Source organism: Tenrec ecaudatus, chromosome 5 (genome assembly GCF_050624435.1).
Source record: "Tenrec ecaudatus isolate mTenEca1 chromosome 5, mTenEca1.hap1, whole genome shotgun sequence".
Classification (NCBI taxonomy): Eukaryota; Metazoa; Chordata; class Mammalia; order Afrosoricida; family Tenrecidae; genus Tenrec; species Tenrec ecaudatus.
In genome coordinates this window covers 171,055,275-171,343,632 of record NC_134534.1, presented here as the reverse complement: position 1 = coordinate 171,343,632, position 288,358 = coordinate 171,055,275, and the positions used below count along the sequence as shown (strand labels likewise).

General features: G+C 40.3%; 1 pseudogene; it reads left to right on the top strand.

Moving 5' to 3' along the window:
* Positions 1 to 145,884: 145,884 nt before the first annotated feature.
* LOC142449324 (fructose-bisphosphate aldolase A pseudogene) lies at positions 145,885 to 263,275 on the top strand (annotated as a pseudogene).
* Positions 263,276 to 288,358: the final 25,083 nt, after the last annotated feature.

Below are 288,358 nucleotides of genomic sequence, written 5' to 3'. Positions count from 1 at the left end.
CTGGCTAGACCGGAGGATGTACAGTGGTACAGATAGGAACTGGAAACACAGGGAATACAGGGTGGATGATCCCTTCAGGAGTAGTGGTGTGCGTGGCGATACTGGGAGGGTGGAGGGAGGGTGGGTTGGAAAGGAGGAACCGATTACAAGGATCTACATATGACCTCCTCCCTGGGGAAGGACAACAGAAAAGGGTGAAGGAAGATGTTGGACAGTGTAAGATATGATAAAATAATAATTTATAAATGATCAAGGGTTCATGAGGGAAGGGGGAGTGGGGAGGGCAGGGAGAAAATGAGGAGTTGATGCCAGGGGCTTAGGTGGAGAGTGGATGTTTTGAGATGATGAGGGCAATGAATGTACAAATTTGCTTTACACATTTGATGTATGTGTGGATTGTGACGAGTTGTATGTGCCCCTAATAAAATGATTATTTTTAAAAGTAGGTTTAACAGATTAAGGTATTAAATATCAGTATGGCATAATAAAAAAACAAATGAAACGAAAGAAAAAAAAAAGAGGAGAATCCTGATGCAGGAAGCCCTGGTAGTATAGGGGTTAAGCACTGGGTTGCTTACCTCAAGGCCACTGGTTCATAGCTTCCAGCTGCTCAATGGAATAAAGAGGAGGCTGTGTGGTCCTGTAAGGTTTTCCAGCTTCTTACCCCCCATGGAGCAGTTCTGTACATCCCCATAGCATTGCTATAAGCCAGAGTTACCTTGATGGCAATAGGCTTGGATTTTGGTTTTCTGTGTAAGAAATATATTCCTTTAGTTGATTCAGTTTATTAATTTTGACTTTGTATGCACTACAAATCTCTTCTGGGAGAATCACTATTCGCATTCCTTCAGTGTGCTGGCGGGAGTCATTCAGGGTTACGGTGAAAGGCCATCTCCTTTTATAGTCTAGCAGTGTTCAACTTCTCTCCCTCTCTCTTTAGATCACTGATCTTCCTCTAGTCTTATGAAGATGCCATATTTGTTCTTCTGTGGCAGGGAAGGCAGTATTAACTACATTGATGTTTATGAATTAAAGTCAGTAGTGCTCCAGATGATAAAATACAACCATGTATAGAATAGTGATCAAAAAAATCTTGGATAACTAGTGAAATATACAAGTGTTTGCTCCTTTTCTGTATAAGTAAATTTGCAGCAAGATTATTCATTCTATACAAAAAAATACAAGCACTTTTCTGCCAATTTCTCATTTTAACAGCCCACTTTGCTTTTAACTGAGTTATAAAATTAGATTTAATACTTTAAATATTTAGGATTTATACCTCTCTTATCTAATTTATAATATTGGATTTAATATTTTAGGGATTTAGCATTTATACCTCTCTTTTCTTTGATTTCACAATGTTTTTGGTTTAGAAGGTTTGAAAAGATATATGGGTTAATAATCTTTCTGAATCATTTAGGATTCTATAACCAGATCCTGTAGGTTGGTAGTGTATTTGAATGGTGCCCTTGTTTAATAAAAAAATGAACTTTGTTAATCTAATCAGGGGTAATTCAGGAAACAGAGCGTCCTCCTCTTAATGTTTCCTTCAGAAAATGATGAAGATTTATACTGATGAAACTGCTTGCAGAAGACGAACGCTCCTAATGGGCACTCTCTGGCACTGAAGGGACCGCGGCAGCATGTGAGGCTTTGTTGGGTGAAGGAAGTCTACCTACTGCTACCAAGGGTAGAGAAGCAGGTTGCACTTAGATGGAGGCTTCTCGGTGAGCCAATCAGTGGTACACAGTGTAGGAACTGGAGAACCAGTGCGATGGGAAATTGGGCAAGAGCTTGACTTTGTTTGGCCCATAACCTAGACTTAATTGTCGGTCTTGTTAGCTGCCACCAAGTCAGTTCCCCTTCAGAGCGTCCTTATGCACAATGAACTGATGAGTGCCCGGGCTCGTGCCACCCTCTCAAGGACTGTTCTGTTGGGGCCCATTGTTGCAGGCACTGTCAATCATCCATCTTATTGGGGAGCTCTCTCTTGTTCACTGATCCTCTGCTTTACCAAGCATGAGGTCCTTTTTCAAGGACTTGGTTCTCCAGATAACATGTCCAGAATACATGAGACAGAGTGTCACCATCCTGGCTTCTGAAGAACATGTTTAGTTAGCTAGTAAATATTTATTGGATGTCGGGATCAGTAAATGTCAGCAAATCCATCAGTAAATGTCCTGGTCAATGGGGATAGAACAGTACAAGGCATCCAAAATGGCCACCATTCTAGAGTTACTTTCCTTTTAAGTGGGGAAGTCAGAAAACAAGTCAATAGGTAAACACCGACTACATTGCTGTTCTTCTTAGTTGCCATCTAGTTGATTCTGAATCATGGAGATGGTGTGCATGCAGTGCAGATCCACTGCACAGCATTTTCAAGACCGTGTCCTTCCAGAAGCAGATTGCCCAACTGTCTTCTGAGACACCTCTGGGTAGGTTTGGATCTCCAGCCTTTCAACTCCTAACTGAGTGACTGACATTTCTTGGGTCTCTCTCACGGCCGTCAAGTCAATGCCAACTCACAGTGACAGGGCAGAAACTCCTGGGGGTTTCTAAGGCTGTACCTCTTTATGGGAGTAGAGAAACAAGGAAGAGGAGGAGGAGGAGGAGGAGAAAAAAAGAGGAGGAGGGAAAATGAGCGTAGGATAAGCAGTGTTTCTGGGACGAGAGACCACAGTTACATAAGGAAGTGAGAACATGTGAAAGAGAAAATAATATTTGAACAAATACTTGAATTATGCAAAATCAAAAGTAACCATTCTGGACGACGAGAAAGAAATGCAATTTCACAGACACTGAAACAGAGAGGACGCTGGTGGAGGTGCAGTCGCAGATTAATGAGGAGCCGGCAACATCGTTGTAAGTTCTGTGACAGGGACAGGAACCATCAGAGTCATTTTGGGGAGAACACACACGATAGAACTGACCACTGCTGCAATTGTAGAGAGACAACGGCTTAGCTAGAGAGCACTTAGGAGGCTGTGACAATAATGCCGACAGGACGCCATGGTGGCTTTGAACAGAGAAGTGACAACATACATGTTGTGAAGGGATGAGATTAAGGGCATACACTGGAAGTCAAACAGACAGAACTTCATTGTGGATTAAATGTAGGTGTGAGATTAGCTAAGAGGCTGGTGTCGAGATTCACTGCATATCCAGTGAAAAGAAGGTTGATAAGGTGGTTTAGAAAAATAGCCTCAAAGGATGCTCACTGATGGGGAGATTCTGTCACAAATTACACTGAGAAGTTTATCTTCCTTTAATTTATAGATGAGACAAATACTTTCTTTCTTTATGCATGGATGAGAGGAAAAGGTTTCAATCCAATTGATTCTAAATTATTTACAAAGGACCTGTGGAAATGTGTGGCTTTCCGTAGGTATCATAAAGGATTTGTGAATCACTCTAATTTGCAGCTAGTCTGAAGAGAATGATGGTGGGGGAAATAATGGTCTTTGTTGGTGTTCATTTAATGCTTTTGCTCTTGATAGAAGTATCATTGTTCCTTTGCCCTCGACAGAAATATTGCCAATTTGTTAATAGCCAGCTCCATTCCCGATTGGCATGAGAGCTACTCGACCTAAAAAGGACATGCAGAGGTCCACTCTGCATCAGCTGAGAAGGGCAGAGCAGATTTAAAAATAAATGTCAACTCTCAAACTGTGCGAATGCACGGTGCACATGGAGTGCGGCTCCTAATGTAGAGTCAGACCCACGTGTACAAATCAGAGCCATTCTCCAGGCTTGCAAATGGACGTGGAATTACTGGGATTTATGAGTTGGCCATGAGAAGAGGCTCGGCAAAAGCTCAGCTTCTTCCTAAATCTCTCTGTCCCTCCCCTCAAAGACTATTTTGGCCAATGACATCTCAGTATACGAGATTTACTACTTTGGAGTCAGAAAGGATTTGTGGCTTGGAGAATGAGAACTATTTTGGAATGAGTGACCTATTAAACATTCTCAACTATGCTTCCTTAGAACTTGACTTCTAATGTAAAATTGAGGACTATTTGGAATTGGACCATGTCTATGCACCTGGAATGAGATAGAGCCAACAGGACAGGGACAACGAGTGGCGGATAGGACCAGTCACAGAGCCACACATACCTCCTGGAAGCACTTTGTTAGTTCTCTTTCACTCTGTTGGGCCCAAACCGGCTCTCTCCTACTCCATTGGGAAAATGGAGAACATGATCGGTAGATTGGACTATCCCTTCTTGTTTATCTGTCTCTATGAATTGAACCAAAGAGAAGTCTTAGAAATATAATCTATTCACTCCAGGATTTTAAAATTCAACTGAAATAAAAATCCTCTTTGATAGAACAGGAAGGAGAGAGGCAAAGGCAGTCAACTATTCCACATCTGCAGCTGCGCAGAGAGCAGATCAACACTTGAAGAAAAATATTTCCATTACGGAACATGAAGCTCTCTTCATCTGTGCTCCATTATATGCCCCTGGCTACCTATTAACATCTGGGTCCAATTAAAGCTGTTGATTTTATTCTAAAATCCTCATGCATAATATAGTTTCAGGTTGTCTTGGAGTTTATGTCTCCCCAAACCCTCTCCAAGATTGCCTGATTTTAAAATTTTTATTTATTTTTTTTACTGAAACTCCTTGAGACTTTTTACTTTTCTCTAAATAGGCCAGAGTAAAATTTTGCTTTGCATTTGCTTCTAATTTTTTATTGATGAACTTAGAATGTTTATTTTCATCTTTAAGCTACTCTAACTCACTAACAGATATGACTGAACATTTCCTGTAGTCCCAGAAAGCCTCTAAGTTTCCTACCAGTTGAAGGAGTAATAATTGGGCTCCAAATGCATCTGAATGTAGGATGGCATTTGAGACTCCCCTGCCTTTTAATCTGAAGGGATCAGTCCTGGTCCCCAGCAAGGTTTGCCATAGGATGGAAGGTTTGGGGCATTTAGATGGACTTTTGTATTTAGAAAAGGGCAAAGAAATTGAAGGAGGAATTGACAGAAAATAAGCTGACCTCATTAAAGGATATTATTCATTAAGGGTGGACTGTTGTATATTGGTTACAAGAGCATTGGGCTGAAAACCCTTGAGTCCAACACTGATGGGCACTGGGACCTCAGCCCACTCCTGCAGCCCCTCTGATTTCAGTTTCCTTCTCTGTGAAGTGTGAGTGCCTGGAGGAGTCCCTAGTATTCCCATCTGTGCTGCAGGTTGAAATGCTTCTTTACATTTGCCGGAAGCCAGTATGTTGGATTGATAAGCATCCATTTGGGGAAATTCTCAGGGCACAGTTAAAAAACGACAGAAGTAGGTGCAACTTCTTTGATCGCTCAGCCCCCAAGTCCCCTGTTTCCAGATAAGATGGGTAGCTTTGCCTCCTCCCATTCAAAGAATGGGTCGAATTTGAAAGAATGAGTAGCTGCTTTCCATCAGGTCTCAATCTCCCTTCTAGAATGACCCTGCACTTTATTTTCCAGGTTATTAGCACACGGTGTCATATTCCAGAGCCTGAATTTCCCCCCCTGTAAAATGGGAATACGCCTTAAAAGGGGCTTGGGAAAAATGTTTGCACTTAATACATGGACTAGGGAAAACTAGCAAAGACGTTATTAGATTTACCAAACTTAGTTATCAATGACTAGTATATGACCTGCTTTAAAATCCTTTTATCTGAGTTACCTGAGTCACCACCAATAGGTTTGAAAAGCAGAATTTTCTTCTCCTTGGGCATTTGCATTTATCAATTCAGTTCTCCAAAAGTATATGTGGAACTGTTAGTTGATGATGTAAATATGTGCAAGTCTCTTAGCAGGAAGCAATTGTCTTCTGCAGGTCACAGGGTTAACTCCACCCCCCACCAAAAAATATAGCCCATAAGAACAGACATTGCATATGCTTTCTAGAAACGCTTTTTGAAGGCAAGAGAGTGCTAAGCCAAGGGTGGAATTTAAATTCTGGGCATTCATTTAGCAGCTTCTTCATAGGGAGAGAGGATTGAATTGTGTCCAAATCAGGCATCAGATTTCCAGCAAAAGCAGATGAAAAATTAGAATGTGTGCAGAAAACAGCAGAAATGGGTTTTAGAAGGTTAGAGCCTTTTAAAATTGGCAACACATTTTGGTCAGATAACAGCCCTGAGCACTAGGGTGCTTAATTCAAGCATGAAGAGAGGGAAAAGTATGGGGGAGGCAAAACAAAAAAGTAAGTCCAAGCCAAGAGAAGTTTGAGCCTATTTGGAGTTATCAGAAATGTGGTTTTAGGAGAGATTAGAAATTGGAAAGGAAAACATTAGTCCAGCAGTTAGAGGTCACTCCATTCATCTCTAGGAGGTGAATCCTTCTGCTCAGCTGCACCGTCTAGCATTCAGATTCTGTGACTCTTCCTGATTTTCCAGCCTCAGAGGGGCACACAGAGATCTTGACTTTGCATGTTTTTTGAGTGAGATTAAATTGCTATCTTAAGTTTGGGGTCCTTGTGACATAGCGGGCTGCTAAATGCAATGTCAACGATTTAGGCTCATCCACCGCTCCTGGGGGGGATGGTCAGCTTGTTGCTTCCCATCAATATTTACAGTAATGGCAAGCCTCCGGAGCAACTGTCCTCTGTCCTAGAGGTTTCTATGAGTTCAAGTTGACTCGATGGCAGTGAGTTCATCCTATGTTTGGGAACCTTTAAGGATAGCCTAGCAAAGGGGCAAAAAAATGAAAGGAAGATTTTTGCTTTTGGTTTTAATAGATAGAAAAAGTATTTTTCAAAGCCCGAAGGAATCCCCATTTCATGCATCATTGACCAGAATGAGGTCATGTGTTGCTGCTGGTTGAAATCAAGGCAGCTCCTACATGGTAACCTGAGGTCCACAGAAAGAAAGCATGTCTCCTTCCCACACCACCTTCCTGCCTGTTGCTGGAGTTGAGTCCATGAGGCTAGTGAGTGTGCTCACAACCTCATGGAGGACTTGTCCTATCCTTTACCAAACATGAACGTCCCTCACTGACCCATAGCCCTACAGGGGACAACACCGGAGACACAGTGTGGGAATTGTGCCCAATCTGATCCCGCCACACCGAGGCAAAGCACTAAGGGGGTTCAACAGAACAGCAAGGGAATGGACCAGCGAGGTCCCCAGGGAACGCTAAAGGTGGACTTTGGGGCCAGGCTGTGGTGCTCCAACAGACTGGACTGGAAAACACTCCTAAAGGCCAACAAACACTCCTTGAACTAACTACAAGCTTTTCTTTCTTGTTTAGTTTAGTTTTGTTTTTTTGTTATTGCTTTGTTGTTGATATTGTTTTGTTGTATATTTTTGCTTGGTTTTGCTCTGTCTTGTTTTTTGTGCATGGTATTATCTCCGCAGGTCTGTCTAAATAAGATAGGCTGGATGAACGATCTGGAGGAGAAAACAATGGGACCGACAGCTCTGGGGGAACATGGGAGAGGAGGAGGTTTGGGGAAAGGTAGTGGTGTTGACAAACCCAGGGACAAAGAAACAAAAAGTGATCCAAATCGATGGTGAGGAGGGTGTAGGAAGCCTGGTAGGGCGTGATCAAGGGTAATGTAACCAAGAGGAATTGCTGAAACCCTGGTGGGGACTGAGCATGATAGTGGGACAAGAGGAAAGTCAAAGGAAATAGAGGAAAAAGAACTAGGAGGGAAAGGGCATTTACAGAGGTCTCAATAGAGCCATGTAAATATATTTATATATGAGGATGGGGAAATAGATCTATGTGCATATATTTATAGGTTTAGTATTAAGGTAGCAGATGGACATGGGGGTCTCCACTCAAGTATTCCCTCATTGTAAGAATACTTTGCTGTATTAAAATGGCATTCTATGATGCTCACCTTCCCGACACAATCACCGAAGACAAAACGGGTACATACACAAATGTGGTGAAGAAAGCTCATGGTGCCTAGCTATCAAAAGATAAAGCATATGGAATCTTAAAGGCTTGAAAATAAACAAGAGGTCATCTAGCTCAGAAGCAACAAAGCCCGCATGGAATAAGCACACCAGCCTGCGCAATCAGTGCTGAAGAATCAGCTATCAGGCATCAAAGAACAAAAAATCATATCATTGTGAATGATGGGGAGAGTGTGGAGTGGAGACCCAAATCCCATTTGTAGGCTGCTGGACAGCTCCTTACAGAAGGGTCTTGGGGAGGAGATGAGCCAGTCATGTAGCAATGATGCAACATACAACTTTCTTCTAGTTCTTAAATGCTTCCTCACCCCACTATCATGATCCCAATTCTACCTTACAAACCTGGCTAGACCAGAGGATGTACACTGGTATACATAGGAACTGGAAACACAAGGAATCCAGGAAGGATGATCCCTTCAGGACCAGTGGTGTGAGTGGCAATACTGGGAGGGTGGGTTGGAAAGGGGAAACTGATTACTAGGATCTATATGTGACCTCCTCCCTGGGGGACAGACAACAGAAAACTAGGGGAAGGGAGACGTAGGACAATGCAATATATGACAAAATAATAATCTTTAAATTATCAAGGGTTCATGAGGGAGGGAGGAGTGGGGAGGGAGGGAAAAAATGAGGAGCTGATGCCAGGGACTTGGGTGGAGAATGGATGTTTTGAGAATGATGAGGCAATGAATGTACAAATTTGCTTTACACACTTGGTGTATTTATGGATTGTGATAAGAGTTGTATGAACCCCTAATAAAATGACTAAAATAAAATTTAAAAAGATTTAAGAAATAAATAAAAAGATAGATTGAAAGATAGATATCTGTCCTTTAATGTCCCTTTTTTCAATCTCCATTCACAGAAACAAAAAAAGTTGCATGGAGTGAGGTCAGGTGAGTAAGGTGCATCGGGCAAAAGAGGCATACTCTTTTTTGCCCCAAACGGACCCATTCTGATGGCTGTGTGAGTAGGTGCATTGGTGTGGTGGCAAAACCAGTCCCCTATCTGCCACAAATCAGCCCTTTTTGGTTGCACACTGTTACACAATCTTTTCACAATGTCTAAATATAAATTGTGATTAACAGTCTGACCTGGTGGAACAAACTCCAAATGCACTACAGGTCAACATTTCCATCAATTCCGGGAAGTTGACAGATGTCCAGAAAGAGATTTGTCATCAATCGACATCTCGCCTTTTTTGAAATGAGAAAAATACTCATACACATGAGAGTTTCTCACAGTGCTCTCCTTGTAAGCTTTGTTCAACATCACAGCAGTTCTGTGGCATTTTTCCTGAGCAGGAATCAAAACGTTCCTGGCACATGCAGTTCACTTAAATCAGCCATTACAAAAAAAAAAAAAAAAAAAAAAAGCAAGGTCTGTGCAAAACTGCTTTTATGAAAAAATTCACTGTGACCAGAGACAACCTTCCCAGGTGACACCCCTGGGTGCTCTAACTCAGAGTGAGTTTTTTGATGTTCCGCTGGTGGTAAAAAATGTGTATGAGGAGAGCCCTGCCCAGCAATGCTCTTTGATTTTTTTTTTTTTGGAGGGGAGGGTGGTAACTCCTCATATATTGCATACACGTATGAAGCATAAAACCATATCCATTAGAAGACCCACTAATACATTGCAGCTAACTATACAAGGCCTGACACCTGGGTGCAGATAGAAATATGTCCCCTACTGAAGTGGATAAGTGACTACTCATCATCACTAAGTTCTTCTTGACTACAGCGATCCTGTGAATCATGAGCAGTGCTGAGGTTAGCCAGAGAGGGCCGACCTGATAGAGCTCCCAGAGCCAAGCCAATGAGCTGTTCTAGTCAACCATTCTAAATATTTCTGATGAAACTAAACCCAGCCACTCTTTCTCCATCCAACCCTATCACAGGTAGAAAGTTCTCTATCCTCAAGGCTACATGATTCAAAGATTGCCTAAGGGCCTGCCTTTCATTTTTAGGCCAGAAATTCCAGGGAGTGGGGGGTACATTTTCTGTGTAGACAGCAAGATGTAAATTTTTATCTGGTTGCATTCAGTGTGGCCCAGTGCTTATTTTAATGAATGAAAAACAAGCAGAAGCAATGGGCGAAGCTCCTAGTGGAGTTGGCATTCCATCATCTTTTCTTTGATAACATCCCAGATAGGAGTTTCTTAGTCATATTGGGTCATGAAACAGAACTGAAAGAAAATGAACATACGGACAGAGCTCAGCTGCAAGTTGCAACAATTACGTATTATATGAGTCTTCGGGTGTTTCCTTTTTACGCCACTTGACTGTAAATCTTATTCTACAAATGATGGACCATGATATCCCCTCATCAGAAATTATAATCTTGTCTATTTTAGTTACAGTCTGAAAATATTTGTGGCTCTACTGTGCTATACTTCTCAATGCCCCATTATACCATGATCCCTATAAACACTCCACTCCACTCCCTTAAAAATTAATTTAAAGAGTTGTCTCTTTACGTAGTATGCCATTCATCATTTAATCAGTATCCTACCAACTGAAAGCAAATGCTGTCGTCATACTTATTTAAAACTGCCTTAAGATATCTTCGGTATGCAATTCCATTGGAGCACTGTATAATCTTTGATGCTCATGCTCCTGCTTCCTCTGAGCATCCCAGCTATCAACAGGTCGTTAGAGCACTTGAGCTACCCTGAGATAGCTCTACCACCCAGTCTCTGCAGAGAAGTGTCTACTCCTCACATAAGCTATAGGTCCTAACAGCACCCCCTCATCTTCCAGTGCTTATGACAACTAAGGGAAAGAAAGAACGAAAAGTGGTGTTAACAACAAACATGTTTGGAAACGCTTTTCAGGTTATAGTATGCTTTTGGTGGGGGGAGAAATTCTCCCCACAGAAATCTTCATCTTGGCATTTAAGAAGTTCACTGTATCGCTCCAAAGGTTTAATAATCAAGGCAGTGCATGGCAGCCTCTCTGTAAATGGTAGAAAAATATTTTAGGTGGGAAATTATAGCTAGAAAAAGTACACACCCATGCACACACACATGTGTGTGCACACCCACAGACACCAGAGTTTTGCAATATAAACTTAAAGCACATTTCAAGATGAATTAATACAAGTCAAGCCATGACTAGCTTCTACTTGCCTCTGTTCAGAGTCGGGGTGATGTTGAGGAGGGCAGGAACTTACATCTGCTGACTGTACATACACATCCGGAACTGCTCGGAGGGCTCACATGCATCCCTTTGTTTAACTTTGGTAGCCCTCCGACCAGACATAGCACCGCTTCCGTTACATACAGGAAAGCACTTGGACTACTCCAAGTTCACAATTTGACAAATATCACTTCTGTGGGAAAGCCAGGATTACAGTCCATCCATCTCATTAGCTTTCACTGGGGGATAGAGCTACAGTCTTTGTTTACAAAATAAAAGAGTGGCAAAGGAAACCATCTTTGGAATTTTCTCCATCTTCAAATGCATATAGCAGTAAGAGCTATGGTTATAATTTAAGGCAATATTCATCAACATTTACCTGAAGTATTAGTCCTAAGAGATGATAATACAGTTTTAAAAACAAGGTTATTTGGTCAAATAACTTAAGTAAACACAGAATGCTTTGTCCTCCCTTTGGAAGATTTATGATGTGAATTAACATGTAAAGGACTCTGGAAAATCTGCTCCAAGTAATCATTTAATTTTTTTTATGCAGCCACTTCCTAAGCAATTAACAATAGAGACTTTCTTAAAAAATTATATTTATCAATTTATTTTAAAATGTTCCTTAAGACACATTTGATAAAATAAGGCTCAGATCTTATGCTTAGAGTAAGAATTCAATGATTTAGGTTTATGAGGTTAAGAAATACAAAAGATCATATTTCCTCGATAGGATCTTAGAGATTTCTTTTGAAGTAGAATTTAGCTAATGTCAGTCTTGGTAATTGTTAGCAAAACCATTCAATAATGATTGCTTTCTAATTATTCACTATTTCAGGTTCCAATATTTTCTCCATCTCTGAAACCTCAAATTAAGCCAGCAATTACATTCGACACTTTCCTCAATGTCTTTCTTTGGGGTTTCAGTGTTTTTGTTGTTGTTGGCACAGATATATGTATATATATATAATATAGATGCAGACGTAGACTTCGTGTATAGAGAGGCTGTTGCTGACCCATAGCGACCCTGCGCACAATCCAGTGGGACGTGGCGACCCTGCGCACAATCCAGTGGGACGTTACCTGAACAGGAGGCATCCTCCCACCATTCCAGGCTGTAGCCCCTAGTTGCAGGCTGTGTGTCAATCCATCCAATGCGGGGCTCCTGTTCGTCACTGCCCCGCCTCCTTGCCCAGCACAATGCTCTTTTCTAGGCATTGATCTCTCCTAACAATGTATTGAAAGTGTATCAGATGATGAGGGGCCTTCAAAATGCTTGTGGAAAATGGAACTAAAAGATAAGTTTTCTGTCAACCTTCTGAAACCTTGTGAATATCTATATATCTGGCATTTCGTCATTTTTATATGTTCAACTAAGAAACATTAATTCAATTCATCCTGTTGGGCATTATCAATACTATCCATTTCCACATTTTTCCCTCCTCCTTAATTGCGTGCTCCCTCAGACACGACTTCCCCTCTCGCCTCTCTCACCTCCGGTAACCACTAATAAATGCAAGTGTCTGTGCATTAAGGATCAATGCTGTAGGACCCCACTGATGTGAAACATCTAGAATTGGTACATGTATAGAGCTAATTGTCATGTTATGGTTTTTATTCTTAAATGTCACCACTCAAGTGGCTCACAATGCTCCTCTGTCATCCTCCAGCTTCCCTGACGCTGCTTATTTGTGGTTTGTCTAAATGCACATAACGTCAGTCACTGGCTAAGTAAGTGAAACCAGGCAGTCCAGCAGTGATTGACGAGTGCACAGCGAAAGCAACCCAGGAGGGACATCGCCCCTCATCCCGGGGTGACCTCACCTCCCTATATATAATGCTTCAGAAGGGTCCCAGAGAGTCCTCTATGTCTTTACTACAACTGAAAACAAAGAAAGGAAAACGGATTGGATTGAAAATGAATTAGTCAACATAATTAAGGGAATGCTAATGGAGTCCACAGCACGAGCATTATTCTGAATGTAAACTCTATTTTAAGGATTCCTGAGGAGACCATCTGCATTATCAAAGACGAACACTGCCCCCCCACCCCCCAAAAAAAGTCCTATCATTTTCTAGGGTTTTAATTTTGTGAACAAGTTTTGAAAATCTGCACTGATGTTTATGTAACATAACTTCAATGAAATCTATGCTGAGTTCTTCATTGTATTTCTTTTTCTTACATGTATGATCAACTGCCAATCTTTAAAGTTTATTTGGTTTTGTTTCTCAAAATATTAGTATACAGGTTACAGGTTGAGATGTGTTCCCCCCAAAAACTTATCTTGAAGTCCTAGACCCTGTACCTGTGAGTGTGACCCTACTGGAGTACGGTGGGCTGGAATCCAGGAGGACTGGCTTTTTTTTTAATCATTTAATTGGGAGCTCATACAGGTACCATATCATTCCATAGTTAAATCACCCCAAGCAGTATTGTATACTTGCTACCACAATCAGTTCCAGAACATTTCTTTCCTCTTGAACGCCTTACTATCAGCTCCCCTTCATCTCCTCCCCCCCCCCAGGAACCCTTATTTTCTTTAATTTTATTGTTTGTTTGCCATATCTTACACCATCCAGTGGGTCCATTCACACACCTTTCTCTTGTCCGCTCCCCTGGAGTGGGGCTGTACTGTCATAGATGCTATCAGCTCTCCCTTCCCCCGGCACCGCTTCTCTTCCTGCATGTCCATATGCAAGAGAAGAGGCGTGGGAGCAGAGAGTTAATGACTGTCTCAAGATGCTTCTAGCGAAGGGGCACTCATGACCATCACCAGACGCCACGACAGAGGAAGGCAACACGTTTTCTCAAAACTCCCGTGAAAAAAAAAACCAAAATAATAAAACAAACAACACCCAACATTTCCAAGACCATGACTTTGAATTTTTCGTCACCAAAAGTATTGTGGCTGTTGAGTCCCCCACCTCTGACACATGGTGAGCCCAAACACAACAGAAAGAACTGCTGCCCAGTCCGTTGTCATCCCCATGGTTTTCCTCGGCTAATTTTCAGAAGTCGACAAGCAGGCTTGTTTGTTATTCTATCTTAAGCCTGAAATTCTGCTGAAACCTGTTCACCACCATGGTAACGCATCAGCATACCCTAACAAGCACGTAGATGGAATGGAGCCCCCCCCCCCCCCAAGGAAGAGAAAACTTGTCTCCCGGAACGACCAATCTCCGTTCCAGAATGGTCAGACAATAACAATATTTACAGGAAGCCAATATTTTAATATTTTTTGTCATCTAGAGGCCGAAAGAGAGCGAAATATCAGAAGATAGTCTTCACGATAATGAGAGGAAGGTGTTCTGAATCACAGATCAATAGACAGCTTCCTTTAGGTCTTCCACAGCGAGATTTTGCACCCTGTCTGATTTTCCCACATGGTTGGACGTCTGCCCTGGTTTTCCTCTATTCCTTTAAGCACAAAGACACGCTCACATGTAGTCTGCTGCTGCTAAACTCAGCGCCACAGACACAAACCCAGCGTCATCAAATTCATGCCAACTCGTGCTGACTGGATGCACCGCGGAGCGGAGTGCTTCAGGGCTTTTGCGACTATTAATGTTTGCAAACGTGGACCACCGTGTCTCCCCTCCAACCACCACTGGGGAGCCTTGAACGACCAGCCTTCTCCGCAGGAATTTAGCACTAACCACGCGTGCCCGGAAACCCTATCTGAGGCTAGAAGGGGGGCAACACACAGCTAGAAGGGGACTTTCCTAACTCTGTCTTCTCACAGGGAGGACCCTGGCGTGCTATCCGACATCACTTTAAAAACTACGTAATCAAAATCCTTTGATTTTACTTATCCCAAACTCAAGATGATAGGTTTTAGTAACCAGATCATTATATACAAGTCTCTTAAGAATAATATTTGTCTAGCGTACTAGAACATATTGAAAACAGAGAAGCGCAGGGCCTGTTCTGTAATCTCAATTTATACATTGAAAGACTGTGCAGCTTGGTTTTATCTTCTCTTATTTTAGAATTTGGGGGTGACATATGGTGTATATATAATGACTCCAGGGAAATTGTCATTATGGCCAGTTGCCCGATTAACATTTCTTCCCTTCAACTTATACAAAACCCAAACTAAAGGGGAAAAAAATCTCCCCAAATGTTTTCAAATGCAAGAAAATTAATTTTTTTCAACAATTTATATTGGAATATTAATTTTATTAAATTTGTCAAGTGCAGCAAATGTAAACATGATTATAAGAACTAACCAGTGTATATGAGATTGTGAGGATATAATCATTTTATCATTCTATTTTATTTATTTTGTTTATCAAATAAATCAGTGCCCTGTTATATAAAGAATTTAAGATGAAAAAAATGCATCCATGGTAAAGGATTGAATGCTAATTTTTCTAAGCAGGTAATGTTATTTAGAGAGAGAAAAATAGGCATAGATAGATAGTGCTAAAGAAAGTACACAAACTACATATTAAAATGACACATTGTATGTTAAAATGTCTGATAGCGGCAAGAAAGGAACTCTACTGGGTAAATGATTCAGATAATCTGTGAGAAGGGAAAAGAACTATTTCTATAGGAGAGACATATCTATTTCTAGTTCACTGGAACTAGATGCATCTCCCTGATGCATCTCTCTAAAAAGCATGGCATCCAACACAATAAGCGTCATTCACAAGAGCATTTTGACATCAGCACAGCAGTGATTTCCATCATGCCCAACAAGGCCAGGCAAAGAAATGGCACTGCGCCAAAGCACAATTTTATAGGAATAAGCCCGTTGGTAGGGGCAGGATGGGGAGTGGGTGTGAGCTGCTGGCAAGTTAATGCACACTGTCTAGTAATCCAGCTATGGTCCAGTGTAACTTAAAGCAGCCTAGATTTTAGGATGGAATACCTCCTCCACATGTCATTCTTCACTTATTTCTCTCAGCGTCTCATTTTCACAAATGAGCCTTCTAATGGATGATGAACACTTGCTAGATGCAAGCTCTGACAGTATCTGGAATAGAGCAATTCTGTATCCTTGGGTTTGTTGTAAAGGCATGTGGTATACGATCCTGAGATGGGCATAAGAGCTACAGATGTTTTCATGAAAGCTGGTAAGGATGCATAGCCAGATATATAATTTCAGAAAGAAGGAAGAACGAGGGCCTGAAATCTCCTGGAGAAGCAACTGAAGGAGAGCTCCTGCTCACAGATGACAGGAATGGCAATGATGTAAATTTATATGTTATCCCAGAGCAGCGCTTCTCAACCTTCTTAATGCCGTGGCCCTTTCATACACTTCCTCGTGTTGTGGTGATGCCCCAACCATACAATTATTTCCGTGGCTACTTCATAACTGTCATTGGGCTACTGTTATGAATTGTCAAGTGAATATCTCACATGCAGGATGTATTTTCATTGTTACAAATTGAACGTAAGGAAAGCACAATGATTAATCACAAAACAATTGTAAGTACATATTGTGAAATATTTCTTTGTTTTCCGATGGTCTTAAGCGACCCCTGTGAAAGGGCCATTCAACCTCCAAAGGGGGCATTACCCACAGGTTGAGAACCACTGTTTTAGAGCAAAGCAGTGGCCATTTTAGAAATAGTGATGATGACTCAGAGTTGCCTTCAAAAGTACCTCTCACCCCCAGCAAACAGGAACAACAAAGACCACAGAAATGCATCAACTTGCTATTGTTCTATCAAGTTCATGTCAGCTCATGACAATGTTTGCAGAGGAGAACTGATCCATAGGACTTTCCGGAGAGTGACTCTTGTACGGGCTTCCCAGGGGCGACTGCGTGGGTTCAGACTGCCAGCCCCTCCGTGAGCAGAGGAAGGCTTACCCTGTGGCATCACCCAACATCGCCCGATTTAAGAGCACCCACCTTCTAGCTTCAGTTGGTTGGAAGGTGCATGTCTAAATAAGTGGGTGTGCAGACTTTGATTTATAGTTGCTACCTTACCCCATTTGGTTAAATGCTGTGGAACACTTCTGGTAAAGATTTTAAAATAACTGATCGTTAACTTTTCATTGTGATTAAAAGCTAATATTCTAGTCAGCCCACTAAAAGATAATGGAACTAACAGGTAATGGAATTTTTCCGTGAATGTTTTGAAGCCTCCATATATATATATATATATATATATATATATATATATATATATATATATATATATATATATATATATATATATATATATATATATATCCCCCAACACACACACACACACAATGTTGGGGCATATATAAGGAATGCATTTGCCATTTCTGAATTTTTAAATGTACAACTAAGTGACATTTTACCTGCAGCTATTGAAGTCTTAAACTCTCTTCTTTCTGACAGATGCAAAAGATAAACCAGAATATATATGCTCCTCCTACGGTCACTTCCAGTTACCAGTATGCACGTTAATATTAACAATCATGAACCAACAAGGAAGGGGAAGTTAAAGTACATGTCCCTAACTTTCTGGAAATTATTGTCCAACTTGTCAGTGACCATTACTGTGAAATCATATTATTAATTGTAAGGTGATTCAAAGCCTATCTATAGAGGAATAAACCTTTAGGGACTCTCATCAAAGTATTATGATACAGCATGGCTCTGCTTAAATTCCTTAAAAGAACCGTCTGCTTGGTAACCTTCCTCTGCCATCAGATTCATTACCCAATTCCATTGCATTTCGTGCTCTGATAGCATCATAGTATTGCAGTTCTCAGAGCTCAATATGCAGCTTCATGCTTCCACACCTTTGCACAAACTAGTCCCTCTTGTCTGGAATAACCTCTCTTCTCCTTGTCCATCCAGTGAACCCATCATGTATGCTTTGAGACACACTCTTTCAGCCTCTGAAGAAGTATCCATTCTGTTTTCCAAGAAAAAATTAAAAGGCTTCCTTAATATTTCTAACCGTAAAACCCCATGGATTTCTGGTAGAGAGGATGTCTCTCATTCGGTAGAAGAATGCCTTTCACTATAATTACACCAGACTGCATTGTTTCAGCTGTAGTCAAATCTAAATCAAATAATATTTTCTCACGAGAATACAATCCAATTTTAAATGAGGACTCAAACTTCCAGATAATGCAAAGTTCTCAGAACGAAATATTAACACCTTAAAAACACACGAGCAATGCAAATCCAAGAAAAGCTAATGCTTTGGGTAATCTGCTCTATTTATTTGTACCATGTATTTTTTTTTTGCAGTCAGACAGCCTGGCAATATTAAACAATTTAAAGTATAATTCAGTCTCCTCATGTTTCAATTGTATTCATCCTGAAGGCTCATTTCCTTGAGTGTCCTGCAGCTGGATTCAGAAATGTAAATGAAAGTTTACCAGTGAGACTCAGAGCAGGGCTGCTAGGCAGATTAATAAAATGCAGTTACATGGATGTTAGCTGTTAATAAAGGCCTGGTACTAACTCTATTGAATGTCATCTATCAGGCATTGACTTTGATTGATGGGCTACATGGGGCTTAATATGATGTGCATTGAGCACTTTCCTGAAAGGATTGAAACACTGACACCCTATGAATGAAAAGCAGTGTTAATATTTCACCCGAGCTTTCCATTGTGATTCATTATGGGTAAAGCATAATTTTCATGATCATGAAATTAGAACTTGGCACTCATCTGTGCTAAATATTGTATTACACATGTTGGCCTCACATTACTTCTTATACAAGCCTATCCTGCACTTTTTAGCAAAACAAATAATTATTTGAGTCCAGATATACCTAGCGGAAACTAATTATTTCAGAAACATGTTAGTAAGCATCTGTTCACAGTAGATGGTTCAACCAATGATCATGTTTCCTTGGATGTTGCTTTAATAGGGCTGGTTCTATTTTGTGCAAAAGAGGGGTTAAGAAACATGTGTAATGATTAGTCTGCCCTTTGTTCTCCTGAAAGAAAACAGGATGAAAGTGTGTAATAGGTTCTTTTAGGCTTAAGTAAATTCAAGTCTATTATAGCATTACAGTTTCACGAGCCATTCTAATACAGAGTATCTAATGGGAGGCGGGAATCCTCCCAAATACAAGGTTGAATTTCTGCTTTGTAACCTTTTCAAATTAATAGATGATTACATTCCTATATGGGACAGTTTACTTGTTTTAAGGCAAATGATAGAATGTTCTGAAAGAATGAGAGTTGGGAAAAGAGAAGAAGTATAACAATTGTCATTGGGGGTGGGGGATGTCAGCAAAGTACTAGGCACATGCTGTTGTTATTAGCTACTGTCAAGCGCCCCCCCCCCCAATTTATGGGGGCTTTATGCACAGCCCAACCAAATGCTGCCAGGTCCTGCACCATTCCCCAAATCATGGTGGATTAGATGAGGCTGTTGTGATCCAAAGGGTTTTATTGGCTTTCGGAAGTAAGTCACCAGTCCTTTCTTCCTATTTTCATCTGTAAGTTCAGCAACATGCAAACTCCCCTGACCAGTACACTGGTTGACCATGGCACTTGGGTCTCCTACATGGAAGGCGAGAATGGTGCCCATCACAAACATGTTCAAGCTATACCTGAAACCAGGAATAACTGTGACCGACATTTTCTCAATTGAATTTATGAATGAATGGCAACTCAGGAAGGTCATTTATCCATGCTGATGCAGCTAGCTAGAGTCAGAAAAGAAATAGCCATAAAGAGATATCTTGCACTGAAACCGTAGCTAAATCTACCTAGAAATATTAAACAGTATGAAAATATTCCAACTGAAAAAAAGAATCTCTCAGCAATACATATGTATCTTTTAAATGCAAGGAATTTAATAATCCGTATGAAGGAAGAATCGATAATCTTGACTAATATAAGTCATTATGCACAGCTGGTTTAACAAGTTTCTAAAGGGAAAATGTTTTAGTCAGAAGGCACCATCAAGCTTTGTTTTGAACTAATTTACTCATGACACACTGCTTGAATTTGATCTCTGATAACTGTCCCGGTTACAGGACATCGCCTCCAAAAAGTCAGTGACATCAGGAGACGTGAAGAGTCAGGTCAAGGTTGTGTTAGTTCAATGGATACTTCCTGTGGATCAGGTAGGCTACCCTTCATTGCACTGATCATATTAAAATACATCCACATACCACATGAAATGAAAGCTACTATGCAAATATTCACTTTCAAAATTATTTGGCTGCTGGTAACGCATTCAATTAACAATTGGCTATGCTTTCTAAGATCTCACAGTGCATGCTGCTCCTAACCCCATGCTTTGTTGCTATAATTGGAGGTTATCACAGGAAGATTCAGTGATGTATCTATCCTATCAGCATATTCATAACTGGTTTGGGATGCCTTCACACAGACTCTGTAGAATTCAGCAGCTTCCAAATGGGATATTTGTTCTGGGCAAAGATTTTTTTCCCACCATTTCTCTGTTCTTCCTTTCAACCAGGTAGCATTCATGTATGTGGATGCGGTGGGCTCTTCTTGTCAAAACTGAGCTCAGTGTGCAAGCCAGGCTCAATGGCTTTGATATAAATAAAACCTGTACAATTAACTATCAGAATAACCTTCATGATTTGGTTTAAGTGGCCATAAAAATAACCTGCGGGTGCGAATTTACTCCAGGTAATGCAAATGTGCTATCTGAGTTTCCTTGTGCTGCAGTACTACCAATATCACCAGGAAATGACTTCAAAGAACAGGAATTCATTATCTCACAGCTCTGGAGGCAGTAAGAAGTGTGTGGCCTCATCAACGTAACAAAAGAAAAGCTTAACAGGTCACATTAACAGGTAAAGGGGTTAGAATTCCAGCCTGATTTTTTTAAATTTAATGTAATCCTTAACATGTATTAATGCCCTATCTTCATTCTCAGCTCAGAACATAATATTGCTGCCTAAGTGCTGAAGATGTCAGACTACCCTTCATTTTCCCATCCATCATTCAGCCTGGAATAATTACAAATAGCAGAGTAAAACAGTAAATCTATCACTTGCAGGTGGTTTCTATAGGTCAGGAGGACCAACTCTATTTCAATACAGAACTTGTGACCCATTGCCCCGTGCAGTTTGAGGGACGGTCAGATGCAGAGCCTATCAAGTGTGCCTCCACATTAAAGTGTCACATATTTGAACGTGCTACCATTCCTTTTTGAGGTTCTCTGAGCAGATATGGTTCCTGTAGTAAGAAGTATAAAATTAGTTAGCTGTCACTAGGTATTTTAAAACACACCCTTTTGGAATTGGGCACAGGCGACACTGGCAAATACAAATGGGGTACGAGTGATGAACCACTGTCCATTGACTAGTTTACAGTACTGTGGTGGCTTGTGTGTTCCTAGGATGCTGGAAGTTCTGCCAGTGTTATTTCAGATACCAGCAGGACCACTCCTGGAGCACTGGTTTCTGTGATGTTCCCAGACAAAGACAGACTAGGAAGAAAGGCCAAGGAAAATTACACAGGGTGTAAAAGACAGTTATACACAGTGTTGTGCCATGTTGACTCATTATCAGTCAGGCCAATTTCTAGGGAAAAAATAATCACGTTCTGTGACGTAGAGGCCGAACAAAAATTTAGGGACCCACAATGAAATGGAGAGGCACAACAGCCACAAAAATAGGTTTGAATCCACAATCAGAATGAAGGAACACAAGCAGTCCCAGCCTTCTGTCATCACAGGTGGTCACGAGCGGGAGGTCACTTGATGGGAGTAACAACAGCAAGGAAATGGGATAAATGAAATCATAGTAGTTGGTGACAAAGACTGGGGGTGCAGATACAAATGATAATAGGAAAATATTTAATTGACTAAAAATTTCTAGTAAATTCTAGTAAACCAGGTGCTACCTTGGTTTCCCTATTTTTTAAAGTTTTATGTTGTAAATTTTACAGGACTCTCTCTCATTTTGAGTCCTGTGCTTGCCCAAGTATGCTTAGGGCTCAGTATCCTTCTTTAGTTGTTATTTTTATGATTTTTTAAAAACAGTTTTATTGACATGCTAACAGATATAATACAGTTTAAATGCATTTTTAAAGTGGTCCAATCACTACAAAAATCAATTTTTGAATATTTTCTTTTTTCTTACACTCATTGTTATTAGTTCCTCATTTGCCCCCAACCCCAGGAAACTATTAATCCAGTTACTGCTGCTGTAGATTTATCTGTTGTGCACTTCATATAAGGAAAATACCTACAACAAATTTTTCTAAGTTAAAAAAATAATAGCAATAACAAAATAAAACAGAGAAACCTCAGTTGAAAAATATAGATCTGACATTATGAGGAGTAGCCAACTGTTTCCAATAAACAGATTTACATAAGCTCACATATACAATATCAGTGGGGAAAGGTTCAATTTCTCCACATTTCTGCACACTTGTTATAACCTTTGTTCTTCATTAGTAGTTATGAAGTGATTGCTCATAATAGTTATTTGATCCACATATCATACAATATAATTACTCAATTACATTGAGATTTGTGAAATCGTCGATACTATCAATTTCAGAATATTTTCTTCTCATACTCAGGGTGGTTAGCTCATTATTTCCCCCCAATCCTCCCCAGCCATGCTCTTGTCAAGTGACTGTCTTTATGGATCAGCCTCTCCTGGATTTCTTACACATGGAAAACCAAGCACAATCATACAAAGCAAACAAACCAAATCTAACAAGAATAACTAGAGAAAGCACAGAAAAACCTCAATTAAAAAGAAAAGGGAAATATATTCAAAGCTGAGACAACTTTAAAATGGGTCAGAAGGGAGATCATGGGGAGGGTACTACATTTTAACCTAACTACACTGACCATAATTGACTGTCAGGTGCACACTGAAGATCAGCAGCCATACTTCCTATAAAGGGTGGTCATAGAAAAAGGAAATCAGGAAGAAGAGGAGAAAGCCAGAGGCGGGAATAGACAGGTGAATATGACAGAGAGAAATTATGGTGATGCTGACGGGTGAGAAGCAGCCACATTTCTTCTCAAGATATTAAGACATGAGCAAACTCATTGAGGTGCAAAAATTCAATCAGAGAAGCTAGTGGAATCCAGAGTGAGTAGGCCATTGAAGGCTAAATAAGGAATTTGCATTTGTTTCTAACTGGGATATGAAGCAATAGGAGACTTGTACGTCAGAAGACGGCCATGAGATGTGAAGTGTTTAAGAGAACCATTTGACTTCTTTTCGGAGATCATGGCAAGAGTGGAAGCTGGGAGACCAGATTAGAAGCCTGGCAAGGGATTGAGAGAGGCTGAAACTGGTTATATGGTTCAACATGGAATTATATTCTGCAGAAGGGACCAATGACATTTTCTAAAATGTGATATGAGAATAGGGGGCACGAGAATGATAAACACTGTGGGTGGTCACTAGATTTAAGAGTTGAGCAATTTGGTCAGTAACTTTAATTTTTACGTCTACGGGAAAACTGTGGAAAGAGAAACCATGGAAGACAGAGGGAAGATGTGAAGGAGAGTCAAGAATTCTGTTTAGAATCTTTTACTTCCAAAATGCTATTCAGCAATTAAGGAAGATTTTGAATTGGCAAAAGAATAGTCCATTCTGTAATCATGCTTATTTGGAGAATGGGAATTTGCTACAGTAGTGGAGGACAATCAGAGTATAATAAGATTCTCTAATTTTATGTTTGCGGATGCATGGTTTTGTCCACAAGCAGCACTAGATGAGTGCAGAAAACTACACCCAGCTGAACTGAACTGGACTGTGTAGAAACACACACACACACACACAATCACAAAACTCCAACTTCTTTACTAAAATTATGAGCCACAGAGACCCGTCTCTGGCTTACAATGTTTTGTTCAATAACAAATAGATTTGCTTCCATCATTTTATAAAAGCTTACTACCTACAACTTTTTACATGCTCATTCCAAAAGCAAATTGCAGATCCTTTGCAAAAGTAAGTGCGGTATGTATATTTAGTACCATTGGGATGATCAAGTATTTTCAACTACTTAATGTATGCATAACTATATTATTATTTTTACCCGTTGTCTCTATTTTATATGTAACTAACAATTTAAAAAAGTATTTTGCTAACCCAAATTTCCCCCTAGCCCTTATGACATTTACTGAACAAGTTCCCATAATGTGTTGATACTTAGGAATACACATGTTATAACACAACTGATTATATAATGGCCAGACACCATGTGAAAGGGTAGCATTAGAGAGATCAATTTTGGAGTGATTAAATAAAGGAGTGATATAAAATGATATGGTTAGCCTCCCTCTTTCATGTCTGAGCATGTATTGGGGTTTCTTATGGATCATTTCCCTTCACTGAGAACATCTTGAGGACCTGGACGCCATCTTTATATAACAACATTTATAACAGGGCCGGGTTGTTAACTGCTGTTAAATAATTTGCTAAGCTAGCTGTTCCCAGCACAACATATGCCATTCTCATTCTTGAAATGTTAATTATTATTAATAAAATGTTGGGGGTTTTTGCACGTTTGATTGTCTAGTCTCAATTGAGTTATGTTTAGGAATTAAACTCGTTTTATGCTTTAATATGAGTACAAATGCTGACTGTTTTATGCTCTTTCTGTTCCAGTTTCAAGGCTCTGTCGGGTCTCTCCAGTGAAGTTCTCCAGAAACGTTCTTCCTTCAATTCTTCAGCTGTGGTACACACCATGGGTTTCTCAAGCCACAAAATCCATATGACCCACAGAAAAGTAACATATCTTATCATCAGCAGGTTAAAATTCCAGCTACCTGCGGCTCATGTGGTGTCATGAAATGAGATGTTGTGGCTTTTCTATGCACGGTCTTTAGGTCTCTAACCAAATGACTTGGTGGGAGCGTGTGAGTACGATGTCAAGAACTACTGTCCCTCAAGGATTGATCAGTGTTGCCATTCTGCTGGGTGCAAAGTGAACCATCTCAGAGACAAGAAGACAGAATCCTAGAACCAGCAAGAAAGAAGAATCGGGAGCGAAGTGTGGCTGAGGTCCTTAGTTAGAGAGGTGGCAGAAGAATAGTACTGATACCATGAGGCAGAGTAGTGAGATAGAATGAGGGCTTTCTGGTCCACAGAGCCAGTAGGGCTGAGTGGGGTCCTCTTTAAGTGTTTATTAGTGCCAGACCATGTTTGTAACAATTTCTCAGGCAGGGTAAGGGACCAAGGCTCACTTACTTGAAAGGTCAAGGACTAGACAGAGGTATGTCCTAAAGCAGGGCTGGGAAGAGGTGCTGTGGACAAAGGGACTGTGTCCTTGTGTTAGTCTGGGTAAACTAGCGAAAGAAATTCATAGACACTCATATGCATATAAGAAAGGGGTTTATATACAAGAGCAGTTGAATATTGAGAAAATATCCCACCCTAGTCCAAATCAAGTCCACAAGTCCAATATTAGCCTATATGGCCAATACCAATCTATAAAGTCCTCTTCAGATGCATGAAACACATGCAAGGACAATGAATTCAGGAAGATCACAGGCCAGTGGGTTGGAAGTCTTCTGGATCCAGTGACATTGTAAGCATCTCAGTGCTGGCAGGGGTCTCTATGTGGCTTCTCTGGCTCCAGAGGTCTGGTTGCATCAGGGAAGCTCTATGTGGCTTCTCCAGCTCCCAGGGCATAGCACCATGTGTCTTGTCAGTAGAGAGTCTCTCAGAGAGTGAGCAGAGTGAGAGAAGTGTCTCCGGCCTCCAAGGAGGGAGTGCAGGAGTTCCCAGAATTCTCCAGAGAAGGCCATGCCCACACAGAGGCTTCATTGGTTATATCTTGATTGACAGGCCAGACTCCACCCCTTCCCTTGTAATCCTCTCAAAATGACACCAGATTATGTAACTACCATAAACCTGGAAGATTTTCAACTTGCTAGTGTCCCTAATAAGCCCCATAATCATGAGTAATTTGTGAACTCTGTGCGGCCAGTGCAACCGATTAGGAGACTCAGTAGGAAGCAGAGCACCGTGGGAGGGATGACTGATTAAAAAGAAGGTAAAGAATGTTTGGGTACATCTGACCTCTGCCTCATAGCCATCCTCCCTGAGGGAAATATGGGGTTGGAGTCTCCTTCTCCCTTCTGCAGCCAGAGAAGATCCGATGTGATCCCCACACCATTTCACCAGGTGCGGTTGCCACTCTGACACCACTCCCAGGAGCATTAGCCTCTATGAGGGTTCCTGGGCTGAGCCAATTTAGAAGGTGGAATGGTTTCAACAGTAGAGGTGAGGCTGAGCTGATAGTGACTGTGTCAGAACTTCTGCTCCCTATGAACATCGTCCTTGCTTCTCACTCTCTCGTTATCCTTACCTAGAAGGAAGCAGGATGGGGAACTCACTCCTTTAGTTCTGAAGGACTCCCTGTCTTAGAAACGCATGCAGTGAAACAGCTGGCACTCACGTGAGACTTGTTAGCATCCTAGAGAATGAAACCTTAGGGCTTTTGACCAGGCTGTGAATCAGAATGAGCAATGGATACCTCACACTTTCGTATTAGTAGCTAGCGGGGTGCCGAGTAGAGATTTATAGGGCCATTCCTCATAATTCTTAAGGATTCTTGCTTAGCTTGGCTGCTAATTATCTCCCTTGTTTCATGTATTCTTGCTTGCCTCCCACCCCCCACCAAATATGCTACTTTTCATGAGGTATAAATTTAGCAAATGCCAGTGCATAAATATTACCTTATTCTGTGCCATAATCCAATTTCTAAAACTGCTTCTACTGTCATTGCCAGTATCTTGAGCAGACATGACCCAACCAGCACTTTATGACCAGATGTCAGTGAGTCCCACCTATGTCCCAAGTCCTTGGCAAAGGAGCCTGGATGGAGGCTTTCCTGCTTTGTAAGTAAATTTCGCTGTGTATAAATAATCAAACACTCCCATGCATTCACTAGAGGAAGGTTATTGCATTTCGCGTGATACTAAATCCCAGAGTGTCAAAGTCATGCTTTATAGTACCACCCCAGGCAAATACATCAGTGTCAGAAGTCTTACTCCAATAAAACCTCTTTATGGGTGATAGATTTTATTTGTGATTTTATGACAAATATCTAAAACATCAGTTATTCATGTTATAATCACCTTTTATGGGGTTTCATTTTATCACCTGCTCAGAGAGGACATGCATACCGATCCCTAAGCTTTAGAAAGACTTAGACTTAGAAAATAGTTCTGCGGATAGCCTTGGGCATGTTGCTCAATGTCCCTGTACGGCATCTTTATAAAACTTACCTTGCACAAATGTGCTAAGAATTAATTGGGCATTCATTCTAATGTTTTCTGAAGATTTGAAAATGCTTTGTGTGACCATCATTTCAGTAGCTTTATGCGTTCATGTTCTTTTTATTGGATTTCACAGATTACACTTTTTATTAATACATTGAGATTAAACCCCTAAGTGGAGCTGTTTCTATTGAATTTTCCATTTTTGAAGAGCAACCTTTTTTAACTGGAAAGGGAACTTGATATGAACAGATGCCAGCCTTTGCATTAGTGAGATTTGCTGTCTTTCTTTGTTCTCTGTTGCTAAATCAAACCAAACCAAGCTGAGTGGTGTGGAGTTGATTCTCCGTGCTAGGTGCCCTGTTGGACTGAGGAAAACTGCTCTGTGGGATTTCCATGGTTGTAAACCTTTATGGAAGATCTTTCTCCCAAAGAGTGCCTGGTGCTTTTTACCTGATAACCTTCTGGTTAGAAAGGCAGCACTTTACGCTCTATACCACTAAGTCTTCTTGTTCTACAATACTTAAAACGAACATACAAGAGACCCCACCCCCACCTCATTTCACCCCCACCCCTCACTAAAAAAAATACTAAACTCACTGCCATTGATTTGACTCTAACTCCTAGCGGCCATGTAGGGCAGGGTAGAACTGCCCCTGTGAGTTTCTGAGACTGTAGTCCTTACAGGAAGAGGAAGCCTGATCTTTCTCCCACAAAGTAGCTGGTGATATGACAAAGTAGAAAATCCACTTCAGAAAAAAAACCTTGAAATATATTCCACAAAGAACTTGGAGTAGGAAATGCTGATGAAGTCGCTGGTAGGATTGTCACCGTCTAAGCTGGGGACCATACCCAGTTCTAAGGATGGCACAGGATGCAGAACTGCTTTGTTCTGGCGGACATCAGCTCGCTATGAGTCAAGCCGGACTCAGTGGCACCTCACAACAACAACGACAATAGCAAGAGCATGCTGGGTACCTACGCTAGACTCCTAAACCCAGCCCCCACCCCCAAATGTCAACAGAAACTTGTATGTTGCTAGAATGTTGGACAGGTTTCAGCAGAACTGTCTGATTCAGATGCGTTAGGAAGAAATACCTGAAGCTACACTTCGAAAAATTCGTCAAGGTTCTGAACCCTGGGCATCACAATGACCTGATTCCTGCCCTCTCGGGTGACTGGCACAATACTAGGCAGTGTTTTATCCCAGCGGCTACGGGGTCTTCCGTGAGGGTCACCTTGACAGCAACTACCATCCACGATGGAAATAAATTGTGAATGAGAGTCCTATGTGTGACTGGGTATTTGGCATATTAGATGGCAGTCTGAGTTTGGGGGCAAAGGCTCCTTGTGTGTGGGATGTGGTGAAGGATGTCCAGCACATTGCTAAGCTGCAGTCTCTGAGAGGTGACAAATCCATGGTTTTCCATGGTGTTTCTGCACTGCAGTGGTGTTGGGGACAGAGAGCCAACAATGCTGTCCTCTGTGGCTCCTTGACATTCCCTCTGTAAATACAGAGCACAGCACACAGGCAAGATGTGTGGAGATCCTAGAATATTAAACTCCAGGGATTTTGTAGTGGCTATGGGTGAAAATAAACATTAGATACATTATACTTTCACATTAAAAACTGGTTTGGTGAGGTGTGGCGATGGTGAATTACAAAGGCCAGTCCTTATCATTCTTCAACAGTCTTGCCTGCTTCACCTACACATAGTCTTCCTTGCCTCTCATGTGTTCTAGTCTCTGTCACCTTGGATGAGATTGAAAAGGGACAAATGCCAAAGTATATATTCAACATTATCCTGCCCCCTTGCTAAGACTGCTTACACTGCCCTTACCAATATTACTCCTGCACAGGCCTGGCCAACAAGTATTCATGACTGGATTTATGTCACTGGATTTCTTGAAACCAGGTCCTTGTAAAACGGGAGAAAGCCTGTTTCTTCTTTTATATGCACAGCATCCTGATGAGCCAGGGCTGCCAGGGGAGCAGAAAGGTTGAAAAAAAAAAGACAAAATGCTTCTAGAAGCTGGTTCTACGTATACACCTGCTTTGCAATTTCAAACAAGTCTTTATAAATTATTTCCTCTCTCCTATATCCACCTACTTTAATTAAAAACAATAATATCTCCCTTGGCTTTGAAATGAGAATAAATTTCATACTAACTTTCATCACTTAGAAGCTGGAAGGAGGTTAACTTTTTTACAGGTTGAAGCACTTAACCAATCAATGGACATTTAAAAGGTATATGTATTGTAGGAAGGTAGACTGATAATTCATTCTGACTTAAATATGGCTCAAAATACAACATTTGAGGGAACATATTACTCGATTCAGTAAAAATAACTCATCTACTCATAACATGTATCCCATCAGCTAACAAGCTTTCTGAATCCATTCCAGGAAGGAAAATAAAATTGCTAGCACCTAGCCAATTATGCTCTATTTTCTAAGGTACAATAATTTTCAATTTTGACATTTAAAAGTTATTCTTTAAATCATCCAAATATGACAACCAAAAGAAGTGATTAATAAGGACAAATAACTGCTTTCATGCTGTACACACAGGAAAAAGTAAACCTTATTTGGGTGAACACATTCTGGTGATAAATCCCAGTGGATTTTCAATGTTTCATCTGAAAACAGCACAGTCACCGTGAACCCTGTCATGCTGGCTAAAATTAAAATGATCACATATCAGTCAAGAGGTAATAAAGTTTTTGTAGGATGAATTAAGGATAGGTGCATAGAGTCTACAAAAAAATGAAAATTCACCCCAGCGTCTTCCTTCCAGTAAGTTTGGCCACACGCTGTTGTTATTTGCTTAGATGCTGTCACGTGTGTTCCTACTCAAGGCAAGTGTATTTAACACAGAAAGGAGCACTACCCAGTCCTGCGGGCGCTCACCACCACGGCCAGCCTTGAGCCCCCGGTGACAGTCATTGTCAGTCCATGCCATTGGGTCCTTGTTTTCCCAGACACCTCTCTTCAGAGATTGCTTCTTCCTGAGGATGCCCCATCTCACCATCTGAGCTTGCTGGAGACGTTCTGTGGGTACATATCCCAAGGTCGATTTGTTTATTCGCCTGACAGTTCTGAGGTCTTCAATGTATAATGTATAGATGCCCTTGGCCTCCTAGCTCTTTCCTCTATTTCCTTTGACTTTCCTCTTGCCCCACTCTTTGCCAGCACTTAACGAAACAGCCCCGATGCTTCTCTGGACTTGAGGATGTATTGTCTGGCTTGCCCATTCATAGGAGGGAAGGGAGGCAACTGTGCCTTGGATCAGGCACACCTTGGTTTTCAAGGTGACCCCATCGCTCTTGAATACTTCCAAGGGGTCTTTTGCAGCAGGATTTTCCAATGTGAAATATCAATTGATCTATTGATTGCGCTTCCGTGGGTATTGATTTGGGGAGTAAAATGAGGGACTTGGAAACGTTGATCTTTGCTCTATGTATTCCGCTCCTGCTTAGTGTGCACTTGTCAGGAGGGTCGTTTTCCTTTGGGTCTCAACCCACATTCAACGCTTCAGTCTTTGCTCGTCATCAGCAAGGGCTGCGCGTCCGCTCGTGTTCAGCAAACACGATAGTGCCACCTGCCCATCACCGGTTGTTGATGAATTTCTTCTCATCTCCATGACAACTATTTCTTCATAGAGGCCGGCTTCTTGGATTTGATCAGCGTCCAGATTAAATAAGTATGGTTAATGCATACCTCTCCTGATTTCAAACCATACAGTACTCTTTTGTCATATTTCCGTGGTTTCTGTGCTGGCTGCTGCTGGAAGCGGTGCCGCAGGCATTTCAAACGCCAGCACATCCACCCATGGTCGCAGGCTTCAGCAGAGCGTCCAGATGGAGACAACCTGGAATCCAGGACCCAGCAGTCTGCTTCTAATGAACCCGCCCAGAGAAATCCTTATGAGTAGCCGGAAAACACCGGTCCTACATCAGGGATGGAGTAACGTTTGCAAACATCAAGGGACTTTTCTTCATAATTTGCCTTTTTCCTTTCTCTACATGATTTTAGTCCATGTCTGTTATGTTACATGTTGTAAGCCATCAGTCTATATATGGGTTTTACTGTGTAAAACACACCTGCTTATCTTTGTATCCAATTGCTTTCTTCAGGCCCATTGTTCACACTTAATCCCTAAAATAAAACGAATTTAGAAAGCGATCCTTACTCACGAGAGGCTACATGGTATGTTCTGAGGATGTGATTCGGGACGACAGGCCCCTGGTCGTCATCACAGGAGGGGCACCTCTGCAGTCCTGGTGAGAACTCGGCACGAGCGGGTTCCTGCTTCTTGAACCCAGATGCTTTGCCTGCAAGCTACCCGCACCGAGTTTTTCCGTTCTTTTTGTTTCTTCTTTTTCAGAGTTCAGCCAAAAAAACCTAGCCTTTCTGACTCTCTCTGCCCATTGGCGGCGGCCTGGACCACTCTGAAGGGCTCGGCTCTCCACCTGCAGCAGCAGCTCAACCATCACAAGGTCCACCGGAGCCCCCAGCTAACCTCCCCCCTCTGGGCACGGCCCCCTCACCTCGAGCAAGGACTGTGTGGACACTCTCGCGCAGACTCCCTCACAGGCCAAGCAACAGCGTTTGCCACGCTGTAGATTCCCAGCTTCCCTTCCCCTCCTTCCTCTCAATATTCCTGCCCCCTCCCTGCCCCCCTCCCTCTCGTCCGTCCGCACAAGATGACTCTCTGTATCATTGGAGGTGAACAGGCAGCAGTGTCCCCACCCCCTCCCCGACCAGACTACTGTCATACACACACACACACACAATACACATTATACACGTATATTTAGATATACGTATATATGTATTGCTCCACAGCTTTTGCATTGACTTTTATTTTATTGTGCGTTGATTTATATCCCATCTTGGTTCCCGCAGCATTTTTTCCCATGGGCCCAAGTCCCTGCAGCCGGGCAGGCCTCCCAGGCAGACACAGGCTGACCGCACCCAGCCCACCCTGACTCCTTTCTCTGGGAACTTATCAGTATCTCTCTCCTACTACTGACAGAAGCCCCGGCTGCTCCGCAGTACCTACCTCCCCAAGAACAAGGCTATCCCAAGCCATATAGTCAAGCCCCCCAACTGGCGGGCCCATAGGAACCCTGTGTGGGCAGCGGACTTTTGGGGAAGCCTATCGCAGATTCCATCGTAGGCCAAGAAAACCCAGGCACTGAAGGGAACAGTCCCACCCATGCATCCCGTTTCAGATGCATATAGCTGCACGCCGATGCCGAATGGGAAGCTGGACAACCACAGGCTGGTGGCTGCAGTCACACGCAGCTCTCAGGGTCAGATGGCCCTTAGGGGTCACCCCTGGAAGCAGACTTAGAGTCCCAGGGAAGTCCAATCAAGGGTAAAGGCAAAGTGGCAGAAAGAGAGAGCGAGAGAGAGGGAGAGAGAGGCGATTTCCAGAATCACTCACTCTCTTACAAACGGCCACACCCCCAAAGAGGTGCCATCCATCTACCACTTGATTGACAGGTTTGGTTCCAGTTCTAGCCAGGAGTGTCTCTAGTTGACACAAAATCATCCAGCAGTGAATCCCGATGCGCATCGGCTGGGGACAGTCACAGCCCTGGAATCAGAAGAACAGCATTGCGAAGTGGCCTTTAGCAACTCTCCTTAAGCTGGACTGTCACATCTACCGTCTGATTTCCCTTTGACTCCACGTGATTTTTTCCTAAGTTTTTAGTGTTCTCTGGTTTCCCTTAGATTGGGATGTTTAATATCCTCACTGTGGCTGGGGCCTTGTTGCTTGTTTGCTCTTGTTTTGTGTCGTTTTCTGTATAGGGAAAGTGGGATGGATGGATTTATGAAGACAGCGGCTGGGTTCAGTGTTCCTGGGGGCTACTGAAAAGGAAGGTAGGGGAAATGGAAAGTCACCAATGAGGGCCAGAAGGCAGAAAGGATTCCTAAGTTGATTATGGGGATGATTGCATACCCTTTTTTGATATGATTGAACTATTGAATTATATGACATGCTAAATAGATAAATGCAACATTAATTCTTGGTGTACAATACAGCATATGTACACTGGACATTTAGGTATACAAAAGAAGTGATCACTGCGTTTTTCAGATTATTGTGAAACAGAAATTAATTTGTGTTCATTCAAGGAGCTATCCACGGAGGATGAAATGAGTTGGAGAGAATATCAGACCACAATCAGCTTGGACAGTAAGAATTGATCTGTGTGACTGGTCGGTGAGAGAGAGACGGCAGCCATTAAACCCTGAGGCTGGATGGGAATGCTAATGATGAAGCTGTCATAAACTCTTCCCCAAACAATACGTTCTATTATACAGCGGTTCACAAACCACCGGAACACAATATACCTCACAATACAGAATGCACTGCAGTCCTACATGGGCGCTGTCTCTGGATGCCCAAGACACTAACGATCCTTCTCATTCACCTTATTATGTTTACCTTCATCAACTCAGTCCCTGATGTGTGGAAACCCCATTCTCAAATATATATATACACACACATATATACACATATATATATGAATGGGGTTTCCACACAGAATACATATTGGACAATATATAAGATTGGACAGAATGTATATATTTACATATATATTTACATATATATTCTGTCCAATCTTGTTCCATCCTTCATTAGTAGAATAAAATTTAAAAAAGGAAAGAAAATATTTTACAATGAGCAAGGAAATCATGTTCAAATGGAGAGAATCAAGGCAACATTGCGCTTTCTTGGCACAAAATGCTTCCATTAGGATGTGAGATTTCTTTTGATCCAAGTCGAAGGCACTTACTTTTTCATCCCCCAAATGAGAATCTTTGTTCACCTCTCTTTTCGTGAAACAGTTCCTTCCCTCTTAATTGCCAATGCACGCACAATTTTCTCTGTCCCGAGAGTGCACCCTCCTCCTGCATGCTCACTGCCCCTCAGCAGTCCTTGCCTACCTCCTCACGGTCATCTTCACTTAATGCTTCTTCAATCAATGCTAGATTTGTCAGTTATGTGCTTCAAAGCTTTGTTCCTCATGCCCACGATCAGCATCACCCCAAAGCTTGCTACAAATGCAGAAGCTCAGACTCCGGGTCAAACCTAAAGTCAGAATATCCATCTTAACCAGACCTTCTTATTTGCACAGTAAAGATTTAAGAGGCGCTAGCATAAAGCCCCACTGGGACAATGTCCATCTATCACACTACTGTAGGTTCACGGCCATTGCCTCACATATTAACAGTAAGTTCTAGGAGAGAAGAGACCTGTGTGCCTTTGTTGTCTTTGTAGTGCCTGCTCCCTTTCTGGGCTAAGCATATTTTGAATGTATGAATGATGGGCACCTTTGGGAGAAACCTTATACATCACCATTTCTGACGCTTGGAGACAGAGAACGTAAATATGGCAATGCAGGAAACAGAAAGAAGTAGCTAAAGCAAGAGCTACTTGAGATTAATAGAAAAAAATAGCAGGAGCTGTATTTTGTGCAAAGGGCCTGAGGCTCCTCAGAAAGAAAAAATAGAACTAGAGAAGACTGGAGGTGTGGTGGGGTCCACGGAGGCTGCTGACCACAAGCAGTCTGCCTCAAGGGAGAAAGGTGAGGCTTTCTGCTCCTGTAAAGATGGAAAGTCACGGAAAATCAAAAGGGGGCGTTTCTACTCTTTCACTTTGTTCTATAGGGTTACGAAGAATTCAAATTGACTTGAGGGTAGTTGGTTTGTGTTTTGCTGTGTTATGTTGTTTTTTTAATCATTAACATTACCTTGCTTCTTGGCTGTCTCTCAGTAATAAATGTTAAGGAGCCCTGGTGGTGTTGTGGTTAGGCGGTGGGCTGTGACCCTCAAGGTTGGCAGCTCAAAATCACTATCAGCTTCATGGGGGAAAGACTGGGTTTTCTGCTCCGGTCAACAGTTCCAGTCTCAGAAATCCATGGAGTCGTCACTGTGAGTCAGCATTGAGAGCAGTGAGAAGCAAGGTGTTCCTACGTCGTATAGCTCAAATTAATCACATATCCATACAGAAATTCCACTCTAAGGTGGATGAATAGCAGGATGCTTTCTTTTTATAGTTTCTTAGTATCTGAGAGCTTAAAAATCTAAATATCTCTGTTCTATAAAATGCTCCAATTTTATGTATTGTGATAAGAGTTGTATGAGCTCCTAATAAAAATAATTTTAAAAAAACACTAAAAATTTTACATCTCCCCCAAAGAACTCAATCGAACCACACCTTGTGTCCCCATTGATTGTCTTTTTCAGAACTTTGTGAATCACCAATGCCTTTTCTCAAATGAGCTTTATATCTTTCAGCTATCACATCTTTGCCTAAATTGTTCAATTGAATTATCTTCCCCCTCCATACACATCTGTCCCAGTGCTGTCTAGTCTGTGAATATAATTGTGATTTTTTTCCCAAAAACTAACAAATCTCTTTCTGTTAATATCTACCCCAAAACCACTGCCCTAAAGTTGATTCCCCCTCATAAGGACCATAGATGGCACAGGACTCCGACCACATTGGGTTTCTTTTTTGTATTATTTTTTTGAAACATTTTATTAGGGACTCATACAACTCATCACAATCCATACATACATCAATTCTATAAAGCACATCTGTACATTCCCCGCCCTCATCATTGTCAAAGCATCTGCTCTCCACTTAAGCCCTTTGCATCAGGTCCTCCATTTTCCCCTCCCTCCCCGCTCCCCCCTCCATCATGAGCCCTTGATAATTTATAAATTGTTATTTTGTCATATCTTGCCCTGTCTGGCATCTCCCTTCACCCCCTTTTCTGTTGTCCATCCCCCAGGGAGGAGGTCACATGTAGATCATTGTAATCGGTTCCCTCTTTCCAACCCACTCACCGTCTACCACCCCAGTATCACCACTCACAGCCCTGGTCCTGAAAGGATCATCTGCCCTGGATTCCCCACATCAGGTTTCTTTAGGAGAGCAAAAGGCCACCTCTTTCTCCCCGATTTACCAGTGTTCACGCTCACAGCCTTCGGTTAGCAACTGGGAGCTCAACCACTGTGCCACCAGGCTCCTTATCAAACATCTGGACAAATATACCTTCCTTTCAGACTTTGCCTTTGTCACGATGCTGGCCCTTACCAAAATGGACTTAATTTATAACCATTGAAATCTACTAGATTAACATTCTGACTTCCTATGTAGAGTTGTATATAGCTATTACTTAAAACATTTCCCACATTAGAGGACCTAAAGTTGGTTCTGTAGATCAAATTCAAGCTGGATGATGCCACCGTGCTTTAATGGAACCCCAATAACATCAGAGAAGTCTGTGTAGAAATGCTATGAAGGTAAATATTAACTTCTCTGAGCAAGACATAGAAAGACTTTCAAGAGTCAATTACAAAATAATGTGTTTGAAGATAACCCCATTAGAAATATATCCCATATTCATGCTGCGCTTATCTGCTTTTCTGCCTGAACCTTCATACTTCTTTCCATTTCAAGAAAATACCCATGGGAAGGGTATTCAATAATGCAAATCAAAATTTAATTTCTTCACTTTTGGGCTCTAAAAACTCAACCTTATTCATTCTCAATGCCTTGGATGGGCCAAAGAATTAGGAGGATATAGTGAATCAATTAATATACAACTATGCTGTGGGGATACAATATAAAATAAAAGATGATCAGTAAGGAGACAATCACTTAGCATAAGTTAGCTAAATGAGCATGCATGTGCACTCATGTGGCACTTTAACAAACACTCTATTTCAGAGGTATAGTAAGATAAAGGAAAGGGGGGAATAAGTTCTTTAAAACTCCAAACTCATCGCCATCAAGTAGATGCAGACTCATAGTGACCATGTAGGTCAAGTGAGAACAGTCCCTGTGCATTTCTGAGACTGAGACTCTTTAGAGGAGTAGAAAGCCCAGTTTTTCTCCCAAGGAGCAGCTGGTAGTTTGGAACGGCTAACCTTTCAGATCATAGCCTAATGAGTAACCATTACCCCACCAGGCCTCCAATAAGATTATGAAAAAACTCAAATATACTAGACTATATGTGAATAGAAATCTTATTTTTTGAAAAGGCCAGTTCTCAAATGATTAAAACAATATAGATGATGTGGTCTGGCGTCAAGAAAAATGACTGACTGAACATCTTTAAGGTGTTCCATGTGCAAAACAGATTATATAATCTTAGTTTAGAGTGGGAATCGAGTCAATGAGTCCCTTAAACCCTGTTACATCTGCTTGATGGCATTCCAATGTTTAAAATAGCTAATCGCTGAAAGTCTAGGGGCTCCTCATTCTCCTTGCTGTATTTTCCGGCATCGCTTCAATGTCTCACAAAGTGCCCTGTTTTGATCTTTTGTTTGCTTCTGTCAGTATTAGAATAGTGTCTGAGGCCATGGCCATGGCCCAAGGTCATCTGCTAATAGGTATGTGGTTAAATGGAATCATCCTCTCACAAAAAAGTAAAGGCTGAAAAATGCCATTGTCACTAGTCCTTTACAGCTTTCCTCCTACTTCTCAGCGATAGTATTTCATCCTTCACCACACGCTGGGCCTCTAGAACTAAACGTTACATGTGCCACTGCATGACCAGGGAGTGTGTGCTAGAGACCGAGTCACCGCAGGTGGCCACCACAGGAAGACTTTCAACATTTATTTTTGCAGCTTTTAAGAATCAGACAGTGTTGAGTTTTCACCATGAAAGAGGAAACTCTATTCTTTCCATTATTTTTCCAAAATTCTAAAATATCTTTTAAGATGTCTTTCAAAAGGCACTATTGACAGCAAAGCCAGACAAATGGGTACCAGTGAAACAGTGCAGAATTAGGGAGGATAACTACGAGAAAGATTCCGTAAAGAGATAGGTAATCAACAAATGCCTTTTGCTTGATGAGCTATTGCTATGCTGTGAAATAAAATAGTCTAGTTTGCTTTTTTCCTTCTTCCCTCCCTTCTCCTTTCCTTTATCCCCCCCCCCCTCAAAAAGCCCATCAGAAAGTCAACAGGAAAAACTAACAAGAAAGCCTATCTGTCTTTCTCAAGGATAACACATTCTTGTAGTAGGGACTGGGGGGCCATACTCTTTGTTAAATAGTCCTCAAAAAGCAGATTATAAGTGACCTATGGATGCATACCTACTCTTTGGATCAAAAAGACAACAGTTTCAATCAAGTCTACAGCAATGGAGTAGCCATCTTCCTCCACTGGGGAGAAAAGTGAATGTGAGAATCAGAAACCTTTGGTGATAGAAATGCTTTCGTTTCAAAAATAATGGACCAAATAATAAAGAACTACTATTGAAGACAAAGGCACCCTGGTGGTGGCGTGGTTATATGTTGGGTGGCTAACGGCAAGGTCAACAGTTTGACCAGCCACTCTCATGGAAGAAAATGGGGCTTTCGACTCCCCAAAATAGCTTCATTCAGAGAAACTCACAAGGGCAGCTCTACTCTGTCCTTATGGCATGTGTGAGTCGGCATCCACCGGATGGGAATGAATGTGTTTATTGAGCAAAGAAAGACAGACAAACCCCATTGGGGCTTCCTTAGCGTGCTCCTTGGTTTCACCATCTTCTACTTAGCCAAGCACTGCAGACTGTGAAAGGGGCGGGGGGGGGGGGGGAGGGTTTTTGGAAGAAGGATGGCCAGAGTGCTCCTCGGAGGCAAGGATGACAAAACTTTGCCGTACATACTTTGGGCATGCTCTGAGGAAATACCAACCCCGGCGAAGGACGACAAGCTTGTTAAAATAGAGAAGGAATGAAAAATAGGCGGGTCCTGAACGAGATGAAGTGACACAGCAGCTGCAACAATAGACTCAAACCTAGGAACAAGGGTGAGGCTGGCGCAGGACTGGGCGGTGCCTGGTTTTGCTGTGCATAGGACACTTGTGGGTCGGAACAGACTAGATGGTACTAGCAACAACAAAGCTTGCCTGTTTTATAAATAGGATGCTCTGCTGTGCCTTTGCCAGATGATGTAGTCCAAATGTAATACAAGCATGCCTTTTTCTGGGCTAGTCTCAAACCAAACACCTTATTTCCATTTTTTGAAAGAAGTTGGTATGGGCATTGTCTACTGATGGGAACTTAAAACATGAAATTTTCCATTCTTGCTTGCTCATGAAATGATTGCACTTCAAAATAAAACAAAATTTCTCCACCCCATGTATGATTGACAGATTAATCTGGGTTAACTACCGGCATGTTTACCCAGAAAAGGAGTAGTAACAAATGAGAAGAGTATAGCATTTTGAATTAGACATTTTTATTTATTTCAATCTTTTGCCAAAGTCAGATTGAAGATTAATCACATCCATGATCATTGTAAACTAATCAGCTCTCCTTGTAATGTGTAAGATGGTGATGTCATCTTCATCACCCAGGGTTCATATTGCAACAATTACTAAAGACTCATTTCTTAAAAATGATCAAACTCTCTAGAATAACTAACGGAATACGAATGTGTTATGTAAGCACATGTTGATAGCAAGAACTGCCTTACATATTTTCGGTCCTTATGCCAAATAGAGTGGGAATACACTAGCAGTACCATGTGCATTGCAGTGCTCCAAGCTCCAAGTCCTGGTTCAATTCATCGACCATAGATAATATTTTCACAGGCTTTCCACATAATTTTATTTGGAAATTATTATCATCTAGTCAGAAATGTAAAGCTTTTCTACATTTGCCTAATTTTGATTTGGGAAAACAGATAGTCCATTGTGAGTGTGGGGGAGATGACAGTCACCGCCATATTGGATTCTATATTTCTCTAGCCCTCTAGTTTGTTGTCTTCCTAGATAGCTATGTACACCAAGATAATAAACCAGAATCCATGGTTTACTGACTACCATGACAGGGTAGATGCTATTTTAATTGTCTAGCACTGCTGTAGCCAAAAACCACATATGGATGACAGTAACAAAGAGAAGTTTTTTTAACTCCACAGTTTAGAATATTGGCAGTATGGCGGTGGAGGGTAAGACATTCTGTTTTATGTTAGCACTAGGGGAGCGTCCTCGTCTCCCAACCTCTGTGAATCCAGCATGCTCTGGAGCTCTCTTTTTGTCTTTGCCATCAGTCTGTTCTGGAGCCATAAGCAGTATTTTGGTTACATGTGGCTCTGAAATAAAATTGAAAAAATTTAAAGCAAATTATTAAGATAATGGCCATTTCATTTGTTGGTAAAACTATATTTATGGTTCTTGAATGATTTTCAAATTGTTTGGAGGGACGGGATTGGCTCTTCCATCTCAAAAGTTGGCTGACTGTTGGGCTAGGGGGCTCCGTGCTGGGACTCTGTGCCGATGGGCACTCTGCTCCAGGGTCTTCTTTCCTGGTGGTAGGCTCTGATCTCGGCTTGGTTCAGTCACTTTTGTATCTCCAGAAAGATTGATTCAGATATAGCCTAACCCTGTAGATTCCATGCTGTCTCTGTGGCATCAAAGCCTCTAGTCCTGACTCATGAACATAGAGGTTGGGATTTACGACTGAGGATCATTGCATCCGATGGAGAAACGTAGAACAGTTCCACAACACTGAGAGGCATGGCCTTGTCAACTTCACACAGGTGGAGTTGGAGAGCTTGCACAATTCAGTCCATACTGGATGTCAAATGCAAATATTAATTACTCAAAAAATAAACCCATATATGCATATGCCTAAAGATTATCAGTGTTAAAATGTCATATTTCTCAATATATGAGGTGTATTCAAAAACTGAAAATTTTAAAAAAGCATTGTGCTAGGCAGAGAGGAACTTTGTAGTATGCATTTTTCTCAGTAGGTGGGCATCCAGCAACTCGCTCTGAGTTAGTGCACCCAGTGGTGTTGCCTGGTAAGGTTCTCGTGGATCATAGTGAAGTTTTTCATTAAATTAATTTTGCTTGAACCTCGTGGGGTTTTTTTGTTTGTTTTGTTTTGTTGTGATACCAATTTAAAAGAGCAGCTGTGGTTGTGAAATTTTATTTCCAGCTCAGAAAAAAATGCTGCAGAAGGTGCTGTGATATTGAACACAGCTTATGGGAATCGCTCAAGTGTTTGCATGGTTTTCTCATTTCAAAAGAGGTGAAATGTTGATTGATGACAAGCCTTATTCTGGAAGTCTGTCAACTTCCAGAACGGATGAAAATGTCAACTTATAGTGCATTTGAAGTTCGTTCCACCAGATCAGACTGTTACTCAAGGTGTCTATTTAGAGGTTCTGAAAAGAGGTGTGATATGAAAGGCCTAATGTGTGGCAGACAGGTGACTGGCTTTGTTGCCATGTCCATGCACCTGCTCACACAGCCGGCTCAGTGCTCCAGTTTTTGGCAAAAAACAGCATGCCTCTCTTGTCCCATACACCTTACTCACGCAAGCTCACTCTGTGCGACTGTTTCCTCAAATGCAGGGGGACATGAAAGGACAGTGATTTGATGACATAGAAACAAACAAACAAGCAAACATGGGAGCTGCTGTCAGCCATCCTAAAAGATGAGTTTGAAAAAATGTTTCCAATAATGGAATCGAAAACATGACAAATGTATTCAGTATAATGGAGAGTACTTTCAAGGTGATAAGGTTGCTTTGTAAACAAAATTAAATATAAAGCTGTGAAAGAGAATTCTGGTTTTGGGGGGTACCCCCTTATTTATTCCCATTTTAATTTTAAAAAGTAGAGTAAAATATTTTAATCATTATATTTTTAACATAGAATTGCCAAACCTTTCAAACCAAACCCAATTCTAACTCATTCTAGATAGGATTTTCTAGACGGTAAATCTTTATGGCACAGACATTCTTGTCCTCCTGCAGAGCATCTGGTAGGTTTGAACTGCTGACCTCGAGGTTAGTAGATCAGCATCTACCTGGTTGAGCCAGTAGCAGCCATCAGAACTAGAAAGCAGGAAGAAAGGAGCTTCGCCTGATACTCCCTTTTCAGTTTCCTGCCTCTGTCCCAGTGTTAGAGGGTTTGTGGCAGGGTTTTCTCCATTTGCTTTAGTCTCAGTACTAACGGGTCTGAACCACTGACCTTGTGGTAGCAGTTCTATGTCTAACCCACATTTCCACAGGGAACAAGAGCAACACAGTGGACTTGAGTGGCTAATTAAAATACTGGAAACAAAACACAAACTATTTAAGCTATAATAACAAAGCACACCAAAAGCTCTCTAAATGAAACAATCATAGATGTTTATAGTAACTCAGCAGCATTTTCATTAACCAATGGCTTGCAAAGTTGTTTTGCTTGGTAAAAATGGATTGTATCCACTGTAAAAAAGTATTTTTCGCATATTGTTACATGTTGGGTTGTTAACCACAGGGTCAGCATTTCGAAACCTCCAGCCACTCTAACAGAGGAAGATCCATTTTTCATGTAAAGATTTAGTGTCTCCAATTTTAAGTCTCTTAAAAAGATTTAGTGCTTCAAAAAAAAAAAAAAAAAACAAACCCAGGGCCAGTTATAGTCTGTATTACAGGTTTTCTATGAGTCAGAATCGACTCAATGGCAAAAGGTTTGGTGTGGGTTTTCAGAAGATAGAATCATATATTTTTAAAAATTCAAAAATTTGTAAAAGGAAATTCAAAGAAAAAAAACGTAGATGCAAGCTAATTTCCTTACATGGTATTACATAAGTTAAAATATCAGGGCATAATGGGGAAAACCCATTGCCTTTTAATTCCATTTTCAAGGCCCTTTGGACCTTGTATTTAATGAATTTGCTTTGTACATTATTAGAATTAGACAATATATTCCCACCTGAGCAATGAAAAACAATGTACTGGTCTCTTTTTAAGCACTTCCTTAATCTGAAATTATTTTCAAAATAACAGGAAAAAGAAAATTTGAGATGAAAAACCCATCTGGTTCTAATTCAATATCCCCAATAAAACTGTGCACTGATTCCAAAATAAGAAAACCATATTAAAAAGAAAATGTTCATTTGAGGGGCAAATGGAATAACACTACAAAAAATAGAGTCTCTTTTATTTTAAAGCGCTCCTTTCACTTCATTAATGGAGACACTATTGCTAATGTGAATACGTAATGGGATCAACAGGGAAGGAAAGATCATTTTAAAATGTCCCTCTCAGGGAAACACAGTTCACAAGTTTTACTACAACTATATTTAGGCCAGAGCAAAGGGCATCCTTTTTAGGAACAACATGTGCCCTGTTTTGTGTTACTGAATGTGCAAACCAACATTGATTCCCTCTTTTAAGATACTTCACTGGGTGCCCTGTTTCTAAATCTGCCCTCACCATGACACTCATTCTTTAGTCCAAGGCTGAGAGCCGGCTCGCTTATCTTTACTCTCTGTTCTAGACTCACCAATATCCTCATGTTAGTACTGCAAGGAGGAATATTAATAGCATTGACCCCCAAATTTAACATAACACCAAGCTGTCGCTGCGTGGTACAATTGATTAATAAACTTAGCTTCCACCTGGAAGGGTAGAGTTTAAGTCACCCAGAGGCATGGCAGAGGAAAGATATAATGATCTGCTTCTAAAAGGTTGTTATTATTGCTTAAATTTGTTTTAAAAAACAACAACACCTCACTCCCATGGAGTCAATACCAACTCATAGTGACCCTTCAGGACCAGGTAGAACTGCCTCGGTGAGTTTCAGTGATGGAAACGCTCTAGGAAGGAGTAGAAAGCATTGTCTTTCTCCGCAGAGAGGCCGGTGATTTCAAACCACTGGCTTTGCAGTGAGCAGCCCAAAGCATAATCACTAAGCCACCGGGGCTCCGTGTTATGATGATTGGGTGCTGAAATGTGTGTGGACTCATAGAAACGTTGTGCATAACGGACAGAAACACTGCCCTGTCCTGTGCCACCACCTCCACGATTGTTACAGTTGGGCTTATTTTTGCAGGCATGGTGTTGATCCATCTTCTTCTTTTTTTACTAAAAGGTCATTTTATTGGCTGCTCTTACAGCTCTTATGACCATCAATTTTATCAAGCATATTTGTACATATGTTGCCATCATCATTTTTAAAACATGTACTTTTTAAAAACCGTTTTATCGGGTGCTCGTATAACTCTTATCACAATCCATACGTCCATCGGTCCGTCTTCTTGAGGAGCATTTATGTTCCTGCCCTCTCACTTTGCTGAGCTTGTAGTCTATCCCAGAATACCGGTCTCTCCTGCTACTGCATCCAGTGGATTGAGACTAGGTCTCGCCATCTTCCCTTCAAAGGAGTATTTTGGCAGGACTTCTTCCAAAAGACAGATTAGTTGTTCTTCTGTCCATGGTACTTGCTCTGGTCAGAGTTTTACTCAAATGGAGGTAATAGTTGTAGCAGTGATTTGGGGCGCGACAAATACAGTCATAGTCTGACCACTGCATGATGTACACCGACTCAGCGATCCCCTTGCTATCTCCTCTGAGGCCTGAACCAAGTGCTAACAGTAGCCCCTCCTCTGAAGCCTTCGGTTTCCAGTATGGTTTTCTGTGATTGGCTGAGTGATTTTACCAATGAGTCCTGTGGATCCTAGAGGCATGCCTGTCTGCCTGCAGCTGTCTCATGAATCAGGTATCCCATGTTCTCTTTCGGCTTGCTTACCTCTCAGAACCTGATGCTGGCCACGCTCTCGGCTGAATCAATGGCTACAGAGGATATGGCATTCCCCTTATTTTTCATCAGTACCATCATGCGCACGCATGGATGGATTCTTCTGTGGTCTTCTTTATGCAATGGCCAACTTTCACATACATAGGAGGCTTTCACATACATGCCACGGCTTGGGTCGGACACTACCTCCAGGGATGGTGGAATGTCTACCAATTATTTTTGCTACACTGATTCTGCCTTCCTCGCACCTTATTGTGATCTTTCTTACATCATTTAAGAGTTTGCCACCGACACCTTCACTATTTGGACTCTAAAATACTTTTCTGCAAAGAAAAATGAAAACAACTAGTAGTATTCGGATACTGAGATTTACTATGATTCAAAATATTTTCAATTTTAATGCTTATAGAGATAATTAATGTGGAAATATAGGAAAAGAAAATGTTATAATGATGAAAATAAAGACTTCCTACATTGTGTCATATTTATATTTTATCTTATATTTTAGCATTAGTTACTTATAGCTTGATGTACTTTTAATATTACATACATATTTATTAAAATATACAGATATGTAAACATATGCTTAAGCAAATCCTATCTGTAAAGTAGCACAGTTTGATTTTCTACTTTATTTTGCATTTTTACATAATAATGTATCATTATCAATTTCCACAAGATTTCCTTAAAATTAGTAGCTATATAATGTTTTTGTTTGATTATTATTAATATCTTGATGGATTTCATTTACAATGTAAATATTTTTATATTTAAAGTTTTTGTATAAATTTTATCATAATTATTTATTTTTTATTAATAAATCTTTTTATTGGGGCTCATACAACTCTTATCACAATCCATACATACATCAATTGAGCAAAGCACCCTTATACATTCATTGCCCTTGTCATTCTCAAAATTCGCCTTCAACTTGGGTTTCTGGAATCAGCTCGGTTTCCTTTTATTTTCTCTCCCCCTCCCTCCCAGCTCCCCCCTTCCCCCTGCACCTATGTAACTGTAAGTAACATAAATTTAAATCTGGATGATATGGGTAGAAATATAGATATAGCTTTGGCAAAATCCAGAAAATAAATGAATAGGAATTAGCTAGTAAGCATAGGAATGACAAATTTTATATTTTTTCAAAGAGTATAGATGTACATGAAAGGCCGGATGATAAATTATAAAATAGCTGAAGATAAGTTGAGACTAAAACTAAAATCAAAACAAGACAAAATAAATATCTGTGTTTGCTTCATTCCTATCAACACCATTCCTTGCTTCGGTGGAGAATGCTAAAGCAAGTGTGGATCTTGATTTGAACTTTTTGTGATGGAAAGTGATTCAGAAATTTACACGGGAGTGAGAAATAGTTTACACATACATAAAAGGAAAAGAAAATTTTAATGCAATGTCTACTTTTTCCTCTTTACTAAATTTATTTCAAATTAGTATACTATTATATTCATAAAATATAATTCAAATGAAATCAAAATTCCTTTCACAAAGAGTAATGCACGCAATCTTCAAGTTACAAACGCTCATTGTATTGCCAAGTAACATGCCATTTAAAGTTGTCCTATTTTTAATATGTTTGGAATAAAATTGGGGGGACAGATTTTCTAAGTTCCTTCTCTTTTAATGTACTCACAAGTGCTGAAAGTTTCTGACCTGATATTGACCATATTTCCACCTCAAATTTTTAAATATAAATCACATTGCATACATTTGGCTTAAAGCATGAATAAGCTACAGTTTTGTCAGTATGTTACATAAAAGTAGTTTCATAACAAAAGTACTGCCATCTCAAGCTGTGTCTTCGTTATAAGACTGAAAACCTGGCTGTGTGTTTTAAAGACTTTGTAATTTATAGATAAGATATTGCTGAACTTAAAGCACACTTAGTACTGTTTCCCCCAAATCCACACTACCATCAGTAAAACAAGTTATTTTTCAAGTAACTGAGCTATGGAGTTATTGAATAGCTATTTTCTTAATATAACTTCTCAAAATCTAAGTAAAATTACACTCTTTGACTTAAAAATTGGCAGTGTGTGTACATATATACACACACACCAGCATATATACACACACACATGCACCAGTACATATCTATATCTATATAGATATATACAGATATATACATACAAATATACACACAGTGGTATATATGCATCACATATTTGAAAGCATTTTATAAACTTTTGTGGGTTTTCAGAAAGTGTATTGTGATTGTGTAAAAAAATCTGTAGATCAATAATAAATGGAAGCTACAGAGTTTGGGCAGCAAATATTTTAGTCTTCCATCTGAAATGGATGACTATTTTCCACTTGGATTAACTCATGCTGTCCTATGTTACTGGGAGAATAATAATGGTATTCCTTTTAGTAAGCTTGCCATTTAAAAATATTGTATGCATTTTCTAATATTAAATGGTGAATGAGCTCGGATGATACTTAAAAAAAATAGAGTCACTTCAGAAACAGATCTTCAAAGCAGTGTAGTGGAAGCTGAGCTATCTTAGAAAATAAAAAACAACAAAAATCATTATTCCAAGTTCAGCTCTGCTTAACTTCTGAGGGCAGCTGTTGGCTTTCATCAGAGACCTCTGGTTTTAAATGTCAAAATATAGAATAATTTGCCAAGGATCTGAGGAAGAGGTTTACATGAAAAGAAAGCAAAATAGTTACACAAATAAACATGCTGTGCAATTAAAATGTATAATAATTCAGAAAGTTAAAAAATATAGGCAGATTAATTGAACTTGACCAACAATGTCAAAATGTTCCTCTAATAGCTAGGCACAGGGCTGGCTTACTCTAAATCCTGTATCACTATCTTTTCTTACAAGGTCATCTTAGACCTGTCTATGAAAAACTCGGAGTTCCGGTGTTGGCGTTGGGCTGATAATCACAAGGTCAGCACTTCTAACTCAGCAACTGCTTTGTGAAAGAAAGATGAGGCTTTCAGTTCTCATAAAGAGTTACACCCTTGGGAAACCCACAGAGGCAGCACTACTATGTCTATCGGGTCCCCATGAATCAGAATGTACTTGATAGCAGTGAGTTTAGTTTTAAGTTTTAGTCTCTGCTGAAGATACGCAGATGGGATGATTTTAAACATTGACTGTAGCCCAGAGGCAGATGATGCCTCACAGAGTCTATTGCATCAAAAGATACTCATTCAGATTCACAAGCAAACATATATATATGCACACACACATGCACACACACGCACGCACACACATGCAGACACACACACGCACACGCATGCACACATGCACACACACGCACACATGCACACACATGCGCACTCGCACACATGCACACACATGCACACACACACACACACCTGTATTTCACTGGCAAGCCAACAATTTTATACCTCTTATTCCAGATCACCAAGAATATATATCCCTGCCCTCATCCAATGTAGCCTCCTCTTCAAAATTGTTTTAATGATAATGTGTCATTTTAAAACATTGTGGTTTTGTTTTAAATTGCCACTCCCATTTTCTTTAATCTGATTTTTCCTCAGAAGCAAATGAGGCAGGCACACGGCAAATCCTCTCTTCCCAGTTGTTCTTGGAACTTTTGAACTGAATACTGAAGAGCTGGCAATGCCAACAATGTTCTTTTTTTCTTAGTAAAATGAGAATTCCTTGTTCCACCTGACATATTTGTGGCCTGGAAGCTTTTAGAATAAAATAGGAAGAAAAACAGTGAAAACATACATGATACCACGATTCAGCAAGTGTCCTTTTCATGTAGAGTTCTATAAAGGTCTGATGGGCTGTGTACTGGTTAGCTTGTCCTCTTAGTTGGAAATTTCTGTTTTTGAATCTCCAACAGAACTACCAGTACTTTGTGTTCTATGACAGAACGGCCCTTCTTTTTGGATGCTGTCTTTTCATTTTCTTGTTCCCTATGTCTGTGTTACCTGCACCCTCTCCCCTCTGTTGGACAAGAATCTGGGTTTACGTGTATTTCTGATACCCTAGCCATGTTAGCAAAGACTGCGGAAGCAGAAGATGGTGCCGCTTCATTGCTCAGGAGGAGAAGAGCCCCAAGTTACTTCCATCCTTCCTTCCTTGGATGCTGCAATGCAATTCAAACCTCCGAGATCTGCCAACTTCTGGTGGCTCTCGTTCATAAAGCGCGCTTCGGCTTGCACGGGATCTAAGAAGCTTATGGAGAGTTGCTTTCCAACCGAATTCTATAAAATCCCAGTGCCCTGGCAATGCATTCTCTTGGGAGGTAATTGAGAGAACAGTGCTTTTAAAGCTTCCCCAAACCTAAATCAAGCCTGTGTGTGCTGAGCGGATGCCGATTCATAGCAGCTAAAAATCTTTATGGGACCTTAGTCTCATTTTGCTTTTCAGGAGCAGCTAGCGAATTTGAACTGCCAAGCTTATCTTCAGCCGCCTGACCATCTGTGATCACAAATGGCAGTTAAAGCTGAAAATTTTGCTATAAATCATTGTTAAAGAGATCGTGGTTTGATATCATTGAAGCCATTTAAGTTAATAGATACAAAGGTACAGATTCGAATGAGAATATGAGAGAAATAGAATAATGCTAATTAAAAATAGAAGGTAACGCAACCATGCCAGACTCCTGAGACTAAGTATGTTCATAGTAGCATCACACCGCATACTTGCCCAGTCTTCTCCATCTCATTAATTCTGTGTGAGATGTGGAGTTAGTGATGTGATCATCAAATCCCTCACCCAAGTATGCTGATGGAGCTTTTGACGCCTCCACAACTTAATATTCAAAATGAATCAGTTCAGCAGTCAGACTGACAGTGTTGGCTTTGAGTTCTGTTTTCGCTTCCAATAATTTGATATCTGTAAATGTAATAATTGTCCAAGAGAGCAGTTTGTCCACCTTGAACATGGGCAGAATCCACCCAAGAGATTACAAGGAAGATGCCTTAAAGCTGTGCATCCTAACTGCCGATGGAGAACACAAAAGGAAGGAGGGCCGGTGATGAGACCTGTTTTAAAATACCGGTCAATAAGAAGGGGATTTTTGCTGCATCTAACCTGACTAGGGACTTGTGAGTTAGCACGGATTAGAATCAGTGGAATGGCATCTAACAACAGAGTGATCGGCAAATTAGAAAGATAAACTTAGATGAATTAGAGTAAGAATGGGGGTAGGTGCAGGGGTTGCTTGTTTACTTCATTTTGTTGTATCATTTAGTTGTCCTCTAGCCTGCTCAACTCACAGTAACCTGGTGTATTTATATAAAATATTCAATGAAGCTCCAGGAAAGAGTCTATCTTTTTGATCAAGCACCTAGTTTCTCTGTAGCAGCAGGTGATTTGGAGTTGAAACCAGCAGGATTGAGGCAGACTCAGTGTCACAGAAATGGAAAGCGTGAAGCAGCCATATTCTGTTGCATGGAGTGGAGGACAGGGTAGATTAGGAGAGTGTGAAAGAGTACAAGAGCCGGAAGAGTGGAAGAAAAGTGGCGAGGAACACTTGAGCCAAGAGAAGTTACCAGGGGAAACAGGGCTCCTCTCCTAGCTGCTTCCTTAACTCTCTGTATTCATGTTCATCAATTGGTTCTGTGAGACATCCCTGTGTCCTTATAATAAACCCCCCCCTTTACCTTGATTCTGTTGCTTGCAACCAATAACTCCTAACTATGAAGCAATATAATTAACCTCTGAGTAATATGGAAACCTGACCGAAATGCAAAGCATAGACTAGAATGTATGTGTGAGGGGAGGGGGGAGAAAAAATAAAAGCAAAATACTTAGGTTTAATGAAATCTTACATTATGAACAGAATTGTGCATCTGAAAACACGTGTTGTCAATCCTATCAATGTGGATGTAAGCCCATCTGGAAATAGGCTTTCTTTGCCACATTAATGAGACTATATCAGTGTGTCTTAAATAATCCTATGTAAGATATGAGAGAAACTGTTGAAGGACTGAAGCAAGAATGTGCAAATGGAGAATGATTAAGGCCACCTGGATATCACAAGTGACTATAGAAAAAGAAGCAGATAGAAGCAAGGATATCCCCCCAGAGGGCATTACTCTAAAGCCAATGTCCCCTGTTTGGATTTATAGCCCTTAAATTATGAGAAAATAACTTTTTGTTTTCAGAGCCACCAAATTGTAGTATTTACATTATAGCATCCCTACAAACCTAAGATACCTTATAATTAAATTTCTTACATCTTAGAATGCATAATAATATGAAGGTGATCTGCAAAATTGTATATACACAAATGCATAGCATAAAAGAGGAGTGGGCCACTCTAACTCCCTTCAGGTCTTCAGAAGCATAATTCCTGTAAAACTGATACATAGTAATAGACGATTCACAGCTATTCCAAGTCCTTGATTACTGCTTGCAGCAATTCTTAACATTTGCAGTGTTCCACAATTTATCCATCACATATCTGTCAGTTTACCATACTGTAGTGGCGTGTATGTTGCTGTGATGGTGATGCTAGGCCACGGCGAAGCTATGCCAAAGTGAACAGGCTTCAGTGGAGCTTCCAGAGTCACAGATGCTGAAGTAGGAATGAGATGTCGGCAGAGACTCTAAACATTGCACTTCCACATAGAGTAATGAAGGCAAGCTGAAGAAATGATGAAGTCAAAGAGCTGAGCAGAAAAGGTCAAAGGGCAGCATGAGAAGACAAATTAAAGTATTATAATAAAATGTACAAGGTCCCAGAGTTGGTAAACCAAACAGGAAGAGCGTGCTTTTCATATCTTAAACTTAAAGACCTTAAGAAAAATTCAAGTCTTTCATTGCAATATTGAAAGATTCTATGGGCCAAATATTGACCGATGCAGGAAACATCCAAAGAAGGTGAAAAGAAATACACAGAGTACTTGTAACAAAAAGAGGTAACATATGAGCAAGAACCAATGGTGCCAAAAGAAGAAGTCTAAGCTGCACTGAGAGCACTGACCAAAAACAAGGCTATGGGAATTGGTAGGATATCAAATGAAATATTTCAACAAGTTGATGAAGCACTGGAAGGAGTCACTCGCTGTGATGGGAAGAGATTGCACCAACTAGACCTTCCGTGGAGCCCAACCTATACATGGGATTACAGTCTGTTGGCACTTCCTTGGATGTGTGACCTTTTGAATAAGAGAGAGATTGGACAAGTTGAACTCTCTTTGCCCCTTCACCTTCTACTAGAACTGGAGCCTGTGTCTGGTTCCTCCATCTCTTTTTGCATCACGAGTTGATACCCGGGACCATCAGCAGACTATTTACTGGCGGTAGAGTTTTTTGGTCAAGTGAGAATGAATATTATCGGTGCCTCCTCCAGCATATGCACCTCATTGTCTCTGCTTGCACCCTGCTTCCTGTTCATTAGCATCCATTAGTCGGGGAAGCTTGGCTTGAACCAGACTAGACTTACAAATTTCTACAAGAGTGTAAGCCTTTTCTTGATATCAGTGTCCAAGAGAATGTGAAATTATAGAACACAAAAATATAACCACATCATCTACAAGTAAAACTTTGCTGACGATCATATAACTACACTTGTAGCAGTACATTGACAGAGAACTGCCAAAGGTTCAGGCCAGATTCAGAAGGGGACACTGAACAAAGGATATTGTTGCTGATGTCAATTGAATCTTGGCTAAAAGCAGAGAATTCCAGAAAGATGTTTACCTGTGTTCTATTGAAGCATTTGCTGATGAAGATCAAGGATTGTAGCCTTTGTTATGGCTCACAACTCAATGTAAAGAACCAAAATTTTCATAGCTGGACGAATAGATAACATCATGATAAGCAGAGAAAAGGTTGAAGTTGTCAAGATTTCATTTTGCTTGGATTCACACTCAATGTTCATGGAAGCAGCAGTCAAGAGTTCAAACGATGCATTGCATTGGGTAAATCTGCAGCACAAAGCTTCTATAAAGTGATGCAAAGCAAAGACATTACTCTGAAATTTGCCTGACTCAAGCCATGGTATTTTCTTGTGTGTGTGTGTGTGCGTGCGCACATGTGTTTATTTGCTTATTTATTAATCATTTTATTTGGGGCTCATATAACTCTAATCCATCCATCCATCCATCCATCCATTCATCGTGTCAAGTACATTTGTATATTTGTGGCCATCATCATTTTCAAAACATTTTCTACTTGAATCCTTGGTATAAAATTCTCATTATCCCCCTCCCTCCCCTACTCTCCCTCCCTCATGAACCCTTGATAATTTATAAATTATTATTTTTTCATGTCATACACTGATATCTCCCTTCACCCACTTTTCTGATGTTCATTCCCCTGGGAGGGGTTATAGTGGTATCATTGTGCTCAGCCCTGCCCCACCCCACCCCCCCACACACACTTTCCCTTTACCCTCCTGGTATGGCTACTCTTAATATTGGTCCTGAGGGATTTATCTGTCCTTGATTCCCTGTGTTTCTAGATCTTGTCTGTACCCATGTACATGCTCTGGTCTGGTCTAGCCAAATTTGTAAGGTAGAACTGGGATCATTAGAGTGGTGGGAGGAATCATTAAAGAACTAAAGGAAAGTTCTGTTTCATCAGTGCTACACTGTACCCTGACTGACCCTTCCTTGAGACCCTTCTGTAAGGGGATATCCAATTGTCTACAGATGGGCTTTGGTTCTCCATTCTGCACTCCCCCTCATTCACAATGACATGATTTTTGGTTCTGGTTCTTTGATATCTGATACCTGATCCTATCGACACCTCATAATCATATAGGCTGATCTGCTTCTTCCATGTGGGCTTTGTTGTTTCTGAGCTAGAAGGCTGCTTATTTACTTTCAAGCCTTTAAAGCCCCAGACGCTATACCTTTTGATAGCCAGGCACCATCAGCTTTCTTCACCACATTTGTTTATGCACCCATTTGTCTTCAGCGATTGTATTGGGAAGTGAGCATCATGGAAGCCATATTAATAAAACAAAGTGTTCTTGCTTTGAGGGAGTACTTGAGTAGAGACCAATGTTCATCTGTTACCTTAATACTAAACCTACAAACATATGTATATATATATCTATTTCCCCATTGTCATAAATACATTTACATATGTACCTGTCTCTATTTAGACCTCTATAAATGCCTTTTGCCTCCTAGTTCTTTCCTCTATTTCCTTTTACTTTCCTCTTGTCCCACTATCATGCTCAGCCTTCATTTCGGTTTCAGTAATTCCTCTCAGTTACATTGCCCTTGATCAACTCCTACCAGGTATTTTCAACTGCCTCCTATGCTTGTGAAAGTTGGGCAATAAATAAAGAAGACCAAAGAACTGACACATTTGAATTTTGATGGTGTTGAAGAATTTTGAAAGTATAATGAACTGCCAAAAGAACAAGCAAATCTGTTTTTGAAAAAGTACAGTGAGGACACTCCTTAAAGGCAAAGATGGTGATATTTTACCTCACATACTTTGGACATGTTATCAGGAGAGGTCAGTCCTTTGAAAAGTAGAGTGGTGATAAAACAAGAGGAAGGCCCTTGGCAGGATGGATTGACACAGTGGCTGCCCCAAGGAGCCCACACGTAAGAATAACTGTGAGAACAGCCCAGCTCCCGGCAGTGTTTGCTTCTGATGTACACACCGTCACTGTGAGCAGAACCAACTCAAGAGCAGCAGACAACAACAAGAACATAATGTACACTCTTAGTTAGCTCAGGTGTGTGTGTGTGTGTGTGACTCTTCTCTGTTCAAGGATGGAAACTGCCACACATACATTTGAAGATACCATAAGAGTCTCTTACATTTGTGAATAAAGAAGTAAATGAACCATCAACAGAAAGCCTTTAGAATTTCCAACTCAAAGAAAGAAAAGGAAGAAAATAAAGTCCACTTACTGGCTACATTGGATCCGTCAATAGCCAGTCTTTCCTATTTAATTATTTTCTACTTTTGATGCCAACAAGTACAACATTTCTTCCTCTGACCTACTGTCATCAGTGAAGGGCTGAAGTTAAAAATTAAAGGGTAAAGTCAAGTCTACCCAAGACTTCCCATATTAGCCATAGCCTACAGGTCCCCAAAACTTCTTACCTGCTGGTTATGAATTTGAGGGTTCCTTCTTCCTCTTAGGACAGTAGTCATAAATTCAGGCGTCCCCACAGCCCCTACAGCTTTGACAACCGACTCTTATATTCCCTCAGGTTTGATAATTTGCTGAATAATTGAAAGAACTCAAAATTCTTGTGAATAAAATTGTATTAAAGCAAAAGATATGCAAATGAAGAGATAAACAGGCAAGGCCTGGAGAAGAGTGGTGGGATTTCTCAATGGAACTTTCACATCACAAAGGATGGGCTACTCTTCTAAGCAGCAATATCTTTCCCCATCCTGGAAATCCACAGTGTTTCTGTTGCCAGAGCCTTTGCTGAGACCACATGACATACATGTGATGGACTGAATTAAGGCTCACATAGCTGACCTCAATCTTCAGTCTTTGTCCTCTGAGGTTTTATGTCCTGGCAACCCCCCATTCATGAACTCATCACTTTAGTAGCATAACCTGTTATATAGATGGGTCGGAAGGCCCCATCAAAAGTATCAGTCAATAGGGAAATTCCAAGTTATCTTATATATCTCCCAGAAAACAAGGACAAACACCAAATTCTTTGGATAAAGTTGATTCTAAAGCCACGGCCATCAAGTCAGTTCTGTCTCACAGCCACCTGAGATAGCATATCCAAGGTTATGAAGCCACATCTTTTCCCCCCCACGTAGCTCCTAGTGAGTTCCAACTGCTGACCTCCTGGTTAGACATCCATTGTGGAACCCATTACATCCCTAGGGCTACGTTTTGCCCATAGAAACTTCATATGTGTTTCATGTCTCCAGTCTCCCTGCCTTTTGACAGGCAAGTCAGAATTTCTGGTCAATGTGCTCAGAGTAGGAACTATGGATTCCTTCTGGATTGAAGCCAAGAAGAAGGGGTTTGGGTTTGTCCTTTGCTCTTCTGAGGAACCATGTTGGTGTAGTGGTCCCACATCGGGTTGCAATCTGCAAGGTCAACAGTTCAAAAACCACCAGCTGCTCCGTGGGAGTAAGATGGGACTTTCTACGCCCACAAAGAGTTGTAGTCTCAGAAACTCACAGGGGCAAATCTACCGTGCCCTTTTAGGCCGCTATTAGTTGGCATCAATCCGATGCCCCTGAGTTTGGTGTTTAGGTTTTCCCTTCTCTCCTACAGAGATTTCAGAGATCTAGAGCTTCAGACTGCAGAGGTGCAATTGGAAAGAACATTCATCACTCTGAATCCGTGAATGACTGTGTCTAACGCTCTCTCTCTGGCTTGAGTTGCACAAGATGAATGAAAGAGAAATATATCTCAAGTATATAAAGCCTCTAAAAATTTGGAGTAATTAAGTGGCACAGAATATCTTACCACATCAAAAAATAAACATAATATATTATAATACTTGCTTTCTCATATTCTATCTAGGCAAACTGAGGTAGGGCAAACATTTTATGAAGAAGCACAATTACGAAACACCTACAAACTCCCGTGCTGCACCCAGCCCTCCTCTGACAGGTGTTCCTGGTCTTCTTCCTCTCTAAAGCCCTTTTCCACAGAATAAAAAATATGGGACTGATTCTGATACAGATGGGTTAATGATAAGGATTTAAGGATCAAACAGATCTGGACTTTATTCTGGTTTGACCTGCAGTGATCTATTTAAATTATCTATACTTCCGTGTCCTCACCAATGAGTTAAAGATAATGGAAGGGCCTCTTATTTATTTTTGAAAATTTAATACAGTAAAGCACATGTGGCCCCATTGTGCCTGGTAATGTTTCATAGTTATTAGCTAAGATTATTATTATACATGTCAGCTAGTAGTCCTTATAGAAAGGCAGGTGTAAGAATCCAAATGCAATGACTTGGAGATGGAATTGGACATAGTTCATGGGAATTACATCACGATCTGTATATCCTTGTCAAATTTGAATAAACAGATTCTTAAAGTGGCTCCAAAATAAATATGTTTAGACAACCAAACTTGCAAAATTTTATCTGTGTATATACTTTGTGTCCATTAGAGAGTAAGTTCTGTGAAGGCCAGTAAGTAGTTTCATTGTCTCGTTTATAATTCTCCCTAGGTATTTCTGGAATTTTGTCCTAAAGTGCTTTAAGTTTGATTTAGGTGAAAGCAGATTTAATTCAGAAACAAATGATTTTTCATTTTGTTTTGTTTGAAATGTAAAAATGGTTTACACGTAGGACTCAATTTGCCTACTTATCTCCTTAATAAGAGTGGGTTGTAGCCCGGACACCTAGTTTCGCATGCCTGCTTCTGAATGCATGCCACTTCTCACTATTTACAGAAAGTGATTTCAAGTTTGATGGGCTTGCTGAGAAAAATGGCAGGAATCTGCCTGCAGGGAAGAAAAGACTCAGCAAAGTGACAAACCCCCTAATGAAGGACATTTAAACCAAATGTCCACAGGAAGAAAATAGATATTCGGGCATTGCTGAGAAACTGGCTTTTAGTATCATACTGAGTGAGATTTGTTAATTTATACTATGAGAATAGCTGGAACCTGTTGCTAAAATAAAGATTTCAGCTTTGTAATTGCTTCTTTTCCCTTGCTGAAATGGAAAGAGCAAAGACATGACAAAGATCCAATTGGTCTTAGGATTAAGTGGGTGAGGTAACAACAAAAATGTGTGCCAAATAGGGGTTCAATGTGGTTTCAGAGAAAAGTTCATCTTTATTTCAAATGAGTTTATATTGGAAAAACAAATTGAAAAAGAGTGTGCTTCTGGAATTCCAAAGCAAAGGAATGAGGCCGGTGGTTACAAGGTGTTCCCCTCACTGAGTAGGTAGCAGAGAAATGGAGGCCAAGCTGAACGATGGGTGAAACCATTCTTTCATGCCTCTGTCCCTGTGTTGCTGTGGTTAGATGTTGTCACGTGGACTGCACCCCTGGTGACCCCCTGTGAGGTAGAGTAGAAGCGCTTGATAGGCTTGTGTTGATTGTAAAAGTTAAGGATGGGGGGTTGTCCCTCCCATGACTGCAAAGGCCCCCCCATAGAAGATGTTGGAAAGTCATCAACCAACAGGTAGAAGCCTAGGAAGACCTGAAACCGAGCATGCTCATACTCAATTCCCAGCCAGGTGGGAGGTACACCTGGGCACCAAAATTAGGCCCAAGTTCATAACATCACCTAGTTGGGTCTAACTCAGCCAATGGGGTCAACCAATACCATTAACCACACCTCCTCAGTCAGAGATTTGAAATATCCTGGCTGTAGGAAGGCCTCGCTCTCTTACTCTGCTCCTGGTTGGCTCCAGGTGGACGATGAGGGTCTCCCTCCTCTATGCGGGTGCCCATGTGCCTGCTCCGGGCTTACCCAGGCCCGCAGCCTCTTGGCCCCATGCTCTTTGTCTCCAGACCCGGGTGCTCTTAGCCTCCAGGGTTCTGAGGCTTGTGGCTTCCTTGGATCCCTCGCCCCCACTTCTGTGGCTGCTCTTTCCCATGTGGTAGTTCGTGCCCAGTTGGGAACTCCAGCATAGCTTGTACACAGCTTGGCATGGTTTCCAGAATTAATGTGTCCCCTTTTGAGACTGTAACACCTGAGACTTGTCTTGTCCTTCATAAAAATCCACTTGGATCACGCAACATGCATGTGTGAATTCATTCAGCCTGCAAAGAACTGAGGTATATCCCACTCCAGACACCTAACACAATCTTTACAAAAGCAGATGTCTTTGCAGCCCCTTCTGTCGCACAAAGGGATGGCTTGGTACTGCCTATCTTTAGGATGGCAGTCAAGGACTCTTGTTTTGCTCTACCCATGAACCTCATACCCTAATATAGAATCTCCTACTATCTAGAATTGTTTCTATCTTTGGTTCTAGGAGAAGAAAGACACCCCAACCCCCTAGGCTTCAAAGCCTTTATTAAGCCTTTAACAGGACAATTACTATGTGGGCAAAAGAGGAGGCCATCTTCCAAGATCCGGAAACCCCCTGAAGGCGGTTCTACTTTGCCTAAGAGACTCAGGTGAGCTTGTCCGCACACATCCACTGATCACAGAGATGCATTTAAACAGGTTTGTTGGGAATAAAGTCATGTATATATAAACTGGAACCCTAAGAGAAATGCTTTTTTTATTTAGGACTCCCGATTTAATTTAAAGCCTGCTTCACAAGGGAATGTTGAGGAACTAGGGAGAGCAATTGTTACTTCATTCTTAATCATTTCGTTTGTATATGTTGTCCACCCTCCTACCAGCCAGACTGTGTTTTGTAACTGAAGTAATTATATGAATATATATCTCCCCCACGGGGTTGCTGAGCGATTTGAAGTTTTGGGTTTTATTTTAAGTTTTCTGGGAGAGGCAGCATTTCAGAGTACACAAGAGAAAAGCCACAAGGCAACCTTCATTTTTATCTTTCTCCTTCTGCATTTTATAAAAAGTTGCATAGCCCCCAGGAACCCCAGTTTGTTCTTTTTCAAAATTAGATAGCTAAAAGACTTACCTCGCAGGTTATTATAAACATTAAATGAGATAAAAAAGAACGTATTACCTCACTTCATTGTTTTATTAAAACAATTCTGTATTTATCTTTCCTCTACTCCATCCCTGAGTTGAAGGGCTTCATACCCAAAATTTACCTGTTATCTCCCTGTTAACCTGAAGTGAATTCTGCTCGGGCAGCCATACAGCTCCCTCTTCTGTCCTTCAGGAACGGGTCCTTCCTGCTTACATGCCCGATGCATGTGCGACAGTCTTACCATCCTCATTTCTAAAGAGACTTCAGTGTGTATTTCTTCCAAGATACACGTGTGTGTTCTTCTGATGGGATAATCAATAGCCTTGGTCAAAACCATGATTCACAGACATTAGTTCTTTAGTCCTCCACTGCCGAGTTTGCACATGCATATGAAACAATTGAAAATACTGTAGCTTGGGACAGGAATATTTTAGTCTTCAAAGTAGCACCTTTTTCTCTTTAAAAATTTGAGAGGGCAAGGATCTACATGTGACCTCCTCCCTGGGGGTTGAACAACAGAAAAGGGGGTTAAAGGAGATGCCAGACGGGGCAAAATATGACAAAATAATAATTTATAAATTATCAAGGGCTCAAGAGGGAGGGGGGAGCAGGGAGGGAGGGGAGAAAAGAGGACTTGATGCAAAGGGCTTAAGTGGAGAGCAAATGCTTTGAAAATGAGGGCAAAGAATGTACAGATGTGCTTTATACAATTGATGTATATATGGATTGTGATAAGAGTTGCATGAATCCCTAATAAAATGTTTTAAAAATTTTTGAGAGGTCAATTGCAGCATATTTGCCTCGCACAACCTGTAGCGTATTCTTTTGCCTATTGAGTCATTGGTAGTCAATTGTGTATACAAATAACATGGAAGCTTGGAAACTTCCGTGCTTTGGGGGTTGATCATGATTTTGCTTACAGTAGCACTGATTTCTTTATATACAACTTGATACAAGACTAGTCCCAAACTGCTGGTACAGTGGGCTAGAAACTAAGCTACTAATCACAAGGTCTATAGTTCAAACCCGCCAGCTCCTCCAAGGGAAATGATGAGACTGCCAACTTCGGGAAAACTTGAAAGTCTTGGAAACTGAAGGGGGTGGGGGGCTCGATTCTGTTCTAGATGGTCGCTGGAAGTTAGCAATTAAAGATACTCTAAAAGCCCAACTCCTTCACGATGCTCTTCTGCTCCACATGCCTCCCCGCTCCACTCTTCCCTTGACTATATTCCTTCCTGCCCCTGGATTCTGCAGGTTCATTGCGAAGTCCCACAAAAACCCATGAACCTAGGAGGAAATGTTTCACATGGCGGTGGGGCTGTTAAGCCCAAAATGTGAAGCTTGAGCAGAGGTGACCCAGAGCAGTGTCCAGAGTCAAACGCCAAAAAATGTACCAATGCCATAGTAGGTGTGCCTGCATCCACTGAAGCTCAGTAGGAAATAGAAGGAGAACAAAGGATGATGCTTTCAATCAGATGCTCTGCTGAGGTAGACTCTTGAAGATGCCCCAAGAAAGCAAAGGGTATAGTGAGGTTCATGCCCTTTGCTAAAATCAAGACTTAATTCTACTCCAATTTTGTCCATTGGTAGAGTAGATAATCCTCTCTAAATTTGAGTGATTGCCACAAGCATATTGAATCCAGAATTATAATATATCACATAAGGAATTATGGTTACAAGGGCCTTATAAATTGACTATATCTCATTTATTGGTCCCGTTTCGAAGACTTTTTTTAATGTAGTGATATAATGTATGATACTATTTTGACAAACTGAAGGAAAACTAAAGAAAAAGCCCAAGCCTCAGGTAGAGTATCAAGTATATGGTTGTAAAAAATAAAATAAAGTGTAGGGCTGTGTTAGTCTGAGTTGACTAGAGAAACAAATTCATAGACACTCATATGTGCATAAGGAAAAGCTTTATACACAAGAGCAAATGAATACTGAGAAAACATCCCAGTCCAGCCCGTATGTCCAATACCAATCTATAAATTCCTCTTCAGGCTCATGAAACACAGGCAATGGCACCAAATGCAGGAAGATCACAGGGGAGTGCGTGAAAGGTCGTGTGGATCCAGTGGTGGGAGAGGCATCTCAGAGCTGGCAGGGGTCTCTATGTGGCTCCCCTAGCTGAGAACACTAAAGTAGCTCCATATGTCTTGTCGGCGCCAATGACTCTCAGGGAGTTAACCTGCATCCTTCCTCCAGCGAGCTATTTCTCTCCTAAGCGCCTCCAAATGAGAGCATCAAGCTGTGACCTGATTGACAGGCTACACTCCACCCCTTCACTCCTAAGCCTCTCAAATTGATTACAAATTATAGAACTACCACAGAGGTCTTAGAAATCTTTTTTTTTAATTTAGGGCTGTAAAAGAATGAATCCATTGTTTCCTAGCATTGGGACTTGTCAGAAAATCCAAGCCACTGTGCCATTTGATTTTATCCATGTCCTGTAGCTTTATTGTTGCTTTTCTCTGAGTGGTAGGATCTCCTCTTTGAGTATGAAGTTGCACCACAAAATGCCTTGCTCTAGTTCAACCTCTTGTGGATTCCCATTGCTTCCTTTCAGGGCAGAAGCCTATGACCTCTATTTTAGGAGACTTTGGGTGGAGACAAAAATAATCCGATAAAAGACAGTCTGGAGGCACCAGCGCCTCCAAGGGCACATTGGCATAAAAGCCTGGTAATAAACTGCCGAAAATGCGACCACGGAAAGTTCTGTGGGGAACAGCGCTTCTCACGCACGTGTGGCTTGAGTCAAAATTGATTTCAATGGTTCTTTGTTTGAGAGAGAATTTTATTATTTCTTTGATCTTTTCTTACCCTTCATCGTTTCTGTTTTCTTTTGGTTTGTATTCTTAATAATCATAAGAAAATCGCCCTAACATGAACTCTGGTGGTGTCGTGGTTAGGTGCCGGGCTGCAATCTAAAGGGTTGGCAGTTCAAAACCAGAAGCAGCTCCATGGGAGAAAGGCTTGTCTCTCTACTCCCTCCACAGTTGGTCTCAGAAACCAGTCGAGGGTCACTGTGAGTCAGCAGTGACTTGATGGCAGTGTGTTTAACTTGAATCGCCCTACCTGGACAGCTTTGTTTGATTTTTAATTTTCTTTAATGTTTTCCCTTTCTTCTATTTAGCTGTTGAGATATTATTTTTCATAGAACATTATGTTCTCTCAACATAACCTTCCAAAGATATCATTGAGTATATATTTTGCATTATAGTATTCATTTCAAAATTACATACATTCATACATGCACACACACACACACAAGGGTAAGTCAAAAAGTATTGGTTGGTTTCCAGTTCATACATGCATGAGCCTACTCCAAACAAACTGTTTAAACACATCTCTGTCATCAGTTAATAGCTGAAGATAGATTGTCTCATTATACACTTATCTTTATCTTATCAAGGTGCTAAAATTTTTTTGAAGTCAGAGCAAATATAAAATTGTTAACGAACCTCAAATGGCATCTTCACAAATCAGTGAAGCTTTGCAGCAGTGTACAGGAATGCTGTAACACATAAAACAATCGGTTTTAGGCATGTTTTAAGAAAGATATTTTAAGAAAGATCACAAGGATGAGCCAAGAGAGGCAATGACAAAATGGTGACAGAAGTCCAGGCACTGGTGGAAGAAGATCATTGAGGTGGTGGCTACTGAAATTAGAATCTCACATAGTTTAGCCTTTTCAATTTTAAACGAACACTTAGGCTCTGGAAGCTTCAGCTCCAAGGATTCCAGAGCTTTGAAAAAAAAAACAAAAAAACGGTGAAGATCAGCTAGATAAGAAATGTGATCTTTTTGTAGGGCTCTTAATCAAGGCCAAAATTAATGGAGATGCTTTTTTGAAATGAATCCTAACCAGGGATAAGTCATATGTGCACCAGCATGGTCTAGAGATCAAAGTCCAATCAAAAGGGTGCCTTCCAAAGAAGAGCACTAGGTCAGTTAAATTCAAATCAGACAGACCGCTAAAAAGGTTATGGTGACTGTGTGATGCCAAAGGATTAATATTAATATATTATCTCAAAGTGCACAGAATGATCAAGAAGATGTGTTAAGAAGAACTTTTAAGAAAATTAAAAAATCACCTTGGTGAATACAAGTCCAGGAAATTTCACCAAAGAATTTATTTTCCACTAGACAATGTATTTGCTCATTCTTTCAGAAAACAAGTGCTTTTCCAAGAAAATTTCAGTGGGAAACTTTACTCCATCCATCCTGCTGGCCTGGCCTTATCCATTCAGACTGCTTTTGCTGATGGAAACATAAAAAACAATAAGAAAAAGTATAATAAAAAAAAGAGTACAGTCCTTCAAGGTTGTCAAGCCATCATGTGAACAAGTACAAGCTAAAGAGCACAGAATTCCTTGGGGGCAGGATAAGAAAGATGGAACCACTATCTTTAAAAATAGAAAGACCTAGATGGAGGCTGTGGTGATAAACAGGACCATCACAGCTTGATATTTTAGTTCAAAACAGTTTTCTATGATTTTGTAGCAGGAGCCCTGGTGCCCCCGTGGCTTATATAACTGCACTTTAGCAGACCCAATTAACCATTTGCTCTGAGGGAGAAAGATGAGGCTTTCTGAGCCTATAAAGATTAAAGCCGCAGAGAAAAGGGACAGACTGGTAGCATGTTTTTTTTTTAAATTTACTCTCGTACACCAATTTTCATGACACATTTCCAAACATGTTTGACTCTATGACCTTTATTTTACAAAGTCACGGAGATAAGCGTTCTACAAAAAAATGAGTCATGCTCTTAAACCTGAGCCTCAAATGCCTAATGCCAGTCCCACATCTGTTCTTTCTCCTGATTCCATCATCCCTCATCCGCATTCACGTTGAAGTTTACAGCATCTGATTAGGATGGCACCATCTAAACACTCCTGCTCGCAAGGGCAATCAGATGCCATCGCTTTTCTTTCTTGGGGAACACAATGGACTTTGGAAACTTGAAGATGCCATTCTAAATTGATATTGTGTGCACTTAGAAAAACCATATTGCGTCCCTTCTCATCTCAGAGCCCTGGTAGCGTAATGGGTAACTCTTAGGACTGCAAACTACAGGCTTGGCAGTTTAAACCACCAGCCTCTCCTATGAAGAAAGATGAGGTTTTCTACTCTAGTCAAGAGTCACTATCTCAGAAGCCCCCAGGGGCAGTTTTCCCTGTCCTATTGGGTGGCTGTGTCTCAGAATTGACTCAGAGGCAATAAGTATATGTGTATAATTCTCATTTATGAGCACCTGGAAAACACATCTATATTTTCTTTCTCTTCTGGCTCAAAATAAATGGAGCATCATAATGTGCACATTCTAAAATGAAAAATATCTGAGGCTGATGGCAGGAGCTTCCTGGGGGGTGCTTTTCTGCTTCTTCTCTCCCTTCCTTCCTCCCTCCGCCCTCTCTCTTTCCCCTCATTTCTGTTTTGTGTACTTGTATCTGTTAATCATTTTTGAATGCGTCAGATAAGATCCTACGTTGCTAGGCTTTTCTTGAACTGCTCATGATTTATGGACTATTTGAAAAGAGAAGCAATCACGATATAGAGAACTCAGATACATCGGTAACCAGAAGCAGCAAAATCCTTTTAAATCACAGTTTAAAAAAATACAATTAAAATGAGTAATCTTAATTAATTTTCAAGTGATAACAGAAATAGACATTTTACTCAGAAATGCTTTCCCAAAATAAACAAAATCATTGCTATCAACAGTGCACATTCTTCTCTGAGTTCCACTTCCAGTGTGGCTTGTCATTTGATTCAGTTTCTCTGTCTTCAGCACCAGAGCGCTGGGGGGTGTGCAGTGCTGCCGCACTCAGAGCGGAGTTTGTGTTGGGGTTGTTTTTGTTTTCTCACGCTCAAGACGCAAATGCTCCAATACTTTGTTTTAACCTCTAATCATTTCTATGCAAAGTAATGGCTCAATCTTTTTTATTCTGAGCATCTTGGAAAACCACAAGTCTTGCTGCCTTTCGTTTTAACTCGGTTTCTTCCGGCAGTGGCCTTTCTTAAGCTGCTCGCCCAAACAGCGACACATCTTTGAATTTCCTAATTTATAAAATTTGTAAATTTGTAAAATGAATTCCATGTCTCCTTCTAGTAGAAGCAGAAAATATACAGGAGGGTCACAAATTAGGGTCTCTTCCCAACACCAAAAGCCTGTTCAGGTTGAGTAAAAGTGGGGGCCTGGACCACAGATAGAGATGGGAGTAGTTTCCTCATGAGTCTACAACACAGCAGCCGTTAGAGTAGCAGTTCTCAACCTATGGGTCGTGACCCCTTTGGGGATCAAATTACCCTCTCGCAGGGTCGCCTAAGAAAACATATTTCTGATGGTCTTAGGAACTGAGACACCGCTCCTCTACCTGTCTCCAGGAGGAAGCGTCCACATGCAGATACACCTACATACAAGTACCCAGTGTGAAGACTGTCACCCATGCTACACCATGCTTCAAGACAAATTTCCATTTATTTGTCATTAGAAATAAATAGGTCACAATATAATTACATATTGTTTTGTGATTCATCACTATGCTTTATTTATGTTCAATATGTAACCATGAAAATACATCCTGTGTAGATCTATTTTCCCACCATCCTATATAAATATATTTATATATGTACATGCCTGTATTTAGACCTCTATATGTGGGAAACAGAAGGATTTCTCCCAAGTTATCCCCCCCCCAAATATATACCAAACTTAGCTGCTTGTGAATGACTATACACTTGGAGGTCATCAGGAGTAGATCAGGGGCCATTCTCCCTAAGAGCTATCAGCCATCTAGAGCAAGTAGACACCACTGTTTATCCCACGATAAATAGGGTCCACTCCCTACTGATAAGGATAGTAGTTGTCTGCTCCTTGTAGGAGACCCCAGAGAGTTCAAACCCGCCAAAGAATGACCAAGGTTAGTCTGCCATCATGAATCTAGGGTCCGCCCATCTTGTCATGTGTATACCCCTAGACCTTCCCATTACTATGGCACACCCCTAGCTCATCCCCTTCCTGTTACACTTATGCCTATCAGACATCCCCTTCCCATGAGTATGCCTATTGTACTGCCCCTTCCTGTGACCTGTGGTTACCTGTAATCATATCCCCCAATGAGATATAACCCTTGGTTAGCAATAAAGTGGGGACTCTCCTGCTCTCTCACCCTGAGGTACTCTCCTGCTCTCACTCCCAGAGGCTCTCTGCTGCTCCTGGGGGCTGGGCTTCCCCCACGAGGACCACCAAGTGGGGCTGAGGTAAACATGCTACCACGAATTGTGTCTGACTCTATTATTCCAATCTCTCTCTATGACTTTACTATAACCTTTATTATTATCACTGTAAAATTGCACCTACCGGACCTGTGATGACTTGTTGGGGACTTTCTTCTCCCCATATCTATAAATACCCATTGTCACCTAGTTCTTACCTCTCTTTCCTTTTACTTTCCTCTTGTCCCACTATCATGCCCAGCCTTCATTTGTGTTTCAGTAATTTCTTTCAATTACATTGCCCTTGCTGAATCTCTACCAGGCCTCTCACACTCTCCTTGCCACTAATTTTGAATCACTTGTTGTTCCCCTGTCCCTGGATTGGTCAACGCTATCTCCTTACCCCCACCTCTCCCTCTCCCATGTCCCCCTGGAACAATTGGTCCCATTGTTTTCTCCTCCAGACGGTTCAACCAGCCTATCTTATCTAGATAGATGTGTAGAGATAATAATATGCACCAAAAACAAGGCATAGCAAGACAGGGGACAAATGAGAACACGCTGATAATAACAAAGAAATCATATCATTGTAAATGAGGGTGGAGACTCATTTACAGAGTGGAGACTCAAAGCCCATCTGTAGGCAACTGGATACCCCCTTACTGAAGGATTGTGGGGAGGAGATGAGCCAGTCAGGGTGCAGGGTAGCAATGATGAAACATATAACTTTCCTCTAGTTCTTAAATGCTTCCTCCCCCCCACTATTTGATCCCAATTCTACCTTACAAATCTGGCTAGACTAGAGGATGTACATTGGTATAGATAGCAACTGGAAACACAGAGAATCCAAGACAGAAGACCCCTTCAGTACTAGTAGTGAGAGTGGCGATGCCTGGAGGGTGGAGGGAATGTGGGGTAGAAAGGGGGAACCGACTACAAGAATCTATGTATAGCCTCCTCCCTGGAGGATAGACAAGAGAAGTGGGCAAGGGGAGACATCCGACAGTGTAACATATGACAAAATAATAATAATAATTTATGAATTATGAAGGGTTCATGAGGGAGGGTGAAGTGGGGAGGGAGGGGAAAATGAGGAGCCGATATTAAGAGTTCAAGTAGAAAGCAAATGTTTTGAGAATGTTGATGACAACAAATGTACAAATGTGCTTGACACAATGGATGTATGTATGGATTGTGATAAAAGTCATATGAGCCCCCAATAAAATGATAAATAAATAAATAAATAAAATTTTTAAAAGAAAATACACCCTGCATATCAGATATGTACATGACAATTCATAACAGTAGCAAAATGACAGTGATGAAGTAGGAATGAAATTAATTGTATGGTTGGCGGAGGGGGGGTCACCACAACAGGAGGAGCTATGTGAAAGGGTCGTGGCATTAGGTAGGTTGAGAACCACTGCTCTAGAGCCACAAAGCCTTGCCTTGCAGACCAGAGACTATATATCCCCCCCTCCCCACAGGACAAAATTCCCCAGAACTCCTTGCTATCAGGAAGTTCTGAGAAACCTACGTGCAATACATAAAAACTTTTAAAAAGCTTGGCAGTGATGTGTGAGCAGTCAGGTAGCATTGTGGTGGCTTCCCTGACTGGACACTGTTTCCTTCCTCTTGTGAGTGTCTAAAGCTGCCCTGGTGGGACAGTGGTTGTGCATTGAGCTGCTAGCTTACGGTCATCAGTTCAAACCTACCAATGGGTCTGTGGCAGAAAGATGAGCCTTTCATCTCCCGTGAGGATTTACACTCTCAGTAACCCTCCGAGGTGGTCCTGCTCTGCCCTCTAGGGTCGCTATGGGTCAGAATAAACTTGATGCCAGTGAGGTTGGTTTGAGGGGCACGTATAATAAAATTCTCCAGGGTCTACCAGAGCAAACCTTTCTTTTAGTCAAGATCAGAAATCCAGTTCTGGTCATGCATTTGGTAAGCTAGTCAGACAAAAGAGGGAATGATGGAAATAGAAGCACCATTCTCCACCATGATGGACTGGAACTGGAGTCTTACCAAAGCACACAGGGCGTGGCCGTCAGAATTTCTTCATTATACACCTTGGCGGCGTTGGGTGACAATTGTTGGGGCCCAGACGTGAGGGGGCCTTTGCTGGAGAATTTTTCTTCTCCTTCTCTTCCCTCCCTTTTGCTTTGGTTTCTGTCTGTTCGTTGTCTTGTGGGTACTAATTTAAAGCCCCTGGAAGGCACAGTAAGAGGCAGTGGGTACCTTTTCTAGATAAAAGATGATGATGAGGGCCTCTGTGGACCTCCAGTTTTCCTGGGATCTGGGATCCGTAGGGTCCAGTTAGGATGAAATGAGTTTCTTCATGCCCGTGAGGATGTGGATGCTGGAAGCACTCTACCAAGGGAAACTTGCAGCGAAGGAGGCTGCCTGTTTCCAATAATTCCCAGATGGAACCTGGGCTGTACCATGTCAACCTATCTATCCTCTCTGATTCTTTCAAAGGAGTTTCAGGCACCTTTTATGGAGCCATGTGCTTGTGTGGTAGCTCCAATTAGACCAGTTTAAATGATTCCACTCCCATTGACAGCAGATTTACACGGACAATCTCTTGCTGAGCATGCGCACAGTGTACTCTGGGAACCTTGCGATGGGCATAGCAAAAATGCCAGTCATCACTGGAAGATTGGTGTCACAATGCACCATCTGTACAAAGAGTCTGAAGGGAACCTCTGCCTCCAATACTCAGGTTGGAGTTGGTCAGTTTGACAGTTTTAACCCCTCGTTATCCAACAGCTGAGTTGTAGCCGTCTTAGAGAACTTTCTCAACCAGCCTGGAATAAATAGGAGGGCAGCAGTATACTTCAGCTCTTTGGCCAAAGCATCCCTGAACCACACTGGACATTTTACTCGCCCAGCAAGCTGGAGGCTGGACAGTAATCAGTACTTCTTGTGACACACCGAAAAATAACATCAAAAGAGAGAACAGGATGGACATAGAGTTAGACAAAGGGCCACATAGCTATATCAGGAATAGGCACGTGAACTAAGTTCACTTTATAAGCGATAGGCATGATGAATGTTTGCGTTCCACTCCTACTTTTATCTTTCACAGCTGCCTCACGTGCAGTACAGGAAAAAGAACAGCTTGGACCAAGGGGACGAGCATAGGCTCTGATCAACACTCCGAGGCACTTGATGGAAACTCTGCTCTCATCTACCTCCTACGGCCAGCCGGGATCTGGAACACAACCAGCACCCTGAGTTTAAAGAGCTTGCTGTGGCCGCCATGATGGTAGCCCAAGTAAGTCCAGCCTATTCATCATTGTGCTACCCTTGGCCTCTAATCAAGAAGAGAAAACTGCATCAATGCTAGGAACCAGAGGCATGAGTTCTTCAGAAATGGGTGCTCTGCACACAGGGGCCTGTCTCCATTCTATCCCTCAAATCAGTTAAAAAGGGGGAACCGACAATGATCTACCTGTAGCATGCTCCCAGTGGGATGGACAACAGAAACGTGGATAAAGGGAGACACTGGTCAGTGTAAGACATGACAAAATAATAATAATTTATAAACTATCAAGGGTTCATGAGGGAGGGAGGGAAGGGGCAAGGGGCAAACTAAGGAGCTGATACCAAGGGGCTCAAGTAAAAAGAAATATTTTAAAATGATGATGGCAACAAATGTACAAATGTGCTTGACACAATGGATGGATTGTGATGAGTTGTACGAGCCCCCAATAAAATGATTTACTTTTTAAAAAGCCATTTTTGAGTACTCTACACACATGTTTCTAGTCACTGAGCACATGGGTGATCAGGACAAATCTTAGAAAAGCAGGGAGAAATAGCATGCTAACAGAAAGAGAGAAATTGGGGATAAGCCGATTAATTAAAGGAGGCACAAACACATACAACACAGGCGCATGAACATACAGATACACAAAAAGAATGAGAAAGCTTGGCTTACAAATGGAAACTGATTGTGGTAGCAAATGTACAATTCTGCTGGATGTGTTTCAACAATGGAATGATTTGATATATGAATTAATCCCAATTAATTTTTTTAATATCCTCAGAATTAGTATATGTAGGAAAAAGAAGTTAACCTTTGTCCTTTCATTTCACCCTGTTTGACCAACTAACCCATTGCTGGCCCTGATTACAATAAAACTTATCTTAGAGGCCCTTTGAGGGTATAGCGGTCGTGTGGAGAAGGTTCAGTGCAATGCCATTAGGCATATTGTTCTTGGACAGACATAACATTGATGGGTGTCAATGGGTTGATCCTGCAGAAACCAAGACTGCAGAACAGAAACAAGTGAAAGAAGGAGCCATCTCCTGAACCACGCGTTTATGCCTCACACTCCTACCCAAAGGCAGGATGATACTCTACGTCCAGCTAAGCAGGAAGCAGCTTTGGAAGGAAATACCTCTGCACTGATCCGTAATGCATTCTTTGTGAGACAGCTCTAAGTGGGAGCATGAGACTAGGCAGGGGAACCAAAGGGGTGACTTGGACAAACAAAAGATCCCCAGGACAGATCCTCTTTCAAAGGGGTCTAGGGTTGGAGAGGAGCCAGTCAAGGTGCAATGTAACAATGGTGGAAAATACAACTTTCCTCTAGTTCCTAAATGCTTCCCCTGCCCCATTATCATGATCCCAATTCTACCTTGAAAAGCTGGTTAGACCAGAGGATGTACACTGGTACAGATGGGAACTGGAAACACAGGGAATCCAGGACAGATGATCCCTTCAGGACCAGTGGTGAGAGTGGCAATACTGCAAGGGTACAGCGAGAATGGGTTGGAAAGACGGAACTGATTACAAGGATCTACATGTGACCTCCTCCCTGGGTGAAGGAGAACAGAAAAGTGGGTGAAGGGATACGTCAGACAGGACAAGATATGACAAAATAATAATTTATAAATTATCAAGGGTTCATAAGGTAGGGGAGAGCGTGGATGGAGGGGAAAAAATGACCTGATGCCAGGGGCTTAAGTGGAGAGCAAATATTTTGAGAATGATAAGGGCAATGAATGTACAAATGTGCTTTAAACAATTGATGCATGTATAGAGTGTGATAAGAGTTGTATGAGCCCCTAATAAAATGATTTAAAAATTTAAAAACATTTTAAATCTCCAGAACTTTCTGTAAAAACAACTCTGGGTGAATTTGAACCACCAACTTCACAGTTAACATGTAACAGTTTTCACCTCCCACAGACTCCACAATTAGAACAGGATTTTAATAGTTTTGCCACCGAGGAGCAGCTGATTCAGCAACTAGCCCTACCTTGCTCCATGTTCATGTAGAGAATGTGTGTATCTTGACTCGCTCCATGTTCAGGTAGAGAATGTGTGTATCTTGACATGCACAACTTCGTCATGGATTTTCTAACTTATCATGGCTGTTCCTCTTGATTTTTGGAATGCCTCTTTGGACCAGTTAAAGAATATAACCTGCGCAAAATTGTCTCTCTCAATGAAGAAAATTGATGAAATATAGTCATTCAGCAAACTCACCAAAAATCTGCCAGTTTGAAATACAGTCAAGCACTAGAAATAGATACATAAGCATTCTTTCAGCAAATTTGCTGATGGAGTGATCTATAATTTAGGGGAATACATTTATGCAGTGGAGGGAGGAATTAGTGTATCACTGGGCTCTTAACCAACTCGAGACTCTTTATTTCCCCAGGATCCTTCCTGCTAAGTGAATGGTTTAAGGATGGTGAGTTGAAGAAGATAACAAAAGCCGGGACATGTTGTAGTCTTTTACCTAGTGATCCTGTTAGCCTTCAAATACAGTTATTGAATATTGGGAAAAGTTTCGCCCGACAGGGTCTTTCAGGATGTACACGACCAATGTGATGCCAGACTCAGCCCAGTGTTCTTCTGAATTAGAATATGCTTTCTTCTGGTGCTACCAAATATTCCTCTGGCAGCTGAAGGGCCTTGGTCTGTGTTCTTTTATCCATGCATTCTTCAGTGATGCAGATTAGAGAGTTCATAAAAATGCATCATGGACCCATTAAAACTATATGATTAACTCTAATATGTGCTATCAACGTGTAAAATTTTTATGGAAATGATGATGTATAATTATGCTTGATGGTATATATGATAATTACCTGTTTGGTTACCTTTTAAAGAATGATGACTACGGAACATTCATCAATCCATACATGGTCAAGATCTGATACAAAATTGAAACTCATTTTACTATTTTTTAAGCAATCAAATTGACATCTCTCATAATGTAAATCTTAAAGGAGACTGGTAAAGTTTATAAAGACTTTTAATCATGTAGTGATTCTGACACTAATTGGAATATACTTTTTTTACATTTTATTAGGGGCTCATACAACTCTTATCACAATCCATACATATACATACATCAATTGTATAAAACACATCCGTACATTCTTTGCCCTAATCATTTTCAAAGCATTTGCTCTCCACTTAAGCCCTTTGCATCCATATTCCATGATGGAATATACCTTTTAGAGATGAGATGTTCTGAAAAATATATATATTTTTCAAATGGGATAATGAAGTGTGAATGTAATACTTGCACATCTTAGATAAGATCAGTTATTATAAAGATCCAGCTTGCATTGTTACTCCTCCACTTAAGAAAATGAAGTTCAGTAGCTAAATATTTTCATCATGCTTGTTTTAGTAATGGTATCAGATGCCAGAACTTTAAAATCACGTGTCCATAGAAGTAGCAGAGAAATGGCTGTCACTAGCCCAGTAGAAAACTTTCAAAATTACCTCTACAATCTACCACATGTACTTTCTCTTGTGGTCCTTCAAACACTGGTTTTGTCTCTCATTCTGCTCAGTGATTTATTTACTCAATTACTAACATATCATATCTTGTGCCAGCGTGTGCTAGCTCTATTTTCCACAATATCATTACAAAGTGCCATTTCATATCTAACTCCACCATAGATTTTTTAAAAATATTTTTTGCGCCTGCGTTCTTGCTACCTTCTTCTAAGTGACTCACCTTGGCACGAATCCTGAATTATACAGGAGACATACAGTTGAACCTAATATTCAAGTCCCTTTAGTTTTTGAAACACACATACAAGGAAGCTTAAAAAAAATTCATGGAAAACTTGAATCAAAGATAATGGAACTTTTCCACAAATTTTGTGAGTCTAATTGTTTTGGTTTTTTTTAATCTAATTGTTCTAAGTTAGATTGTGTCCCCACCAAAATGCGTACTGAGGTCCTAGCCATCTGTACCTGGAGACAGGATACTATTTATAAAGAGGGCATTTGTTTTGTTATGTTAGTGAGATCATGACAGTGTAGGGAGGATCCTAAATCTAATTGATTCTGAATTATAAAAAGCAGGAAAAGCACAAAGATACACACAGGGGAGGATGACAAAGGACTTCAAGTATGGACAAGGAATTCAGATGGTCAAGGGAAATCAGGAACATGGTAGTTACATAATCTATGTCAACTTGATAAATAGAGTGAAGGGGTGGAGTCTAGCTTGTCAGTCAGGTCACAGTTTGATGGTACCTCCTTATGGGCATTGCTTCTCTTAAGGAGGGTCCTGGGAACCTCCCCCCTTTCTGTACTTCATCCTCCTGTTGATTAGCTACTTCAAGGAACACGGATGGCAGCCAAAGCTCTGGAGATGTGTCCACTGCCATTGGATCCACAAGACTTTGCACCCACTGACCTGTGATCTTCCTGTATCCTGCATCATTGTATGTTGTTGCGTGAGTCTGAAGAGGGATTTATGGACTAGTATCAGACTTATGGAGTAGTATCAGACTTACAGACTCGGTCTGGTCTGGGATGGGATGTTTGCTTGATATATAATTACTTCTTGATATAAAGCTCTCTCATACATATATATGAGTCCCTGGATTTGTTTCTGTAGTCTATGTGGTCTCACACGAACACAGAAGTCCATAGAAGGAATAGGTTTCCACAATTGAAACCCACTGTGTTGTGGAGGTTTAACTCCAGAGCTGTCAGGAAAGTAAACGTCTATTCCTTATGCTACCCAGTTGTGATATTTATGCTATAGCAATACTAGGACATATCAAATTAAGTAGTACTAGGAAACAAACTAAGACTACTCTAAACACATTGCCATCGAGTCAATGCTGACTCCTAGTGACCCCCTGTGGGTTTTCAGGACTGTAACTGTTTTGGGAAGTAGAAAGCCAAGTCTTTCTCCCAAGGTGCTGCTGTTTGGTGATTTGGAACTGCTGACCATGTGGATCACAACCCAACTCATAACCACTGTACTGCTGGGGCTCCTTATAAACTAAGACACAAACTTAAAATATTAACTCCTATTTACCATATAAATGGTTTTGTTTTAAATGTTTTTGGTTTGTAATTTTTGTTTCCAAGTTTTATCCAGGTCCATATAAGGTGTTTCGTTGATAAGTGACATAGAGTCAGTCTGGGCATATGGCTGTGCTGAGCACAGATAGACCTGTGCTCTAAAGGGTAAGCCAGGATGGGTGACGTGTGAACACAGCATCAGGCCTCTCTTCCAAGGTGATTCTGGTAGGGTGACACTCCACAACTGGTCTGTAGGCTCATGCTTAACATTTTGCACTACTCGGGAATTAGTGTGCCGTATAAACTAGATGACATTATACCTAATAGCATACACAGTATATCATATCTTGGGTTTCCCAGCATGCTACTTCCATCACCTTTGCATAAGTTGACAGACAATAGTCAGGAAACTTCGTGAAAGGAATAACATTACATGTAAGTGGAGTGTACTGGATAAAAACATATCTTAAAACAGTCAGCTTATCTACCCTCTATCTCAGGGAAAGACATTTTCCTCCCGGTGCTTCTAGTGATAAGATAAAGGAGAAAAGGATCAGGAGATGAGAAAAAGGCACATCTCACTGGAAAGAACAACTTTCTGTCTTCTAAAGTAATTGTTGAATATTTGTGGATATATGTCTGTGTGTGTGTGTATGATTCATGTCAGCTGTTGACAAAATTGAGGCTTAGCAACTATTTCAGAAAATGTTTGATAGTTCTGTAATGTTCATGATGTTTGTTAACAAAAGTAAAATTGTAATGCTTTTATTTATTTTTAAAATTATATTCTTTTAGAGAAAAAACAAAGTCATAGGCATCTCTTTTCTCACTGCCTTCGAGTCAATTTTGATGTATAGAAACTCTATAGGACTGAGTAGAACTGCCCCTGTGGGTTTCCAAGACTGTACCTATTTACAGGAATAGAAAGCCTTATCTGTCTCCCTTCCAGGGGCTGGTGGTTTCGAACTGTCAACCTTGTGGTTGGCAGTCCACTGTATAACCACTATGCCACCATGAGTTGTAAATATCCTACATTTTAAGATGAAGTAACATATAATAGTATGAAGGCAATGCTATCAGAAAAAGTTTATGATCAATTTTCTAATTACTAACACAATTCATCTTTCACAATTTAACAATACCAATAAAATGACTAAATCCAACACTAGTTTCAGCTGAGAAAGGTGTTTAATTAAGAGAGTATGTAGATTTTTGTATATAATTGAAGTTCACATTGAAGACTAATTTTTCTAGCTCAATTTCCTGGTTATTGAGATAGTTGGTTTTAAACAGTCGTTGAAAATTCACGAGGAAATAATCTAAGACACAATAAATGAAGAGGAGGTGAAAATCAAAGATAAATTTGGTATCACTACTCTGTTAGCACCCTTCTGAAACAAAATGAGCTCTTTATAAAATGAAATGATAATAAAAGGTATATAAAGTCAGAGTAAGAGACAGAATCCTTTCAAACTAGAAATATGCTCACTAGTATGAACTATACGAATTATTTATTGAGTCAGGACAGTAAAGGATGCTGCGGAAACTGTACAAATAAAAGTTATTATTTTGGTACTCAGGCAAATTTCAATCTGGTGAGGCAATTGAATTGAGAGTTTCATAATTTAAATCAGTGGTGCCCTTAATGATCCAACAGGATTGCATAGATTTGGTTTCAATGTGGGTCAGAGATGGTAAGGAAGGTTTTGTGGGGAAGTAGAACTTGATCTGGTATTCAAAGATTTAAAATGATTTGTACAATGTGATTTATAGGGATAACTAACATAATATATCAATATAATATCATTGTATTTAAAAAATAGGAAAGAGGCAAGATACTTTGTATATAAGCATGACTCTTGAATTAAGTAAAATCAAAATCATAATGACAACACTAGGGTAAGATTAAATTTGTAGAACTAAATATGAATAATTGAATAGAGAAAGATGAAGTTAACTAATTTAACATGAGGGTTTATGTGGAATATAAATTTAAATAGCCGTGCTGAAGAAGTAAGGAATATGGCCATGCCATTGGCAATCTTAGATAAGAGTTGTACCTGTGTTCATTGGTATGAAAAGTATGTAAGTGTGCAAAAAAGGGTGAACTCGGTGGGCTTTCGATGCCCGCTATACAGTAAAAGGTTAACTCAGCAAGATTGTGATATCCGAAATTTGTAAGTGCCAAACAAAGAACCTGTTTTTGGCTGACACTTGAGAGAGAACTTTTAAACTCTTGGGATAGCCAACCTGATAAGTGTGTCCTTATACAAGCCGGGCTGTAGGTCACACCATGTACCTTATACTAACAATGTGGTTTATGGTGGAGGTCCTGGGCTATGCGATGTTAGTTTGAACTGTACGGGTACTAGAGATTGAATAACTAAGGTCGGTTACACTAATACACCAAGTGTAGTGAAGAGAGTGATCTGAAATAAAAACCATGGGACCCAGGCGAAAGTGACCCTCCCTTGTTTGGAATACTCCATGTGTGCTGTCACATACCATTACTGGGAGAGCGAAGTGTGAACTGTACAACTTCACTTAGAAAATGCAACTAGAAGCTTATACATGTCCTTTCCTGCACTCTTCCCTATGTATATGTCAACTGGATATATCTGGGTGAGGGTGGGGTAGAAACTATCCTATCAATCAGGTCGCACCTTGATGGCATCTTCTTGAGGATGTGCACTTTGGTGTAAGAGAAACCCAGAGCAGAACCACACTCTCTCTTGCTCCTTTACCTTCTGCTGGTTGTGCATCCCCCAGTCTGCTACCCTCCTGCTTCCCCTTCCTGTTGCCTGGTCATCAGCTCCTGCCACTACAAGAGTCAGTAGACGCCTCTAGTGTATATCTGACCTATGGACTTGAACTAGACGTACTTCTACAACTGTGTAAGACAATTCCCGATAGAAATTTCTTTTGACATGCTACACATACAAGCATTACTGGTTTTGTTTCTTTAGGGAAACCAACCTAATACTTGTATGTGTGTAACCAAACTCACTGCCAAGGAGTCAATGCTGACTTATGGAGACCACCTGTGGATTTCGGAGACACTAACTGTTTGTGGGAGTAGAAAGCCCAGGATTTCTTCTGGAGAAGCTGCTGGTGGTTTCAAGCTGCTGACCAGGTGGGTTGCAGCCCAACGCAGAATCACTGCACCCCCAGAGCTCACACACACATATGCACACATGCATGCGAGGAATTTTTTCAATGCTATAGATTTAATTTTTTTTTTTTTACAAAACAACTTATCACCTTCAAGGTACTCTCCATTAAACTTAATATATTGGTCAAATCTGCAATTCCATTCTTAGAAACATTTTTCAAACTCAATGTTTGAATGGCTGAGAGCACCTCCCTCGTTTTTGTTTTTCGTTTTCCCCTTCACCTCTTCTATGTCATCAATTCTCCGTACTTTTGTGTCCCTCTTTATTCAGAGAAACAAAAAGAAGTCATACTGGGCTGGAGTCAGGTGAGGAAGGTGACTGTGGCAAGACGCATGCTGGTTTTTGTGGAAATCTGTGCACTGAGATGGCTGCATGAGCAGGTGCATTGTCATGGTGGCAAAACTAGCCCCCCATGTGCCACATATCAGGCCTGTTTTTGTCACACACTGTTTTTACACAATCTTTTCAGAACTTCTAAATAGAGAGCTTGATCAGCAGTCTGACCTGGTGGAACGACTTCACAGGCAGTATCTATCCCCCTCACATGGAAAAACATAAACAAATGAGCATTGTTTTGATCTGATTTCCCTTGATGAGCATTTTTAGGGCCAGCGAGGTGACGATGCTGTTTTCCACTACTTGATTGATCTTTGCTTTTGGGTCATAAGAATAGCACCATATCTCGTCACTAGTATTGACCTTGGGGGGAAAGTCTAGGTCGATTTGGGGCTATTCTTTCAAAGAAAGGCATGTTTCTGGTTGATATTCTTTTTTCCCAGACAGTCAGAATTTGAGGCACAAATTGTATTGCTACCCTTCTCATTCCCAAATCTTCAGTTAAAGTTTGCTGACCTGAGCTCCCAGACAGTCCAGATAACGTCCCCATATTTTCAGTGGTCCATCATGTGGCTTTGAGCACAAGTGCACAAATTTGTCAACATTTTTGCCCATTCGGGAAGTTGACGGACATCCAGAATGAGGTTTATCATCAATCATTTCGCCATTTTTGAAATGAGAAAACCACTCGTACACTTTGAGATTTTCCCATAGCGCTGTCCTTGTAAGCTGTGTTCAACATCTCAACAGTTTTTACAGAACTTTCCTTGAGCAGGAAACAAAATTGCACAACCTCACACTGTTCTCTTAAACCAGCCATCACACAAATGAAGCCAAAAACAAACAAACAAACAAAAACGAGGTTTGAGCAAAATTGTTTTCACACAAAAATTCACTGTGACCAAGCATAACATTATTTACTTAAATCAAAGGGTATTTCTATGAAATGGAAATGCACATTACTGAAGAGAAATATAAGCTAAATGATATACAGTTAACTAAGTTAGAATGCTTTCCTATGGCAACCTTTCCTCATTTTAAAAATAACCGTGCATACCCTTGTTTGGGTCAAATGAAGTGTTGTGTAATTCCCATAATTTGTTATTATCTACTCAAATGCATAGTCAGGACAACCCAAATAAACCTCTTCCTGGTCTTCCCTGCTTTAGCCAAGCTGCATCTGACAACAGTAATGATTTCTCTTGTTCCTTGTGCTTTCTTGGACCCAGCTTGAATTTCTGGTAGTCTAAGTACTACCGCAACTGGGGTTTGAAATATTTTCAGTGTAATTTTACTTGCATGAGTCCCTAGTGATAAAATACTACATTGGGTTTTTTTTTTCAGAATGGGCCCAAATGTGATCACTTCTGCATTGTACAGGTACCTTGTTGTCCAAATTTCTAAGCATCGACAAGTGACCATTTTTCAGTGTTGAATCCATTTGTTGAAAAACCTCAATTGGAATTTCATCTGCTCCCAGAGCCTTAACTTTAATAGTTGAAATAGCTAAAGTTTTATATCAAATTTGCCTAGCCAGGATTCTCAGTGGTTTGGCAGTTAAGACATAATTATACGCCCCCCCCCTCTACCCCCCCCCCCCATGGAGAGATCTCCCCAGGGGTGTTGCCTGTTTCCAATACAAGTGAGCACTGTGTGCAAAAAATAAAGTTGTTTCTCTTTGCTAGCTCTGGCTCTGGCATCTGATTCACGATAGACCCCATGGTTCCTGGGCTTGAGCCGAAGGTCTGCTTTCTTGCCTACTAATCTGGGGAGTTGTCAACAACCTGCCATTGGACCTGCTGCCCTTGGATTCATTCCCCACTGCATGCGGGCGTCTGTCATTAGACATGCTGACCTGGAGTTCATTGGCTCCTGCACTTCCTTGAGTGAAGAGAATCCTCCAGCCTGCCCCCTGCCCCACGGCCTGGTCATTTAGCAGGTTTACAACTGTGTATGCCATTTCCTTCATATAAATGTATATACATCTAAAGCCATTTCCTTCATCTACACCTATGCAAGGTTCGCTTGTTTTGCTCTCGAGAGAAGCCAGCCTACGAGAGCCAGGAACTTCGGTGCTTCGTGGCTTCTTCCTTTAGCAGTACCCCGTTTTGATCATATGCTGCCGCCTGGAATGCTGCCTCTTGTTTTGGCACAGTGCCTTTGTGCATCCCTCCATCTTCCTTCGATGCTTCCTGCATTATTCATCCTACATGGTGGAAGTGCAAACAGTCCCATGTCTGCCAAATCACTAAGAATCCCAGTCTGGCCAAGTTGACACATAGCATTCACCACCACACTTCCCACGGTTAAGCTTTTATGTCATGCTTCATTCACCATAGAACTTTCCTAACATGATATTTTATGAAAAAGCTGAGTTCTTTTTTAAAAAAAAAATCAGTTAATAACTGTAATCTAGCATTTTTAGTTGTCTGTTGTTGTTGTTTTATAAATAGAAATCTTAGCAACAGTCGACCAGGCCCTCAAAAGTCTGTCGTAATAATCCCATGTTGGTTCTTCTCATCTCTCCTGTCTGTTGATGTTTGGGGGAGGAGAGCAAATCCCAATTAATCTCAATCACGTGAGGGCTGAACTGATCACTGGCTGAACTGATCACTGAACTGATCACTGATCACTGATGCTATGACCGTGAAAGGAAATTTCCCGAGAGTAAAAACAGTTAAACAACAAATTGAAACCCACAGGGCTAGAAAGTATCTTCTTTTTCTTTTGATCTTTAGCTTTTGTTACAGAGATTCCTCCTAAAGGGTTTTCATTTCCCTCTCTGCCCTAGGGGGTGCCTCTCCAAGCAGACACCTGATCTACTCCATAAGTTCCTGTGTAACAGATGTTTCTGAGAGGCCAAACTAAGGAACACTGCTTCCAGTCCCCAAAATGCAAAGCGTCTCTGAGTTATGAAAGCCCTACAAGGAACAAGGCTGACTGGGAGGGTTCTTAAGAAGGAAGTAGGTTGCCAGGCAGCCAGGGCATTCTACCCGGGTGGAAACGCACAGACAGATGTCTCTGCCGTCATGCCGGGTGAGCCCAAGCCATGCCACTCTCTTTCTGGAAGAAATGGCTCTGTGCTCAGCGTGGGCCCCATGCTCCTCACCCTGAGGGATTCCACATGCCTTCCCTCTTAATGAGTTTTTCTACCTCTAATTTATTTAGTTCATTGAACCTTTTTTCAACAGTTTGGCAGCTATAATTCTCCATTTTCAGAGTTGTTCACGCAGGGGAAATGAGGAGAGGATTTTCTCTAGTGGCACAAGGTGCACTGATCTCTCTCTAGTCCAGCTACCTTGGCAGCAGGAATTTCTTGAGACAGCTTTTGTGAACTTGTAACTACTAAAGCCCTCAATACGTGCTTCTGAAATGTGATCAGTTTTTTTTAATCATTTTATCGGGGGCTCATTTAACTCTTATCACAATCCATCCATATATACACTGTGTCAAGCACACTAGTACATTTGTTGCCATCATCACTCTCAAAACTTTTACTTCCCACTTGAGCCCTTGGTATCAGCTCCTCACTTTCCCCCTCCCTTCTCACTCCCCACTCCCTCATGAACCCTTGGTAATCCATACATTATAATTATTTGTCATATCTTACACTCTCCAACATCTCCCCTCACCATCTTTTTTGCTGCCCATCCCCCAGAGAGCATGCCACATGTACATCCCATAATCGACCCCCCCCCTTTCTACCCCACCTTCGCTCCACTCCTGGTATTGCTCCTCTCACCACTGGTCCTGAGGGGTTAATCTGTCCTGGATTCCCTGTGTTTCCAGTTCCCATCTGTACCAGTGTACAACCTCTGATTTAGCCAGATTTGTAAGGTAGAATTGGGGACTTGATAGTTCGGGGCAGGAGGAAGCATTTAAGAACTAGAGGAAAGTTGTATGGGAAATGTGATCATTTTTAAGAGCATGTCTGTCTACATTTTTTGTTGTTAGTGGTTTCATTACAGCTTGCAGCTGTGGAAGACGGCATGATGTGGCAAAGATCAGAACAAATAGACAAAGAGAGGGACAGATTTCATTTTTCCAAGCTCCGCTTTGCTCCTTTCGGTGACACTCATTAAGAATTTGCTCACAAATGCATTGTCACCATCTTTATTCCCTCTCGTGGTGACCCTATAGGATACAGTGGAACTTCCCATAGGGTCCCATAGGGTTTCCAAGGCTGTAATCCTTTCTATATTGAAAATACCACCCCACCCAAAAAAAATCCAACTCACTATAATCAAGTTGAAGTTGATTCATAGTGACCTTACAGGACAAAGTAGAACTGTGCCTGTGGACTTTGGAGAATATAACTCTTTTAGGAGTAGAAAGCCCAGTCTTTCTCTGGAATCCTCTTGATAGGCGGTGTCATTTTTCTTGTGGTGGCTTTGAACTGCCTACCTTTTGGTTAGCAGCCAAGCATGTCCCCCACTATTCCACCATGGTTCTCATTCTGTTCTCAGCTAACTAAAGCATTTAAAGAAAGGCAGATGGCCACATAAGTAATACTGAAATAACACATTGAGAGAATGAAACTTGGAGAGAATGGATATCGCGTACTAAAGCCAGCTGATGTCAAATCAATCCCAACTTGGGGTCCCACCAAGTATGGCAGAGTAGACTAACCCCCATTGGGTTTTTAGTAGCTGTTGGGATACCATTGACTGCATGGTTTCTAAAACAGATAATCCGTTCTTTCCATCCAAAGTGCCTCTGGCGAGACACTAACCTCCCACCTAATGTTCTACACCACCCAGGGAATCTGTGACTGGACTGGAGCCTGGCTAATTGAGAACAAAACAAGAGCGAAGAAACAAACCAAACAAATGCAGATCATCAAAATCCAAGCCCTTTATATCAACTAGTGATTTTCCATGTTGCCTTCCTCCAAAGAAATCAAAAGGTCAATTTTATAATATGCTAGATGACTTACCTAGCCCATGTTACTTAATATAAAAATTTTAAGCAGTAAAAAAGAACAGAAATAGAGCAACTTGTATATTTCATAAAGTAGAATGTTCACAGAAATCTATCAAAGTCAACAGGATGTTTCAGAAAAATGGGTATAAAAGGATGAAAAGAGGTCTTCATAAGATAGGCTGGTTAACTGATTTGGGGATTGATGTTTCTAAGAATCAACAATATTATTTCACTGTGAATAGCCGAGCTGATGAAAAATTGACAATGGCAACAACTTCAAACAGGCTGCTACTGAGTCGGCAGTACCCGTCACGTCATCCCCTTGACTTTCAGCCTACGAATGAGGCAAGTGGAATAGAAACCTCATGGTAGGGAAAGTATTTCCCAAGACTAGAAACCGAAGCACAGCTGGGACCCAATAGTCCTAGCCTTGTGTTCTCAGTATTTATTAAAAAAATTTTTGATGTTGCACTACCCAGCAAACTCCCTGAATTGTTCAGAGTGCACCCTTTTAACTTCAAGGAACACTGAGTCCTGTGTCAACTTGCACAAATGCATTGAATCATTCTGAAACCGTTCAGAAAATACGTGGCTAACAGGTCAAAGCGGTTGCTCTACATGCACATGGTCATCGTGAGTCATCCCTGACGTTGGGAAGGCTTTGTCCTGGCATGCACACTAAGATTTGTACTGCATACTATATTACAACAATTTCCAGGGCGCATGTTTGACTTCCTCTAATTTCACAAGGTAGGAGGAAGAAAACCGCAAACAGTATCACCCTAAAGTTGATGCCCAAGAGCAGAGGTTGAAGATGGCGATCTACTCCCAACATTTTTTACTAGTCCTGACACCAATCATCCATTCTCAAATTCACTACTGGGTTCCACACAAAGGCCACACAGAATAACACAACACTAACAGTTATGGATTTATTAGGGAATAACAGGTTACGATTCAGAATCAAGGACAATCAGAATGGAGTCCTTCCATTAGGTCAGCCTCTTCGACAGGGCCTATCTGCCTTTGGGCTTCAGCTTCTCAGCCACATAGCCCGTTGGGCCTCTGCTCTGCTTGGGAAAGTGTTAAAATATTCCTTCAGAGCTACCAATTATATGCAAGAAACACCGTCTAATAAGCCTCAGCCTAAAGGCACTGAATACTAGTTCCTTGCTCACCAAGCTTCAAGAGAAGTGGCCAAAGGCAAATTACTACATCAACAAGCCTCCTGCCTCAAATCACTGTGTTTTCTCATCCCATGGTTTAGTAAGGCTGTCACTTCTTCCCTGGGATAACTTCTTAGCTGTTCTCCTGCGGCTGCTGCTGTTTGCTTCTGTTACTTCCTGCAGCTTTTTCTGTTTCGAGTGCCACAGTTGTCTGTCTCCTGGATGGCCGAGGTTCCAAACAGGAATCTAGAGTAAATATTCAGTACTCCATGCCTGACTTTTCTTTCTTGATAGCAGTGGGATCTCCTTTCTGTCTCTGGGGACAGTTCATGTTCAACCTAGCAGGATGGCCAGACTGACCAACTGCCTCCCTAAGGTTCAACGCACAGCCCCAGGCCACTTGGGTGCCACGCATTGCATCTTATTTACATTCTTGGCAAGCATCTCACATTTGCATAGCCTGGATGCTCCTTGGAGGCTAGGATGGCAAGACGTGGTCTCATATACTTTGGAGAAGTTGTCAGGACAGACCAGTCCCTGAGAAAGGGCATCATGCTTGGCAAAGTAGCAGGGCAATGAAAGAGAAGAAGGCTGACACAGCAGCTGCATCAATGTGCTCAGACATATGAACAGCTGGGAGGCTGGCATGGACCCAAGCAGTGTTCCGTGTGTTGTAGACAAGGTCGGTGTGAGTTGGAACCAACTCGGCGTCACCTAACAACAAGCAAGTGAGAGTTATCAAGAATCGGGTTAGATGGGCCTGATAAAGCAACTCACAGCAGCGCATCTGTCAACAGAGGCAAGTAAATGCCAGTCAGCACATTACTGAAATCCCAAATGGGAAAATGATTTGGACTGTTTGGTACTTGTTCAGAGGAGAAATTGAACCTGGAAATTTGTATTCTGTTTTATCTAACTAGCTTTATCGAATGATTTCCTAATAATGTGGTCATGATTCTTATTTAGAAAGAAGATTTTTTTTTCATCTATTAAGAAAGGAAGTTTGAGGATTAACTTAAAAGTGTTACAGTATTTCAGAAGTGTTTTGTACCATGAATAACCATCTGCTTTGAGGATGAAAAGGAGTAACAGTTTTAGGTAGCAGCTATAATGTGTCCACCCAAACCCCTGGGGAGTTCACACAGTTAAACCGCTAGGCTACTAACATAAAGGTTGGAAAGTGGAGCTCCCCCAGATGTGCCTTAGGAGAAGCACCTGTGATCCATTTCCCCAAACTCATCTCTTGGAAACCCTATGGTGCCGTTCTCCTTTCGGCACATGTGGAGGCGCCCTAAGGAGGAATTGAGCCGACAGCATCTGGCTTTAAAAGCATTCACAGTAGATATTCACTAAAGACCCTTTGGGAGAGTTCTGGAAAGATGGCTCTCTGAGCATGACTCCCTTCCACTCCAATGCCAACTTGATTTTTGCATTCTCTCTTTGTGTCAAATGCATGTGGGGGCCTGAATGAGTTTTGGAAAAACCTCTGGACTGAGTAGATATGTAGGAAAAATGAACATGGGCTCTGTGTTAATCTGGGTGGGACACTCATATATGTGTAAGACACTCGAGGGACACTCATATACGTGTAAGAGAGAACTGTAAATCAAGAAATCCTTATGCATCAATAAAACATCCCAGCCCAGTTGAGATCAAGGCCATAAGTGCAATATTAGCCTATAACTCCAATAATAATCCAAAACTCCTCCTTTAGACTCACGCAGTCACAGGCAGTGATGCAACACACAAGAAGGTCACAGGCTGGTGGATATAAAGTCTTGTGAAAGCACATCGACCCTGGCACAGGCCTGCATGTGGCTCCTCCCTCTCCAAAATCTCACCCACAAGAAAGTGAAGCAGAGAGAGGGTGTGGCCCCCCTCCTGGGAGTAAAGAGAGGATGTTCCCAGGATCCTCACGAGAAGGCCATGCCCACAAGGAGGCATCATCAAGCTGTGACCTCCCTGACAGGCTAGACTCTACCCTCCAGACCTATGCATCACATTGGCATGAAATTATGCAACTAGACCCTAATCTGCAAATTATCAAAGTGGCTGAGCTGCATTCCCGGACCATAAAACAATCAGTTATGGAAGTGCCAAGACTCCAGAAATGTGAAGAGCCATGAAGAGGGGGTCCATATGAATATGCCTCCTTGGCCTCTTCCAAAACCAAAGTCACAGTTAGTGGAAAGAACCAAGTAGAACTGCCCCCCATCCCCAAGTTTCAGGACTGTAAATCCTTATGGGAGGACACGGCCTCAACGTTCTCAAAGAAACTAGCAGTTTCAGATGGCGAACCTGGAGGTTAGCAACCTGTTATACTGGCAATTAAGCCACCTGAGCCTCCTTGGCTTCTTAGTGGTGAAGAAAAAGCTAAACAGGTTAGTCTTACCTATTCCTGAGCATGAGAGACATGAAGACAGCTAAGAAAAATAGAGGCTTCATCCAGGGGTCTCAGCTGATGACTTATTAACATCCAAATTCTATACCAATGGCCCATGAAAAGATAAATAAATCACTTTGCTTTTCTCTAGGTTCAGGACTGCCAATACTTGAAGTGCTTTCACAGCTAGATTTGAATTGTATTTAGCAGAAAACAACACACTATCCCATTTTAGTGGATGTAAGCCTGCTTAAGGATTAAGGCATAACAAAGAACACACTCTCCTAGTGAAATAGGGCTATTGAGGAAACAGTCGATAGCTCACACTGTGGATGATGACCAGTGAGGGACAAAACACAAACCTGAAAAAGCTAAATATAGAAAACAAAACAAACCAAAAAACCCTCAAATCACAGAAGCAAAGGTGTAAAATTGGAAATTTTCAAGCAAAAGCAAAGTTAATTGTAAAACGATATATGGCACTGAAAGGAAACATGGAAAAAGAAGAAGGTGGCCTTTGGAAATTGTATTCCTCAGAAATGTCTCATGTAAAGAGAAAATCTTTTAAGTGCCCAGTTATTAAGAAATGAGAAGAGAAATAAAATTAGAAAGCATGAAAAACATCTTAAGGATATAGGTTTAAGGGAGTTTGTAAAAGATCCTGGAATGATATCACCATACAACATCTTGGAAATGTCAAACAGCTTTCAGAGTTAAAGAAGATACATGTGAATATGCAATCCTTTGGAAAATAAATCAAGCATCTACCTCATATAAAGTAACTCTTTAGAATGAACTGAAACTGAATAACAAATAAATCTTAATAGCAAGTTCAGGATGGGCAATCGATAGATATTTTGCAAAATCAAACCAAAAATGAATGCTAGAAGAGTTGTCTGCAAAAAGGTTCATTTTAAAATTAAAAGCACAAAGCAGTGAAGGAGAGAGAAGTTCTGTGGCTTACATCTATTAAACGGTATCAGCTTATGTAAATAAAGTGACAAAGAAGTTAGTTGTTAATTTGGGGTGGAATATATTAGTCTTATCTTTCCAGAACTGCACAGATTTCAAAGCTCAAACATATACTTCAGAAGATAATGACCATATTTTACACAAATAACACACAAACAATATAATTTTGCATACTATGCAATCTGTGAGCATTATTTTCATAAGTGATATATAGGCTGTTTGTTTGATTTTTTCATGCTGTTGACTTCAGTTTATATTTTTATATCCAACAGATTTAATGCTTGTCTTGGGTTTGGTGTCAGTTGACACAGAATTTGGGTCTCTACAGCAGACTCTTATCAGCCTACACTTGGGATTCTAAAGCAGATTTTCTTCCTTGCCCCAATGCGGGGATAAATCATTTTTTCTGCCTTAGAAAATAGCCCTGCCAGAGTGGCCAGTCCAGCCCAGCGAGTGCTCAGATCTGTACACCCCAGACCAGAGATGCCAGCCACGGTGACTGTGCCAGTGTGCTGCAGACATGCACGTTCTGCTTCACCATATGTCCGGGAGGTCGCTGTGCTCTGGACCTTTGAATCTGCCCAAGCCTTAGATGGAGAGCATTGGGCAGCCCTCATTGGACTAGACAGGTCTGACTGACTGGCCACTATGGGCTCCTTGGGTCCAGGACAGTGCACACCTGTGACTGCCCTTGCACCCAAGCATTCTCCGACCCCACCCTCTCCCACCCATCCACCTACCATGTGAGGCGGACCCTGGCTGATCTTGATGAACATAGCCAACCACCCTGCCCACAATGAAGGACCACTTGATGCCTGGATTATAGCAGCCTGCCTGCAACTCTGTCCATTCTCCTCCTGTCTCCCGCATAAAGTGTTTGATCCAAAGAACTCCACTGTCCTCAAGGCGGCTGCTCCAGAGCTAACACGCAGTCTCTCTTCTCTATTTGACAGCTACTGGGGGGGTCTAAGGTGACATAGTGGTTACTCGTTGGACTGCTAACCTCAAGATGGGCAGTTTGAAACCACCAGCCTCTCTGCCGGGGGTGGGGGGATGGGGGAGGCGGGGAGAGGGGAAGCCTTCAATTCCTGTAGAGTTCATCTCAGAAGCCCACGGGGGCAGTTTTACGCTGTCCCAGAGGGTCACTATGAAACAGAATCAATACAATGGCAATGATTTTATTCTTTGTTTTTGAGTTTGGAGGTATTGTAAAACCTATCCATGACTTCTAAACCATTTTTTCACTTTGATTATGCAAATATGTGACCTAGAGTAATATTTTTAGACTATTGAATGAAGGTGAATAGTGTCAAAATTCATGTCTGGAATATCTTGGTGCATGTGGCATGTAATGTCTATACAGAAATGTTGCACTATAACTTTTCAAATATATTTTGGTCATTTCTGCTTGTATGTGTATATGTGCACATAAAAAATCCCACACTGAATAAGAAAATAAATTTGAATTGGCATACCCAGGATGCTACATTTTTTGCATAGATAATTTTTTACATGTTCATGAAATATGCATAAAACCCATATTTCTTGGTCAAACAGAACAATTAAATATATATTAAACAATAACTTATAGAGCACATTTGGCTCACAGGAACTAACATGAACATGCATTCTAAATAGCATGAAGGGAAACAATATAATTGCTTTGGAATTAAGGATTACACCCTTCATTAACCCCAAATCAAAGAGAAAAAAAATCAACAGGAAAATTACAACAATTTAAAACAAAACAAATGACACTATTCATAGTTCAATCTATTAGTCAAAGTGCAAGCAGTTGCCAGCGGGTGAAAATGTAGAAGAATAAGGTCTTTATCTAGTTCAAAAATATATAAAAGTAATGACAATAAGAAGCAGATAGGAAATAGATATTGATAGTAAAGATGAAATTAATTTTAAAAATAAAATATAGATAGGAAAAACTAAAATAGAAAATCCTTGGGTCTTTTTGAAAAATAAACACAATTATATTAATACTGTATGAGTTCACATAATGGAAAAAGAAAGAAGACAAAAGTCTGAATTAGGAAAAATAAGCAAGAAACCACCATAAAATATGGAGTGATAAGAAAAAATATATAAAATTTTCTGATAAAGCATTTGAAAATTTAGAGCAAATGGATGATTTCCCAGCAAGCTACGTATTGGCAAAATTCACCAAGAATAAAAGAGAAATCTAAATACTTCAGCTACCATTAAAAACGTTTAGAAAAAGATCCACCATTGAAAAAGACACTGACAACAGATGGATTCCCAGCTGAGGTTTATGTAACATGCATTTTATATAACCTTTAAGAAGAGACTTTTCAAAGTTAAATTACTCTAGGCTTTAAAAAAAGATGAAAGTCCTCTCCAATTCACTTTACAAAAGAGACACAGCTCTTTTAAATTCCTGATATAGATAGAACAATAAAAGAACAGTAGATAGATTTGACTTATGAATGTGCATGAAAAAGCATTACATATTAGGGAAAAGGATGCCTTTCTTTATTTATTCAATAATGTTTGTAGACCATATAACGTGTTTTATGCAGTGTTCACTCTGCCAGGATGACAGAGAATAAACAAGGAAAATCTCCTATGCATCCTCATATTAAACTTTCTATCTAGAGTGGAGAGAAGACAAAACCAACCAAGGCAAACAGATGATATGTACAAGAGACTATGTGGTGATGGAGAACATTAAAAATAATTTTTAAATAGGGTGTGTTTCAGGGACTTGGGGGCCATTTTAAGGTGATCCATTCAGTAGAATTCCCATATGGTCGAAACAGTTAAGCAATCACCTGCTAACTGACATGTTGGAAGTTCAAGTCCACTCTGAGGGGGTTAAACAGAAGAGTCTGGTGATCTCTAAAAATTAGACATCGAAAGCCTTGTGGAATTTCTCCATCATAAATGCTTTTGTTTCATTTTACTTCACAAACAATTGTATTATAAAATATATCATGCATGAAGTAAATTGAAAAGCAACCATTTTTAAAGTAATTGTATACACACATAAACACACACACAAATATGTGTCAAATTCACCTAAAGGAAACAATACAATAGGAAAATGGACAAATGATATGAAGAAGCAGTTTATAGAAGTACAAGACCACATGACCAATAAATTTATGAAAACATGTTAACACTTATAGGGTTTGGGTATAAATATTATAGTACCAAATTATTATGTTTTACTTTATTTTGATATTAACAAATCCAACATTACCATCAAGCTTATGCCAAATCATGGAAATCCTATGTATCAACAGGATTTAATCATCACAGCCTTTTTTATAAGAAGCAACATGCCAGCTCTTGAAAATTTGACATTTACAGATTTAGGTAAAATTATATACATCATCATGTAAAGATAATTTTTTTGGAAAATAAGAAGATTGTATTTTGATGATTATTCAAGAGCCCAGGGCATCTAGATTTAAGATAGAAGTGGCAATTGTAGACAGCACATATTGGATGAATTGGAGCTGTTTCTAACAGATGGCCAGGATTGGTTGGGTCTTTTTTAGACAGAGAGTGGAGGAAATAGCACATTTTAAAAAATGAAAAGTCCACAGTAAAAGGCTACTTCTCCTGCACTCAACTTCTGGTCCAAAAGGGTATGCAGTAGAAAGTTCCTCCCACAAAAACAAATAATTTACAAATCCTAACTGTTCTCAAAATCGCTCAGCGAGCTAAGATTGCAGGGCAACTGAGGAGCTCGAGTTCAAGCAAAGATAGAAAAAGAGAGCCAAGAAAGAGCGGGCCGAGCACTGAGGCGGAGCTAGAAAACGAGCTGCTGGCGCTATCACAGACAAGAAAGTGACCATTTAACTTAAAAAATAGGTCACTATGAACTAGCTTTGAGAAAGTGAAAGTTGCATAAGGCACAAACACAAGGGAATTGACTTCCCTCTCTTCTGTAGCGTCTCTTCCACGAACCTGCCCTGGTGTCCATGAGCAAGGCCCTTCGTGCTGTGAGCCCAGAGAAAGGAGTGACCATTGCTGCGGGAGAGGCACAGACATTTAGCCCAAAGCTACTGAGGAAAAAGCTACACTGCTGTTCTGGCTAGGCCAGCGGTGGGCACTGGTACAGATAGGAACTGGAAGCGCAGGGAATCCAGGGCGGATGATTCCCTTCAGGACCAGAGGTGAGAGTGGTGATACCCAGAGGGTGGCGGGAAGGTGGGGTAGAAAGGGAGAACGGATTACAAGGACCTGCATATAACCGCCTTCCTCGGGAGGGACAACATAAAATTGGGTGAAGGAGAAGTCGGACAGTGTAAGATATGATCAAATAATAATTTATAAATTATCAAGGGTTCATGAGGAAGGGGAGAGCGGAGAGGGAGGGGGCAAAATGAGGAGCTGATATTAAGGGCTCAAGTAGAAAGAAAATGTTTTGAGAATGATGATGGCAACCAATGTACAAATGTGCTTGCCACAATGGATGGATGGATGAATTGTAATAAGAATTGTATGAGACCCCAATAAAATGATTTTTTTAAAAAGAGTTACATTGCTGCAAGGTATCCTCAAGAACAGACGCAAATCACTGTCATTGAGTTAATTAGACTCATAGGGACACTATAACTTGGGGCAGAACTGCCCCCATGGGTTTCTGAGATGATAACTCTTTTCAAGAGTGGAAAACTCCATTTTTCCCCCACGCAGTGGCTAATGGTTTTGAACTACAGACCTTATGATTAGTAGCACCACGCACAACCCATTACACCACGGAAGGAGGAGAAACCCAAACAAATACATCAGCAAACCCCTCTTACACTGAGACTGGGGTAAGAAACAGTTCGCAGGCAAAGATCTTTTTCCTCCTGCCTTCCAGTGTGCACGAGATGAAGGAGGCACATTGCCCCCATACAATTCCCAGGGTTAAGGACGCCCAGTGGAGCTGTCAAGTTACTATTGGACTGCTAACTGGAAGGCTGGTAGTTCAAAGCTTCAAACGATGGGTCTTTCAGCTCCTATAAAGACACACGGCCTTGAAAACACTCTATAGAGTGACTGTGAGTGAGCGTCAACTCAGTGGCAGTGGGTTTAGATTTGATATTAAATCCTTACAGAAACTGATTGGCACATCTCTCTGAGTAGCTGTGGGTTCAGTTAGCTTAACCACTGCCCCATCAGGAGTCCTCTCATGACCCTTTATCAATGCATTCAAGCTCATTTACCCTAGCGGGAGGAACCTGCGTGCCTGCTGCATGGGTGGTTAAGTTCTCAAGTACTAGGTGAAAGGTTAGTTCAAATGCCCACCCCTGCCTGCCCTGTGCTGCCCCTTCAGAAAACAGTTGCAGGGATCTGCCTTGGAAAGGTTATGGCCTGAAAACTCTGTGGAGCAAACTTCCACTGCACCCCCCCACCCTGACTCACACTGACTGGGGGACAATTGACAGCAAACCACAGCCATAGAGAAGAGGCAAGGACTCTGAGTCGGAATCAGTTCTAGAGCAGCTAACAGCAACAAAACCCATAGAGGATCCCTGGCTGCATAATGGTTTAGGCTTTGGGCTGCTATCCACAGTCAGTAGTTTGAAACCACCGGAGGCTCCATGGAAGAAGCATGAGGCTTTCTAGCCCCAGAAAGATTTAGTCTTGGAAACCCAAATGGGGAAGTTCTACTCTGCCCTCTAGGCTCAATATGAGCGAGAATCAATGCAATGGAGTGAGTTTTTAAGACACACAAAATAGGCAAACCAGAGTTTGGCTTCCTTGAAGGTCGCTGAAAGAACCATACCTCGGAGACCTGGGAACTCAGTCTGCTGAATCAGGACAGGAGATCTCCACACCTTCCCTTCCACTAGTGCAGCCATGAAAAGGAATACTGGCAGCAGTGGTCTACCACTGGGAGAGTGGCTGGAGAGTCACTTGGAGGTGCAGACATACAGGAAAGATCTAGAGCTGAGGGTGCAACAGGAAAAACAGGGGAAAGTCCTGTCCTCCAGTCTCCATGCTCAACTATGGAATGTAGAGGCAGCGAGAAAGGGCAGGAACTAAGGACTTCAATAACAAAACCTCCACACAGCTCTTCTGCAGCGAGACCTCCAGCCACCAACACTGTCTCGTGAAAGTAAAAGGGGCGTTGCCCTGTTTGGTCAGCACTGTTTCTTCAGGTGCTACTGTCTTCCTAGAAAAACTGGCATCCAAATAAAAATAATCAGGAAAAAAGACAAGGATTTCTATGGTTGTCCTGTCAAAAGGAGCTATCATATATGAAGAGATAAAATACCTCAGGACAGAGGTAGTCATGGTAGTTGAGGCACACAGGATGGTAACCCAGTGTAAAAATTAAAAACACAAAAACATGGTAACAGTCGCAAAGGATGCCTTCAGCAAAATTTATCAACTTAACCTTAAACTGGAAGCAATACATGAATGGGAATGATCCAAAGTGAAACACAAAAAGAGCACATATAAAGTCTTTCTTAATATAATTTATTTAACTTCATAGTTGCTTTTGTTTAAAAGCAGTATATATACTATATATACCTACCAAATAGCGAGCAACAGCACATGCCATTCTCTCTACAGCCACATGAAAATGTGAAGGGTCATTTGATGCATGAAAATAATTGCTTCATAAAGCACATTTATTTTCATTCTTACTACACAGAGATTCTGTTTTTGAAAGGCCTTGAACATTAGTCAGACAGATTTCTATGTTCTGGAGAAAGATGAGGCTTTCTACTCCCAGAAACACACCAGGGCAGTTCTACTCAGTCCTATATGGTTGACATGAGGTGCAATCAACTCAACGAAAGGGAACAGTGTGCTGAGAATCATTGGGTGGTCTAAATGGTTAATATGTCCAGCTACTAACTACAAGGTTGGAGGTTCAAATCCACTCAGAATTGTATCAAAAGCAAGTCTTGGCAATTAACAACCCCCAATATCAGCTACTGACCCTCCTGGGGAGCACATTTCTGCTTGTATGCACACAGGATAGCCAAGAGTCATGGCAACTGGTTTTCATTGCTCTGTCTTAAAAAAAGTAAATAAAACCTCCACTTTGTTCTCTGTAACAAATAAATCATAAGAAACATACCAATAAGAGGTGTAATGAAGTTTTTTTAAAAACATGCCCAGAACAAAGCAGGCACTGAGTAAATGAAATGTTTGTCTCTCTGGCTGTTATTACACTAATGTTTATTATTAGCATGCATTCCCAAACAGCAAAGGATGGCTCTCCACTGAAAACTGTGTGAATGACCTACAGTCTTATTGCCCGCAGAGCAAATAACTATGCACGCATGTGGGAAGGTTCAAGTCACACCCTCCCAGCAGCAGGAGGCCAAAGAGATCATCTTCAGAGGGGCCGCTCAACCCTCACATTCTGGAGTCTTTGCTACTGAACATATGTGACCTTTTAAAAACCTCCTTTACATTAATTCCTTCCAGAAGAGGGCTTGGAAGAGAGGATGGGAACATTGGAATATATTGTTTATAATTAAATCATGCTAATATTTACATTTAAAATTTGGGAAAGTGTATGTTAGTTCAGTTAATTATAGGGATGATACTATCTTATTAAGCATCTGTGAAGAGAGAGCAAATAAAAATATTTTAATAACTTCTGCAATTTAAGAAAAAAGGAATGAGCTAGCTAAACCCTTAAACTGAACCAAGTAAAATTAGCCTTCTTGTTTGATTCCTTCTTGCCCTTTTTCACTTGATGTACATTAAATACATAATGTTGGATTTTAAAATGATTTTATGCAAATGGTAGGGTATTAATGATTGGACATATCTGAGCCAGTCAAGTAAAGATGAGAGTAATAATTAATTTCAACTGTGGAATCACAGATTAATCACTTCTACAAACTTCAGCTTGCACATAATTTGTCAATGTTTATGTCATGGAAGCTCTAGAGTAACTTTAATTCCCACACCTGCATTAAACTTATTTAATGATATTTCAAATTGTATTAATCAAATATGATTAATGTAGATGAGAATAAAATTTTGGCTCATATAGCACTCTTCACAGTTGAGATAGCACAAGTGCTTGGCAAATTAATGACTTGCGTGTACAGTCACTGGGAAACACAATCAGGCCATGGCCCATGATAGCGCACAGGCAGCCTAAGGTATGTGAGCTCACTCTACTGTTGCTATCAGGGTTCTTCATGTCAACAACGACAATAATCATGGAAATAAAATGAATTTTTATAATACCTCATTACCAAATGGAACTATGACACTGCAGACGTATTCAGATAGGTAAGTCTAATTCAACACTAGAAATCCTTTTAACTCCATTAACAATACCACGTAATGGAGAGCTACCTTGTTCAGAGATGAAGCTTCTCTAAGCTTCGTCCTTCCTGTCCACGATAATATTCAACTTATTTTTTGTCCAGGTTGTTAAATTTACATTACCTGGAAAACCACCTCAGACTTTGAATCACCAATGAGCATGATTGAACAATTTCACTGAATTCTACTGAAGTATCTTTTACATGAGCAGTCCATGCGGTGGTGCAATGATCAAATGTGTGGCTGCTGAACAGGAAGTTGGTGGTTTGAACCCACCAGCTGCTCCCCAGGAGAAAGAGGAGGCTTTCCGATTCCATAAAGGGCAACAGTTTAAGAAGCCTCAAGGGTCAGTTCTACTCTAGTAGGGTTATTATCATTAGAAACTGGCTTGATGACAATAGTTTGTAGGATACCTTGCATTCTGAAGAAGGATGTACACAGTAGAGGACCCATATGGAGGAATTGTTACAAAGCCAATATGTCTGTGAAGCCACCACTCAGAACAGGAAAAGAAAACAAATTTACTCGAATTCCACATGCTTCCCATGAACCTCATGTCACCATCCTCGATAAAGGCAGCCACTACATGGACTTTTAGGAGTCCCTGCGTGTTCCAAATGGTTAATTGTTGAAAAAGAACCAGAACATTGGTTGGTTGAACCCACCCACAGGCCTCTCTGTAGAAGGGCTGGACCATCTGTCTTTGAAAGCTCATGAACGCTGAAGAGTAAGCACAGCTCTACTCACGGAGAGATGTGGCCAGGAGTTGGAGCCCACTATATGACAGTTGATTATTCTAATTTTTAACACCTGAAATTTGTTTTTATATTTTAACATTGTGATGAAGTGATTCTGTTACATGAACGTGACATAATTTATTCGTTCTCATGCTTATGTACATTGGTTGTTTTACTTGGGAATGATGACGTGTCACTCTGAAATCTTGATCAATTTTTGATGAACATTTGTACACTTTTATTGTTGGACATAAAGATTCTAGATTTCTGGATGGTACTGCATGAGTATGTTCTTCTTTAGAAATGAATAGCAAAAATATCTTACAGAGAGGTTACACAAATAGACATTTCCACCAGCAATAGCTGAGAGTTTAATTTTCTGTGTCCCCATCTTTTCAATGTCGCTCCAAAATGAACTCATCTGCGTTTCAGTCATTCTGGATGGTGTATAGTCTAATTTGATTTTATTTTGACTCTCCCCTTGACTTATCAGTTGCATTGTTAAAAATGTATTTGTTAGCAATTTGTACCATCTCTTTTCGAAAATGTTTGCTCAGATGTTTGGCTGTATTCCTATTTGATTATCTGCCTTTTTTTTTTACATATTCTGGAAACATCAGTTGCTTTTGAACTAGACATAACGTGTCCCAATCCCTTGCTCTTCTGCTTCATTAACTGTACCTTTAGATGAAAGACTTTAATGATAAAAAAGTCCACTTCATGAATCCCTTCTTTTACAGTTGATCCTTTTGGTGTCCCTTAAGGGATTCTTTGCACACTCCATATCATGAAGCTATCATTGTACTCCCCTTTATACATTGTATTATTTTATATTTCACATTTAGCTCTATAATCCACATGGAATTAACTTTGTGAGTTATAGTAGGTAGAGTAACAATGGGTTATATATTAAGGAAACAATACTGAGTAATATGTAGTACCTGAATTCAAAGACCTTTCTTTCTAATGAGGAAGGTGGACATTTGAACTGTTATTATTACACAATAGAAAGCGCTAAGTGATACTGTAATGAGAAAGGGAAATCGTTATTTGAAACACCGTGCTTTGTGTTTTATTATAGATCTATGGGAAACCGTTCAATGACGGGTCTCATAAGGAAAGGCAATGTTTCCTGGCACAAGTGATTTAGAGCTCTGTAGAGAAACAAGGCCCATATCATTCTGCATAATAATGATCCAGGGGAGTCAGTCTTACCCCAAATCTGGAAAAGATAGACATTGGGATGGACTCGAATAGTAGAATGATGGGGCTTCAGCAAAGATGGTTCCTGAGCAAATGGCAACCACACCTCTAAGAAGGATGGCTAAGGAGAAAGTACCAGCAGCAACATTAGCCCGGGAAATATAGAGAAGTAGGGTTGAATACCAAAGAGTGGAAGTGAACATAAAAGCCATGGAGGAAGCCAAGATCATGAAAGTAGAAGGAAAATTAGATAAATAATCAATTCTCCTTTCAGGCAGTTGAATATAAAATTTTAACATAAAATTTTAACTTAGAATCTTAAGTATAGCTCATGATTATGTCACATTTCATAAAAGAAGTCTTTGAATATTAAATCCCTTTGAAAACTGCAGCTCACGAAAAATTTTTGGCACTTTCGCTAGGTATATGTAACTCTGAAGTAAAATTGAAAAATTTTAAATGATATTATTCAGATAATGGTGATATCATTTTAAAATATATATTCATGGCTCTCTAATAATTTTTAAGTTGTTGTGAAGGATGGGATTGGCTCTTCGGTTTCAAAAATTTTCCACCTTCTGGACTAGACCTGTAATTCCATGTTTTTCCAATGGTTTTCAATATTTTTTTGGAAAAGCTGGTGATTCGATGAACTATAATTCTACCTGTACCTATAAAGTTGACAGAAGGAATATGCACAACCAAGCTGAAATGGTGCTATTTTACATTCACAATAGTAAACACAACTGCATGCTGACGGTTTCCTGGAATCAATAATAAGGTTACATACTGGGCCGCTAACCAGATGTCTCCAGCTGCACTGAGGGTGAAAGTGATGCTTTCTACACCCATACAGAGTGACAGCCTCCAGAGGACAGTTCTCTCCTGCCCTACATGGCTGCTATGAGTTGGAATCCACTCAAAGGCATCGAGATAGTTGGCTAAAAATAAACAAATAAACAACTCATTAGAACTGAGTCAATTCCAACTCAGAGCCACCCTGTAAGACAGAATAGAACTTCTCCATGGCTTTCTGAGACGGTAGCTCTTTATGAGAGTAGAAAGCCACACACGGGCTAGTGGTTTCAGATAGCTGACTGTGTGATTAGTAGAACTCATAATCTACTCCCACACTCATACAAGTGATGGAGACACTAAATATTAGAAGCTAAAATTAGGCCAGAGATTGACTATGGAGCAGATTATAAATTGTTCACATGTAAATTCAGACTGAAGTTAATGAAAATTAAAATAAATACATGAGAGCCAAAATATGACATTGAATATATATTGCCAGAATTTCCAGGACATTTCAGAAACATATTTGATGCTTTAAGCACCAATGACAGAAGATATAATGAGCTGTGGGACTACATCAAAATTATCATAGATGAAGAAAGAAAAGGTCATTAAAAATCAGGCAAGAGATAAAAGATAAAAGTGGATGTCAGAAGAGACTCTGACATTTTTTCTTAATTATAGAGTAGCTAAGGTAAATGGAAGAAATGATGACGTCAAAGAGCCGAACATAACATATCAAAGAGCAGCTTGAAAAGACAAAATCAGATATTCTAATGAAATATGCCAAGACCCGGAGTTACAAAATTGTAAAGGAAGAACATGCTCAGCATATTATAAGCTGAAAGAATTCAAGAAAAATTTCAAACCTTGAGTTGAAATAATGAAGGATTCCTGGAGCAAATTATTGAATGACTTGGGAAGCATAGAAAGAAGATGAAAGGGATATTCAGATTCACTGTATTTAAAAGAACTAGCTGACATTCAGCCAAGCCATGAGGTAGCATGTGTTCAAATACCAATAACACCGGAAGCAGAAGTCCAAGTTGTGCAGAAGGCCTTGGCAAAAAACAAGGCTCCAGGAATTGAAGAAATACGCACTGAAATGTTCAACAGGCTGGTGAAACACTGGAAGTGTTCACTCACCTATGCCAAGAAATTCGGAAGACAGCCATCTGGGAAAACTACTGGACGAGATTCCTATCTGTACGGTTTCCAGAGAAAGGTGACCAAATACAACGCGGAAAGCACTGAAAAATATCATTAGTATCACATTCAAGTAAAGATTTGCTGAAGATCATTCAACCATAGAGACACTGACAGAGCTTCAGGCCATTTTCAAAAAGGGACACGGAACAAGGAAGATCACAGCTGATGTCAGATGCATCTGGGCTGAAAGCAGAGAATGCTAGAAAGAATTTTTCTTGTGTTTCATTGACTATATCAAGGCATTCAACCGTGTGGATCATAAGAAATTATAGATAGCCTTAAGAAGAATGGAAAGCCCAGAACACTTCATTGTGCTCATGTTGAACTTGTACACCGACCAAGAGGCACTTGTTTGAACAGAAAAAGGGAATATTTTATGGTTTGAAATTAAGAAAGATTTGTGTTAAGTTTGTATCCTTTCAACATCCTTACTCAATCTGTACTCTGAGCAAATAATCAGAGAAACTGGATGAGTTAGTTTATGGTGCCAACCTGGCCGATAAACACACGTGGGATTAACTGAAGGGTGGAGGGATAAATGGCTCGGTGAGCCATGCCTTTTGAGTTCTTGGGGTTCTTGCTTTGTGATGGTCAGACCAGGGTGCAGCTGCCTTAGCCAGTTCCCTGCTTTAGCTGGCAAGGCTCACTTCCTGCAAGACATCCCCAAGGAGAAACTGCATGGATCTACCCCGATTCAGCCCTGGGTGCTGGAGCACCCATATGGAGACCCCTGCCAGCACTGAGATGCTTACACATTCACTGACTCGGCTTTCCTCCTGCAGTCAGCATCATTGCATTTGTTTTGTGAGCTGGAGGAGGACTTTAGGGACTGGTGTTGGACATATGGGTTATTGGGTTAATGTTGGACTTGTGGGCTTGGGCAGCACTGGGTTGGGATGTTTTCTTGATGTGCACTTAACCTTTTTATAAAACTCTCTCTTATACATGAGTTTCTGTGGATTTGTTTTCCAGACTAACACACTGGATTATAAAGAAAAATAAGGCATTTTGTTTGGAGAAAGGCTTATTAACTACCTGTGAAAAGCAGATGACATAACCTTGCTGGCTGAAACTGAGGAAGACTTGCAGCACTTGATTATGTTGATCAAGAATTTTTTTATGGGGAAAAATGTTCTAAAATTGATTGTGGTAGAGATTGTACAGCCCTTCTTGATATGATTAAACTATTTAATTGTTTGATATGTGGAGAAACTATCAATAAAACTTAAAAATGATTGCTATCTTCAATATGGATTATAATTTATGGTAAAGAGAACAGAAATACAACTGAATTAATAGATAAAATCATGAAAAATGAGAAACTATTCAGGTTTTCAAAGATTTAATCTTGCTTGGATCCACAATCAATACTCAGTCAAGAGATCAAACACTCAATGCAGTTGGTCCCTGCTGCCTAAGACCTCTTTAAAGCGTTGAATAACAAACGTGTCGCTTTGAAGTGTAAGGTGTCCTGTCCCAAACCGTGGTATTTTCAATCACTGAATATGTGTGTGCTATTTGGATGTTGAATAAGGAAGACCAAAGAAAAATCAATGCTTTTGAATAATGGGGTTGGTGACAAACATTGAAAGAACCATGGATTGCCAATAGAACAGAAAGAATCATCGTGGAAGAAGTGCAGCCAGAATAGTCCTTAGAAGCAAAGGTGGCCGCGCTTGGTGCCACATGCTTTGAATATGTTGTCTGGGGAGACCAATCTCTGTAGAAGGACACCATGCATGGTAAATGGGGAGACAGAACAAATAAGGGGAAGACCTTGAAAGAGATGAATTCACACCAAGGCTCCAACTTCATAAAAATTGTGAGGAAGGTCCAGGGCCAGGCAGTGTTTTGCTCTGTTTTACATACGGTCTCTGTGCATCAGAACCAGCCCCGCAGCATCTAACAACCACAGCGTTGTTCCCTAAATCATTCACCCTCCCACTCTCATAGGCATCCCTTGTGACCTTCTCCCTCTACTCAAATCTTCACAGCCCCTTCCCCTCCTCTAACAAACAGCTTTACAGAAGAAACCAAAGAAACGACAATCAAACATCCGGGGCCTTGTTATGCCTCGTCACCTGCACCAAAACATTTTGACTCCCCATCTAACATGATAGGTAAATTAGCTGTCCTTCTGCACTAAGTCTATCCATTCACTTATTTTCTGAATTTTATGCCTTCCTGCCTACTCAAAGGAAGGTTGCAGTAATGCTCCAAGCTAATCCAAAGCATCACAACGTCCCTCTCTACTGGATCACTCCCATCATAATAAAAACATGCTTCTAAAATGTTCCATTTTTTAAATTTACTTCTTTCAAATCATTTTATGAGGAGCTAATCCAGACATCATCTCACTCCAGACTTCAATCACATCAAGCACTATTGTACAATAGCTACTACAACCAGGAAACATATGCTTTTATTTATACTATCTTTATTTTTTTCCCCTACCTACCTGAGACAGTTACAAGTTCATTGTGCCAACCTGGCCTACCAACACATGTGGGGTTAATTGAAGGGTGAGAGATAAATGGCTCCATGAGCCTCACCTTTTGAGTTCTCAGGTCTCTTACTTTGTGGTGGTTGGACCAGGGTGCAGCTAGCTGCCTTAGCCAGTTCCCTGCTTCAGCTGGCAAGGCTCACTTCCTGCAAGGGACCTACCTCGATGCAGGCCTGGGTGCTGGAGCAGCCCTGTGGAGACCCGTGCCAGTGCTGAGATGCTTACACATTCACTGATTCGGCTTTCCTCCTGCAGTCAACATCATAATGTGTGTTTTGTGAGATGGAGGAGGGCTTTGTGGATTGGTGTTGGATATTCAGGTTAATGTTGGACTTGTGGGCTTGGGCAGCACTGGATTGGGATGTTTTCTTGATGTGCACTTAACTTTTATATAAAACTCTCTCTTATACATGAGTTTCTATGGATTTGTTTCTCTAAAGTACCCAGACTCACACACTACTTTTTTCCCCACCATCAACCATTTTATGTTTGTGCTCCTTTTTCAGGGAGATTCTTTAAAAAATTGTCTGTACCATTTTTGTTTAATTTTTCCAATTCATTCTCTAACACACTCCAGTGTGTTTTTATCCCACCCCACAGCACCCTTCAGTAAAACTGTTCTTATGAACTAGTCTGATCAAGACTCTGTCCTCATTTCAAGTTGGTTATGCCTTCCCATTCATAACACTTCTCTCAGCTTCCTGGACACGATCGACTTGTTTTTCCATCTGACTTCATTGATTTCTTCTCCTCAAGTTTCATTGCTTATTCCTGTTCTCTCCTCAATCTCTGAAATGTTGAACTGCCTCAAGGCTTGAGATTTCTTATTTTGATATTTATCGCCTATATTCACACTCCTCAAGATCTTACCTAGACCATGGCATTAAAAACAAATCAAAAAGCAGTGTTGTTCAAGTTTTACTTCCAGATTTAAACTTTACCAATGGTTGTACTCCTGTACCTAACTTCCTAGTTAACATCTCCACCTGACTTCCCAGCAGACCTCAGTCTCGACACACCTGCATTACTGACCTTTCCTTTCTACCCGATCCTTCTGCAGTATGCAACACTTTCAATTGGTCAGATTTTAATTTTCTTCTTTCTGTAATAGAATTAAAACCTTGATCTCATCCCTTTCCCCTTTTTCTCACACATGTAATTCTAACTGCTAAACTAACTGTTAGTTTTTACCTTCAAAACATCTCCAGAATGAAATCTAGTCTTCATGGTCTCAAACTTTTATACCATCACTTCTTATGTACAGCATGTGCCTTTACTATGCTACCTTAACATAAAAATCTGCCGGAATATTTCAAAGGTCTAGTCCTATTTTATAAGCTTTCCATGGTTTGCTATTTCATTTTCTGTAAATGATGGATTTCATTCTCTAGCCTAAGCTCCAACTAAATTCACTGCCTTTGAGTCAATTTGTGACCATGCAGGGAATCCTACTCTCATTACTAGTCTTTCCTCTTGATGTGTCATCCAGAGAAGGAAGACAACATCTCACCATCCATACTCCTAAGTAATTTGGTGGCTATACTGTCTTCAGGAAGATTTCATTCTTTCTTCTGGCTATAAACTACATATTCACTATTCTTTGTCAACATGGCAATTGAAGTGTGTCAATTTTCCTTCCATTCTTCAACTCATTGTCCAGGTTCCACATGAATATGAATCGATTGAAAAGACCATGACTTGAATCAAGTGCATCGTAGGTATTATAGTGACATCTTTGCTGTTTAACACATTAAAGAGGTAATTCACAGCACATTTTGCCAGTGTTATCTGTTGCTTGATTTCTTGACTGGTGCTTCCATGAATGCTGCTTGTGGATACAAGCAAAATAAAATCGTTGACAACATCAATCTTTTCATTTATCAAGATGTTGCTTGTTGGTCCAGTTGTGAGGATTTTTGCTTTTGTGAGTTCAAGTGTTATCCATATTGAAAACTGTAGTATTTGAACTTGTTTGATATAATAAAGCTACAAAAAAGTTCATGGAAATCTGATTTGACCAGAACATATACTACTACAGATAAGAGCTGGCAATACATGGGATCCAGCACAGATAACCCTCTCAGAACCAATAAAGAAAACAGAGGTACCAGGAGGGGAAGTGGAAGGTGGGGGAACAAAGGGAGAATTGATCACAAGGATTGACATATAACTCCCTCCCTGGGGACGGCCAACAGAAAAGTAGGTGAAGTGAGAGAGCGGATGATATCAGATATGAAAATAATCATTTATAATTTATCGAGGGTTTATGAGGGAGGGAGGGAAAATGAAGAGCTGACAGAAAGTGCTCAAGTTAAAAGAAAATGCTTTGAAAATGATGATGGCAACAAATGTACAAATGTGCTTGATACAATGAATAAGTGTATGGATTGTGGTAAGAGCCCCCAATAAAATTAATTTTTTAAAAAGGGGATGCATAGTACTCCGTTGTATGTATATACCACAGCTTTTTAATCCACTCGTTAGTTGATGGGAATTTGTTTTTTTCCCAACTCCTTGCAATCATGAACTGTGCCACAATGAACACTGAAGCACAAATGTCTGGCCTTAGTTTGCTTCTTGCCTTTTCTGGGTATATGCCCAGTAGGGGGATTGCTGGGTCGTATGATAACTCAATTTCCATCTGTTTTAGATATCGCCAGACCAATTTCCATAGTGGCTGTACATACTTACAGGTCCACCAGCAGTGGATGAGAGTTCCTGTCTCCCCACAACTCCTCCAACACTTGTTGCTTTCTGATTTTTTGAATTGGGCTATCATTGAGGGTGTTAAATGGTTCCTCATTGTTTTAATTTGCATTTCTCTTATGGTTAAAGATCGGGAACATTTTCTCATATGTTTGTTGGCCATTCGGAAATCTGCCCCTGTGAAACTTCTGTTCAGGTCTTTTGCCCACCTCCTCAGTTGACAATTAGTATTTTTCTGTTTGGAAGTTAGCAGGGTATTGTAGATTTTAGTAATAAGGCCTTTGTCTGATGTGTCATTGCTAAAGATGTTTTCCCAGTCCGTGGACTCTTATTACTCTCTTGGTGAAGTCTTTTGATGTACACAGGTGTTTTATCTTCAGTATATCCCATTTGTCAATTTGTGCCTCCTCTGTGTTTTTATCTTTCTCTATTTCTGATAGTCTATGTATTCCCTGTGCCAAAGTTCTCAAGTTGGTCCCAATTTTCTCATTGATGGCTCTAATAATTTGGGGTTTAACTTCAAGATCTGTGATCCAATTGAGTTTATTCTTGTGCATGGAGTGAGATAAGGGTCTTGCTTCATTGTTTTGCAGGTAAATATCCTTTTTTTTTTTTTTCCGGCACCACTTGTGAGAGGGCATCTGCTTCCCATTGGATATTTTTTGTGCCCTTATCAAAGATCAGTTGTCTGTATGCTGATGATTTTATTTCTGGGTTTTCAGTTCTTTTTCATTGGTCTGCGTATCTGTCATTGTACCAATACCATGTGGTTTTGACAATTGTGGCTGTATAGTATGTGCTAAAGTCAGGTAAAGAACGTCCTCCCACTGTGTCCTTCCTCTTGAGGAGTTCTCTGCTAATTCTGGGCTTCTTCCCTCTCCATATGAAGTTGGTAATCAGTTTTTCCAGGAGGAAATCATGCTAAGTGAAGTAAGCCAAGCACAAAAGGACAAGTGCAACATTAGTCTGCTGAGGTAAGTTAAAAAAAATATTCAAAAGAGGCATAGGGGAAAAGCTACTGTATACAAACATTCCTGGGGTGAGGACGAGGTAGTAATGCAGGGACCAGACAAAATACATATGGTAGCCAACTGAAAAGGAGGTGGGGAATGGAGAATAATAATAATAAAGAAATGGGTTGTGGGGGTACAGGGCACTAACCCACCTAAGGGGATGGTATTGTTTATATCGCCACAGAGAAAGGGGGACCAGACTTGAATCCAGTGCTTCAAGATGTAAATGCAGCATGCCAGGGTGGAGTAGGGAACCAGTGGAGAGGTCTGGGGGGCTAGCCCCAATCCCATCTACTACATAGACACCAGCCCCTCCCCATAGAAGAATTTATTTCAAAGGATGGTATTGAATCTGCAGTTCTGGGAGAGGAACATATCTGATTGGAGCACACGGAAGCAGATGAGAGGGAAGTAGGAGAGAGTGGAGCACATCCTGGCCTACCAGACTTTGAGGATGATATTTCTGATTAAAGCAGCCAGTCCACAGAGAGGACCACATGAGACATGATGCACTATGAGATATGACGTCCCTCACTGACCCATAGCACTATAGGGGAAAACATTGGAGACACAGTGTTGGAATTGCACCAGATCTGATCCCGCCACACCAAGGCAAAACACTAAAGGGGTGCAACAGAATAGCAAGGGAACAAAGCAGCGAGGTTCCCAGGGAATGCTGAAGGTGGACTTTGGGGCCAGGGCGTGGTGTCCCAACAGACTGGACGGGAAAACACTCCTAAAGGTCAACAAACAGTCTGTGAACTAACTACAAGCTTTTCTTTCTTGTTGAGTTTTGTTTTGCTTTTTAGCCATTGGTTTGTTGTGGTGGTGGTTTTGTTGTATACTGTTGCTTGGTTTTGCTCTGTCTTGTTTTTGTGCATGTTATTATCTCCACAGATCTGTCTAAATAAGCTGGATGAACTATCTGGAGGAGAAAACATTGGGACTGACAGTTCCTGGGGGAATATGGGAGAGGGGAAGAGGGAGGGAAAGTTAGTGGTGTTTACAAATCCAGGGACAAGGAAACAAGGAGTGATCCAAATCAGTGGTGAGAAGGGTATAGGAGGCCTGGTAGGGCGTGATCAAGGGTAATGCAACCAAGAGAAATTACTGAATCCCGAATGAAGACTGAGCACGATAGTGGGACAGGAGGAAAGTCAAAGGAAATAGAGGAAAGAGCTAGGAGGCAAAGGGCATTTATAGAGGTCTAAATAAAGACATGTACCTATGCAAATATTTATATATAGGGATGGGGAAATAGATCTATGTGCATGTATTTATAGGTTTAGTATTAAGGTACCAGATGGACATTGGGCCTCCACTCAAGTACTCCCTCAATGCAAGAATACTTTGTTGTATATAAATGGCATTGTATGATGCTCACCTTCCCAACACAACTGCTGAAGACAAAGCAGGTGAATAAGCAAATGTGGTGAAGAAAGCTGATGGTGCCCGGCTATCAAAAGATATAGTGTCTGGGGATCTTAAAGACTTGAAGGTAAACAAGTGGCCATCTAGCTCAGAAGCAGCAAAGCCCACATGGAAGAAGCACACCAGCCTGTGTGGTCACAAGATGTTGAAGGGATCAGGTATTGGGCATCATCAGAACAAAAAAATCATATCATAGTGAATCAGGGGGGAGTGTGGAGTGGAGACCCAAAGCCCATTTGTAGGCTAGTGGAGATCCCCTTACAAAAAGGTCTTGGGGAGGAGATGAGCCAGTCAGGGTACGATATAGCAACGATGAAACATACAACTTTCCTCTAGTTCCTAAATACTTCCTGCTCCCCCACTATCATGATGCCAATTCTACCTTACAAATCTGGCTAGACCAGAGAATGTACACTGATACAGATAGGAACTGGAATCACAGGGAATCAAGGGTGGATGATCCCTTCAGGACCATTGGTGAGAGTGGCAATACCTGGAGGGTTCAGGGAGGGTGGGTTGGAAATGGGGAACCGATTACTAGGATCTATATGTGACCTCCTCCCTGGGGAACAGACAACAGAAAAGTGGGTGGGAAAGATATGACAAAATAATAATTTATAAATTGTCAAGGGTTCATGAAGGAGGGGGGAGGGGTGGAAATGAGGAGCTGATGCCAGGGGCTTAGGTGGAGAGCAAATGTTTTGAGAATGATGAAGGCAATGAACGTACAAATGTGCTTTACACAATTTATGTATGTATGGATTGTGATAAGAGTTGTATGAGTCCCTAATAAAATGATTTTTTTAAGTTCTAGGAAAAGACAATGGAATTTTTCTATGAATTTGTTGAAGTGCCATCATACATGTCTCAAGTTATTTTCATTTTTGGCAACCAAGCTTGCAGGGTGTATGTATATCACATGCTGCTAAGGAGCTGTCTTTCAGTCTTGATGCCACATTCATCATACACTTCAACTTTTTGAATTACTAAGATAAAACGATTTGCCCTTGCCACAAACATTTTCCAATTTGAACTACATATAATCCACTTGTTCTGTTTGAAAACTGCCACTTTACCCATTAACAGTTTCTATGTGGACATAATGAGGTATTCTGAAATTCTCACCAGCCACCTCTTTCTGTTTGTCTGTTTTAACAGAAACTCTGTGTGTTTTGTCCATCTTCTTCAGATGCTTTCAGCGTCATTCTATTTTTGTTTATAGAATCCATCAGGCTTGGATTTTCTCTGCAGTTTTTGCACCTTGAAAACATGCTGATCTTTGGTTTAACTCCAGGTCTTTCTTTGCACCACTCATTATAATACTGTACTTTTTCAAGCCGCTTTTTTCAAACTTCTTTCTGTTCAGCTTTTTAACTTCAGTATTTCTTTTATTCATTTTAACTACTCTGTTTTAGAGTCTTTTTTATCATTCAGTGTGTTCATTGTCTTCTGTCTAATGTTAAAGCATGTTCCCTTTGTGTGTGTGTGTGTGTGTGTGTGTGTGTGTGTGTGATATCCTTGATCACATCACATCACACTTATTCTAGCCTTCAGTCATTACTGTGAAGTATGTCAGGTCTTTTCTTGGATAGTTCTGGGGGGATAGCGTCAAGTCTTCACTTTGGCGATGGTGGATTTCTTTGGTTTCTCTTACTTCGGCTTGCATATGGGAAATGGATGACATTCTCCACAGTCAGATCCTGGCCTTGCTTTATCTGATAATGCAAAGCTTCTCCGTTGTGTTTTTGCCAGATAGTCTATTTGATTTCTGTTTAAGCCATCTGCTGTGGTTCATCTGTATAGTTTTTGGTTATATGAGGGGGTACCCAAAACAACCAGAATTCCCCCATCCCAAAGCTATGTATTTAATTTTTTTTCTTTTAAAAAACAAACGTATATTCTTCAAAGTACTATCCATTACACTTAATACATTTGTCAAATCCGCAATTCCATTCTTGGAAATATTTTTTTCAAACTCATCGGTTTGGATGACTGACAGCACCTCCCTAGTTGTTTTTTTTTTCTTTCACCTCTTCTACATTGTCAAATCACTGTCCTTTCATGTCCCCTTTCTTTAACTGATATAAAAGAAGTTGCACAGAGTGAGGTCAGGTGATAAGGTTTGCAGGGCAAGTGAAGCATGCTGGGATTTTTTTGCCAAAAACTGGTGGACTGACATGGCTGTGTGAGCAGGTTCATTGTCATGGTGGCAAAACCAATCCCCTGTCTGCAAAAATACAGGCCTTTCCTGTTGTATGCTGTTAGTCTTTCCAGAACTTTTCAATTGAAAGCTTGATTAACAGTCTGAACTGGTGGAACAAACTCCAAACACACTAAGAGAAGACATTCTTGTCCATTCAGAAACTTGACAGACATCCAGAACAAGGTGACATTTCACCATTTTTTGAAATAAGCAAACTACTTGGTTTTTTTTCCCCATAGCACTGTCCTGGTAAGGTGTGTTCTACATCACAATGGTTTCTGCAGCATTTTTCCCAAGCAGTAAACAAAATTTCACAGCTACATGTTGTTCTCTTAAATCAGCCATCACAAAAAAATGAGGCTTGAGTGAAACTGCTTTTATGAAAAAAATTCACTGTGCCCAGAGAGAACCTTCCCAGATGACACCACTGGGCGCACTAACTCAGGGTGAGCTACTTGATGCTTGCCTAGAGAAAAATGCATACTACTATGCTGGGTGGAGCTTTTTCTGGAATTTTTTGGGAGGTACCTGCTTGCATGGTTGGGGAAAAGAAGTATTTCAGAAGATTAAATCATTGATCTGGCAGGATTGCACCATGTAATCTATGCCATCCTCTCACCAAGACTGCATTTTGCCACTCCTACTGTTAATCCCCAGAACCTGTGCATATGTTACCTTACATGGGGGAGTAGAGTTTGCAGGGTTGATTCCGTTAAGGGTGGAGACCTGATTTTGAATGATCTGAGAAGGCCCAATGTAACCAAAGGCTCTTTTGAAGAAGTAGTCAGGAAAGATGTGGGTGGCAACGAGATTCAATGGTGGAAAAGAGCCTTTCATGATGTAGGTTCAGGAGCCAAGACATACGAACAGTCTCTAGAAGCTGAGAAAGCAAGAAGATGAAGCTAACCTCCCACCAACCACAGCTCCACCACCCAAATCCTCTGGAAAGAAGGCAGCCAAGACGAAGCATTCCGGACTTTTCATCTTTTGTTTTGCTTTAAACTACCAAGTTTGTGGTAATTTATTACAACCACCATCTGACACTTCATAGTACCCATTGATGATTCTTACCTTTATTCATTACTGTGACAAAGATTGCAAAATGATGTCTTTCCAACATTATTTCCTTCCCACTCACACTTACTCATTTCTTCACTGATATCAATCATTATTTCGGGAGAGAGAAGCAAGGAGAGATTAAAAGCAGAAAAGATGAGTTAGGAGTGAAGAGTTGGTCCCTTGGACTCAGAGTCCTTCCACAGAGAACCTGCTAGACCCCGGGGGAGGTGAAGACACATGGGCCTCTCCAAGGAAGGCTGAGTCTGCAGGCGGTGAAAGGAGACATTATCCTTCCCCAGAGCTAACATGGAAAGCCGGCCTGTAAAGGTCTCCATTTGTACTTGTAGCCTGCTGAGCTGTGAGGAGTGTCACTGTTCGCTAAGGCCATTCACTTGTGGTCTATCCGCTGGAGCAGCACAAGACAAAAACCAGAAGGTAAGGATTCCACCATCCATGCTTCATTCACTGCTTCTCTCTACTGCTACCACAACCGCTAAATCCTCAACTTCTCTGTGCCAACAGCTTACCGGGGAAGGTAAATCTGGTCAATGTACTTACTGGATGATGCCCCCACCCCCAGATAGGAACTTAATAGGGCTTGGGTGGAGTTTAAGGAGATCTAGTAGTACTGTCCTTTGGGAGCTAGGTTTGGGGCTTCTAACTACAAGGTTGTTCAAACCTACCAGCTTCTTCAAGAAAGAAAGATGTGGCTGTCTGCTCTCTTAAGGATTTCCAGTCTCTATCAGTTGGAATCAACTTAGTGGCTATAGAATTAGGGGTTATGCCAGCTAGACACTGCTGTTTAGGGGCAGGCCTAAATCTATCAATTGGGTCTCAGTCTGATAACACCTCCTTCTTGTCATAAGCCTTTTTGTATAAGAATAAGAGACACTGGGGACTCCCTTTCTATGTCACTTAGCCTTTCACTGCCCTGCTTGCTGGGATTCTGCTGGACTGGTTTGCCCAGGAGATGGGAGAATGGGGAGGGGGTCAGAGAAAGCTGTCTCAGTAGCCTGACATGTTTTTACTGACCCTGGATCCACTCAACTTTGCACCCACCAGTCTGTGATCTTCCTGCATCCTGCCTCAGCTTTCTGCATCATTGGTCTCTAGCTACACAAGTCGGAAGAGGGCCCCAGCTCATGGACATGAGCTGGTCTAGGCTGGGCTACCTTTTTGATCTATCACTAAGTCTTGATAGAAAGGTCTTTCTTACACGTATATGAGAGCCACTGGATTTGTTTCTCTAGACAACCTGACCTAAAACAGTGTTGTAAAATAGCAATGCCAGGCTGGTCCACAGACAAAATGGTTATCATTTCTGGTTGACATCAAAGTCATTCTCTGGACAGTCTCCTTGAAAGCACCCCTAAAAGCCTTGGTTTGATCCCATGCCACATACCACTGTAAATTAACTTCATCCACAAGTAATTCTGGTAATATATCAAAAGGTTAGGCTAAGAAAGCAAGATATTCACAGTCATGATATATAAACTTGACTGAAACCGTTATTACAGAACAAAGGAAAGACAAGGCTAATAACTTTATCCAGGCTAAAATAAAAAAAAAGATCCAGGAACTTAAAAATATATATACAGTGAACATGTTGATTTTTTTATTATCATCTTTCTACTTCATAGCCTAAACTGAACCACCATGTTGAAGAAAGTGCTGCTGTTAGTGTTCGCATAGAGTCAAAGCAGATATGCGCTTAAAATCCAAGATTAGCATGTATGCGTTTAGTTCTACATGGGTCTTTTTGTTTTGTTAAAAAGCAAGTAATTTTACTTCAGTTAGTCTTCCTTGGTGTCTGCAAATTTTAACTATGATCTAATTTCATTCTAGGAAAAAACGTGAAATACCTCATTGCTGATGTTAGCTGTGTTAATTATTGGCATTATTTAAAATTCCAGTGAAAGTACAAAATTAAACTGAGCTTTTGTTTTTGCTTTTTAAGAACTGAAACACAGAATTGAGATTTTTTTTAATCTGCCTTTCTGTGAAGATTATGTCATAAGATAGGAAGTTAGCATTTGGTTGCTATTAGCGGAAGGGAAATGACTCATAAAATGTAAGAGATCTTCAAATTTTAACTTTCCTTTAAGTGTAAAAACCAATATAGATAGAATTACCCGAAATGTTGTTTTACTACACGGCCTTTTCCTCGCTGCTCTTTTCTAATCTGTCACTCCACTTTCACGTCTTTCACTTAGTTCCAGTGAAGACTTTTTACTACATAAAATCGAGTCATGTAAAATATGAGCTGATTTTATAAACCACGCTGCCTTGCGAAATGTTCCACAGTCCACGAAGTGAGAACAGTCTCCACCAGTCTGGAGACCGAACACGAAGAGAAATAGCTTTGCCAGTCTATATGACCTACCATCCCCTTCGCCCTCTTTAGAAATTGGGTGTGCAGTTTTAAACAAAAAGTGTTTTACCTATAAACTTCTATTAAAAATCTGCATTTGTTTCTTGTTATATTTGCTAGTAAATCCTAAGGCACATGAATAAGCTGCATAAAGATAAATCTCCATGTAAACTTCTATCAAGGAATCTTATTGGATACAGAGAAAAAAGGAAATACAATAGTAGATGTACACAACACATCATTTACAATGTGACAGACATGTCATGTTTTTGAAAGGTGTTCTTAGTTTGTACACGAATATTTCTTGATGATGTTTATTCCAAGGTCTCTTCCCAACACTATGCCTCAAAAACAAAGGTAGAAAATAATAGATTATGTTTATATCAGACATTTTTGTCATTCTGTGAGGTACATTGTGGAGGATGCAAAGACAGCCACAAGAAAGGACAAAGGACCTGAGTGGAATGGTGTTTAATGTGGAAAGTAGACCCTTTGGACCTTTGGACACCTTGGTGCTGTCCATTGCTTGAGAGAAGGTAATATTCTGAAATATCCACGTAGGAGTTGAAGAATGTAAATTTAGTTCCCAAAGCAAAATGATTACTTGAAAAGTTGCCAGTGTAATATTCATGTACACCCTCCAGGAATAGTAATCGGTTACATAAAATAATCTTTTGACATATATATTTTCAATGACTATGAATACTCAATAAAATTTTCAGACCAGAATGAGGATGCTGGAGAAAATTTGAGAGAGAGTTGCTTTCCATGTACAGTTGATGAAAGGGAGACCACTGAGGTTATGCCTTGTACTGATACACTTCAAAATTTTCAATTATTGGCTCAGTGCTTAACCAGTGATTCAGCAGGACTTCTGAACCCGCTAGAGAACCCTTTATTTGAAGTATTCTATCATAATTAACTGAAATTCAACTAAAAGGTAGAAGTGTAATTTAACAAAGGACATTGATTGGAATTCACATTATCGTGATGTGGAAACTTTTGTATTGGGCAGCTAACCCATAGTTTGAGACCGCCAGCCAGCCAATCCTAGGCAAAAGACTAGGATTTCTACTCCCATAAATAGTACAGTCTTGAAAAACCAAAGGAGGAAGTGCTACCCTGTCGTATGAGAAACTCTATGAGTTGAAATCGATTTGGTGGTGGTGAGTGTGGGTTTGGTTTGGCTTCCAGGACAACTACCTTCTTTTCATTGTTAAAATTACTTTTTATCCATAATACAGAACTTTGTTAAAATAACATTTATAAAAATTAAAGAGAAAAAAATACTTCTACCTTTTAGTCGAATTTCAGTTAATTATGATAGAATACTTCAAATAAAAGGTTCTCTAGCGGGTTCAAAAGTCCTGCTGAATCACTCGTTAAGCACTGAGCCAATAATTGAAAATTTTGAAGTTCAAATTCACCTACTGGATCCTCTGGAGAAAGACACTTATCAGCTACTGCAAATATTTTTGTTGGTTTTAACTGCTAGTCAATTCTAAATTATAGTAACCAGACACAACAGAACAAGTCAGTATCCAGTCCAGCACTATCCTGCACCACTCATGGGTCTGGGCCCACTTTTGCACCAATTGTGTCAACCCATCTTGTTGAGAGTCTTCTTTCTACTGCCCCTCTACTTTGCCCACTAGGATATCCTTCTCCGGAGACATATTCCTCTAAGTGGCATGTCCAAAGTACGAGAGATAAAGTCTCATTAGGGCTTCTAAGCAGAATTCTACTTGTACTTTCAATGTAATTATGATGAAAGATGGGTTCGTTCACCTGGGAGTATATATTACATCAAATATGCTTAATAACCACTACAATTCAAATGTACCAATTCTATCTAGGGTTTCCTTGTTCATTGTCCAGAATGTCCATGCCTATGAGCAAAATTAGCATATCTTGCATTAGGCACAGCTTAACCCTCAAAGTAAAATCTTTGCTCCTTAATATATTTTTCCTTTTTAAAAAAATAATTTTACTGGGGGCTCATACAATTCTTGTCACTATCCATACATCGATCCATTGTCATGCACATTTGTACATTTGTTGCCATCGTCATTCTCAAAACATTTGCTTTCTACTTGTGCCCTTGATATCAGCTCATTTTCCCCTCCCTCCTTGCCCTTCCTCCCTCATGAACCCTCAATAATTTATAAATTATTATTACATTGTCATATCTTACACTGTCCAACCTCTCCCTTTTCTGTTGTCCATCCCCCCAGGGAAGAAGTTATATGTAAGATCCTTGTAATTGGTTCCCCCTTTCTACCCCACCTTCCCTCCACCCTCCAGGTATCGCCACTCTCACCACTGGTCCTGAAGGGGTCATCTCTCCTGGATTCCCTGTGTTTCTAGTTCCTATCTGTACCAATGTACATCCTCTGGCCTAGCCAGATTTGTAAGGTAGAATTGGGATCATGATAGTGGGGGGAGGAAGCATTTAAGAACTAGAGGAAAGTCGTATGATTCATCATTGCTACACTGCACCGACTGGTTCTTCTCCTCCTGTGACTCTTCTGTAAGGGGGTACCCAGTTGCCTACAGATGGGATTTGGGTATCCACTCTGCACTCACCCTCATTTACAATGATATGATTTTTTGTTCTTTGATGCCTGATACCTGATCCCTTCAACACCTCGTGGTCACACAGGCTGGTGTGCTTCTTCCATGTGGGCTTTGTTGCTTCTAAGATAGATGGTCGCTTGTGTATCTTCAAGCCTTTAAGACCCCAGACACTATATCTTTTGGTAGCCGGACATCATTAGCTTTCTTCACCACATTTGCTTATTCATCTGCTTTGTCTTCAGAGATTATGTTGAGAAGGTGTGCATCATTGAATGCCAATTTAATAGAAAAAAAGGGTTCTTCATTGAGTAAGTACTTGAGTGGACATCTAAAGTCCATCTCCTGCCTTAATACTAAACCTATAAATATATGCATGTAGATCTATTTCCCCCATCCTATATAAATATATTTACTTATGTAAATACCTGTATTTAGACCTCTATAAATACCCTGTCTCCTAGTTCTTTCCTCTATTTCCTTCGACTTTCCTCTTGTCCCACTATCATGCTCAGCCTTAATTTGGGTTTCAGTAAATTTTCTCAGATACATTGCCCTTGCTGAATCCCTACCAGGCCTCTCACACCCTCCTTGCCACTAATTTTGGATCACTTGTTGCTCCCTTGACCCTGGGTTGGTCAACACCACCTCCTTACCCCCGCCTCCCCCTCTCCCATGTCCCCCTGGAACCATCAGTCGTGTTGTTTTCTCCTCTAACCTGTTCATCCAACCCATATTATCTAGATAGATCTGCAGAGATAATAATATGCACCAAAAATCAAGGCATAGCAAGACAAAGTGACAAAAGGGAACATAATGATGGCAACAAAAAGAAAACCAATGACCCAGAAAAGAATAAATTAATCTTAAAAAATGAAAAAGAAAAATTTTTTAAATTTAAAAAATAAAGAAAAACCTGCAAATAGATCAAGGTCTGATTTTTGACCTCTAGGCATGACCTGCAGTCAAGTCCGATGGGGTGCATGCTCTGGCCCCAGGATCTATCCTTTGTACTCCCTCAGGACCTCCCTGCCCTGCTTCCCCCATTGCTCTGCTACCTGCCTTCAGTGTTTTGCCTCTGTGTCGCGGGGTCAGTCCAGGCCATTCCAGACACTGAATCTCCAATGTTGTTCTCTGTAGGGCCATGGGCCAGCCAGGGACATCGTGTCTCATAGTGGGATCAACCATATGTCCACTCTGACATTGGCTGTTTGGAGAGGGCATATTGTCCTCGAGGCCTGATGGACCAGGATATGCTATACTCTCTCCCAGGTGTGCTCTGATCAGACATTCCCCTTTCCCCCAGCTGCAGCTTCAGGGCTGTCCTCTACAGTAAATTCTTCTGGGGGTGGGGCGGTTGCCCATGTAGCTGGTATGGAGCCCAGCCCTCAGGCCCCTCCACTGGCTCCCCTCTGCATGCTGGCATGCTGCATTTGCAACCCAGAACACTGGATTTAAGTCTGGTCCCTCTTTCTCTGGCTCCTTAATATTTTTTAAAAAGTATTTGGCAGCAAATTTACCCAATATAATTCATCATTTTATTTTTGTCTGTCAGCTGCTTCCATGGGCATTGATTGTTAAGTCAAGTAAGATAACATCTTTGACAACTTCGTTCCCCACCCCGAACCCATTTATCACAAGGTTCCTTTTTGATTCAGTTGTGAGGATTTTGCTTTCTCTTTGTTGAGAGGTAACACACAGTGAAAGTGATAGTATACAATCTTCATTAATAAGTGCTTTACTTCCCCTTCTCTATCATCAAGGAAGGTTGTGTCTTCTATATATCCGAAGTTGTTAATGAATCTTCTTCCGACACTGATGTCATGTTCTTTTTCATATAGTCCTACATGTCTTCTATCTCTTTCCATCTTCAACCATCAGCCATAGAAATAGACTTACTCGTTTCCTAAAAGTGCTTGTTTAATGTCTCTGGCTGATTTCTCTAAAGAAGCAAAGTCAGGGGAACATATATAAAGAATGTGTATCAAGAAAATGGCTTGAACAGTTATAGACGTAGGCCAGGCCACGGCTAGGCTAGTTTAGATTCTGTAGGTCAGATGTGAGGTTGGATGTATCCCCTGACCTGTGACCAGCAGCGGATGATGAACCCAAGATGGGCAAAAAGACAACAAACTGATGACTGCAGATGTTAATGATCAAAGATCAACAAGTCCAGTTTATGATTGTGGAAACAAATAAATCCAAGTTTGACAGTACAGAAAGGCAGACCACTGATGGATGCCAGGATTGGTAGTTACATAATATGGCAGCCTTTTGGATCAAGTCGAAAGAACTAGAAGTTGATGAGCTAGATGCAAGAACCAGACCTAGTGAAAGGCAAACTAGCTGTTCCACAGATATGAGAAGTCGATCAAACGTTTCAATTAATTGCATCAAGACTGTGATCTGAGAAAGGTGTTGCACCCCACCCTAATCTTACAGATGATTGACTGCTCATAGCAAACTGAAGTAGGGTGGGGGTTACATTGTGTTAGGCCAGATCAGAGATGTTTACTGGGTCTTTAATGCCAAACTTCAAGGAGTTTTGGCCCAGCCAGGCCAACACAACACCTAACTATCACAGTTATTTTTTTTTAACTATAGCTTTGTCCCCTGTATGTTCCCCCATATACATGGGTGTATTGGCAGCATGTGAGAGGAGGGCTTCCAAAAGTTCATGAAAATTTTGATTAGTAAAAATTGATTTTTTCCCATAAACTTTTGAACCTTCCTTGTACAACTGTAGAAACATCTTCTTTGAAAGCACTATAAATTACTGAATATTGTGGAAATTAGATGATTTCTGTCAACTTGAATTTTTATGAAAACATAGAGATGGAATCTAACCTGCCAATCAAGTGGCAACCTGCTGAGGCCTCCCTGAGGATGTGGCCTTCTGATAGGGAGCGACCTGAGAGGCTCCCACCCCACCTCCCTGCCTCTTTGCCTTCTTGCCCATTAGAACTCTGCCTGCCTCCAAGGGCAGCCCTGTGTGAAACCACCCTGTCATGATTCCACTGACCTTGGCTCCACGGACTCTACACCCACTAACCTGTGATCTTACTGCTTTTGGGTTCACCTTTCTGCATCACTGATCTCCAGCTATGTGAGTCTGAAGAGTGCCATATGGATGAGGGTCAAACCTATGGATATGATTTAGACTGGGCTGGGAGGCCTTCTCAATATATGATTACTTCATGATCTAAAGCTCTATAGAAAAAAATTTAAAGTCACTGGATCTGTTTCTGTAACAATCTAGCCCAATACAGGTATAGTCCTATTTTCCCGCCCACCCTATGTAGCCTGCTTGTCTTCCCATGCATCCACTTATAGGTCATTATGGTTTTACACAATACTTATAATATTTTTTAAGGAAGTTATAAAGGACTTCATCTAATCAACGGGACCATTAAAGGAAATAGGGAATTCTTTAAGAAAGATATTTGAAGTAGTGGCAGGATTTAATTCCAGGAAATTCTCCATTGCTGGTAAGACAATGACCTAATTGACACCATGATTTTAGTCTTGTGAGATCCTGAACAGAGGACCCAGAAAAACTATGGTTAGACTTCTCGTTGGAGAACAGTGGAATGATTAATGGATATTATTCTGAGCTGCTAAATTTATGGCCATTTGTCATGCAGAGAAAGACCCCTTTCCTGACTAGGAAATATATCTGTTAACTTCGATTCCTTCTTTTTGCCTTCCTCCCTATTTCCCTCCTTTTCTTTGTTCCTCTCTTCTTTTCTTTTATTTTTCAAGTAAAATTTTAAGAAGGCTAGTTTTAATAACCAACAAAAAAGCTAGGGGAATCTTTTAACTCTGCATATTTTCAAAAATAACTCGATGTGCACTAGAATTCTGACAAATAATGTAATTTATGGAAATATTAGTTCTGTTTTACTCAGAAATGTTTACCTTTTATCTTAGCTACTCACTCGTTTGATATTTCAAAAACACTGTAACAAAAATAAGAGGGAAAACCAACAAATTACTAAATATAACCATTTTCCCAATATGTTAGACTGGGTTTTCTAGGGAAACAAATCCAAGGACATTTATATATATATACACACACATATATATATATATATAAAGGAAATTTACACTAAGAAAGTGGCCCATACAGCCACAGGGCAGGTAAAGTCAGCCTGACTCAAATCAGTGGTTCAGATGGAAATCTACATACCCTTCCTAATTCATACAAATGCCAGTCAGTGAACCAGCAAGCAAGAGGATGAACCAGGAAGTAGGCTGGTAGAGGCTGAATCAAGAGAATCCAAGGCCATCAAGGTACACGGCAGACCCCTGAAAACTCTCAGAAGAGGCAGGCCACATGACATACCATCAATGGTTCCCTGAGTCAGCAGGCCACTTGGTGGGCTGCTGGTACAAGTCTCAAGAAACAAGATGTGGGACTCAAGCCAGTAGGAAGGAGAAGAGTGAAAGCAAGTTCTTTCCAACTTCTATGTAGAGATATGAAATAGGCCCATACCTTCAAAAAGAAAGCATCAGACTGTGACCAATCATTACTGCATAGCAGTGGAAAAACTACTGAGGATCCCAGCCAGCCAAGATGATACAAAACCTAACTAGCTCACCCAAGGATTTAATAAAGATCAAATATGAAGGGATACTTAGCAGCATAGTCTTGGGGGAGAGCTAGGTCAATTGGCATAATACAGTCAACAAAGACAATGTTGTATATCCCACTTCAGTGACTGGAACATTAAGAGCTGTTGAGTGGCCATCTTAGGTGCAAAAAGTGTCTCTCCTGATTGTGAATAAAGAGGGGTGAAAAAAAATCAGAGATGTGGGGAAACCATGTTTCTACTGGACCAATGGACACGCAAACATCAGGCTGTACACTCCTGACTGAGAGGAGATGAACAAGACGGCTTCTGGCACACATTACCAACTGCTCTGGAGGAAATCACATTAGAAGTTCCTGGAGAAAAATAGTGGAACAAAACTCAAAATTATAAACAATCCAAGTTTACTGGCAGAAACCCTAAGAATATGCCCCTTAGTCACCTCTCATAGGTGGAGCTGAACTCATTTCCCTGACTCAATTTTGAGCCAAATAGGCATTTTTATAAAATGAACAATAACACTAAGGAGACAGCCTCCTTAACATAAAAATAACCCCAGGGAGATACACTCTTTGGAATAACCAAACATCTGTGATTACAAAGACAGTATTTAACCAAGGACAAAGCTCAAAAGGGTAAGAAAGCAGGAGGAATCAAATCTGACTTAGGAATCATAGTGAGGCAATGGGATGTGTTGTTACATTTGGGGTATTGTAATGAGTGAGATAAAATCGAATGTATGTGAATTGTTGGATGGAAAACATATTCGTTAGGTAAAGTATCACCAAATTCACAGCAGAAAGGTAAAAGAACAGTAACTTAATCATGACTGATATTTCATAATATTCATGATCCTGAGAATTACCTAGAGAGTTGATATGTAAGAAACTGGGAGTCCTGGGTGACTTTTAAAATTCTACCCAGCACGGTAATAATAGTATTTTTTGCCTAGAAACTATGTAGCTTGTTAAAAAGTCGAATTCTAAAAAGAAGAGAGCAGATTTTATGAAGAACCAGCAATCTCTGCCAAAGAGATTGTTCCTGTGACTGGTTCCATTGATCATTAGTGCTTCAAAGAAATGACAGCAGCCTCTGCCATCCTCAGTGAGAATTTTGATTAAAAGGGAGAAAAAAGTCCAAGAGCCATGGCTATCTATCTACTAATCTCTTAGTTTTCCAAAACCAGTGCAGTATTAGATGACTATCTAACTAAATGATGATCTTATGAAAGTTTTATCATGTTTTTTGCTCTGTATAGTACTACTCTTGAAATGTGTCCTCTCCAGCAGCTTAAATGCCATGCTTACATACTGCACCAAACGCAGCAGAATTTATACAGATGAGGAAAACGAATACCTGTACTCTTTGGGAGAGAAAATAACCAATGATTTCTTAAAATGGACTGTATTTTCCCCAACATCTTCCAATCCATATCCCATGGCCCATATTCCTTGTATTGGTGTGTCTCCAACACCCCTTCTCCTCCTACCTGCGTCTCCACGTGGATCTTAGAGCTGTGGGCTAGGCGCCAGGCTGCTAACGGCAACATTGACATTGCAAACTCAACAGTTACTCTTAGGAGACAAATAGGAGACTGTATTCTTCTATAAAGATTTATACTTTGGGAAATTCTTTCTAGGGTCTGAAATATGAATGGATCAACTAGATGGCAGTGGATTTTTGTTTGTTTTTAATCTGAAGCGATTTTAGTAATTTAGAGAAGTAGTGAATTCTGGATTGGAAATGGCCAGACAGCTTCTGTTGACTCTTTTAAAGAGCATTATTGGACTATGGAGCCACCATATAAGATATCTGACTGCCCTGATGCCATGTACTCCCAGGAAGCTGCCCGGAAACTCAGGGAAGAGACTGCTAACCCGCACTCAGCTGGGCTGGCTCCCTGCTGGTTCTGCAGTAGTTATCTTCTTACTGTGAACATATAAGACAACACAGCACCAACTACTACAACCTGTAAGTACCCAAATCTGAAAAAACATGAGAATATTTATTCCAGTCAGAACGTGTAAGCTGATTTCCCTAGAAATAATAATAAAGAACCAGGGCTATACTAAACACTTTCAAAATAAAACAAAGTATGCCTGTGTGATAGTAGCCAGTCCAGTATTTTATAGCAATCAAAGATATTCTGGGGATATGAATGCCATTTACAACTTATACTGCTCCTAGAGAAGATAGGAAATCCTTTAACTGTTATTTTCACCTTTTACATGTAACAACATCATTTGTGAGACACAATGCGGTCTAAGGAGATGATGGTTATGACCACTGACACACTTTATGGAAATGTATATCTATGTGCTTTCCACACAGTTAAGTAATTTTCTTTTGTGGCCTCAATTAAAACATTCAAATGATAATTAGGAATAAAGGAAATAAAGAATCATAAATGGGTACTTTAGGACTTTTGAATTCACTCTCTTTGAGTCATACTTCTGCTTATTTATTGTTTCTGCTTATTCAATATCTCTGGGAGATTTGAAAGAGCTCTGGTGGCATAGTGGGCTATGCTTCAGGCTGAATAACCACAAGGTCAGCAGTTCAAGCCCATCAGCCACTCCTTGGGAGAAAGATGAGGTTTTCTTGTCTTATAAAGAGTTACAGCTTTGGGAACACACAGGGCTGGTCCTACTGTTCCCGATAGAGTTGCCACAAGTTGAAAATTGACTGGACAGCGGTGAGTTAGAGGAGGTTTAGAGTCAGAACACTCATTTGTTGATTTATTTCAGTCACATATTTCTTATAATTTTATTTAAGTTTTAATTGTGTTAGTACTTTATTAGTATATGCCAATTATTAATCCAAAGAAAATAAATTAATACTTCTACCTGAGTGTTAGTACATTATGCTAACACGAATGGGGTATGAATAAGTGAAAACTCTCTTGTACATGTGGACAGGTTTTTCCAAGACAGTTTGATGAGCTTGGGCTATTATATATGAGTCAGGATTCTAGGTCATTTCTTAGTTTTAGCAATGTCAAAGAGCTCCCTCCACATAATGAATAGGTTTTTTGTCCAAAAAAAGGATTATTAAAAAGATATAAGATATTGTTCTTAAAATCTATTTTTAACAGTCTCTGTCTGAAATGACCTTAAACCTATGACTCATGGAAAAATGTAATCTCTTTTCAAATATTGTATGTGCTCACTTCATGCATTTTAAATATCAGAGCTCTTCAAGACCAGAGTCCCCCCTGTCAGGAACTGTAGTGTCAGCTGGATTCTGCATAAATTTCTCCTATAAATTTCTATACGATTGCAAATATTTACTTCCTTTATGACTCGTAGCCAGCCATTAAGGTTATGGGAAATCAAGTTCAGTGGCAACATTAAATGCAAATAGGACAGAGACAGGAGGGTGTAGTGGAAAGGGAAGGTGGGGAGAAAGGGAGCAAATTGAAAAATTGGCACCAAGATTGCCACAGGAAATGAAGTCCAGGTGATGTAAATTACGCAAGAGCTCGGGAAGCTAATTTGATATCATCTTTAAAATAAGTTTAATCCTTTTGCTTCTGTAATTCTGCCAAAGGAGCTGAAAGAATGTTACACCGTCTTGGTGCCATCCCTTCCAAACTTACTTCTTGGTAATTTTTGTTGCTATTGCATTATAATTAGTTTTGACTAATGTGGTAAGAATGGTAAGATTGACTTAATGAAATTTCTGTACCTCAGTGTGCTGAAATATGTTGAGGTTTTTCAACATTTGAAAATATGAAGAGAGTTAATGAAATGTCTTAGTAAAAACTCCTCCAGACTATAAATAATGACACATATACAAAATGATTTCAAAATGCTGCCTGTAAATTGTTTTAAAAATACATTTGAAATCATTTTCTTATGTATTTTAAGTGCGTTGCATTTCTCTTCTTTAAATTATCTGTGAAAACTGTGTCTGTGTTATCATGGCAAATGGATTTTTGTGTGAAGGGAAGTTGCTCCCTGTGGCTCTCCTATTCATATTTTCTGTAACCCCCGCCCAACTGCGGAGTGGGAACCTATAAAGGTGTTGCAGGAGACTCCGACTTGGAACTAGAACAGATTTGCCTTCCTACTCACAATCCTTAAGAAAGAAGAGCCAAGAACGGAGCACGTTTGAGATCCCTGCTGGAAGTGATGAAGACAGCCGAGTTAGCAGAGACAGAAGATCCAAGACCACGGGGCATAGCGGAGGAGCATGCGGAGACCATGAGGCAACGTGGCAGTTGGACCTCCTGGTAGAAGTCAAAGGATTATGCAGCTGACATTCCAAGGACCAGGGAGACATGCTTGCCAACATCAATCATATTTTTCGACATGGAGAGTCTTCATTGCAGTTGGAACCTTGTGAAGTCTGCATCCATAAGCAAAGTCAAATCTGGACAGGCCATCCATAAAGTCAGCAACAATATGCACCAGTTCACAGACTCAAAAATCTCCATCTGGTCAAGTTCTGGTCAACTCAATGTGGGCTGCCTCACTCAGCCTCCACGGGGTGCCCATTTGTCGCCTTGCCTTTAGACCGTGGGCTCTCATCAACACTCAACAAGCCTAGTCCCCCCCTCCCCCATACTAGGTCATGAACTTTAGACCAGTCAACCCACTCTCCTCTTCTCTTTTTTTTCTATAAACCATAGGTGTTCACAGGTGTCAGTGGCCAAGCTCAACCTGTCTCTTTATTGATGCATTTCTCCCACTTCCACTCAACAAGTAGATAGATCCACGTAGTCATCTAGCAAGCATCTCAGCCTAACCACAGGCTCCTTTTAACATTCAGTCCCAGAGGGGAATTTTCTTCATGGTTCCAGATTTTTTCCAGCTTTTGACAAAGACCATTGGTTCCTGAGTACTCCCAAACAACTGGGTGGGGCATATTTTTTTCAAAGCTTTCTTTACAAGCATGGCCTAAACCCATTTAAACCCCATGGTCTAAACCCATCTAAAGATGGCTTCTCCAGTAGCCTACTCCTAAGGTACCATGTTTTACTCTGGGTACTTTAAAGAAACAAATCCACAGAAAATCATGTATAAGCAAGAGTTTTATAAGAAGGTTAAGTGCACATCAAGAAAACATCCCAACCCAGTGCTGCCCAAACCCACAAGTCCAACATTAACTGATATGTCCGACACCAATCCACAAAGTCCTCCTCCATCTCACAAAACACGCACTATGATGCCGACTGCAGGAGGAAAGCCAGATCAGTGAACATGTAAGCATCTCATCACTGGCAGGGGTCTCCACAGGGCTTCTCCAGCACCCCCGCGCTGCATCGGGGTAGGTTCATGTGGCTTCTCCTCAGGGATATCTTATAGGAAGTGAGCCTTGCCAGCTGAAGCAGGGAACTGGCTAAGGCAGCTGCATGCTGGTCTGACCATCACAAAGCAAGAGACCTGAGAAGTAGAAAGGGGAGGCTCATGGATCCATTTATATCTCCGCCCTTCAATTAACCACACATGTGTTTATTAGACAGGTTGGCACAATAAACTTTATCTAAACATAATAAAGCCCCATATTTATGAGGGTTGTCTGTGAGTCCTATGCATCTGTTGTTAATGCATTATCTAACCGACCAGAGAAGTGGGGTGCTGTACCAGGGGTGGTTGGTGTCAGAAAGGGTAAAGAAGGCAGAGGAGTGGAGGCCTGCCTGGGCACACCTTGTCACACTCAGTCTTGCGTTGGTGTGGAGTTGGAGTCACCTTCTCCTCACTGAAGTCAGAGGGAGCCAGATGTGGTCCCCATGCCATTTTCAGAGGTATCAACACTTATTGAACGCTTCCTTCTAGATACTTTGCATAGTTTATCTCAATTTCTTTTTTCCTTTCATGTTGTCATTGTTGTTGAGATTGCACACAACAAAGCATATACAAAGTCAAGGTTTCTACATGCATAATGCATTGACATTGATTATGCTCTTTGAATTGTTCAACCATTTCAGCCTCTTTTTGAGTCATTTCTTTCGCATTAACATACGTTCACTGTCCCCTAGGTGTCCTATCAAATAGTGGACTTGTGGCAGTAAGAAAATTGTAAATACAAAGTTCAAATAGACGAATGAATCTGCCTAGGGCTGTACTCAGGTAGGTAAGTACTGTAGGGAAAGTGTAATTCGATCTATATAGTTCTCAGTTTCAATGCCTTCATGTATTTCCTCATTAGAATTAGCCAATGTGCTAAATCAAAGGAGACTTCCATTGATAAGCGCTTGTTTCCGTGACTGAAATGTGTCTGTATATTAAGATCATTTCACTAAAGTTAAAATCAAATAAGTATATTTTTTGTATTTGAATTTTATTAAATCCTGGAGTAAAATAATATTTAATACTTTGTTGCTTTTCTTCTGTATTTTTATTAGAATGATTTTCAAATATGAAACAAGTAAACATGAAGACAGAGTAATTACTTTTTCAGTGAAACTAAACAAATTATTCTTTTGAATTCAATACTGCAGTCCTATCCAAACATAAAAAGTTTCTTTCAAAAACATGCCATTAAAGATTACCTTCGGCTTGTTCTGTTTGCTGTTAAAGCTGGCCATTTGGGGGGGGGGGTTGCTCTTAAAAGAGAGAGAGAAGGAAGGAGGGAAAGAAGAGAGGAAGGAAGGACAAAGGTAAGGAGAGAAGAAGAATAAAGCGGGAGGAAAGGGAAGCAAAGGAATGTAAGAAGAATATAATTGGGAAAGAGAAGAAAAGAAGGAAGGAAAGGGAAAATAAAGAATATTGATAACTTCATTGATTTAGCTAGGATAAACGAGTCACATTACTCGATGCAATGTCACCACATGGAGAGAACACTGTGCTCAGGTGAATAAGAAGCCCTTGAATACTAAGGAAAGTGTCTTCACATTCTATCATACCATTGTATGTTTTCTCAAGAATCCCTGGTGGCACAATGGTTAAGGCACTTTGCTGCGAGCCAAAAGTCAGTGTTGAAAGCCATCCCATCGGTAGCTTCCTGGGAGAAAAGATGCGTGACTCACTCCCCTGAAGCCCTAGATTTCCAGTCTGCCTGGTAGTGTTCTTCCAGCTGGAATTGATTTGAAACAACATATTTCTAAATTTCCTATAGAGTTAGGTGTGATGAACACACACACACATACATAGATACATACTCACACATAAAAGGACTGTGACAAGTTTAATATAACAATTACATGCATCTGTGTAGAATTGCACAATTAACAGAGTATTTTCACATAAGTGATCTCAAGGTGGTTCCACATTGGGCTGTGAACCAGCTCAGCAGCTGGAAACCGCCAGCCACTTCTTGGGAGAAAGACTAGGCTTTCTACTCCCATAAAGAGTTAGGGTCTCGGAAACGCACAGGGGCAGTTCTACCCTCTTCTACAGGGTCTCTGTGCTGAGTTGGAATCAACTCAATGGTACTGAGTTGTAAACAAAAGCAATGGAATTTACCATGCCCACTCAGTACTTTTAACCAAATCCCAAACAATTCATGTCATGGCTAGCTATAAGAAGGAGGTACTGATCAAACAGTCCACAGTGGCAGCCTTCAGGGTCATAATTGGAGTCCTGAGCACATCCCACCAGCAGCAGGAGCATCATTAGGCGAAGGTGATAGGCTGGGGTTAGTGGCTTAAGGAAGATCCTCCCTTAAGGCAGTCGTCCCCCAATCTCAATTATATTAAAGAGATGTGTTATGAGTTACCGGCTTGAAAGAACTAATACATTTAAAATTTGGCTTTGTCTCATGAAATTTGCAATTTTAAATATAGATCTCCTTTGGAAACATATGAAAGCAGTACTTTTCTCATCTTATCGATGACCAGGTGTAGATTTCTAGTCTGACATATACGTTTTCAAAAATTTCCACTATTAACAAAATGATATGATTTGTCCAACCACTGGTCTGATAGTTCTCAGGGTGAAGAAATGGGCAGGAGAAGAGAATCAATGACTCAGCCCGAAGATGGTTCTGGGGTAAACCCATCCCTTGTCAACTCTGTTTTCATGAAGGGAAAGAGCAACAGTAAATGTGAAAGCCATTGATTTAATGAATAAGCCCAGACCCTTCCAGGTAGGCAATGCACTAGCTGTGACATTAATACCTCTGAAGTCATCTCAACACTAGACAACATGTTTTAGAAGAATTATTACAACAGAGGCTTTTAAAAGGCTGAGTAAACTGTGTGATGCCAGGATTCTGTGTGGATATAGTTTTTTTCCTATTCCACTCATAATAGCAGGCACATGTTTAGATTTTTAGGAGGTTGCTCAAAACCCACATGATACCACAGGTGTGGCTATTATAAACACAGCCTTTTGTTTTGGTCAATTCATTAAACATTTGAAAATTCAGAAGCAACTGTAACACGTTTAATTCTAAAGTCATATCTATTATGAAGTTACCTACAGAAGAGAAAGCTAGGAAATTATGTTGGTGAGAGTAATTCCTAGCACTGTGAAAGTAACTTATTTATTTTTTGGATATTTTTAATGTACATATAGTTGTTATAAATGTATGTAATTTGGTGTAATATAGATGTATTACAAGACCTCTCAATACCTTGGTGGTCTACCTCAACATTAGCAGTTCTACGGCCATGACTTTTTGAATCCAGACACTTGGTATCTGCAAGGTCTTTTCTATCAAGGTGTGATGCCTTTGTTTTTTTCCTGTATTCACCCAGATATAACACTCAGCTCAGCTCTTCTACCATCATCACCCACCTGCACACATACACACACATACACCGTTCTTATGTTGAGTACTCTAAGATGGTGCCATGATGTTAACAGATGGAGTAGAAAACATGTAACATTTTAAGGAGAATGTTTAAACCATTGAGACTAAAAATGCCTCTTGAAAAACAGTATTCAAAGACTATGCCATATTCTATTTTTAAATATTTCATTTCTAATTCTTTTTTTAAAATCTTTTTATTGGGGCTCATAAGGCTCTTATCACAGTCTGTACATACATCAATTGAGCAAAGCACCCTTATACATTCGTTGCACTCATCATTCTCATAATTCACCTTCCACTTGGGTTCCTGGAATCAGCTCGGTTTTCCTTTTTTGCCCCTCCCTCCCTGATCCCACCCCTGGTCCCTTGATAGTTTATAAATAATTATTATATTTTATCTTACACTCCCCGGCGTCTCCCCTCCTTCTAATTCTTTTATATAGATATTATTGTTCCAGGATTATCCCTTCTCTTCTTCCTAACTTCCTTCTTTCCTTATCTTCTCTTTCTCTCTTTTATATGACAGGATACAAAAGGTTTGTTGAAATTTTCCATTATGTTTTCATTCTATTTTTCTGCACACCTTTTGAAGTACTCTTATTTAATTTAAAACACCGCCATTCATTACTTTTGACTCAGAGCAACCTACGATAAGGTTTCTGAAACTTTAATTCCATATGGGAATAAATATCTTCATCTTTCCCTCACCTTTCTTTCATAGAAAGTTATTACTCTTGATTCCAAGGATTTGCTATGCTTGAAAATACCCCATTTTCTTTTTGTTTTAATTTCTTATCTAAGCCAGCTATCCAGTTGCATCGCAGTCCAGGGCTAACTGGAAATGTGGTTGTTGGAACCCACCCAGCAGTGCCTCGGAAGTCAAGCCAAGTGACTGGCCTTGTAAACCCTACGGAGCAACCTTACTCTGCCTTTGCCCCAACAGCAACTGGCAACAGCAACCACATATCCGAAAGAAAGGCTCTGTGATTCAAGGCAAATAGAAAGTAGATGGCTGACATTAAACTGTCTCTGTCTCATAGTGACTCTCTGTAGAACAGAACAAAATATTGCCCAGACCTGCTTAATTTTCATGATTGTGGGCATTTCCAAGTTCACTGTTGGAGCTACAGTGCCAATCAGTCTCTCCATGGTCTCCCCCACTCTCTCTGGCCCTCTAATTCACCACACACAATGTCCTCTTCACCAAATGATTATGGGTGAAGAGGTATCTAAAAAGCAAACAAGTCAGTCAGGATCTTGTTTGATTAAAAAAATTTTATTAGATAGTTTTCAGAAATGGGTTGCTACAAATTTCTTCCAAATCTGTTTTGGGCTAGAAGTTCTTCTTTAATCTGTCTACCCTGTGTGACCCTAATGGGGTTTTTAAATATTGGTGCATAGCTTCCAGCTCCTTAGAAACCTGCAGGCCACTCCAGCACTAGACATACAGGGGGTTCGTGAATCAATATGGAAGCACATTAGTCGTCATTTATTTACTTCTACTCTTTCCTAAAAGGCTAATATGCAAATTTTGAGAATCAATAAACAGAACATGTGCCTTATTTTTAGCCTCCCCACAAAAGAAACCTTGTTTCATAGATAATCAGAGGATGTTCCTATACAACTTCCAACTCTAAATAAGAATAAAAAGTGACTGATAGACACCTGCAGTCAAGGAGACTAAAGAAAGTCAAAGATGCATGGAGACAATTAGTCAAACGGACGAACAGGCAAGACCACCTGAACCTCATCTTCTACTGTGCTGTCACCAGAAGAACTAGTTGATATCCAGCTACCAGTACCCATGGCTCTAATTGGCACCGACATAGAAGGTTCTGGATAGAGTGAGAGAAGAGTGTGACACAAAACCCTCAAAATCATTTTGTAAAATAAATAAATAAATTGGCATGATTGGATTCATGGAGGCTGGTGTAACCCCTGAGACTATGATCCTTAAACATCCTTCAAGCTGCAAAATAAATTCACCTCTGTCAATGAACTTTCAGCCAAACAATAGACAGGCCTATACAGTAAACAGTAACACCAGCGAGGTACTCCCACTCATGCACGGGAAACTGAAAGAGCAGCATTTTCCCAGGAACAATGAACAGCGGAAGGTAGAAAGAGGCAGTAAAGAAGGACAAATGGAAAACGAGTGACACGGCAAAGAAATGGGAAGAGGACTGTTACATGCCACGAAGGAAAGCATGTGCGCAGTTGCTGAGGAGAAAACATTTTCAACCAAATCGTTTTTTGGTTGAAAAAAATTGTTTTAAGTTTTTCAAAAAGTAACTTACATTGCAGCCTATTAAAAAAAATGAAACCCCATGCCATTGAATTGCTTCCAACTCCTAGAGATCCTGTAGGCTTTCTGGGAATGAAAATTGTTCTAGGAGCGGATCCCCCACGCTTCTCCTACAGAGACAACAAATGGGTTCGAACTGGCAGCTGTAAGGTTACCACTAGTCCAACACCTCACCCTCAGTGCCGCCACGGGTGTTTAGTTCAAGCCATAAGCTCTTCTTTTACCGCTTTTTTTCGTTCTTTTTCTCATGCAAACTGGAGATTGTACTAGTATCAGATGCTTAACAGGCCAAGTATTTTAAGAAAACGGATCATGATTCTGTAAACCAGAGGTACAGGTAGGACTCAGGCAAGGTCATAAATTATCTCAAAGACATTAAGTTGTTATTCACCCAGGGTATCTCCGGAAGACAGGCATATCAAATCCATTCTGACTCATGATAACACAAGTATTGAGAGTAGAGTTGTTCGACAGATTGTTTTAAGTCTAACATTTTAGAATTCTCCCATTTTATTTTATAAGCAGTACTTGTCTGGCCTGTTTGGAAAGCTCTCTGTCAGCTGAATGAGGCTTGCTTGCTTTCTGAGGATGATATCTGAAGAGGAAGCATTAGCGAAGGTGGACTACAGGACCTGCAGACCAAAGGTCTAGTTCATGCGTGGCTACTTCCTCCTGACATGAGTCTCTCCTGTCTGATGCATGAGACAAAGACTTCAGCAAGCTGATGTTGATCTTGCCATTCTCCAAAAGTTAGTTCCCACTGTCTGTTTAGGACAATATTTTTTTATGTCTTTAAAAAGTAGCTACAGAGAACGCTAACACTTATTTGATTCCTGTGACCTTCCCAAAGCTCATTCCCCAATATAATCCATCAATTTAGATAATATTTATTGGAAATGACCTTATTTCATTTTTCATGATCTAATAAACATGTCAGTTTATCTGAAGGTCTGAATTATAGATAATCCACTTCTCTAAAAGAAGGATAACATGTTTAATGATATAAAAAATGTAAATAAACACAACATGAAAAATCACCAGGAAGAAAAACCTTGCTGTCGTTGTTAAGCCTGCTCTGACTTTTGGAGCATCCATGTACAGCAGGAAAGGAGAGAATGTTGTACAATCTGTCCCTCGCCCATGCTCCTTGATAAATTTGACACCATTGCATGGCTATAGAAATAAAATTAGTGACCACTAATTCTAGACTCACTCTAGAGCAGTGGTTCTCAACCTTCCAAATGTTGCGACCGTTTAATACAGGTCCTCTTGTTGTGGTGACTCCCAACCATAAAATGATTTTTCGTTGCTACTTCATAACTGTAAGTTTGCTACTGTTATGACTCATAATGTAAATATCTGATATGCAGGATGTGTTTTAATTGTTACCAATTGAACATAATTAAAGCATAGTGATGAATCACAAAACAGTATGTAATTATATATGTGAACTATTTATTTCTAATGACAAATAAATGAAATTTTTGTCTTGAAGCATGTTGTAGCATGGGTAACGGTTTTCACACCTGGTACTCATATGTGGGCATATCTGCAGGTGGGTGGACCTGCCTGGAGACGGATAGAGGAGCAGTGTCTCGGTTCCTAAGAGCATCAAAAATATGTGTTTACTGATGGTCTTAGGCGACCTTTGTGAAAGGGTCATTTAACCCTCCAAAGAGGTCATCACCCACAGGTTGAGAAATGCACTCTAGACCCTTAATCTCTTTGTTGGAGACATTATTTTAAGCACAGAATTTTAATAAGCATTGCTATCTTGTTTTTCATTTAACATTAGATTAGAAGCAGCAAAATGAAAAAGCTGTTTAGGATTAATTATTTTAGGAGATACTCAGGAATAAAGAATGATGGTGTCTAACCTATCAAAACAAGGTGAAATAGAGAAAAAAACTCCAAATCATGTTGCATAGATAAGAAAAGAAATTATGTTTATAAATAATAATCAACTGAGTCATCAAAAGAATTTACATAAGTTCACACCAGTTAATTTGAGAAAATTATTTTAAATTTGCTTTAGAAAATTATATTTTTTAATTGAGCTTGTGAATTGGGTGGTTAATAGGAAAAAACATGGACATGTCTTGGCTCAACACAGTAAAGTATGTTTAGATACATAGATATTTTAAATCATAAAGTTTATATTCTATAAGTCTTATTACTATCTGCCATATGTCAAACACTTAGGAGTTCAATGGTTTTGTTTTGGGTTTGTTTTGTAGTTTTATTGGCACATCATCCACATAACATACAATTCCGTAGTTAAATCATATCAAGAATAATTGTACAATCACTACCACAATCAATTTTAGGACATTTTCTTCTTTTATTATTCACAGTTAAATTGCTCCTAGTATGAGTGGTGTAATCACCATCCATTCTAGTGCTCCCTCTCCCTTCCTGCATACAGTTTGCTCCCCCAGTCCCCTCACCTTCGCTATACCCCACGCCCTGCCCCTGCATCCCCTACAGACCCTTGCATCATTTATTATCTCTATGCATCCACTCCTTCTGTGCTTCACAAACTGGAAACCCAACAATAGAAAAAATGCAAAATAAAGTGATAAGCATAAAAAATAATATTACAAATTAAAAATACATATTTTGATTAAGAAAGAAAAGACTACCATCGGTATTTAACAATCCAGGGAAGAAATTTTTGTCATGGAACAAGCAAATACTTTCACTTAGAACAATTTCAGGTTGGGACTACAGAAAAGTCTGCTGACCAAGTATCAGGTGAGATGCAGCACAATCAATGTTACAGTGATCTCTATCTGAGAGTAAAACTGCTCAAGACCTTTGCTTGTGGCTAGAGGGGATGTTCATGAGCCTCAATCTGACTACACCCTGAAGATTGTTTTCATGCCTCCACTATCCTCCAGAGCACTCTGTAAACTGGTGTTCGCAATTTAACCTCAGATACTTTTCCTTTTGTCGTATTTGAATTTCATCCTTGTCATCTATGGATTTCACAAGCTGCTGTGCTTCTTCCGTGTAGATTTAGTTGACTTCTTACTTAAATGCTTGTTTGAATACAAGCCTGTAAGAACCCAGACACTAATCCAATGGGAAGCCAGGCACCATCTGCTCTGTTCACCACACCCTTTGTCCTGTAGCACCCTTCTCTTCAGTGATCATTTCATGAAGGTGGGTATCAAGCAGGGCCCTGATACCAGAGCTAATTGTTTATGGTTTGGGACTAGAGTTAACTGGGATCCCAGAATTCACCTGCTTGTCCATGGGATCTATACAACTCAAGTTCACTTTGACAGTCATATTATGACAAAATCACAACCCCATAAGACCAACTATGCCACCACCAACAGCAAACCAACCAGCAAACAAACAAACAAAACAAAAACAAGCTAAGTAAAGGCAAGAAAACAAAATTCCGTAGAAACAAAAAAGTAAAACATTTCCAATCATTCCTGGGGTATAAAGTAATTTCATTGAGAACATTATCAGTTATTCTAATGACAAAGCACTCTGGACACTGTCGGTCTGAGGAGCCTATTTAAGTACAATCCCACCATAAGCCATGACCCATGAGTTGTTGTTATACACCAACTATTCTCAACCTGGGGGTCGATTCACCCTTTCACAGGGGTTGCCAGATTCATTACAGTAGCAAAATTACAGTGATGAAGTAACAATGAAAATAAGTTTATGGTGGGGGGGGGGGTCACCAGAACATGAGGAACTGTATTCAAAGGTCACGGCATTCGGAAGGCTGAGAACCCCTGTTGCAGAGTTCAAACGACTACTCAACTGAGCTCTGTTCACCATCAGTATGGAGACTGGTTCCTGGAGAAACTTCCTAGATCAATTCTTCCAAGTTCAGAACCCTGCCCAACAGATCCAAACCTGTCATGTCACTGTAAGGGGGCCACCAAGGCACTAAAAATCTGGTGATTCTGAGTTCCTTTCCATTGGACACACACCAAGCTGGGAGGTCCCCCTCAAGTTCCAAAGATCACCGCCTCCACAACTCCAGGGTGACCACTCTCTGCTTCTTCTCCCATCTGAGTACCCCAGTCCTCAGTTCAAGGATGCAGGTAACTTGGATGTGGGCTTAGTCCGTTCAGCTGGGCCTCTATGAAAAGTCCTTCAGTATTGACTAAGATTCTATCCACTGTGTCTGATAGGATTGAAGATAATTGATCCATGTATACAATGTAAATATGTGAAATAATTAGATAATAAAATAGCATATTGATTAAGTCTTGCTATATTGATCAGAAGTATTTTGCTTTATAGAAAATACATTTAGAAGAGCTTAGAGAACTGAAAGTAAATATTGATTGGGTTGACAGGGACAACATATACAAACAATTAGTGCTAGCTACTTTCCTAGCACAGTAGGACTCTTAGTGGTGTTCTGGGTGGGGCATTGAGCTAATAACCATAAAGTGGGCAGTTCAAACCTGCCTTGGGAGAAAAATGAGGCTGTACACTGCAGTGCTGATTTCCTCTCTGAAACACCATATAAGGTCAGTTGGAGTCAGATGAGTCACGGTGACTCAGTGACAATGGGTTGGGTTCGGTTTAGGTTACCACAGATTAAGAATTCAATTATTTTAAAAAATACTAATACTATGACATCAACTTATAGTAGAGGGATGATACATGAAAATGATTCAAACCACTTTGTCCAAGAAATACACAGATTCTTTTACTATTAAAATTTCTCTTTTGCACGGCCAGTTTAGTCAGCACATCCCCAAACAAAGCAACACTAACACCATCAAATCTGTGAAAGCCAGAGAAGCTGCAAGGCAAGAACTTGTCACAGAAGGAAAACTCAAATATTTTTGACTAATAGCGACCGAGGCAGCAAGGGGTGAGGCTGCACCTTGTCAGAAGTAGAAATCATGTAAAACCCAGTCTGGAAGAGATTGCAGATCTGTAGCATTTCGGCTCTTTGAGGTCTCACTGTGCGAAGGCATGCCTATTATAATTGTGTACACACATGATAAAGAGCAAGTGAAAACGCTATTTATTGGCAGGGTGAATTTAAACAGCCTGCTTTTGTAAAGCTTTCAGTAATAAGGGGAACAAAAATTAGATCTGATTCACATTTATTCACTGCATAACCTAAATCTGATAGAAAAATAGGAAGCAGTGTGTGCTTAACATCCAGTTTAGCAAAGGCTAATGCAGAATCAAAACAGACAGTGCTGACTCTATGGTCTCTGATAAAGTGTGTCAAATTGCATCCTTAGGACTCTAGGATACTCTGCTATTGGTAAGTGAGGACAACAATCACCTGGAATATGGTCCCTCGTTGCTGCCTGCTCTTTCCTTCAGCTGATTGGCTTTCATTAAGGTCAATAATAGGCATGTTTCCTTCCGACACGTTCTCTGTAAAAGGAATTAAAAAGGAAATGGAAAGCTCTGGATTGTACTCAGAAAGAAAGGCACCGACATCCTGCTTCAATATTGAAACTAACAAATAATTCATTGAGTGAAACCCTTCTTCTGAGCATTAGGTGCATTGTACAATCTGTCCAACAACTCTAGACAGTACATTCTCTTACTGCTCTTATCTCTCAAATGGGCAGGTATGACCTGGAGGTTTTAAGTTTCTTGCCAAAGATCCCAAAGTTAAAGAGTAGAATAAAGCCATGCAAAATTTTTTCAAAGCTGATGTCCACAGCCATTAAACTACACTGCTTCTCTGATGTGTTTGAAAGCTCCTACTTTAGCCAGTCAAGTTAATGCTTTATAATAATGATTGTTAAAATGAATACAAACCAGTAATGGATGCATACTCTTAGATTCTTAGAGAATAAAGGATAATTTTATGGCAGAAGAGATTTAGAAACCCTTCATATATTTCCTAGTGGTGTAAACGAATGCTTGCTTAATGCAGTATTTCTCAGGGACGTGTGCTAACAGGGTGGCTTCTCTCCTCGACCAAAGACAGATCTCTGCACTTAACAATTCCATGAAAATCTCTGATTATTCTTCTGGCATGCCCTTTCCTTGGCTCCCAGACAGAGCTCATAAAACCCTGCTGGAATAAGGAAAGTGAAATGAAAATAACACATTGTCTATTTAGTGCCCCACATTATGTGTTGTCCAGTTCACAGCTGCTCCTTTGCAAAGCTGTGTCTCCCCTCCAAGGACGCAACTAAATGGAGAGAACACAGTCGTGGAGCTCCCTGTTCCCATTTGTGCTCTTGATGAGTGGAATTGTCATCACCGAAGAGCCTGCAAATAGAAACACTCATAAAACAATCAACACAGATGATGTGCCAAACACACTACCCAATCAAGTCCATGTTCACTTATTTCAGAATCCCTGTATCTCTTTTTCCGCAACTGGAAAAGTAAAGTTTCAAATATCATTTCATGCTATCTACTGAAAGTTGTGAAAATGAATATGTATAATACTCATTATCCCTTCATCTATGAAGTCTTGACTCGCCTAGTATCTAACCACCAGATACTGGTGCATTAGCCGGACCATATCTAAGCAAATGGCCCCTTAAGAGAGAACAGGGCCTTCTTTAAGAAATGTATTTGAAGCAGTGGGAAGATTTAATTCCAGGACATTCCCCACTGCTGGGAAGAAAATAACCCAGTAGACACCATGAGTTCAGTCTTGTGAGATCCTGAGCAGTGGACACAAATAAATGGCAGTTACACTTCTCCTATCACATCTAGCGAGGTGCCCAACTGTGCTCATGAGGTGTTGATGGGATCAGGTATCAAAAGACACACAACAAACAATTAGATTGATGTGTAAGAGTGATGCTGGAATGGAGACACAAAGCCCATCCCTAGACAATTGGACATCCCCCCACAGAAGGGTTACAAGGAAAGGACAATTCAACCAGGGTGCAGTATAGCACCACGAGACACACACCGTTCCCCTAGTGCCTGAATGCTTCCTTACCACAAACACCCACCACTACCATGACCCAGTACTACCTTACAAATCTGGCTAGACAGGAGCACACACATTGGTACAGACAAGAACTCTCGACACATGGAATTCAGGACAGATAAACCTCTCAGGAAAAGTAGAGGGAGTAGCAATATCATGAGGGGAGGGGGCTGATGGAGATGTGGGGTAGAGGGGAAGGGAGAAAAGGGAGAACCCATCACAAGGTTAATGACAGAAATGTGGGTGAAGGGAGATGATGGACAGTGTAAGACACAAAATAAAAACAATAATATGTAATTGATCAATGATTCACAAGGGTGGGGGTGGGTGGGGAGAGGAGCTAATACCAAGGGCTCAAAAAGAAAGAAAATGTTTTGGAACTATTGTTGGCAACATATGTACAGGTATGTTTAACACAATTGAATGTTGGATTGTTATACAATTTGTAAGAGCCCCCAATGAAATGATTAATAAAAAATAATTTAAAAAAACAAACAAAAAGAGAGTGGTGCACAACCAAGGTATATAACCTGGCAAATGTTCTCAACATTATAAATTGGAAGAACTAAATGTTAAATAATACAACATCTCCAGTTTGTATCTGCAAGCCTCTCGGGACATACTGCGCACTTATTCATGCTGAGATAGAGGACTACCACTGGCCTATCAGCTAATCCCACTGTAAAGGCTTGTGTGTTGCCGTGATGCTGGAAGTTATGTCATGGTACTTCAAATACCAGCAGGCAAAGTTTCCAGACTAAGAAAACTTTGAATAAGAAATGGACTGTCTACTTCGGAGGAATTTGCCACTGAAAATCTTAGGAATGGCGGTAAAACATTGGTAGATTGACTGACCAAAGATGAACCTGTTAAGGTCAGAAGACACTCAAAATGTTACTCAGAAATAGCTGCCTTCTCAAAGAATAATTGACCATCATAATGTGAGTGGAGTAAAATTTCCAGGATTTTTATTTACTAATGAAAAGAAATGGTTACAAACATCTGTGAATAATTGGAACCTGAAATGTATGAAATGTGACTTACAAAGTTTGCATGCTGTTGAAAATGAAATATAACGTAACTATTGGTAAGCCTGTGTATAGGAGAGCTGAAATGGATTAATATTGGTCATTTTTAATCTGACAATTATATTGAATGGCAAATTCAAATAAATAGCATCACATTCATCTTTAAAAACAACCGTTGAAGACCAATTTTGAGGTGCAATGTCGTCTGATATCAGATAATATCTATACACATGCAAGGTAATTCAGTTCATATAACTATTATTCAAATTCACGCACCAAGCCCGAAACCTAGTGATGAAGAAATTGAGGAATTCTACCAATGTCTTCAGTCTGCAGTCGATCAAACATGAAATCAATAAACATTGATAATTATCTCTGATTAGAGAGCAAAACTTGGAAGCAAAGAAGAAAGAACGACTGCGGAATGGCGTAGCCTTTGTGATCAAATGAAGCAGGGGCTGTGTGACAGGATTTTGCAGGACAAATTATTTCCATTGCAAATACTTTTTTCTCAACAAAATAAATGGTGCCTGTGTAAAAGAATATCGCTAAGTAGGATACATGGGAATCAAATTGACTATCTTTGTGGGAAGAGAAATTTGTGACTGGGAAATTCAATCTCTTCAGTCAAAATGATGTCAGAGACTGGTTGTGGAATAAAGCAATAACGTCTCATACATAGGTTCAGATTGAAGCTGAAGAAATTTTAAGTGGGTCTATTTACAAGTATGACCCACAAAGTTTGGGTGTTGTTAAAAATGAAATATCATCCAAAATACTCCCTTGAACATATGTCACTTGAATTTTGAGAACATCTCAAGAAAATACTTGATACATGAAGCATGAATGGCAGCAGACCAGACAAATCATGGGATGAGAACACCATACATGAGGAAATGAAGCATCATTAGAAAGACAGGAGAGAGAGAGAGAGAGAGAGAGAGAGAGAGAGAGAGAGAGAGAGAGAGAGAGAGAGAGAGAGAGAGATCAAAATGGATGTGAGAGGAGACTTGAAACTTGTTCTTGAACCTCAAGTACTAAAGCAAATGGAAGAAATTATGAAGTAAAAGAATTCAACAGAAAATTTCAAAGGGAAGCTTGAGAAGACCTGGAAATGTGCAAAGATCCAGAGGGAGAAAGCCAAAGAAGGAATAGCAAGCTTATCCTGCCTCAAGCTGAAGGAAATGAAGAAAAAACTCAAGCCCTGCGGTCCAGTCATGAAGAATTCTATGGGCAGAACACTGACTCCTGCAGGGTGCTTCAGAAGACAAAGGCAGGAATACACACTCACTGCACCACAGAGAAATATCAGACATTCAACTCCTTCGAGAGGCAGCCTAGAATCAAGAACCAGGGGCACTAAAGGAAGGAGTCCAATTTTTATTCATGAATAGAATGAAAAATGAAGCAACGAAGCTCTAGGAATTGATGGAATGCCAATTGAAATATTTCAACAAGCTGATGAAGCACAGAAAACATTTCCACTTGAAGGAAAGAAGACCTCACAGAATTTGGAAATGATTGAGCAATCTCAAGTACAAGCAAAATTTTGCTGAAGATAATTCAAAATTGATTGCAGAAGTACATCGACAAGGAGATGTGAGGAATACGAGCCAGATTCCGAAGAGCATGCATGAGAGGATTATTATTGCTGCTGTCTGATGCGTCTGGGCTGAAAGCAGAGACTGTCAGAAAGACGTTTTCTTTTCTTGTGTTTTATGCAAAGTTGTGAGGCTGTGTGGACCATACAAACGATGAGTCACATTGGGGGGAAAGGGAAATACAGAGCCTTCACTGTGTTTATGCAGGGCTTGTACATGGGCCATATGAACAGAACAAGGGAATCCTACACAGTTCAAAGTGGGGAGACCATGAATCCCTCTGATCATAGTTGAGGGGTGTGAACAGCTCAGTTATCTGACAGAGGGCATTGTAAAGTCAATTATGTAGTTTGGTCAAAATTTAATATAATTTACCTCCCTTTAAACTCATTTTAAAGCTGCTTAAATTTTTTAAAGGGTGGAGGGACAGAAAAGGCACGTGGATTAATCCCTGGGAAAACCCCTCTGACCAGGGGTATGAGTCACCTTGCTATAACATGCAGAATGCACGGGAGAGTGGTTTGTTGCAGATGCAGTTAAGTTAAAATTTAGCATGGTATCATTGGATCTTCTGTCTGATCCATTTAAAATTAATTTAGTTTTTTTATTACATCTGCTTTCTTTTCATTTGAGGTTTTTAATCTGTTTTACTTTCCTGCTCCCGTTAGTTTTTGTTGTTATTCTTTTGTTTTTTAAAATGTGTTTCTGTGTAGGAAGTCCAGGATAGGTAAATCTATAGAAACAGTAACTGGATTGATGGTCCCTTGGGGGTATGGCAGGGGAGACGGGAGAAATGGGGAGCTAATAATGATGAGTAGCCGACTGAAGAAACTCTTCGAAACTGACTGGGGTGATGATGGTACAATGCCTCTTGATGTGACTGAACTACTGAATTGTATGATATGTGAACTGTTTGCCAATAAAACTGATTTAAAAATTTTAAAGACCAAAATAGGTGTGCCAACATTCTGTCCTTTCACCACCCTCGTTCAATATGTATGATGAGCAAATAATCAGAGAAAGTAGAATGAAGCATCGGGATAAGAGGAAGGCTTTTAACAGCCTTCAAAATGCACGTGGCACAGTCTTGCTTCCTGAACGTGGGCTGATGACGATCAGACAGTCTGTGTTATAACACAATGTAAAGGGATCCAAAATCCTCCCAATGGATGGACAGACAGCATCATGATTAACAGAGAAAAGACTGGGGTTGTCGAGGGTAACGTTTTGCTTGGCTCCACATTCAATGCTAATGGAAATGAGCAGTCAAGAAATCAAATATAGCACGTAAGAAATAAAATATGGCACGTCACAAATCTACTTCACAAGACATCTTGAAAGTATCGAATGGCAAGGGATCACTGGGAGGACAAGAACAAGATAGTGGGGACAAAATATCTGAAATAAGCAATTAGTGGCACATATTTATAGGTATATGGTATTTGGATGTTAATATCAATGGTTCATTTTTAATTTATTCTAACATAGTTTGCCTTACGATAGTCCTTTTTTTCTGGACTATTACTGGAGCAAAGAAATAACACTTCATGTTAGTGAAAAGAAAGACATCCCTTCATAGAGCAGTACATTAGCTGTCAGCTAAGGATGAGTTTTTGGGGGGATGTGCACTGTTAAGTACTAGACTACGAGCCAACCGACTGGTGAGGGTTCAAACACACATAAATCCCCTTGGAAGACAAATCTGACCATCTGCTTCTGAAAGGTCACAGCCGTAGAGACCCTATTGTTTTCACACGGTTGCTCTAAATCGCTACAGATTCAAAGGCAATCAACAATTTAGGCTAACATTATTAGGTTTTTTAATAACAATGAATTTTTTGTCAAAAATGTTGAACTCTTGACACATCCCAATTTTTTAAAAAAATTAACTCTTGCCTCATTCCAAAAACTCATAGGATTTTTCTTTCCATAATGTAGACAATAGACAACCCCACTTTAGACCACCTTTTACTGTCACATTCCTCTCTGCTTACCTGCTTATGCGCGTTCTCCTCCCTCAGGTAAATATTTGGTGGAATATTAAATTACTTATTGTCCTAACTAAAAAGTAAAGTATTTCATAATACTTATCAAGTCCAATAATTGATTCAAAAGGGAATTCAGGGGTGAGAATTTCAATTTCCTCTAAAGGAAACACCATGTTTGGAATCTTTACTAGCTGTCTCTATGTTATTAACAACCCTACTTATATGTGACAGACAAGTAATAATGTGGCCATCTATCTCCAAGACAGCAGAGCTGAATATATTTCTAACTTTATAAATGAATTTTAAAAGCCCTACAGACAAATTTCATTAAACTAAAGAATGGAAATTTGGTAGATGGAGTCTTTGGATTTTATTGATGAATAAATCTTTACTTTGCTACAGCAGCTAATAAGGACCGTGAAGGTTAAATAAGTAAAATGAACATTTCCTGTGTATTCAGCATCATAGTCTCTGAAGGAGTGGAGGTGTATGGAACATTTTCAGGATGACTACACTCATACCCTCTTAAATAAGCCGGAGAGAAGAAACAATTTATACTGCCCAGTAGGACAGAATTTCAATCATGGAGGGATCTTGATCTTCCACAAGTGAAGTCCAACAGGGTGCTCAACTGTTCCCTCATCGATCCTGCTCGGTAAATGAGGAAGGTCAGCAAAATATGATCTTTGGAATCTCATCTTAACCAAATACATTTGAATATTGAACATATAGGTATTCTAGGGAGTTGGGCAAAACAAACAGATGGATTACTAAAAACAGAGCTCTTTCTTGATGTGCTGTAGACATTATTTTCAGTAACAGCTCCAAAGAGTCATTAAAAGCCAGACTACTGGTCTCCAGAACCACGTGAAAAATATTGAAATACATCTCCAAATGAAATCTCAAAGATCCATTCCAGATGTCTAAGACTCAAGTTGATTTTTCTTTTCAGTTTATCTCCCAGGATTGCTCCATGTTTCAGTTTTTTGAAAAAACATATAGTGTATATGTTTTACACTTATATTTCTCTATAATACATATGTTTTCTATTTCTATCTAATGTGTGTAGACACACACACAAAGATGTTGTTGATCTTTCATAAAGGTCTTGATGCAGCCAAAGGAGACCAGCTGTCATAATGGGCTCTTCACTGAGGCACTAACCACAGGTCAGTAGTTCAAACCCATCAGCCACTCTGGGGAGAATGACAAGAAAATCTTTACTTTCATAGAGATTTAAAGATCTGGAAACCAAAACGTTAACTTCCACCCTCCCCTCTCAGGTGGCTCCGAGTCAGAATCAACCGATGGCAGGGAGGTTGGTTTGGAGATTTGTTGCACCCTTGAGTTACTTAGGAAGATCCATCAACACTCTTGGCATGAGGGTTGTGTGCACAAGGAATTGACAGAGCATTAACTAACTTTAGTGTCAAAAAATTTTCTACTCTAATGACCAACTTAGAAAGACTACCTAATATAACTTGCTCCAATGAACAGTAGTGAATTATTATAATTGGGATGTAAACCAAACAATAAATGTAAACAACCAATACTAATCAGCTGTAATAAGACTACCACGTGTTTAGCTTTCTGGAAACTATGTTTCAAAACATTATGGACATTCAAATTCAGGAACTGCTGATGAGAAGCATCTGTGATAGATATTCTCATACCCAAAATATATACTGTGCATCAAAATGCACTTACCTTCCATTGCTATAGCACCATTTATTAATTAATCCATTCTTTAGAGAATTCTATAGTGTCCAAAATCCTGTAAGAGGCCTTGAAACTACTAGACCAAGATGAAAAATACCACAGGTCCTTCCCTTACTATTTTCAGTCTTATGAAACATTCAACACCAATGCTTCAATTCAACAAATTACTTTCTCTTTTCAACATATATAGATCAATAGATATATCCACGGAAACTGGAACTGTAGTATGTGTAATATCCTGACTATGTTAGTCTGGGTAGACTAGAAAAACAAATCTATAGACACTCATGTATATAAGAAAGAGGTTCATATATAAGAGCAAATGAATATTGAGGAAAAAGTCCAGCCCAGTCTAGATCAAGTCCATAAGTCCAATATTAACCCATTATGTCTGATACCAATCTATAAAGTCCTCTTCAGACTCATGAAACACATGCAATGACACCAAATGCAGGACAATCACAAGTCAGTGGGTTGGAAATCTTGTGGATCCAGTGGCATTGCAAGCATCTCAGCGCTGGCAGGGGTCTCTATGTGACTTCTCTGGCTCTAGAGGTATGGTTGCATCAGGGTAGGTCCGTATGGCTTCTCCAGCTCAGGGTGCTAGCGTAATTCCATGTGTCTTGTCAACTGCAATGTCTCCCAGGGAGTGACCAGAGAGAGAGTATCTCCCACCTTCCAAGGAGGAAATCCAGGAATTCCCAGAATCCTTAGGGGAAAGCCATGTCCGCATGAAGGTCTCATTGGCTATATTCTGATTGACAGCCAGACTCCATCCTTACACTTTAATCCCCCTTTTGACACCAGATGATGCACACTGACACTATAGCTGGAGCAAATGGAGACAGCAAATATGGACCAGCTAATATTTACCCAGTGACCTTAAGAACAATAGATGTCATTTTGCAGGCAGGAAAATTAATCTTCAGATGGAGTAAGTAGCTTGTCCACAGTTACACAGAAAATGGTTAACTAATCTGGAACGAAAGCCTCACTCTATAGATCAGGGAGAGCTCAAAGTGGTATTGTTTATAGCCTCTTGCGATGGCTATATGTCCATTTTATGAGAAAATACATTGGATTAAAATGAAATTAGTTACCAAGCCAAAAGGTAAAATTACTGGGAAAAAAGACAGGAAACAAACTGCGGAGCAGACCAGAGCGTTCGCGTAGCAGGAAATCACACGCAGTGCAGTTTCCGTCCCATGGTTTCCAGGTCGTGTATGGTACTTCCTGCCATGCCCGGACGCTCAGAAAGACTTAGAAAACCCAGCACCGAAAGAGACCGCTGCAGGTCCCAGGATGATGAATTCACTGAAAGAGCAGCGATCAGGGAAGGCAACTGCTGTCTGAAAGGGGTTCTTGGCAATAACACTCCAAGCCCCAGCCACCCCGGGGAAGGATTTGGAAAGGAAACGAAAAGTGAGTTGAATTTAAAGCAAAAGACACCGCTGATTGAAAGATTAAACTAAACAATGAAATAACTGGAAAGATTAAAATAAACAATGAAATAACTGGAAGATACGGCAAGACGTAACTGCTGGTAAAGGAGACACTGATTCTAAGGTATATCCAGGAATAACACAACTGAAAATGATAAGAAGTCCTGGTGGTTGAGTATCTGACTTCAGCTGAAGGAAGGTCAGTGGCTGGCACCCACCAGCACCCTCATAAGGAAGCTAGTTCTGCCTTGTCCAAAGGACTTTCAGAGTTGACTGGACAGAGCAAAATGTCGTACAAAATGATGTGTAATTTTCCTTTGTAGTAAGAAAATGTTTACTCATATTCTGCATCTTGGATGATCTCATCCGTAAAATGTTGTGGAATGGCATTTAAATTTTGCTTCAAATGGAAGTAGGGTTCTATTTATTTAAAACCCATTTTCAAAATTCTTTTAAAAGTAATTACAGGAAATTATCTGCCTTTGTATCTCGCTGGCTGACACATCATATCAATCATCTAATGTGTCACTTCTGATCAAGCCTATGTAATCCTATTACACGACAGGAACTGACAATCATAAATAGACATGATAACCTAATTTGAGAAACTTAGACAAAAGCATTTTCTTTTAAATACAACTTAAAAAACACCAGAAAAATTCTACAGAGTTGGTGTATTATTTGACTTTGAAAAATATTTGTCACATCATTTTTCAAAGTTGAAAGTATTTTTAAATTCTGACACTTTAGATATAAACTTATAAAAATGTATACCATAATCTATTTAATAGCAAAAAGTTTTAAAAATCTGTGATTATTTGACTCAATATTTACTTGGTTCACTGATTAGAGTCTGTAATTAATTTTACATTTAAAAATAAATGTATTCATAATTTTTGAAAATTAAATGCTGAAATAATTTTATACACTTTTTTCAATAGGGGATAATCAATTATTTTTATCCATTCAATATACACTGTTTATTTTGTAGGATATAATCAGTATTAGAGTTTATGTCACCTCTGTTCCACGGCCCAGAGATTCTTCGGAATAATGTTTGGTCATTGGCAGTTATGCTACTCTTTAATAAGACTCATTAACTCTGTTAATTTTATACTTATATTCTGATAATTTTTCCACTTATGAGCTTTAGATTTAGCACTATAATATCAAGAATTATTGAAAAGATTACAATTTGACTATACTGATGGGGTTTGGGTCTCACCTCCATACTCCCCCTCATTCACATTGATATGAACTTTTGTTCTGGGTTTTTCATGCCAGATACCTGATCCTATTGACACCTCATTATCACAAAAGCTGATGTGCTTCTTCCAAGTGGACTTTGTTGCTTCTCAGCTAGAGGGCTGCTTGTTTATCCTCAAGGCTCTAAAACCCAAGATGTTATATCTTTTGACAACCAAGCACCATCAGGTTTCCTCACCACATTTGCTTATGTCCCCATTTTGTCGTCAGTGATTGTGTTGGGAAGATGAGCATCACAGAATGCCGGGTTATTAAAACAAAGTGTTCTTGCATTGATGGAATACTTGAGCAGAGACCCTATGTCTGCCTGCTACCTTAATACTTAACATATAATTATATGTACATAGACCTATTTCCCTATTGTTATACATAAATATTTATACATATGTGCATGTCTGTATTTAGACCTCTATAAATGCCCTTTGCCTCCTATTTCTTTCCTGCATTTCCCTTTACTGTCCTCTTGTCCGACTATCATGTTCAGCCTTCATTCAGGTTTCAGTAATTCCTCTTGGTAACATTGTCCTTGATCAAGCCTTATCAGGCATCCTACACCTTCCTCATCATCAATTCTACCTTACAAATCCGGCTAGACCAGAGGATGTATACAGGTACAGATAAGAGCTAGAAACACAGGGAATCAAGGACAGATAAACCCCTCAGGACCAATGACGAGAGTAGCGATAACAGGAGGGTAAGGAAAAGATGGGAGGAGAAAGGGGGAATTTATCACAATGATCTACATATAATTCCCTCCCAGGAGGATGCAGAACAGAAAAGAAGGGAGATATCAGTTAATGTTAGACATGAAAAAAAAGATAAATTATCAAGGGTTCATGAGGGGGGTGGGGGGTAGGAAGAAGAGCCAATACTGAGGGCTCAAGTAGAAAGAAAATACACAATGAATGTGTGGATGGATTGTGATAAGAGCTGTACAAGCCCCCAGTATAATGATGTAAAATAAATAAATAAGTATAATCAGAAATAAAATGATTATACTAGGTTAGTCCAAATTAGTCCAAGAAAGCTGCTGCTGCTGCTGCTGTTTGTTCTTGTTCTTCTTTTAACAGGTAATGAATTTCTCTTGGAAGATATATGGAGACTTTAGACAGATACTTCCCACCTAATGATTGATCCTCAGGATGCATGGATTCATTGCAACAAACACCCCAAAAATTCAAATCCTATGATCTATTGGAGAGGTTTATAAATTGTTATTATTTTCGGTTCCCCTGAAATTAGCTCTGACTCAAAGTGACCTTGTGTAACAGAATAGCAATATATACTCAGTATAAGCCATTCCAAATATCAGCCAAGGCACCTAATTTTACCACAAAAACTGCATTATAAATGTGCTCAAAAACTCGTCTTATACAGGAGTATGTAGGTAGTCCATGGTCCTGCCCCCACTATTTTCATGATCTTTGATATATGTCCGTCTTTTTTTGTGACACTTAAGATAGACACGTGTGATCTATCTTAAGGGATTTCATCACTGTCTCTGAAACTCTACATTACCAACAAGGATGTTTTCTTTCTAGAAACTGGTCTTTCTTAAGGATCTATCCAAAGTAAGCAGATGGTGACTCCCCATTTTCGCTTGCAAGGAGTACTAGCAATTTGGGTTGCTTTTGTGGCTAGCTGCTTTGGAGTGGATGGTCCTGTGCAGGGCCTCCTAGCAGACCCACCCCCCAGGGTTTTCTGGACCACAATCTCCAGAGAAGCAGATCCTTAGGTATGTCTCCCAGGGAGCCACCTGATGGATTCCAACACCCAGGCTTTCCTTTAGCTGTTGAGTGCTTAGGTAACTTAGGTAACGCACCGACCCATCACTGCCTCTATAGGGTTTCTGAGGCTGTACATTTTTACAGGCACTTAAAAGAATAGACAGCCTCATTTTTCTCTTGAGGACTGGCAGATGGATTTGAACCAATGAAAGTTAACAATCAACACTTACCTTGAGTGCTTAATTAGCACAATATTAAATTGGCAAGCATGATCTCTAGATTCAATAAAATTTTGTTTCAATATTTTATAATACAATTACTTTTCAGACAACTGACAATTCATGATCCAAATCTAATTTAAATTTCAACTGCATTTAGAGCTATCAATGCAAATAACTCATGTGATATGATAGGTCAAAAGATATTTTTTATGCTTACATGAAAACAATATTCCAGCAATGACAGCTATCTCCTCAAACGACAGCTATAGAGGGCAAAATGTTTGTTTTTGTTTTGTTTTTCTGACATTGATTATTAGTCATTCCTGGATTTCAGAAACGTTAAAATGTGGAGAAATCATCCATTTGAAAACAATAGAAATGATCATTCATGAGTTTGTACTGCAGCCAATTGCAAAATAAATATTGAAAAAGATCAATATTTTTCCTATATATCAGTATTAAAAACAGTCATTTTTCCCTTTTGTGTTTGCTACGAAATGGATTCTGAAAACTGGTACAAAAATCTTGGCGCTTTCTGACTAGTTTCAGAATCATAAAATTTTCTTGTAATTAATTGATACAATTATTTTCTGACATGACAACAAAATCATGATTTAAATCTTTGGCTTATGAATCCTGCTAAATACTTCACACATCTCATTTCTTCCTGCAGCAACTCTTATTGTAGTTGAACTTCTTAAGAGAAATGTGGGAAAGATGAGTTTAAGAAGTTAACAGAGTTCTTCTTTAAAAGACGATATGTTTATGAAGAGCCAGAATTGAGATTTTTTTTCTTTTCTTTTTAAAATAAATGTCACCTAGAGTTCTCAAACCTTACATTTATTCCCTTTGGATTCTGGAGGTCAAATAGTCTTTAACACTATATTGATGCAATGAAAAATTATCTCAAGAAAAGTGGCTGGAAGAAGCTTTTATCATGATTTAACAATGGATTCTATTACTGGCTAGCTGTGTTTTCGTTTCATAAGACTGACATTTTTATCTCTTCTAGAAAAAGTCAAACTACATGAAATTTGATTTTGATACTCTTCAGTTACTTCTTTGAAACATTGAAACTATCAGAGCTTTCTGTGGCCATGAGCTAGAATTAGAAACCTGTGAGGAACATTTACATTTTTTAGTACCCTTTTTAAGAAGAGCTGGATATTAAAGGGAGACAAATAGGGCTTCCCACACCTTTGAAGAGTTCCAGTCTCAGAAAGTCACAGGAGTACATCGACCCTGCCCCGCAGGAGTGCTATAAGTGGACATGGACATGCTGGCTGAGTTTTGTTGTTGTTGTTTTGGATCGGTTAAGCTATTCAGCTGCTAATTAAAATGCTGTTTGTTCTTATTCATCTGGAGGCACCTTGGAGTAAAGGCCTGGCGGTCTATTTCATACGGGTCACAGTGAAAATTCTACGTGCAGTCCTACTGGATGGCAAGGGTTGCTTTTGGTTTTTGTCTAATTGCCCCTTAAGGATCTGAATCTGATCATTCATCTCTAATAGTCATAACCAAATAAATTTAAGCATGGCAAAGAAAACCCCATCGACATGACACCTATCGGGTAAAACACAGTCCTTAGTAAAGATAATGCACAGATCTCTAAATGAAGAAAACTGAAACAGAGAAAAGGTGGATAAAAAGAACTCTTGAATTAAATTAAGAAGCTCTACAAACTGCCTACAACTTTTAACTAGGTGAACGTTCAGATTGGCACTATTATTGTCTACATTTCTTCCTGTAAAGAAAAATTTATTAAGCCTTTTTTTTGACCCAAACTAAATGATTGAATCAGGTAGTTAAACTGGTCTTTTACTTGCCTATTTGGCTGGGACTAAGTGCTTGCGTCGCTGAGTCAATGCAAACTTCTAACAAACGCCTGCTCTCTGGTGATGCTAATTGCTAGAAACTATACAAATGGAAGTAATTCTCTCTCCATGACCAAGTTAGGATGTTTAGGAAATGCACATGTAAGGATAGCATGGAGGCAGTGTGTGATCTCTAACATCACTGAAAAGAAAGTAAATCTAACTCAACATCAGCCCAAGGTTGATTCTGATAAGGTAGAAATCAGACATGCCTTTATACCAAATTCTGGGACTGACTGTCCCTCCCAATGTACTCTCTGATTCACTGCTGAGTTCAAATGTTTATTGCAATGACCACACGGAATTCTAAGACAATACTCATGATTATGGGGTTTATTATCAGGATAAAAGATGCTCAGGATATAGTTCTCCCCAGTGTAGAGTACTTCTTCCACTCAAGCCCAAAGACAAAGGCAAACCTCTCTCTGGTCCTCAGCCTCTCAGGCCCTTGGCCTCTTGCCATCAGCCCTACTCTGGCAATGCCACAAAGCTCAGTTAGCACTGTTGATACATGTCCAAAGGGTACACCACTCCACCATATGCCTGAAGGCTCTAACTCCGTATAGGCCTGAAGGATCTAACTCCGTAAGTCCACAATTTTAGCTCCCCTTATTAACTGTCTCTCACAGACTCTGCGAGTCAGCCTCCTGAGCAGGCACACAGATTTACTTGCTCCAGGAGTTGGGAAGTTCATTGTTCTGTCTGATACTCTGGGTCTTGGTTCTATTGCCCCCATCAGTGTTTCTCCTCTGGTCCGCTTCTGGAGTCACAAGTCTTGTCTTCTAAACCACAGAGGTTGAGTGTGCAGGATCTCAGCATCTAGCCCATGCTCCTGTCCTTATTTATCTGTCTTGATGGGTAAAAAATTCTCCTGTTCTAGCTCCTGAAATGGCCCTATTTGAGGGTTCTATATACCCTATATCCACGGTTCTCAACCTGTGAGTTGTGACCCTTTTCGGGGTCGAACGACCCTTTCACATGGGCTGCCCAATTCATAACAGTAGCAAAACGACAGTGATGAAGTAACAACAAAAATAATGTTATGATTGGGGGGGTCACCACCACATGAGGAGCTGTATTGAAGGTGGGGGCATTAGGAAGATTGAGAGCCCCTTCCCTACAGGCCTGGCTCCACCCAGTTATTTGGGGAGAGTTACAAAGACTGATGAGAATGAGTCATATCCAGTAATTCACTGCACCACAGCTTTAAAGAAGGAAATCTTGACCAAGCAGTCTTTTGTATAAAGTGACCAAAATGTAATTGCTTCGTGACAAAGATGTGATTAAAAAAAAATGCCTGTAAGTGTCTTCCTGCTGACCTTATCTAACCTTCCCCAGCTCATTCAGAAAATATATTTATAACAAGGTGCTGCAGAGAAATGAGCACTGGGGCAAGATTACATTTATCACACTCGTGCAACATCTGGCTAAAACTATGTAAACATCTACCATCGATAGCTTATGATCTCACCTGGAAGCTGTGGGGCTGTGATTGTCATTAGTTTTAGAATACAATCACAATTTTCCTCCTATCCAATTCGCCAATCAAATTCCACCCCCTACCCCTAACCCCTCCTCCTCCTGACCTCCACCAGAGACTGGCCAATCAAATGAATCAAAAGAGCATGAGCCATGTATGGCTTTATGAGGGGCTTTCAGTTGGAGTCCTCTGTTCTTACATGTGGATAAGTCCTTCCTGCCCCTAGATCCATTTGCTTCCCTTGGCTTTCTGAATAAATCTTTTTAGTCTCATTTGAAGGATGGCGTGGAATTCTTTTTTTTTTCCTACAGTGCTCTTCGATTCCAGTCCATTTTCAAAACATGCAATATTGAATTACATATTTTTATCGCTTTATCCACATACTGGCAAGTCAATGCAGACTTTATTGGATTTAAATTGCTGGCGAAATTGCCTCTTTCTCACACTAATTAGCTGCACTCTTAGCAGCTTAGTAGAAATGGCTCTTAAGCCCATATCTCCCTGCAGAACTTGGAACACCAAAACAAAAGCATCCAGATTTCGTTTAAAAGTAAATTAAAATACAAAGTGATTTTCCTTTACCACTCCACAAGCGCCATTCAAAACCCTTGAAAGACTTTATACTTAGAAGTCTTTAGGCCTAGATTGTCCTCATTTGCCTTCCTCTTAAAACCAAACATACTGCCTTGGCGTCAATCCCCAGAGGATGGGCTATCACGGCCCCTACTGGGTTGCAGAGACTGTAAGTCTTGACCAGAGTGGCAAACCTTGTCTTCTGCCCAGGAAACAGCTGGTGATTTCTGATTGCTGATGTGTGGTTAGCAGCCCAACTCGTCCGCACGATGCCGCTAGGACTCTCGGTCCTCTGATCGGAACTCTGGTCCATGCTGGCTTCTTGTCGTGGCTTTCCTGTATGCAAAGTCCCGTGTGGAAATCGAGGAGACCTGCGGGCTGGTTTGTATTCTACAGAGTGATAAGTCAGTGGGGAGAAAGGAGATTTCAAAAATGTACTTTGGAAAAGCTTCGCCACATGAAGTTAAAGGATGGAAATTGAATTATGGTTGTCATCCAAACTGAAAGGCATTCTCTGACAGTATGGCATGAGTCGGGATTTGGGGTTTATTCTGAGTGCGGAATGCTTGCGGTATTTTCAATGTCTTGCTCTTGTTAAAGATCAAGCTGGCTTCTCTGTGGAAACCACAGCAAAGGGCGTTATGGAAGGAATAGGGTTTTCTAGATTGGACAAGCTTGGTGAGGGGTCACCCGAGAACTCAGGCCAAAGGTATGTGTCAGAGAACACGAATACAGAAAACCCAGGAACTTACGAGAAAAGAAGTTGTGATTGGTTGACATTTAAAAAATTCATACTTCAGAAAGCAAGTGTTTTGAGACTGATGAGGGGAACGGCTATACAAATGTGCTTTATACAATTGATGTATGTATGGATTATGGTAAGAGTTGTATGAGCCCAACAGCACAAGACAATTGTGAGAGTCTTTCAACTTTGTTTGGCGAATGGTAAAGTTTGAGAGAGTCATTAGCTTTATCAGTGGGTAGTTGTCTTGTCAGGCTGGGTGAACATTCTCCTTGGGAACATACTATGGGAGGAGGGCAGGGAAGGGAGTGTGCTGCCTTCCTGAAGTGGCCAGCTAACTGATTGATGAAAGTCAGCTCAGAATAAGCATCACACTGCAAAGATGGGGTCGAGACCACGTTTTGGCAGGAGCCTCTCCTGCTGCCCCACGATTCCTTCATTGTGTGGATTTCTGTTTTCTGTGAAATTATTCTTCTGTGTACCATCAAATCTAATGCATCTTAAAGCAACCCCATGTGACATAATAGAACTGCTCCACAGTTTCCTTGTAAATCTTGCTCACAGAAACAGCTCATCCGTCCTTCCTCCCTGGGAGCACCTGTCGTGGGTTCTCCCTGCCAGGCTTTCAATGAGCAACAGAGGGTGCTTAACCATTGTGTCACCAGTGGACTCTGTAGGACAGTTAAGGGCCCCCTATGTTTTCCTAGGCTGCATTTGCTGGAGGTGTGGACTGTCAGGTCTCTTCGCCCAGGGAGCTACCGATGGATTCAAACCACCAAACTTTCAGTGAGCAGCTGAGTGCTTCAAGAACTATGCCATGAAGGTTTCCTGTGAGATTCTTAGGATGCTGGCGGGTGTCCGTAGTGCAAAACAGGCCATCACGGTTACCACAGCTCAAATGCCCCGAGAGGATGCTCTGCGAGGCACGGTCTGGAGGATGCTGCAACTACTTTCCAGATAATCACTTCATACAACCAATCAATTTTATTTCTTATACCTATGGCTGCAATCATGAAGCACCTGCTGAATTCTGCCAGTTGTTCTGAGGGAGAAAGATGGGTTATCTGGTTCTGTGAATATTTACAGCCCCTGAAACTCTATTTAGACTATGAGTCAGAATCGATTCAATGACAGTAGGATTGGAATTGTATGCCCACTATTGCTCTATTCCCTTTGGATACTTGAGCGAATAATCAATACATCTAATAAACAAATAAATAATGTAGTATTAGAACTGCCTCGCCGATTCTGACTTGTGGCTATCCGGCGGGTCTCATAGAGCTGTGCTGCACAGATTTTTCAATGGCTGATTTTTCAGAAGTAGACAGCGCGACATTCCTACCAAGCATACCTCCAGAGAGATTTGAACCTCCAACATTTTGATAAGCAACTGGGTGTATTAACAAAGTATAACATCCAGGGATACATACAGCATGTCAGTGTTAAAAAAAACTTTTAAAATTCCAAAAAAATAGGAAAGGGGAATTAGAAATGTGAAAGTTTGGAGAAGTGGGTAGTTTCAATCTTTAAACAATAAAACAATTACAGCACAAAACCAGCAGGCAAACGAACAAGGCTTCAATTTCTGTCAAATTCAGAGCTAGAATTTGGCTCTACTCACTTTTGATCCCCATTTCTGCTTCCTCGTGTCCCCAGAGAAATTCTGAATTCATTATCATCACATCGACATACAAAGACAGAATTCTATTTTATATCAACAGGGCTCTGGTCTGTTATTTTAATATCATTCTTAGAGGTGACCTTAAATTTGCATCCTTTGGGGGTTGGGGGAGAGAACAAAATCAGACTAAGCAACATAATCTAACAACTGCTGAGATAATATTTGCCCTTCAAGGGAAAATTAGGTGACAATAGAAGGCATTTCACATGAAAATCAGACATGTGACATGTTTTTATATTGATAATAAGACTATTTTTTAAATTGCTATTCACAGATCCTTCACACACAGGGATACTTTTGGAATTTAGAGAAAATGAAATAAAATTCATTTAGTCTTTTTTTTCGTGCAGAATCTTGCATGAATTCACAGAATACTTACATGCACATATATTTTAAAATATAAAGCACCCTAATGTGTGAAAAAATCCAGTTCATTATTTATATAATGCTGAGATATAGTCATTTAATATGGTCCCATGTGATGTATTATAAATTCTCGCCGCAGTGGTATAGTGGTTATGCTTTGGGCTGTGATCCACAAGGTCAGCCTTTAGAAACCAGCAGCAGCTCCTTGGGAGCAAGACTGAACTTTCTACTCCAACAAGTTACAGTCTCAGGAGCCAACACAGGGTCAATATGAGTCAGCACTGATGCGATGGTGGTGAGTTTATGCCTTTGGTTATAATTATTGAAGAGAGGGGTTTCACGGGCAAGTTGAAAGTGTGAACACGGCCATATGCTCAGTCACCACTGTGGAGGGGGTGTGAAGTAGTTAGTTTATTGTGCCAACCTGGCCGATAAACATATGTGGAGTTAATTGAAAGGCAGAGGGTTAAATAGCTCAGTGAGCCTTGCCTTTCTAGTTCTCCAGTTGCTTGCTTTGTGATGGTCAGACCAGGGTGCAGCTGCCTTAGCAGTTCCCTGCTTCAGCTTGCAAGGCTGACTTCCTGCAAGACATCCCCAAGGAGAAGCCAAATGGACCTACCCCCATGCAGCCCTGGGTGCTAGAGCAGCCGTGTGGAGACCCCTGCCAGTGCTGAGATGCTTACACATTCACTGACTCAGCTTTCCTCCTGCAGTTGGTATCATTACATGTGTTTTTGTGAGCTGGAGGAGGGCTTTGTGGATTGGTGTCGGACATATTGGTTAATGTTGGACTTGTGGGCTTGGGCAGCACTGGGTTGGGATGTTTTCTTGATGTGCAATTACTCTTTATATAAAACTCTCTTTTATATATAAGTTTCTGTGGATGTGCTTCTCAAAAGTTCCCAGACTGACACAGGGTATGACTCTAGCCACCAACCTTGGTTTCCTTGGATGCATCCTCTTCTGAAAGACCAAAAAATGGAGGTCCATCAAAGTCATTTCTCTGTATACAAAAGCCATATTTGAAGCACCAACAGGACTCCCAGGACCATCAGAAGAAGTGTCATCAACTGAACACATTTAAAATCTCGGTGCCAAGGGGTGGAGATTGAGACCAGAGGCACCAGAGACTGTAGCGTGGAAACTATTGGACAGAGCCAAGGAGTCAGGCTGAGACCTGAGCCCAAATGGATACCACGAGACAGAACAGAGGAGCAGCACTAAGACTATGGAACTAGGAGGTAGAGCTTCCTGCTCCCTACCTGACCCACTGAGGCAGGGGCCAAGCAACCATTTTGCTGAGAGGTTAAGCACTGGAGAGAGACTTGTCTACTGCTACCAGCTGAGGAAAGGTATTGGTAGGGGCCAATACCTAAATCCTTACTGGTTTCTGATCCTGGCTTTTAGTAGCCTGTTGACTTCCCTAATGTTTTAGGTACTATCAAGTTGGTTCTGACTCTGAAACCTTATCCTACAAAAGAACAAGACACTGTCCTCTGTTGTGTCACCCTCACAATGCCTTGAGTCAGGCATACCTTCGTCCTCAGAGTAATATCCTTACCTTACACAAATTTAAAGAGATCTTGTACAGCAGATAAATTTAATGCAATGCTGCTTTGGATTTCCTGGCTGCTGCCTTCATGAGTATTGATTGTGGAAACAAGCAAGATGAAATCCTTGATAACTTCAACTTTTCCTTCCTTTATTGTGGACCTATTAATCCAGTTGTGAGAAATTAGGGGGGGGGGTTACATTGAGTTGTAACCCATTCTGAAGGCTGCAATCATTGAGTCTCATCAGCAAGGGCTCCAAGTCTTCCTCACTTACAGCAAGGATGGTTGTGTCATCTGCTTATTGCAAGCTGTTGATAAGCCTTCTTCCAATCTTGATGCCATATTCATATTCATACAATCCAGCCACTCTGATGATTTGCTCAGCATACAGACTGAATAAATATGATAAAAGGGTACAGCCTCGATGCATACTTTTCCTGATTTTAAACTATGCAGCATCCCTTTGCTCTGTCCTTACAACCGCCTCTTGTTCCATGTACAAGTTCCACAGGAACACAATGGCCTGTTCTAGAAACTCTACTCTTTGCAATGCTATCCAGAGTTTGTCATGATTTACACAATCAAATGCCTTAGCATTGTCAATAAAGCACAGGTAGATATCTTTTTGGTCATCTCTGCTTTCAGCCAAGATGTATCTGACATCAAACAATGATATCTCTTGTTTCACAGTCTCTACCGAATCTGATCAGAACCTCTGGTAACTGCCTTGCCAATGTATTACTGTAACCATTGTTGGATGATCTTCAGCCAAATTTTACTTGCATGTGATATTAACAACTTTTCTAATAGATGCCCATAAATGATAACTTCTTGGCCTTTTGGCTAAGATCAAGTGTATAAACCCTCATATATTAATGAAAAATAAGTCCTCACAATTATGAGTCTTTTTTGTCAGTTCTATGTAGCCATTGAAACTAATTATCAAATCCATCAGAGAAGCTGAATGCTATGGGAAGAAAGGTCGGTGGGAGACTAGGTAAAGAAAGATGGCAGATGGAGGCATGTCTGACCTCTGTTTCATGCCAACAGGGAAGCCAGTGGAGGTCAGATACGGCCATGTCCAAGCAATTTATGTATATGAGTAGCAATATAATAAATAAAAACAGCGATGCATTCTGTAGGTGAAATACATCAAGTTGAGTGTCTGGAATAAAACCCTTAGAGGAGATGGTTGTTGATGTATTTGACCAAGGTTTAAGAATATAGAGAAACAGGAACAGTGCAATACAATTGGGGATGAGTGGAAGAGTAGCCATCAAATTTCTACTTGTTAAAAATGGTGAACTCCTCGGTAATATATATATATATATATATATATATATATATATATATATATATATATATATACACACACACACAAAAGTGAAGCCCTCAGTAGTGGCTAAAAACTGAACTGATCAAAGGCATATATTAGTTTATGGAATCGTTTGGTGCTCAGGTAGTTTCTATGCATTGTGAGATGGCTGCAGGGAAGGATATTCCGATTAAATGGGTTTATATAGTTTATTTCTTATAGCAGAGCAGGCAGAATAAACTTCACATTGGTTCTTCTTGCCTCTAAAACTCCATCAAGATGATGCAGAGGTATTACCAGAAAGAAATCCCTTAGATAGTGGGTGTTTAAAACTGATTTAGGTAATTCCCAATCTTATTCAAGGGAGCTTCAAACGTTTATGTAAAATTTGAATGAAATAATATCATTACTCCATGAAGGTTTTGATTCTTCCCTCTCTTCAACCCCAAGAGCTGCAGGAAAATCAACCTGTCTTTCTTTCTGAAGACAAAAATGAACTTTAATGGCCTAAAATCTAAGCAAATGTTTTCATGAGCAGAGTGCTGTGTTCTGTTGTGCACAAGGTGACTATGGGTTGGAACTAACTCAATGGTACCAAAAAAATTAACAATCATACAACAAATCTATCCCAGATTTTAATACCGGTTAAGCTTCTTGAAAAATCCCCCACTTTGTCAGTAAGTGATCAATCTGGCCAGCAAAAGGTACACAAGCGCTCAATCAAGCCCTTTGCTATTGAGTGAATTCTGACTCGGAGAGATCCACAGGGCAGAGGAGCTTTGCTTTCTAGGGTTTCTGTGGCTGTAAGTTTTCAGGGAAGCAGAAATTGTGCATTTTTACACGAAACAGCTCATAAATTGGAACTACTGACTTAAAGTTGGATTATCCACTTCACCACGAAGGCCAACAAGTGTAGGGAACAAATCTAAATAAATGTAACATGTATTCATGATTATCATCAACAGGATACCAAATAGTAGAATAAAATTTATATAGAACATTGTTCCCAGCATATCCCTCAGATTTTGCTTGGATTATCATTTATTCTTCTCATAAAGCTCTGTAGATTAATAAACACACGGGAATATTAAGATGCACAGAGGTTTTTGTGGAACTGTACTGATATTTAACTTTCACACACACACACACACACACTATATAAACTCACTGCCATCGTGTCAATTCCAACTCATAGTGACCCTGTTGTCCAGAGTAGAACTGCCCTTGTAGATTTCCAAAACTATAAATCTTTATGGGAGTAGAAAGCCTCATCTTTCTCCCACAGAGCAGTTGGTAGTTTGAAGCCACGTATCAAAAGTTAACAGACCAACATGTAATCACCAAGGCAGCTTCTACATTATAAAGACACAAGTATTTTAGAGGATAAGTCCAAAAGTATTGCTACAAAAGAATAGAAGCCTTTAAGAAAATGATTAAAATGTGAAGCTATTATTTCCCCGTATATCCTCAATCTAGGTCTACATTATTTTAAAGACAGTGGTTCTCTCTCACCCTCCCCTGAAAAGTCCTGTGCTCTTTGATTTATCAAAACCACAAATCTGGCCTCCTTGACGGACTCATGTTATGAACTATTGAAATGTTGTAGTACTCTGGAGAGAAATCTCCAAACTCAGTCAAGCCCATTTATAGAAGTCTAAATATAGGCATGTATATGTGGCAGTTATATAATCATTTGTCACTTTGTGGGTTAATGTGTAGGGGTGCAGGCTAGCTTGTCAATCAGATCATAGTCAATGAGGCCTCTGTGTGGACATGGCCTTCTCCTGAGAATTGTGGAAAATCTGGTACTTCCTCCTGGGAAGCAGGAGAGACTCTCTCTCTGCTCACACCTTGGGAGACATAGCAGCTGACCAGACACATGGACCCACCCTGATGCACAGACCTCTGCCAGCACTGAGGTGTCTCCAATGCCACTGGATCCACGGACTTTCTACTCACTGTTCTTTGATCTTCTGCATTCAGCATCATTATATGTGTTTAGTGAGTCTGAAGAGGATTTTATAGATTGGTATCAGATTATAGACTTGATCTGGACTGGGCTGGGATGTTTTCTCAATGTTCAATTGTTCTTGTATATAAATCTCTTTCTTATACACATATATGTGTCCATGAATTTGTTTCTCTAGTCTACCCAGACTAACACATATATATGTAAATACACTTGTATGCAAATACAGGGGAATAGAGCTATATATTTATTTAGAAAGTATTATGGTAACAGGTGGACATTGGACCTCCACTCTAGTACTCCCTCAATGCAAGAACAATTTGTTTTACTAATACAGCACTCTGTGATGCTCACCTTCCCTGACATGATTGCTGAAGACAAAATGGGTGCATAAGCAAATGTGGTGAAGAAAGCTGATGGTGCCCAGCTATCAAAACATACAGCATCTGGGATCTTAAAGACTTGAAGGTAAACAAGCGGCCATCTAGCTGAGAAGCAACAAAGCCCACATGGAAGAAGCATACCAGTCTGTGCGATCATGAGGTGTCGGTGGGATCAGGTATCAGGCACCATAGACCCCAACAAAAACAAACAAACAAAAAGCATATCAACAGGAATGAGGGGAAGGGCAGAGTGGAGCCCCAAAGCTGATCTCAATTGGACACCCCCTGTCAGTAGGGCCACAAAGAAAAGAAGAGCCAGTCGGGGTGCAGTCTAGCATCGATGAAACACACAACCTTCCTCCAGTTCTTTAATGCATCCTCCAGCCCACCACCCCCTACTACCCCGAGCCCAACTCTATCTTACAAATCTGAGTAGACCAGAACATTATACTGGTACAGAAATGAACACGCAACACAGGAAATCCAGAACATATAAACCCCTCAGGATCAATAAGGGGAGCAGCGATACTAGGAGGGCAAGATTTGTGGGGAGGGAGGAAGGGGGAACCGATCACAATGCTCAACTTATGCCTCCCATCCCAAGGGGATATCACCATTGGTATAAGGAAAAACCAGGAAGAAGAAATGTTGTTTATGCTCCAATAGACAGCCCTTTGATGGCTACCAAGAGACCTGAGATGGAGGTGGGAACAGGAAGAAGGGAGGCATGAAATTGAGGGCTTAACACACACAAAATAGACAGACAGATAAATAAATAAACATTGTTTCATAGAGGGAAAAAAATCCCTCCAGATTCCTTACCCCAGATCTAATACTGGCCTGCGTGGCTAAAAAGTAAAACAAAAATTGACTTGGAATCAAAGAGGACATACAACTTCATTGTGTGTGTGTATGTGTGTGTGTGTGAAGAATTGTTTCAGTTTGGGAACAAAAAAATGTTTAAGAGGACAAGATCAGCGTTGTAAAATGTATGAGCTAAAGTTTCCCCATGAAATACACCTTCATTGTTAAATTTTAGGAGTTTGGGTTTTTTTTTTATTGTTGTTAATAGACTTTCGTCAAAGGTTTCCCTGCCCCGCCCCCACCCAATTTTTCACCAATCTACAGTTGTCTTTTATTTTGTTGATAAATTGGGGAGTTGTATGTTTCTAAGGAATTCTACTTAATTCAAAGTAAACATTCCAGGAACATTTAAACTTTTCATGTGTTTCACAACAGTAAGTATAATATTTCAACCTACGTGGATCAGTGGCTAGTAATATTAGATATCTTTAGACTGGTTGTGAGAACACAGAAGAACTTAAACATCTACGTTACACTTTCGTCTCACAAATATTTATTGTTTAAAATGGCATAAGTGCATTATAAATGATGGGCCATCCTCAAAATGGTCACTTATAAGTGGTCACATATAGACCAGATGGTAACAAGGGAAGTAAAGGCACTGATTAGAACATGATGCCAACCTTGCCTCATAAATATCACTCAACACTATATCCTTTTGCTTTTTCTACAGTTTCAAAGCTTATAATTATGACACTCTGAGCCAGTTCTCCCAGGACAGATTCCCAGGTCACCTGTTTACTGTTCAATAGCCTTTTTCAAGATTTACTGTTTTTAATATCTATCATTAAGGGCTACTTTTTGAAACTGAGATAAATGTAGCTTGAATTGTGTGTGCACACCAGCTGATAGTATCATGTATATATAGGTAGGATTTTGAATTTATTTGTTCATTCGAGAATTTACTGAGTAACTATTAAATGCATAGCCGTCTGCTGGGTACTAGAGATTAATAAGATAATTCCTACTTTCTAAAAGCTCATAAACTACACAGACAGTAATGTCCCTACAAAACCATTAGAACTGATAAGTCTGTTTCTGGTCTGGCAGAGAACTGTTCCAGTAGATACCTTTCACTGCCCATAAATACCAACACAACTAAGCTTGTAAAGCCCAAATGTCTCCCAAATATAATTCTGACTATAATAAGATCTTTTTTAAAAAACAGACCCAAAGATAACAGACTAACTGTAGTTTTACAACTGTTGTTTCCAGTATATGACCATTACATTTTCTCATATATTGCTACATTTGAGGAGAATCAAATAATTTTTGTGAGTGAAGATATCTCTCTCCTGTTCATTGAAATATCTATTTCTCTTTCAACACTGTATTTATATTCACTGAGTTTAGATATACTTTGAGATCATTTTATTAATTGACACACCCTCAAATTTTGTATTTATCTACATACATTTATATTTATGGGTGAAATATAACACCTAAAATTTGGGGAAAAACACCAAAAGCTTTTATAGAAACCATCCAGAATTTCAGAAATCAGATTTCTGAAGAGATTTAACAGTCATCTGACTACCCTCCTCTTTAATAGAAAACATTATAGGAGCCCGGGTGGCATAGCGGGACCTCCTGATTAATTCTGCTGTCTGTACTCATGAGTGATATTTTATTTCAACAGTTAATTTGGGGAATTGTCCATGAAATTAGGTTACATGGATACAGCACCTTCTTGCTGCTTTGATTTTAATTGATTGGATGATCAGATGCGCTAAAACTACTTTAATATTGTTATCTTATTGAAGTGTCTGATATAAACGTTTTGGGAAAAGAGAAGATGTTTTTGAATAACACGTGTGAGGGCTTTCTGAGAGAAAAATACGAAGAGCTCAAATTCTTTCTTGATAGTTTAAATGTATGGAAGCTTGCTGAGGTGGACATGAATGGGCCTTCTCAAAGACACATTTCCAGAAAATGTACCCAAAGTAGCATCTCAACTGGGGTAGAAAAAAGCAGAGCCATGTGTAGGGCCTTATGTTGCATGTGATGGTTGTAGGGGGAGGATGGGTCTGTATCCATGGTATGATCCACAGAACCTATCCCAATTTGTGTTGTTGTGTTGTAGGAGTTTGTTGGGTTGGGTGGTCTAGAGAAACAAAACCAGTGATACTCAAATGTGTAAGAAGAAACTTTAAATCAAGAGACTATTCTATACCAAGAAGGCATCCCAGGTCAGTCCAACTCAAGTCCATGGGCTCAGTGCTAGCTGGGGCCCTGTTAAGACTCACATAGCTGCAGGCCAATGATGTGAAAAGGTGAATCAGGAAGTCTGGAGATCACAGGCCAGTGAGTGCAGATCCAGTGAGTGGAAACATGGCAGGGCCCTGGCAGTTCGACTGGTTGGTAGCCCACATGGGGCCATGTCTGATGGTAGACACAGAGTCCCAGTGAAGTCCAGTGAGAAGGAAGATGAAGTGCCATAGGGGAAGGAGAAACTCCCTCTAAAAAGGCCATACCGTCAAGAAGGCCTCATCAAGCTAGGACCTGATTGACAGATTGGACCCCATCCCTCCATGGTCACAAAGGGTCAAGTTGGCATAAAATCTAACTACCAAAGGGAATAAATGGAAAGAGCTGGTAGGATTCCAAGCTAGACTAACTTTTGACATGAAAACGTTAATGCCTAAGTATTGCAATTCTTTGTTAGGGCTCATTCCTCATTTGCTACTTCAGTCAGGGTAAAAGGCTCATTCTTGATAAAATCAGAAATCCTGATGATTTGGAGTTGATAGCCAATGTCAATTGCAGTAATAACAGCCAGGAAAGGGGCTCTATAAAATCAGGGGAAAATCTTTTTTGATTGTTTACACAAAGATGTGAAAAATGTTTCCATACATTTAAATTATCAAGAAAGCATTTGGGTTCTAGAGCCTTGTATTGCAGGATTCTAATTTGTAAATGCCATGTTTGATATTGGTTCCCAACACTGTGGGCTATAACTGCTTCTCAGTTCCCTTTGAACTTGAACAGGAAGTGTCCTTGGAAACTCAAGATTATTATAGGCTGGACTCTGGAGAGGAACAAACATTCTCCAGAAAAATGAGATGAAGAGATCAGGAGGTACATCCCTATTTGATACCCCCAAGCTGGTGGATCATGCCTATTGACTGCACAAACCATGATTATTTATAGTTGATACCAAGTACAAATACTTGAGTTTGAACTCTTTGAAAAATAGTTAATCCATCAATTAACCAAATTATATTAACTCAAACCAAATTCATTGACATCAAGCCAAGTCTGACTCACAGCACCTCTATCTATATATTGCCAGAAGCTACCTTTACAGCGGTAGACAGATTCTTTTTATTCCCCACTGAGTAGTTGGTAGTTTTGACCCATGGACTTGAAATTAGTAGTCTAATTCTTACCTGAGAGGCGCACTGCGGCCCCTAAAATGATATGAAAAAGGAGACCTAAAAAGCAAAATGCCTATTAGTCAGACCCAAATAAAGAATCCACTTCTTTCACTAAACTATCTGTAATTTTGGCATCAGATACACACAATCTAAAAGACAGGTCTGACACAGATCTCTAAGACTTCCCTGGATTTAGGAGAAATTTGCTTTCCCAAGGGAACATGACAATTTGTTTTTAAAAATTAAACCACATTTACACCTTAGCAGTTGTCACCATTTCAGAATGATTAATTTACATTTCTGACTGGGCCTAATAGTATCAACTAACACCAAATAGCTCTGAACCCCTGAATACTAAAGTACCTAATGATTTTTATACTACCGCACTGAGCTTCAGGGTCTCTTTATTTTATTCATCTACAAAATGAGAAATGGTATTTTAATCTGGAAGAAAATTCCCTATTGTTCTATTACATAAGGTTTTCATTTTCATAACAAACATTCTTTTTAAATTATTATTTTAAATTTCTAAATTAATATAAAGTCTAAAAATAAGAGAAAAGAACTCAATACCCCAGAGTAATCAATGTTATTATTTCAAATATTACTTCTTTTGATATACTTGTCCTTTATAAAATTAGGCTCCTTGTATAGAAACAAATTTGCAACATGATTTTTCACTTTGTATCACTTTTGTTCTAGCCATGGTATACAAGCCATAGAATAATACTCAGTCTTGTTCAGATTTGCTGCATAATATATTCCTGTATCTAGATCATATGTACACACATACAGGAAGTACAAGAAGAATAGGTATAAAGAGAGAAAGAAAAAAACAGTGCATTTGATCATGAAATTTCTAAAATTGAATCATAAAACCAGGATTTTAGGAGGTAGGGTAAAATATAGAAAAGTGGGGTGGTAGTAGTTATAATATCTGGTGTCAATTTGAGAGGATTATAAGTGAAGGGGTGGAGTCTGGCCTGCCAATCAGGTCATAGCCAATCAGGCCTGTGTGTGGGCATGGCCTTCTCCTGAGAATTTTGGAAACACCTGAATTTTCCTCCTTGCAGGTTAGAGACACTTCTCTCTCTGCTCACTGCCTTGGAGACTCTCTCAGAGAGATGCTCTACTGACAAGACACAGGGAACAACACCCTGGAACCTGGAGAAGTCACATGGACCACCCTGATGCAACCAGACCTCTGGAGCCAAAGAAGCCATGTAGAGACCCTGCCAGTGTTGAGATGCTTACAACGCTACTGGATCACAAGTCTTCCAACTCACTGATCTGTGATCCTCCTGCATACATCATTGCATGTATTTCACGAGTCTATAGAAGACTTTATAGGCTGATATCAGACATCTGGGCTAATGTTGGGTTTATGGACTTGATCTGGACTGGGCTGGGAACTTTTCTCAATATTCAACTGCTCTTTGCTATACACAGGAGAGTGTCCATGAATTTGTTTCTTTAGTCCACCCAGACTAACACAAGTGATCACACGGTGACCAAATGAGCTAGAAAATGTTGGTTGAAAAAAAAAAACTAAAAATGGTGATAAAAAGAAAAGAAAAACCTTACTGTCATCAAGTCGATAGCTACTCACAGAGGCCCTCGAAGACAGGACAGATCTGCCATTGTGGGTTTCTGAGCCTCTAACTCTTTTAGGAACAGAAAGCCTCCTTTCTTTCAAGGAGTTCCTGGTGGTTTTGAATTACAGACCTTGTGGTTAGCAGCCCGACTTGTAACCACTACTCCACCTGGGCTACAGTGGGGTGCGGGTGGGGGAGAGGCAATATTAAACTTCTTTAAATGTAAGCAGAAAAGTCTCAGGATGTTTCAGAGGCTGTGACAAAAAAAAAGATAAATGAAGGAACATAAAAAGCAGCGAAGCACAATGATTCAAGGAGGAATATTAAGAGAAATGATATCATCTGGGAGAGACTTAAGATGATATTGAAATAGAAAGTATAAAATTGAATTGTAATCATGCAAATTAATGAGAGGCCTTATAAATATGCTTGTGATTTCTCAGCAATAGGGAATCACTAAAAGTTGGACTATGATGACCTTCTGCTCCAAGTATAAGAGGAAAACAGTGATCTCGAGGGTAGAGTCAACATTATGTCTATACATGCTAAAGGTAATTATATCTTCCAGCAAGGTGGAAAATGGAAATGTAACTAGATGGTACCAGAGTCAGGCAGAATGATCAATTCTCAAATCAACTGAGATATCATGTATGATGAAAAGAGAAATTATGGGTTTATTTCAAAATGTCAGTAGCTCTTCATCTGTGCAAGTCTTCCCAATTTCAACGGGCACTCCATTTTTTCTAAGACCGCATTCCTTCTTTCATCACCTATCTCCTTTCCATGTCTGTAACCTCCATGCATGTCTCATTTGTGACAGTCCATGCTGCTTTGCACTGTTATAGAAATGTTGTTTCTATGCTGTCACTTCAAGTATCCTTAAGAAGTGTTAGAGTCATGTCTATAGCCCTCAGTAGCTGACACTTTGTCAAACACTTGTTGTGAGATATTCTTGAGTCATTCTCAAATCCTAGTGACCTTATGCACAACAGAGCAAAACACTGCCCAGTCTCTGAGGTCCTCGGGTACAGAGATAAGACGGTATTGAAACAGAAAGTAGAAAATTGAAGTTGCAATCATTGAAATTAATGAGAAGCTTCAAGCCTGAGCCATCCTATTAAAACATGTTATGTTGAGGACATTGTTTCAGCCACAATGTCGATCTGCTTTATCGAGCATCTTCCTCTGTTTTGCTAACCTTCTTCTTTACCAAGCATGATAGTCTTCTCCGGAAATGTTGATTATTTTAACATGTTCATATGTGAGACAGTCTTGCCATCCTTGCTTATAAGGAGCATCTGTCTATAGTTCTTCCAAGACAGATTTATTTATTATTCTGGCAGCCCATGGTATAGTCAGTATTCTTTACCAAAATTGTAATCAGAGACATAAATTCTTCTTCAATCTTTCTTATTCATTTTCCAGATTTTGTATGTATAGAAGGTGACTGGGGAAAAACGATATTGAAATTATGAAGGGATTTCAGAAAATTCATGGGCAAATAACATCATTTAATTCCATTTTTCCATAAACTTTTTCAGGTACGCTTGTACCATGGCTTGAATCAGGCTCACCTTACTTCTTACAGTAATATATTTGATTGTAAAGACTTTAAAGAGCTCAGGTGCAGCTGGTCCTGTGGATATCATGACTACAGCTTCTAGTGTTGATCGTGTGGTCAAGGAAAATCTTGATAATGTCATTCTTTTCTTTCTTTAGCATGATGCTATTTATTGGTCCAGTTGTGAGGACTTTGTTTTCTTCCTGTTGAGGTGTAGTTCATGTTGAAAGCTATAGTCTCGGATCTTTATCAATAGATACTTCAAGATCCTCCATTTCAGCAAGCAAAGTTGTGTTATCTGCATAGCAAATGTTAATTATTAATCTTCCTGAAGTTCAAATGCCACTTTCTTCTTCATATTCTCCAGCTCCATGGATTATTTGCTCACCATATAGATTGAACTAGTATGATTCAAGGATATGTGGTAAATTAAATGTCAACTTGCTGGCACCTGTGTGGAGGCAGGGGTGGAGTCCAACCTGCCAATCAGGGAGGAGCCTATTGATAGATCCTTGATGTGATCTTTTTATAAGAGTATCCAAGGAAACAAGCTCTCTCTTTTCCTTCCTCCTTGCTTGGATTGATGGTCTGCCTCCACGGGTGACCCCAAGTATGCTGTTAAACTTGGGAAGTGTTGGTGCCCTGTCATGCTGCCACTGACCTTGGATCCATGCCACTCTGCACGCTCTGGTCTGTAATCTCCTGATTCCTGCTTCTGCTTCATCAGTCTGCAGTGGTGTGAGCTTAAAGGCTCCAGCTAGCTTCAGACCTACAGCCTTTAGCTGGACTCGGGGAGGACAGATTTTTTATATAAAATTGCTTCTTGATATAAAGTTCTTCCTAAGCATTTATGAATGTCATTGGTTTTGTTTCTCTACACAATCCAGTCAAACATGGTATACAGCCTTGATGCAAAATTTGCCTCAATTTAAATCATACAACAGGCCCTTGTTCTGCTCCAATGATTGATTCTCGGTCCGTGCACAGGTTCTTTGTGGGCACAATGAAATATCCTGGTATTCCTGCTCCAGTCAATGTTCATTTTTTGTTATGATCAACACAGTCAAATGCTGTGCAAAGTCAATAAAATACGGGTAAACTGTATACTGGTACTTAGCCAAGATTTCCTCAACATCAGCATCCACACCCGTTATTCCGTGCCCTCTTCCGAATCTGACTTGGATTTCTGTCAATCCCCCATAAATGTTGTGTTGCAACGACCTTTCACTTGTTTTCAGCGGAATTTTACTGGTGTGTGCTATTGATATTGTTCAAATGTGGCCACATGCTATTGGGTCACTCTTCTTTGGAATAGGCGCAAATAGGGACTCTTACAGTCAGGAACTCTTTCACAAATGTTTCCAAGCACTTAAGTGCACATTAAAAAAAAATCTGAAATTCAAATTCCAGATAATTTTTAATTTATAATCATTGTGAGGGCTTAAGGTGAAATAGGTAGAGATGTTTTAATATAATTCCCATATTGTCTACTGAAGTAAGTGGAATTATTATGGGTCCTCAAGACAAGTTCCAGAATCTTCCATGGAACATTTCTAATCTGATTTATTTCTCCATACCAAGTTCTTGCATTTGATTGCATGAAGTTTTGAATAAAAAGTATGACTTTACTTGAACCATCAGCTCAGATTTATACCAGACATGCTGTCATGCACCTACGGCAGGAACACCTGCGTTATGCTCTGTCTTCCTGGGACTTGAAGTGGAGGAGGTAGAGATATTATAAATGACAATGTGGGCTTCTGTTGACATAAAAAAGGAGTTCAATCTTAGCTACAACTCTCACTGCATAAAGACAGAGAAATGATTAAACCTTTACATAGCTCAGTTTCCTTGTTTGCCGAAGTGAGAACAAAGTTATGAATATCAGCCACCTAGCGCTGATACAATACCTCAAAGGGCATTTAATATGTTTAATTCAGTATCTAGCCCATAAAAAGTGCTTAAGAAGTAGTATTCACAGTGATTTCTTTTTGTATCTATAATATAAAATGAATGAAAAAGAATTTTTCAGTATTGACAATTTGGTAACATGTAAACAATCATCAAGCAATAGTAAAATCCTCCTGTAACCAGATGCATCCTGCTAGTTAAGGCATTAACTATCATTAACCACTACACCTTTTTATAACATTTAGCCTGAATGTTCTTATTGTTGAGTCAGTTCTGAGTCAATCATGAACAGCATAATTACACGCTGTCTGATCCCACGGCATCCTCACAATCATTGGTATGCTTGACCTCACTCTTCCCGCCACTGAGACAAGCCATCTCCTTCATGATCTTCCTCTTTTTGCTGACCTTGTATGTTACTAGGCGTGACGTCTTTTCCCAGAGGCTGTCTCTCCTTATAAAATGCCCAAAGTACATGAGAGGAAATCTCACTATCCTCAATTCTCATGAGCTTCCAGGACAGATGTGTTTGCTCTTTAGAACGTCATGGTACTTCCGGTATTCTTTGCCGGCGCCATAATTCAAATGCAGTAATTTCTCTTTAACCTTTCTTATCCATTGTCTTCCACATCCATATGAGGTGACTAGAAAGACCATAAATTTGGTCAGGTGCACCTTAGTCGGTAAAGTGATCGCCTTGCTCTTCAACACTTCTCTTTTTAAAACTAGTCCCCATGCAACAAGGGCACTGAAGTCAGATACCAACTTACTCTTCCTCCTTCTGAAACCACACAGACCAGTATGTATATCTCAGGGCTATGGAAACTGGAGGTTCTCAAGGCAATGAACTTTTACTACTCCCCCCTCTTTCTCTACCGCCCTTTTATGTGTGGAGACTAACACATACACATGCAAAACACACAATATAGTTGTGTAGCCCATCTCATCAGAGCACTGACAATGTCCCAGCAACCAAACTCCTACCTGCAGAAGCCACAGGTGTGCCATGTCTGCGGCCTTTTCTTATTATCTCCCCCCAGTCCTCACTTCTTCCTTCTTTGAACCCGCTTCCCCTCCTTGGTCTTGTCATAGCCATAAAAGTCAGCTCCTTTTGACATAAAAATAATTATTCATTTCTCCTTTATAAAATGTTTATCATCTATGAGATTGACTAATTTTGTTGAACAAGCTATCTTCTAAATTCGTCCATGTTATGAAGTGGTTGACAGTTTCATTATTGATTTTTAGAGATGGATAATATTCCATTGTGTTTAGGTACCAGTTTATCTGCCCATTCCTCCACAGACAAGCTTTATGATTGTTTCCATCATTTTGCTATTATAGAAAGCTGGGTGTGCATATATCTGTTTGTATTTTCTGCTAGATTTCTTTAGGGTAGATACTGAGTATCAATCACCTGGTTGTATGGTGTTTCTTTTCATATTTGTTCTAGGGAGTGCCTCACTCCTTTACCTAGTGGCTATGTGATTCTGCGCTCCCCACAATATATGAGTGTTCCAATCTCTCATATCCTCCCCCAAAAGTTTTTCTTTAGCTTCTAGTGTCAGTGTAAGGTGGTATTACATCTTTATTTTACTTTATATTGCTCTTACAGCTAATGATCATACAAGTTTCTTCATATGATTGTTGGCTGTCTGGATGTCACTTTAGTAAATTGTTAGCTCATGATTCCTAACATTTTTATTGGATTATTTGTGTTTTCTTATTATGGTTTTCAGTTTTCTATAGTTTTTGAAGCTTGCTGTTTATCTGATATGTCATTGCCAAAAGATTTTCCTAATCTGAGGGTTGTCGTTTTACGCTTTTAATGAAGTCTCTTTATGTACAAGAATTTCATGATTTTAGTAGGTTTAAATTTTAAAGTTTTAAATTTTGTCTTGTGTAGTGTGAATGTTATTTTTGCTTATATTTGTTAGTGTATTTATATCTTTTATTAGAACCCTTAACTTTGTCCCTATTTTTATTGATGATCTCTATAGTACTAGGGTTGATATTTAGACATTTAATCCATCTTGAGTTAGTTTTTGTATCTGGTATGAAAGTGAGCTCTGTTTACTTCTTTGGGAAGTGGAGATACAATTTTCTGGCACTATTTTTTTGAAAAAACTCGCACATTTAACTTGTTTTAGTCTTTTTCAAAAATCAGATTTCTGTAGGCATATTTCTGGGCTGATTCTGATTCATATGTATACATATATATTGTTATATCAATACCAAGCTTTGTTTTTATTACCATGGCAATATAGTATGCTATGAAACCAGGGAGTATTTTTCAGTCTAGCTTTCATTCCTTTCCATCTAAACAAGGTGATTAGGTTTGTTTCTATTTTTTTGAAGAATTTTACTGGGACTTGAGTTAGAATTTCATTAAATCTATAAAGTACTTTTAGTAACATTGACATTTGAATTATATTCAATTTTTCTGTTCATGAGCATGGGAGCCCTATTTGTAGTGGGTTATATGCCAGGCTGCTGACCATGAGGTCAGCAGTTCAAAACCGCTAGCAACTTTGCAGAAGATGAAGCTTTCTACTCCAATAAACACTACAGTTTCAGAAAACCACAGGGGTAGTTCTGTCGTGTCCCATAGGGTCATGATGAATCAGGGTTGACCCAGGGGCAGGGAGCTCTCCATGAACATGAGTTATTCTTCATTTATATGTCTTTACTGCTTCCTTGAAGAAGTATTTTATAATTGTCTTTTGGATAAGTCTATTTATCTGGGTAGACTTAATCCTAAGTATTTTATCTTTTGAGTGCTCATAGTACATGGTAGTGTGTTTTCAATTTCCTTTTCAGAGTTCTCTTGCTTAATGTACAAGAATTCAATTGATTGTTCTATGTTGATCTGACAACCCTCTATGTTGCCAATTTTTCAATTAGTTCCAATTTTATTTTTTTTATTGAGTCTTTGGTGTTTTCTATATATACGATAATGTCACCAGCAAATAGAGTTTTGCTTTTTCTTTGGCAAAGAATGTGACCTTGATATCTTTTTGATGTTTTCTATCTCTGGATAAGATTTCCAGGAATATGTTAAAAAGAGGGGTGATACAGAACACCCCTATCTGGTTCCCTTTCCAAGAGGAATGCTTTCAATTTCTCTCCATTGAATAAAATGCTGGCCATCGATTTTGCAGATATGGTCTTTATCATGTTAAATAATTTCCCTTCTATTCCTATTTTATTGTATGTGTTTTCCATAGTGGATGTTGAATTTTATTCCTTTTCCACATAGATTGGCATAATCACATGATTCTTCTTTGTGTTTTATTTTTATATTGAATTACCTTTATTATTTTTCTAATATTGAACAATACTTGTGTACCTAGACTGAAACATACTCCATCATGATTTTTTTAATGTTTTGCTGAATTCCGTTAGCTAGAGTTTTGTTGAAATTTTGGTTTCCATGTTCATAAGAGATAGTGGTCTGTAGTTTTATTTTATGTTGATATCTTTCCTGGTCTTGGAATTAAGTTTGTATTTGCGTCATAAAATGAATTTGGTAGGATATTATCATTTTCTACATTCTGGAATGGTTTTTGTAGAATTGACACTAACTTTTCTAAATGTTTGGTAGAAAACATTTTGTGCAGGAAAATCATCTGGCCCTAGTGTTTTAAATATTAGTAGCTTTTTTAATGACCAAATCCATTCCATTTCTTTTTGTGTTAGAAGTCTGTTAAGGTTTTCTACATCACTCTGTTAATTTGGGTAAATAATGTGTCCATTTATTCTAGTTTTTCAAATATATTGAATAAAATATTTCATAATGTTATATATTTTTTATTTCAGTTATTTTGTGATGCTGCCCACTTTTTTACTCATAACATTTACCTTTTTATCTTCTTTATCTTAATTAGGTTTTCAAATGGTTTATCAATTGGGTTAACCCTTGGGTAAAGTTAACTTGTCTTGATTTTTTATTTATTTCTTTTATTTATTATTTATTTATTTATTTATTTTATTTATTCTTTCTTTCTTTTCTGGTTCCTTAGGGTTTGTTTTGGTGGTAATGTGATAGTTGTTGTAAATGTTGTGTTAATAACTATTTTAGTTCTTTTTTTATGTATGTGCCAATGGCTATCCAGTGGCCTTTGGGAAATGCTACATTTTAATGAACATTGCTTTTTCAACTATTGAAATTTTCTATTCTTTCCTTCTTCTCTAACATTGTGCTGTTGAAATAATCAAAATTATATGATAAAAGATTGATTCTGGAAAACTATTACGCCCCCCAAATCACTAATTTATACAAACCTTAACTTTTATTTTTATTCTTATTTTATTACCTGAGTTACAAACTGAGTAAGGAAAGTCATTCTACAAATATTAAAGCTAAAGAAATTCAAAATTACATGCTTTACTTTTTGTTTTTATTTTTCTTTGGGTTTTTTTTTGAGGAAAGAAACCAGTTTCAGGTAACTAAATATTTGGTGATAATAAAATATAAAACTGTCACATTCTATCTAATTGGTAAACCTTAGCTGTCTTAGGAGAATTTTCTTTTGTTGCTATAAAGTCTCATAATTGCACCTAGACATTGCAAAATGTCAGCCTGGCTCATATTTATGAAACCTCTTGAAATGATCAATGCAGTATCAGGGGAGACGCTGGAAGCATGAGAGATGATCATTGCGGGTCCTGGGCTGGCAGAAGCACCCATGTAAAAGGAAATCTGTTTATCTAAGCCAGTTGTTCCTACTCTGCTAATGATGCCAAAATACATCTAGAATTGAGAGAGCTGACAATGCACTAAACTAGTTACTTATTTTGCAAATCGTGAGCCACAATTGAATTTACCTCCTAAAAACATCCATTACACATCACCTCCTATACACACCGAACCCTTGTGGGAGCAGGTTCCTATTTAGTTTGCCAAGGAAATACAGTTCAAGAAAATTAAGGGCTCCTAATTTCTACCATCTTATATCAAATCTCCTGTACTTATCTCTTGGCCCACTTCCCAAGGAAAGTTGTGAATTCCCATAAAAATCCATTACCACCAGATATCAGAAGATGCCGTTCTGGAAGCATCTGTTGTTTGTCATCGGTCAATCCGTGCTAGTTTCTTAGCTGGGTGTCAATGGTACTGGATTAGATCAACTTCCACAGACTAAATCAATGTTGAGATTCTAGTGTCTATGACCCAATCTGGAGAATCAGCTTTCACATTGCTCAACAACTCAGTTTTATATACTTGCACACCTTGAAATATTAGTTTGCATTAAGTAACAAGCAATTATGTAATCAGGCAATTACTTTTTTGTTCCATTGTGCGTGGATTGCCGTGATTTGGGAGTTGGCTCTACAGTAATGAACAATGAAAGTGTCATTGCTACTGAATGCCTTATGAAATACTAATGATATTCCTGTACATACAGCAATTGCTATTTCACATCTTTTGTCCTGTAGATGGTAGCTTTGATTTCCTAATCACAAAGGAGCCACTTGGAAAATGGCATTGTTTCTACTCTAGAATGACAGCCTCGATCTAGGATCAACCTTGCCTTTGATCCATTGACCATGGTTGTTCCAAAACACCTCATTATCATCCTCCTACATGGAAAGGACTATTAAATAAATAATAAAGAGGTAATGTTAAATATCGAGATTATGTGTTTATTTTCTACATTTTCTGTCACCTGTCATACTGTGGTCGCTTGCTTGCTGCTCTGTCCCTGGTGCTTCAAATATCAGCAGGCTCACTCAGAATGCTTAGGTTCCAGCAGAACTTCCAGACTAAGAACAGACACTATGAACATGGGATAGATTTTCCTCTCCTGAGGAATTAACTACTGACAACACCATACATAACAGCTATGTTGGCCAGTTATCGGGCCAGGAGATGACTCCCTTAGGACAGAAGGCATTCAAACATGACTGAGGAAGAGCAGCTTTCTGGAAGGAGGGTTGACCAGAATGGCATGGATGAAGTAATGCTTTGGGGACCTTCATTTGCTGATCAGGTGTGGCTCATAATGAGAAGAAACAGCTGGAAATATCGTTTCATAATCTGAACTTGGAATGCACAAAGTATGAATCTAAGAAAAGTATGAGGTTATCAAAAATGAAATGGAACACAAAAGATCAATATCCTAGTCATTAGTGGGCTCAAATGGGCTGATCTTAGCCAGTTTGAATTAAACAACCGTATGGCTTACTATGCCAGAAATGGAAATTCAGGAAGAATGGCATTGTATTCACCGTCAAAAAGAACATTTCAAGATATAGCTTAAAATATAATTCCGAGCTATCTGTGCCGATATAAGGAAATCAAGTCAGTAAAATTATTATTTCAAATTTACACACCAACTACTAAAGCTATTGAAATTTAAGAATGCCTGCAGTCTGAAATTGATCAAACATGAAATCAAAATGCATTGATAGTTCTTGGTGATTGAAATGCAAATGTTGGAAACAAAGGAGAAAAGACACGATATGATGACTGGAAATACAAAAAATGAAGCTGGAGATAGCATGATCAAATTTGGTAAAACCAATACCTTGTTTATCGCAAAAATCTTTTTTCAACCACACAAATTGTAATGCCACACATGTATGTCTCCAGATATTGAAATAATGATATAAATTGTATAATTTATGTTTGGGGTTGGAACACTTTGTCGTGAATGGCAGAAAGGTGGATTCCTTGAAGTTAGTTGGCCAGATAGCGATCTCCCAAATCTCTTTGCACAGATAAGTGAGTGCTTCCAGGGTTGCATCTGTTAGTTGGACCATCCATCGCTATTCTGTTAATTCGCAGATCCTTATTTTTGGACAAAGACCCTGAGTAGCGTTGTAGGTTATGCATTTGACTGCTAACTGCAGGGTCAGCAGCTCAAAATCACCACAGGAGAAGAGGAGACTTTCTACTCCGGTAAAGAATGATAGTCTGTGGTAGGTATATAATCACTTGCCAATTTGAGGACTAAGAATGTAGGGGCGGAGTCTAGCCCGTCAATCAGATCATAGCCAATGAGGCCTCTGTGCGGGCATGGCCTTCTCCTGAGATTTCTGGGAAATCCGGTACTTCCTCCTTGGAGTCTGGAGACACTGCTCTCTGTCACACCCTGGGAGACATAGCAGCTGACAAGACACATGGATCCACCCTGATGCAGCCCTGTGTGCAGAGAGCCATGCAGAGACCCCTGCCAGTGCTGAGATGTTTCCAATGCCACTGGATCTAAAGACTTTCTACCCACTGGCCTGTGATCTTCTACATTCCGTGTCACGGTATGTGTTTCGTGAGTCTGAAGAGGACTTTATAGATTGATATTGGACATATGGGCTAATATTAGACTTATGGGCTTAATCTGGCCTGGGCTGGGATGTTTTCTCAATGTTCAATTGCTCTTGTATAAATCTCTTTCTTATACACATATATGTGTCCATGGATTTGTTTTTCTAGTCTACCCAGACTAATACATAGTCTCAGAAACCCACATGGGAAGTTCTATTATATCCTTGAAGTGGTTCTCAACCTTCCTAATGCTGTGACCCTTTAATACAGTTCCTCATGTTGTGGTGACCCCCAAGCATAAAATTATTTTCATTGCTACTTCATAACTACAATTTCGCTATTTTTATGAATTAGGTGACCCCTATGAAAGGGTCATTCCGACCCTCAAAGGGGTCACGACCCACAGGTTGGGAACAGCAGCAGAGGGTCATGATGAGGTGGAAAGGACTTTAAAGTCATGAATGAGCCTGTTTGTCAACAGTGCTTTCATTGCAGTTTGGACTTGCTGCTTCATTTCATTAAAACACTTTATGTTGTTTTCTTGAGCCGTCATATAAACTTTGTTCAGCTCTTTATCATTTCTCCCATTTAACTGCTTTACATCTAGATTAAGTTTCAGAGTTTCTTCTGACAACCTTTTCGCTCTTGCCTGTCTTTTTAATGAACTCTTCTTTCTTTGTGCAGGATGCTTTAATTTTATCTCTCAAATCATAAGTTGTTTGAGCCTTTCTGTTATCTCACAAATCAGAGTTATTTGTTGTTCATTTTCTTCAGCTTCGACTTGAATTTGTGGACAAGCAATTTATAGTCTGTTTCACAGCTGGTCCCTGTCTTTATTAAGTGTGATGATATCGAGCTTTTCTCTTTTGGCTTTACACAGATATTGTTAACTTGACTTTTGTGTGTTTTATCTATTATGTCCATGCATAGAATCACCATGTATTTGTTGGAAAAAGGATTTCCAATTAATTGCCAAATTCTCTCAAGTGATCCAAGTAATTTTTATTACCAAAGCTATAGTTTCTGACAGTTGATCCTTCTTGTGTCACATTCCAATTCCCAGTAATTATCAACGTAACATTATTGCATTATTTGATGACTTTCAGATTAGAAAGTTGGTAAAAAACGTTTAATATTGTATCTATGACATTAGTAGCAGTGTATAAATGTGTGTGTATAATAGTAGTAGCACATGATGCTTTTGTGGTTATATGTATATTCTATCATTGACAATATTGTGCCTCAGGATACATCATGAACTGTACTTTTTGACAATGAATGGATGCCATTTCTCTTCAATTTGTCATTCCCAGCATAGTAGACCATATGACTATCTGTTCAGAATGAATTATTTCAGATTCCATGTCCATGAGTCCATTTCTACTCACTGATTTGTAGGATATAGCTTTTCAAGCCCTCCATTTCATCCTTGGCAACCTTCAAGTTTCTGAGGCAAATTCCTTATTCATCCCAATTTCTGATGATTAATGGATGTGCGTAGCTGTCACAAGAACAATGGTGAGCGGACGCAAGCCAGCGGGGTTTTCTTCTCTCAGAACCGACTCGATGGCACTGGACAACAACAGCACGGCTGCTTCTTGTCTTGTTCTGCTTCCCTTTGAGTCTTGCCACATCCGCACATGAAGGTCCCGGAAGTTCTGCTCCTCTCTCATCATTACGGTTGACTCTTCTGTGAGAAGGTCGCTTTTCCTCAGTTGATCAGACAATGTCACAGTGCTATGCATAAGGGTTTCACCGGCAGATTTGTTTTTTAGAAGATTGACAGGTCCTTTTTCCCTATTCTGTTTTAATCTGGAAGCTCCACTAAACATGTCCACCACTGGTAACCCTGCACTGATTTGAAATACTGGTGTATAGCTCAGCATGTCATAGAAATACACCAGTCACCATTGTATGACAAACCGGCAGCTGAAAGGTGATCACATTACTAATTAGATTCTGATATTTTCATTGTTGTGGTTTTTGTACTGGGAAGCTTCTCCAGTTATTCATATAATATTTTCCTGACTTGACTTTGATCAGGTCAGTTATACACAGCGACTTTCTATGGGAAAATATGGCAATTATTGTTATTAGTAGTATAGTTACACATTGTCATTAAAGGTCATTTAATTTCCTAGTAAAATCACGTCCACACCATCAGAGGGAAATATTTGGCTCAGGTAAAATACAATTTATATTTTGGGTCAGGAAATGGAATTCCATCTTTGTTTCCTAACATACAAGAAAATGCATATGTTAACCCTCCTACATTTTATTAATTAATTATACCTTGGATTGAAGAGGGGTAAAATAAGGTTTTCTACTCCCATAAATTGTTAATTTTGGAAACCCAAAGACCAGTTCTAGCTGTGTTATAAGGTCATTATGAGTCAAAATCAACTCCATGTCAGTAAGCTTATTTATTTCTTGATTGGATGGAGTGTGCTAGGACATTTTATATGGGTACATAAAAATTGTGAAATAATGGATTTATTTTCTCTATAATTTACTATTTATAGAATTTTTGTTGTTAATGTATTATCCTTTTATACTGTTCTCTATATCCCACAAAAGATACAGAATTGGTTAATGTTGCATAAGAATTTAACATGAAAAAAAATTGGTGAATTTGAAAGGTTTTAGATTTTCAATTGATTAGAATGATTTTTAGGTATCAATATGTCTGTAGATGTAGCCTTGGTGGTATAGTGGTTAAGCATTGGACTGTGATTTGCATGGTCAACAGTTCAAAACCACCATCAGCTTCAAGGGAGAAAGACTAGACCTTTCTACTTCTGGAAATAGTTGCAGGCTCAGAAACCCACAGAAGGTTACTGTGAGTCAGCAGTGACCTGATGGCAGCGAGTGAGTGAGTGAGTGATGAGTGAGTGATGAGAGAGTGATGAGTGAGTGATAAGTGAGTGAATGAGTGAGTGATGACTGAGTGATGAGTGAATGAGTGAGTGAGTGATGAGTGAGTGAGTGAGTGAGTGATGAGTGAGTGAGTGAGTGATGAATGAATGATGACTGAGTGATGAGTGAATGAGTGAGTGAGTGAGTGAGTGAGTGATGAGTGAGTGAGTAAGTGAGTGAGTGCATGATGTTCTGGAGGCTGAAAAGTGAGGAGAATTTGTGGAGGGCTTAGGTAGGAATAATGGGGAACAGTAGTGATTTGGCTTTCAGACATATATATGTATGTGCTGGAATCACAAAGGGCTTTTGAAGATCTGAGTTATTAAATGACTACTAGTTTCAAATCTTGTCCTGATCATTTGGTATATTTATATATATATAAACATTGCACTTGTCAGATTTTTCACATGTTAAAGAATAGAAATGTGTTTATGTGAGGGAACAAAACCAGCATCCTCTTGCTTAGTGAAATAGACCAAAATCCTAAAAGTTGGGTGGAGTTTGGTGGAACTTAGAGCTTGCAAAGCTGCTGTGAGCTTTGATTTTCCTTGTTATATCTCATTAATATTGTTGCTTCCTCTCCGACACTAGCCACAGAACCTCATCCATGTGTTTTCCTCAGATGCACAACCATAAACCTCCCCTGTCTCAGGTATGAAAGAGGCCAAGGCATCAAAAAATGAAAATGAAACAAAATAAAGGAGAGCAGAGCAATGGAAGGGAGTGAGAAAGAAGAGGGGGAAAAAATACCTGTTGTTATATAATCCGAGAAAGTAGAAGCACGTAGAAAGTAGCACTAACAACTAGAGAGTTTTCTATACTGAATGCTAACTAAGTAATTTTCTTGAATAAGCTATTTCTTCCTCAGTGCCCTCATAATAAAGTTCAAAAGAGGTTCTTCAACATGTCTGGGTCTGGGCTTCTCATGGCATCGTCCTTGCTTATCTCTAGCTCATTGTTCAGGGTTTTCTTTCTGCAGAGTAAGCCCTGCACACATTGAACTGTTGGGATTTCTGTTGTGTGTCTTGACCCGTCTCGCTTCAGGAGTGTGATGTTTGATGCCTGGAGCATGTTTTGTACCTCTACATTTACTCATCCTTCAGGGTCAGCTTCAATGTTTGCTACCCCCTGTGTTTGCTTTAAGATGCATCCCCATCTATAGACTGGGCACAGGGCAGGGCAGTGGATGACTGCAGTGGTGTGATTTTCTAGATTACACTGGACTAGGCCATAAACTCATGTAATAGCCCCAACCAATGTCCTTCAACGGACAGATAGATAAACACATGGGGCACTGGCAAACTGCTCAGCAGCAACAACAAGGGAACTATTGATGCATACTACAGGTTTGAGGTGCCTTGACTGTCTTGCTGGAAATGAAAGAAGCCAGCCTCTCCCTGCTTTAAAAAAAATGCATATTGTATGATTTCATGGACATGGAATACAAATTGATGGTTATAAAAATAAGAGAGAGAGCTACTCAGCTAAATCGAGATGATAAGAATCAGTTTATGAGGTGCTGTGACAGGTGGTAGGAAGGGCCATGAGAGGGATATTGTTGGTGTGATGAGGAGAGTCCTTTTGCTACTTTATTGTTGTTGACATGAATGAATGTGAATTTAAAAACTCATCTAATCAAATGCATTTAAAAAGACAATTTATAATTATTATGTTTATTCTTTTATTATGGAATCTAACACACACAGGTAAAAGCATGCAAACCCAGTTTTAGAGCCTAACTCCTCAGACTACTAAGAGTCTCCTGATAAGCCCTAAAAAATGTTCTGAATAACCTGTCGTTTATTACAGTCCTCTTCTCACCATTCCTTTGGAGAGCAGTGAATTCCAGCGCCATAGCATCTAGTAGCTCAACTCCTCCTATAATGGATTGCTGGGCTGAGGAATAGAAAACTGCCTTGGTCAGGACTGAGTCACATACTCCACCTACTGCAGCAGGAATTTTAACTACATTAGGACTGGAGGGGAGGTCACTGTAAAAACAGAAACATTCTGTCACCTGAATAATGGCTAGGTAGCAAGGCACAACCAAAACCAAACCCCCAGAACTATCCAAAACACAGGATATATTTGTATATCCTTGAATTTACTCCATGAAAGGACCATCTCAGTTTTACTAATTTCCAAAACAACAACAGCTCAAAGAAAAACACTAACATGCTAGAAGGCCCCTGTGATTGAGACAAGAGGAAAGAGGTAGAATAGCTCAGGACCTAATAGTTTGAGGCAGTCAGTTCATTTAGTTCAAAGTTTAGGGCTTTATTTGTTCTCTTTATTTTTATTTTTTAGGCAATTAGAAGTGCGCTTGCTGTGGGCTTTGGAAATATACACACAGGGCAAGAGAAGAGGCTGTGCAAACACTTTCAGGTCTGTAAAACCCTCCTTTCTTTATGTCTGCTAATTGTAAAGGTCATCTGGGAAAGTGACTTTGGAGTCAGCCAGACTTAGGTTGCAAATCTGACTCTGCTACTTGGAAACCATGTGACTCCAGGAAAGCCAGTTATTCCTCTTTTCCACATTCCTCATCTGTGAGAATGCTTGTTGTGAATCCAGTTATAATGATTATGTGACTACCATAGTCCAAAAGAAATATTCATTTCATTCCATATCTATCCTTTTAGTAATGAGAACCTAAAACTAAGAAAAAATTGAGTAGATGTAGGAGTACATATTAAAAGCTGCAATTATCTTTGCATTAGAGTAGTTAAAACGAATAGCTACTACTTTGGAGTACTGACTAGACTTCAGCTGGCGTACTTGAGTAATGCAAAAGTCAATGCGATCCCCATCTAACACAGCAATGGGAAGCGGAAGTCTGTCCACAGGTTATTTAGAAGAAAAAGCTGGTGATCAACTTCTAAAACCCAGCACCTGAAGCCCTATGCAACCAGTTCTACGCTGACACGCCTGGAATTGCCAGGTTTAAGACTGACTCAGGGTTCTCACTAACTCACTGCCATCAAGTAAATGCTAACTCTTAGCAACCCCCCTGTGGAGGTCTGGGATGGGAAAAGAGTTAAGAGTAAACAACCTAGTCTGCCTTCCGCTGAGCTGTGAGCCACTGGTGTTTTCTAATTGCGGACCATGGGGATTGCAGCCCAATGCGTAACCACTATACCACCAGGGCTCCTTAAGAATTAAGGTAGGGGCTAATATTATCTCTGTTCCACATTTAGGAAAACGGAATCCCAAAGTAGCCAAGTAATTTGTCCAAGGTTGCCACGGCCCCTTAAGAAGCTAAATTGGGAATTAAATCCATGAAGGCTATTTCTGAAACCATGTTCCATAGTATTTTATACTGCTCTCAGATTGATTGCTTCAGTTAGTCTGCTTTTTAAATAGTTTTAATAAATTGTGAATTCTGTATGTCAAAACAGTTCCTGGAACTTTATATATTGTAATTCACTTCAATTATTTATTATAAGTTATGTGTATTTAATGAAATAATACTGATTGTGAATGCCATCTACAGTCCCAGTAAAGGAGGTAGGTCTGGACATCAACAGGATAAAATAAGATAAAATTGGATGGTGTCAGGTAGAATCACCCACCTGGCATTCCTGCTGTCAGACCAGAAAATTAAGATGTAAGGAGCCCAAGACAGGCTGGGTGTTAAAAACAGATTCAGTGTGTACTAGGGTCTGGTTCAGACCCCCCTTTTAGATTTTATCATGAAGTGATTCGAGAACTCGCTGAAATGCTCTAAGTTCATGGGGTCTTCCTCAGGACTCTGCTCAACCCTCACCAGGTCTAGCAGGACAGTGTCTGTCATCCCTTCCTGCGCCCTAGTCCCACAGCAAGTAGTAATCCCCCCAGACTGTTGTCTAAAAGTGGTCATCATCCCCAACTGGAAGAGAGCCTCTATTAGCCACAAGACGTCACACCAGAGCCTCCCTCACTGCTATCTACCAGGCACCTGTAGTCTAGAGTTTTGAAAATCCCTCCCTAACCAGAAACAGATGGGAAGGCCATCACCTTCCTGTCTAGACCCAGCTCCATGCCTGCCAATGTGGGTAATGCTAGATAATAAGACAATAATTTGCAGCAATTGAAAGGCCAATGGGATATTTACCTGTGACACAACACAGCTCCACAGAGCATAACCAGCAGTGCCAAGAGGATAGAGCTGGGAGGGATACAGGAGGGTAACGAAGACAAATTAAGGTCCAGTTGGCCCTAAACCCACACCACTAAACTGGTCTCCCTTCCCTGGAGGACAGCACCACACAGCCCAGATATAAGGCACCCCACAACCCCATTAGTAAAAGAGGGAAAAATTATTTTTGTAAAAATGCTTTCAATTCCAGGCGATGGTCCTTTGTGTAACTTTGAATGTAAGCCTGCAGAACCCTGTCCATTAGCAACCATTAACATAACAAAGTAGCCAGACTGCTAATCTCCAGAGCACAGTTTACAGTTTTTAACATAACAAAATGGGAAAAATCAATAGTCCCTACCAGTTTTGGGTGCCACAGAGTGTCTTTGAAAGGCTGCAAACTGTGGCCTGCTAGTCCAGACCAGACCCATGGCCAGGCTGCAGGTCTGCCCCAACCCAGTGGCATACCTCCATTCGCCAGTGTCAGCCCAGACTCTGAGGTTCCCCCACTGTAGCTGGCCTCCAAGTCACCACAGCACCCTGCCTACATAGCAGTCCAACCCCAAATCAGAGTGGGCCACAGGTAACACTCAAAAATACTCTTACCAGTCACACAGATAAAGATCCCAGGGCCCCTTGGTTTCCCAGAAACATGGCACCCAGTTCTCCCCAAATTACATGCAAAGAGCAACATACCACAATACTCTCAACAAGAAAAATAAAACACAACAGCATAGAAGAATCTGCTCATAGAAAAATCAGACATGGATCTGCCAAAAAAGGAATCTTCAGAAGGCTGCTTGGAGTAAAACAGGATATGAAGGAAGCAATGAAGAATAAAGCTGCAATGACTGAGGAGATGGAGTCTATTATAGAGGGTATGAAGTACAAAACCTAATGGATGAAGTAACAGAAGAAAAACATAAGCTCATAGATCTCACCAGCAGACTAGAAGAGTCAGAGAATCATACCAGCAATCTCAAGGACAATCAGGTAGATTTCAAAAAAATGGGACAGTCAAACAAGATAATCAAGCAGGTAGAATAAAACCTGCAATCAATGACAGATGCTATGAAGAGAAACATTATTCAAAAAGTGATCTACCAGAACAAGACACAACAAAGAAGTCAACAGCTAAATCAGTGAGGGAATTTCTGGAAGCAAACTTCCCCACCTTAATGGATGAAAATCAGACACTCATACAGGAAACAGAGAGGACATCAATTAGACTAAACCCCAGGGAAAACTCACTAAGACACTTAAAAGTTAAATTATCCAACTTTGAGGAAAAAGAGAAAATTTGAAGACCAGCAAGAATAAAAAAGGGTGGTCACAGCAAATGGTGCTCAGGAAAGAATATGCTTAAACCTATCAGCAGATACCCTGCAGAGAAGGAGAGAATGGAGTGACAGCTTCTGAAAGCTGAAAGGAAAAAAACACTAGCATGAGAATCCTCTATCCTGACAAACTATTAAGATAAACAGCAAGGCAGGACTTTTCTGGGACAAGGAAAGACTCGAAGAATACACGATAAGACATCATCTAACCCCACAGAAAATCCTTGATGACTCACTATGGTCAGAAGATTAAAATGTTTCCAACCTACACATTTTTTTACATGGCCTTTTTGATCTGTACAAAGTACCTCCGAGGATGGCAAGGACACTGTCATTTGTCATGAAGCCATCTAGAAAGAAAGGTAAACCAAAATTTTGTTAAAGCCAATTTAAAAATCTGCCAGTAATCAAAGAAGGCTGAATTTCTCACTGTCATCTGCTGAGGAAAGCCTATATTTCTAGAATGAAATTTAAACACATTATTACACTGTCTGATATAAGTCACAGTGAATCTAATGCATTAGACAGAAGCAAGGGGCTCTAGGACATTGCCTAAGGGATGCAAAGAGAAGCCCAAAGTAGATCAAATCCACGTCCCAGGAAGAGAGTTCTTTTGATTGATGAACAATTGCATTGTGAATTATTATTAATATTCTTTGTGCTAGGATGGAAGGAAAAATAGTTTATTTCAACCATATCTATCATCCCCATGAAAGTTTTGTGAATTTGCTTTTAATGTGGATTCATAATATGGTGCAGCTGCTAAGCAGAATAGCATCAGTGGAGTTGAAAGGAGGCTTGAGATTTAACTAACAGCTACCGATACGGGTCCCACATTGGTGCGTGGTTTGAAGAATAAAGAAATCCATCAGTAGATTTGATTATTACTTCTTCTTTTTTGGTGTGTCTAGGAGAAATAATTCATATTATGGGATAGCATAAACAATGTATATGAGGACAGACATTAAAAACAAATATGTATGTGCATATGTATGTGATATATACACATATATAGGTATATAATACACATTTTCAAGCATCATATACATATGTATGCATTTTTATGTATCATGAATACAAAATAAAAACTCCCAAAGAATATGTGTTGGCACCCAGATATGCTATAATAAATAATGAATTTGTATGGTAGAATGTAAAGTACTATAAGCAGACTGCCATATGCTATGGGATATGTTGCATAGATGGCATGAGGAAAGACAATCTATAGGCTTTTAGAAATTCAGCCATAATAAAACATTTTCATTAGTGGAAAGTTTACCCATTTTGCTTTTGCATACACTGAGAATTCTAGAAAAGAATAATAATAAAGTAATTAAATAAAACAGAGTTCCCTTTGCTATAAAGTAAAATATATAGATTTAAAATTAATCAAAGAAATTATATCATAGCCTCATTTGATGGCAACTAATGACAATAATTGTTATATTTATGGGAGAACATTAGAAGTACCTAGTGTTAGCCTGGGTTGACTAGAGAAACAAATCCAGGGACATTCATATACGTGAAAAACATAGCTTTATATTAAAGAGTAATTGTATATTAAGAAAATATCCCAACCCAGTTCAAATCAAGTCCATAAGTCCGATATTAGCCCATATGTCTGATACCAGTCTATAAATCCCTCTTGAGACTCATGCAGGACATGCATGATACCTAACACCAGAAGATCACGGGCCAGTTGGTGGAAAGTCTTGTGTGTCCAGTGGTGGTGTAAGCATCTCAGCACTGACATGGGTCTCCATGTGGTTCCTTCACCTTCAGGGTCTGGCAGCCATCAGCAAAGCCCATGTGGTTTGTCAAGAGAATGTGTAACAGAGAAAGTGTGTGTCCCATCTCCAGGGAGAAAGACTGGAGTTCCCAGAATCCTCAGAAGTTCATGCCCACACAGACATACCATGGGCTATGACCTGATTGACAGGTTAGACTCCACCCCTTCACTCATGTTGACAGCTTATTAACTGCCACCTCTTTGGTGATATTTCACGCAACAAACTCTACTACCATGGAGTGAATTCTGACTTAAATGATTCTACAGAACTGAGAAGAACTGCTCCAAAGGGTGTCCACTGCGCAACCCCCTATGCCACGCAGGGTCCTTGTAACTTTCGTCATTTTATGCAACCCAAACCAACTCAGAGCCGTTGAGCTGATTTTGACTCAAGTGAAAAAGAACGGTGATGTCATGTTGAGTTACGTGCAGATGCTGGGCTGCGAAGCATATGATCAGCTGTTTGAATTGCCAAGACACTCAGTAGGAGACAGGTGAGACTGTCAGTTCCCATAAAGATTTAAAGCAGAGGTTCTCAACCGGTGGGGTTCGACGCCTTTGGGGTTCAAACAATCCTTTCATAGGGGTTTCCAAATTCATACCAGTAGCAACATTAGAGTTATGAAGTAGCAACAATAAGTTTATGGTTGGGGGAGTGGGGTAGTCACCATGACATAAGGAACCCTATTAAAGGGTCACAGCATTAGGAAGGTTGAGAATCACTGATTTTTAAGTCTTAGAAACCCTACAGAGTGGTCAAGTCTGTCCTACAGTATTTCTATTTGTCAGAATCACCTTGATAGCGATGGATAAGTCTTAACTATCTCTTGGAGCGCCAGTGCTACTGCCAGGTAAGTACTGGACTGCGAACTCAAGGTCAGTGGGGCGCAAACCAACAGCAGTCACCCCACAGAAGATCTCTGAGGCTTTCTGTAAAGATGTACTGCTTCAGAAATGCTCTAGAGGGGTGCTGTGAACCAGCATCCACTCGATTCCGATGGGTTTGGGGCCTTTAAATCATCCCAAAAAGTTATTGAAAAATCAAGAAAGCAGGTTTGCTATTGCTTTGTCCATACCCTTGACCTGGAGACTGGTGTGGTTAGTGGAATGACTCTTATAGCTTAAGATTTTCTTACATGAATGCATATCATTGTCTCTCACTTTAGAGTCATGTCAAAAACTTGGGAGAAGCAGTTCTTCTTCACTCTGATTGTAGACCATAATAACACTAACAGTCTTATTAATTCAGTCTTTGAAAATTGTCATGGTTCATCTGGGCTATTACAGAAGTGTTCTGCACACTCCTGAGGCTGTTTCTAATGAAAATACAAAACTTATTGTACTGCGGGGAACACCAGGCCACGTCACAGGCCACTGAATCAATGTAGCTGATTTTCCACCATGAAAACTGCTTGGGAGAAAGACCGGGCTTTACTCCCACAAACAGTTACCATTTCAGCAACCCTCAGGGACCCTTCCGTCTAGTCCTATAGGGTCCTCTAGGCTGCATCACTCTATGCCAGGGAGGTGGGTCGAGTTTCTAAACTGTTTGTGTCCAAAGCTGCCGTAGAGCAAAGAGGGATACACTGAAAGAGGAAGAAATGTTTTCAAAATCAACCTAAATAACTAGAAAACAGAATGTAGTCCAAGAAAAATTTTATTTTTAATTTTTCTCTAGGCAGGTTTTCCTGCCGAGAAATATTAGTGTATCTACAGAGTACTTAAGCTTCTCATTTAATAGTATTTGATTAGACAATATCTCATGATTTTGAATAGCTTCTTTCCCTCAGTATTGAGGTGGCTAAATCATACAGCCGAATCATAGCAGTACCAACACTGAAATCGAGATACGCAGGATCTAGAGGCAGCAAGCTTAACCAGGATTTTTACAGTTCTTGAGATGTGTCTAGCAGTTGCTCTAGGATCCCTGGTGATGTAGTGGTTCCGCACTGGGCTGGTAATAACAAGGTCAGCAGTTTGAAACCACCAGCCAGCTCCATGGACCAAAGACAAGGCTCTCTAATTCTGTGAAAAATCAGTCTCAGACACTCACATGGACAGTTCAGCCCTTTCCTAGAGAGTTGTTGTGGTGGTAACTGATGCCATGACAACGAGTGTGGTCTTGTTTTTGGAAGAGTTATTCTGCACTGTGCTAGCGCCCTTGAAGCGTTGGAGATAAAGCTCACATATGTCTTGCCTTTAAAAAATCTCACACTGTAGACTAGACTAGCAGACTATACCGCTTCTAAAGAACTGTGATAAAACTGCATTTATGCTAATGACATACCCAAAACCTAATGTAAACATCACAGCCACCCCACAATGTGGTCAACTTTGTTTTAGAGATTTGAATCCACAAAAAATATAGAAGTTGAACCGGCCTTGGGGAATGTCATATTTTTTTCCAGTGGAAATGGGACGCAGAGAGAGACCTCAGGTAGATGTAACACCACAGCTAGAGCCACAGAGACAAAGAGCTAGATGGCTTGCTTAGGAAACGTCTTACATTCTCAGACGTAACTTCTGAGATTTTCACTTTTCATTGGTGATCTCAAGGTCAAGGACATGTGCAAAATTACAATGAAGATACGGTAACTCTGCTTATCAGAAAGTTGGTAGTTCCTACCTACTCAATCCCTCCAAGAATGACAGACCTAAAGTTCTGCTCCTCGTTATATTGTCATCGTTAATTGTCTGGCTCCATCAGAATCAACTCGACGCCACCTAACAGCAGTACCAATCTTTATGAAAGGTCCGATAGCACAGTGGGGTCGACGTTGAATTCTAATCCTATATAACTTTTTTTTTTTTTAAGTAGAAAGCCTCATCTTTCTCCTGTGAAGTGGCTGATGGTTTTGAACTGCTAACCTTTTGGTTAGGTTCAATGCCTAACCCACAGTATGGCCAAGTCTCCTAAGACCAACAAGGCCTTGGGATTAGAACCTTTGGGGGCATGAAGACCCAGAGTGACTGTTGTAATCGGGGAAAGGGAGGTTAGAATAGGATACTCAAGTTTTCTTCTGAGTGAGATGGAGGGCAACTGAAGTACTTTAAACACAGTGATGTAATATAATTTTGACTTACAAAGAACTTACTGTAGATGTCACATAGACAAATAATTGGTGGCAGAGCCATGTGTGAACGGAATGAAAGTAGGAGGAAAAGTTAGCAGGCTATTGTGGTAATTTAGATGTTAAGTTTAAGGTGATTTTTAAATATATATAATTGTGACATACAGAGGTAAATAATTAAAGCTTGAACCCGTGCTATAGAAGAGGTGAGATGTTGAGAGATTCTGGATATGTGTATGTATTTAATAATTTTATTGGGGGCTCATATAATTCTTATCACAATCCATTCATCCATTGTGTCAAGCACATTTTGTACATTTGTTGCCATCATCATTCTCAAAACATTTGCTTTCTACTTGAGCCCTGGGTATCAGCTCATTTTACCCACCCTCTCTACTCTCCCTCCCTCATGAACCCATGACAATTTATAAATTATTTTGTCATATCTTACACTGTCCAACATCTCCCTTTACCCACTTTTCTCTTTTCCATACCCCAGGGAGGAGGTTATATGTAGATCCTTGTAATCGGTTCCCTCTTTCTATCCCACCTTCCCTCCACTGTCCTAGTATCGCCACTCTCATCACTGGTCCAAAAGGATCCATCTGTCCTGGATTCCCTGTGTTTTCAGTTCTTATATGTACCAGTGTACATCCTCTGGTCTAGCCAGATTTGTAAGGTAGAATTGGGATCATGATAGTGTGCATGGGGGGAGAGGGGGAGGGCAAGGAGGAAGCTTTTAGGAACTAGAGGAAAGTTGTATGTTTCATCGTTGCTACCCTGCATCCTGACTGGCTCGTCTCCTCCCCATGACCCTTCTGTAAAGAGATGTCCAGTTGCCTACAGATGGGCTTTGGGTACCCACTCTGCACTAACCCCTCATTCACAATGATATTATTTTTTGTTCTTTGATGCCTGATGCCTGATCTCTTTGACACCTTGTGATCACACAGGCTGGTGTGCTTCTTCCATGTGGCTTTGTTGCTTCTGAGCTAGATGGCTGCTTCGTTGTCTTCAAGCCTTTAAGAACCCAGACGCTATATCTTTTGATAACTGGGCACCATCAGCTTTCTACACCAGAGTTGCTTATGTACCCATTTGTCTTTAGTGATCATGTCAGAAAGGTGAGCACCATGGAATGCCACTTTAATAGTACAAAGTGTTCTTGCATTGAGGGAGTACTTGTGTGGAGGCCCAGTGTCCATCTACTACCTTAATACTAAATCTGTAAATATATGCACATATATTTCCCCATCATTATATAAATATAGTTACATATGTACATGCCTGTTTTCGACCTTTATAAATGCCCTTTGCCTCCTAGTTCTTCTGTTCCCTTTGACTTTCCTCTTGTCCCACTATCATGCTCAGCCTTCATTGGGTTTTAGTAATTACTCTTGGTTACATTACCCTTGATCAAGCCCTACCAGGTCTCCTACACCCTCCTCACCACTGATTTTGGGTCACTTGTTGTTCTCTTGTCCCTGGATTTGTTAACACCACTTCCTTTCACCCATCTCCCCCTCTCCCATATCTGCCCGGAACTGTCAGTCCCATTATTTTTTCTTCCAGATTGTTTATCCAGCATATCTTGTCTAGATAGACCTGCAGAGGTAATAACATGCATAAAAAGAAGACAGATGGAAACAATGCAACACAAGACAACAAAACAAAAACAACAAAAGACCAATGATAAGAAAGAAAAGCCTGCAAATAGTTCAAGGTCTTTTTGTTGACCTTTAGGAGTGCTTTCTGGTCTAGTCTGATGGAGTGCCATGCCCTGTCCCCAAAGTCTATTTTTGGTTCTCCCAAGGCACTTCCTTGCTCTGTTCCCCTTGCTGTTCTGTTGCATTGCCCTTAGCATTTTGCTTCAGTGTGGTGGGGTCAGATCGAATGCAATTCCCAGTGCATCCACTGTTGTCTCCTGTAGAGCTACGGGTCAGTGATGGATATTGTGTCTCATAGTGGAGGCAGCCATATGGTCCTCTCTGTGCATTGGCTGCTCTGAGCAGGGATATCACCCTCAAGGCTTGTTGGGCCAGGATGTGCTCCACTCTCTCTTCCTCCCCCTTCATTTGCTCCCAGGTGCTCTGATCAGACATGTCCCTCTCCCTGAGCTATAGCTTCCGTGCTGTCCTCTGAATATATATTTTAAAAAGGATTCTGGATATATATTCTTAAATTTTATTTTAACTTTTTCTGCATGTAATTTTGGTGAAGGTTTACAGAGTAGATTAGCAGTTTCACCTTCAATAATTTATACATATTGTGTTTCAACTCATCCACTTCAAGCTTATGAATGTACCATCACTTATCCCCCTTCCTCTCAATGGTTCCTGTTTCCAGCCCTTCTTCCCTAACTCTATCCTTTTGATCTTACATGGCTGATTATTCTAACATAGAGGTGAGTTCGGTTCCAGAACTGTAGTGTGACTAAGTGTTTAAGTCTCTGGGATGTCCACCAGTCTGACCAATAACCCTGATCTCGTCTATAATTTGAGTTCTGTACTTTTCTCCCACTCTATACAGGACCTTGTAATGTCATCCTTTTCAGAGCTATGGGAAGTGGTGGTAACTGGGCACCATCTAGTTCTTCTGGTCTCAGGGCTGTGGAGACTGATGTTTTCTTGGTCCATTAGGTGATCGGGCTAATTGTTAGAATCTGGATATTTGACTTGTTCGAGTCACTAAGACAGATAGAATGTGGTCTGTATTAGAAGGAACAAGATCAAGGATAAAACCATATTGTTTGATTCAAGGAACAAGGATAAAGTTACTGCTCTCGGAGATGGAGCAGGCTATAAAACAATCATTTGAAGGCCCATTAAGAATTTCCTTTGGGCGTCATATGTTTGTGATATTTATTATTTAACAGTGGGACTGTTGGAACCCACAAGCTGCTCCATGGGAAAAAGATGAGACTGTCTTCATTTATGAAAATTTCCAGCTTTGAACACCCTAGGGAGAAGCCCTTAGGAGTCACAAGGACTTAGATTTGACTTGATGGAAACAGGTTAGATTTGAGGTGGGTGGTATCAAAATACTGAGAGTCTAGGCAAGACCACCAAAAGAATGAGTTCCAAGGGCTTAGCCCCGGGATGGAAGGGATATGCGAAGAAAGGAGCGACACAAAGGAGAAGCCACCTGTGTACTTTGAGGAAGCCCTGACGAGCATGCTTCCTGGATGGCAAGGAATGAAAGTGTCTCAAAAAGGAGAAATAGTCCAATAGTACTGACCGGTCACACAGAATGTCAATAGCTGAGCACTGAGCTCAGTAACATGGATGGTAAAGGAAGACCTTAACAAGAGCAGTTAAGTGAAGTGCTTTGGGATATAAACGCCTGAGTGCAGTGTTCCAAGCAGAAGTAGAAAGTTGCTGACTGCAAGTATAGGACAAGGCACTACAAAGTGCAAAAGCAGATCAGTGCCAGGTAAGAGGGAAAAAAATTAAATTTTTGGAAATCTACCAGTAAGCAAGATTAATTAAAGTGTCCCTAGGGACCAGGAGACTGTAGCATCTCAGAATAAAGGAGAGAGTGTTCAGAAGTAAAAGGGACAGTGGAGTAGCCGCCTGCAGTGGTCGTGTGTGAAATGGCTAAGACATGACCTTTGGATTCAACGATTATAAAATCAGTCACGATGTTTAAGAGACGGAGGCCACCTTGTAGTGGGATAAAAAATATCTGGAACGTGAGAAGGCAGACATTGACAACTCGGTGTATTTCAGGAAATTTAATATCTGAGGGTAAAAAAAAGATTAGAAAGAATCTTGGCATTGATCTAACAAATGCGATTACTTTGTATAAGATGCATAATTTTTCATATTTTAGCAGCTGGGAAATTGGAATGCAGCCTGCAACTGATGGCATTTAAATTTTTTAATTGGCAGAATTTTGTTTCTCATTTTAAGTGCTGCATAATGTGATGGTGCATTTTATTATCAGTATTGCCTTAGATTTTGTGAAATATAGGTGTATACTGAGTGACTAAGCAAGGAGGCCGGATGTCAAGAAGGAAGTGGAAAAGATAGTTTTTGAACAGAATTATCATTGTGTAAATATTTGTTGAGTAGGTGAGGTCAGAATACTGGAGAAGGTGAATTACAATATGGCAAAGAACACTGATCAGAAGATTAGGCAGTTCTATGATGTTGAATTATATGCTAATGAGAATGAGGAAGTTGGAAAAGTAAGGCTGTGTCATTAGAAAGGGTAATCTCTAAAACACAAAAGTTCTTGGTAGTGACAAGTGCTGACTGTGTACATTAGTGGATTCTAGATGTGTACAAAGGTTAAATTTTGGAATAGAGGAACCCAATGAACTATGAACACAGTGTTAGGAGGTGATTGTATTATTATTGGACAATGGCATGAGATATTGGCCAAAAAGTGAGAAAGAAATCAAGGTTGTCAAGGATTACAACAATAGCAGTAATAATCCACTGTCACTGAGTAAGTTCCTACTGGTTGTAATCCTATGTAGGTTGTCCATGAGTTTGTAAACACTTACAGGGCAGATAGCCCAATCTTTCTCTGGAGGAACTTCTGGTCAGCTTGAACAACTGGCTTTGTGATTAGCTGTCCACCACTCACATAACAACCCCACCAGGGCTCCATTGTGTATCATAATAATCTCAGTAAACATATCCCCAGGGTCTACCTCATGTGACACTAGTGACCCCTTTGGAGCAGCTGGTGAATTTGAACTGCCCATTTTGTAATCATAAAGTTGGTACCACACACACACACACACACACACACACACACACACACCGCCAAGAGTGCCACCAGGGATCCTTAATCTAACCAAAGCTAGGGGGAAACCAAGACAACCTAAGATGTCAAGCACATTGTATTACTCTGGGTAGACTACAGAAATAAATAAATATACATGCATAGGTGTATAAGAAAGAGGCTTATATACAAGAGCAATTGATTACTGAAAAAACATCCCAGCCCTGTCCAGATCAAGTCCATAAGTCCGATACCAATCTGTAAGGTCCTCTTCAGACTCATGAAACACATGCAATGACGCCGAATGCAGGCCCATCACAGGCTAGTGGTTTGGAAGTCTTGTGGATCCAGTGGCATTGTAACTATCTCAGCGCCAGGGCACAAGGGTCTATGAGCCTAGTGCCATGTGTCTTTCTCTCAGGGAATGTCCTGAGAGAGAGAATGTCTCCTGCCTCCAGGAAGGAAAATACTGGAATTCCCAGAATCCTCAGGGGAACGCGATACCCACACAGAGGCTTCATAGGCTATGACCCAATTGACAGACTCGACTCCACCCCTTCACTCGTAATCCTCTCAAGTCCCAAATCGGTACCAGATTACATCACTGCCACCCACATTTAAAAACCAAAACTCACTGCCATCAAGTTGATGCTGACTTACTAGAGGTGGTTATGAGTTGGGCTGCCAACCAGCGGGTGAGCTGTTCTAAATCAGCAGCTGCTCTGCAGGAAAAGAGGAGGCTTTCTGCTCCCATAAAGAGGTACAATCTCAGAAACCACAGGGGCAGTTCTTCTTTATCCTCTAGTGTCCCTAGGAGTTGAAGCATATTTCAAATACCTATGTTGGGGTTTTTGTTGTTTGGTGCCATCAAGCCAGTTACCACTCACAGCAATGCCATGACAACCAAAAAGAAACTCTTCTCTGCACTAAGTCATTTTCAAAATGGTTCTGTTTGTGCCTTTGTTGTTGTTGCAGGCTCCATGGCAATCCATGGAACCCTGGTAGCATCGTAGGTTATGCGTTTGGCTGGTAACCACAGAGTCAGCAGTTTGAAACCACCAGGCCCTCTGTGCAAGAAAGACCCGTTTTCTACTCCCTTAAATATTTACTGTCACGAAAATCCACAAAGGTAGTTTGTAATCTGACTGTATAGGGTGGAGATGAGCTGAAATTGACTCAATGGCAGTGAGTTTGGACTTCAGTTGGTGTCAATCCATTTCATTGAGCGTCTTCCTTTTTTGTTGCTGCCCCTCTATTTTACCAAGCATGAGATCTTCTTCCAGGGACTGGTCTTTCCTGAATTACATGTTCAAAGTATTTGAGAAAACCTCTCAAAAACCTTGCTTCCAGGAACCATTCTAAATGTCCTTTTTCTAAGACAGATGTTTGCTCTTCTGACAATTCATGCTACTTTCAATATTCTTTACCGGCACCATATTGCAAATGAATCCACGTTGTTCAGTCTTCCTTATTCAGTGTCCTGCATTCACATTTGAATCTTGGTGCTAGAGAAGAATATTGACAGTACTCTGTACTGCTAAAAGGACAAATAGATCTGTCTTGCAAGAAGCAAGGCCAGAGCACTCCTTACAGGCCAGGATGGCAAGACTTCGTCTTACATACTTTGGACATATTGTCAGGAGAGACCAATCTCTGAAGGACCTGTAAAGTAGAAGGGCAGTGAAAAAGAGGAAGTTCCTCAATGAGATGGATTGACATAGTGGCTGCATGAATAGGGTCAGGCATAGGGACAATTGTGAGGATGGTGCAGGACCAACCTGTGTTCTGTTCTGCTGTGCATGGGTCTCTATGCAACAGAGCTGACTCAATGGCACCTAACAACAACCATAATTTTGCATGTACTAGAGGAGATTGAAAATGTCTTGGCTTGGGGCACATGCATCTTTATTCTCAAGTGGGCACATTACTCTTCAGCTCTCAAGAGGGCTGTGCAGCAGATTTACTGCTCACACAACTGTTCACACAACTACCTCTTGATCCATATGCAGGTCCTGCATCAGCTCAAAGTAGTGTTCTGGGGTTCCCATGCTACTTAAGGCTACCCATAATTTGTTTTGTCCATACGGTCAAATACCTTTGCACAGTCAATAAAGCATCTTTCTGGCATTCTCTGCTTTCAGCCAAACTCCATCTGACACAAACAGTGATTTCCCTCATGTCATATCTTCTGAATCTGGCTTGACTTTTGACAGCTCCACTCAGTACACTGCCACAATGGTTGTGGAATGGTTTTTAGCAAAGTTTTACCTCCACGCAATATTAATGATTGTGTGTAATAATTTCTGTAGTCCATTGGGTCACTTTTCTTTGGAATGGGTACAATACAAATCTCTTTCAGTCGGTTGGTGAGATAGCCCTCTTCCAAATTTCTTGGCATAAATGAGTGCTTCCAGTGCTTCATCAGCTTGTTAAAATATTTCCTTTTGTATTCTGTCAGTTCCTGGAGGCTTGCTCTTCAATAGAGCTTGGATTTTATCTGGGACTTCTTCCTTTGGTATGATTGCATCTTAAATTATGTGCTGCTCTATGTGCTATATAGGTGGATGCTGATCAATTATTTTTGGTTCAGTGATGTGTTCCTTCTATCATCTTTTGATGCTTCTTGAATGTTTAATGTTTTGCCCATAGACTCCTTCCATATTGCAACTCGAAGCTTGAAGTGTTCCTTCAGTTCGGTCAGCTTCCGCTGTACCAAGCATATCCTTCCTTGTTTTGCTTTCCAACTGTAGGCTTTTGAGCTTCCATTGTAATAGTTTGTCTTCTGCAGTTGCCTTTGAAGTTTTATGTCAGCTCTTCAGTCTCTTCCATTTGAGTTAGCTGCTTTGGGGTTGAGAGCAAGTTTCCGAGTCCCTGTTGACATCCACATCAATATTTTCTTTCTTTCCTCTTTTCCTTTTAATGGACCTTTGGCTTTCTTTGTGCAAGATGTACATGCTATCATCTCACAGCTCATGCGGCCTACTGTAATTAGTATTTATTATGTCAAATCTATTTTTGAGACGTCCTCGAAATCCAGGTGGCATATGCTGTTACGGATTTGTTTTACTTTTTTTCAGCTTCAACCTGAACTTATGCACGAGCAATTGGTCTGTTCCACAGTCAGCTCTAAGTCTTGTGTTGGGCTGCTGATATTGAGCTTCCCTATTGTTTCCTCCCATAATCGTAGTCAATTGGATTTCTGTGAATTCTATCTAGCAAATTCCTTGTGCAGAGTCATCATTTGTGTTCTGGAGAAAAGATATTTTCTATGAACAAGTCTTTGGTTTTGCAAAATTCTCATCTGCTCTCAAGCTTCATTTTTATCACTAAGGACATATTTTCCAACCACTGTTTCTTCCTTTTTGTATCCAACTTTTATATTCAAATCACCAAAAATTATCAATGCATATTGCTTTCAGGTTTGCTGAATTCTAGACTGAAGAAGTTGGCAGAATTCTTCAATTTCTTTATCACTAGTTTTAGTGGTTTGTATATAAATTTTAATAGTTGTATTTACTGGATTTCCTTGTATGTAGATAGATTTTTATTCTATCACACATTGCTTTGTACTTTAAAACAAATGATAAAATATCTTTTTTATAATGCATGTGATGTTATTCCACTTGATTTTTTCATTTGTGCAATAATAGGCCATACAATTTTCTGATTCAAAATGACCAATACCTGTCAATTTCAGTCTACTAATTCATGGGATATCAATCATAATGTATTCCATTCCATTTTTGACAACTTCCAATTTTCCAAATCCACACATTCCATCATCTACAGCTCTTCTTCAGTCGTATTTTGAGTGCCTCCAAACCTAAGGGGCTCATCATATGGCACGATATCTGACAATATTTGCTTGCTATTCATAGGATCGTTAGTGGCTTACCAATCCAAACCAGACCGATGATTCATTTTTCATAGTCTATTGTTCGTTTGGAAAGACCACTGAAACCTCCTAACCTTGGGTGACCTTTTGGTATTTAAAATACTGGTGGCATATCTTCCAGCATCATAACAATACATAAGTCATCACAGTACAACAAATTGACTGACAAATGGTGAACAATTATTAGGTTGGTATGTTAGACTGATTTTTCTAGAGCAACAAAATAAGGACAAAACAAGAAATTTATATAATGTTGTTTATGTATGTGAAAAATTACATAATAATAATTTTACACTAAGGAAGCAGCCCAACCCTCAGTCCAACTGAAGTCCGCAGGTCAGATGCTAACTGGAGACCCTCCAGACTCATGCAGCTGCCAGCTGATGAAGCAGGGAGGCAAAGAGGGAAATTTGGAGATTACAGGCCAGTGGGTTTAGCGTTGTGTGGATCTAAGGTTCCCGTATTCGTTACTTCAAATCATGTGCTCTCTCAAGCACAGTGGTTCTCAACCTGTGGGTTATGACCACTATGGGGGTCGAACGACCCTTCCACTGGGTCACCCGGTTCATCACAGTAACAAAATGACAGTTGTGAAGTAGCAACAATGGATCGGGGTCACCAAAGCATGAGCAACTGTATTAAAGGCTTGCGGCATTAGGAAGGTTGGGAGCCGCTGCTCTAGCACTTTATGTCTTCCATCATTTAATCGTCTGACATCATTGTTGATGTCAGCTGGATCTTGGTTAAAAGCAGATGTGTTAGTTTGGGTAGACTAGAGAAACAAATCCATGGACACACATATATGTATAAGAAAGAGATTTATATACAAGAGCGATTGAACATGGAAAAAAAATATCCCAGCTCAGTCCAGAATCAAGTCCCTAAGTCTGATATTAGCCCAATGTCTGATATCAATCTATAAAGTCCTCTTCAGACTCACGAAACACATGTAATGATGTCGAATGTAGAAGATCACAGGCCTGTGGGTAGGAAGTCTTTGGATCAAGTGTCGTTGGAAACACCTCAGTGCTGGCAGGGGTCTCTGCATCAGGGTGGCCCATGTGTCTTGTCAGCTGCTCTATCTCCCAGGGTGTGAGCAGAGAGTCTCTCCTACCTCCAAGGAGGCAATACCAGAATTATCAAGAGAAGGCCAGGCCCACACAGAAGCCTCATTGGCTATGATCCGATTGACAGACTAGACTCCACCCCTTCACTCATAATCTTCTCAAATTGACAATTATATAACTACCGCAGCAGAGAATACCATAAAGATGTTTACTTGTGCTCAATTGGCTGCGTAAAGGCATTTGACCATGTGGACCATGTGGATAACCTTGAAAAGAATGAGAATTCAGGAACACTTCATTTTGGTCATTTGGAACTTGGACATGGATCAAGAGTCAGTTGTGTAAACAAAACAAAGGAATATTGCATGGTTTAAAATTGGGAAGGATGTGAGTCAGGGTTGTATCCTCTCACTGTACTTGTTCAAGATGTTTGCTAAGCGAATCATCCGAGAAGCTGGATTATATGAAGAATGTGCCATCATGGTTGGAGGAAGGCTTATTAACAGCCTGTGAATTGCAGGTGACACAACCTTGCTTGCTGAAATGAAGATGAATTAAAGCACTTGCTGATGAAGATCAAGGATTGCAGCCTTCAGTGTGGATGACAACTCAATGCAAGGAAGACCAAAATCCTCACACCTGGACCAATAAATAGCATCATAATCAATGGAGAAAAGGTTGACGTTGTCAGGATTTTGTCTTACTTGGATCCCCAATCAATGCTCATGGAAGCAGCAGACAAGAGATCAAAAGATGTACTGCATTAGTTAAACCTGCTGCACAAGGTCTCTTTAGAATATTGCCAAACAAGGATGTCACTTTCAGGACCGAGGAGCATCTGACCCAAGCCATGGTGTTCTCCGTTGCATCATATTTATGTGAAAGTTGGACATTGATAAATAGATGCATTTGTACTGTGGTGCTAGCAAAGAATATCAAAAAAAGAATATCTTCTAAAAAGATGAGCCACTCTGTATCAGAAGAAGCAAGGTCAGAGCACTCCTTAGAGGCAAGGATGGCAAGACTTAGTCTTACGTACTTCGGACATCTTGTCAGGAGAGCCCTGTCCCCGAGAAGGACATCATGTTTGATCAAGTGAAAGGGCAGTGTCAAAGAGGAAGGCACTGACTGAGATGGATTGGCACAGTGGCCGCCTCAATGAGCTAGGGAAGAGAAAAAGTGAGGATGGCGCAGGACAGTGACATGTTTTGGTCTCATGTGTAGGGTCGCTGTGGGTCGGAGCTGACTCAACGGCACCTAACAACAACTACTACTACATCATTTAACATTTGATGTGAATATTTTATGCTGTATTTTCACTCACATTAGCTCATTTCATTTTCAAACACTCCCTGTTGAAGTGTAGTATCTTGTTAGTTTCCTTTCCATGGATGACGGTCTGCAAAATATATCAATTATCTATTAAGTCGAATGTGAGTGGCAGAACGTGAACTTATGTTATTCTCACTCCATACCCCACGGACTTTTGCCTAACAATATCACTTCTCATTAATTCCGGACCACTAGCCCTGGTTGTGCAGTACATTAACTGCTGTGTTCTAACTGAAAGGGTGGTGGGTTAAACCCACCAGCTGCTGCTTGGGAGAAAGATGAAACAGTCTATTCACATAAAAACGTACTTTACTCAAAACTCCTTTAGAGCAGTCCTATCTTTTGTGGTAGGGATGTCTTGAAATCAACACGAGGAGTCAGCTTTGTTTGGTTGTGAGTTTTAGCAATGCTCCTTTATTCACTCATGTCAGATGAACATAGGCAATCAACTCACCAAAAAAAGTATTCCAAAAGATGAGATGTACAGTATTTCTGCAAGCCAGAAATGCAAGAGATAATCACCCAAGCCTTCCAAGTTCAAATTAATGAAGGTATTAAATAATGAAATGTTCTGTGCTTATTAAAAATTATCATCCTATGTTAATTTAACTGAAAACTGTTCTTAAACCAGCCTACATCATACTCGCATATAATATTTATCTGTGAATAGAAGTCAAATTTGAAAGTTTCAGTTAAAGATTCATAAATACAAGAAGACTTTGAAAAGTTTTTCAGGGAAAAATGGAATTAATGAAGCCCCTCGTGTGGTGTCTCTACATGCTTATGTTTTCTTATTTATAATGTCTTCATTTGTCTGTCTCTTATAAAATCACCTAAGGAATACGCATTATGTACATAAAAACTCAGACTATCTGCACTAGGTCTATTCGGATACCCATAAAAAAAATTAAGTACAAACTCCCCAAACAGTTGTCATCAGGTGGTCTCTAACTCAGCAAACCCACGCGTGCACATAGAATGGGGTTCCCTGGGGTTCCAAGGTCAGGCCTTCCTGAAGCAGGTTGCCAGACCTGTCTTCTAAGGCACCTCAGTGTGGGTGGAACCGCCAACCTTTCAGGTAGCAGTCAAGTGCTTAACCATTTGCACCACCAGGGACTCCCATAATATCCATGGTCCTACTCTTTGCTTCGCACAGGAGCTAGCGCCAGCGAACCTTGCCATTTTATCAGATGCTGATATCATCCCAGGATGCACCCGGGCCCAAAGTGTATGAACAGACAGAACTTTCCTTCTTCTGGTTATTCGTAAGGCAGCTGAGGAGCTGGACCCACAGAAGAGGATTACACAGGGAGGAGGCAGAAACTATTTATTAAATCCAATCTGGAGCGAGAACATTGTGTGTCACGGGACTGTTGCAGGTGCCGATATTGCTGATTGAAAAGAATGCAGAAAGCAGGAGTCCTTGAAGGAGAGGTGAGAAGGGAAGTAAATTAAGGACGGTCGCGCATAGCACCTGTGACCTCTGCGAGGGGCCCTTCTATTCACCACAGGTCGGGGATGGCAGGAGGCATGGGCGCCGACCAAATGTCTCAGTGTCAAGGCCGGGATGAAAATATATGGTATGAATCCCCAGGCTTTTATAACCAGAAGGCTGTAATCCTTCTCAAATGAAAATAAAGCTATTTCCCAATAGAAAATGTGCAGTTACCGAAGGCACTGTCTCATTTTTACCCGTCACCTAGCTGCCTTTCGGTGAGAGATGTTGCCAGGCCACAAATAGATTCCCTTTCAAGCTACTTCTCCCTGCCTCTAATCACTACACTCTGTAGTCTTACAGAAGAGAAGGATGATGGAGCATGACCAGGAATCTATTTGGTAGCGGAAACGACTATGATCAGCTAAAAAATATGCCCTTCAACTAAGGAAAGTGTCCTTCTTCTCCCCTTGAAGCTGTCATTTCACTAAAAGCAATATGTAAAAATAGTCTTTTTTTAAAAGTATTATTAAATAGACATCCTAATTGACCAGAAAGTTTAGGTATTTAAATATTGAAAAGGGCATGCTATTTCTTAACCCAGAAGTTAAAGTTGTTCAGGAAGACGATAATGTGATAAAAGAATTCAGAGAGTGCAGTCTGCCTTCCATTATCAGCCAAGGCCCCAGAGGGAAAAGCAAACAGATAAACAGAGCTGAAGCAAAGGGGAGGGCAGCAGACCCTCTGTGCTCCTGATGTGCTTTATCATGTGATGGCGGCGAGCACATGCTTCGAGACAAACACCGACATTATTCTGTAACGCTTAGCCCCTGTTGTTCTGCAAGCAGATAACTCTTTCAAGTGAAATGTCGCTCTTTAAAATTCCTTTACTGCTCACAAGGTTTTGTTTCTGAGCTCACTGTGCACATTCAGAGTCACATAGGCTTCTATTCAAGGCCTATTTCTGCATTGGGTATCATCCTAGGGCAAGCTCTCTAAACCTCTAGAAAACGTAGCTGTGCTGTTGCTGGTTGACGTACAGGTGGCCACTAGTCGTGGTAGCTCCTTGTTCAATAAAAACCAAATGCTGTCCCAGTCTGGCACCATTGCCAGGATGTGTTTTAGAGCAAATCTTTATAGTGTATATGACTTTCATGGGCTGATTTTCTGAAGTAGAAAGCCAGGTCTTCTATTCTGGTTCAGTCTTAGTCTGAAAGGTCCATCGAAACCCCTTCAGTGTCACAGCAGTATAGAAGAATCTACTGCTACACGTGTGGGAGTTGTACATCAGGCGTATTGGCTGGGGATGGAATCCAGATAGCCCTCAGGGTGGGGTTAGGTGGCCTCAAGTTGGTTCCAACTCATCGCAACCCTACAGCCCACAGAGGAAACGCTGCCTGCCCTGCACCAGCCACCCGGTCGGTAAGCTATGGCCAATGTTGCATCCATTGGATCAGCCTATCTCCTTGATGGTCTTCCTCGTTTTTGATGGTTTTGCCCAGTGTAAAGTTTTTACCCAAGATCTGCTTCCTCTAGATAACATTTCCGACTTTATGAGACATTCTTACTTCTAAAGAACATTACGGCTGTTTTTCTTCCAAGCTTCATTTATTCTCCCGGTAGTCTGTGGTCCTTTCAATCTTGTTCGCCATCTCTGTAAGTCAAGGGCATCCGTTCTTCTCCAGTCTTCCTTATTCATTGTCCGGTTTCACATGCATATGAGTTTCCTGGAAGGTGAGAATTCTACCAGGGAAACCCCACTGTGTTTTCAAAAAAACACAAACCTGTCAGTCACTTTTGATAACCCATCTATCTAAAGTAAGAATGTGAAGAAACCCCGTTTGCCACCAAGTTGCGGGCAGGTAGGGCTGAAAAAGAGCCTAGCAAGGATTGGCAGAAAGGCTTGACTGTCAAGACGAGGTTTTCTGTACCTGGCAGGTTCAGCTATTCATAAGGTTTGCAGTCAAGTCCTCGGAGGCTCACACTCTTGGGAGACTGGCTCAGGCCGGGCGGTGTTTGCTTCCGTTGTCCATGAGGTCACCATGAGCGAGAACTTCTTGCTGGCACCTCACACCAGCAACCGAAGCGCGATCTGCCTCTCAGAAGTCTAACGTCCTTGGGATGACTTCTAGATGAGCTAAAAGAGCTTCTTAATTATGTCATTTTCCTTCACCTGTGCAGTCAAGTCAATGTCAACTCGAGGCGGCCCCGTGTGTTCCACAGCAACACTGCTCCAGAGGTTTCTCTGGGCTACGATCATTGCAGAAGCAGACCACCAGCATTGACTTCCAACGAGTTGCTGAGTGAGTTTGAACCATCAACTTTTAATTCAGCAGCTGAGCACACAGCTGAGGATAAGACCCACTCCTGATAGAAACTGACTCACTGCAGTAGAGCCGCCCATCCAGAATGGGGGTGGGAGGTCAGCCTCGTCCCATACACCATCCAGCACATAAGATTCTTGCTTTGCTGGAATACGTGCATGCATGCATACTTTTATGAAGCTGGTCATACATTACTCTCACCCACACCCAGGACTACCTCTAATGATAATCACTTAGATCTAGGTATTAGGAGAGAAATACGTATTTCTTAATATGTACTACGCTAGTGAGGCTCATGTTTCTTTTATTTAAAGATCTCTGTGCTTTTATTAAAAAGACTTCCGATTTAACTGGTGGGGCTGGGACCTAAGAGTGTACAGTTCTACCAAGTTCCAGATAATGCCAGTGTCCATGGTCTGTGCACCATTCCAAGTGTGAGGGTGGCTTTCCAGGTATATTCACTGGTTAAACCAGTGGTTCTTGACCTTCCTAAAGCCCCAAATCTTTCCTACAGTTCCTCATGTGGTGGTGACCCACCTAATCATAAAATTATTTTTGTTGCTACTTCATACCTGTAATTTTGCTACAGTTATGAATTGGGCGATCCCTGTGAAAGGGTCTTTCCACCCCCAAAGGGGTTGCGACCTACCGGTTGAAAACTGCTGGGTTAAAACAATGACTGGGTATATTGTTTAGTAGACATGCCCTTGAGCTTCAGACTTGCTTGCCCTGAAACAATTACAGCCCAGGACAACAGAAAACAAGCCAATGTAAGTGACTCACCATGGAGTTCATCCAGTGAAGAGTGCTCGAGCGCCTTCCATCCCTTTCATAGGTGGAGTTGGCCTCAGAGACTCACTGTGTTCTGGGATAGAGTGAAGTCTACGGAACCAGAAAATGTGGAGGCAGTTTGTTCTTGGATTAAATAGGGAATCTGAATGTTCAGAGAATCTAAAGATAAATCAACCTGAGTTTGACTCAGGGACAGTTGAAAACCTACCATATTTCTTGTCATTGTAATAATATCAAACAGAAATACACAGACTGGACCTAAACAAAACCTGTGGACCAATTCAATAGCATGGGCTGGGAGACCAGAGGAAGGAAGCAGTGATAGTGGTGGAGGTAGACAGTCAAGAGTGATTATTTAGTTGTAGCATTTGTACAAAGACTAAATATATTAAAAAGAAAATATGGATACCACCAACAAAGATCAAAACAAAACAGATGACGTGAACGATAGAATGCATAGTTGCGCTTCTATATAATCAACAACGATACCTCATACTCTTTCTCTTGGTCAAATAAATGACAGTATTAATTTTCAAATAACAGATTTAATGTTCTCAGGATAACAAAAACACACAGCCCCATATGCTTAAGAGTCATATACACCTTTACAGTAACAGACACAAAACTTTCCAAATGTTTCAGGGGGAAAATGTGCAACAAAATGGCTGAGTGACAAGAGAGAGACATTTTTTTTTCGACTTGTCATTAAAATCAAAAAGGCTATTTGCAAAGAAGGAGCCAACATATTTTCCTCTAAAGCTTCGGTAGCTGGTCTCTTCCCCAAGCAACGCTTCACAATCGTACTATAAATATTTTGTTCAAGTCTTGGCACTTTCTGAAGCCAGAACACAGTAGCAGAAATCGACTTCTGTAAATTCCTGTCTTGTGTGACAGCTCCCTTCCATTCCCTGCTATGTCACAGAGCCTCCGTGAATACTGGAATGTCTGTGCTTAGCAAATCTTGCTGCAAGAAAGATTGTGCAAGAAGACACGAGGAGGTAATCCAAGTAAATGTTATGAAATGGATTCAAGAGATCTCCAAGATCAAGGTCTAGACTGATTTGTCCAGACAGTCACTATTTCACTGCTGTGGGTTTCGAAAGTTGTGCTCTTCGGCATCCCAGCTGGTTTGTGTTTTGCTCATGAGCTCTGAGAGAGAACGATACGGCAACGTGCCTGTCCTCCACTGTTCTTTCAGGGGCTGGGTGGGTGGGGAGAGAGAGAGAGAATACACCTCCTTTGTAAAATATTTTGATCACACTGCACACTGTATTTTTCTGCATAAAATGAACACCTTCCATGGCCTCAGCAAAATTATTCCTACTCATTATTCAAGGCTCAATTTAACGTCATTCCTTTAAATAATGCTTTTCAACAACACAAATACAAATTGCACTCCTTCAGGAACGGTGTCACTGCCCTTTTCCATCGTGGAATTTAAAGTAATTTGCAATCATCTATCCATTTGGGTTTCCCATTATTTATTTCCCAATCCTACTAGTCTATAAAATCCCCGAGGACAAAAGTCATGTGAACTTTATCATGAAATAAGGAAAACAACACAGTTTCAGAATCCCGTCTGCATGTTCACTGTCTATTCAGTACAGGGTTGGTTGGTACCCTCAAGCCGGTTCCAACATCAGCATCCTCACGATTGTTATGTCTGAGGCCCTTGCTGCAGCCGCCACGGAAATACTCCTGTTCAGGGGGATCTTCCAGTTCACTGCCATGCTACATCACCCATTAGGGCGTCCTTTTCCAAGGATGGTTTTCTCTTGCTAATGTTTAATACCCGAAGCCAGGTAAGAAATATTGGCTGAACTGATAAATGAGTGAATAGGTGGGTATGAAGCGATGATTCAATACACCCTAGAAAATAGTGTGGTGAATGTATCATTACTTTTATCATTAATACAATTTGGGGTTCAATTTTTGTTAATAAATTATACATTAGATTACATAAGTCTTAATATTTTTATACTAATGAAGTTTGTAAACGGAAAGATTCTGTCTTCCTGATTCCAAGTCAGCTTCTATGCCTTCCAGGACATTTTCCTCTGTGCAGGTATCTACATACAACTTATTTCATTAAACTTCAGCTAGGAGTATGTTCAACCTCTAGACAATTTGGTTCCCCTAGCTGTGTTGGATATTAAGAACTGTGTTTAACATTAGACGCAGAGTAACTTAATGAATATATATTAGATTCCTTTTTTTGCCCCAGCTTGAGCTTTGTCCTTGGCCTTGGGCTATTATAGTAGTGCTGTTGGTTGCCAGTCCAGACTCCATCCTCAGACCATCGCCACAAATCCTTCACCTCTTCCTCGGGCTTCTGCTCTCTGCCTCTCCTTCCCAGCACTCGCCCACATGTATCCGTAACTTCTGCCTCTCACTCTTACCGAGAAATTCAAGATTCTTGAGGCATAAACGGAGATAAGATGGAACCACAAGAGAAAACAAACAGAAATCCATGATAATAAGAACTGAAGAAGCCATAAAGCAGTTGTCTTCAAGAGAAGTCAAACTGTTGGTGATCTCTTATGTGTCAGGGTAGAAGGGCGTTCTATGGAGTAGATTTCTTCCAAGCTTCCTCTTAGCAGTGCAGTGCCCTAACGAGCCGCAGTATACATTCTTGCTGCTGGTAGGTGCCCTTGAGTTGGTTGCCACTCCCAGCGACCATGTGTTCAGCAGAACAAAACAGCCCCATGCTGCACCATCATCTTTCTTATGTTTGAGCCCATTGTTGCAGCCACCGTCCATACTACCTGGCATTTAGAGATCAATGTCTTAAAGGTGTGCTAGAATTTATGATAAAGAGCGTAACAAAATCTGGAATTGTTTCCTTCTATTCTTGTCACACCACTGACGGTCACCATTATTTAGCTCTTTACCGTTCAAAAGTTGTGTGATAAGCAAGAGAGTGAACAACAACCAGACCAGCTGGTCAAAAGTGTATTTATAATTCCCTAAATTTAGGACAAGAGGATGCGTTTCTGGAAAGTAACAACTAAGACCTAGACTTTTTTCCGTTGGATGTTCCATTTTATGCACTTGATTGATGTTATGCAACTTCATCTCATGAATTGATTCCCTTACTCTGAGTCCTTGCCCCAAAACTCTGGAACTTAACCTTGGCCACTATCAGTATCACCTGAAGACATCTGATCTCTGCAGGGGAAAAAAAAAGTCTTGTGTGGCACCCTGGAACAATTATATCAGAATCCCTTGGGATTATATTCTGACATGGGTGTATGTCACATCTTTCTGAGTTATTCCATTGGTGAGGCAAGATCGTGGCAGCTGCTATTGAAGTGCCCCTGACTTGGATGCACGGTGACACTGAACTGCTTGGGCCTGGCATCATTCCCTTGAATAATCATGGAATTGATTGTTTTGATATAGAGGATTTTCATAGGATGATTTCCAGAATAGATTGCCAAACCTTTTCCCCTTTGTTTCTTAGTTTATCCGTTCTGCCAAACTTGTAATACTCAGGCCTCCTCTGACAGGTTGTGGCTGTGCATAAGATAGATCGGTCTGGATCCAAACCTAGCTCTCTAGCACAGATAGAATGTGAGCATTAGATTGCGGAATGACAAATGCCCCCCAATCAGGTCACTGTTAGCTCAAGTGAAAAAGATCACTTTAGATTCGTGTGTTCAGTTGAGTGCAGGGTGCAATATGCAATTGCTCTGTTTGAAATTAGGACTCACCTATAAGGCAATTTATCAAGGATTTATTATATTGTTGCTTTGGGTGTGTGCCATACATATGGACTCACAGCATCCCTGTAGGACATAATAGAAGTGCCTAACTGGTTCCCTCTGCTGCAATGTTTCTGGAGTGCATGGCCAGGTCTGCTTTCCCACCGAGCAGCTGGCGGTCTGAAACACAAACTTTCACTTGGCCTCCCAGCACTTGACTTTTGTGCATCAGGGCTGCTCAGAGAAAAGGAAGCACGCTTTCACTTCTACTCCTTTGATCTCATTATACATTTTGCTTCATTAGTTGGAAAATCACAGCAATTAGTTTACTCTATATGATGATTGTATATTTTCACGTTCAGTGTTACTTGCCTCCATTCCGACATCTCTAATTTTACATGTAGGTACTAGGGCAGTATCTACAGGGTAAAAGTACGTTGTTATTTCAAAAGAAAAAGAAAAAAATAGTGGAGTATATTTATAAAAAAAATCCCCTAGGGGGAGGGAGCAGTTAACGAGCAAATGTAGACAGTGTCTGTTATTTGTGCTTAAAAAAAGTATATATATATATAGTTTCTTGTGCCAAAAGATATAGAACGTTTTATAAAACTGTAGCAGGGGAAAGAGCAATAGGTTTATTTTAAGATCATAAAATGTTTATCTGAGTTTTATTTTTCTCCATGAAACGGGTTGTTGTTACTTTAAATGTCTTTTGGCACGTAAGTGGCAATAAAAGGGGGGCAAAACAAAATGTTCCTGCTTCAGATTGTGCAATTTTACTGCTTTTCCACAGAACAACCAAAGGCAGCTTTTAAAATGAAGGCATGTGTGAGCACCTTCTGTTTGCAGAGCGGTGGGGCTGCTAGCTGACCAGTTTCACGGGTGAGTTAGTGGTTGTGTACGAACATGATATATTTTAAAAGTCCCTAGAAATAAAATAGCATAAAAGGATAGATAGCATTGACAATACAACCCGAGTCCGACAACTGTACAAATAAACTTGTGTATGTCAGAGAAGGCTGCCCTCCTTTGAACCCAGTCAGCATGTGGGTCTTAGACTTAGTGAAGAGGTGTCTACAAGACCATGCTGACTACGTCATGGCCATCATGCAGCGGTTCGCAACCTCCTCATGCCGCGACCCTTTCATACAGCTCCTCATGTGGTGGTGACCCCCAACCACTAAATGATTTTCATTGCTCTGCTACTGGTATAGCACAAATACTGGTCTCTGTGAAAAGGTTGTTCAAGCCCCAAAGGGGTCATGATCACAGGTTGAGAACATCTGCAAAGGAATTAATGTAAAAGGATATATTTTACACAGATGACTTGGAAACCAGATTATGTATTTCTATAGTAAAATATTTTATACATTTTTATTGCACAGGCAATACAATCCAATAAGAATGTTGAATTATATTTTATGTTATGCCATGTTTCTGGTTTCATATATTTCCCTCTACATGTGCATGTGTGTTTAATGTACTTCAGAATAATGTGCCATAATTCCAAGGGGTGAGAGTTTGGAGTTTGGCTCTAACATATTACCCAAGCAGAAAATATAATTTTAGATGTATCTGTGGTAATATATATATTGTCTCCAAGGAAAATGGAATCATAAACTCTACAATCAAATAACTTTAAGTATGTTTATTTGCTTTCCACATTCCTTTGTTGTAATCACTCGGGGCTGCCCAAGGGATAAGTTTAAAAGACTGTACATTCAATACAATGGAGATGCCACAAGCCCCCCTCACCAGAAGGAACATCAAGAAAATGGCTATCCCACAACTCTGCAATAGAAACATCCATGAAAATGCCCATATCAGGTACAGAAGTTGGACCTCCTAGAAATCTACCAGCCAAATATTTGGGCTAGAAACCCTTCAATAGTTTATTGTAAAGTAAGAAGCAAACACAAGTTTGGTCTAGATAATTCTTCCTTCAACGCAGCTACAGATAATTTCAGGACCGGTCAGTTTCTGAAGAGTACCATGCTCAGCAAAGTATGGGGTCAATGCAAAAGATGATGCTTCTGCAGGAGCAAAGACTTGAAACAGGGGTTGTACCAATGGATACAAATGCAACAACAATTGTGAGACTGGCACAGGCCCAGGCAGTTTTGTCTCTTGTAAATAGTGTCATTATAAATTGTAAAAACTCCACAACCACTAACAACAAAATTACAGAGAAGCACAATGATTAACTAACTAAATGAACTTGGAAAAGCCATCTTAACTTTCAGTCTATTTGTAAAATTGGAATGAGAACATTAGCCTTTTGATTTTCAATGAGTGTCATGAGAATATTTTGTGTGTATAAGGATATTATTATTTTTTAATTTAATGGCATCATTTTCCACCCACTAATTCTGGCAAGCAAGGCTTTCTGTATGCTTTCACATACTTTACATGTCTGATTCCTGGAAGCATTCTGTTGTGGAGTTACTAGGTAACTAATAAATATTATCCATTTGTTTATGATCTGTGAAATAGAAATCATTAAAACTTCATAATAACCAAGGCCCTCTTCCTACCTGATACACTCTGTCCTATGGTCATGTGGTCTATTTGGTACTTTTAATTTTCATAAAGTTAACAGATTTGAAAGCATATGGCCTTTTGTTTGGCTTTAATATGTTTTGAGTGGATTTGGAAAGAAAATTTCCTATGAGCATATTTCCAATAGAGAAGAGAAATTGAGAAATCAGCTGATCATTTTTTAATGAAAGACTGTTATTCACTTGAAACATCTTTTTAATAACCAGGAAATTAACTGTGAAATAGTCTTGATTGTGAATGAAAAAGGGAAAAAATAGAAAAGATGTAACTCTCCCTCACTTTTCTTTGGACTTGTTTGTGAAAACAGAAAAAAAAGAGAAAGGTTAAGTCATGTCTACTCAGAGAGAAATATATATATGTGTATTATGTGTGTATATATTGTGTAAATATGTATATATATAGGATTTTCTTTTTTTAAATAAATACACTTTATCATCTCTTTCCTGAAAAAAAAAATCATGATTAGGCAAGAATGCCAGGGTTCAAATTCCATCTCCACTATGCTCTAGTTTTATGTGTTTGTAAAATTATTAACAATTTTTATGTCTGAATGATAAAAGGGGATAATACTAGCACCTGACTCAGCAGGTATTGAGAGCACTGCATTGTAATGTATTTGAAACTTTCTGTGAAGCCTGTCGTAGCCACAACTGTACAAGTGCTAACCAAAATGTAAAAGTAGTCTTCCTCATAAAAATAATAAATTAACAAGGAAAAGCATTATGAATGGAAAATCCCCAATGCTATTAGGACTGGGGAGTTACTGTTAGCCTATGCTGCCCTCCTCAGTAGCTCACTCATTGCGATGCTCCTTCGCTACTCATTTGCCTCTCTCACATTTGTATGTGATCCTTTCTAACATGGAAATGAATCTTTCATCAAGGAAGCATATGTTGTGAATACTCTTAAATGTCAACAAATAGAGATGTACAATAGATGATGATTATAATGGTTTCATCATAATAAATTGCATAGGTATAACAAACAAGATCAGGGTCTCGATGAGTTGATATCAACTTGATGGTAGTGAGTTTTGTACTCCTATTGATAGTTTTTTCTTTCTTTTAAAAATTATTTTATTGAGGTGTCATACTATTTTTATCACAATCCATCCATCCATTGTGTGTCAAGCACATTTATACATTTGTTGACATCATCATGCTCAAAACATTTGTTTTCTACTTGAGCCCTTGGCATCAGCTAGTTTTTAATGGCCTTTATTTCCTCTCAGTTTTACTCTTCTGTATTGACTACCTGATTGTTATTCTTTTTCAATTTTTTATGAATTTCTGTAAGATAAATCCCCAGGAGTGTAATTACATAATCAATTGATCCACCTTTCTAAGAGTTTTATCTGTATAACCCAATTATCCTCCAACTTACAGTGACCCTATAGCACAGTTCCTGTGGGTTTCCAAGACTCTAACTCTTTACAGGAGTCGAAAACCTCCATCATTCTCCCTTGCAGTGGCTGGTGGGTTTGAACAGCTTACCTCACCATTATCAGCTCGACAGGCAACCACTATACCATCAGAGCTGCGAATGGTTTGATGCCAGTTAATGTTTGAGAAAAAAATTTCACTCCAAAAATATTTTAACAACTTATATACAAAAAATTTGTGAGTGTACCCATTTTTAAAAATTTTATTTGGGATTCATACAACTCTTATCACAATCCATACATCCATCCATCGTGTCAAGTATATTTGTACATTTGTTGCCATCATCATTCTCAAAATATTTTCTTTCTACTTGAACCCTTGATATCAGATCCTCAATTTTTCTTCTCCCTCCCCACTGCCCTCTTTCTAAGTGCACCCATTTTTATGTATCTTTTCAATCTCTTCACATTTGATTGGCAAAAGAATAATGCTAAGTCTTTGTTGGGCTAATGTGCATTGACTACCGATACAGGAGGATACAATAAGGCAATACATATAAAATACTACGTTCGCAGCTTTTGGGAGTTTTAGGGGCACTGTTGGGTAAGCATTAGCCCTCTAACTTCAAGGTTGAGGTTCAAACACACCACATGTTCGACAGGAGTAAGATGAAGCTATTTGTTTCCTTAAAGGTTTACAGCCTCAAAACCCTCTCTAGGGTTGCTATCATTCAGAACTGACTTCATGGCAGTGCAGTTTTGTTTTCTGGCTGTATGCTAGGAGAAAACATGTCCTACTTGAAGGATATGGACGAGAACTTCATAAATCTTCACTACGACATTCCCGCTCTAAAATGTACTGGTACACGGCACCCAGCAGTGGTCTTAGACCAAGTGAGTAAAGAACACAAAACCTTTCGCAGGATAAAAAGTGTCACTGTAAAACCAACTCTGAACCCGATATTCAGAGATAAAATAACTTGGTGAGGGTGAATCAGGATGTAGTAGGTGAATAGATATGATCAAAGATTGCTGATATGAGAGAAAAAAAAAGGAAATTCCAAACCAAACCGGTTGGCATAATGTTGACGTCAACTCATCGTACCGGCTTGTCGGAGAAGAGCTGTGCTCCAGGGGAATCTTCAATCGCTGATTTTCTGGAAAGGAGAACACCATGTCTTTCTTCCAAGATGCCTCTGGAACAGTGGTTCTCAAGCTGTGGGTCATGACCCCTTTAGGTGTCAAGCAACCCTTTCACAGGGGTCGTCCGATTGATAACAATAGCATAATTACAGTGATGAAGTAGTAATTAAAATAGTTTTATGGTGAGGGTGGGTGGGTTTACCACAACATGAGGAACTGTATGAAAGGGTCGCGGCATTAGGACGGTGGAGAACCACTGTTCTGGAAGGAGTCAGAGCTCTCACCATGTTAATATCTGTACCACCCAGAGACTCCAGAAAAAGGCACCAAGTATTGAAGAGAGACACCGACTGGAAGGAGTTTTAAGCTTTTAAAAGCTTCTTCTTTACTTGATATGTTTACTAATAAATTTTAAAATCAATTCACCAATAAAAATCTTATCAAATGCCCATGAAAACTCTTAAAGCACTAATAGATCCTTAAAAGGACCTCGTAACTCTCAAGTCTTTTAAGACTTAAAGAGGTTCAGGAAATGAGTGGGGAGTTAGGAGCCACAGTTAGAGTAGGAAATAAAAATACTGGAATCAATAGTACTGAATGTAATCATACAAAGGAAGGTAAGTGATATCGGTCAAATAGAAGCTGCGCAATCAAATGCATTCTGAGCAGTCTAGCCCAATTCATATTCAAAATTGGACTTACAGCAACAAAAAGTACGTTGTTCTAAAAACTAGTGGTGTGAGGGGCGATACTAGGAGGGTAGAGGGTGAGTGGGTTGGAAAGAGGGAACCAATTACAAGAATCTACATGTGACTTCCTCCCTGGGGGACGGAGAACAGAAAAGGGGGTGAAGAGAGACACCAGACAGGCCAATATATGATAAAATAATAATTTATAAATTATCAAGGGCTCATGAAGGAGGGGGGAGCAGGGAGGGAGGGAAAAAAAAAGAGGATTTGATGCAAAGGGCTTAGGTGGAGAGCAAATGCTTTGAGAATGATGAGAGCAAAGAATGTACAGATGTGCTTTATACAATTGACGTGTGTATATGTATGGATTGTGATAAGAGTTGTATGAGTCCCTAATAAAGTGTTTAAAAAATAACAAAGTAAAAACTCAAGTAGACCTATTTTAGATAAAAACTGGCCTATTATATAAATGCTAATAAAAATCTTGAAATCACATTTCAGAAGAACTAAATGTCAGAGTCTGAATAAAATTTATACCATCAACATTTACTGGACAAAAAACATTGTGTAATTCTTTTAAAATGCATGTTTATTGAATAACAGCTATGCCGGAAAATTATGCTGCACAACAGAATTTAACAAATATGATGAAACAAATTATATCCCTCCAGAAGCTCAAAGTTGGTAAAGGTCCTGTAGATGTGTCAACAAACGAGATAGAAAGGCAGATAACAAATTTGGACAAAGGTGCTGAAAGACTAGAATCGCCATCTTCCAAGGCTGGTAGGACTATACAACAGCGCAGCTGCTGTAGAAACAGGACGGTGCTACCTCAAACGTTACAAGAGAACTATATTATCCAGAAATCCTTGACTTGGTATATATGCTAGGAAAATAAGAGCCTCAATAGATCCATGCACATCCATGTACATCACAAAATGATTCAGAACAGCAAATAAATAAATAAATAAAATAGAAAGACTACATGTTCATCGCTGAAAAAATGGATAAACTTTAGTACATACTCCCAATGGAATATTATGCAACATTAAAGAATAGCAATGAATCAATAAAACACCTCATAATATAAAGGAACTTGGAGAACAATCTCTTAGATGACATTAGTCAGTCACAAAAGGAAAAATATTTTAAGAGAACACTGTTATTAAAAGGTATGAAACGTTTTACATATTAAGATGTTTTCTCTGATGGTTGCCAGGGACAGTAGGAAATGGGAAGGAGGGCAATCATGGATCAGAGAATCTCTAAAACTAAACAAGCTCACAGCCACCAAGTTGATTCTGACCAGTAGTGACTAGAGGGTAGATGAGTGTTGACTTGGGGGAAGAGCAGTATTCAGTAAGAAGAACGCTAGTTAAAATGAGGGAAGCAGAGGAAGACGCTGGGGAGGTTTGCAAGAGCTAAAGGCACATCCTGTTATATACACAATCCTGTGAGAGCGAAGATGTATGAGTAGATGCTTGTTCAACATGGAATATTTGTGTTTATTTACATTTGCTGAAAAGATATCCATGAATGCGGTAGAACCCACAGGGGACAAAATTATGAAAATTTCTTAGACCATAAGCAAGTACCTTCAGAAATGAGTTCCTGAGCCCAAGGTTCAAGACCACAGTCTCTGGGCACAGTAAAGCCAATTGGCATTACATAATTGACAAAGTTATTGTTCTACCTCCTACTTTGGTAAGTAGTGACTGAAATCTTACAAGCTCGAAAACTCCATATGGAAATACATATGGATCCAATTAGTCCAAAACCAAACTCTGCTGACCCACGGAAACCATATAGGACAGGGCAGAACTGCCTTTGTGAATTTCTGAGACTACAACTCTCTACAGGAGGATAAAGTCCATCTTTCTCCCTTGGAGCCACTGAGATAAGGATGATTTTGACCCTTACAGATGGCAGCTAAATGCAGAACTGTGGGGTACCAGCCCCCACAGTTGAACAGGTCTAAGGGGCAATTGTATAACTGAGAGCTAAAATTAAAGAGACATAAGACAAGTTAAAGCATGCAATTGCTCACCTCCTGGATGGCCATCATCTCAGCAAGAGATCTGCGCAGAGAGGGTAAATACTATATTTCCAGTCATGGCAATCATGGCTTATATACCTTTTCAGGGACTTACATACCCCACCCTGATTATGCTGGAAGGATTGGTACCAAAAGCATATATGCAATAGGAGGGGGACAAGCTATGGGTGTGCACACAATAGGAAGGGGAGGCACTAGGGATATACATTTGCCAAGATGGGCCGACCCCCTAGATTCAAGATGGCAGCCTAACCTTGGCCCTCCTTGAGTTGGCTTGATCTTGTCTTTGGGCTCTCCTTCTGGGGAACAATCCACTATCCTTATCATCAGGAAGTGGGGCCCACCTAGGGTGGGACTGACAATAGGCTCTGATTGCTCTTCTTGATTATAAAGAAAAACTTGTGGATGATCAGGAGTATGGCGGTAGGTTACTCTTAATGCTTGAGACTGAAATCGACCCGGGTTAGAATAATCAGTGATGTAAGATCAACTAGGGGACATTCACCCAGCAACACATTTCAGAGGGATAGGAAAGAGGGGGGAATGGAAATAGGAAATACAGAGAAGTGAATATGTGACCATACATTGAGGGGACTGCAATATGAGTTGAAACAAACTGCATGAATTGTTTAATCTAAAACTGGTCATCGACTTTGGAAACCTTCACCTAATTCACAATAAGAAGTCAGAAGAGAAGGCATTTGATATGCAACTATAAGGATGGATGTTATAGCATAGTGGTGAAGATCCGACGTCCTGACAATCGATTAATTAGGATCAAATTCTATCCTCTTAACTTACTATTTGTCTAACTTTCAATAAATCACGTAAATGCCCTCTGCATTAATTTCTTTGTCTATAAAGTGGAAGTAAGAATTTGTCCTTAACCATTGGTTTCATACAAGTGTTTATTGTTGATCTGCATAAGTGTTGAGAATTATGTGCCTGGCACATAATAAGTACTCAGTAAATTCTGCCTACTTTTATTTTCATAAACAGCTCTAAATCTCCTCATCTGTAAAAGTGGTAATAATAATTGCTCACTTCTAAGGATGACTATAATGCCAGTTAAGATTATTAATTGATCATAAGTTGATTATTACAAATTTTTTCAGTCAATTATTTTTATATGTTAAAGTAATATATAACTATTAAATAATTTTAATGCATTCAACAAGTCGCAGAATGCTTTATTGCCCTTACATTATAAAAATAATTAATTTTGTCCTTTTATAATTATTCATTAGTGAGGATAAAAGAATAAAATTTCTATTTGAAATTATTGGACCTGAGAGTGTTCAATTAATTACAAGCAAGTAACAAATGAAAACCCAGATCATGCAAGCCTTCAATACTGGGGAACGGTGTGGTGCATACCCTGGTATTCCTGCTAAATCAAAGTATATGTTATTGTATATCACCCCTCCTACAACTAAAACGGAGGCACAACCAGGAATGGGCCTCTCTGCATTTTAGAGGCAACATATTCTTCACTTAAGTGTACTTCACTGACCTGTTTAAAAGGTGAATCAAACAACTGCTTGTTTTGAGTGGGACCCGAAATAAGAGACGACTCTACAATGGGTTCTGGCTTCTGTGCAAGCTGTTCCGCCGCATGGATCATAAAATCTGGGGGAACCACTGGTGCCTGAAGTGTCGCAGTGGCAGGAAGAAATGCCTCCCGGAGTCTTTGGCAGACCCCAGATTTTGGAGCAAAGCCCTGCTATCCTCGGTAGGGAATTACTCTCCTTCTGAGATACAGTTGGGCTTGTTCTTGGGCTTTAGTAGAGATTGAACCCATAAAAATAGGCCACCAAATCACCATGCAGTTTGAGTTTCCCATTACAAACGGTATTGTCCGTCTCATAGAGTTAGATGTGGAGAGCAGCACTCCATCATTAAAGGACTGGCAGGGAGCTCATCACAAGACTCTGCAGAGAACCCCCTCCCTGGGGTGGACAACAGAAAAGTGGGGGAAGGGAGACATCGGATAGTGTAAGACACGAAAAAATAATAACTTATAAATTATCAAGGGCTCGTGAGGGAGGAAGGGAGGATGGAAGGGGGGGGGGTGGAGGAGGAGCTGATACCAAGGGCTCAAGTTGAAAGAAAATATGTTGAGAATGATGATGGCAACAAATGTACAAATGTACTTGACACAATGGATGGATGGATGGATTGCTATAAGAGTTATACAAGCCCCCACTAAAATGATTTTAAAAAATTAAAGGGACTGGCGTATATAGATCAGGCTCTAGCAGGACCTTAAGACCCAAGCAAGCTGTTTGAAGTAGCCCAAATGTTCTCACTCTCACTCCTGTGACCTTTCCGTCCCTCTCCCAGTCTGCACCTGCAACCTTGTCGGGAGTTCCTCATGATCAGTTGACAAAGAAAAAAAACCTTAGTCTTGTTCTTCAGAGAGTTCCGTATGATCTTCAGAAATCACTTGAAAATGGAGGGCAAGAACATTACAGCCCTTTCCGGGGCCTTCTGGAAGGACACTGGTGAAGGGAAAGCATCACACTGTGCAGAACTTCAAGCAATCTACCTAGTTGTTAATCTTGCTTTGAATAAGAAATGGTCCAATGCATGGTTTTATACAAATTCACAGACTTTAGCCAAGGATTTACCTGGATGGTCAAGGACTTGGAAGGGGCATGACTGGAAAATTGATGGCAAAGAGATATGTGGAAGAGGTATGTAGATAGACTTCTCTGAATGGACCAAAGAAGGGAAGGCATTTGTCTCATGAATATTCACCAAAGGGTTACCTCTGCAGAGGAGGATTTTAATAGTCAAGTAGACAGAATGGCACATTCTGTGAAAACCAATTTTGCTCTTTCTCCAGCCACTCCTCTAATTGCCCAATGAAATCATGAACAAATGGTCATTATAACAAGGATGCAAGTTATGCGTGGGCTCAACATCATGGACTTCCATTCACCATGGCCAAGTTGTCTACAGCCACTGCTGAGAGTTCAGTCTGCCAGCAACAGAGAGGAACATTGAGTTCCCAAAATAGAACAATCCCTTGGGGTGATCATCTAGGAACCTCCTAATAGGTTGATTATACTGGACCACTTCCAGACGGGAAAGGTCAGTGTTTTGCTCTTTCTGAAATAGACAATCTAAATATGAATTTACCTTCCTTGCCTGTAATGCTTGTGTCAAAACCACATGGCCTTAAAGAAGCCTTATCTAACATCATGGTTTCTGTGGTGGCGAGGGATTATGTCAACAGGACACATCTGGGTAAGGGTAGAAGTGGAGCCCAATTAGGTACCGCTTGATGACACCTCCTTGAGGGTATGGCCTTTTGCATAAGACAAAGAGACCAAAGAGAATTGAATCCCAGAGCAGCTGGGTCTTGTGTCTGGTTCTTCCATTTCCTATTGTGTTGCCTGGCGGTCCCAGGAGGCACCAGGGGACTCTGGACAGTGGACTCCTTTGGCTGACTTTGGATTCATATTACCTCTGCATCCACCAGCCGGTGCCCCCTGCTGTCTCTGGTAGTTGCCCTGCTTTCTAGTATCAGCTTCCATGAGTCAGAAGAAGGCTGACTTAAACCAGACTGGCATTACCTATTTCTACAACTGTGTAAGCTATTTCTTGATAGCAATCCCTTTCTATGTACAAATACACACAAGTGCTACTGAGTGTGCTTATCTAGAGAAGCCAGCCTAGCACAGTATCATACACAACATTTCTTCAGATCAAAGGACTCTTTTGACCACAGTTGAAGCTCAGCAATGAGTCCATGTCCCTGGAAGGCACTGCTCTGACCATTAGGACCCATTCCGGCTTTATGGAACAATGGGATGGCCTTCTAGTCATATTATGGTACCAGTTAGGCGTCAGTTCCTAGCAGAGTGGGGACAATGTTCTCCAGGAAGCAATATCTGCTCTAAACCACAATACAATATGTGGTGCTATTTCTTTAATGACCTGCATTCATGGGTCCAAGAACCAAAGAGTGGAATTTGGATGTCCACCACACTATTAAAGGTTCACCTTTAATAGTTTACTCAAAATATGTTTTATTCCTCTTTCTGAAACCCTGTGTTCTTAGAGCATAGATGTAGTAGGGCACAATACTGATTCCATGGAACTGGAACTTGAGAATGCCATCCAACCACTTTGGGACCCTTATGTCAGTGAATCAACCGGTAAATAAGGGAGGTGCTGTAATGGTTGGTGTGATTATTCCTTATTAACATGGATAAGTCAGACTGATGTTACACAATGGAAGAAAAAGACGAGTATGTCTGGAATACATGAGATTCCCTAGGATATCTTAGTGCAACCATGACTTGTAATTCAAATCAATAGAAAACTATAGGAACACAATTCTGACATACTTCTAATGGCTCAGACCCTTTAGGAACGAATGTTTGGCCTACTCACCCAGGCAGAGAATTATACCCCACTAACATGTTTGCTGAGAATACAGAAAACACAGAATGGATGGTGGAAGAAGGTGCTTCTAAATGCCAGATATGAGTATATGACCAGATGTAGAAATAAGGATTGTAACTGTTATGAGTATTTCTTCCTTTATGTTTGTATCAACTAGATCTACTTTCTTCAGTTATGAAATGTCAGATGCAAACAAGGCTAATGTGTTTTTGGTTATATCTGTTAGTTGTAGCATTTTAGGTATACACATGATTTTATACATGTCTTTATGATTATATGCTGAGCCGCTAGCTGCTAGGTTGGCAGTTTGAAACCCACAGCCACTCCACAGCAGAAAGACTGGGTTTTCTAGGCCCATAAGGAGTTGCGGTCATGAAAAGTCACAGGGGCAGGTCTACCCTGTCCTATAGAGTTGCTTTGAATAAGCGTTGCCTCAGGGACAGTGAGATTGGTTGTGGGTATTCAGAAACTGTCTATGATAGAAGGAGACATGTAAAAGTACCAAGTTCACAAGGGAGGGTTGTGATCCTGATGGTTGTGTAAACTTGGATTGATCTTGATTTGGTAGTTCTGTAATGAGTCAACTTAGAAGTTACAGAATGATGTCATAATCTTCATGGGGTGGTCCCATGTGATCAGTTCCGATCTGATGTAAGAGAATTTGGATGGGAAGTGCCATCCTTACTCAGGTCACAGCTCGATCCAATATGAAGAGATCAGAGAGGGATACAACACCTTGCTTGGGTCACAGCCCTTATCCCATGCGGAAGAGGATAGCTGAAGGGTGTAGTCTGCATAGGTCAACTGGCAAAATTATCCAGTTTGATAGCTTTTGAGACTTGAATTCTCCTCATCTGACCTCCAGGTCTAAGGGCTGGAGCTGACACCTTGTCTGTTCTCTACTGGCAGTGGCTTACATGTTGTGTTATGATTCACAAGATCAGCAGTTTCAAACCACCAGTCACTCTGCTGGAGAAAGACCGGCCTTTCAATTCCCGTAAACAATTACAGTCTCAGGAACTCAAAGGGAGCCCTTCTACCCTATCTTATGTGGTCGCTATGAGTTGGCATCAAATCGATGGCAGTGAGTTTTGAATTGGTTTGGTTTGGTGGACTGTGGGTCAGTAGTCTGGTGTCAGACCTGCTAATCTTGGGTTCATCGGTCCTTGCAGCTTTGAGTCAGGAAAAGCTTCAGGCTTGATGTGTGACCCACAGATCTCAGACTTGTCAGTGAGCCATGCAAACCTTTTTCTTATGATAAATTTCTCTAGATAGATATATAGATGATAGCTAGATAGGTGATAGGTAAACTATCTATACACACAGACACACAAACAGAGAACAACCATCCCCAACAAAGAAATATTTTTCAAAGATATGTTTTGTTTTGTTTTTTACCTAAACAACCTTATCACCTTCACAGTACTTCCCATTACACTTAATGCATTTGCACAAATCTGCAATTCCGTTCTTGGAAACATATTTCAAACTCATCTGTTTGGATGAATACAACACCTCCCTCATTTTTTCTTCACCTCCTCTCTGCCGTCAAATCACGGTCCTTTCGTGTCCCTCTTCCTTCACAGAAACAAACAAAAAACACTCCCATGGAACGAGCTCAGTGAGTGAGGTACGTGGGGCAAGAGAGACATGCTGTTTTGGGCCCCCAAACAGGCTCACTGAGATGGCCGCGTGAGCAGGAGAATTGTGGTGGTGACAGCAGTCCCCTGTGCGCCACAAAGCAGGGATTTTTTTGCTCACACACAGTTTTGGTATCTTTTCAGAATCTTTAAAGCGCTTGTTTGGGACTGACCTGGTAGAACAAACTCAAAAGGCACTGAGTTGATGATATATTTTCATTTGTTCAGGAAGTTGACAGATGCCCATAACAAGGTTTGTCATTTATCGACATTCTACCTTTGTTTGAAACAAGAAAACTACTCGTACACTTGAATTTTTCCCATAGCGCTAGTCTTGTAAGCTGTGTTCAACATCACACGTTTCTGTAGAATTTTCCTGAGCAGGAAACAAAATTTCACAGCCATATGCTGTTCTCTTAAAAAGGGCCATCACAAAACCAAGGTTTGAGTGAAACCTCTTTTACGAAAAAATTTCACTGTGACCAGAGAGAACCTTCCCAGGCAACACCACTGGATGCACTGACTCAGACTGAGTTTCTGGATGCTCACCTTGCAGGAAAAATGCATATTATGAAAGCTCCACCCAATGGAGTTTTTTTTTCAGATATATAGATGATAGATACATATATACATACACACACATACACATATATGGAGAGGAAGTCATCACAGAAAAGATATCAATCTATATATCTCTGTCTCTACAACTTCCTCTCTCTCATGTCAGATCAGGCTTCACAAAGTTCCTGGAAAATGGAATTGAAAGATAATAGAATAAAAAAAAGAAGAAAAGAAAACACCTTTCTGAAGCCCCTTCTTAAGCTTCACTGGTTTGACTTCTCTAGAGAACCCTGTCTGAGATGCTTCTGAAATTCGGAAAGAGTCACAAATGCATCCGATGAACAACAGATGAATGGCATAGATCCGGTATATAAGGATTTAGACCATAATAATGGAATTTTCTCTTCACAGAGGACAATGCAAAAAACAAAGTGCTCCCAACAAGCACAGAACTAGTGTGAACGAAGTAGTAGAAGGGAATGTGCTGATCTTCACTACCTGCATTCATCATGTACTCTACCCATTAGCTAGCTAATCTGATTCTGACAGGGCATAGCATCCAACCAAGCTAACAAACGACCTGAGAAGGAGACTTAATCAAATTAGAAGGCAAGCCCCGTTTTTTCTCATTTCCATCCTTCCCATTCCAGGCCACTCCATCTTTCTTTTCTACTCACAGCAACTCGGGAAATCCATTCTGTGTGCACTTCTTGAAAGCTCTCAAGTTAGAAAATGTTGGAGCTTATTTCTAAAGTCACAGTAATGGTTTCAGCGAAACTTTAGAAAATAAGAGATAATGGATTGAGGTATTATAATAAAAATCTAACATTGGCTGAAAAGATAATGAAAATCTACCTATCATTAAACACCATCAAAGTTACTCTGAACAGCAAACATCTTTTATTCTGTGAAAATGTAATCATAACTCATTTTACTGTTAATATTGTTTAGATAGTACTAATAACTAGAAGATAAAGTAAGACCCTTTTCATGAAATAATTAATGATTGCCTAGATTTACACATTTACTCATTTATAGTATTATTTCCATACAAGTTTACCTCTTCCAAATTCAAATATTATATTACATGGACATACTAAGTTCAGTGGGACATAGCACGTCTCTGAATCAGTCCTCATCCCCCTGCATACCACCTCCAGTAGCTTCCTTTACTCACCAAGCATCGTGAAATCAGCAACTCAACTGAGTGATGCCCATCTTCTCGCTCTGGATCCATAACATGTGGAGACTTCTATAAAGAAACGTGGCTAGACATCTGGTTCTTTCTTCAGGACCATCTCCCCTAACCTTGCCCACTCTTTCCCTTACATGCAGCATCCCAATGGACTTGTAACTAATCAGTCCATGCTCACACATAATGGTGTTGCCATGTAGTTGGTGCTTTAAATTGGGGAAATGCTGTAATTCAACTACACCATCTGATACCTTAATTCAGTCAAATACCTTGTAGCTGAGCTTGAGTTATTATTAATCTACCTTGTTACATTCATGCTTTGAATACAAAAAAATATACCAGATTTCCCAGTGATCTCCATATGCGTCGATGTATGCATACACATATGATAATGGTACTGAAGTATCTCATCACAAACTTCCCTAGCCCTCTATCATATCAAATTTCACTTATTACTATATTGTCTTGCTAACCACCCCAAATGAATATTGAATAAGGTATTACATATGCCTACTTACTATACTAATACCAATATAAAACTTGTAAAATTTTCTTAAGTGCTATGTTCCTAGATTTAAAAAAAATTAATGTTGGTTAATGATTAAAGCAAGACACTGAGAATGCCTTGGTGGGTTCTCTTTGTAGAGATAAATGGGGATGGAGATTTTTGTAAAAATAAAGATTTTCTCAATATTTTAAAAGATATAAATAGCATTTAGATTCTGGTGTGTAAACAGAAGAATAAAAAATTTTCTTTGTAATGAGTGACTAAGTCACAGCCTCTTCCTATGATCTGTTGACAACTGCTAATTATAGAATATAATAGAATAAAAACTGCATTTCTGACTAATAGATGGTTAATTTCAATAACTGAAATCCATACTGGTATATTATTTCATATCAAATGTATAATTACAAATATCCTAAATAAGGATGATACCATGGCTATCTTTTATTTTTCTTCTGCCCTTTGGTCCCACAATGGTTAGATTTGGACTATTTCAGGTTTCTATCCAAGGACTGATTAATGTAATTTTGAATGCAGCATTTGAAGAAATATTCTGCTTTTATTCTTGTTTTGCCATCTAGATCAATAACACCAAAGAAACAATATACCCTCCTTGTCTTCCAAGAGTTTGCCAGGGAACTAGAAGAGCATGGCCAATATTCATGAAGCAATTAGATGAGTAATGTGTAATCGCTCTTATAGATGGCAAGAGTCTGAAGATGAAAGAACTTAGAGAAACAGCAATAAAAGCTGATTGTAATCGAGCAAAGCTTCTTGGATGAGGGGCTTAAACAAGTCTAACCATTCCTGGTTAAGAACGGGAGGTCACGGCCAGGTGAATTTAGGAATAAATCCAGATGTGTAGTTCTGGCTTGCCAAAATCAAGAGGTGTGTTCTCTGGGCTATCAGGGTCAAATCTTGGAGAGCACAGCAGGCAGGCAGAGGAACTGTGATTTGATACATTGTGATCTAAGAAGCTATTAAAAATTCTGAGCAAGGAAATAGAAGGAAGTAATTTTTTCAGGAAGATCGGTCTGGTTATAGTGCACAGAATGGAACGTAATGGGGAGAGAGATACGGTTAGGCAGTTTATCTTGGAGGCTGCTAGGATTCAGGGGCGACAGTTGGGGACTATACCACAAAGGCACACACAAGTTAAAAACAATATGAGGGGAAATCACCACACTTAGCGATCTGCATAACAAGAACGGTGTTTTATTTTGCTTGTAATATGCAGTTTTTGATTCCTTTCTAGAAACAACAAATTATAGTATCTGAACCCACTGCACTACGCACGAAGGAAAGCAGAGGCTCTAGAGCAAACAGTCCGCAAAGGTCCTATATCAATTACTGGGTCACTTTAAGAATGCCCCATTCCTGATGTAACCAACACTTGATTCCTAAACAAATATCCCTATATCTTCCTTTGTTAACGGAAACACCAAAACAACACGTCTCAAAAAATAGCACACCTTCTCTGACTACTTGCTTCAAAAGTTGCCAACTGCCAATGAGGAGTTGTCAACTACTGGCAAGGCTACAATGACACGTGTCCAAACTGGGGACATCAACGATCTCTTTGGCGTGGGAATTCTTTCAACAACTTCATTCTGTCAATATTTACCAAATGCTCACAATGCGACAGTCTTATGACTGGGTAAAACTCTTTACAAGCCAGAACCAACCTTTAAAGGTTTTCTTTCTAAATTATCTTCCCAGCTACATGGAAAAACAAACTTGAAAGCTGATAAATTGTTTCTTCCTACTTTATACTATACAGGCTAGATAGTAAATCCCTAGGAAAACCTTGTTCACCGGTATATTTAAGTGTTATTCTAATGAAGCTAACACAGTGTCCATTTTTGTTTATGGTGTGAGATCTGTAAGATTTGGCACAGTGAAAGGTCAAGCAATGTTCTTACCTAGCTGAGCAGACTCTCATCATCCAAACCACTGGGAATGCTTTTCTCGAGGCCAGGCTAATGCTTCCAACATTTCAGTCCCGAGTACAAACCACTTGTTCACATAAACTACAGAGCAAACCAAATGCTGGAACATTATTTTAGGACCATGTAAGAAATGAAGAGCCAAACAACAGAGTACAAGATAGCTAAATACAAATTATACCTTAATTAAAATGGAGGAATGCAAATGAGCAGAAAGCAAAGACACATTTCTAGTATTCCAGATATTCTTGTTTGGTAAATAAATATTGCAGGTTTCTAGTTTGGCAGATCTCACTGCCAATAAATTCTTAATCTGGTAAATACATAAATGTTTATAGGAACAAGATATCCAAACATTGTTGTGAAATTTTATATGCCATCAATTTATTTCATAAGCAAACCAAAACAAAAAAAACATCTAAACTAGATGGAAAGATTATGTTTAAATTGAAATTTTCATCTTATTTTGATCTAATTAATTTTTTGATTTTTGATTGAATCACTTAAATATCAGTGAAGGAAATAGACCCTTTTTAAATTATATATCTACTAATTACTTTGAAAACATATATTTTAAATGTTATGAGGTTTCCATTTTATTACTTGGTAGTACAAAGGATATGTGCTGCTCATGGGAAAAAATTATATTATTTAAAATTTCACAGACAATCCAAAACCCTAAAATATTCCTCTAGGATTTTCACAAACAGATTAATGTCCATGCCACAGACACACTGGCCTCAGACACACTGCAGCCTCCCTGCTTCCATGTTTGCTCTCTCCTCTCTCTATCTTCCATGCTCCTCCCCACTGAGACTTCCAGCTTCATGCCCACCCAGTGTGTGTCAGAGTTGACATGTACCACAGAGTAGTTTCAGTGGCTGAATTTGGGGGCCAGTAGATTGCCTAGTCTTCCTTCTGAGGCACCTCTGGGTGAATCTCAACCTCAGATCTTTTCATCAGCACATGGGCAGGTCAGCCATTCATACCACCCAGTCTCCAAAGCTCCAAACAGTACAAACAACCTCACTGCCATCAAGTGCACTCTGACTCCAAGTGACACTGGAGGACAGGGTAGAACTGGCCCTGTGGGTTTCAGAGGCTATGGCATTATGAGAGTAAAAAGTCTCATCTTTCTCCCAAGAAGCAGCTGGTGGGTTTGAACTGCTGACCTTGTAGCTAGCAACTCAAGCATAATCCACTATGGCTTGTCAAAGCTCCATAAAGATTCATAGAAAAAGGAGATCAAAATGCAGAGTGAATACAAGGAGACAATTCTGTTTGGAAGTTAGTAGTGGTTGACCCTTCCCCACAAAGCAGAAAAGTTAGGGTGGAAATGGGGTGGAGAGAGCTTTCCTCTGGAATAGCATCTACTCCAAGCAACAGTTCAGGCGTATACATCCAATTTTTCTTGGCATACCTAGACCCAGGGGTGTGGTTTCCTCCCAATGGGAGGGGGTGGGAGGGAAATGTTGAAATAGAAGTCGCTGCTGGTACAAGAACACAGGCTCCATGGAGTTGTGTGTCTGTCTTTTCCCAGGGAGACTCCAGATCGTTCCTGTGCTCCAAGATCTCCCTCCCCCACCCCGACGGGAACTATTCACACACGTTAGGCAAACTGCTTATAAATCACTGACCTTGGGCAACGTAAGGCCCATTTCTCTAATCTCATAACCATGGCAGTGCAATGGCAAACGGGGGATCAGAGACGATAAACGCAGCATGTATTTATTTCAATCTTGCAGGCTAATGAAATGAGAAAGGGCATACTTTTTGAAATACTTATCCTTTTTTGTGTGTCACCAAAGAAGAAAAGCAATGTTCCAGATGAAATGAAGAATCCATTTTTTGCCTTGTGTTTAGAAACTCGGGTTCTTAGGCTGAGGCACTGTAATATGCATATTATTATCAGAGCAAAGTCTAGTCTTCGGGTTTGATGTCCCAATAGCCTTCCTGCTGATCTTCAACAAGAAGCCCGGGAAGGGGGAGAAGAGGGTAGGATGTTTTCCATCTATTACAGATGTTTTTTTCTCTCCAGAGAATTATGAAGGACATACTTTTGATTATTCTTTGTATTAAATAGTCAACTTCAGATCATTGGCTGATTTAAAAAAAAAAAAGTATTTGTAATTTGAAGGCCTCAGTATCTGAAACAAAGGAATTAGGTAGGACAATATTTTTGAAATTTCTGACATGGGAATAAACATTTCATTCGAGGTAAAATGAGTTGCAATAATGATGTGATAAGCATTGCCCACCCCCCCTAGCCTCTTTTGGAATCTGATCAGTCTTTATGAGCGAAGCATGTTGTTTCCAAAGGATCACTGGTCTGCCCTTTCCATTTTGGATAGATAATTGCATATTGTTAGGAGCCGTTGAGTTGTTTCCAATTCATAGTTCCCTGTTGACAAACGAACAAAATGCCTAGTCTCCCATCTCATCTCTGATCACTGGTGTTCAGTTTGTGCCCATGGTTGCAGGTTCTGTGTCAGTCTTCCTCTTTTTCACTGATCCTGGACTTGATCAAGCATGATGGCCTCCTCCACGCCCTGTCCCTTATGATAACATGCTTAAGGTACCTGTGTATGGTGACGTGCTTAGGCTAATTTCATATCTTGTGGAAAGGGTGAAGGCAAGAGAATGTCTTTTGTTTTCTCAAAGAATTCTGATTTCAAGGGACCTCTTGTTGTGGCAATGTCTACCAGTTCTCACCTGCGTTACCATTGGACAGGTTTTTCTCTATGCTGGGTCTGGCAAGTGGCAATAGACCCAAACTCACTGGAAGCACACTGACTCTGCAATACGGCAACTGGATGTCTGAGAGGGCAGACTTGCCCCCAGGATTTTTCTGGTCTGTAATCTTTATACATATAGTATGTCAAGTCATTCTTACATGGGTTCCCTGGTGAGTTTGAACCTTTAGATTAGTGGGCTAGTCCAAATTGTTTGTAGCACCCAAGGATCTTATCAGGAGCAAGCAGTATTACATATATCTCACAGAACTGGTGGCAGCAGCGCTCACCAGTTGTTGATCCCAGCTTCTCCACTTTCCTGCCAGTCGTTACATGCAAAGAAAGGCAAGAGCTTTGTGATGCACAAATAACCAGCAGAAACTACACAGGAAACAAGGGAAAAGAGGGGATCCAGGCACATAATTTCTCTACACTGAATGCTCTATAGAAAGTTCTCTTTTTCAGAGCAATATTACCTGATAGTAAACATTTGGATATGGGAAAATTAGGAACAAATTGTTTTATACAAATTCAGAGTCCGGAAGGAATAAACTTGAACTTGATTTCTAGACCAACTCGGAAAGTTCTCTTCCTTTAGAAGACGCAGAGCCTTGGGGAATGATATTAGATTTTTAATCATCATCAGTAGAATTTAAACTGCCCTATCTTCACCCCAGGATAGGTTTCACTTCTGGAAATAAAAGAATTTGCTTATTTATACTCAATCTTTCGTGGTGATAAACAAAAGACAAAACTTTCAGTTATATATATTTTTTCCTTTATCCCCTGTGCATGAGGATATCTTTTCTTTGTTTTCAGGATATTTTCTTTAAGCAAAATGATATGATATGATATCTATGATCTTGAGCATACTTGTCATCCATTGAAAAGAGAAAGTATCTTAAAAATTATATCAGTTTACCATCAAATTCCATGAGTGGGTGCATAGCATAATAGTGTACACCTATAAGTAAAAAATGCTTAGCAGAGTACCTGGCAACATGTCAATTTTGTTTTTATTCTGATGTTAAAAGGACATTCTGATTTTGTGAGAGTGAACTTCCTTAATGCTAATAACCTGGAAGGGAGTACAACAGTGTTCCTCCTCCAGGACTGCAGGGCCGGGCTCAGCTCAAGACATGACATCCCCTCCCTCGACAACAGAGCTACAGAGGACAGCTCTGCAGACACACAGTGCAGGGAGTGTGCCAGCCTGGCCCGTGTACAAGAGGGGCGTGAAACAGAGCAGCAATGGGAGCAAAGCCATGAAGTCCCTGAGGAAACTCGATCGTAGACTTCTGACTCGGGAGGCAGCAATCGACACTTCATCTAAACTGTCTGGAGGAGATTCACAAATAAGCAATCAAATTGACCTAAAGAAGCATAGACAAAGTGGAGACCCAAAACCCACCTGTAACACAATTGGCCAGTCTCTCACAGAAGGGCCATAAGAGAGGGAAGATGTATCCAGAGTGCAGCATAGCACAGATGGATCATGTAACTATCCTCTAGTTATCTAATATTTCTTCTTCTTTTTATGATCCCAGTTTTACCTCATTAAGCTGCTTACACCTGTGAATATTCAATTATATAAAGATCATGCGATGCATGAAATCCAAGTGAGATAAACCTGTCAGAAACAGTAATGGGAGCAACGATTCCCTGGGCGTATGGGAAGTGAGAAGAGGAAGGGTTGGAAGGGGGAACTGATGGCAAAGGTGACTGTAGAACCCCACTTGGGGGGCGCAATTAACAGAGGAGTAGGGCAACGGATAAAGAGGACGGTGTAAGATATGGCTAAATAAATAACAACTTAAAATATAAGAACAAGGGTTCCTGAAGGGCAGGGCAGCAGAGGGAGGGGATAGAGGGGAGCTGATATCAAAGAGTTCAAGAGGAAAGAAGATGTTTTGAAATGATGGTGGCAGTAGTTGTTCAATTATGGTTGATCTAATTGAATTATGTGCTGTTACAATACCAGTAAGAGCTCCCAATAAAACGATTTCAAACAAAAATAGTAAAAGAGTTCCTCTGCCTAGTTAGTGCAGTCTAGAGAGAAGCTTCTCCAGTCTCTGTCTCCCTGCTTCCTTTGAGTCATATGGGTGAAGAGACAAGATTGCAAGAATTGATGAATTCATTACATTTCAAAAGCATCCCAAAGATTGTAGGAAATTGAAACAAGTATATTTATAATAAAAATGGAAAATAAATATTTGTGATTTTTTAAATTACCACTTAGTTCTTATTCAGTAATAGATTTTCAGACAGTATATTTTTATTAGTTTAACTTTTATGTTAAAAAGGAACTGATTTTCTATTTAGAAGTAAATCAACATGACTTCATCAACAGACATTAATTTCTTGAGGCCCAGAAAATACTGATGAGGTACTGTCACATATCATACTTCCCACTGATGAATTAAAAGAGACAAAAATAGAGTCCCTTGTCAATTGGTGGTGTCCCAATACATACAATAACTTCCTTCCATTGCAGAAGAGGAAATGTCTAGAGGAGCTGTTCCAGAAAGATAAGATGCACAGAGGGTTTGGTGGGAGCAGGAGGTGGGCAATTAGGGTGAAAAGAGTATTAAATAGAAACATCATGAATGACAAGATTTGATGACTTAATGTGTTTGGGTTACAGCTATCAACAAAGTCATATCAATCAAATTACCTTATACTAGAGATGTTGCCTCTGTTTCCATCAAATGGTATTTATTTAACTCAGGGCTTCACTTTTTATTATTAATTTGCTCAACAAATATTCAATCAGAATCTACTAAATGACAGGCATCCGGCCAGACATTGGAATTGCTGCAATGAGCCAAACAGACAGAAACCTCTGTCCTTCCAGTCTGGCCGCCGCACATGATGTCTGTAAGCAGCGGTGGTGGGTCAGGGCTCGGTCGCTAACAGGAAGGTTGGTAGATTGACTCCTCGCGCTGCTCTGTGATGGAATAATGTGGCAGTCCTGTTTCCCACGAGATGACAGCCTTGCAGCTCCTCTGGGGCAGCTCTGTTCTGTCCGATGGGGTCATTATGAGTTGGAATTCACCTCAATAACAATGGGCTTGAACTTGTTTTAAGCCTTATTAGATATCATAATCAGATTTCCTATTATTATGTGAAAAATTAGGAATGGGGTTACAGTGTTGATCTTTAAAGACCCCTCAAAGATGACAATGGAATTAATGACTTTGTCTCTGTCTGCCTCGGGGAAAGAGCCTTGGTGTCGCCGAGCCAGAGATACAGACCTGAGTATCCTCCAGGAAAGGTCTTTCTTTTCTCTTGCAAAGAGGATAAGCAAATATCATTCCTAGAAAGTTTCCAGTATTTCATCACTACGAAGGAAACTAACGGACAAAGGTAATTTACGCAGTTGGGCAAACTCAAGAAAATCACGCGCCAAAAGTGGGCCTACGTCTCTCATCACATCACTCTTGAATCTTGTCTTACCTGTAAACTATAATGTGGGTCTGTACATGTCATATACTGTTCACCTACCAGATGGTTGTTACAAGACATGTCCACACCTCAGACCCTCGGATCTTCAGAGCTGAAGTCTAATTTCCCATTTTTCTGATTGGAAGTCTGACTAATAGAGTTGGTTATATTGAACAGAATGTGAAAGAAGTGATACAGTATTATTTCAAAAGCCCGGCCACGAACAACAATATTAATGTTGTCAATGGTTCTCTCTTATAGCCCCCGGAAGGGGAAAACCAGTCACCAGCTCATAAGGACACTCAAGCAGCCTGTGAAGAAGCCCATGTCTGAGGATCTGAGGCCTCTCTCACCAAGACCCAGCAGAAAACGTGTCACCACGTGAATGAGGTGCCTTCGAACCTGACTCTCCCAGCCCACCCCAGCCAAGCCTTTAGATGGCTTTGGTCTGGGGGCATTCTGACTGCAACCTCTTATGAGACTCAGCTACACGAATCTTCCATTTCTGAGCATCACAAATGCAAGGACGACACCACCAGCAGCTCCGAGAGTAAAAGACAGGACTTTCCACTCCCAGAAACAGTTACAGCCTCAGGAACCCATGGGGGTCGCAGTGAACCAGCATTGACCCAATGGCAGTGAGTTTGAGTGTAGTTCTTTTAACCCAATACACTCTGAGGATGTTTCATTTCACTAATAAATAATGAATATGAATGTTGGTAGGGGTCACAAGATAGCGGGATGAAGGTTGAAAGATGTGTAGGAGAGTACTAGTGAGGGCCTGAAGAACTTCAAAGACCGATAATAGAAGACTGAAAATGAAGAAAAGGTCACTAAAAGCCAGAAGGAAGTGGATCCTTCTTATGTGGTGACTGAACATGAAGTAACACTGTCACTCGAAGTGAGAGGTAAAACACAGAAGGTATTTGATGGACTTGGGGGTTAGGTATGGATAGTTCCAGGCAGTAGTTTTGAAGTTGCTACCTAGTTTTATGTTCCTACTAGCTGCAAAATAGAAGAGAAGAGAGCGATCATTTAAAGGTGGGACTATTAAACAGAAAGGAATATATGTAGGCTTCCTAATATTAAACATTCCTAGGTACTCTTGATAGTAACCGATGCCAAAAAAATGGGAAATAGGCATTAAGTGAAGGCATAATGTAACTTCAACATATTTTTGAAGATCTCTAGAAATCTAGCAGGAGAATTAGGGGGCTTTCTACTCCCATGAATACTAGTCTTGGATACCCACAGGGGCAGTTCTACCCTGCCTTATAGGATCACTATGAGTCTGAACTGATGATGGCAATGTGGCTTTTTTACTTTTTTTTAGAAGACGAAGGATGGAATCTGAGAGCATCACTCACCCAAACAATAAGGAGGTTAACAAGTGTAAACATATGATTCCCCAGTAATTTCAGCAGGACCCCAAGGCATTCTTCCAAGTGTGACTTTCATCAAGCAGAAGAAGCCTGATCAGATAGTTCAGTGACACACCGATTTTCAGAGAATTTTTGTAGTCGATAAATCATCCGCTTGGACCAAAAAAGGCAAGAATCAATTCAAAATGAAAAGATACCATTAAACCTCCAGATGCTTGCAGGCAAAAGCAGACTAAAGAAGCTATTCAGCTTAGCAAACATTTTCACGGGAAAACGATGACTCAGCCATCACAATCCAGAGCCAGCAGAGCCAAGGCAGGAACCACACCACGGAGAATTTCCTCCCAGATCTGCATTCTAAAAGCACTAACACTTGTTACCAGGCATTTCAGGATTTCTATTAAGCACTGACTCCAGTCTGCTTCTTGGTGGCCCTCGTTGTAAATAAGAGGTCTCCCGTGGCTCTCTAATGCCTGCTGTACAATTTCAAATTGGGGGCGGTGTTATGATTTTACTTCTCAAGGTAAAAAGAGACTGTAAGCAAGAAGCCGAAATCAAGTCATAGCACCTGGGGAGAGGTAGAAGCAAGCTTCGCAGTGAGACTATACAAGAGCTCTTCCATTTATTTTTCCTTTCCTTAACCTAGGTGGCTCTGTGTTTTACATGAGTCTTCATAACACGGCAAATATTAAATTTGGCTCTGAGAAGGTTGAACTGAAAACACATCAACAATGTGGATAGCATGATTAATGTGAAACTCTAGTATGCTAAAAGATAGTAGCCATGATTGTTTTGAGGGGGGGGGCTGATCAGAATTTCAATTATGGTTGGGGGCGGGGTCACCACAACATGAGGAACGATATTAAAGGGTCGTGGCGTTAAGAAGGTTGAGAACCACAACGAACGCATTCCTCTTTTGATTTGCTTTAGCTGTGGTTCTCAACCTTCTTAATACCATAAAATTATTTTTGTTGCTATTTCATAACTGTAATTTTGCTACTGTTATGAATCAGGTGACCCCTGTGAAGGTGTCCTTCGACCCCCAAGCGGGTCACGGCTCACAGGTTGAGAACCGCTGCTTTACAGGAATATCCCTGCTCCCTAGGTCAAGTGACCCCGCTTTTATAAAACAAAGATGTGATGGAACACTCCATGCCTACTCCATTTCCTTAATTTTGTTGCAAAATAAAGTTTTAATTACTTCAATAATTAAATTCTGTCTTCTCAAAATAATCCACCATGTATTTAAACACACAAGTTGAATTTTCCTTTAAATAATGTCATGGTTGAAATTCTGACCCTCAAAAGAAGCATTAATTTACCTTGGTCACAATTGCCAATATTGTTTGATTACCCTTCATCTTGTGTTGTGTGTTGTAAACCCTGAAGGTTAGGCATTGGGACCCTAATCACAAAGTAAGTAGTTCAAATCTATGAGCCCCTCCATAGGAGGAAAATGAGGCTGTCAGACCTCATAAAGACTGATAGTCAGTACAACTCCTTCCTACTACGTATCTGCTTACCTAGCCTGCAGGCCCCAGATTATATACATGCATGAGATCACATGACTCGCCCACTCTGGGGGGTCTGGCTCATGAAGTCACGAGCGCGAAGCTGCAGGACTTGTGCCCACTGGCTCATCTCCGGGCACCAGTGCCTCACTTCTCCCACCCTCAGGTAATCAGTAAGGACTCAATCCTCTACACCAGTGGTCCTCAACCCCTGTGGTCATGATCACCCACGAAGATTCTGGAACACAGAGAGGGCCCCACTGCCAATGCAACCACCCAAATCAGAAAACTCCAGGAGTGTCCCCAACAGGGAATGAAAACCCTGCTGCTCATATATAGTCACCAGCCAAGCAGAACACGCATCCCTTGGGAGCTTTCCAGAGCATCACCAACAACCAATATTAAACAACTCTGAGCCCTCTCCAGAACTACTAAACCCAAGTCTGTGCATCTGTGAGCTAGACCTCCAGGGGGACCAATAGGCGGAGGAAAAGGTGGAGCTTCTCTTGGCCCACATTTAAATTTGGACTTTTTTAAAGAGGCTGCATTCTCTAATGGTCCCACCACCTGGTGGAAACGGAATCAAGCCCACATCACTCTTTCCCAGGGGTCCTTTCTTACAAAGGAATTGAGACTCCAGAGTTCCTCCAAATGGCTGGTTTCCTGAAAGTCACTTAGCATACCATTGTGTAAGAAGATAGACAGATTTCCATTTTAAATTTACGTAGCCCATAAGTAGCAAGAATATCTGAACCTGATGACACTTCTAAGGCCTGCAGTCTTGAGCACCCTATGCAAGGCCACCGTGAGCTGGGCCCTCACGAGAACAGTGGGTTTGGTGTTTTGGTTTTCGTTGTTACTTAGTCAGGGACAGGGTGGACTGGGAGTTCTGGTGGGATAGTGGGTTCATTGCTGAGCAACCACCAGCTCCATGGGAGAAAGAGGGAGTAAAGATGTGCACCGTGGGAAACCCACAAGACCAGTACTACTAGCTCCTACAGGGTGGCTCTAATTCAGAATTGCCCCCATGACAGTGAGCTTGAGTGATGATGACTTGTGTCTTGAGTGATAATCGTGTAAGGGGGGGATGCCTCAAGTCTTGTCCTTCCTCAGGCTACTCTCTTGTTTGAGTCCTGACTTTTACTTTACAAGAGATAGAGACAAGGGAACCCAAAATGAAAAAGAATCAAATCTGAAACAAAAGTATGCATTGACTATAACAGACTCGTTCTGACATCGAATGAAAGATGTAACAAACATTTTCAAATCACACCAAAAGCAGCAAGGGCAGTTATTGTTAGGTAGAAGAAATACATTTTAAAGAGAAATCATGAATAAAACAAGCAAACAAAAAGCAACCCAATGCTGCCAATCAAGTCAATTCCAATTCATAGCAACCTTTTAGGATGAAGTGAAATTGTCCCATCGAACTTCCAAGACAACAGTTTCACAGAAGCAGACCGCCTCTTTTTCCTCCCTTGGAGCAGCCAGTGAGTTGGAACCACTCACCTTTCAGTTGATGCCCAACTGCTTAATCTCCTGCATCACCAGGGCTACTTGGAATCTTAAATAAACTTTTTTGTTTTTTTTGACAATACAAGTAAAAGAAAGATAAGCACCATCTAAACACATTGCAAATGCTTGAAAATTCTTGTTGATTTCACACAAACCATTGGCATTGATTGATGTAATATAGAATATCTCAGTAGAAGTGGGACATTTTTGACATACTGGCTAATGAGTTTCATCAATTCAATTCAACTCAATTAATCATGTGTAAAAGAAAGGAAAAGAAAACAAAAGCTTGAAATGTCCTGAAATTTTACAGCTCATATAAGAAAGACACTTGATCAAGGTTGTCACAAATTTTCAACATCTCCATAAATTTTCTTGCCATTACCAATAGCAAGATAAAGGATATGTAGCTAAATTATGACTAATAATTCATCGATCATGATAGAGGAAACATTTGAGTCTTTTATATAAATAATATAGAAATATCTTTAACACTTGAAATATTATTTAAGTATGCAGCCAAAATATTTTATAAAGCATTCTAGAATTATTTTAGGCAGCTATATTATAATTTGATAATATTTGTCATATTTTACATAAAGTGTGATTTGTTTGATTTTTCTTTTCTTTTTAAATATTCACCTATTGCATATAACAAAACTATACAGCTATTTTTAAAAAGCGCTCTCCAAAAGTATGTTCAAGACTACATAAAATAGAATCTCTTGTGATAGTAGAAAAGTAAAAGAGCTTCGTGGAGAATAGAATAATTTTAATACAGCTTTCATTTTACTCTTTAAGATTCTTGAAATATGTACCACTTTGTTAGACATCTTTTAAAAAACACAACATAGTAAAGAAAAATTTATTAAAGTATGTATCACATAAATAAGTAAATATCCTGTAAAAAAAAAAAAACAACCCCACTGTCACTGAGTTGATTCCACCTCTTAAGGATCCTTATAGAGTTTCTCAGGCTATAAACTTTTACAGGTTCAGATGGTCTCATCTTTCTTCTGAGGAGCAATTGATGGGTTTGAACCACCAAAAATGTTTCAGTTAACAGACTAATAATTACTCAACAGTGCAGCAAGAGCCGGGAACCAAATATGAGAATATATTTATTCCAGAGTTAATATGCAATTAAAAAGTATATTACTGCAAAAATGAAAAAAAGAAACCGATCCTCTTAGTGGTGATGTTTGGAGAGATTAGGGTAGCAGTCTCAGTGAGAGGAGCGATGAGGAGGATGAGGTCAGGTCTTCTCCCTCACTATGAAGTGTTTTTGTTCAGTCGTCTTTTTCTAAAAGGGTTGGATTCCTACTCCTGTCCATTTAGCCCTACTACAACCGTAGGAATGCTCTTAGAATGGAACTGATAAACTGAGACATTAACACGGGACAACTGAATATTAAATGAGCTTTCATTATATGGAGATCAGATTTAAGACTCATGGAAGTTGTATCTAAAGAGAATATGGTTATGATTCTTCCATGGAATCGAGTAAATGACTGAGTCTCCTAGCAGGAGTTTTAGTAGTAATTAAGTGGGTTATAGGCTGTGAATATCACAATAATGTCTGCATGATTCAGACCATCAAACATATTTGCTCATTAAACAATGAACACAATCAAACATTTTAAAGGCAAATATTCCATATTATTAAAAATATTGTTGGAGCTTATCAAGCAAAACAAGAATGCTTGTTTTTCTAAAAGAAACGTGTAAATGATTCTCTTTTATGGGTTGTTAAACTATTATATGCCTGAGTTACCCAGTACTGCTGATAGACATTTTACCAGGGGAAACATTTTAGAAATGATCAAGTGAAGCTAAGACAAAAGAAAAAGAAGCAGAGGGGAAGGAGTAGAAATATAAATAGATGACAAGATTGTTTCTGAAGTCTTACATCTAAGAGGAAATTTAAAAAATACAAGTTCTATAAGAACAAAATAAGCAAATATATATATTTTAAATAGCAACAGACATACTAATCGAAGATACAAAAAAAACCAAAACAAATAAATCTGAGCCCATAAACCACACATTAAAATTAATACCATTGCCTTATGGCCCCACTTACAAATGTAAAAATAATCAAGGTAGTAAGACAATAAAGATTGTTTAATCAGAAGAGACGGCCACCTGAAGAACATTTCTTTTAAAAAGAAGAGACTGCCATTACAACAAGGACACCATACTTGTCGATCTCTCTTCCTTCAGTTCCCCAAACACAAAAAACTAGAGGACAAATGTAAAATTGCAAACACAGCTGTGCTATTCAAAACAAAGCACACACTTTACCAACTGTGGTAGTTACATAATCTAGTGCCAACTTGAGACTATTAAGAGTGAAGGGGTGGGGTTTAGACTGTCAATCAGGTCGCTGCTTGATGACGTCACTTGTAGGTGCTATGGAGATAAATAGCTTGCTGGAGGTGGGACACAGACACTCCCTTCTTGGTATTCCTGATGACAAGACGCATGGAGACCCCTGATGGAACGAGAGCCCTGGAGCTGGAGGAGCCACATGGGGACCCACACCAATGCTGAGATGCTTCCACAACCACTGGATCAACAAGACTTTGCACCCACTGGCCTGTGATCTTTCTTCCTGCATTTGGCACCATTGCATGTGCGCCGTAAGTCTGAAGAAGAATTTATAGACTGGCAATGTACACATGTGCTAATATTGGGCTTATGGACTTAACCTGCAGTGGGCTAGGGTGTTTTCTTAATATACAATTGCTCTTGTATATAAAGCTCTTTCTTATATATATATGAGTGTCCATGAACTTGCTTCTTTAGTCAACCCAGACTAACACACCAACAATTTAATACCATCCTAGACAATAAATGAAACTAAAATGACACAAATAAACAAAACTGCACTCAGGCATTTGTATTATCGTAGGGAAAATAGTATCGAGATAAGTAATATATAAAATATTTTAAGAATAGTGGAAAGAAATAAAACAGGAATCTTGAATAGGCCATCTGCAGATTGTGCATCTTTCAAGAGAATGATGTACTAAGAAGGTAACATTTGAGCAAATGTTTGAAGGAGGAGAAGGAAGGTCCTCCTGTTCTCTACGGAAAGATCACTCTGGGAAGACAGTGACTAGTACAAACACCCCGTGGGAGGAGCTTGTTTAGTGTTATTTTAACAACGAAGCCAATGTGACTGGAATTGGTTGATAAAAGAGTGATCAGTGAGGAGAGGCAAATACATAGCAGAGAGGCTGGTGGGAGAGGAGCTTTTGTGAACCCTGGCGGGCATTACAATGAACAGGTTTATACTGTCAAAGGGAAATCAGGCAGACCGTGTTGTATAGAGGAAGACATCATCGAAATAAAATAACTTTCTTTTCTTTTGTTCTCGACACTCACTAGACATGTGTTGAGAAGAAAGTGTAAGGGGAACTACCAAGGAAATAGAACTTAACCTGACACCACTGCCATCAGGAATGACAATGAGAAGCCATTGAAGTTCCAGGCTCAGCTATCTAATGGTCTATAACAAAGAGACCATAAGCAGATGTCTTTAGCAACTAGACATTTAGTTTCTCAGATGAGGAGACTGGAAGTCCACACTCTAGGTGCTGGCTCTAGGGGGGAGGCCTGCTCTGTGTCAGCGCTTGAGAAAGGCCCTTATCTCTCCTGAAATTATGCCCTTGGGCCACTTCCGTGTGCCCAGGCATCGGCATTGCTTTTCCCCGGTCTGGTTTCTTTCTCATGCTCGCCAATCTCCTTTGTGCCTGAAATGCGATGAACTCAACCTGCTCTCGTCCTACCTCATTCACATCATGAGTTGGCACAGTGGCTGCAACAGTGGGCTCAAGCATGACCATTGCAAAGATGGGTCGGGACCGGGCATTGGTTAGGTCGGTTGTGTCCAGGGTTGCTACGAGAAGGAAACTGCCAGCAGCCAGTGGGCCCATTAAGAACGTCAGGAGAGATGCATTCTGGTAATCCAGTGAAGGGGAGGGATTTTACCAAGGTGCGGGAAATGGTGGCAAATGCTGATGTTAGAAAACAAGAGTGAGAATTAGCCAAAGGTGGTGGTGGTGGTAGTGCTAGGTGTCGTCTATGAATTGGTTCCCACTCATCGCAACCGTCTCTGCAACAGCGGGAAACTCGGCCCGCTCCTGTGCCACCTCACAATTTTATATATTTCTGAGCCCATTCTTGCAGCCACTGTATCAATTCATCTTGCTGAAGATTTTCTTTTTGGTTGCCCTTTCACTTTATCAACCACAATATTTTTTCCCAGGGACACGTCTTTCCTGAGAATATGCCCAAAGCACCCAAATGCACGAGACAAATTCTCATTATCCTTGCTTCTAAGGAGTATTTGGTTGTACTTTTCCAAGACAGGTGTTTGTTCCCTTGGCAGTCCATGGAACTTTTCACTGTTCTTCACCAGGACCATAATTCAAATGCATCAATTCTTCTATCTTCTGTATTCAATGTCCAACTCTCAAACGCATGTGGCAATTGAAAATACTAAGGTTTGGGTCAGATATACTTTAGTCCTGAGATATAGGTAGGTTCATTGAGCCAACCTGGTCAATAGGAACATGTAGGATTGATAAGGTCACAGTTTGGTAGGAGGGCAAAGAGATAAATGGCCCGGTAAGCCCCACCCCTCTCTCTTCCCCTTTGGTGTTCTTTACCGTGTGCAGCTGCTTTTGCTAGATCTCTGCCTCATCTGTGAGCTATATGAACTGTGGGAATGCCAACCTGTGGCTCGTGTCACTAGAACTTGAGGTTCCTTCAAGACCTGCTTTGCCGTGCTGCTGGTGCGTGCATCGCTTGAGCTTGAGGCTGTCAGATCCTGTCATCTTGATTGCTTGGATTCAATAGCTCATCCAGGCCTGCTTCACTAAACTCCTGATCTGCTGATTGTTGGTGACCTGCCCTGATGTTTGCTGCCTATGACCAGACTGCCTGCCTTGTCCTGGGGAAGACTCAGCTGTCTGCTTCCTGGACCTTGGACCCAGCAGCCCTCGTGAGTTGAAGGACTTCCAGTATATTAGGTGTTCCAAAAAGTGAGTTGAATTGAGCCCTCTGTATTGCTGTGTGGACTAATTAGCTGTTATATTCCTTTGTGCTGTATCTATCTATCTATCTATCTATCTATCTATCTATATGAAATCATAAGTGTCCTGGTTTTGTTTCTCTAGAGAACCTTGCCTAACACAGTCCTCCAAGCAACATGAAGTAGTGTGGGCAATAACTTGCATGGCATGGACTTGAGAGCTCACTGAGGGAAAGGAATAAGGAATAGAGAGTAAATGCATGGCTCTTGAGGGACTCGGCTGCAAAATGCAACACAGGTATGGTGCGAAGGAAAGTACGATCAAGGGAAATTTTACTTTTTGTGTAAAAATACACAGTATATATGTATGCTAATAGAAAACAATGCATCAACAACTCAAGGAGGGAGTGAACTGTTGAAACAATGTTTTTAAATAGTGAAAGTCTATAGGAATTGATGAATTAATGGAAGGGCTCATCTTAGCTAAAAGTAGAATATTCTGAGGAACAGAACAAGGTGGAGCAGCAGCTTTGGGCTTCTGGTTATTCTTATTTCCTCAGAAGGATAGAATTCAAGCCCAATCATCTGAGCGCAAGGATGGTAGACTACATATGCGGTTTTAATGACTCTGAGGGTTTGAAGCAAGTCTATTTGGCTGTGTCTGAGGGACAGATTTGTGCCAGTCCACTGACATGATGAGAACTTGGATCCAGGCCCACAGACAAAGCTGGGAATTCTCACTCACTCTTGGTCCAAGCGGAATTTTGTCAACTGACCTTGGAGTCCAATACGGGCAGGTGGAGGCTTCTGCGAGACTGTTGTGATTGCCTTGGGCAAGCTTAGGAAACACTTTTTAAGAAACAGAGGAACAAGGGACAATCAAGTTTCTGTGGGAAAATGAGGAACAGACTAGTTAAAGGAAAACATGAACTGGAAAGGATTCCAATGACACTGACCACAGAGGAACCTGGCTTTCTTCTTCCCAGCCATCCCTGTCTTCTGCCCTTCCTTCAGTACGTCACACCTGAACGTAGAGACCTGCTGCAGGACATGAGGAAAATCGAACAGTCGTGGCAGAAGACCAGATGTCTTGTGGGATGACATCAAGAACAGCATAACTGTAGCAAGCAACAGGTCGTTAAAAAGAAGGAAAGAAAGAAAAATCCAAACTGTAGCTCACTGTGAAAGAGACTGTGAATTTTCTCTTGAACATAGAGTGGGTAAACCATGTGGAAAAAAGGTAAACGGGCAGAATAGGCCATTTCAAAAGATAGTTTGAGAATTATAATATAAATTATAAAGCAAAATATTATAATGAAATGTGCAAAGACCTGGGCTTAAAATCCAAGAGGGAAGAAGACATTTGGCATATCTCAAACTGACAGAACAGAAGAAAAACCCAAGCCTTGAACTGAAATGTTAAAGGATTCTAAGGGTAAAATATTGAATTATGAAGTAACAAAATGATATGGAAGGAATAAAATAGATTCACTGTGCCACAAGAAACTAGCAGACAGACAACTGTTGAAAGACATAACATGTGATCAAGAACCTATGGTATCGAAGGAAGAATCCCAGGCTGCTCTGAACTTATTAGTGAGAAACAAAACCCCTGAACTGATAGAATATCAATTGAAATGCTTCAACAAATTGATGGCAGTACGGGAAACACGCACTAACTTCTATCAAAAAGGGTGGAAGACAGCTACCTAACCAACAAACTGGAAAAGGTTCACATTGGGGTACATTCTAAAGAAAGATGACCCAAAAGGATGCAGAAATCATCAAATAGCAGAGTTAAGATGGCATGCCAGTAAAATCTTGCATAAGATACTTTTTAAATGACTGCAGCAATGTACTTACATGGAGCTGCCAGAAATGCAGACTGGAGTCAGAAGAGGAATTGCTGATGTTAGATGGATCAGAACCGAAAGCAGAGCACACTAGAAAGACGTGCGGAGCATCACAAACTACGATAACACTCCAAAGGATGGGAACGCCATCTTACTGTAATGTGCTCAGATCAAATCTGTACACAGACCAAGAAACATTTGCTCAGACAGAACAAGGGGATCCTACTTGTTTTAAGATCGGGGAGGATATGCTTCAGGGTTGCACCCTGTTACCATATTTATGTAGAGTGTATGCTGAGCAGAGAATGTGAAAACTGGATTTTCCAAAGAAAAACATGGTATTGGAGCTGGAGAAAGACTCATTAACAAACTGCAAGATGCAGATAACATAACCTTGTGTTTCAAAAGTAGAGAATCTAAAGCACTTACTGATGAAAATCAAAGACAAAGACTAAAGGCTAGAGCCTGTAGCACGAGTTACAACTCCATGTAAAGTAAACAAACAAACAAATCATCACAATTAGCCAAGAGACAATATCAAGGGAAATAAGACCAATGTTGTCAAGAATTTCATTATACTTGGATCCATGACCTGCACTCGTGAAAGCAGCAGTCAAGACATCAAGTGATGGATTGCATGGGGAAAATCTGCTATCAAAGACCTCCTTCTTACCTTGCTAAAGAGCAAACGCTGACACTTTGAAGACAAAGGTGTGCCTGACCCATACCATGGTATTTTAATTGCCATGTGTGTAAGTGAAAGCTGGACAATGAATAAGGAAGACGATATAAGAATCGATGTATTTAAACTCTTTTGTTGATAAAGAAGATTGGACGTAGAATGGACTGTCTGAAGAACAACAAATCTGTCTTGAAGGAAATATCGGCAGATTGCTTCTTAGACTGTGATACAAGTCCAACATGAACCCATAGATCCAACACCAATCCACAAAGTCCTCCTCCACCTCCCAAAACACACATAATGACGCCGACTGCAGGAGGAAAGCCAAATCAGTGAACATGTAAGCATCTCAGCACTGGAAGGGATCTCCACACCAGCGTCCCAGCACCCAGGGCTACATCTGGGCAGGTCCACGCGGCTTCTCTTTGGGGATATCTTGCACGAAGTGAGCCTTGCCAGCTGAAGCAGGGAACTGGCTAAGGCAATTGCATTGTGGTCTGACCATCACAAAGCAAGAGACCCGAGAACTAGAAAGGCGAGGTTCACCGAGCCATTTATCTCTCTGCCCTTCCATGAACCCCACATGTGTTTATCGGCCAGGCTGGCACAAGAAACTTTAACGGTCTCAGATGCAAAGGTGATGACACTGGGCTTCACATATTTTGGCCTTCTATTAGGAACCACCTGGCAAAGGTGTCTAGAAGAGGACAGTGTGCCTGCTAAATTGGAGGGTCAGCAACAACTAGGAAGACCAGCAAAGAGATGGATTGATACCGTGGCTGCAACCATGGGGCGCGCTAACAATGAAAAGAGAGGTGCCGGTCTATGCAGGATCAAGCTGGATCCACAGCAGGATCTAGCCACTTTTCCATTAACATGCCACCGTTATCATCTAAAATTAAAAATTTTGTATTTAATTTCATGGGTCCATTTTCATAGTCTGATGAATTTGGCATCGTTTTCAGTGAGTTAGACTTATGAAGGGATTTTATGGATCAGTTTAAAAATAACTGAGAGTTCCCACACGTTGCAAAATAAACATGCAGTGCAACACTGCAAAACATTTGAAGAGCACTTCCAAAACACCCAGAAAAATCTTTGGTAAAGTAAAATTATCTAAAAGTTGACGTGTCTTTCCAGCTTTCATTAGCTCTGGTTTAGGCAGATTCCTGGCTCGGTGTAATCCTTGGTTCTTAGTCTTCTTGGGAGAATGAATTTATGCAAAAGACGCAGAGGGCAGCAGGCACAGGAGAGTCTTACTGACAGTGCACAGGAGAGCTTTCACACACTTGACACTGTTCAAGTGGGAGCTTGATGGAGAGATGCAAGAGCCCGCCGGCCGAGTGAGCTTTGCTTTCATGGTCCTTTTGCCTGTCCTAACCTTCAGGGAGTGCTCAATCAGCCTCGCTGAGGGTGTTTGAAGGTCATTTTTCCTTCCTGGCCTTCAGTTTCTTTTCTACCTCTCCCCTAGGCTTTAAACTATCTCCCTCCCTACCTGATGTTATAATTTCCTTCAAAACAGCAGTCAATGGGAAGAATAATTTTATTAGATGTTCTATAATGAACCATGTTTTATTTCATTGATACTGTCATCACAATTTTAACTGATATTGGTTTCTTTATGCTATATTTCTAATGAAGTATATTTTATATGGGCTTTTAAAAAGCACCTCAGAACAAAGGGTTACTTCCCTTTGGTGAGGTTTCTTTCCACATATGCTTTCACATCACCAGAAAGCATTTTAACAAAAAGAATGCATACCCACACACGTGCCCTTGAAAGCTATTACATTTATTACCTTAGCACTGTATTATGGATTCTTAGTGTCTCTAAATAATTAGTTTAATTAATTTCTTAAATAAAAGGTAGTAAATTAAATTACAGTCGATAGTTGAAACTTATACTACATAATCCATAGATGTAACCATCTGGACTCACACTGAGAGGAGCAAAATATAGCTTTAACTGATATGTTCTTCTCTGAACAGATGTTTCAAAGCCCACATGGAGGATATGAATCTCTTAAAATAACACCATAGCTGGGAGGGAGCAGCATTAGAATTATCAACAACCAACTGCTAGTCACTAAGCCTAATGGAAATGTAAATACAGGTAGAATTTTAAGAAGCACTTTAATGGAAGAGCAGATCATAATTCCACCCTCCCATGTATTGTCTTATGTGGAGTCTAACTCATGGAGTCCTGATTGAAATATTGCCCAGTCCTGTCCCATCTCCATTATTATAACTATTCATAAACACAGATCTTCCCACAATTATATGAAGAAACAGAATATAGAAAGGAAGGCAAATGGCTATGTATGCATAGATATATGTGGATGCATGCATGTGCATGGGTTTTTATGTCGTAAGCAATTTCATAGAAAGAGCATACAACATATGCTAACCTCTTACCTCTCTATTATTTTCCACACTCTTTACTTAGTTGCAATCTAAGAATAGCATGTTCTCCACTCAGAGATTTCCTGTCCTGGTCTTGCACGTCCATAGTTAAGTGAGCCCATCAATTTCAAGTAGGCCTAAAGCCCTTGAAACTGCCTATTGCTCTAAGTGTGACTAATAATCCAACAAGAATCTTGTCTTTAAATATTTCTCCCGACTATTTAAAGGGACTCAACAAGATAGGGAGAAATGGAAAACACAGGAGAAAAATAATCACAACTCATAAAGACTTAAAATTTCTTTTAAAGGTGTCTGTTGACGCCCTTTGTGCTATGTTGGATATTCGTTCCCTACCACAAGAATGATGCTTATTCAGAAGAAAAAATCTCCAGAGTGATATCATTTTGGCCTTGAGAACTACAGCCTGACAGGGGACAGGCTGCCCTTTCAGATGAATAGAATCGGAAAATCACTCGGAGAACAGGCCTGGGAAGTTGACCCCTGGACTGAGGTGTGTTGAAAAATCATGGACAGAGAATTTAAACCTAGATTTTCAAATAAGTAATCTAGGAAAAAGAGCTCCCAACTTTCCTGAGCCCGATCGCTCAGTTTGTCATATTTCTGTGACCCGTGTGTTGCTGGGATACTGGAAGATATACCACCAGCGCTTCAGATTCCAGCAGCAACATCCATGGAAGACAGGTTTACGCAGAGCCTCTGACAAAGACAGACAAGGGATAAAGTTCTGGCTAGCTGACAGCAGAAGCTGGTTACGGTGTTAGAAGATGAACCTGCGGTTACGCAATAAGCACAATGATGTCAAATCAGCCCACCCTCCTGGAGGAGGTTCAGAACAGGGCATTGTTTTGTTCTGCTGTGTGTGAGGTCCCCATGAACAGAAGCTGACCTGGTGGCAAGGGCCAACAACAGGGCCTGGCCAATCAAGTGACTTCCTTCCACAGAAGCTCAGCGATCTTAAAGGAGGCACCATAGCCATGTGGAGTAAGCTGTGAACTGCTAATCACAAAGTGGATGGTTCGACCCCACTAGCCTACCTAGGAACAAAAGAGGAGCGTGGCTGCTCCTGTGAGGGCTGAAGCCTGAGGAACACTGTGTAGAGTCAGTTTGGGCTGGAATCAATGCAATGTGCTATGCCCAAAATCAAAATGTCCATTTTCTGGCTCCTCTGCTAGCCATCCATGTTCCACTACTTTCTATTTTTCCAGTTAGATAGATGGAGATAGATGACTCAGTGAGCTGCCTGCAATGACACATAAACTAGCTAGGATGCTGCTGTTGTGGTTAGGTGCCGTCCAGTTGGGGCAGACCCATAGCAACCATGTGCACACAGTAAAGCACCACCGGGTCCTGCGCCGTGCTTGCAATTGTTCCTGTGCCTGAGCCTACTGATGCGGCCTGAAAATATCCAGGAGAGTTGAGTAGCAATAAAGGGGCTTTAAAATGTTTGTGGCGAATGAAATCAAAGGGTGCTGGAATTTTCCCTGGGTTTTGAAGCCTCCTCTTAGACCTAAAGTTATTAGTGGTTACCAGAGGGAGGGAAGGAAGGAGGGAGTGGGGGAAAGAACTCACTGCCCAGGAGATGCTCCACTTCTCTCTCTCTGTGAAACATAATGTCAATAAGCTGTACATGTGGAGAATGTTAGATGACAAGTGTGTTACATACATATTTATCATAATTCAAAAATAGTTATGAGAGACAAGCCTTGTCTGTGATGCCAGGACAGAATTCAAACAAAAAGGATAATAGGTGTGCTAGGCTGGGTTCTCCGGACATGTAAAACCAGTGGCATTTAGATGTATATATAGAGAAAGAGATTGGTATCCAGAAGGTGCTGGGTCAATCCAGTTGGATTCAAGTCAATGAGTCAGATGTCAAACTGACAGCTTTCCCTGACTCATGTAACTGCTGGGGACAAAGGAGCCTGCAGGTAGGCTACTGGCTGGGGAGGCAGAGGAAGCTGAATGCAGGCTCAGTAAATCAGGCTTCTGGCTGCACAGTCAAATCACCCCAAGGCCAACAGGCAATAGGATAGACCACTGATAGCTCCCAGGGTGTGAAGGCAATCGCGTGAGCTGTTGGCTCAAGTCTAAAGAACTAGAGGTTGATGATGCAGGATCCTGGCAAGAAGATACCAACCTTCCCCCAGAGCCTGCTTCAATCAGGGCTGCTCACTGCTCACAGCAAACTCCATCATTGAGTTCTTCATGTTATGTTAGATTCCCTAATGATTTAGGAAGACCTGAGCTGCCAAACTACCAAAATTTCTGGTCCCCTGCCCCCACCATTGACACAAAACCTAACTATCACCATAGGGAAGGTTCTATAATCCAAAGAATATAGAGGAGCAATATTCCTAGATGATTGGGGCACTGACCTCAGAAACTACATTAGAGTCTATCCATTTGCCTTAATCTTATGCTTCAGAGACATAAAACCAGTGAAGGATAGATAAATAGATAGATAGATAGATAGATAGATAGATAGATAGATAGATAGATAGATAGATGATAGAAATAGAAATACAAATTTATATCAAGAAAATGTCTCACATAATTAGAGAAGCAGCAAGTTGCAAGTCCAGACAATTTCCAAGTCTGTGGGTCAGATGTTAGGCTAGAGGTTTCTCCTGACTCCAGCCACTGTGGGGATAAACCTAAGATTGGCAGGAAAACCACAGATTTGTGGTTACAAAGGTGCATGAACCCAAGGTTAGCCGATGAGATGGCAGGCCGCTGACAAGTGTCAGGACTACCAGGCACTATGGCAAACCCCTGCCTCGAATCAAATGGATGGACGAGTTACAGGATCCAGACCCAGCAAAAGACAGACAAGCTTTTTCACAGCGTCCACTTAGATTGGAAGCAGGCCACATCCCTAAGGAAATTTACTTTCGATTAATTGTCTGCTCATAGCAGATCTCTTTGTGGAAGTGGTTAGATTATTTTAGATCACACTAGGTGGGAATATTAGGTCTTAACTGCCAAACCTCTAAGATTCAAAGTCCAGCCCAGTTGACAGAAAATTTTAACTACACACCACTCTTCTCAGACTTGGAAACAACAACTCTGAGGGTCACTTGTGTCCCTAAGGAGGTGCCATTCACCTCACACTAGACTCTGAATCTGATCCTTCTTTAAAAATGTCTCCTTAATTGATCTAATTCCTATCTCTTCTGTCCATCAGACATGGGGCACCCCAACATGAAGCCGGCACTACTGAGGTCCACAGCGCTCACATGAACTATGTAATGCTGACCTTACGTAGAACACAAACTTAACTGTGTGCAAGAGGTAGGAGTACTGCCCTGGCTTCACCACACACCCGCTCTATCCCTTGGGGAGTTTCTTATTATCTCCCAGCAGCTAAGACCTCATCTATTAAATCAGGGGGTAAATTTCCAATTTTTTTTTCTAAAAGCTCTAAAATTTGAATCTACAGAGACTAAGAGGAGTTTTGTTCTGTTTGCTTTAGTTTAGTTTGGTTTTCAAAACAAGTTGTTTTGGCTTTGGGGCTATATCAAAGTCAATTGTGAAGCAAACTCAACAGAAGGGATACTTTAAATGACCATTTCTATTGTGGCGTCTTCAGCACTTATTGCAAATAGAATTCTTCCACATGGTCTAACATCACAGATGGATGCAGCAGGTTACAATGGCCCAGAATTCATGTAGTTCAAGTTCCAGGCTTGTATCCAATACTTACTAATACTGCGGAATTTGGAAAGCTGCTTAATTCTTTTGTTAAGTATTTTCTTATCTATGAAATAGAAATAAACATTGCCTCTATCCAGTAGGGCTTTTGTAATACTTGAATAAGCTCGTCATGGAACAGATAAAATACAAACTTAGTAAAAGATCATCAGCATTGATGCAATGGCAGTGAGTTTGGTTTTATATGTTAGTGTTTGACAAGCCTTATAACCGCAGTGGTCCAGGGGTCCTCAAACTTTTTAAACAGGAGGACATTTCACTGTCCATCAGACCTGTTGGAGGGCCAGACTATAGGTCTAAAAAAAAAAACTATGAACAAATTCCTATGTATACTGCACATATTTTATTTTGAATTGAAAAACCAAACAGGACAAAAACACCTGGTGGGCCGGATAAAAGTCCTTGGCGGGCCGCATGTGGCCCGCAGGTAGTAGTTTGAGGACGCCTGATTAGAGCCTCTCCATTGTACATAGAATCCTTGGACAAGGCAGTGGAGTAAGTTAGACAATAGTCAGTCATGTGTAAGGAAAATTAGGTTGAATTCTGACACATACTTTTGAGAGAGAATGACAATAACCATCAAGTAGAAACCCATGTGATGATGAATTTCTGTCTCAAAATTATTTCCTCAGGACTGTAAAAAATAAGTCACACCAATCTCTAAAGTGATTGGTTGAATGGTGCGCACTTCACCTAAAAAAAAAACAGAGAAAAGAAAAAATGAAAGTCACTGCTATCCAGTCAACCCTATAGGACATAGAACTGTCCTTGTGGGTTTCAAGATTTAACTCTTTAGGGGACAAGAAAGCCTCATCTTTCTTCCACTGAGCAGTTAGTGGTTTCAACCTGCTGACCTTGCGGTCTTCATCCATTAGGCCAAAAAGGACTCTTAACGATAGCATTAATGATGTCTCTCCCTTCCAAAGAAGCTGTCGCTGGAATCGCTACCTGGGCCATGTTCCAACTGGTACCTTCCAGGTGCTCCTCCCCTACTCCCCCCCCCTACAAATTTAAATTGGTGCAGGAGTCCTTTCAGATGCACTTAGCAGGAGTCAAGAAGCATTAGCAGCTTTGGCTTTGGGAAAACTCATGAAAATCCAAACCAGGCACAGAAGTCATGGCAACTCACAGAGGTCACTTGTTGACCTGAAAATTTCCCTAGTCAGTCAGCCGCCCCTGCAACCCCTAAGCTTGGAATTGTACCCTCTGTGAATCACTTTAACCAGAAACTTGACTAATTCACCTCCTCGCTCCCCCTCCTGCAATCATCTTCATTCTCTCTTTCAATATAGAAGTAGAAAAAAGCACTACTTATTAAAATGTGTGAATTTGACAGCCTCAATCCCTGTGAGCTAAATTACATCATATTTTTAATGTCGCACTATGAATGACATGAAATAACCAAGTGACATTCATCCCTACAAAATACAGCTTCATTTTTTCCCTTGCACCTGACTAGGTTTGCACACCTAGGGTGCGCACACTTGACTGCTTACTTAACTGACATGAATCCCTGTCACTTAACACATGACTAATATTCACCACCCTCCTCACCCCAAAGAAGGACCTCAATGTCATTTACTCATAGGACAGAAGAGAACTGCCCTTGTGGGGTTTTCTGAGACTTTAACTCTTTATGGGTGTAGAAAGCCATGTCTTTCTCCCATGGACCTGCTAGTAGGTTAGAACTGCTCACCTGTGGTTAGCAGGGTAACACATTACCACCCTGCCACCAGGAACTGTTACTGGGCATCAAATTGAAAACATGAACCAGTGAGCGTGAAATCCTGCTATGGCTCATTGGTTACTTAAGTTCACCAGTTTCCCAATGGGAAAAATTATAAACAGCAACATTTTAGTGATTTGCCTATTTTAGCAACTTAGCCTGTCTCCGATGAAAAGAAACAAGAAACAAAGAAAGAACGCAATCTTTTGAACTAAACAGGTCATAATCTCCCACTATATTAATTTTTCCAATTTGATTCTTTGACCTTCTAGAAATGATCTAAAATGCACTATGCAGTCATCCAATTAGAATCAAGAATTCCATTTTACAGGGTATAAATCTATGACTACAATAAAAGGTTGAGTCAATTATTTTTTCTAACCCTGAATATATAAAGAAGGTATAACAACTTACATTGTTCTCTCTATGTAGAAATTTTAAAAGTCCACGTTAAAGAAGTCTTATCTAACATCTGACATAATTAAAATGTAGATAATTTAATAGATACGGCATTTAAAAGGACAAAATGAATTAGGAAGGAACAAATGTGTCCAAGGAAGTACAGCTATACATCTAATTCTAGTCTAACTGTTTAAGAAGGGATTACTAAATGAGAAGGGCAAAAGTGATTTGGATCATCACAAAATTAGGAACTAAGTAACTGGTATACTGTTTTGAAAACAACCTACAATAATTTACTTTGTATATTATTCTTGGTAGTATCTTATTAGTGAGTCTATTCTTACATTAGGTTGTTGTTCTAATCCTACCACTGGGATTAAATCACGGAGTTTTTCTTTGCCTTCTTCCTGGTTCTTGTGCACTGTCGTGTTGGTTCCGATTCATAGGGACTCAGTTCCAACAGATTGAAACACTGTCTGGTGCTGGGTCATGCTCACTACTGTTCCTATGTGTAAGCCCATCAATGTAGCAGCCACTGTGTCAATCCTCATGTACAACAGGTGGGTAAGATCAAATGGGCCAAATTGCGCCGCTGACTTTTTTATTTGATAATCAATTCCCTTATTAGATTATTTACAGTGATTATGATGTAAGAATCCATGAACAAGGACTTTAAGGTAAACCCTCCCTCCCCCTCCAAAAACTCAAATCTGCTACCAGAGAGTCAATTCTAATTCAGTGACCTTATATGGGGAAACTAGCATTGCCCCAGAGGATTGCCAAAAGGAAAACCCTTTGTGAAGCAGACGGTCCCATCCTTCTCCAACTGGCAAACCGCTGCCTTTTTTAGTTATTAGCCACACCCTTTAAAGGCTATTCCACTGGGACCCCTTAAAAAAGATACCGTAAATATTGGAAATAAATTACAGTAACTAACCATATAGCTCATCTTTCAGAATTGAATTTTTGACATGTGATTTTCTTGTGTTTAAATTCACTTACTTAAAAATAAAGAAGGATTTGTTTGTTTTTGGAGAGGAGATGGGGCCGTTTAATGCCTGGGATGGAGGAGAAATAGTTTTAATTTTCTAGTTTGAAATATATTGTTTCTTAAGAGTGCAAAATGTCCTAAATGAAGCTATGAACAATGAAATTGAAACCGCTATCCCTTTTTCCTCCTCTTTTAAGATGAAATCTCCCTATGACACCACTGTACTTGCAGATGAAAGTAATTTTTAAAAATCAATCTGGTCTCCCCACTGTTGCGATACAGCGAAAGCACAGAATCTCATTGGCTGACAAACCGTTTGGAGTACAGAACAGAGTCTAGAAACAGATATACTATTTAGATAAATCACTGGTTATCCAAACTCTGGGGCCTGTAAAATTAAGTTTGGAATTCCTCAGAAACAGACAAAAGGCTTTCCCACAAGGATCTGGAAGGAGAGCTGGTCCTGGAGTCATAAATACCAGGAGCCTGGCCCAAAGCGATGCAGATCCCACCATGTAATCCTTGCCTCTGCCCTAACACACACCAGGCACGCCGTTAGAGCACCAGACGCCAGCACACGAGGCTTATTGTCCGACACCGAGCCTTCTCATAGTTGTTTATCTGTCTCAGTAAGTTATATAATATCTTCTCAGTTCATATGCTGGGTCCTGTTTCAGACATTATTGACGTAAAAGACTCTAACCTTCATCTTTCAAATCACTCCATTTCAACTCCTTCAGTGAGTTTCTTCTATTTCACATCCCTACCGTGAGGCTTTCTCATAGTCAGCTGACCTCAAGTCGGAGGCAGATGAGGGGCCTTTCTTTGGAAGATTTTCTGCTAGTATTTACAGTATTAATAAATCTTTTGTCGCTACTATTTAGTTTTGAGACCAGTCAATTTAGTCACGGATACTGTCAGAACCAAGAAATATCAGTTAAACAAATGCTTTAAGTTGTTAGTTCACAAAGTGGCAGAGTCGGCAACTGTGAAAGTAAATCTGTGAATCTGGATCTCTGGTGGTGGGATGATTGACCTATTCGACTGCCAACCACAGGGTCAGTGGTTCGGAAACACCAACTGCTCTGTGGAGGAAAGATGAGGCTTTCTACTCCCATAAAGAGTTACAGTGTCAGAAATCCATTGGGGGCAGTTCTATTTTTTCCTATAAGACTGACATGAGGCAGAATTGACTTGATGGTAGTGAGTTTGGGTTTATTTTTGGCTACATGGGGTGCTAACCAGAATGCTCACTTTAAAATTTTAAAACTTACTAAAGTTTTTTTCTTAACTCTTCACAATGTGTTCCTTCAAACTGATATAATAGAATATACTGTCCTTTGGAAATTTTTAATTTTCTTTTATTTGGAGCTCTTACAGATGTTGCAACAACTTGTAATTCAATTAGATTATGCATGATTATACAATTGCTGTCACCATCAGGTTCAACACATTTTCATTCTTCTTGATATCTGCTCCTCTTTTTCCCCTCACCCCCCACTCTGTCCCCAGAATCCCTCATTGTTGTTATATAAAAATTTAAAAAGAAGAAAAACTGTACTGCACTAAAAAATAAAACTATTTTCTCCAATCGCAATCTCTGCATTTGAAAAAGCAGTATCGCCAAGTATCCACACAGAAGCACTCCATCCTTAATTTTCTTGTGAGAAATACTATACAATCTGCATTATCCAAAGCAATCAATGCTTGAAAATCCAATTCAATAGATACTTAGATCCCTGTATGGTAGGCCTTGTATTAGACCTTGACAATGTTGTTTTACATAAAATTAAACAATATCGAGTATAGGCTCATTTAGCGATTTGTTTGGAAAACTATTACATATTAGATCATAGATATAGCCTTGTGAAGCTCAGAAGTAATGCGCCCAAGGTCACAAAGCTATTAAGTTGAAAATATCTTTCGATTAGACAATTTTCCTTTAAATAATCATCACTCAAGATATCAAGTTTGATAAGATGATCAAATGGATTTATGTTTTACTAGGAGTCAAGGATAAAAAGTGATAATGGAATGAGACATTTTTATGGGTGGTGATAATTAGTGATGAAATAGCTATTATTATTTTTGGCATACGAGTGAGCCCAGATGAAGGGCCAGATTACCATTCGAAATAATCATTTCTCTGTATGTAGTACACATTTGCACAAACAACTTGACTCAAATGATCAGTTGGCAGATCTTTAGAAAATGAGAGGGAAATCCCGTTAGATGAGTTACACACTGTGTACTTTTAGGACAGAGTGAATACATAAACTTGGTATTTTGCACTGAAGATATTTGTAATTTTGCCAGCTTAGAAGTCTTTCCATAAAACCCACACATTTTCCTTATAAAGAGATAGGCCAAAGCAGCATGCCCGTTATTTGTACAGTACTTGCAATTGTTTATGCAATACTTGTATTTTTTAATAGATGAATAGAAACTGCTACTTTCAGTTTTCAGGTAAAAAATGATGCCATGTAGCTAGCACGGAACACAGAGTCCACAGGGACAGAGGCAGTGTATGAATCCAGCTGACCAACCAGGGGTGGAATCTATGAATGGAGAACTTTCAGAGCAGGGTACTATGCAGATGTATTTTCCATGATTTTCCCATATCAGGCACTGAGCATCTATATGAGAAGAGGCTATAGTATAGAAAAATAATCTGCATTATTCCTATAAATCTGTTGGTATTCATAACTTTTTCTTATGTGGTCCTCTCTTCCTTCTGAAGGTTACTGACAACATCATCTAAGTTCACCTTGTTGGAATCCACTCTCCACACTACAAATGTCCTAGCGCACCATTCTCACTAAGCCTTGTTGGTGTGCCTAGGTTTAATTAGAGCTTAGACTTGTAAAAGCTCTTGGCATGGATGTTGAAAACCTGAGCGAGTTCATTAAAGCTATTAACCTCTGACCTCTTTTCCATAAATGTCACAATGGCTCCGCCTTCCTATGTCAGTAAATATATCAGCTTTGCAGCCAATCAATCTGCAAAATACGTACCACGTTTTTTGATGGACTAATGAACTGAATCCTATAATCATGAAATGTTCAATAGTTAAAAATTAATATATTTACAGTAATGTGATTCTAAATATAGCAAAGCATGTTTGCCTACTAAGATTAATATTAACATTGGGTAAAACTAATTAAATGTGAAATAAACTGTTGAAATTTCAAGCAAGATGACTTTTCCACTAGAAAGATCTTCAGCCAAATGTGCCCTGAGAAAGCATTTTGTACACTTACTATTTCTAATTATTTTATTTTTTATTTCTTATTATTTAGGTCCGGATTGAAGTAACAATCCTGTAACTTGTTCCTCTCTAGATGAAAGACTCCAAGGCAGTTTTGTTTTTCTCTCCTTCTTCTCATGAGTGTGAAAACAAATTTTAAAAATATTACCTACAATAAAAAATTAAGTAAACCTTTACTCTGCCCAAATTCATAAAGGTACCGAGGGACTGATTTTCTTACAGTATCTGTGTTCAGCCAGTTTGATGAACGAAATGAATCCGGTGACACTCATACATGTTTAAGAAGGAGCATAATATCAATAAGTGATTATATATCAAGAAAGCATGTCACTCAGTTCAACTTAAGTCCATAAATCCAATACTAGTCCATATGTCCCTCTGCAGTGATGCAGAATGCAGGAAGACTCGCAGGCTGGTGGGTGCAGAGTTCTGTGACTCCAGAGTGAATCTGCTGGAAACATGCCAAGGCTCTGGCCGCTCTCCTGGTAGCTAGCAAACAGGAAAAAGTAGGGCGAAAAAGGGCACGTTTCCCATGGTGCTCTTGAGGAGAAGTTCACACCCGCAAGAAAGCACCATCAGGCTGTGACCTGATTGTCAGGCTAGATTCCACCCCTTCACTTTCATACATCTTCAAGTTGACATAAAGTGATCTAACTACCATAGTATCTAAGCTTATCATTAAAATGCCTTACGTTGTTGGAAGGAGCCCTGGTGGTTCACTGGTCTCAATGTCAGATGACCAACCACAAGGTTAGCAGTTCAAACCCAACAGCCACTCTAAGGGACCAAGATTTGATAGTCAGCTTCCAGAAAGATTGATGGCCTTGGGATAGTTTTAATGCTGCAGAGACCCTATGAATCAGAATTGACTTGGAGGAAGTGAGTTTGGATTATTTTGTCCTCCTGTAGATGTTTCTGAAGGAGCCTGGCGACTTTCTTTAGTGGTTACTTGTTGGGCTAACCACAAGGTCAGAAGCTAGAAACCACTAGTCATTCCTCGTAAGCAAGATGGGGATTTCTAGCTCCCTTAAGAGTTACAGTGTTGGCTGGTGCATATGGGAGCTGGAGGCACAGGGAATCCAGGGTGGATGATCCCTTCAGGACTAGGGGTGGGAGGGGTGATACTGGAAGAGTAGAGGGTGAGTGGGTTGGAAAGAGGGAACTGATTACAAGGATCCACATGTGACCTCCTCCCTGGGAGACGGACAGCAGGGAAGGGGGGGAAGGAAGACTCCGGATAGGGCAAGATATGATAAAATAACAATCTGTGGATTATCAAGGGCTCATGAGGGAGGGGGGAGCAGAGAGGGAGGGGGGAAAAAAGAGGACCTGATGCAAAGGGCTTAAGTGGAGAGCAAATGCTTTGAAAATGAACAGGGAAAAGAATGCACGGATGTGCTTTATACAATTGATGTGTGTATATGTATGGATTGTGATAAGAGTTGTATGAGTCCCTAATAAAATGTTAAAAAAAAGAAAGAAAATGATGAGGGCAAAGAATGTACAAAAAAAAACAAGAGTTACAGTGTTGGAATCCCACAGGGGCAGTTGTACCCTGTCCTATAGGCTCTCTGAGTCTGAATCAACTTGATAGCAGTGGGTTTCCGTTTTGGTTTGAGATGAGTCCAAAGGAGCTCTGGTCACCTAGTGGCTTATGAGCTGGGCTGCTAACTGCAGGGCCTACAGTGAGAAACCACGAGCTGGTTTTCAGGAAAAGATGAGCCTGTCTGCTCCCACATAGATTCACAGACTTAGAAACCCCCCAAAAAGGGCAGTTCTACCCTGACCTGTAGCATTGCTTTCAGAATTTCCTCAGCAGCAGTGGCTTTGGGTTTGCTTATTGGTACATGAGTCCAAAATATTATTCTTGATATTTAATTTATCATAGCAATATTCTCAACTCTCTCTTTCTCTCTCTCTCTCTCTCTCTCACACACACACACATGCATGCACGCACGCACACACACACTTCCTAAACAACATAATTGAGGAAAGGGGATAGTTACGAATTGTGATATATTGTGTAAGTAGAACTTAGAAGACTACCTCTTTTATAATAACAGTTTCCCTCTTGATTATTAAAAAAAATTCCTCTAACAAGTGTCTGTTAACATCCTGCTAAAACGTTAACCCTGACATATTGGCAAAAATTATTAATAGTTCTCATTTTCAAAGGAGGCCCTGATTGAAAATAAAGACTCTCTTTAAAAATGACTATCTAAATAAATCTTCAGCCCAAACCCTGTATTTGCTGTACACCCCTGGAGTAACCAGGGCCCCTACTGGGAAGTTCCATTTCCTGTTTACACTCCCATTTCCTTTCTGAAAAACAGCATACTCACCACGGAAGTGAATTAGAAACCCTTAAATTCCTGGGCCATGATGATTCTTTCACCTCTTGGACTAATTTTTATATGTTACTTTCCTAAACCTTAATTATTTCCATGTCTCCTGATTCTCAGCTTCTAGTTCATATTTTGTTCGTCCACCAGACAAGGCCATTACGTTTGGCAGAGGATCAAGAGAAAATAAGCAAACCCTCCACGAGATAGATCGACTCAATGGTTGCAACCATGGACTCAAACAAGCCAACTGCTTGAAGAATGGCATGCCCAAACAACTACAAAACAACAACCACAAAGCTAAGCCACTGCCACGGAGCTGTTCTTGTTAGGGAAAAGGGAGTTGGTCCCTAAAAGCCCAGTCAGCAAAGATAGCTAGGCATGCCACCGATAAAAGGTATTCTTAGCAAAAAATCATACACTCATTAGAAGTTTATGGGAAGGGAGACAGGCAATAAAGGACTCAAATCTTGGAATATCGGCAGTAAAGGACCCAAAGTTTGAGCCTGCGTCGCAAAAGTCAACAAAGCCAAACATCACGCACAGGCTTGAACACATTCAATAAGAATCCACCAATACAAGTAGAACCCAGGCCTCGACCTTAATCTATCCTAGAAGGAGTTGACATGCGATGCCGTGGAGTTCCGAGGCAACTTTTCCCATAAGAAATAACTAAAGGCGCTCGCTCACTGCTCATCAGACGGGCAGCCTCTCCTGCAGCCTCCAGGAAGGAACTTGCCACCCTGCCCTACCCTTACCCAGTGCTCGCCCAGAGCAGAAGGAGCTGTCGGACATTGCCCATCGCCCTGTAGCTCCCGGCAAGGGCCTCCTGGCTGCAGATGAGTCCACCGGAAGCATTGCCAAGAGGCTGCAGTCCATTGGGACCAAGAACAGCAAGAGAATCGCTGCTGCTGACCACTGACCACCGGGAGAACCCCTGCACTGGGGGCGTCCTCCTCTTCCATGAGACTCTCTACCACAAGCCAGATGATGGGCGCTCCTCCTCCCAAGTTATCAAATCCAAGGGCGGGATCGTGGGCACCAATGTTGACAAGGGTGTGTGTGGTGCCCCGGCATGAACAAACAGCTAGACACCACCCAAGGGCTGGACGGGCTATCTGAGCACCGTGCCCAGGACAAGAAGGATGGCGCTGACTTTGCCAAGTGGCAAGGTGTACTGAAGATCGGCAAACACACCCCTTCAAACCACGCCATCATGGAAAATGCCAATGTGCTGGCCCATTATGCCAGCCTCTGCCAGCAAAAAGGCATCGTGCCCATTGTGGGGCCCGAGATCCTTCCTGACGGCGACCGTGACCTGAAGCGCTGCCAGGATGTCACTGAGAAGGTCTGGTTGCCGTCTACAAGGCCCTGAGTGACCTCCACGTCTACCTGGAAGGCACCTTGCTGAAGCCCAATATGGTCACCCCTGCCATGCCTGTACACAGGAATTTTCCCACCAGGTAGTTGCCATGACAACTGTCACTGCCCTGCGCCACAGAGTGCCCCCTGATGTTACTGGGGTCACCTTCCTGTCTGGACACCAGAGCAAAGAGGAGGCGTCCATCCACCTCAACGCTGTCAACAAGTACCCGCTGCTGAAGCCCTGGGCCCTGACCTTCTCCTCCGGGCGCACCCTACAGGCATCTGTCCTGAAGGCCTGGTGGGGCGAGAAGGAGAACCCGAAGGTGGCCCAGGAGGAGTCCTGGCTAACAGCCTCGCCTGCCAAGGAAAGTACACTACAAGCGGTCAGGCTGGGGCTGCAGCCAGCGAGTCCCTCTTCGTTTCTAACCACACCTACAAAATGGAGGTGGTGTGAGGTTGCCCCTCAACACACCAGGCTCCCCCCACCCATGCCCCCACCCATGCCCACCCATGCCCACCTCTTGATGAGAGGGCACCTCCTGGACTCCAGGCCACTCTTTCCTCTCACTCCCACCACCCTTGTTTACCTTGTATGCTAACTCCATCGCCCTTTCCCGCTCACTGCCAATAAACAACTATTTAAGGGAGAAAAGAAAAAAGAACTAACTATGGATTAATCCGTTCTCGACCACCAAGTTTTTAACCTAACCTTGCCTTTTTATACAAAGGCAATTTCAAAGTCAGTCCGTTCAGAGTTATATATCATTTACATAAGAGACACAACATTTTAAAAGTTTTTAACTAAAATATGGCCCATACCTTGAGACGGATGAGGATCTGGATCCGCGGACACGGACTTGGAGAGGAGGATGGAGAGAGAGTCGTTGTTTGGAAGGGGAATCTCCCTCCAGAAAATCAACCGGGAGCTGCTTCTCAGGAGTTTTCCCCCTTCTTTGCCTTTTTTCACTAGGACCTGGCTGGCTTTCTCTAAAAAAAAAAAAAATCTGTCTGTGGTCTGCTGTTGGCGTTTCCTTCACTGTTTTCTAAAAAGGCTTACTAAATGATCATCAACCATCTGGATAATACGGTTAACCAGTTCCATATCATGATGATTCTTTTCAAAAAGAACTCTTTCTTAGGACCAATGTTTTTATCTACAAACAGTACAAAAACTAAGAAAAGTATAGCAAAACAATTGGAACACAGCTGCAAAAGGTTTAAGCAACGCCTACTAACAACGCCAGTTAACGCCTAGTGACGACACACGAACTGCTTTTGTTTATAGAAATCACGTGCGTCAGGTCAGATTCTGATGTTTTGCTCAAACTCCAATGCAAAATTTTCTCAACATTTTGCATTGAAACCTGATGTCGAGGACTGATCTGGTCGAGTATCGGGGTGCTGTATTGTACACACAACCACACCCTTCAAGTGTGGGGGGACAAGAGCCGTCAGGGAGGGAGGGCAGAAAAGCAAAGACAAGACTCAAGTCTTTCTTTGGTTCCATCTCCCCGCCTTCCCTTGTCACCCCTGATTTCCTGAGATGGCTCTTCTCTCCCTCTGTCGGTTCCACCACCCCTCCTTTCCTGGTCTCTCCACGTGTCTCTCCACACTTTCCAGAGCTAGCCCATTTTTGTCTATAAGAATATACTCTCAAAAGCTTCGTTTTGACTCATAAAAGTTCACTTTGACTTGTAATTATGCCTCTGCCTTGGAAATTCTTTTCACTTAGAAGCAAGAGCAGAAGAAAACCATGCCCAAAGCTTAACTTCTGACTCCTAGCTCCAGTCAGCGCCTCCCTGATCTATACGCAAGGACACCCTGCGTTGAAGCTAACTGAATGTCCACCAGCAACCCAGCGTTCTTCATCAGCTTTATCCTGCTGTCCTTCACAAGGTCTTTCTTGAAGGCTAGCCTTTCAGGAAGGCCTCTCCTTCCTGCCATGCTCACGGCTGTGGGCTATCTAGAGACTAATGTAAGACCTCGGTGTGCATGTCCAGCGTGGTGGTCACCAATCATCGCAAACTGCTTATTTAAGAACAGATACTGATCACCGCATTACACTGGAGGCGAGAAGTCCCAAATAGCTTTAGTCAGTAGGCCAGAGCAGGATCCAGCTGAAGTTCCTTGGGGAAATTGTTTTATTTTCTTTCTCTGGCTTCCTCTCTCCCAGTGTCCCTGAGCACGCAGATGTCGCTTCAGACGGATAACTTTCTTTTGCTTGGTGCTCTGTGTCCTCCTTTGAAGGCCAGATAGGAGGAGGATACACTATGTTTCTGGACAGCCTCATGCTGATACCCTATTATCAAACATAAAACATATTCAAAGGTATCTAATTTAAAACTGGAATATAGTATTTTTATGGGGTGGGTTGGGGGATGGGGGCACAGTTTAATCCCGGATAGAAAGAAAGAGAATCTACCATTCACTCATGCAATGAACTGCAAAGGGGCTGTGTGCTATGTTTTTCTGAGCACAGCAACCTTTGACAGAGTAGTTAATAAGTGTGGGCAACAGGAGGGGCCCATCACCACTTGTTTATGTGAAGGTGGTAGCTCCTGTGAGACGACCGAGACAGGCTGCCCGAGAACAAGAACTGTGAGAACTAGAATTGATATGGCCAACGAGTTGTAGGAGAGAAAGAGGGGAGAGAGAGTGGAGAGAGAGAGAGAGAGAGAGAGAGAGAGAGAGAGAGAGAGAGAGAGAGAGAGATTATTCCTGGACAGTGACAGCAGATATAATTAATTAGGCACATGCCAAGTAGATGTCTCTAATTTAAAGAGTGAATGACAAAGAAATTTATGACAGAATTCTGGATGAAGCCCTGGTCCAGTAATCTTGGAAGCAAGCAATCTTGGAGTTCCCATTAGGCTTGAAGCATTGTGCTAGGGACTGCCGGAAAGAAAAGATAAGACAGACAGTCGCTTCCCTTTAATGAGGCTACAAAGCAATGGTGGTAGGAGGGGCTAAAAAGAAATTAAGTGCACAAAGGACAACTCAAGGAAGTAATTTCTGGCAATTGGAATAAGAATCACACTAAGGCAACCATGCACATTCTTACTCAACAGTTCAAGAGTCACGTATGGATAGTTCACTCTACAAATATTAGTACCTGATTAATAATAATAACTATTTCATAATATAGTTAATTTAAATGGTCTTCATAACTAGCTGGATCATCTTCCCTGGGCAGGCCACTGAAGCTTTCTGGTGTCTGAAATTGCTCCTGAATAAGGAAGTGAAATTGCTGAGCTCTACATTTCCTTAAAACATTAGGATTCTAAGGTATTCTAAGCAATGATAATAGAAATCAAACGTAATTATCCCTGATCTAATTATGGTGTAATTAGGAAGCAGATGATGTGAGAGTGATAATGCTCACTGATGATTTCCCTACATGCTGGTCCTCCCTCCTGCACCACTTGCTTTCCTAAATGGATCTCAAGTTCAGAGCATCACAGTGATTGCGAGCCATTGTTATTTGGACCCCACTGTCTGTTAAGTAGCATTAGATTAATCACATGAAACGCTGACTCACCAGCTGCCAAAGTCTTCATTCAGAAGAAAAAATGTCCATTCAAATCACATAGACGAAAATTCAGAATATCAATGTTCTAAAGCCTTCCCTGTAGACTGGGAAACTAGGGAGACAAAAGCCCATTTTTCTTCTTCAGTATTTTAGGGATTGCCTTTTTTTGTTGGAGAAAGTTTATTGATGTTCACGTGGAAATTGTAGACGTTTATTTTTTTAATTATGATGATTTTGTAATATCAAGTTATATTCCAAGCCTGAGGGGGTGGGGGAACAACATTTAACTGTATGGGAGAAAGATATGTTTCTCCAGGTAAAAGTCAAATATACATGTACTTAAGATTTGGGGGGACATGTAAATAAAATCAAAACTAGATTTTCCCTATACCAAGAGCTACTAGGACAAAGGGTTATTCCAGAAATAATTTATGTGAAAGACTACTTCTTGACACTCCCCACAAGAAGCCTATTTACTTTTCTTGTCAGAAAAGCTATTTCAATAGAAAAACCTAAGAGGCATTGTGTGATTTGTTAATTAAAAACAATCATTTAATGTGTCATTCCCATGAAAGAATTGTGGTCTGAGGTTCCAGTACTCTCAAGTCGTCTAATCAGATAAAAAGTCCTTTCTAGTCATGATGATTGTGAAGGACAGTGCCTGGTTCCATCACGAATGGAGGAGTCAGGTCGCAGTCATTAGTGTTCAGCAGAAACTATTCACTAGCTATTTGTCAAGGTGAACATTCTAATCTTGTTTTCAGAGGCATCCACGATGATAATGATGTAGAGTCAGATTTTTCCAACACACCTGAAACAAAATCATCTAAGCAACCATCTCCACTGACTGTAGGCAAAATATGCCCTGCAAGCAAATCCTTCTTGTACTTCGATATCTCTGTCTAACCTGTTTATCTAGTTATTGATCGATCGATAAAATAGATATACAAATATGTCATACAAATTAATGTTCTATGTTAATGAGAAGTCCTATACAAATTTACAGAAGGAGAAAAACTATTTTACTTAAAAATAATTACCCTATCTATTCGAATATAAGTCGACCTGGCTATCTGCTGAGGCACCTAACTTTACCACAAAAACTGTGCTGAAAAACTAGGCTTATACTCAAATATATAGGTATGTGTGTTTTTAGATACATTGCATTTGGATAAACACCCCAAATATTGCACTGAAGTAATATTTAAACCTTAAACATAAAGTGTTTCTTTAAATGTCTACAAACAGCAGGTTAGGTACGTTAGTCAGTATGTACCTTGAGTACTCTGAATTTTCCAAGATTTATCTATGGGAGATCAAATGGACGTGAGCATTTCAAGTAGTTAGATGAGAAGTTTGGGGCACAGTACCTGGATCTTGATGGTGGTGGAGTCTTTTGGAAGGCAGTCCAGCTTGAGCAATTAAAAAAACATAACTGAATTTGTCCAGTAGTGTTTGTTGAAACAGTATATCCTCTTGCCGTGTATATTCTCATGAAAATAAAATACACATTTTCCCCTTCTCCATATAAGGCCTCCACTTCAAGATGTATCTAGATGCTGAGCTGTTACTTTGAACTTTTAGCGCTCTCTTTCATGCTACAGCTTTCTCTGATACGTCTCCACACTCTCAGCTCTTGCAAACCTATGGGGGGAAATGGTGGTTTTTCTCTATAACTTGTGATAATAAAGGTATCACTGAGAAATTTTACCTGGGACTTAGGTTATAAATAAAACATGTCAGGAAACTCATTATCCATCACATCATTGAAATACCACTCTACTTAAGAGAATGATAAACCTTTCTATTCCCAGGCTCTGAGAAAAGAAAGAGGGAAAAAGTCCAATAAGAAATGTCCAGAGCCACAGTGTAAATGTCCAGATCAATCATTTTCCACCGCCCTGAGTGTTGAAAGATTCATGTGTGTTGCAGACTGCAGGTTATCTCTTAAAATTCAGTTTTCTTTATTGGTAAACTAACATGCCCCTATCAAATACAGATGTTTCAATTCATACTGTACAAGTTTCATTGTATGTATTTTGTGTGTGTCTGCTGGTCGCCATTTCTAAACTGTAATATAGGGTTATATATTATTTCTTCTTGCTAAAACCAATAGTAATACAGAATGGTATGCTATTGCTTCCGTTAAAACTAGTCTAGACTAGCATATTTGTTTGATCTCACTGAGGTATGTCTTAAAAGAGTCATTCACAAATTAGATTTCAGAGAAAGTAAACACACTAAATGGTTATGCCTAACATTCGTGGAAAAATGAAAGGCTACATAATTTTAAGGCTAAACCAAACGTTATAGATGATAGATAGATAATAGATAGATAGATAGACAGATAGACAGAATCAGTTATCAGCCCCTTAAATTAGGTCTCCATATCAGAACCATCAGTACTTATAAGCTATGGTGATATTGCCCTATTTTTAGCCAGTGCTTAAAATAACCTTGAGGCATATTTGATTTTACTCGTTGTTCATGCAGACGTAGTTGGAGTAATAGGAACCCTGGTGGCATAGTGGTTAAGCATTGAGCTGCTAACCTCAGGGTCAACCGTTCAAAACCACCAGCTGCTCATCTGAAATGCTCTGCAAGAGAAAGACAAGGCATTATGCTCCCAGTCTAGGAAACCCACAGGGGCAATTCTACCCTGTCTTAAAGAGTAGAACTCTGAGTGAGAATCAACGTGGTGGCCGTGCATTTCATTTTGAGTCTTTGGAGTCAGAATGATAACAGTTCAACTGAAGAGACAGTTGGCGAGATATAAATATTTTCTTACATATGTTGCATTTCTTATTTATCATCAAAAGTGATTTCTAATTCTTTCAAATAAATATTTGTAGATATGAAAAATTGGCAAATGTATGACTATGAATAAATTAATCATTCCATGGCAACCAATCTGTTTGGATCTATGTCTGCTTGTTTGTGATTGCCTGTTACTTGAAAATTATCTTTTGCATCCTTTTTATTGTCCTTCCTTTACCGATTAGGCACTGGACAATGAAAATTAAAATAATTTCATGTCTACATACTTTGTTTCTTTTATGAACATTTCTTTGTCTAGATAAAGGTTAGCAAATAGAGAATCAAAATGCCCAATACTTCTACTTGGTCCACAAATAGACAGGCTTTCAGCTGCACCCTGTTCTAATCTCTGCTTTCCACTGTTCATGGTCACATGTTCTCTGTTTATCTCCTTGTGTTAGGCTGGGTTCTCTATAAAAGTAAATTCAATGACACTCATATGTGCACGTATGTAGATAGATTTATATCAAGATGTAGCTTATACAGAGTAGAAGTGGTAGTCCAGTCCCATGTAAGTCTGTGGGTCAGAAGGCAGCTCAAAGCTGAGGCTGACTAACGGGAAGCAGGACGGTGGAGGAAGAAGACCACAGGCTGGTGGAAGTAGCGCTAAATGAATCCGATGTCATTCGAATGCATTTAAGGCAGGTAGTGTGCTAATGGCTCCTAGAATCAGCAGTGAATACAACAAGAGGTTGAACTAGATGCAGGTTCCAAGTACAGCAGTCATAGTCAGCGAGCTTCCGCCATCCATTTACACGACGACTGTCCCAGACCCTGAATGGAGTCTCCATCAACCGTATCGAGGCAGTGACCAGATGAAGGTGTTTTCTTCTTCCCACCCACGACTTGCCTGTCAGTTTGTTGCACTGTGGTGGCCACTGTGTTTCCGTGATGGTAGAAGCTATGTCATTGGTATTGCAAATATCAACAGGGTCTCCCAAAGTGAACATGTTTCAGACTCAGAACTGACGAGGAAGGACCGTGCTCCCCACTTCAGTGGAAGGAGCCCTGGAAACCTGGTGCACAGCTTTGGGACCGTGTTAGGTACTGAAGCCCCTGGGTCAGAGAGCAGTGGAAATATGACTGAGGAGGAGCTAGTGTCTGGCAGTGGGGAATACCATGATGATGTGAGTCGGGAAAGGCAGAAGGGAGTAGAGGCTTAGAGCTCTTCAGTGTGTGATGAGCCACAACTAAAGGTAAGGACAATCAGCGGCAACAATCTGCTAGTGATCAGAACTTGGAAAGTGCAAAGTATGAATCTCAGGAACTTAGAAGTCCTCAAAAATAAAAAGGAAAGAATAAAGACCGATATCTTAGGCATCAGTGAGCTAAAATGTACTGGGACTGGCCATTTTGACTCAGAAAATCACATGATTTACTATGCCTGGAATAACACAATCAAGAGGATTGGCATGGCATTAATTGTCGAAAAGGGCCTTGGAAAATCCAGCATGAAGTAGAATGCTGTCTGTGATAGGATTACCTCTATCTGTCCTGAAGGAGATCCAATCAACACAATTATCACTGAAATCTATACACCAATCACAAACACTAAAGATGAAGAAATTAAAGAATTATATAGCAATGGCTTCAGTCAGAAATTGATCAAACATTCAATCAAGACGCTTTGAAAATTATTGACTGTTGGGAGTTAAAAGTTGGAAACAAAGCAGAAGAACAGAGTTTGGAAAAATGGTCTTGATGAAAATGAAGCTGAAAATTGCATGGCAGAATTTTGCAAGACCAATGCCTTGCTCAGAGGAAATACATTTTGTCAACAACACCTACGGTGACTATACACATGGACTTCTCCCGCTGGAACACAAAGAAACCAAATGGCCCACATATGTGGAAAGAGAAAATGCAGAAGCTCCAAATGAGCTCAAACCAGCCCAGGAGCTGACTGTGGAATGAACAATCAATTACTCAGATGTAAGTTCAGGCTGAAGCAAAGAAAACTAAAACAAGTCCATCAGAGCCAAATTATGACCTTGAGTCTGTGCCACTTTAATTGCAGAATATCTCAAACACAGACTTGATGCATTGAACTCTAATGACAGGAGACATGATGAGCTCTGAACATCATTTGATTACACAACTCATTTTAAAGGTGATTTAAGTATGGGGTGGGGGGATGCACTAGAATTGATGTGGTGGTGATTGTATAATTCTCCGTGATATTTAAATTGCATGCCAATACAACTGTTGAGGGCAAAAATATAATATCATTCATGAAGAAGAAAACTGCTATTTAAAACAACAGAAAAAAGAGGTCCAAATGAATGTAAGAAGAGACTCTGAAACGTGATCATAATAGTACAGTCATTAAAGCAAATTGAAAATATGATGAAAAAAGATGAACAGAAAATGTCAAAATACCCCCTGAGAAAACAAAGTAAAATGCTATAATGAAATGTGAAAAGACCTAGCATTAAAAAACCAAACAGGAAGACCATGCTCAACATAATTACTTTTTAAATCATTTATTGGGGCCTCAAACAACTCTTATCACTATCCATCCATCCATCCATTATGTGTCAAGCACAAGTGTACATTTGTCGCCATCATCATTCTCAATACATTTGCTTTCTACTTGAGCGCTTGGTATCAGTTCCTCATTTCCCCCTCACTCCCCGCCCCCCTTCATGAATCCTTGATAATTTATAAATTATCATTAATTTGCCACATCTTACACTGTCCAATGTCTCCCTTCACCCACTTTTCTGTTGTCCATGCTCCAGGGAGGGCGTTATATGTAGATTCTTGTAATCAGTTCCCCCTTTCTAACCCACCTTCCCTCCACCCTCCTGGTACCGCCACTCTCACCACTGGTCCTGAAAGTTTCATCTGTCCTGGATTCCATGTTTCCTGTTCCTATCTGTACCAGTGTACATCCTCTGCTCTAGGCTGATTTGTAAGGTAGAAATGAGATCATGATAGTGGGACGAAGAAGTATATAGGAACTAGAGAAAAGTTGTATGTATCATCGTTGCTACACTGCACCCTGACTGGCTTGTCTCCTCCCCAGGACCCTTCCATAAATATCTACTCAGGGACAAGTTCTCCTCTAATTAGGAACTACTGTTATATATTTTCAAATAAATACACAACAAAACATGAAAGGTCTTTTTACCACCAAAGTAAATCAAATTTTTATTTAATTTTTACCATTGAACTATTTCTTAAGGAACTTAAAAAATATATTGTTTTCTCATTCCCCCCAAATCACTCATACTTTGGTTACCATAATCAAGAAATCAGACATTTTGATCAGTTCTTCATAAAATCCAGTTTCATCTATATTTCAGTAAAACAAATAGCACCAAATATTTAAAAATGGAATATTGTTCTGTGTTTTATCTTCAGATTTCCTTCCAAGTATTTTTGGACTTTAACCAAGTTAATGTAACTGTCTTGTGACTCTATTTATAAGTATATCACTTCATTTTTTTTGTCTTAAGATCAGAATAGAAAAACATTGCTGAAATTCAGGAACTTCTGACTAATCTCCAAAATATTCCCATCAAGCTTGTGTGATTACCAAGTCCAACAGTCAGCAGAATTGAGAATGTGTACCCATGTGTATACACCAAGGTCGAGGATATTTTCTGTGTTCCCTAAAGGGAATAAAGGCACCTCTTCACCACAGGTGATTCAACATGCTTTCCCCACACACCTTCTCCAAAGGCATCCTGTGAAAACCATAACCACTTTTGACTCCCACCCTGCAGCTGAGTGACTTCCGAGACTCATCCTTCCATGAGGTTCCATTTGCTCAGGCAACTAATTTCACTGGATAGATTGTGCACACACTTCCAGTGGTCATTTAGGTGATATGTTCCCAAAGTTATTTCACCCACTTCCCCCTTTACAGAACAAAAAATAAATAAAAATCACTCAGTACCCCCTCTCTCCTCCAATGATGAAAATTTTTTGAACTATAGACCATAATGCAGGATAAAATATATGCAACAGTAATTTTTCAGACAGCCTGGATTGTTCTAATGCCCATCAGAGAGACAGTAGGGAAATAATGGTATAGGCAATAGATAAGTAATCTACTCTAAGCTCATCATGAGTAATTTTATAGTCTAGTGGACTTTGATTTTTTTTTACACTGTCAAATTTCCCCTAAATTAAAAAAAAGAATTTCCAGTCATACAATAAGTACTTCTTAGGGCTGAGATTTTGTCATGCTAATATAATATGATAATATAGAAAATTTTAAAAATAAACAGAAACTACCAACAAGAGACACTACAGATAGTTCTCAAGATTGTTCTTGTAGAGGGAGGACAGAAGAAGTCCTGGTAATATTTTCCGTCCACTCCTTCTCTAACAAAATACATGAGAACTCAAGGGAAACAAATGCATGTGCCAATCGAGGAAATCTGAGCAGTGCACAGAAGAATAAAGAATTAGATTATACAACAAGTAGCAAAAGGGACAACCGAAATGGGGATCAAAGAAAGAGAGGCGTGGAGGACCAACAAACATGTCCAGTTTGCAATGTAGCTACACAGAATCCTCAACATGGTGCAAACAAACCTAGGCTAAGACAAAGAAGACATCGTGTCCTCTCTAATCAGCCACACCTGCCATACCTGGCACATGTCACCCTGGCAGAGAAGTGCCACCACACACTGCTTACCCTGGGCTGATGACAGAGGTGGACTCCACCTGCTCACCCTGTCCAGAGTGGCTCTTCCTAAGCAGACAACTGAAACTCCTGCCCTCATTCTCGTCTGTTGCTCCTCCCACCAGAAGACAGGTGGGAAGCACTCAGCATTCCCAGACTAGTTAACAAAAGTAGCACAGCTTTTCTCTCCACCCAGATATATCAAAACAAAACAAAAATCACAGCAAAGCAAACAATTCGACACAGAACAAATAGTTTCGCTATTACCAAATGTCAAACAGAAAAATAAGCAACTAAGCTAAATAACCAGGAAGCCACTTTGAGGAAGAAATTACATGAGAACACCTGACAAGGATTCAAAAGATTTTTAAAAGATTCTATAAGAAATCAAGAAACTCACAATGAAAATAAACAAATAGAACACAGAGAATTCAGAAAGACAGTGGGCACTGCCATCAAGTCACTGACATTTATATCCTTTTAAGGTGTCTGAGGCTTCGAAACTATTCGGGAGCAGATAGCCTTTCTTAACACAACTCTAACAATTATAAAAATGAGCAAACTCGGTGCCATCACATTAACGATGGCTCATCGTGACGCTATAGGTCAAAGTTGAACTGCTCCCGTGAATTTAACTGTGACTGTGACTCATGATGGGAGGAAAAAGCCTCATCTCTCCCCTGAGGGTTGACTGTTGGTTTCAAACTGCTGATGTTTGGTTAGTAGCTCAGTGGGAAACCATTATGGCTCCAGTGTTCCTAATTTCAAAAAGAGTAAAACAAAACATGGATACCCCAAAGTCGAAAGAAAATGATAAAGAGTTGAAAGAAATGAAAGAAAATTGATAGAAAGGATCAGCACTACTAGAGGTTGGTTCATTAAGAAGATGAATACAATTTGCAAACCACTGGCAAATTTAACAAAGGAAAAGAAAGAGAAGATGCAGCAAACATTCATAAGAATGAAACGGAGGATGCCACAATAGAAATAAAAAGAACAATGATAGAATACTATAAGAACTGCTATTCTAACAAATTTAACACCCTACGAAAATGTGCAAATTATAGAAATGTTCAGCCTACTTAAGCTAACAGATTATGGTAGAAAATTTTAATAAACCCATAACAAAAGAAAAATTGAAAAACTCCCAACCAAAAAAAAAAAAAACTGAGCCTGGATAATTTCATTTGAAAATCCAATCCTCATTCTGAGACGAACTGACACTCAACTACTCCAAACTATAAATTCTACTCAACTATTGAAAAACCCAAAAAAGAATGGAAAACGCAGGGAATCCAGGGTAGATGAGCCCTTTGGGACCAGGGAGGAGAGTGGCGATACCAGGAAGGTGGAGGGAGGGTGGGGTGGAAAGGAGGAACCAATTACAAAGATCTGCATACAACCTCCTCCCTCTGGGATGGACAACAGAAAAGTGGGTGAAGGGAGACGTTAGACAGTGCAAGATATGCCAAAATAATAATTTATTAATTATCAAGGGTTCCTGAGGGAGTGGGGAAGAGGGAGGGAGAGGAAAAATGAGAAGCTGATGCCAGGTGCTTAAGTGGAGAGCAAATGTTTTGAGAAGGATGAGGACAATAAATGTACAAATGTACTGATGTATGTATGGATTGCTATAAGAGTTGTATGAGCCCCTAATAAAATGATTTTTAAAAAATAATGGAATACTCCTACATTTATTTTTGAAGCAAGCATAACCCTGATACTGAAGTCAAGCAAAGATATCCCTGAAAAACAAAATTATTGAAAAAACCTCTTACATCCAATTCCTCAACAAAATCCCAGTCAATAGAAGCTAACACTGTATCAAAAAATCAATTCATTATGCCAAAATGAGACATACATCAAGTATGCAAGGCTAGTTCAACAGTTGAAAAATCATCAGCATAACTGAATATATAAATAAAGCGAAGAGAAAGAACAACATAGTCTTAACAATTGATGCAGAAAAAAAATTTCCTAAAATCCAACACATGTTCTTTTTTTTTAACAGTTTTATTGGCCCTTCTTCCATGCATCATATAATCCGCTGCTCGATCATATCCAGAAGAGTTGTACAGTCATTACCACAATGCATGTTATTAATTTTCTTCTTCCTTGTACTCATTAATGGTGTAATTATTATTTTTTTAAACCTGTGGCAAAACGTACATTGCTGAAGGAAAAGAAATACGCAGAAAGCCTCCCTTGTCCCAATCTCAACACCCACTACACATCCACAGTAGTCAAAACAGCCTGGAAGGGCAAACACATAGACCAAAGAAAGAATTGAAATTCTGAAAGCATACCAGTCGATGGACAGATGGTCTTTGGCAAAGGGCCCAAAATCCATTAAATGAGAGTATTTTTACCAAATGGCACAGGCAAAACTCAATATCTAAGTAAAGAAAAAAGGAACAAGAAATGCCACACCTGATTCAAAAACTAATTCAAAATCAATCAAAAACCGAAATGTAAACCCTAAAACTATAACGTCCATCAAAGGACACGTAGGGACAAACTTAGAGACCAAAATGTATGGCATAAAAATCTATTAAATACAGAAATCATCTAAAAACTTAATACGTATGTATGTCAAAAGATTTATCCAAAAGTAAAGATAGAGGACCTTAAGACTGGGGGGAGGGATGGGGGAGGTTGAATAGGTTGGCAATGACCTACTAGTGAAGGACCCTATCTCTAAAATTTATAGGAGGTGTCCAAGCATCAATAGCTAAAAGCAAACAGTTTAATTAAAAAAAGAGCAGAGGACATGGACAGACACTTCTCCAGAAAAGATATCCGGTAGTCAACAGCTGTATTTGTTATCCCTGGCCTTTCAAGAGATGCAGATCCAAACCAAGAATATCCAATCAACCAGCAATGATAGTGCATTTAAATAACATAGAAAACATCAAGTGCTGGGTAGGTTATGGGGCTATTGGAACTCTCTTGCACTGCTGCTGGGACTGTCACATGGTGGAACCACTTTAGAAAATGTTCTAGCCCTTCCTGAAAAACAATGGAATCGAAACACGATGGGATCTAGCCATCCCACTGCTAGGTAATATTCTAGAGAAATAAGAAGTGGACGAGAGTCGACATGTGAACACCTAGAGCCAGCACAACATGATTCACAGAGGTACATAAACGGAAGTGACCTACATATGTGCCATCAAGAATGAATGGATCAGCAAATTACTGTACATCTGTTTAGGGGAATAATGAATAAGAAATAATGCAGAATCAACGAAACGCCTCATCATGTGTATGAAGCTAGAGGACAATTTGCTGAGTGAAGTAAGTTGGAACAAATGCAACATTGTTGCATAAGACTCCTCAGTATTTTCATACTGTTAACATGTTGAACAGGTCTGACTGGAACCCTCAGATGAAGATGGATTCAGAAGGAAATCGTGGAGATCTGCTTTGGAAAAGAGCCCGTGATAAGTAAATGGACAACTGCAGCCCAACTTCAGCTCACCATGGGGATGCTGCAGGACCAAGCTGCCTTTCATTTCACTGTGCATGAGGTGGCCATAGGTCATTCACTGGACAGCTGAAACCACTAAAGCACTGGAAGAAGTGAGATCGTCCTTGGCTAGTTTAAGGAACAATAACCAGACTCGTGTTTTTCGAGCAAAGAGGAGCAGGACGTTAAGTCAGACCGGTGACAATGGACCATATCGGGTAGGAACATTTAGATCAGTCCCATAACTTTGGCATTTTACTTGAGAGAGTAAATGTAAATCCATTCCAGGATCAAAGAGAATATAAGTGAATATGAGATATGTAAACTGTATTCATAAACTCTATGGAGTCGCATCATTTTGTATAGCTATATATTCAGGAAAATATTTTCTTTAGGAAAATGAAGGTGCCAGCTTGGTGATAAACATAAATCACATGAGACTTCTGTTTTATCAGCCAATAGGAAATGGTGACACTGGAGAGCCTTATACTTCCCAAGCAGTAGATTACTTAGCTCTACAAATAGGTTGTCATAAAAGATTGGAGGTTCAATTTCTAGCTCTTTTCAGTTTTTAAGAGAAGTCCAATTTGGGACTTCTTACTTTTTAACCACTGACTCAGTATTATTAAAACTCTCCAGAGAAAGTACATCCAGCACCAAAATTCAAACACAACAATTCTTCATCAGTTCTCCTTTTTCAATGTCTAACTTTCACATGTATGTGAGGTGATCGAAAATGCTGTGGCGAGGATCATGTGCACCTTGGTCCTCAAAGTATTAACCTGGCATTTCAATACTCTAAAAAGGTTTGTGCAGCAGATTTAGCTAATGCAACACGGCTTTTGCTCTCTTGACTGCTGCTTCCATGAGCACTGATTGTGGATCCAGGAATGATAAAACCTTTGTCACCTTCAATCTTTTCTCCATTTATCATGATATTACTAGTCAGCCTAGGTAGATATGAAATTGAAGCATTCCAAACAGAATTCCATCATTCTTATACCCTGCTAATTTCAAATAGATTTGACTGAGAAGATATTAATTTATGCCCTAAAATGTCATCACAATAATGTACCCAATATTTTAGGAAGCTCTAAAAATGTATTTTAAAAATATATTAGAATAGGCAAGATGATTTTGTGCTCTTAGGATAGTTTGCCTTAGCACTTATATCTCCGTGGTTTAGAAGAAAGTGGTAATCAAGAAGTAGAATCTGACATTATTTAACTTTCAAGACAGGCAGGAACAGACAAAACATGACACTTTATGGTGCATTAGCAGTTGGCTAGGGACCAAAAGATGTGTATCCTACTCTATTTTTTTAATTGCAATAAATTATGTGCCTTTAGGAAATGGCTAAATTTGTTTACGTGTTGTCTGACCAGCAATACTGACTGTCCCTGTTTAGATACATGTCACATAAATTTTGTGAGAAGACTACAAAAGAAAATGGTCAAGGATATCGGAACAGGAAATAAATTATTCTTAATGGAAACCTATTTTGGTTTCATGCATTTAAAGTTGTTAAAACATAATTGAGACATTTTTATGAATGAAGACATAAAGTTCAAAAGGAAGAAAGATATGCCCCTGCAAGCCAGTGAATATGAAAATTATTTTATTGAGCAATACACACATCACTACGCTAGAACACTAATCTGTTCAATAAATGTCTGTGTGCTCGCTTTGGGCAAGTTAAGCACATACGTTATATATTTATACACAAGAGAGAGAGAGCTAGAAAGAGAGAAGCCAGTTAAGTACGGTTGTGTGCATTTTTGAACGAGACCAGGATCATAAAAAGTCAAGAAAAGGTTTGAACACAAAAGAAACAGGTTTCCAGGGCAGGAGAGGGACACTTAGTGACAAACAGCAACAAACAGCACTCTGTGTGGAAGGGGAGGCAAGATGACCTGAAAAGCAAGTACTGTCCTGCAGTGTCTCCTCCCCCTCCTGCGGGGCTTCTTCTAGTTGCTCTGGGAGTGTGGTCCTGGGTCATGACCCAGAGTTCATCCACGACCCTCTGGATTCAGCCTTAAAAGTGAGTCCAATGGTTTGCCACCGAGGTATGGCACAGGAAGTGCCCCTGGCACACTGGCAGAGGTGACTGCTGCAGTAACAAAGGGACTGGTCTCTGTGGCACTTTATGTGTCCCCTGTGCCGCCTGTCAGACTGCCAACGACATGAGTGAATGCTGCTTCTGTGGAGCAAGTGTTTTCATGAAGGCCCTCGGCAGCACCCACCATAACATCCAGCATCTATCTGCAGGGATTTCCTGTGGCTGAGATGTTCCTCAACGGTGCCTTTCATCAACACAAGCAAGATATGAAGGAGGAGGAGGAAGAGGAGGAGGAAGAGGAGGAGGAGGAGGAGGAGGAGGAGAAGGAGGAGGAGGAGGAGGAGGAGGAGGAGAAGGAGCAAGAATCCCCTCTAAAAGATAATTGGTTAAATTCATATTTTGGTTGGAAGACAAAATTGAAACACTACATGTATTGAGATTCTTATCTTACTTCTAATTCCAGAAATAAATTCAAAGTTACTCAACTGATTTCAAATGTCTTTTTTCCCCCAGTTTCTTATGAAAGAAAGACGGCTGCCATTGAAACAATGAACTTCCCTGATTCCTGAGCACATAATTGTGCTTATGTGGAACCTGTATGTAGAAAAAAGGCAGTCATTCAAACTAGAACACGGGGATATTATGTGGGTTAAAATCAGGACAGGTTGATTCGGGTTGTATCCCTTCATCATATTTAGTCAGTCTGTATGGTAAGAAAATGATCTGTGATATTAGAATATACGAAGAAGAACACAGTATCTTGATTGGAGGTTGATTCATCAAAACCTGAGATGTGCAGATTACTCAACTTTATCGGCGGAAATTAAAGAGAACTTGAAGCATGCATGGATGAAGATAAAAGCCTACAACATCCGATGTGAATTGCACCTCAACACAAGAAAAATAAAATCTTCACAACAGAACCACAAAAGCAACATCACGCTATAATGGAGAAAAGGCGGAAGCTGGCAAAGATTTGATCATACTTGGATGTACAATAATGTGACCAGACGTCCCGCTTTTGGCAGGTCAGTCCTGATATTTAACAATTTGTTCTGTGTCTGGTGGCATTTTTTAAAAGTCCCGATTTTTTGAAAGAATGCACGACAAGCTAGGGAACGGTGGGATAACGGGAGGGGAATATACATAACACATAACGCCATTCTAACAGCTGCTGATTTGTTGCCTGTAGATGTGGAAAATATTGTTATTGAAATACATTCTCATTTCTATATATACATTGTGCACATTGCAATGCTTAAAGAATTTTGTGAAACTGTAGAAGTAGAATATCAGAAAATACTTGGATACAGTAAAACACGCTGGTTAGCTCTTTTGCCAGCTGTCAAAAGCATTTTTGAAAATATACGATCCTTTGAAATGCTACTTTCTATCACAGGATAAATGTCCTAGAATTTTAGAACTGTTTTTTTGAAAAAGAATCTTCAAAATTTGGCTAGAGTTTGTACACAATCAAGCAGCTCTTTTTCAAAATGCTATAAAACTTATTGAAGGTGACAAAATTTCAGTAATCAAAATAGCAAATGAAGTTAATAATTTAAAATTTCAGGGTCAAGAGTGGTTAGAAAATAATTTTCTTCCGTTAACTATCCATAGTAGTATAAGCCAGCTAGAAGAACAAGGTGCAATAAATCGTGCAGATATCATGAATCATTTTTAAAAGTTCTATAGTAGCTGCATAGATTATTTAGAAGAGTGGACGGTACATTACAGTGATGTTGAACATTTACATTGGGTTACATTAAAACAAGAACTTAATTGGAATGATGTGCAAAAATCATTCGATCATATTACTCAAAATTTCCCACATTGTAATATTTCTGAAAATGATCTTTTTAATGAGGTATCATTATTAAAATATATATATTGATAAGAAAAAGGTTAAATCTTGGGCATCAGCAAAAATCACAATGGACAACAAATGGTAAGAAATATTTCATAATTTTGAAACAAACCATGTTCCAAACAATAATGCATTAAAAATTGTGGAATATGCGCTGTTCTTACCAGGAACTAATGCTGCAACTGAACGCGTTTTTTTCTATGGTAAATAAAGTGTGGACATAAGAAAAATCACAATTAAGTGTTGGACTTTGAAAGCCATTTTATGTGTGAAATATAATCTAACAAATTCTTGTGAAAAGTTCATGACCTATTAAACAACGATAGCAATCTACTAAAAAGAATTCACTCAAATAAGAACTATGCCAAAGAATTAAATAATACTGTACAAAAATTTTAATGTATTATATTTGTAAATTGTACTTATGTTGAAATTAAAAATATATATTACAATACTCTTTTTGTGTTCTATGAACATTTTTGTTGCTCCATATAGACCAAATTTTTAATCAAGGACTCCCCCCCCGTCAATGGTGTCTCGCCTTACCAATGTTAAAATCTAGTCACTTTAATCTACAGCAAAGGCCTATGGAAGCCAGAACACCAAAGACTGCATTGCATTGGAAAAATCTGTGGCACGGGATCATCTTACGGTGTTAAGAAACAAAGATATCTTCTTCTGTCTTATTTTGTTTGAAAACAATTTTATTGAGACATAATCTAGACTTCATACCACTCAGTAGTTCAGTCCTAGCAAGCACTGTTGTGCCTTTGCTGCCTCAATCATCTTCAAAACATTTCTTTCCTTCTTGTACTCCATGATACCGGCTCCCCATGACACCCCCCCTCCTCACCTGCCATAACTTCCAGAAACCCTATTCTAGTTATTGTCTCTGTAGATTCTCCCAGCCTGGGTGCTAGATACTGAAGAACACAGAAAAGACATTACCAAGCATCAAGAACCCTACCAACAATAACAAAATACACCCAAGATAAACCTAAATTTGAAAACAAAACAACCACAACAAAAAAAGAACAGCTCAAAGTGTATCAAATGAAAATCAAATGCACAATTTTAACCATTCAAGTCAGATTTATCGTTTTAATCTATAATCATTTCTCCAGTAAGTTTTAATGTAAAGATGTTTCAGGAAGATTAAGATGTGTCGGGCCAATGCCATGGCTCTTTCAATGGCTACGTGTGCATAAGAATAATTATGGTGTGGATGAGAAACACTACATACACCATGAACTTCAGAAAAATGAACAAATCTGGTTGGAAGAAGACAACTCACTCCTCCTTAGAACAGTGGATGCGAAAGTGCATTCCATGTACTTGAGATCCGTCATCAGGAGGGACCAACCATTTAGGAGAAGGGCGTTATTTTTAGGACAGGGCCAGAGAAATGTATGAAGGCAGTCAGTACGATGGACTGACACAGGCTTCACAGCCGGGCTCTTGGGAGGGTGGCACAGGACCGGGAAAGATTGTGTTCTGCCACACGTAGGGTTGTTATGAATGCAAACGCACTTGACAACAGCTTACCATAACAATTCTTGTGTCTTTACATACTGCTACGTACAAAGTGACCTCATCCTTCTTTTAAAAAATTAACCCAAGATTGGCCAGATGGCGTCACCTTTTTAATGTTAGGCACAAAGGAGTTCTTTTTTTTTTTTTAAACAATTTATTAGGGGCTCATACAACTCTTATCACAGTCCATACATATACATACATCAATTGTATAAAGCACATCTGTACATTCTTTTCCCTAATAATTTTTTTCAAAGGAGTTCTTTATACCATTCTGTTTTGTTGTTGTTGTTTTTACCTTTATGCATGTATGAAAATGTCCATAATACAAATGTGGTAAATGCTGTGAAGTAAAGTACTGCAAGGTGACAAAAAAAGGTTATAATAGACCAAAAAAATACATCTGTGAATTGATTATTGGTGCTTATCATGTTTTATCTATTAAACAAACCAGTGATTTTAATGCAAAACAGTACTTTCTGTACCACACAGACTTTTTTAAAACATTTTTTAATTAATAAATATTTTTATTGGGGCTCATACAACTCTTATCACAATCCATACATACATCAATTGAGCAAAGCTCCCTTATACATTTGTTGCCCTCGTCATTCTTTTTTTTTTCTTTTTTACATTTTATTAGGGACTCACACAACTCTTATCACAATCCATACATATACATACATCAATTGTATAAAGCACATCCATACATTCCCCGCCCCCATCATTCTCAAAGAATTCGCTCTCCACTTAAGTCCTTTGCATCAGGTCCTCTTTTTTTTTCCCCTCCCTCCCCGCTCCCCCCTCCCAATGTGCCCTTGGTAATTTATACATCGTTATTTTGTCATATCTTGCCCTATCCGGAGTCTCCCTCCCCCACCTTCTCTGCCGTCCCTCTCCCAGTGAGGAGGTCACATGTGGACCCCTGTAATCAGTTCCCCCTTTCCAACCCACTCGCCCTCCACTCTCCCAGCATCGCCCCTCACACCCTTGGTCCTGAAGGTATCATCCACCCCGGATTCCCTGTGCCTCCAGCTCCCATATGCACCAGCCACACAGACTTTTATATCCTCAGCGTAGACACGCCTTTGTGGAAATGTCTACAGAATGTCAGTGGACTTTTGACATGATGTTAATCCTGTTGCTGTGACTACTGCTTAAGAACAGTTACGTGCTAGAGACCGAAGAAAACAACATCACTGCCGCCAGCAATTGCCGTATGGTGGTTACGCACCCTCCTCTAATCCCAGGGGCAGAGTTCAAGAATCGCTCCTAACTCTAGGTCCAAACCTGACCTATTCATTCATTTAGACATCATTTCTCCATTCACTACCCCCACGTACAAGAAGGGCTTTGCCAAACATTTCATCTAAGTTAAATCTATATATCCTTGAAGATACTGAGCTCTGATCGCTGAAAATCGACCACAGCATGTGCTGGCAGAGGCATAGGAAAGAATGTAGGACCGAGAGAAAGGAGCCCCATAAGTCGCCCCCAGCTGATAGGATCTGCAGCAGGGAAGCAGTAGACTCAGCCATTCAGATGAGGGCTTCCTCTGGCCGCAGTGGCCTGTGTCTGAGTCACACTGGAGAGTCATTGTACCACAGATATGATAGTCTGTCCTTTGCCAAGTAGACCTGCCTGAAGCACGCCTAAAATAGAACTCTTGGAAGCTGCTGGGGAGACAAAGGGGAAATCCCATCTAGAACATGCCCCTTAAAGTGCTCCTAAAGGAGATGTGATGATGCTTTTATTACAGTTGGTCTATCAGGAATATGAAGTCCACCCCAGTGCAGAAACTTGAAGCCATTTTTTCTTTTCTCTCTTTTTAAAAATAATTTTATTTAAAAATGATTTATCATTAAATGATCATTTAAATGAACATACAACTCTTTTCACAATCCGTGCATATGTCATTTGTGTCCAGCACATTCGTACATATGTTGCCATCATCATTCTCAAAACACCTGCTTTCTACTTAAACCCTTGGTATCAGTTCCTCATTTTTCCTGTCCCTCCCCGCTCTCTGGAACCATTTTTTCAATGAAGCTCCTCTCTGGGAACTAATTTTCAAAGCTGTTTATTGAAAACAAAAATATATTTTCTAGGCATTCAGAGCTTTCAAGCAATGACCACAAAGACCATTTCAATGTCCCCAACCACAGCCAATGTGACAATTGAAAATAAAGCCAGAAAAGTCTCTCCCCTCCAAACACACATTTAAGCTTTCAATTAAATGATAACTTGTACTATCTAAACAAAAAATATAAACATGATGGCTGAGACATGCCTGAAGTCTAACTTTTATTAGCATTATATAATTCTATCACGTGTGATTTGTTAAGATTTCTCTATTACTATACGCATTATTTCACTACCTGTCCATCGGTTTGCCGTACTGTGGTGGTTTGCATGTGGCTTGCTGGCTGCTGCCCACTGATAATGTCACTCACCGCCGGGTTATCCATGGTGAGCAAGGTTCAGTGGAGTATTGAGGCTAAGATAGCTTGGCAATCTACTTCTGAAAATTAGTCAGCGTAAACCTTCTAGAGTTGGAAAGGCCAACTTCGCGCATGTCATCAGTAGCGATCACTCACTGGAGAAAGAGTAGAGGGCAGCAAAGACAAGAGAAGTTCTCAATGAGCTACACGGACAACAGTGGCTGCAGACATGGCTGCAAACACATCACTGACCCGGAGGAGGTGCAGGGTCGGGCAATATATGCTCTGTTGCGCATGGGGTCTCCACAAGATGGGCCCAACTTGACAGCAACTAAGCTCTCAGATTAGATGTGTCCTTCTAAGATCAAATGTGTCCTTATGCATGGATCCAGATAGCTCTCAAAGTATTTCTCTATGTGTAGTCAATCTATGTTAAATAGTACACGAAGTTCTATGTGTTCAAAACGTTAAATAGTTAAGAGATACAGATCAACACAGGCAGAGACTCATAGAGTGTTTAACTGTCACTGGGCAGGATGGTGGATTGTGTGTAACATGTATCTAGATGTGTCATGGTAGAGCAATCAGAATATTAGAAGTATTTAGTAAAGCGTTGATGTGCCCTGGGCCTGTGATAAAAACTAATTAGATAATTATAACAGTTGCATTTAATATGTTTGAAAAGCTAAGATTGGTCTGAATCAGTGTTGCTAGGAATAAAGTGCTGTTTCTATCCGGGTCTACAAACAGAAATAGGGTTGCCACTCAATGAGGTGTAACTATTAGTTTTGTGTGGGTATTAAAATAATTCATTGAGAATGATTCCTTTCCCCTTATCTTATTATTGCTGTCAGGAACTTTATATTTTCTAAATACCGAAAAACAAACCAGCAAACAAGTTCCTATATGGCGGGTTAATAGGCCTGCCCCTGTGGACAATAATTAATTAATTGTACTGGTCAATGTTTCAAAAACAATAAACTAAATGCATTTTAAAATTCAATTCTTCCATCATGCAAATCATGTTTCAAGTGCTAGACATCGATCTACCTGTGGCTCTTAACTACCGTACTGAAGAACCCAGAAGGTCATTTCCATCACAGCAGAAGTTCTATTGAATAGCACCAGTCTCTGTCTTGAACACTCGTGGTGTATTGGTTATGCTTTGGACTGTGATCTTCAAGGTGGACAGTTTGAAACCAGCAACAGCTTCCCAGGAGAAAGACTGGGCTTTCTACTCCCCTAGACCGTAACAGTCTCAAAAACCCACGGGGGTTCCCAGAGTGAGTGCTGACTCAATATCAGTGAGCCTGGTTCTGGTTAGGTGTCTTGACTCGGTAGTTTCCCAATGCCCACAAGACCATTGCAACTGTTCTCAGACACTCTCTTCATTTTTTAAACAAAATTTACATATATTTTGACTCCATGTTTTATATTTTGACTCTGTGTGTAGGGTCCTGAGACGAAATCTTTGCGGGAACAGATAGACTCTGTCTCTCCCGAGCGGTAGCTGGTGTGTTTGAACCTGACTTTTCCGTTAGCAAGCCAATATCTAGCCCACGCACAAACAAGGCTCCATGTGTACTCTCATCTCCTTTTAAACTCCACTTCTTAAAACAAATAAATAAAATGCAGGCCTCGGAGCCGTCACGATGCTATGTGAGCATTCCTCATCTTCCAAAAAGAGTAGAACTCCTGGGTTCCCTGCAGCTTCAGGATGCTCTCCTTCCCCAGCAACCACCCTAACCCGAGGTTCTGTGTTTTCAAATGATGGTTGGTGTTGTGGGCTTGTTTTCTTGCTTGTATTAGATATTCAGTGGGGTTGTGTTTTTTTTACAGTCTGAGGTTAAAGTTTCAACTCATAAGCATTTTTCTGTAGATTCTAGATAAGACTTTAAGAAGCTACCTGAGACTGGGTTGAATCTGTTCTGACTCCCCCTTTTTAGTACGATTCAAAGTCCTTCGATACGCATTCTTGGAGTGACGATGTTTCCTATAGTTTAGGCGATTGTCCCTTCCATGTAGTAAGGGATTGTGTCTTGCCTTTTAGTCAGTCCCAATAGATATGTATTTGAAGTAACATGTCCTACTGCCGGCATAACACTCCTGTCTAGCTTTCAAAGCTGTTACACATGCATTATTCAAAGCCTTCTTTTGTTTGGTTTAAAGATCTGACGCTCTTTGTTCTGGCTATCACCTTTAAAAGCTACACGCTGCTGGGTAGTCAGCAATTTCCTTCCCTGTTTGCTAGGTGTTTTTATCACTACGTTCCTTCACTGAATGAGGAGGAAGTATCACTGTAATGATTATTAGTGCAACAAAATGCTTTAGTTACAAAGCACAGTTGATGTTTTTCTTTAATTGATATTATCTTGTTTATTCTTCTAATTGTTTCAATATTTATCTCATCAAATGGTATTGGGTTTGGAGATGTCCTTTTTCCAACTTTTTTTCCCTTACTTTTATTGGGGGCTCTTACATCGCTTATCACAATCCATCCATCCATCCAGTGTGCCAAGCGCATTTGCACATATGCTGCCATCATCATTTTCAAAGCATTCTCTTCCCACTTGAGCCCCTGATATCAGCTCCCCATTTTCCCCCTCCCTCCCCTACCCACCCTCCCCTTTGAACCCTTGATAAGTTATGGATTATTATTTCCATATCTTACATCATCCTCTGTGGCCCCTCACCCACTTTTCTCTAATTCATCTTGCTGGAAGGAGTAATATATTGATCCTTGTGATTGTATCCCCTTTCTTCCCCCACACTCCCCTAATCCTCCTGGTATCTCTACTCTTGTTGGCTCTGAAGGTGTTTATCTATCCTGGATTCCATGTGTTGCAGGCTCTTATCTGTAACAGTGTGCGTGCTTAGACAAATTCAATTTGTGAGGTAGAATTGAGGTCATGATAAGCACCAAAGAACTAGAGGAAAGTTGTATGTTTCATCGGGTGCTATACTGCACCCTGACTGGCTCATCTCTTCCCTGTGACCACTCTATGAGCGATGTTCAATTGTCTACAGATGGGCTTTGGGTCTCCACTCCAGCCCCCTGCCCCCATGCACATTGGGTGTGATTTTGTTCTGGATCTTAGATATCTGATACTTGATCCCATCGACACCTCATGATCACACAAGCTGGTGTGCTTCTTCCATGTGGACTTTATTGCTTCTGCACTACAT